Source organism: Heterodontus francisci, chromosome 17, assembly GCF_036365525.1.
Source record: "Heterodontus francisci isolate sHetFra1 chromosome 17, sHetFra1.hap1, whole genome shotgun sequence".
NCBI classification, from domain to species: domain Eukaryota; kingdom Metazoa; phylum Chordata; class Chondrichthyes; order Heterodontiformes; family Heterodontidae; genus Heterodontus; species Heterodontus francisci.
Window position 1 is genome coordinate 68,693,033 of NC_090387.1, and position 288,358 is coordinate 68,981,390.

The window sequence follows — 288,358 nt, forward strand, 5'->3', positions numbered from 1 at the left end:
GCCACTCTTGTGAAAGCTTGCATCTAAACATAAATATAAAAATAATGTCATTAAGACTGTTCCTTCTCCAACCAGAGGGAAAATTGTTTTTGTAGCGAGATATGATGATCTGAAATGCACTACTGAAAAGGATGGTGGCAGAGAATTGGATGTATACTTGAAAATAAAAATTTGTAGGGTCAAAGGAAAACAGCAGAGGAGTGGGACAAATTGGATGGCTCTTTCAAATTGTTGGGACAGGCATGATAGAACCTTGCAGCACACAAGGAGGCTGAAAAGCAGGATTATCAAAGAACACCTCAGTTGCATTTTATATCAATAAGTCAAGCTGTACTTCTTGGAAAATCAGCTTCCAACATGCAGGTTAATGCACAGTAAGCGAAAGCATGGGGTAGAGAAACATCAGTGAGTCCATTAGATAGGATCATAATTTCATATCCAACTTACCCAAGGGGCTAATTATTTCTTGTTAAACTGCAAGAACTGTAGTAACTAATTTTTATGAACAAATTCTTTGGCAAATAATCTTATTTCTTTCTCCTAGCAATTGGCCACAGTTAATTGAAACATGAGAACCAATAGCATTAGTCAAAGGAATATTACAACAGAAGAGGAACATTTTTGTGGTTGTGTGTAATTCAATAAAATGAATCACAACCTCTTTGTTTACATTATTTTGATAGTTGTGGGGACTGGTTTGCCATCACAAAAACTGCTCCCCTCCTTTCCTTCAAAATAATTTGAAGGTCCTAAAACAACCAAGAGCAAATATAGACACTGTGCAGAACACAAAAGCATTAGATAATATTTACAAATTCTACTCATGGAATAGATTATAGCAGACATAAGGAACCAACACCTCAGGGTGCAATATCCTGAATTTATTTCAGTTCCTGAATCAACACAGTTTGAAAATGTTACAAAAATACTGCTAAAAGGACATATCTTAAAAATTAGACAATATTGAGGAAATATTTCCTCAGTGCATTGTAACAAAATCATAAAGTGGTTTACAAGAACAGGTTTGTGACTTCCCCCTTATTTCAACTCTAGGGATTCAAATAAATAAAGACAAGATTTTCCAAAAATCAAAAACCAAATGTTAAGCAGGAAAAAGAATTTTATTTCCAATTTGAAAAATACAAAAGAATTCTCAATAAAAAAAATTTATTGCTACACCACTGGATTACTGATCCAGTGTGAAAACTCCCCACAACTCTCAGTTCATGAGGACCTCCATCTGCACCAGGCGTGCATTGGTGTCACCAGCCATCCTATATGGAATCATTCCAGCAAACGTGATCAGGGCACGTGCCTGGCTTCTGAGTTGCTGTAGAGAAAGAAACCAAACAAAAAAAACTGTTAGAGACATGCCGTCATGGCATCAACCAAAAGGATTTCCAATCAAAACTGGCAGCTGTTACAAGATGGTCTTCTGAAGAGACTGCTATTGCAAAAATAATTGTTTCAATTAAAAGCAAGTTTTACAATTCACAAATGTTACCTGCAGCACCACAGCAGAATTCTTGCAAGTCATTATTTTTCATGTTGGCAAAGTTACACTTAATCTGCTCCCCATTTCCCTGTATTGGTATGCAAGTACTAATGTGTCTTTGGGTTTGTGGCACATGCTTCCAACAGTTTCCAATCTTGGCTGGGGAAAGATATTAAGCAAAAGGTGCCTACCTACATAAAGGTCAAAATTAACATACACCAGTCCTGTATATTCTCCCAAGAATGATTAGCCTGGAAAAGGGTGATTGTTCACCGTTTCACTAAGGGAATGGTGCATGGTTTTGGCGAGGGAGTAGAAATGAAACATTCCATTTCAAAAACAAAACTCTTAGTTTGGTTTCGCTGTCTAGACAAATATTACTGGTAACACTATAGTTAGGTGAAGATTTATATGATTCTAACATCTGGCAAAAAGTGCATGTGCAGAATAACAGCAGTATTCACAATTTTTATGCTTTAAAGATAATGTTTAAAATTTCTTCACAATACTAGCAAAATTCTAATAATTTTATAGTCTTAAATATCTAAATATACAGACAAATGGGATCGAAGATGCTCTCCTGGAATGCCCAAAATCAATTTTATCCTTGGATCTGCAGTTTCTGGTTCAATTTTTATTTCTCACCAAAAATTTAACCTCCCAACATTTCTTCTGTGAATCATTAAGTTTACAAATGCAAACTCTATAACCGTTACGAAACCGAAGGTTTGACAGCTTTTCATTATACCACTTAAGGTTTTCTGATTATTTGAGCAGTTGACCCAGTTTAGCATTTTTCAACAGTTCAAATAGATATTAAATTTCTCCAATGACAGCGTGTTGCCTAATGAAATCTTACTGAGTCTCTGTCCTCCATCACACGCTGAGGTCTGGCAGGGGTGGCTGGGCTTGTGCCCTTCAATCTCTTATACTGGGTAAACAGAATATTCATGGTGGCAAGCAGCACTTCAGACAGGTTGTGTCTAATCTGTATAGAAAAGATTTGCTCATTAGTATTGCCATTATTCGTTGCACAATCTCCTTTTACTTCATGCCCCACGGACAACTAGATTGGACAGATGCAATAAAAGAAATTCAGATTTTGCTGCAAGCAACAACCTGTTTTCCATAATTGAAGTAATACTGTACATTAAAATGGTAAAAAACTATCACAGACTGTCTTAATGGCCAATCTTGATTGAAAGCTTGTAACACTAGATGTACAGAGAATGAAGAAAAAGAGACAAAAGAGCAAGCTATGAAGCTCTTTATCATAGAGTGCTACAGCACACAAAAATGTCATTCACCCCATCATGCCTGTGCCAGCTCTTTGAAGGAGCTATCCAATTAGTCCCACTCCCCTATCCTTTTCCCATTGCCCCGCAATTTTGCCAAGTATTTATCCAATTTCCTTTTGAAAGTATTAAATTTGCTACTACCACCGGTCAAGGAACTTTTTTTTTCTGCTCTGATTAAAAGTGTGCCTTTAAAAACTAAGAGGCACAGTGTGCCAGCTGCACCTGTTCCTAGGCCACAGCAGGAAAGGGAGGTCATATGGTGTACTGTAACGTTTGACTGTGTAAAAACTAGCTTCAACCGGTTTGAACTAGGGACACCAGCAAAGCGTGCTTACTGGACTAAGGAGCTGTCTAATTCTCTCAGCAGAAATTCTACAATGAGCTACAGACTATATTAATTGCCTGAGGAGAAAAACCCTTTGAAGAGAACATTTGTATTGCTGGACTAATGTTTAGTTGGAAAGACTACCAACTTTAAAATCCAAATATAGACCTGTCTTTATACTCCGTGCTCAAAGAACCGTGTGCCGTCTGCTGCAGCCGAAGTGCTTTGAATGCCTAGCAAGAAAAGACTGTTCTGTCAAATTCGCATGGCATCTGATTGTTCTAATCTGGACACCTTATCAACCATGAACGTAACTCATAGACTTACAACCCAGTTATTTATTCTTAAGAAACAGCCACTTTTTAAAACACTATTTTTAAAACCAGTTAGCCGTTAAATTTTGAATGTGTGTGTGTGAATGGGGCAGTTAGGATAAATAAGTTGTTATAAGGTCTTTAGACATAAATTTATCTTAATAGTGTTTAAGATTTAGTTTATTAATAAATAGTTAATTTGTTGCTGTCCAAAGATACCTGGGTTTGGTCGTTTTATTCTGGGGGCTTCTAAAGTGTTTAATTTGGCTGTTCTCCGATTGGGTGGGAAAACTTTAATATGCTGCGACCTGTGGAGCATTGGCACTGAATAGATAGTGCATTATTCCTGCTTCGATCGTAACACACCCTTTCAGACAGTGCATTCCACCAAAAAGGATAAATGTATCTTTTTCTTACTGCTCCTAGTATATATTTTGATTATATTAAATATCTACTGCTCTAACCACTGAAGAGAAACCCCTTTAGTAACAATTTAATTTTTCTCCATTTCCTATATTTGCTGTTCCCTTGTCTGAGCAAGAACGCACAACAGTAGGTGAATTTGTGCTGTAGACGCCTGTCTAAGAGGAAAGCTTAAATTTATTTCGTATGGAGCTCTTATAGCTAGCAGACTGGAGATCTTCATCCTGGATTTAGATCTGTGTCCCAGAAGAGAACAAACAGTGAGTTAACATCTGCTACCCAGTCACAGCCATTGCAACTTACGACTACTCTAGTTATCAGAAGTAAGGTGGTGTCTGACAGAAAGGAATATAATTAAATTCTATTCTACTTTAAACTTTCCTTTTTTTTTATAGTATCTAGAATAGTACAGAAAGTTGGTCTTTGAATTTACTGAACAACAGTCAGCTAGACCTCTGCAATTATATGCTCAATGACAGGTCTGAAGTTTCATACCTTTTTAAGGATCATGCTCAATAGTATTAAAGCAAGCCATCCCCAGCAAAAGCTCGTTACCTCATCGCTGAAATTTCTGAAAGCTGCCACTCTCTCCTCGACACTCTCCTGACTGAGAGGCACAAGTTTCAGTCTCTCCATGATCTACATGGAAAAAGGAGCCAGTGCAGTTAGGCAGACAACCAAGAACTTTAAAAACTATATATACCAAAGTTGATTTTGTATATTTAGTTGAGAAACCTGGAGAAAGGCCCACAGTACAGGAGACTAAGGCTGGAAACAGTAGGTGACAAGACCAGATAATCAAGCGGTGGATAGGTGATGCCGAGCTTGAGTTTTAAATAGCAAGAGGAAAGGAAGACTGAGAAAAATAAGAGTGCCTGTAATGATGTAAAACAAAAATATGCCAACCGAAGATTTACCCTGATCAACATTACAATAAAATGTAACCAACTCTACATGACAGTTTATTGTATTGATCAGTGCTTTGAAAAGAGCAGCAGCAAGTTATTGCTGCCCTCCTTAGGTTACTGTTGAAACTACTTCTTAAACAATGTTTCAACCACTGCAAGAGTGGATCAGTTTCGAATCAAAAAAAGCTTCAAGATAATCCTTTGTTCCTGACTGGAATTTCATTGGTTAAGTGAAGGGGGATAAAGTTTACGATCTTTTCATGAAATTTAAGTGCAAGTTACTTACATCAATTGCTCTGTCGATGTTGCCAGAATGGTACTCATCAAAAAAGGTAATTAGGTCCAGTAAAAGGTAGAAAGTGCTGTCAATTGACTTTTCTGCAGCAACTCCCCGATTCCGATACCTTTCAGAAAAGAAAAAGGTTATCCTAAGTAAACGTTATCTGGACTTTGGTGTCACTGATTTCTTTATTTCATGGATCACGACCGTGCTGTATATGCCATCTTATCCTTATGTTTAAATCCATGAAGGCTTCACATTGTCTCCTTACCTCTTTAACATAGTAAAGTTTTCCCAGGTGCTTCACAGCAAGGTTCTAAAACAGAATTCATCGAGCCATATACAGCAATATTAGGACTGATGCTTAGTCAAAGATGTAGGTTTTAAGGAAAGTCTTAAAGGAGGAAAGAGAGGAAGAGAAGCAGAGAGGAAGAGAAGCAGAGAGGGAATTCTAGAGCTCAGGGCCTTGGCAGCTAAGGGCATGGCCACCAATGGTGGAGTGATTAAAATCAGGGATGCACAAGAGTCCAAAATTAGAGGAATACAATTTCTCAGAGGGTTGTGGGGCTGGAGGAGATTAGAGATAGGGATGAGCGAGTGTCATGGAGGGATCCGAGAACATGGATGAGAATTTTAAAATCGAGGTGTTGTTTAACCAGGAGTCAATGTAGGAATATAGGTCAGTAAGCAAAGGGGTGATGGGTGACTGGGACATGGTGCAAGTTAGGACACGTGCAGCAGACCTCAAGTTTGGTGGGGGGGGCGGGGGGGGATGTGGTGGGTATAATGTGGGAGGCTGGCTAGCAGTGCGTTGGACTAGTCTAGAGGTAACGAGAGGCATGGATGAGCGTTTTAGCAGCAGATAAGTGGAAGGAAGGGAGAAATCGGGATGCTGAGTAGGAAACATGCAGTTTTAGTGCAAAAGATAAGGGGAGACCTAATTGAAGTATATAAAGTTATACGAGATAGAAAGGCCCTATTGAAGAGTCCACAACCAGGGTGCATAGACCTAGGATAAGAGATAGGAGGTTCGAGGGGATTCAAGGGGAATTTCACCCAGAGGGTAGTGGGCATCAGGAACGCTGCCTGAAAAGTTGGTAGAAACCCTAATAACAATTAAAAAGTACTTGGATGTGCATTTGAAGTACCAAACCTACAAATTTTTGAGCCACGAACTGGAAAGTGGGATTAGGCTGGATGGCTATTGGTCAGCCAGCATGGAAACGATGGGCCGAATGGCCTCCTTTCATGCTGTAAATTTCTATGATTCTATGATGGCGTCAACATGTGGCTGGAATCTCGCTGAGGTCAAATGTCACCAAGGTTACAAACAGTCTAGCTCAGCCAGGGGCAGGGATGGAGTTAGTGGCTAGGACCGAAAATAATGTTGGTTTAGTTGGAAGAAATTTTTGCTCATCCAGTACTGAATATCAGATAAGCAGTCTGTCATTTTAGAGACCGTGGAGGGGTCAAGAGACGTGGTAGAACTTGGTATCAGCATAAATGGGGAATTTGATGATGTCGCCAAGGGGCAGCATGTCAATAAGAAACAAGAGGGGGCCAACGATCGATCCTTGGGGCACACCAGAGGTATCAGTTTGGGAGCAGGAAAGAAAATCACTGCAAGTGATTCTCCAGCTGCAGCTTATAGATAAGAATGGAACCAAGCAAGTGTAGAACCCCCCCACGCAGCTAGACACTGGTGGAGAGGCAAGGGAGGAGGATGGTGTGGTCAAACCTGTCAAAGGCTGCAGATAGGTCGAGAAGGGCAAGGAGAGATTTTACCTTTGTCACAGCCATATAGGATGTCAATTGTGACTTTGATAAGAGCCGTTTTGATAGTGTGCTGAGGCAAAAAAACCTGATTAGAGAAAGATTCAAACATGGAGTTCTGGAAAAAATGGGCATAGATTTGAGAGGAGACAACACGTTCAAAGGCTTTGGACAGGAAAGGGAGATTGGATTTGCAAGAATGGAACAGTCAAGGGTAGGTAACATCCTCATATCTCCATTTATCTTTCTGCTCCTCTGACTCTGGTCTCTTCTACCTGACAGTCATGCTTTCAGCCACTCAGACCCCTTACTCTAGAATTCTCTAAATTCTTCTGCCTCTCTTTCCTTCTTTAAGATCTTCCGTAAACCACCTTTCTAACCAAGCTTTTGATTGCTCTAATATCTCCTTTTTTGGTTCAGAGTTCTTTTTTCCTCTTGTAGCTCTGAAGTACCTCGGCCTGTAGATATTTATCTAGCTTAAAGGAAAAGATGTTTTCATCTTGCTGGCCTTGCTGCACTCTCCCAAATTTGATTGTTCAGAATTGTACGGCCTGCTTCTACCCTACCATACCCACCACTCCGGCTCATGGCAAGCTCTACCTGTTCCAGCAAATCAACTTCAGGATTCTTGTTTTCAAATTTTCTCACCAATTAGCTTCACCCAGAGTAGTTTTCCCCCACCATAATTCACTGCATGTACCCTCCACTCCATCACTGGAGGTTTGATCTTTCAGTTAATAAAAGAACTGAATTTATATAGCGAATTTCACAATCTCAACATTCCAAAGCACATTATAGCCAATAAAGTACTTCTGAAGCATAGTCACTGTTGTAATGTAGGAAACAGAGGCAATTGTGCAGCTAGCCCCCACGTATAGCAATGTGAAAAACAGGCGCCTAGTCTCTTGAATTATCTACAAAACTATTTTATGTTCTGTCTCTGAAAGTTTTGAAGATTTTTTTTATATCTCAACAGTCACTGGCATGAATGGTTTGAAAAATGATTACAATTACCAATGTGTAATTTACTAGTATCTTTCAAGATCCAGAATTGTTTGGGGAATAGGCTTCACCACCAAGCAGTGCATATTACTGACTGTTTCACTTGCTCTAAAGCTGTCTATATTGACAGTCATGCACCTATAAGAATGAAGTGACATTTCCTTCTAGTCTCCTTGCTTTTAAAAAAATATTCATTCTTAGCCATTTAAAATCAGCGAAGTTTTATACTGCTGAAAATTCAGTTCAAATAGTGCTTATGAGCTGTTTGAAATAATTAAACCCAAGTGAATAAACATGCAATGCATTTTTAATGGGAGTACAGAGAGCACAGTTATGATACATAGGTAAATAATTAACAGCCTACTTTCAAATAAAGCATTTTCCATTACCTTTACACAGGAGTTACAATAAAGACAAAACTATTAGCAGAACCTATAGCTCCTACCTCTCAGCTACTGAAAGTGCCATGTTTTTCAATCGCTCTTTGTTAGACTGGGGTGCACTGATTTGTGGTATCACGGGACTCAACAGTTTGTTCATCAGCTCCAAGACCTTGTCTGGATTCTGGAGATAGAACATTACTGAAGTATTTAGTCTACTGATTAAAACATTTTGTACATTGTTATGAAAGTGCTTTTTTTTTAAAAAAACAATATTTTATGCTTTTGAGGACTTGTGTTAAAACTGAAAAGATTCCATGGTTGTGTTTTTTTTAAACCAAGTTTTTAAACCAAGAGGACACCTGAGATGTTGTCTGAAAGCCACCTGTGCTTTGGGCTCAGTAAACAACAGATCCTTTGGTGACCTGGGGAAAAATGGTTACAGAGAAGCCACATGTCAAGGTTTATAGAAGTCAACTCGCTTTTTGAGGTTTGGATATTGTTTTCAGTGCAGTTGAGTGTGAACTGTTTGAAGACAGTTGGTGTTTTTCCTGCCAAGGAAAAAGAAACCTCTCAGCTAACCTCTTTCTCTACCTCTTTGAAGAAATCCTACAAAGATTCAGTGTGGGAGAGCTAAAATCTCTGGTACTACATAGCTCTGGAAAAGCTGGGAAAAAAATCCTGCGATTCAAGTGCATGCTGGCGGAAAACCCTGATGCCACATTTCTATTAGAAAGCCTACTAGAATAATTCTCAACATCTCCAGAACAGACTGCTTCTGAAACGATCCCAGTGACCCGTCTCCGTATACCCCGACGTCAGACCAAGGGACAAATGACATACTTCCATATCTTCTCTTTTTTTCCATCAAGAATTAGCAAGTATTTGGCCAAAGTAGTCTTTTTTTTTTGTAACAGACCTCTGCAGAGAGAATTTCTATATTTTTTCCAGTGTGTGAGTGATATTAGGGAATTTAAAAAGGGAATGTTCATAATTCAATCTGTGCGTTAATACTTTGTTTCATTACTGGTTAAGTCTTACTTCATAATAAACTGATAATTTTGTTGTTTATTAAAGAAACTTGGTTGGTGCATTTTATTCTGGGATAAAAAATTGGCTGTATCGGTAACTGGGTAAACATTTAAATATATGTTGTGACCTGTGGAGAAGTGGAACTGGAAAAGATAGTGCACTCCTCCTGCCTCAGTCATAACAACATACCAAATCTAGACGCATGATTCTGCACTACAGATAGATCAGGGTCCCCACACTGTACTTGGCACAGGTGACAAACATTGCAATATCTCCTTACCTGCACGGAAAATGAAATTGGCTTCTCATAATTATCCATGCTACTGTGGTGATATGGAACACAGACTTGCAATCATATGATACCAGTCACAGGCCTCAATGGCTAGCACAATGTGCCTCATAACCTTTATTGGAACTTTAGATATTATGGGATGTATTTTCACTTTCACTGCCCAGTGGAAAACAGGAACAGGAAATCAGTCGCCTATTTTAGTCTCCATTGAGGGCAATGGAGATCGGTCAGGTCATCCACTGTTGCTGGTCTTCTACCTGACTAAGTGAAAATTCACCCCCCCCACCCCCGTCAGTCAGTTCATCAGTATGGAAATAAAAGTCCACAGAGTTCACACACATATCCCTTACAATAGCAGAAGAATGTAGATGTTGTACTGATGGATAAAGTGACCCCAGGAACTGAGACATTTATTGGTTGAGCAGCAATGGTAATTTTTGTTTATTTTCCACTTCACCGTGTCCCCTTCTTTGGTATCAATCACTGCCATCCTTTGACATTTGTAAAATGAAAAGCAGAGCACAAACTAGCCTCAGGTTTCTTCCAGTGCCATTTCGATATGAGCTAGAAAGAGGTGCAAGGGTGACTTGTGGTAATGTGTTCATCTTGTGTTAATTCAACCGTCTTGCAGGAGTACCTTGCCTCTGCTCTACCATCCCACAATTGCATGTGCAAAATTGCGAACTGGGTGTATGGGCATCTAACTGCAGGCACAAAACTGCATTCTACCATACTTTGGCACACAGTATAGGGGCTCCAACAGACTGTGCTGCCCGAGTAGGGCTGATATGCTTAACACAATTATGGGTCTTACTGTACAAATTCAAAACATTCTTTCACTATAGGTCACAAAGGAGGATTGCAGACATCCATAACCAACTGAAAAAGCTCTCATTATAGTAACATATGCCTATTCCAACTCACTGAAACGGCAGGCTCAATGCTTTAATTGTTAAAGCTGTAGGAACCTTCCTGGTGAAAGACACTCAAACCCTGTAATGAATCTGTAGTTATATGAATCCAAGGAACTGAAAAGTGCTTTGTACACTATTATATTCTGCACCAAGGTTCAGGCAGACACATGAAACATCAGAGTCAGCTCTTCCAAAGACTTGTTACATTGTTACTGATGATCTGCCGGATTTGGATCATTAAGTCTCTGAAAATTGAAGACTGAAAATCGATGTCAGCAAAGCTTACAGGCTGTACTACTGAAATGGAAAGAGCTGGGGAGTCACCATAAATCATGCCTGTGTTTCCATTTAAAAATATATTGAAAGCCAGTGATAATTATCACAACTAGGCAAAGCACCCAAATAAATGTCAGGGAGAGCATGTGTATTAGAGGTGGAGTGGGGGCACGCTAGGATTACTTTTCCATAAAAAGAATAAAAAGACAAAAGAGTTTCAGATAAGCACGTCAGAGTAATGAGAATTGTGATCAACCAATCATAATTTGGCACGTGTTCCAGATTTGTTCTCATGCGAGAATGCTTTCAGTATTCTCAACCCATAAAATCATTCTGATTTAATACACAGAATGACTGGCATCAGATGGCCAACAAACTGGTAACATACAGATCACTGTACCAGGACACTATAAACAAGCATACTTCATTTATTTTCAGAGTCTTTATATAAAAATCAACATAAGACATGTCACAATTCCCCAGTCACTGGTTTTGAAATAGAGATTAATGTACTTAATAATGGCACAGCCAGTCAGAATGAATGAGTATCACAAGGTGACTACAGAGTTGTAGAATGGGGGTACCTGTCCATGATTCCCCACACGATAAGTTCCTGGTCTTAACTGGGCTATTAGGGGATGCACCAGGGAAGACAGACAATTGAGGCAACTCAGACTACAACTACTGCAGAGTTAGTGACAGACTCCTGGGAATGTACCCATTTATTCTCTCCCTCCTCCCAAGCTGGGAATATTACTTGGCACAAAGCACTTAAAAGTGCAAAAAGGTTTTTTTTTTAAATTAAAATGTGCTTGGATTCTGTACGGAAAAGGATACGATAATACATTTTTAAAAAATTCCAATGCAACATAAACCACAGTTTAAAATTTATCCAAATTATTTTAAACAAGTTTAAAAATTTATACCAGAAAGGCATAATTTAAATGCCGTTTAGAGGAAATCTTACCAACCTCTTCGCATATATCTACACTTAGATATTTTGTAGTTCAATACCTACCTTGGCCAGATCATAAAGCTTCACAGCCTCTTCAAACAGGCCCTTATTTTCAGCCACTGATGCTACCTTACTGATAACAGCTCTTGTGTCTCCAGCAAATTTGTCGATTACACCAGGCTGATCAGAAAAAGCAAATGGTTACGGTAAAAGAAATGGCATCCTGTAATTAGGTTCAGGTATTTGCATAATTCCATTGAAATTTTCTATGGCAACTATGTAGCAAAGCTCATTAAAATACTGTATTCAGAATGACAATTAAATGGCTAGTACAGGAAATAGAAATATCACAAACGGTGCAGCAGTGAAGAACATCCAAGACTTACAGGATATAATCCATTGAGATCTACATTTAACCCTTGCTAATCTTGTTCAGATTATTTAATGTGATCAATGGGTGCTAAACACAAGACAAGCAATCCCAGCAAAGTCATCCTCAATGAGTGCTAAAAAAAAACTATGTTTTTTTTTAAAAACAGGAGTTAAACATCTGAAACATTATTTACTATTACTGTCTATAATACTGTTGCTTAAAAAACAGTTTGGCTCCAATGCCTAAGTAAGCACTTAGGGTTGTGCAACATACATTGCAAAAGTCATAGAGAATTCAAAAATAAATACGCTGAGCAATTTTTTTTCGTCAGCCACGTGTATGAAACAAACACATCAACTTGCTGAAGAGTCTCCAAATCAAACTACGGAGAACCCCACACAACTAGAGCTTCTGTTTGGTCAATGCCTTCAGCACCAAGGACGCACTTCACTTACTGAAGTACAGAGAGTTCAAGTGCAGGTGTGCAAGGGCCAAGACTTGGGGACCCAATTATACATTCGGATATTAAAAGTGAACAGCTCACCAGTAAAGGGCACTGGTGAACTTCAAACATACATACACCATCACATTCGTAAAGGGAAATAACTCCAAAATAAAGCCACGGTCAAAGTATTTATTTTTTTTAATTGTACTGACCCCATTATTTATTCTTGTTGCAATATTGAAACAGGGTTCCTTACTGAAGATATTGTTTGCACTAATAACCATCGAACAATTCAGGAAGTTTACATTGTAATTGATTACATAGCAGGGAATGAAATAGTCTCCATGAAGTTGATCATTTATGTATTCTCAGTATGAACTTCCTGTCCTCAGTGATATCACCTCTAAATAACAGGGCACAAAGTGTACCTACCAATGCCTCAATAGATTCATGCACCAATTGATATGCTGAGCCATACAGCCAGAGCAATCCCAAGGTTTGATCTGTGGTCTCTGCTGAATTAGCTAATCTCAACATGGATGTCAATAATAATGCTACAATTGTTCAGTCTCCTTACACTTTTTTGGGGAGGTGGAGGGCAGTTTGCACAGTGACAGACAGGGCCCATGATCTGATCAGTACACAGTAACCACCACTTCACAAAAGTGTATGGAGGCCAGAGGAGATAGAATCAGACTTGGCAGCAATGTCCACTGTGGCCAGACTACTGACACACTCAAAACCAGGCTTATACAACTACTTGGACATGCAGTTTGAATACTACCAGCATCCATAGAATTGTATTAGTCTCTGCCTTCAGAGAAACAGTAAAGGGACAAAACGAAAAGTTAAAAAACACAGCAAATCAGAAAGGGAAAAAAAACAGCTAAATAAAAACAGTCCAGTTTGAAGCCTTGGTGGAACTGTAGGCAACTTCTAAAACCATGCTACACAGTTGGATGCAGCAGAACTGCTTACTCTAATTTCAGCCTATATGTCATTATAAGTTATAGGAAATGATCTTCAAAATAACACTTTGAAAGAGCAAGGGAAAAAAAAAATCTAATTTCATAGCAAATCTCATCTCACCTTTCGACTGCCATCTTTCTCTAATCGCCCAAGTAGCATGTCAAACTAGAAATAAAATGAAAAGTTAATTTTTTAAAAAGCATCATGCGACAGTTTTTGCAGCATATCTCAGTTGGTTCACTGCTTACCTCTCGGCTTTCAATGACAAGCTCACTGACACATCTCATAAACATGTTTTCTCCTTGACTGTCGTTCTCATTTCTGCAGAAAGCAGCACACAAAATGAAATAAGCCTCAATCTGATGTGACAGATGAGTTAGAGTATGTTGTGTAAGGTTGCAAAGCCATTTTCTAGTTGTCCTCTCCTTTTCTCTTCAGCACCTCTTAACTTATTTAGACTGAAATTGTACCATTAATAGCGAAGTGCAGTTGATCAAACCCTATCATCCTGCTTTAGCAATTGAACATGCACTGTTCATTTACATGACTTTGGAGATGCTGCTTTTCAATATTTAGTCAGTAGTCAAATCTTACACAAATATCTGTGCGAACTATGTCTGAAATTTAGAAACCTGCATACTGAAAAACTCTGATTATGAAGTTATTTTATCAAGCACTGTAATGTTTACTATATAGGGAATTTCCAGTGAGCAACAGAAGGCCATTTTCCAATAAACCTGCAGTGATGGCACAATTAATAACCCTCTTCTGTGATCATCAGCTCACATCAAGGACAAGTTCAATTAATATCTACACCTTTAGTTGCTTCTGGCACTAAAAAAAACTGCCCCATAAAACTGAAGATACATATTATAAATAGATACAAGGTAATACTTTCAAAGCTGTTATGCCATTTTAATAGTGATGGTTTGCATTTTCAAAAGCCTTGTTCTCAGTTTATCCCTCTGATCAGATTACTGCTTATATATACATATTTGCATTTCTACCACTTCCTGCATCAACATGTCTTAACACCACATTTACAATGTCCCCACTGGAATATCGGTACAATGTGTTGCCTTGTAGTGCACTTGAAAAGTGTTGCAAATGAAGAAAAATGTTTTGCTATTTATGCATTTAATAATTTGGTAAAAGGAAATACACTACTCTAAAGCATAAACTATGCATCTGAAGTTTCCCAGATTACAAAAGATATTAAGGATTATTACCTGAGGAAATAAAAATATTGGAGTGCCTCTCTGGGATCAGTGGGCTCAAATTTTCTAGTGTACAGCATTAGCAGACGGATGAAATTAAGGCGTCGTATTGGACGGGGATCAGCATTGTCCTGACTCACTGTTAGAAGATTACAGAACTGAATTATAAAAGATTGAAAAGAGCAGAAACATAGAAACAGAGCCAAAAAACTGAAATTGGGTACACCCTCCCAAAAAAACCAGCATAACAGGCCAAGCAAACCTCAAGAGAATGTGAAAATCAGCCACAAAGCACTGTTTACCTCTGGATCTTGGAAAATCAAATTCAAGGTACACCATTGTAGCTATCATGAGAGATTCATTTGGGATTCTGAGACTTTTTGCACATCTTAAATTATATTTTTAAGAGAACCAGTAGCTCTTGCTAAAAAACATTATACATGGAATGGAGTCTTAGTCAGGCTACAAGATGGATCATAATAATAAAGATTGCTTGATTTTGGAAGCAACTGGGGAAAGATAAATGGTACAATCAGCTTGCCTCATATTAGTGTTGATAGCCTTGGAGAAGTCTGCGAACATCAATCTACCTACAACTTCAGAGCAAGAGAAGGATACATGACAACGAGAAGGAAAACTCTTGACCAAAGTACCATCATGTGGAAAATTTCATGATTGTCCTTATGAACAACTGAAATATACTCAGTGACTCTGGAACAAACTAGGCTAATTATACAAAGATTAAATTGGCTCATGATTTCTTTAGTTACCACGTCACTTTCCACTGTAAACAGATATCCACCCAGATTACTGGACAGGCAAACTTTATTAGCCAACTTGAAATTTGAGTTGGGACATCTCATTATGTTAAGTGTGTATACATTGAATGCTTTTGGCTGTATTTAAGTAGTTTATGATTTCTGGTAGTTCATATTCTTCATGGTGGTAATATAAATGCCTACCAAAAACTTCCCCTATGATTCAAGTGGTTAAGGCAATAAGCATCTGAGCCACACAAAGCAGGAAGAAACCAGATTCAAACCCTGGTCTTGCTGAGCTACCTGATCTTAATACAACCAATACAATTAGCCTCAACGCCCAAGGAGGAATGGGATAAACTGGCAAGGCTTCCTGAACTTGAATCCAGCAGCTCCCAGCCGCAGCATACGTCAGGTGAAGGGAATGAGTTTTGGTTGTGATTAACCCCACCAATCAAATAACTGCCAGCATTCACCATCCAAGCTCAAATATCAATGACCACGTGAACAAGATACCCGAGTATGTTGAGTATCATTCCCCAAGTGAGAATGCAGAGTAGTGACAGGGGAAAAAAAAATGACAAGTTTCTTTAAAACTAAGGCCCGTCTCCAAATACTTTGAGCCAAAGCTTAGATGATACAGTAAATCCTCTGCTTCAGTGGCCTGGCTCGTCCCATCAGATGCTGAGCCTCAGGAAAGCTACAGTGACCTTGAAAGGGATACAATGCCAATTCACCAGAATTATACCATGGCTTAAAGGGTTAAATTACAAGAATAAATTGCATAAACTTGGTTTGTAGTACCTCAACTTTGGAAAGTTAAGGATGATCTAATCAAGATCTTAAAAATGATAAAGGTTAGACACAAACAAACGATCTTCTCTGATCGGAGGAATCTAGAACAAGAATTAGTTCATTTAGGAGCAAACTCAGAAAGCACTTTTTCAACACAAAGGATAGTGGAAATCTGGAACTCCAACCCCCAAAAGGATGTGGTTACTTTGTCAAGACTGAGATCAATAGATTTTTGTTAGCCAAGAGCATCAAGGGATATGGAGTAAAGGTTGGAAATAGAGTTAAGGTACAGACTCAAGGGTCTGATTGGCCTACTATAACTGTTCCTTTATGCATCGATCACAATGCTGCCAGAAAATATACAAAAATCATAGAATCAGAATGGTTACACCACAGGAGGTGGCCATTCGGCTTATCGTGTCTGCGCCGGCTCTCTGCAAAATCAACTCAGCTACGCTAGTCCCACTCCTTTACCTTTTCCCCACAGCCCTGCAAATCTTTTATCTTCAGATAATTAGCCAAGTCCCTCTGAAAGTCGCAAATGAATCAGCCTCCACCACATGCAGACAGTGCATTCTAGATCCTAACCACCCACTGCGTAAAATAGCTTTTACTCATGTCCCCTCTGGTTCTTTTGCCAATCACTTTAAAATAGTCATCCTCTGGCCCTCAACCCTTCCACAAACGGAACAGTTTCTCCTCATCCACTCTGTCCAGACCCCTCACGATTTTGAACGCCTCTACCAAACCTGTGCTCACCCTTCTCTTCTCAAAGGAGAACAGCCCCAACTTTGCCAATCTAGCCACCTAACTGACATGTCTCATCCCCTGAACCATTCTCAGAAATCTTTGCTGCACCCTCTCCAATGTCTTCAACATCCTTCCTAATGTACGGTGCCCAGAATTGGACACAATACTCCAGTTGAGGTCAAACCAGTGTTTTACAAAAGTTCATCATAACTTCCTTGCTTTTGTACTCTAATGCCTCGATTTATAAAGCTCAAGATCTGTATGCTTTATTAACCACTTTCTCAGCCTGCCCTGCCACCTTCAACAAGTTGTGCACATATAGCCCCAGGTCCATCTGGTCTTGCACCCCCTTTGGAATTGTATCATTTTGTATTGCCTTTCCTCGTTCTTCCTACCAAAATATATCACTTCACTGCATTAAATGTCATCTGCCACGTGTCTGCCAATCCGACCACCCCGATTAGGTTCTCCTAAAGTTTATCACTATCCTCCCCACAATTCACAATACTTCCAAGTTTTGAGTCATCTGCAAATTTAGAAATTTTGCCCTACACACCCAAGCCTGGGTCATTAGTATAGATCAAGAAAAACAGTGGTCCTAGTACCGACCCCTGGGAACCCCACTAAAAACTTTCCTGCTGTCTGACAAACAACGATTCACCACTACTCTCTGTTGCCTGCCACTCAGCCAACTTCATATCCATGCTGCCACTGTCCCGTTTATTCCATGGGCCTCAACTTTGCTACTAAGTTTGTTATGTGGCACTTTATCAAATGCCTTTTGTAAGTTCATGCACACCACATCAACTGCATTATCCTCACCAACCCTCTCTGCTCCCTCATCAAAAAAACACAAATTAAACACTATTTGCCCTTAAATTCGTGTTGGCTTTCCTTAATTAATCCCACATTTATTCAAGTGACTTTTAATTGTGTCCTGGATTATAGGTTCTAAAAGCTTTCCCACCACTGAGGTTAAACTGACTGGACTGTAGTTGCTGGCTTATCCTTACACCCAGTTTTGGACAAAGGTGTAACATTTGCAATTCTCCAGTCCTCTGGTACCATCCCTGCACCAAGGAGGATTGGAAGATTCTGGCTATTGCCTCTGCAATTTCCACCCTTACTTCCCTCCGTATCCTTGGATGCATCGGATCCGGTCCTGGTGACTTATCAACTTTAAGCACAGCCAGCCTGATACTTCCTCATCAATTTTTAAGTCCATCCAGTATCTTAACTACCTCCTCTTTCACTATGGCAGCATCTTCCTTGCTAAAGACAGATGCAAGTACTCATTTAGTACCTCAGTCATGAATAGTACCTCAATAGGAAGATAGAGCAGATGAATGCGTGGCTGAGGAGATGATGCAGGAGGGAGGGCTTTAGTTTCCTGGATCACTGGGTCTGTTTGTGGCAAAGGTGGGACCTGTACAAGTTGGACGGGATGCACCTGAACCAGAATGGGACCAACATCCTCGCTGGGAGGTTTGCTAGTGCTTTGGTGGGTGGGTTTAAACTAATTTGGCAGGGGGATGGGATACAGAGTGGAGGTACGGTAGGGGGTGATGCAGTCAAATATAGAAGAGAAACTGAGTCAGTCTGGAAGGCAGAGCAAATATAGACCAGTTAAGGCACAAGTGAAAAATGCAAGGCTGGATTGTATCTTTTTTTCATGCAAGGAGTCTTACTAGTAAGGCAGATGAATTGAGGGCGTTGATTAGCAAATGGGATTATGATATTATTGCTATCACAGAGACATGGTTGGGGGAGGGGCAGCTCAATATTCCAGGGCATAGAATCTTCAGGCATGACAGGAGAGGGGGTAAAAGAGGTGACATTGCACTGTTGATCAAGGAGTCATTTACTGCAGTAAGGAGGGATGATATCTTAGAAGGTTCCTCAAATAAGGCCATATGGGTAGAACTTAAAAACAAAAAGGGGGCAATCACTTGGCTGGGAGTGTACTACAGGCCTCCAAACAGTCAGGGAGAGGAGCAGATATGCAGGCAAATCTCAGAGAGGTGTAAAAATAATAGGGTAATAATAGTAGGGGATTTCAACTTCCCTAATATCAACTGGGATCGTCTTAGTGCAAAAGGCTTAAAGGGGGCGGAATTCTTAAAAAGCATACAGGAGAGCTTTTTGAGCCAGCATGCAGAAAGTCCTACAAGAGAAGGGGCAGTACTGGACCTAATCCTAGGGAATGAAGCTGGACAAGTGGTAGAAGTGTCATTGGGGGAGCATTTCGGGGATAGTGACCATAACTCTAAGATTTAAGGAAGTTATGAAAAAGGACAAAGACGGGCTGGAAATAAAGGCAATGAATTGGGGGAAGGCCAAAGTGGACTGTGAGCAGCTACTTGTAGGAAAGTTTACATCAGACTAGTGGGAGTCAAAGAGGAAATAATGAGAGTTCAGAGCCAACATGCACCCGTTAAGGTGAAGGGTAGGACCAACAAGTCCAGGGAACCCTGGATGTCAAGAGATATAGAGGATTGGATCAGAACAAAAAAAAGGAGGCTTATGGCAGATTTGGAAAGCTGAAAACAGTGGAGGCACTAGAGGAGTATAGAAAGTGTAGGGGGGGTACTTTAAAAAAAAATTAGAAGACCGAAGAGGGGGCATGAAAAAACACTGGCGGGCAAGATAAAGGAAAATCCTAAGGCGTTTTATCAGTATATTAAGGGCAAGAGGATAACCAGGGAAAGAGTAGGGCCCATTAGGGACCAAAGTGGCAATCTGCGTGTGGAGCCGGAGGGCATAGGTGAGGTTTTAAATGATTACTTTTCATCTGGGTTCACTATGGCAAAGGATGATCTAGGTGTACAGATCAGGGATGGGGATTGTGGTATACTTGAACATATTAGCATTGAAAGGGCGGAAGTATTCGCTGTTTTAGCAGGCTTAAAAAGTGGATAAATCCCCTGGCCCAGATGAGATTTATCCCAGGCTGTTATGTGAGGCAAGGGAGGAGATAGCAGGGGCTCTGACACAAATTTTCAAATCCTCTCTGGCCACAGGAGAGGTATCAGAGGACAGCGAATGTGATACCATTATTCAAGAAGGGTAGCAGAAATAAACCAGGTAATTGCAGGCCGGTGAGTCTAACATCAGTGGTTGGGAAATTATTGGAGAACATTTTGAGGGATAGGATTAACCTCCACCTAGAGAGGCAGGGATTAATCAGAGATAGTCAGCATGGCTTTGTCGGGGGAGACCATGTCTAACTAACTTGACTGAATTTTTCGAGGCAGTGACTAGATGTGTAGATGGGGGTAAAGCAGTCCATGTAGTCTACATGGGCTTTAGTAAGGCTTTTGAGAAGGTCCCGCATGGGAGATTGGTTAAGAAGGTAAGAGCCCATGGGATCCAAGGCAATTTGGCAAATTGGATCCAAAATTGGCTTAGTGGCAGGAGGCTGAGGGTAATGGTCGAGGTCTGTTTTTGCGATTGGAAGCCTGTGACCAGTGGTGTACCACAGGGATCGGTGCTGGGACACTTACTGTCTGCAGTGTACATTAAATGATTTAGACGTGAATATAGGTGGTATGATCAGTACGTTCGCAGATAATACGAAAATTGGTGATGTCGGAAATAGTGAGGAGGAAAGCCTTAGATTACAGGGAGATATAGATGGGCAGAGCAGTGGCAAATGGAATTTAATCCTGAGAAGTGTGAGGTGATGCATTTTGGGAGGACTAAAAAGGCAAGGGAACATACAATGGATGGTAGGACCCTAGGAAGTACAGAAGGTCAGAGGGACCTTGATGTACTTGTCCATAGATCACTGAAGGCAGCAGCACATGTAGATCAGGTGGTTAGGAAGGCATATGGGATACTTACCTTTATTAGCTGAGGCACAGAATATAAGAGCAGGGAGGTTATGATGGAGCTGTATAAAACGCTAGTTAGGCCACAGCTGGAGTACTGTGTACAGTTCTGGGCACCGCACTATTGGAAGGATGTGATTGCACTGGAGAGGGTGCAGAGGAGATTCACCAGGATGTTGACTGGGCTGCAGCATTTCAGCTATGAAGAGAGACTGAAAAGGCTAGGGTTGTTTTCCTTAGAGCACAGGAGGCTGAGGGGGGTATTGACTGAGGTATACACAATTATGAGGGGCATTGATAGGTTGTCCTCAGTACCTTGCTCTACGGCAGCGAGGCCTGGACAACATACGTCAGCCATGAGGGACGTCTCAATTCATTCCATCTTCGCTGCCTCCGGAAAATCCTTGGCATCAGGTGGCAGGACCGTATCTCCAACACAGAAGTCCTCGAGGCGGCCAACATCCCCAGCATATACACCCTACTAAGCCAGCGGCGCCTGAGATGGCTTGGCCATGTGAGCCGCATGGAAGATGGCAGGATCCCCAAGGACACATTGTGCAGCGAGCTCGCCACTGGTATCAGACCCACCGGCCGTCCATGTCTCCGCTTTAAAGACGTCTGCAAACGCGACATGAAGTCCTGTGACATTGATCACAAGTCGTGGGAGTCAGTTGCCAGCGATCGCCAGAGCTGGCGGGGAACCATAAAGGCGGGGCTAAAGCGTGGCGAGTCGAAGAGACTTAGCAGTTGGCAGGAAAAGAGACAGAAGCGCAAGGAGAGAGCCAACTGTGTAAAAGCCCCGACAACCAATTTTATCTGCAGCACCTGTGGAAGAGCCTGTCACTCTAGAATTGGCCTTTATAGCCACTCCAGGCGCTGCTGCACAAACCACTGACCACCTCCAGGCACTTACCCATTGTCTCTCGAGACAAGGAGGTCAAAGAAGATGATGATGATGATAGGTTAGATGGGAATAAACTTTTTCCCTTAGCAGAGGGGTCAATAACCAGGGGGCATAGATTTAAGGTAAGGGGCAGGAGATTTAGAAGGGATTTGAGGAATTTCTTTTTCACTCAGAGGATAGTTGGAATGTGGAACGCACAGCCTGAAGAGGTGGTTGAGGCAAAAACCCTCTCAATTTTTAAGAGTATTTAGAAGAACACCTGAAACACCATAGCATACAAGGCTACGGGCCAAGTGCTGGAAAATGGGATTAGAATAGTTAGGTGCTTGATGGCCAGCACAGACACGATGGGCTGAAGGGCCTGTTTCTGTGCTGTATAACTATGACATGACTCATGCCCTGTCTCCATGCATAAATCCCCTTTTTGGTCTCTAATCAGCCCTACTCCTTCTTTTACCACCTTTTTACTGTTTATATGCCTATGGAAGACTTTTGGATTCCCTTTTACGTTGGTTGCCAGTCTCTTCTAATACTCTTCTCTTTTGCTCTTATTTCTTTTTTCACTTCTCCTCTGAACTTTCCATAATTAGCCTAGCTCTCACTTGTATTATCAACCTGACCTGTCACAAGCACTCTTTTTCCGCTTCAGTTTACTCTCTTTCATTATTCAGGGAGCTCCGTTGTCCCACCTTTCCCCGTCATGGGAATGTACTTCGACTGTACCCGAACTATCTCCTCTTTAAAGGCAGCCCATTATTCAATTCCAGTTTTGCCTTTGATTCCGATTTACCTGGTTGTACCAGAAACATACTGTTCTAGAAAATTCTCTTTAACACACTTCAGAAATTTTCCCTCCTTTCTGCTCTTTACACTATTGCTATCCCAGTCTATATTAGGAGAATTCAAGTCCCCTATTATAACTACTCTATAGTTTTTGCACCACTCTAATTTCCTTGAAAATTTGTTCCTCTATAACTTTTCCACTAGTTGGTGGCCTATAGAACACACCCAGTAGTGTAATGGTACCTCTATTGCTTCTTAACTGTAACAAAATAGATTCTGTCCTCGACCCCTCTCGGATATCCTCTCTCTCCAGTACCGTATTATCTTTAATTAATACTGCCACCCCTCCTTTTTTTTTTCCCTTCTCTATCTTTCCTGAACACCTTGTATTCAGGAATATTTAGTAACTAGTCCTGTCCTTTTTTGAGCCAGTTCTGTTATCATCATGCCATTATATTCCCACATGGCTACCTGTGCCTGCAGTTCACCAACTTTATTTACCACACACCACGTGTTCATGTATATGTACAGTAAAGCCAATTTAGGGCTTACTGCATTTCCTCTTATTTTGACCCCAACTAATACTTTACTATTTCTTACTATCGTGCTACCTGTCTCTCCCAATTGTTTGTGCACCTTGTTCTTTCCCTCTAATGTTAGTCCTGGCTCCCATCCCCCTGCCAAGTTAGCTTAAACCCTCCCCAATAGCACTAGTAAACCTCCCCAGAAGGACAAAATCAACTGCTTGAAAGTGTGTGCTACAGACAGAGCTCTGTTAAGTACATATGAAGCCTGAGAGAAGTGCAGAGGATATTTACTAGAAAGATATCAGGGATGATGGACTTCAATTATGCTGAAAGACTAGAGAAGCCGGAATTGTCCATTTTTAAGTAGAGGTGGTTAAGGGGAGATTTAAAAGAGGTGTTCAAAATTACAGTTTTGATAGAGTAAATAAATATCCATTGGCCAGGGCATGGGAGCCAGGGGGAATCAGAGAGAGGTGAAGAAAACTTTTCTTTATGCAGCAAGTTGTTTGAATGTAGAATGCACAGCCTGAAAGAACAATGGAAGCAGATAAAATAGAAACTTTCAAAAGGGAATTGGATGTATACTTCTAAAGGAAACAACAACCATGCTAGGGAAATGGGACTAATTGAATGGCCCTGTCATAGGCAGAGTGGCCTCCTTCTGTGCTATACGATTCTGTTTCTTCAGAGGTTATGGTATATTGAGCAAAACTAAAACCTTACTTCTGTACAATTAACAAAAATATGGTCATTCCAATCTGGCCACATCAATAATACCTAGGTGAAAATCACTTCTTTTGCAAAAGAAAGGTTGGCAGTGACTGGGATTATGCTAAACTCAAACTTCTTGATTGAAATATTAAAGAATGCCAATTTAAAAATATTTCAAACTAGTTAAAGGTCCTATAGAGGGTAGTTCTAACAATGTACTTACACAGCTGTGCGCTTTGGGCAGATGATTTCAGAAGTAGTTTTAACTCATAAAGGACCAATGCCACATGTACTGCATGACAACGCAGTCGATCCATACGGAAGAGAAAGGCGATAGCTGCCTCAAATTGGGCTGTAAGGAAAAGGACTTGGAAGTACAGGAAAGGATGCTGGTTGGCTGCAAAGTGCGATTCACCTGGAGGAGGGAAAAATAATATTCAAATGCATGGTAACAATGGAAGATTTCACTGACTGCAGCTTTGTGGATCAACAACTTATAGAACATTGAAAATTAAGTGTTAGAGAAGTTGAAGGATGTCTTTATCTCTGATTCACTTATCAGAATTAATGTAATATCACACGGCCCTGGATAGAAACAGAGTAAAGTTGTAATTGAAAGATGGCATGAATGAAATACTACATATATGAAAATTAGATGAACTATTAAAAGGCCTGAATTCCTTGCAATTTTCAAGACTATCTTACAACACTGGTTTTCCAGTTATCAGACAAAGCAATTGTGCTGTGGACAATGTACTTTACATCTCTTCCCTGTAGTATGACAAAATACGCATTAACTTAGAGGTTAGAGCTGCAAACAGATTTTCTAGAACAAATGGTTTTCTTAAAACTACAAAGCTACCCTTTGAACTCACTAACCGCATGATTAAAAGATGATAGTGATCTTACTATGGTGGTAGAACCTGCAGCACCAAACTGTGTTTTTTCTAAACTAAGTGCCATCCGAATGAAACAAGGTGCATTCCACCTAGAGCATCTGGAGTACTGACCAACATTGAGAATTAAGTACACAAATCACCAGGGTTGTTAAGTGCTAGCAGACACCTGGGCCTGACTACTTAAGTGTGTAGCACAGGAAGCTTACCGTACTCCTCCAGCAGCTGGCTCTGAAGCTGCGGCAGGGTTTGCCTGTCCTGAGGAGAGCTGGTGCCATCATCTTCAAAACACACTTGATTCAGCTGAAAACATAACACAAGGACAGACTTAGTAGAACATACAAAGTTTCAGCAGAAAAGGACATTTCACACAGTCAATGGCACAGGTGAAATGCAGGGCAACACTCTCTGCCCACAATGGCCCAACAATATGCCTTGATACCAAACCCATGAAGGTATGCCTTACTACTGGTCTGATTATTCCATTTCACAAATTATTCATCCTTGTCGTCTGTGTTAAGTGGCCAATTTGGTGTTAAACTATGTTATTTGTGCTCATGAGGAACTAGATTGAGACTGCAAGAACCAATAACACTTAGGGTCCTTGCAGCCAACATAAAAGCAGCTTTTAGCTAGTCATCTATGCTAGAATTAAGTTTAGGTCAGCTGTGTTCCAAAACAATATACTATCCAGCACCTTACAAATTCTGTATTTACTGAAAGCACCACTTCTGCAATGATTGTGAGAGGTACTCCAAGTTTTTCTTTTCACTATGTAAGTGAATCAAAAGCAATGATTTTTCTAAAATAAACTTTGTATAGATAAGCCTGTAGTTTCGATGCCATTTCTTGATCCAGGTTATTAATATTACAGACTACTTGGCTTGCTTTATTACACATTGATTGGCAGTGTCTAATGAAGCTGTCTGTTTGGTGACGAACTCTGTATTGAGTTAGTTCCAACTGCCACTGGCAGAGACCTTTGACAAATAATTTAACTGAAACAAGCACACTTTGTAATCGGGAGTTGAATTCTTGATGACTTAGCATTTTCAACACTACATCTACAACTACTTTACAATGCTGTACTGAAAATACAAACATGGTATATAGCCAACAATTTTGAACTGAGAAGTTACTCGGGGTCATGGTCACAAACCTTGGAAAGGAGCAGACACTGACTAGGTCAATACTCAGGTGAAAAATGTGATGCTGCCTTTGCCAACACTGCTACTCTTTCAGCCATGCAAGAAAGGAGGGAAAGAATGAAGTGAGTGCCTAAACCTTTAACCAGAGATAGTCGTCTGTCTTATCAGCAATTTCACTGTGGTTGTCAGTAACATCACATCGACCAATCAGGCAGTAGACAGCTCTCTTATACGGGTCTGTGCTGTTTCGCAGAGCACGGCGGTAATGCAGGCGAAGTTTGTTCTCTGTAGTAGGTGGCAACCTAGGAAAGACCAAACAAATTCAAACGGAAAGAGAAGTTGAGGCATAGCAGTCATTTTGAATATGTGCAAGTAAACATATTGAACTTTCAGCCACTCCATTCCTACTCAAAAATATGCAAAATCATTTTAGCTGAGCTATACTATACTTGCCCTTTTATTATCTGCCATCACATTATTTTTCAGCTGAAATGTAGATAGGCAATCTGTTTGCATCCAAGGCAATGCTGGTCTAACAAAGGGTCACTCCATCCTGCCTTTTATCCCCTTTAGGCTCATATAAGTTGCCTGCACAGGATTGCTTTACCATTCAGCATGTCTAATTTCCTTTCATTTAAAAAAACCTATTCTGTATTTAACGAATTACAGAGCGAGTATATACCAGAGAGGAAAAAGCTCTACTTCACAGAAAAAACAGCCATTGACAACGAAACTGATTAGGGATAGCATAAAAGAAAGGGCTTACAAAAATGCAAAACGCAGCACAGATCCAGCCGAATGGGATTGATACTAAGACCAGCAAAGGGTCACAAAGCAGCTTATAAGAGCTACTCTAAAAGAGATTATGAAAGGAAACTTGCAAGGGACATCAAAATAAATAAGAAATGTTATAGTTACATAAAGGGAAAGCGGGTGGTCAAGAGCAATGTAGGCCCACTAAAAGCTGAAAATGGAGATATTGTCATTGATAATAGGGAAATGGCAGATGTGTTGAACAATTACTTTGCCTCCAGTATTTACAGTTGAAAAGGAGGATAACTTGCCGGAAGTCCCGATAAAATTAATAGCCGATAGGGGACAGGGACTTAATACAATTAACATAAGTAAAACATCAGTAATAAGGAAATTAATGGAACTAAAGAGTGAGAAATCCCCAGGACCTGATGCTTTCCATCCGAGGGTGTTAAAGGAAGTTAAAGGAGCACATTGTAGATGCCCTAACTATAGTCTTTCCGAGTTCCCTAGATTCAGGAGTGGTCCCTCTGGATTGGAAAGTTATACGTCACTCCACTTTTTAAGAAGGGTGAAAGGGGGAACCAAGGTAATTACAGACCAGTTAGCCTGACATCTGTGGTGGGCAAGTTGCTGGAGTCTATAATCAAGGATAGGGTGACTGAACACCTAGAAAAATTTCAGTTAATCAGGGACAGCCAGCATGGATTCATGACGGGAAGGTTATGTCTGACAAATCTCATTGAGTTTTTTGAAGAGGTGACTAAGGTAGTGGACAGGGGAATGTCTATGGATGTTATTTATATGGACTTCCAGAAGGCATTTGATAAAGTCCCAAATAAGAGACTGTTAACTAAGGTAGAAGCTCATGGAGTTGAGGGCAAATTATTGACATGGTTAGAAAGTTGGTTGAGTGGTATGCGACAGAGAGTGGGGTTAATGGGTAAGTACTCCAATTGGCAGGATGTAATTAGTGGTGTCCCGCAGGGATCTGTGTTGGGGCCTCAATTATTCACATTATTCATTAATGACTTGGATGATGGCATAGTAAGTCATATATCCAAATTTGCTGATGATACAAAGTTAGGCAGCATTGTAGACAGTCTAGATGATAGCAAAATTGCAAAGAGATATTGACAGACTAGGTGAGTGGGAAAAACTGTGGCAGATGGATTTCAATGCGGGCAAGTGAGAGATTATCCATTTTGGACCAAATAAGAATAGAGCAGGGTACTTTCTAAATGGGAAGAGGTTAAGTACAGTGGATGTCCAGAGACTTGGGGGTTCAGGTGCATAGATCTTTAAAATGCCACGAGATCTTTAAAATGCCAAAATGCAGAAAATAATCAAAAAGGCTAATGGAATGCTAGCCTTTATATCTAGAGGATTGGAGTATAAAGACACAGAGGTCTTGCTGCAGCTGTACAAAACCCTGGTTAGACCCCACTTGGAGTACTGTGAGCAGTTCTGGGCACCACACCTTAGAAAGGATATATTGGCCTTGGAGGGAGTGCAACGTAGGTTTACAAGAATGATACCTGAACTACAGGGGTTACGTTACGAGGAGAGATTACACAAATTAGACCTGTTTTCACTAGAATTTAGAAGGTTAAGGGGTGATCTGATCAAAGTCTTCAAGATAGTAACAGGAAAAGACGGGCCAGATAAAGATAAACTATTTCCACTGGTTGGAGATTCTAAAACTAGGGCGCATAGTCTAAAAATTAGGACTAGACCTTTCAGGAGAGATGTTAAGAAGCACTTCTTCACACAAAGGGTGGTAGAGGTTTGGAACTCTCTCCCAAAAACAGCAGTTGAAGCTGGAACAGTTGTTAATTTTAAATCTGAGATGGATAGATTTTTGTTAAACAAAGATATTAAGGGATATGGGCCAAAGGCAGGTATATGGTGTTAGGCCGCGGATCAGCCATGATCTCATTGAATGGCGGACAGGCTCGAGGGGGTGAATGGCCTACTCCTGTTCCTATCTTCCTATGTTCCTATATTCTAGAATAAAGGAAATTTGTTTCCAAACCTTTTCCTCTGCTTTCATTCTGAATGAACACATTTGCATTTATATAGCACCTTATCATATCCGTAGAAAATCTTAAGGTGCTTTACAACCAATGGATTACTTTTGAAGTGCAGTCATTTCAAGGGTAAATTCATCTTTGCATGTTGTATGCCAAAAGTGTAGTTTTAAATATAGCTCTTCTCCACACATGCTCAATATGTTGATAGCAAGACTCATCTATTTTAACTACCAGTTTTCAAGAATCTCAAACTTAGTGTGGCACTTACCTTCTGTCATCACCCTGAATGTACTCCTGGAACCAATTGCTAAATTCCCCCAGCTGATGCTGTGCACGATTCACCACCTGCATTGCTGCCATTAAATCTCCACAACGCAAACAATAGTAGATGAGGGCCCAGACTGGCTGACCTTCAACCTCCCCATCCTAGATTTTAAAAAAAAAACATCTTTCTCAGAATATTGTCCACTGCAATTTTTGATCACTAGTACTTATAATACAAACATAAGTGATCAATAAGCAGTTCATGGATTTTCTGTATCTCAGGATTCTGTGCAATAATCTGCAAAGTTTAAGTTAAAATGACTCAGTATACATGGTATATTTCTGTCTTCAAAATAAACTGCTATATCAACTATATTTATCACATGATGCAATATAAATAAGTCCCTATAACACATCAGCTACTGGACATCAAAATTACCATCTTCGAAAGTACAATGTCGACTCAAACCCTCTGCAACCCAAAAATTAACTCAACTATACAACTGCTGTTCAATTAGAAGCTTTTTTGTGTTTAAAAAAACTTCCTGAAAACTTGCACCAAAACAACAGTATAAAATCACTAATAAAAACAGAGAATGCTGGAAATACTCAAGAGGTCAGCAGCATCTTTGGGGAGAGAAACAGTTAACGTTTCAGGTCCCTGACCTTTCCTCAGAACTGGAAAACATAAGAGCTGTAACAGGTTTTAAACAAATGCTGAGTCAGGGAGAAGGGGTGGGGGCAGATGGGAGAACAAAAGGGAAGGTCTGATGCAGTGTAGAGGCAAATTTGTTTTATTCTTTCATGGGATTGGAGCATTGCTGGAAAGGCCTGCATTTGTTGCCCATCCCTAATCGCCCTTGAGAATGTGGTGAGCCACCTTCTTGAACCACTGCAGTCCATCTGGTGTAGGTACACCCACAATGTTGTTCGGGAGTTCCAGGTTTTTGACCCAACAACAGTGAATGTACAGCGATATAGATCCAAGTCAGGATGATGTGCAACTTGGAGGGGAACTTGCAGATGGTGGTTTTACCATGTGTCTGCTAATGACAAAGGGGGTGAGGGTACCAGGCAAAAGGATATGGTAATGGGACAAGTAAAGAAACAAATGATGGGCCTAGAGGAGATGTAAATGAGAACAATCATTACCAGCACTTTCCATTTGAAAAAAAATGAAGGCAGAGACAATGTGAAATTGTTGAACTCAACTATCAGTCTGGAAGGATGTAAATTGCCTAATCGGAAGTTGAGGTACTGTTCCTCAAGCTTACGTTGAGTTTCATTGCAGCAGCATAGGAGGCCGAGGACAGAGAGGTCAGAGTAGGAGTGGGGCGGAGAATTAAAATGATGGGCAACTGGATTCTTGGGGTCACACTTGCGGATTGAATGGAAGTATTCCTAAAAACAGTCACCCAATCTATGTTTGGTTTCTAACGTGGAGGAGACCACATAGTGAGCAGCGAATCCAGTATACCAGATTGAAAGTAGTACAAGAAAATTGCTATTTCACCTGGAAGGAGTGTATGGGGCTCTGGACGGTGAGAAGGGAGGAGGTAAAAAGGGCAGGTGTTGCATTGGAAAGTGCTGGGGTTACTGAGGAGTGGACCAGGGCGTTGAGGAGGGAACGGACCCTCTGGAGTGCTAAAGAGAGAGAGGAGGGGAAGATGGAATTGGTAGTGGCATCACATTGGAGATGGTCAAAATGACATAAGACGATGTGGAGGCTGGTGGGGTGGAAGGTGAGGACAAGGGGTACCCTATTATGGTTTTGGGAGGGAGGGGAAGGTGTGAAAGCAGAAGTGTGGGAACTGGAATGGACATGATTGAGGGCCCTGTCAACCACGCTGGAGGTAAATCCTTGGTGAGGAAAAAGACCTTCGAAGTGCTGGTATGGAAGGTGGCATCGTCAGAACAGATGCGACAGAGAAACTGGAAGAATGAAACAGAGCCCTCATAAATAGCATGGTAGGAGGAAGTGCAGTCAAAGTAGTTATGGGAGTCAGTGAGCTTAGTGGAAAAAATTATTTTTGGTGCAATAGATTGAAGGAAATGTGTATCTTGTGTCTATTTTTACACTATTCCCAAATTGCTTCTATCTTTTGCACTGATGCTGTGTAACATCCACCACTCATTAGCATAGCTCTACTCCCTATATAAATAGGCAGCAGAGAATGCGAGTTTCCTGCATTTATGCCAGTTCCGAAAGGGCATAAACACACACCTAAAATTTTAGGTGCAGCTGGATCCAAAGTCATTATTTTGAAATACATAAAGCCTCTCCGACCTACGCTGCATTTTCAGATCTTTGAATCTATTTTCACTGCATCAAAATGAGTTACAACAAAAATTGAAAAGTTTCACCGAATCACAGAATGCAATATCTTGAATGTGTGCCCAATGTGCATAAAGGGTGGGTCAATGGCAAACCCAATTTTCATATATAAAAGGATTACATTTTGCGCTCTAAGGTGCTGAATTGCTTATTCTGATTTCAGCTGGTTTCACACCAGTTTTTACATTTTGGCATACGCCAATTAGATTCTCAGCAAATTTTAGCACAAGTTGCCAATGGTAAGATATCTAAACTTTGTCCTAAATTGCCAGTTACACTGTTTCAGGAAATTCTAGACCATTATAAAATCCAGGTGTTTAGAACTAATTGCAGATTGCAAAACAGCCTTCAGTCCCTTAGGACTACCTAGGCTCTCAGTTTCTTACAGGTCAAGTCTTCAACCCTCTCTGACTGGTGTTACACAGTCTGGATTAAAAACCCATTCCAACCCAACCATTATTAACATTGATAGAGTTATAAAAACAATGTGGCACAAGTAATTACTTGTTAAGAATACAAATAGCTTTTCTTAATATTTGTAGCTAACAGCCTAATTTTTTAAATTTTGGTCTGTAATAGAACTATCAAAACTATTTTGAGTATGAATACCTGAAGTCCTTGCAAAGGAACTGGCAGCTTAATATTAAGAAAGCTACGGACTAGTTGGTAAGTTCCAGGTACACCACCTAGTTGAGCCTGGTGCAGGTTTCCATAGACTGTCGCCATTACATAGTTCTTGTAGCTATGAGTGAGAACATAAAGGAAAAAAAGTCAGGCAATTGTTGGCACTGGATCTTAGCTCCAACTCTCTTATGGCCCTGAGCAAACAACATTAAAATGAACTCTGTTTGTTCTGAATAAATAACCAACAGCTATTAAGTATAGCTCTCAAACATTATTTTGTGCAGTTGTAAGACACAATATAAAAGATGCTTAACAAATTAGCAGCATGATGTTAAGCATTCCTCAATAAGCCATCTCTCACCTCTTCTCCAGAAAATGTAAGGCTTGTCTTACAAATGTCATCTGCATTTCCAAACTGGTGCGGCTCTTGAGTGTATCAGGGTTAGGTACCAACAGGACATCAGTCATCTGCTTCACCATTGCCCACAGTTCAGAGACATTCTACAATCAAGAAATTAGCCAAAATAGTACAACAACTTTCTATCATTCTATCAGTTCATAAACAATGTTATTCAGGTAGATACATTCTTGGAAAATAATGTTTATCTCTTCTTCCTGGAAACTTCGCATTATTATAGCAGGTATTTGTACTGAATTACACATATCATATACAAAAGACTATCATTATAACCCCAGATTTTTGTAACATTGCACAATTAGTCAAAATTAACTTCATGAGCAGACAAAACAATCTTTTCCTCAGCCCCATGTTTAAAAATCTATTTATTACTTTTTAAGCTGCCTTCCACAGGAGATGCTATTCCCTAGCCAAAATGGAAGAACAGCAATCTTCTAATGGCATTGAGTCAACAACTAGGAGACGCATAGATGGTTGCTGAGGAGAGAAAACAGTACTCAGCCTGCATTTGGCATAGTTTAAGACTCAAAAAACTACAAACTTAACCCACAACACATGAACCCACTTCAGTCAAATGCCAAACCATTAATTGGATTTGTTTCTGATAGTCTGTATTTTGGCTAACACTTCAATGATCTAGTCGACTTCAGAAACAATTTATATTTATATAGCGTTTTTAATGTAATAAAACATCCTTTGTATTGTGAAGTGCCTTGGAGGCTGTATGACTTGAACAGAGTAACGGTAGCCCAAAACGAGCAGCTTCGAAGCTTGTAAGATTTCTAGGTTGTACTGAATGGCTGATGGGTGGATGGGCTATCGCTACATTGCAAATTCATCAGAAACGTTCCAATTTTCAGGGGTGCTATAGGAGCAGGAGAGACTTGCTAAAAATATAAAGGTGAACCATGTGCAAACATAACTATACTAAATGTAAGACGAAGTATAATAAAGCTACTGTATTTCTTTAGCTTTCAAGCACATTTTTTAGCACCAAAGAAACACATGGATTGTGTTCAGTTATAAGGATACATATCATAGTACAGTAAAACACAGGCTCAGCGACATTAGCCATTAAAAATACTAACACTGAAGTATAAAAATCTAGGACTGATTGTGCAGTACAACAAAAAAGCACAATTTAAAACAAATCAATACTTTGTGTAATGTTTAACACTAAATTGCAAAATACAAATATGATAGTAAAACATTTATATCTGGGTACCTTGTCATCCAAAGATTCAGCTACAGTGCTGCAAAGATCTCCCAGATTTGGCTGCAGATGTCCATTCACTACCTTTTCATTATATACATAGATCTGTGATGAGCAAAAAGGACAGATGACATGTTAAAACTCAATTTTAAGGCTGAGTGATTTTGTATGAATATTTAGGGAAAAACAAAAGTGTACAAGGTACATAATTGCATCAATCGTTCATATTGGCCTGGATTTTGCAGTTTAGTGATGACGGAACTGTCAGCGTTCGCTGTCATTACTCTGTGAAACAGACAGCAACTTCTGGCGTCCACGCATGCACAGTTAAATTCAGAAATCCAGAAGTTGCTGTCAGCATATCCTTGTTTCTCCGGGTGCGCTGTTGAAGTCCCCGCAGATGGAAATCAATTAGAGATCACCTCATTTGACGTGAAATTCCACTTTTCACCCCATTAGTCTCTCTGTAAAAACTCATGAAAAAGTTACACCTTATTGAATGAGGTGTAAATGGGTTTTTAACAGTGTACTAAGTCATGATTACTGAACAATCTCTCTGGCCCTGAAAAATTAATTTCATATTGTGAAATATCAAACCTCTCCATTCTATGATAAAATTACATAGATTTTTAATTTTTTTTTCAGTTTGTTGTTTCACCTTCTGCCTTAATCTCACTTTCAGGAAAATTATTAAAAGAGTGATAAAACCTGCTTGTTACTTCATGGTCTGCTGCCTGTGAGAATTCTTCAATGTGATTGACTGCTTAACCTGCTTGGGACATCACTGTTCCTGGATATCAGAGATCCCTACAGCTGACGCCAGAATCTCATTATTGTCGGGAAAGGTGACATTCACACCACAGAGCTTGCTAAATCTTTGTGGGCAACTTTCATCGAGGTTGCTGACTGCAAAATTTGGGCCATCATGTGTAGCAGGATAAAGCCAAGTAAAAGACCAACACTCGCTGTACATGGCCACTATATATACTGGAGGCATGATATACAATAGCATTAAGATTAGATATGTTAACATGCAATCCAGCGTTACCGAATGGCCTACTCCTGCTCCTAATTCTAGGTACTTATGTTAATATGTTTGGATCTGCATTCTTCTATTAAATAAGCACACAATACATGCAAACTCTGATGTGCTGACTGGATATATGAGATTCCCATTCCGCTATAAAAGTCATCAGTATTGCACTTCTTATTTATTTTACTGGTCTTCTCTCTTCAATTTAATTCTTAACTGTTTTGTGGTGTCTCATATCTTAAGTCTTTTCCTCACAAAACAGTAGGAAGGTAAACTGATCCCAGAACACTGAGTTGTACTCTCTAGTTTTATAAACATATGCAAGAAAACATGCTTTTTCTTTAAAGTTTAACACATGTCTCACCAGATCTAGTGTGTTAACAGCAAATCTCAAGAAACAATCTGCAAGGACCTCTCAAGGCAAATTTTACACTAAGTGTTAATGACTAAATGAACTGCAAACTAGCCTTTCAGTAAAGTGATAGGTTTAATGTGAACCTTCATAACTGAAATATTTCCCACATTTAAGAAGCTAAAACCAGCAGGTACAACATAGCATTTACACACCTGTCGAGCATATGCCACTTCCACACTGTCCATTGCGCTGCGTCCTGGTGGCCCCATCTCACTAACAAAACTTGGCTGTTTATAAAGGAAGAGTAGACATCAAGTATCAATAAGAATGTTAATCATCAACTTATTGACCTCCAAGTCAGAAACATTTACTACTTAAAAGACAAAAGTATACATGAAAACTTCCCATTCTGTCTACTTGTAGCTAGTTTGATAGCCATTTGGAAGATCTGCAAGTATGTAACACTACAGGGCTCTAGTACCTGCATATGCGATAGCCTTTTATTTTTCTAATTTTCTCTGCTCTTCTCCAGAAGTAATGAATGCTTGATGAGGTACAATTCCACAGAAACGAGCAAGAGCATGGTACCTGATCCATTCTTCATATATTTACACAAACGGTATGCTGCCCAACCATGAGAGGTTACAACTTAGCCTAATACCTCATCTAACAGCCACACATACATGCATGCGTAATTAAGAGTCAAGAGATAGACAACAGGAGTATGAATGTTGGCTGATTCGTTCTCCCCTTCATAGCGAAAGACATTGATGTCCATTGCAGCAGTTCAATAGTGGCCTCAGGAGATATCAGCTAATCCATCATACAGTGGGAATTGATGTGGTGATCTGCTAGCCTACATGGTTCAGTGCCATCATTGCCCACTAGCCCATCAGGAAAGTGTGTTTAGCTGATTAAGCAAATTCAACACAAAAATAAATGGGTAAACACCTTGGTTAACATACTGCATAAAGAAATGTCATATGAATGCATTAATATCTTAGTTACTAATATCAATACTATCATATGGTCTGTAAACAGTTAAACTCCTTGAATAACGGAAAAATGCTCAACAAGTTCACCTTATGTTTAATGACACTGTACATTTTCAAGTCTACCTTACATTTGATTATAAAAATCAAGATATCACTTAAAAGTAAAGCTTAAAGCTTCACTGGCAAAAAATACTATATAATAAGTTGTTTAATAGTTTTACACCTGAAGATTTCCAAAAATGTAGAAGAATGGTAGTCACAATTTAACTATTGATATTTATCGGTACTAAAACTGAATCAAAGTGTGGAATTAACAGCACACTCTTATTCTATATCCTAAATTTCTCAAGCAACTTTGCTACTTACCTCAGACTCCTGGGTGAAATCGAGAGCATCCTCCCCTGATGTCAGAAGAGTATGGAGGATCTTCTGCTTCTCGTGTTCCCATTCCACCAGCATGGACTCCCAGTGATACCTCTCTGCCATTGCAAACGTCTGTCAAAACATACACAGGGAATTAATAATTTGGAATCACAGTGGATACAAAGAAATTGAATGTTTAACACAAACATATAGTGGTAAAACTATAGGTATGGTCTTAAATTAAATTTGAACAGTAAAACCCAATCAGCAAAGCCATGCAAAAACAATATAGCATGGGTATACTTGCTCAATTTGTTTCCCTTATGCTTTCTCTAGCCTTGAGCACAATACATCTGAGATTACAGTAGAATAAAGCTCTACTGTGAGAAACTCATACCTCCTGCCTCAAATGATCTAAATTTGAAATCCATATAAACACTCCTATCTTGCAGATTAGGAGTTAGACTTCTGAGTCTGCTTCGCAAAAAGCTAATAACCATCCTGCCTAATACTAAAGAGGCGAAAGGATACAAAAGCAGCTTCAATGCCAGACCAAAATTAAAGTCTACATTTCAAATATATTTCTGTTCAATTACCAACTCATTGAAACATACGTAACTTTCATCAGTAGTTTAATCATCTTACTGGCGGAGCCTTAATTTAAATAAATGTTAATACGTGCATAAATACTTACCTTGCCCCGATGGCTGACCAACACTGATATTCCGGCCAGTGGTCAGAACTCCCGCACCTTCGGATCTCCATTCAGAGATCCGACGCAGGACACTGTTGGGAAGGGGGGAGGAGTGAATGTTTCCGGGCGGGGGAGAGGGGGAGCGGGGAAATCTGTTCCTATTAGTTGCAGGGATGTTGGGAAGGGCTTGAGGGTCAAAGGTAATGAAGTTCAGTGGGGAAAGTTCGGGATCGCAAAAAATGTTTTTATTGGGGGGGGGGGGGGGGGTGGTAGAGCAATTTATATACTGAGTGCTTAGTGGCGGGAAATGGGAGAGGGGAATCAAAGTGACATGAAAATTTTATTTCAATATTTACAGCGACGGGACCTTGAAAAAATTTAAATTACCTGTCAGGGCTTGAAGCCCTTTAAAAATGGCAGTGAAGCCTGTGTGGTGGCACCGGACACTGTTGTCGTGGATGAACCACCTGCCCCCCTCTACATCATTGGTCCGCCCCATCCATGTTAATGAGCCGCTGCGCGAAATATCGTGGTGGCTCCGCAGCACATGTCTTGCACGTGCGCCGCCCACTTTTTGAATTCAGCCCCTTGTCAAATGTTCACACTTCCGTATGTTCTAGTTGTTATATAGCCAATTCTGAATAAATTACATCAGCAATGAAGATACTTAGAATGCTGCAGCACGAGTTGATGCCTGACTCAGCTTGACAAAGGATGAATTTTTCCACAGGTCACAAATTTTGCAGCTTTTACTTGATTTGCAAATCCAATATCTGTAGTTTGTTCTCTAAAGTTATTTGATAATTCACAAACAAAGCGGATTTAGAATCTATATTTTCAGCAACAGGATGCTGATCCAAATGGTAAACTTAGAATTCAACAGTCATCTTCTTCTTTGGCCTCCTTGTCTTGAGAGACAATGGGTAAGCGCTTGGAGGTGGTCAGTGGTTTGTGCAGCAGCACCTGGAGTGGCTATAAAGGCCAATTCTAGAGTGACAGACTCTTCCACAGACCCTGCAGATAAAATTGGTTGTCAAGGCTATTACACAGTAGGCTCTCTCCTTGCGCCTCTGTCTTTTTTCCTGCCAACTGCTAAGTCTCTTCGACTCGCCACTCTTTAGCCCCGCCTTTATGGCTGTCTGCCAGCTCTGGCGATCACTGGCAACTGACTCCCACGATTTGTGGTCAATGTCACAGGACTTCATGTCGCGTTTGCAGATGTCCTTAAAGTTGAGACATGGACGGCCGGTGGTTCTGATACCAGTGACGATTTCGCTGTACAATGTGTCCTTGGGAATCCTACCATCTTCCATGCGGCTTACATGGCCAAGCCATCTCAAGCGCCACTGGCTCAGTCGGGTGTATATGCTGGGGAAGTTGGCCGCCTCGAGGGCTTCTGCGTTGGAGATACAGTCTTGCCACCTGATGCCAAGGATTCTCCGGAGGCAGCAAAGATGGAATTAATTGAGACATCGCTCTTGGCTGACATATGTTGTCCAGGCCTTGCTGCCGTAGATCAAGGTACTGAGGACACAGGCCTGAAACACTCGGACTTTTGTGTTCCGTGTCAGTGTGCCATTTTCCCACACCCTCTTGGCCAGTCTGGACATAGCAGCGAATGCCTTTCCCATGCACTTGTTGATTTCTGCATCGAGGGACAGGTTACTGATGATAGTTGAGCCTAGGTAGGTGACCTCTTGAACCACTTCCAGAGCATGGTCGCCGATATTGATGGATGGAACATTTCTGACGTCCTGTCCCATGATATTCATTTTCTTGAGGCTGATGGTTAGGCGAAATTCATTGCAGGCAGCAGCAATCAGGTCGATGAGTCTCTGCAGACATTCTTCTGTGTGGGATGTTAATGCAGCATCGTCAGCAAAGAGGAGTTCCCTGTAAGGACCGTCCGTACTTTGGTCTTTGCTCCAAGATGGGCAAGGTTGAACAACCTGCCATCTGATCTTGTGTGGAGGAAAATTCACACCACTCAGGATAGGAAGGAGATCTGATGAGGCACCGCTATGCTGAATTGTGCCTTTCATATTGTCATGGAATGAGGTGCAGTACAATATAAACAGTACAGTATAAAATACTGTGAAAAGTACAGGAAAAGCTTTTATCAAGCGAGTCAGGCATCATCTTGTGGTGTGCAATTTTAGCTTTCTTCACTGCTGCTATGATCCATTCAGATTAGAAAGTAGTGGACTCAGCATAATTTCAGCCACCTGCAAAACAGTTCATAGTTCAAATTCTCATTTGTGAGATCAATAAATTGATCTTTGCAGTTTACTGACTAATTATTCCAGGATGCATTCAAGCTTCAATTCAAATGTCACATTGACTCAGTTTACCTCCACAGTCCAAGCATTATTACTATCAATTTTGGAAAGAATCGGTGATTTTTTTTTCAACAACATAGCGTCAATCCTACAGATTTTGGACTGATACCGGAAGCAAACTTGCATGCTCCGGTGACTAGTGTTGGGAAGCACCCTTTAGCTAGAAGATCTATTAAAGAGTCAATATCCTTCATTTTAAATGCCTAAAGTGCACTTTACAATGATTGCTAAACTTTTGAGACACTGAACTTCATATTAATATCAAAATCTGAGCTCAAATTAGTACACATTTTAGTACTCAGGTGGTGACTAGATTGTCAACTGATAGCCAAATTTCAATTTGATGCCTACAACAAGCTTTACCTGTAGGCGAGATGGACCAGAGTGTGCAGCATTACACTGAAGTGTAACTGAAGATGCACTAGGTGGATTTTAAAATAGGTTATAGATGTATTTGCGAAGACAACAGGTTAATAAGTTTAGTGTTCCTGGAGTTGGAGAATAAATTGTTAATTAAATCCCAAATTACACTGCACATCTCACCACGGAAATAATAATCCACTGATCAATTGAAATGTTACTAAAATCTAATATTTAACTAATCTCAGTACCAAACTGATAATTCATCCCCCTCCAACAAAAAACCCTGACCAACAGAACAGCACTTTTCTTATACCAAGCTGAACGTTAAAATATAATTTAAGTTTTTAAATTTATAAGCTGTGTAGTTGGGAAAAATTATGATTTGAACAAGTTAGGTCTTGCTCAGTATAAGGGCACCATATTACTAGGCAAGACAGGGAATTCATAAGGAAATCACTCTCCTATGACCCATTATGAATATACAATCATTTTAATCAATAGGATAGTCACATTTTATTCAGCACAGCCCCCAAATTCTACCTCTACTACAGACTAAGCACAGTAACATTATAGATGCAAACAAACCTTCAGCGAAGTAACAACAATACAAAGACCTCAAGAACATACCCTACACTTCTACCCCAGTTGATGTTCAACCCAGGTACTCTGAGCATAGGATGACCCTTTGTTGTAGGGTCACATCCCCTGGATAACACTTAGACTAACAAAAATAATTAATTTTTGACCTTTTACAAATATCAGAGAGAGCAAACATTTAATCACATATCCTTTGGGATGTATTCAAAACAAGATGAAAGATTAGCAACACCTGTGAAAAAAACAATAGTGTGTTTATATTTACAGTGGGTCATTAATATACACAAAGAAATTGCAAAGAATGGCAGTAGCTTATTTAGTGAAACACCGAATCAGCACTAACATAGCCTTTCACCACCACTTCTCTGTACTCTCAGTTCACATTAGGGAGAAGGGCACTATCCAATTAAACAGTGGCCAAAATTAGAATGTCTGTTAAACTATAAAATGGGAGACTGTTCATTTCAAATCATTTTCAGAGAAAGGTAAGCCCTGAAAAGACTTGGATAGGCAATATCTAGTACTGCCATTTTTGGACAGGATTAGATTTTGCCATTACCAGGGCAAGGCATTCTGCAGGGACTGCTGCAGTTGTACCACAGACCATCTGTTGCTGAGTTGAGGCTAGCTTTGGGGCATTCACACTATCCCAATAATTGATACAAACATTTCTGATGGAATCAAATTTGAAGAACAGAAGGCCCAACCAGCACTTGCAAAGAGCTCTAGCTCTTTAGGAAATACATGGATGAGAAATTATGGTTATGAGAATTGGAGGCGAGCGTTAGATGAACAGCTTGTTCCATTCATTTCATAGATGGTGGCAGAAACAGTTTACAAGCACATTGCCAGTGAAGGCTTTCAGGCAATCACAGGACACCTACGTCATCTTGAAATTTCTGACCAATTGTATTGCTTTCTCTTGGATTGTCATGCAGCTTCCATCTGTCAGATATAAGTCTTTCCTTTCAACTATTTAGAAACCCGAGTCCTGATGAATGTCATCAACCTGAAACGTTAACTCTGTTCCTCTCTCCACAGATGCTGTCGGACCCAAGTACTTGCAACATTTTCTGTTTTTATTGCTGAAATCTTATTTGATCAACTGAATTGTCTTTTACACCTTTCTCGACCAAGGTGAAAATGTATTCTTCTCTGCTCGTCCTCCTCCCCAACCCCCAGTTATCTTTTAAATATATAGAACTGTGGAACATTATGTATCTACTGGATAATGTAATTCACAATGGGTTTCTTCAGATCAGGTCTGGAAGCTATTACATGCTAAAACCAGTCCTCAATTGAGCAATGCCATCATGTATCAACTTAAGTGATTTCTTTTGACTTCATGAAGGAATAATGCAGCACAAGCTACTGAGTGGCCTCTCAATGGCTTTTTGGCAGATGTTTTCAAATGTCTTACAACCGAAATTAATACACCAAAGTTGTCAGCAAAAGTACATAACCTGAAATGGTAACGAAGCTTGGATCATAGATCAATGGTATAGATTTTCAACATGTGAAAGGTACAGCTCCCACGAAGCAACCCACATTAGCTTTGCTAGATTAATTTGACATTTTATTGCAGATCTATTCACATATGTTCATGTGCCACTTAAATGTCAAAATATTGTATGCTAATTGAAATACATAAAATCCCATTTTCCAATCACCCTTTACTGTCAAAATGGGTTGAGATAATATCTAACAAAAATATATTATCCCCTCTTTGCCAGAAGATGGTGATTCGTGCTGATATATGATTCCATGGGTGGCTAAGTGGTGTAGTCATTTGTCAGATATAGCCTGTGACTGTCAATGTGAGTACTTAGGAAGGAGAAGTATAAACAGAAAGGGAGGGATTAGTTATTTCACTTTGATCTAATTTTTGAAACAATCCTGAAAGTTACTGCTCAAACACTTTTTGTAGCTACTTTTAAATATCTTATGTGCTAAGAACACACAACTGTTTTAAATGTAGTAGATTTTGATACATTACTTAAGCAAAACCCCTTGTTGGGCTTTTATGAAATACACTATCTTATTTTATTACTTTCTTTAAAAATGTCTTCAAAAATATAGCTAAAAGGGTGATAATAGATTTTATACTTTTTGTAGGGGTGTGTGTGTGTGTGTGTGTGTGTGTGTGTGTGTGTGTGTGTGTGTGTGTGTGTGTGTGTGTGGGGTTGAGGGGGGGGGGGAAGGTAATTGTTACAAAAAATGTTGAATTTTTAGGGAGGATAACTGGAGTTCTCATATTAATGCAATGTCAATATGCAAAACAAAATGACTTATATTGTGAAAACTATCAACTCTGCCAGCATTACTTCAAATAATGTGTGCCACTGCTTAAATGAGCATCATCTCTAATTCTAGTTGCGCAGATTTATTTAACAGTTTGTTACAATTTAGAATTGAATGGAAGAACTAGGAGCTTCTCAGGTTAACATTATGTAATAGCATAAAATACATATATCACACACTTACACATAGTAGTTCAAAGACAAAGGGTTGAATTTGCTTGATGATGGGCTTGGCGGCTGAGAAAATGGGGGGAGCCATTTCAGGACAGCTCCTCAACACATTCTCACTGCTGGGCAGCTATCCCGGGGTGCCCTAGAAAATGGATCAGCTGTCTTCTCCACAGAATGGGCAGCCAATTTGCATAGTTGAGGCCCCAAATAGGGCCAATTTTGCAGCCTTGCCAGCATTTTGCCAGTGGGGCTGTAGGCCTCTGCCATCTACGGAGGGCGCCAGCTCAGTGTTGGCAGCCTCCCTGAAACAGGCTGGGGGCACCATCAGAGCTGGAAGCTCTCTGCCGCAAAGAGGGGCTGCATTTATAAAAGGCCACAATAGAGGCCAATACCAAGCCTGTGAAGGGGTTTCCCCTCCACCCTACTTGATTTACTGGTCTAAGTCCTGTTTTTTTTTTGTTGAATGCTGTGCAGACCAGCAAGGGGGCCTTCATGTTGTGGCGCCTCAGCTGTCCTTAATCTGCCTCAGGAGCAGCCACCACTCCCAGTGGGGCTGCTGAGGTTGCACAGCTACCAGCCCTCAAATTGGGCTGGCAGCATCAGGAGCCCACCTGCCATCCTTAACAGGACAGCAAGGTCAAGAGGCAGTCAATTAGAACACCGCCTCCAGGAAGATTGCTCCGCTGGTCTCATTACTGGCAACTGCAGGCTCAGGTCACCCATTTAGTGCTGACATTGGGGTCCTAAAACCGGCAGCAAAATCCAGCCCAAAAAGGTTGGTAGGAAGTATTGAGCTGATGTGTTATACAAAATATATGTCTGACAAAATTGATGAGCTTTGAATTGAAAAGGCAACAAACTTTTTGAAATATAAATTTTTGGCATCTTGCTAGCTCAGTGGGTAAATGTACTGCTTGGTGAAGCATTGAACTATATATCAATTACAAGCGTCCCAAGTTTGATTTCTGTTCTGATCTGACTTAGCTGAACCTGGCTGTGGCAGCAGGAGTTCTAGAATTGACCTCAAATGTTCAGAAACTAGGAACAAGAAAGACCACAAGTCATGATCCCCGCTTCTAAGAGCTCTCCTGTGATCCCTGCTGGAAAGTGCACGTTGTGGATGCATCAGGTTAAGGACAACATTGGCCTTGGCAATGATGCCACTCAACTGATCAATGGCTCCTCTGTGGACATGCGCACATACGCACAAAGAACGGCAACTTGGGGGAAGAGTCCTTTGGTGTGACAAGCATTGGTCAAAGTATAAATCAGTAGGAGCCAGCCAGCTACAATAGAGGAAAAGGAGAAAATTGGAAACATTTTGTTTTAACACAGCTGGCTCCAGGTAATAAATGAGGCCATTATTTAAAGATATTTTCGAACAAACTTCCTGTAGTCTTTTTGTTTGGAAAGTGAAAATATTGCAGAAAAAAATTCAAATCCGTAATTTATGCACCACCTATTACCAATAAATGTTTCCTATTTCAGCTCCTTTCAAATGGGAGTAAATTTAGTTGAAATGATACATGCTTAGAAATAAGTAAAAAAAAAATTAACTCACTAAACTGCACTGTATCCTTAATATACAATTTCAGAATTCTGCAAATGGAGACTGAATTTTAAATTTTAAAAAATTTACAAAGGTTCTCTTTCAAACACCCCCATGCCCATTCTTTTGTCTTTTCCAAACACTGCATTCCAAGTATTTTTGAATGTTTCCAAAAGTTTTTATGCTCAATGGTTTCATTTTTTGGAAAGGAAATAGAATACATTCTTTAGATGGAGAGGACAAGCAAATTGGTCCCATGGACTCCAACAGTACAGTTGCGTTGAACTGACACCAATTTACAATGCAGCAAGCGAACCCAACTGCCAGCTCTTCAGTACAAGGTGGTGAGCCACCTAGAGACTTGGCAGAGAACTGACAAAGCTGCTCCCATATACTCAGCAGTGAGCTTGTATGCCATCAACCACAGGCACACAAACATTCAACTCTGGCGGTATAGGGCGAATCCATTACTGTTCCGCTAATATGGCACACCGCAGAATTTTAGATCCTCAAAATGGCTGAACATTGCACAACACCAAGAATATAACTTGATCTGCAAAAAGGATCAAGCATCTTGATTCAAACGTAAATCAAAACCAAGTTTCTTTTAACATTACTTTAAAAAGGTATCCAAGTTCTCAGTCGTTCCAATGCAAGCCAAAAGATTTCGCCATTTTATCAGAAACTGAGAAACATTGGGAACATATATGGCATATATTAACACCATAGTTATTTCATTTTGACTGCGATTGGTCAATCTCAATAAAGTAGCATTTTGCAATCTGATGGCATTAAAAAAAAGTATTAAAATGTTATTTGAAGGTTTCACTTACCCTCTTCCTGGACTCTTCAATAGCTGACAGCAGTGCATTATCACGTTCATTCTTCAGAAAACCCTAGAGGGTAAGAAAGTCACATCAGTGTCATGCCATTGCTTGAAATGCTGTCACACCAGGCTTCACCACGGCATGAACTAACAGCACATCACTGCACAGACTGCATAATTAGTAAACCCAGAGAGCGTGCTAAAAAAAAATCCATAGCATATTATCAACCTGCTGAAAGCAGTTATCTACAGATGCCTTCAGCAATTTGTGTCACACACAGTTGGCATCAACTATGCAAAATCTAAAATTATATCCTGCTAAAAACCATTAGTTGATAGTGTAGCTGACTACCGACTACCAGGCATTCTCAATAGGAACGTAGAATTACCTTCGCCTATGCATTTAGCCAGTGATGCTTAACACTCATTTACACTGTGGAGCTGAGAATTTAGTCTATTTTAGGAAATATATTCCTACCTAATGCTTCATATTTGGGGCAAAACTATTCTGACATGTACAAAAAAAAAATGGCAGCTTCCCACCAGTCAGCCTCTCTGCAGGCATCTCCATTGCTCCTGAACCTGCAAAGAGATCAATGGCAATGGCAAATGGGGAAAAAATTGCTAATGAGCTTCATCATCTTCATTGTCATTTCTCAATCCAAAACTATACAGCTGTCTTCATTTGGCCCCCTAGTCTGTGCAGCATGTGCTCAATGGTGCAGCAATCATTCAAATAACCCCACCCCATCTCAGAAGTCTGATGGACAATGACTCATGGTTTGGCATTGCAATTATACAGATCTTGCTGCAACGTTAAGTTTTTAAATCTAGTGCAGGAAATGTTGATATAAAAAAAATCACTATTTCCTGCACTTCAAAACATTAAGCACAATTTTAAAATAACTTTGGTGCGCTATTCCACATCTCAATTTGTACTGTAAGTTTCTAAATATTGCAATGAGGAAACTAAAAATTAGAGTTGGGTTAATAGTGATTCTAACTGCAATTTCTTCAGACACTTATCCATTCCAGTCTTTCTTCATACATGGAGGCAGTTTTTTTCTTAATCTTCCTAATACACTAGAAGCAAAAATGTAGAAATGGGATCAAACTGCAAACAGGCTGTATATGACGCAGTTACTTGACACACCCATGCCTTCAGAGTCAAGTCCTTTGAAACAATGGATAATTAGAATATCTTTGAATGGATGCATTTTTAAATAAAAAAAGGAGTGCAGCCAAGCCACTGAAAATAGTCACAACGCACAATCATACCGAGCAAATAAAAGTTGTTAATTACAAGCTTTAATGACCATTTTACAACCCTGTGCGCTAATGGTAATATGCAGCAGCTCACATTTATAACCAGCCAACCTGAGAGCGGCATCTGATTCCATTTCATTATTTCTTGCAGGTGATTAAATGACACGAAGATTAATCACTTTTAAGTGATTATTTTTCTTCATTATGTTCAAATGCACAAACATTTTGCATTTTTTTTTTATTAAAAGATTTAAAACCAATGCAACCCTTTTGTAATACTGGAGTTCAATAACCAAAGTAAAATGATGCATTTCACAAAGGCTTTACCTTCACACAAAATCATTTTAAAACTAAGAATGTCACCGATGAACGTAAGAAAATGGCAACAGTGGAATTGCATAAGCACATTTAATACCAGGCATCAACCTCCTGGCGTGTTTCCTAATGTACTAGACCAAGAGGAAAATAGTTCAGTAGTAAAAAGAGGAAACAAAGGACCAAGGTAAAGGGAGTAAAGAGAGTATGAGCAATCTGAATCACCAATACAGTTTACTGATATGCAACAATCAGGGGAAGATTAAGAAAAGGGGTGAGGGAAGTGGACAGGGTTAAGGAAAATCAGCTGAAGTGAATGAAGCAGCAGGATTAATGCTACTGGTCCAGCATCTGTACAGCTGCCATTTCCAGTCATAAGAAAGGCTGGACAAAGAATTGCTTTTAAAGGACATACTATAATGCAACCAAATGAATATGTCCCGCAACCAAACAATTTAAAAAAAATTCAATCATTCAAATTACTTAAAAGACATTGCAGTCTATTATACTCACTGTACAGTAAACTCCTTGAAACAGAACAATTGAAAATGGCAACTGATGAGCAGAACGACGCAATACGAAGCTTTCGGATCGAAGGCGCAGCATGACCCCACCCTAAATTTGTCACACATTGGTTCCTACATGGCCACAGCATTACTAAATTTAACAATCAGTTTCCTTACCTGGAGAATAAGCCTCTTTTTAAATACATGTAACAAAAGAGCGAACACGGATTCAACGGACACACTTGATAGAGTTTGCTTGGTCAGATATACGGCAATGTTCTACTTAATATAGTTAAAGCACTTCACGGCCTTTCTGGGGTGCTTCACGCTCCAGATCAGTTTCTGATGCTGCCTAATGTATATCTCGTTGCTGTAGCTCCCCTTGTATAACCAAATGAGCACAGAGATTCCTAGAACTGTTGATACAGTCAACAGTCTGGGAACATAATTAACAAGCAGCTCAGTGTCTAGGGGGCTGAAAATCAGCTGAGTCTATTTCACGAATGCGTGCACTGCAGTTCACCCATTCCACAGTACTGCAAGATGTGAATTCCGAAACCACCTCAGCAGTCTGCTCTGATGTGAGCTACCGTTTTAGGGTTACACAGGGATTTTTTTTTTATTGTTAAAGGACTGTACCATATCAATTTGAAGGGGGGGGGGGGGGGGGGGAAGAAGTGGGGGTGGGGGGGGTGGGGAGGAGGGAAACAGCCGGAAAGATGATTCAACCGTTTTCCCTCCCTTGGCTCACTGCAATTTATGATAATGGGAATTTCTGATGACTTCCGACATCCTGCCTTGAAATCAGGCTAATAATCCTTTTAGCTGTCATGTTTTGTTAATGAGGTAAAAGCGGCTGCAGAATGAAGCAACAATGGAAGCTGCACAATTTAATCACAGATGTGAAGCTATTTTCTTAAGCTAGCAGCCTTTATTAGCATATGTCATGAAGCACGGAGTAGAGATGTAGCGTTCTCTCACTTCACTGATCCAGCGGCAAGACTAACCAGCTTCCGCCATTTAAGCAGGCACCAGTATCACAAAGTCTCTTTTCTAACTGCTGGCCAAGCACAGATGAGAAGTGCAGCAGAATTAATAGACGCTGAGCATAATACGGAATACACTGATATGTTGCTGTACGGGAACTTGTTTGTGCTCTCTTGCTGAAAATCAGCAGTGCACACCACATTAAAATGATCTTGTGCATTCTTGTGTTCGATTCACAATGACCTTCTTTGTAATACTACAGATATTGCAAATATTAACCTTCGATATCATAGAACATCGAATGACTCCGCATTATTACACCAAATGCCTGCGGTTAAACACAGTAGGCATAAGATAAATTTTAGGTAAATTATAAATTAAACTGGAATATAAACTAAACTGGGAGGATTTTTCTTTATTAGGTGATCTGTGGATCTCCATTACTGTAACTAAAGGATTTCATATTACACAGTCAACATTGATACTATTTGTGCTACTTATAACATGCAATCTGGCTATTAAAATCTTTAAATCAGAGTTTTTTCCAAGCCACAGATGATACTTATCCCAAAATAATTTGGTTTGGACAGTATGACTGTGATTTTTGCAGCTTCCCATTATTGGACTATTCTTATATATTTATATTATGGCAAGGTAAATAGTAACGCCTCGCAGGTCAGACTGGACATAATATCTGGATGTAAAGCTGCAGTGACAAGACCTAAAGTGAGATCTAGTCTCAATGATCAGAATCAGACCACTTTATGGTATACAATCAGGCAATGGTGCTATCAAATTCCAGAGAGCCAGAGAAACTTCTAGATACAGCAGCACTCATTCAATTCAGATCAAAGCAAAGCATTTTCTCCAACTAACGACTGCACACGGTCGATACTGCAAGTCCATTTCTTCAGAGCCAAGTTTTTAAATTTACATTGCATTTATTTTAACCACTGAATTACTTCAAGGTGAATGCCATGCTCTTAAATTAAAATAGTTAATTGGGGGAAAATGATACAAATCATACTGGACAAAACCTATTTTATACCCAAAAACTGGACCAACAGATGCAACATAAAAGATGAAGTCTTGTAACTTGTACGCGCAACTTATCATTCCTGATCAATTTACAACACAATGGTAAAAATAATTTGATTTATTGAATTATACTGTGAATCTCACTATGCAATTATTCTGCAGCGTCAGCAGTTTCTCAACCACTAAACCAAAAGCACAGCCAAAATGATAGGTTCAGCATATCTTGTGGAAACACACAACAGGATTGGTTTTAGGAACCGTAAGACAGTAATTTAATTTCAGGGTTCGGCTGGGTATGAACTGCACTTGCTGCTCTCAGAACTCATGGTGTCATCTGAACCCTTGGTTTAAATTACAGACTCATTGTTTAAACCCAGCCAGCCAGTCTATATGGTTGTCATTGCATGTTGCTAAAGACAGACAATTCTTTTAAACCAGAACCAACAGGCAAACTTGAAGATCAGAGCAGAATTTCTGCAAAAAGTCACAGGAATCAATTATCACTGGCAATAGGCTTACAATTAATGTCTTCTTGGCTTGTGCGAATCTGAAGTCAGACTTTTTATTTCCAGGGTAACATTTGGCTGTTCCTGACCATTGACAAGGATAGGTCAGTACTGCTAGCCATTTTAAATGTCCCAAATATGGAAGTGTTGGTTTTCTGAAGTCAAAATGAGATGGACTTCAATTTTATTTTGAACATTTTCCATTTAGATATTTTACACAGCCTCAGGCTACAGGAAAAATGGCATCTGTAGAATCCACATTAAAACTGGGAAACCTAACATTTGAGGGGGTTGGGATAAGAGACTGGATGATATCAGCTAATATTCTGCTTCTTCATCTCTAAAGTCTGGTTTGAATCCAGTCAAGATTAATTAGTAGGGTATTAGTAGACTGTGTAAGACCCTTGCCAAAAACAAGAGCAGGACATCAATACTTACTACCATGGATATGGCTACTCTATTTCCAGAGGCTACTTCTTTGAGGACAATTACTGCTAAAGTAGTAGTAGGAAAGTTAACCCCATTCTTTACGAGATCTGGATTACCACTTGAAGTTCAATTGGATCAAGATTCTAATTTCATGTCAAAAATATCTCAAGAAGTCATGGGCAATTTGGGTATCAAACAGTTAAAATCTTCAGCATATCACCCACAGACACAGGAAGTGTTACAGAGGTACCATCAAACTCTCAAAACAATGATTAGAGTGCAGTGTCACGAATATCCGTATGATTGGGATAAAGGGCTAGACTTTCTTTTATTTGCCACAAGAGATTCACCGAATGAGTCTACAGGTTTTAGTCATTTTGAATTGGTTTACGGACATGAAGTAAAATGTCTTCTAAAACTCATCAAAGACAGATTCTTAGAACAAAGGAATGAATCTTCAATACCAGTCTATGTATCTATGTTCCGGAAAAGGCTCAGGACAGCTAGCAATGGGGCTCAGGAACACCTCAAGACATCCCAAGCCAATATGAAAAAATAGTCAGACAAGAATGCAAAGACCCTAAATTTTCAACCAGGGGATGAAGTATTGGTGTTGTTACCGTTACAAGGTGAACCATTAAAACCACAGTTCAGTGGTCCATATAAAGTGGTCAAAAGAGAGGGTAAGATAAATTACTTGATTGACACCCCAATCGCCAGAAGAATTGTTTGCGCCATATCAATATGTTCAAGCAATATTATCGCAGGGAGGACAATAAGCTAGTACAGGTATGTCAGGTGATGGGGACTGTTGAGAAGGAAAAGGATAGTGAGGATAAGGCAGAAGGAGGCCTAGATAATTCTCAGATTGAACCTATCAGGTTAGCGAATACAGAATGGCTAGGAAAATTGGACAACATGCTTTTGTACTTAGATGCAAGATCTAACAAGGCTTCTCAACATTTAAAAGAGCCTGTAGGGATAAACCAGGATGTACAACCTTAGACACATGTGATGTGGATATAAGGGAATCCGTTCCTTTAAAACAACATCCTTACCGCTTAAGTCCAGACAAACAGGCCCAAGTAAAAGCAGAAATTCAATATATGCTGAAAAACAACTTAATTGAACCTCGCCAAAGCAGCTGAAATTCACCAACAGTCTTTTTGCCTAAACCTGACGGTCAACTCGACTTTGTATAGACTACAGAAAAGTCAATGCGGTAATGAAGGCAGACTCCTATCCAATTCCTCGTTTGGAAGACTGTATTGACAGAGTGGGCAGTGCTATGTTTCTTACAAAGGTCGATTTGTTAAAGGGATTCTGGCAAGTTCCTTCGACACCTCGAGCTAAAGAATTATCAGCTTTTGTCACCCCAGACGGTCTTTATCAGTGCCAAGTGATGTCATTCGGACTAAAAACTGCCCCAGCAACTTTTCAAAGACTGATGAATCAAGTGGTAGCCAGTGTTCCCAACTGTGTAGTGTATCTTGATGATGTACTAATATACAGTAACACTTGAACACTTTAAACAGCTAGAAACTCTGTTTAAGAAGTTACAAGCTGCTAATTTAGTGGTAAATCTGGCAAAAAGCGAATTTGGAAAAGCAAGAGTGACTTACCTCGGACATATAGTAGGGCGGGACAAATATAGCCAAGAATGTCAAAAGTACAAGACTTAGTGGAGTTCCCTATCCCTGAGACTAAATGTAAAATCATGAGGTTTTGGGGATGTGCGGTTTCTACAGAAAGTGTGTACCGAATTTTAGTGCCATAGTTGCTCCATTTGCTTCAGAAAAAGAAAACCAAAGTATTATGGTCAGGTGAATGCCAAGCAGCTTTTGAAAAGCTAAAAGCAATTTTGACTAATGAACCAGTGTTGGCTGCTCCAAATTTTGCTAAACCCTTCAAGGTAACAACTGATGCTAGCGACCTGGGGGTTGGTGCAGTCTTATTGCAGGATGGCGAATTGGGCATAGAAAAAACAGTAGGGTACACCTCAAAAAAACTGAATCGCCACCAAAAGAAGTATTCCACCGTAGAAAAAGAAACATTAGGACTTTTGCTGGCTCTCAAACATTTCAAAGTATATGTCCGGCAAGACTACAAAGAAAAACTAATTAAAAACTGACCATAATCCATTAATGTTCATGGAAATATTTAAAAACCAAAATGCTAGGATATTCAGATGGAGTTTGTTACAGCCTTATCACTTAAAAAGTATACACATTTCAGGGAAAAAACAATGTTATCGCCGATGCTTTGTCACGAGTTTAATCTTGTTCAGTTACTTGAGTAACAATGGTACAAAGAAAAACTGTGTTAACTATTAGTGGAGTGAATGAGGGCTTGAATGCGAAAATATGTTTCAACTTTTTTTAAAACTTCTGTTTTACATTATAATGAAATGCATTCAAGAATGGCGTTTCATTTCGCCATGGGTGGAGGTGTCATAAGCGATTTTGTTCAGGTTTTTAAAACTAGGAGGTCTGTGTGCCTTTAAGACTGAAAAAACTCTGTGGACAATAACTACAGAGGCTTAGTGTTTGAAGAGTCTGGGCTGCAGGGCAATTTATATCCAAGCAACTTGATGGTTTTACAGCAGTCTTATGACTCCTATTGAGAAAGGCTTGCAGTCCCATTTTGGAAGTGAAAGAAACAAACCAGGGGGCTGTGAGAAGCTGAAAGAGTTACTGCTGGAAACTGGCCAGGAATACAGCCCAGAAAACTCACTCTCTTGGAAAATAATTCCTGTATCAAAGAGGAAGAGACCCAGGGAAAAAAGGAATTGCTATACTCTGTGGAGTAACATTGTTTTGAAGAAAGAAAGTCTGATTTGAGTGAGGCAGGTTGCCTCCATTCAAGAATTACTGTCTGAAGAACGAGTTCTCTAATTGCTGTGCTCTGTGGAGAAGGCTCCTTTGCTTAGAGTAAGTCCTGAACTCTCGAGGAAGTTTCTACTGTTAGACTGCTACTTTAAAATTTAAATAGATCTGGTGCTACAAGCTGTTGCTGAAAGATCTGAGGTACCTGCTGCAGACGAACTACCTTGAATGCCTACCCATCATAGACTGTTCATTAATTTCTCCTGGAGAGACATAGAGTGGCATTCGACTCTGGGACACCTCACCCAATTGGAAAATACCACCAGAAGTTACAATCCAGTTATTTTACTATTCCTGGGAAACTGCTGTAAAGACCATATTTCTGTTTTCCCCGGTTAACCGTTGGTAATTGAATGTGTGCGCGCGTGCAGGTTAGGAAGATTAAGAAGTTATAAAAACTTTTCATACTTAGGGCGGCACAGTGGCGCAGTGGTTAGCACCGCAGCCTCACAGCTCCAGCGACCAGAGTTCAATCCTGGGTACTGCCTGTGCGGAGTTTGCAAGTTCTCCCTTTGACCGCATGGGTTTTCGCCAGGTGCTCCGGTTTCTTCCCACAGCCAAAGACTTGCAGGTTGATAGGTAAATTGACCATTATAAATTGCCCCTAGTGTAGGTAAGTGGTAGGGGAAGGTCGGGATGTGGTAGGAATATGGGATTAGTGTAGGATTAGTATAAATGGGTGGTTGATGGTTGGCACAGACTCGGTGGGCCGAAGGGCCTGTTTCAGTGCTGTAACTCTAAATAAATATATATAGATTCATCTCATTATCATTTAAAACTTGGTTTATTAATAGTTAAATTTGTTTTTGTTTAAAGAAACCTGGGTTGGCGTGCTTTATTCTGGGGATAAATAAAATTATTAATTTGGCTATTTTTCCAGTAGGTGGGAAACTTTACTACTATGCTGTGACATGTGGAGTAGGAGGACTGAATTAACAGTGCATTACTCCGGCCTTGGTCATAACAGGAAAAACAGGAAATAGTTACTAACTCAGGAAATTTCACACTTTGATTACATACGGACCAACACTACACCAGAGGGCTGCAAATGGGAACATGTAAAAAAGGATGCAAAAAGACAATCAATGCGTTATTTGAAAGACACCATTTCAGAAAAATGTTGCTTCAGAAAAAAAGATCTTGCTCCTTCCTAGTCCCCTCCACTACTAAAGTATGTCAGCACATGCAAGCTGAATAATTAATTTGTAATAAAGTATTCAGGTTCAATTCAATGGAGTTTTTTTTTGGCGGGGGGGGGGGGGGGAAAGAGAAGAGACAGAGCATAAGAATATCTAATGGTTAAAAATCACTGCATCTCCTTGAAATTAAGGAAGCTCATTAAAATTAGGAAAATACTTGTAATATATTACACTTAAGATCACCTCCATTCATATCTTCCATGCCAATGACACAGCAACTTTTTTCATGCTGTAGATAAACAAGCTCATGTTCCAGTATAAAGTGACCCTGCCTGCACATCCATGTCAGCATCTAATAAATCTGACCTGGCAGCAGTTTTGGGCTACCATTAAGTTATTAGTGGGAATTTCACGCACCCCACCCCCCCTCCATTTTCTCCACATACGGTGGGTAATACTATCCTTCTGGCTTTTCCACCATCTCTGATGCATCATCTGCCTCAATCCCTATTAGCAAGATTTCTTCTGTCCCTTGTGATTTGTTGAAGGCTTAGGGGCGAGGTCGTTGCAGCCACTCTTTGTGTGACCTAATGATAGCGTCTTTTCACCATTGTAAATCCCATGTAATCATATCATACAATCAAAGTCAGTTTATTTAAGCAATAGGAAAAAGGCCGACATCCTATTTGCAACCTACTCTGAAGCAGCAGCCCATGACAGACATCAGATCACACCATTTCCAGTTACTGTCTGCCTCACTATCACTATTGCATTTTAATGTTCAGTGCAGTTATGAGGAGATTGCCTCTCATTGTGGACGGCTACAGAAGTAAGCTATGGAAAAGTCAAAGCTCATGTTTGCACAACAACCTCCCGCTTATTGATAAGCTGCATCAGAATGGCCAGAGTACAGTAAGTGCAATACTGTAGAGATTCATCAATAGGCTTCTCTACTTTTAAAGTGAACGATGAGCATTATTACAAGTTTGCCTCAAACCCCAAGACAGATGCAGACATTTTGGCAGTATTTTTGAAAGAAGCATTGTGTAGACATGGATGTCACATGAATTTTGTTTTAAATATGCCGAGAATTCTAACTGAAGGAGGCCTTGGTGATGCCAAGATTTGATTATCAAATCTCCTCACTCGCCCATGGCCTGCCACCCCTCCCCTCCCCCACAGAGTTCCTGATAAACTGGTATTCAAAGGAATTTGGTTGCCCTTGAATATAAATCTCAGTAAATTAACAAGCAGGTAAAGCAAGCAATTAGGAAAGCAAATGGTACATTAAAGAATTAAATGGTAAAGAAACCTTACTGTAATTACATAGGGTCTTGGTGAGCCAACAGCTGTAGGACTGTGTAGAATTTTGGTCTCTTTACCTAAGGAAGGGTATACTTGTCTTAGGAGTGCAACAAAAGGTTCACTGAACTGATTCCTGGGATGAGGGAATTGTCATATGAAGAGGGATTGAGTAGACTGGCCTATAATCCCTACAGTTTAGAAGAATGAGGGGTGATCTCATTGAAACATATAACATTCTTCAGGGGCTTGACCGGGTAGATGCTGATACAATGTTTCCCCCGGTTGGGGAAGTCTAGAAGTAGAGGAGAGTCTCAGAATAAGGGGCTAGCCATTTAGGATATGCAATGAGCAGAAATTTCTTCACTCAGTTGCGCATATTTGCAATTCTCTACCCCAGAGGATTGTGGATGCTCAGAGTATATTCAGGACAGAGATTTTTGAATACTAAGGGAATCAAGCGATATGGGGATTGTGCAGAAAGATGGAGTTGTCCTGTTTCTATTATATTCCGGATGCAAGCCTGTGATGATTATCTTTTTAAAAAATTGACTTTGCTCTAGTTTAGGTCTGTTTATCAAACAAACCTGGATACTAACAGTCTATAACCATTTTAAATGGTAAGTGCAGTACAACATTAATGAGGGTTACATGAATACAATGGCAAAAAGCTGAGTTTCAGTAATTAATCGTACAGCCAGCTGAATACCAATAAAAGTTGCTGTTTCATGACTTGAACAAATTTCTGAATCTGGATCTTTGACCTAAATCAGATTGCCTGCAGCCGAGCCCAGCCCGTCCACCGCAATGTATTAACAATAATAAATGTAGCAGAGTGACTTAAACTTCAAACTGAAGTGCTTTCTCACATTTTTACATTTCAGACCTAAACATAATTGTCTTCATGTAAACTCTTACCAATTTCCAATTAGTTCTTGACAGTCTTCCATTTGTGGATTTTGTTTTTGAGCTCCTGGCCAGTATAATGTAGCTTCCGGAATTCAAAGACTGTAATGCTTCTGAGGTTTTATTACTTGACCTCCATTCAGAATGGCAGCAGCCACAAGGCTGCTGTAATGAGTTACAATGACAACAGTGGCTTATCAACTAACAATGACCTATAGTGGCTCACATCTACTTTACGATTTCTGAGAGTTATGAATACGAACACTGAAATGAACAGGCCCCAGCTTTCTGACTCGCAGTGCACATAGTGAATGCTGAGCCCTGGCTCAGAAAGAATGGTAAGTAAAATTTTTTTTAAATTGCATCAAATTATGAAAACTCCTGAATAGGAGAGAATGGAGGATTGAGAAACAGACAGTGAGCAAGAGACAGGCAGCATACAAGAGATAAATTACAGAATGTTTTTGAAGCAAAGTTTAAAGACTCAGTAAGTGATTAGACAAACTGACAAATGCTCTTTATCAAAGGTCAAGTGATATATTTTTTCCCTCTGCTTCCCCCTGCCTACATCATATACCTTCGAGACCAGGGAGGATAGAAAGATTGGGTCCCAAGCCTGACCATACCACTCTACAGATGACTAGAAGTAAATGATGTGAGTGGCCTGCATTTACTGGGCTTCTAATTTTCCCCTCATGAGGAAGCACATGGCTTCTATTGAGTGCCTTCATAAGCTGGGATAGTTGCAACAAGGATGGAACTGAATGAATAATTCAAAGCCAGACAAGGTGAGATGCTTGAAATTATCACATTACACCCCAATCTTCTCCCCCCGCCCCCCCCCAGGCCACTGAACAATGCCCTGTCCTGTAAAATTCTTTGATTCAAACTCATTGCTTAGGAAATTTTGAGCACAAATCCACAACATTTCTCAAAGTCCTACGGGACGGTGCAGTAGTACCAAACATGTTCTGCATCAAAAATGTTAACTTGTAGGAGAAATTGTTTTAGGTCAGAAACTCGCTACAAAAGGTGCAACTCAGTTGACAGCCTTCAACAGCAAGTAACTCTTTAGGATCCAATGCAAATGATGTTATGACCAAGGCAGGAGGAGTGCACTGTCCTTCTCTAGTTCCAGTTCTCCACAGTCACAACATATATTTAAATGACCCAGTTACCGATAGGGCCAATTCTATACTCTTTTTATTTCATAATAAAATCCACCAGGCAAGTTTCTTTAATAAACAGAATTATTAATTTATTATAAAACAAGATTTATTCAGTAAAGATGCAAAGCATTAACACACAGATTGAAATATGAAAGTTCCCTTCTAACTTAGCCCAACACATGCACACACACACACACCAGTGCAGAGATCTTTTTACAAAAAAAAACTTTGACCAAATACTTGTTAATTCTTGTAGGAAAAGGATAAGATGTGGAATGATATCCGTTGTCCTTTTTCTGGCATCCCAAATACATGTAGACAGCTGTCACTGGGATCTTTTTGGAGCAGTTCTCTTCAGGCAACGTCGAGGATTACTCTGGCAGGATTTCCATGAGAAATGTGGCATCAGAGGTTTCAGCTATTGCACACTGGATTCTCAGGGTTTCTCAGAGAGGTGGAGAAACCGATGAGCTGGTTGCTTCTCTCTTAGCAGGCTGACCCCCAACTGACCCAAAGCCAATCAAAACAAAATCAACTCTTGACCACCATAAATCTTGACATGTCACTTCTCTGTAAGCAACTCCCCCTAGTCACCAAGGCTCCTGTTGTTTATTTAGCTTAAGACATGTGACATTCAGTAATGATTATTTTTAAACAGAAAGCTCAAGTCCCAAAATCCTTCCAGTGACCTTTGAAAAAAAAATCGAAGTCCAGCATCTATGTCATCTCTTCAGTCCTCCAGAGGAATCCATTTCCACAATTTTAAAATACGAGTCCTCACAAAATGTTTTAAAAACAGATGCACTTTCATAACAATGATTATATTTTAGAACTGGATCGTTAATGCTGACTGTGTGTAGTCCTACAGTTGGTTAATATTGAATTTTCCAGGGGTGGCTTCCAGATTGATGATTTAAAAAAGCACGATTGTCTGTGAATGCAAATATACTGCTCAATGACTAGAATACATAATCGATAGCAGTTGACACTTATAACTATTTTCCAAGAATTGTGCAAGAACAGTCATAAAACAATTTCCTCTACAAAATAGAAGAATTTAGAAATATATTTTGGGGGAATGGAAGGGGAAGAAACATTAGGCTGAATATAACTCCCCAGATAAAAAATTCTCCATTTTTTTTTTAAACACTGTGGGATAGGCTGAGAATAATTAAGCAATCGTGTGATTGGTTAATCTGAAGCACGTTCAGGTGATTTAGCAATAGGGCAGCCATTAAGACTTTTTACTTGCTTATCTCAGAATAATGTGGTCACATATGCAACAGTTACTACAGAATGGCTGGCTCAGTTGTTTAGCATACTGTCCTTTTACCTCAGCAAACCAGATCTGAATCCAGTCCAGACTGATGGAAATGAAAATCTGTTGGCTGGCTGTAAGGATTTCATGTAAAATCAGTTACTGCAAGCTCAACCCACAGAACAAAACTGGCCTTATTTTGCACTGTGTCAATCTCACTGAGACAAATCACAATGAATGGCTGTTGCAAAAAGTGACATACTGGTGCTTTCTTGGAGATAAAAAGGAAGCTTAAATAAAAACAGAATCGGCTCGAAATACACAGCCAGTCTGTCAGCACCTTTAAACAAAAAGATAGGTTAACATTTCAGGTGCCGATCTTTCATGAGAACTGATGTTCGTTCCAAATAAAAAAGTCACTGAAAGCAGACCCAAAATATATGAAAACAGAAAAAAGCTGGAGGAACAAATGTCAACCAGCATCAATGGCAAGAGGCGGCCACATTTCAGGTACATACCCTTCTTTAGAACAGAGAAATAAGAGACAAGCAGGCATTTGAATGCAATCAGAAAAAAAGAGGGGTAAATGCAAATTTTTTAATTACAAGTTAATACAGTTAGGGCACATCAGTGGAATTATGCATCGTCTAAGTAATACAGAACCACTGAAGAAATAAAAAGCATTAAAGAAACAAAAAGCAGCAAACAGCTATGCGAGAGAGGAGTCGGTATCCTCTTGCTTATTTATATGCTGGCCCTTGTGGACATGGGCTCAGCTTCCACTTGTACTCTGGTGACACACAACTCTATGTCTTCAACACCTCTCTTGACCCCTCCATTGCCTCTGCGCCATCAGACTGCTCATTCAGCATCTAGTCCTGAATGAACCATAATTTCTTCCAGCTAAAAACTGCCAAGACCCAATCTATAAATTTTGGTCCCCAGCACAAACTATGCACCCTTGCTACCAAATCCATCCACTACTTTGAGCAAGCTTTTGGCCACTTGTCCTAACATTGGTCCTTTAGTTCAGCATCTGTTTCTCTTCTTACACCTCAAACACTTTAGGATGTTTTTCTCCACTAAATGCGCTATATAAATGCAAGCCGTCATTGTCAGAGGCAAATAGCAGAAAATGGGGAGATGAAGAACAGAAAAATAGAATAGAATAGGGCGGCACACAGTGGTTAGCACCGCAGCCTAGCAGCTCCAGCGACCCGGGTTCAGTTCTGGGTACTGCCTGTGCGGAGTTTGCAAGTTCTCCCTGTGACCGCGTGGGTTTCCGCCGGGTGCTCCAGTTTCCTCCCACAGCCAAAGACTTGCAGGTTGATAGGTAAATTGGCCATTGTAAATTGTCCCTAGTGTAGGTAGGTGGTAGGAGAATGGTGGGCATGTGGTAAGGAATATGGGATTAATGTAGGATTAGTATAAACGGGTGGTTGTTGGTCGGCATAGACTCGGTGGGCCGAAGGGCCTGTTTCAGTGTTGTATCTCTAAACAAATAAATAAAATAAATAAATAAAACCTGGAAGCTAGTTATGAAGTTCAAACAGGTTACATATTTTGGATATAGCTAAAGTCTGAGGCTACTGAAGTCCATGTTCAAAATGTTAACCTGTGTTTTCTCAGTTGTGTAATACCAGCATTTTGCACTTTTTTTGAGATCGGGACAGAGTACATGGAACTGTACTGCATCTACATGTGTTGTACTTGACTTGGCTGACATGCTGACAGAAATGGAAAATGGCTCATTTCCCAACACTAATGCCCCTCGAAAGTTACCATTTCCACTCTCACAAACTAATTTACAAACGTAATTCTGGTTCACACAAATATACTTGGGTTCTACTTTATTTACAATAGAACGCAACAAGAAACCAGCTCCGCACTCATATTCCCTCACCGAGGACTGAAAAATCTGTTTGAGCCTATAAATGATTTGCACTGTATAACTTTCTTAGCCACAAAATCATGCCAAACCCAGTGGGGATGTCACACTGTAGTATCATTGGTACATTTCAGGGTGAAAGCCACAGGCATCTCACATTACTTTGTTAGTTCCTAGTCAAGTAGATTCAAAAAAGCAATTGCTTTATCTGAAATGTTACAATGGTCACCTCAGGCCTATAAATGCACATTACACTGAATCCAGGCACCTACTGTCCAGTGCACTGAAATGTTCAGCAATGATTTTACTTGAAAAGAATTAGGACTGCTTTGCCATGTACACAATAACAATTAATTAAAATACAAGGGCAATAAAAAGCCGATATTTAATTTGTGCAAATACACACATTTCCAGTCAGTACAGTTACTGACTCATGCAAGACTTGGCGTATCATATCTTCAGATCATACTCTGGGTAAATTAAGTATTAGTGCTATACAGGTACTTTCAACTCTCATCAACCTAGAAACTGAATATCGATGGGCGATTTATCTTTTTCAGTAATGTTGCGGACTAAATGAGCATTTTTTAAAAATTGCTTGTGCACTTCCAAAATGACCTTGCCATCATAGGTATGGGAGACAGTCAAGTCATGAGTTCAGGTGCAAAAACAAAGCCCAACCTAGCCAAACAACTGGATGAGAGAAATAGTGCTTTAGAGAAGCAGTACAGAATATCAAGGTGGATCAGCCATTTTGTGGTCTCCCCACTACCCTTAAACTCTTACCTAGAAGAGTGGAGCGTTTATTGCAGTATACAAAGTAATACTGAGACCAGTAACTTGACAGGCTGCCGACTCTGCAGTTATGTAACCAGCCCCCATCTATCCATTAGAACTGCAGATTTTCACAATGCAGCAATCCATTAATAAATAATCAATCCAGGGCTTTTATAATGAGTATAATGTACTCGGCTTAAGTGCCACACCCTGACATCACGCTAAATACTTTCGGGTAGGGGATCATCAAGTACATGAGAGAGAGCCAGACTGCATTTCAAAACAACCTTGGATAAAATTACATTAAAAATATTCTCTTCAGAGGCATTATCTTCTATTTAAGCAGGTGATGTTCCTAGTCCAGATCACTATGCACCAGAATACCGAACTTTCATTTTGGCCCTATGTACAAGAAAGTTGAAGCTTCTCCATTCCTTTTTTGAAGCAATCATTTCATTTGTTCATGAGAAGGACAAAATCCTTTCAACTCTACCACTGTGGTGGCTTTTAAATCTGGGTATTAGCATAATTTTTTCCTTTTGATCACTAATGCTTTTCTCTGTTGTGGGTAAACTTTGAAAGTCCATTATCTAGAATGAAACTTGTGGACACGTAGGGGCATCGGTTAATCAGGGACAGTCAGCATGATTTGTAAAAGGCAGGTCTTGCTTGACTAATCTAAAGTGAGTCAGAGAATGCAGTGAATGTGTATATGGATTTCAGAAGACACCTTAAAAAATGTCACAGGAGGCTGGCTACAAAAACCCATACAAGTATTAAAGGAAATGTAGCCACACAGAGAAGGATAACTAAGGGACGGAAAGTAAGGAGTAAGGATAAGCGCATGGTTTATGGATTGCAGAATGTTGGTAGTGGTTTGGGATCTTGCTGAACATGTATTTGTTTTTAGATAACAGAATTGAATAGCGATATGGTTCACCTTGTACCCAAGTCTGCGGGTACCAAATTAGGATGCACCATAAACCGAATAATAACGCAGGACAAACAGGTTCGTGGAAAGTGCAAACAGGTGGCAGATGTAGTTCAATGCAGAAAAATATGAAGTAGTACATCTGGAGAAAGAACAGTTAAACAACCAGTATCTTAGGAAAAATCTTCAGGAGTGAAGGACCACAGAAATCTAAGGATGCAGGTGGAAAAGACGATAACAAGCAAATGGGATTCTGGGTCTTATACACAAAGACATTGAATATAAAAGTATGATACAGAATTTGTATAAACCATTGACTAGATCACAGTTAAAAGTACTGTGTGCAGCTCAGGATGTTCCACTATAGGCAAAATATTAGAGTTAAGTAAGGGATATAGTGAAGATTCACTGGAATACCACTAGGAACAAGTGGCTGTGTTCTTTTTAAAACAGTAAAAGTAAACAAGCAGAAATACCCAAATTCATGAAGCTCCATAAGCCTTCATCTTAAATAAAGGGCTACATATTAGACTTGGCGTTGTAGTATCCTAAAGTAGAAGAAAACCTGGGACTCTAATATGCTGGGGTGAGGGTGAGGAAAAGGAGGGGTGGTGGTGGGAAGGTTGTTGTTACATTCTCCCTTTGGTTCAAAGAGGAATTTTACCTCAGACAGTTCCAACTATCCAATTAAAGTTGTAAAAATAAATGAAACATTCCAACGACATTCTATAATTATCCTGACAGCAGGTTCTTGATCTTTTATTTTTGTCTAAGAGCCCTGTTAGATGCAAGCTTGAAATATTAAGAGACAACTATGGAAAAGGCCAGGGACCCAGGACAAATTAGCATGCAATGGTAGTTTCCCTGAACATTGCTCTACCCAATAACTGCTGCCACCCACATCTCTTCTCTCCCCAACCCCACCATCGATCTTGAGCTGGACCTTTTCCATTTAACCTACCTGACGGAGCGCAAAGAAAAATATCAGCCACATTGAGCAAAATACACAATTGCAACACAAGGGGACACAATTTTTCACAGTCAACAATGGGCATAAAGCTAAACATAATAACATATCTTTGCTCAAAGGGCAGAATTCGTATATATTTTGATGTTATGACTTTGATTTCATAATCATTTTTACAGAACCATTCATTGCAAAGCAAGCTTTTGTACAAAATTCTACAAATCTAAAACTGATTGAGAAGTGATTCAGAATCTTTTGAAGCGACAGTTAACCAAACTGGACCGAAAGTAGCAGATTTCTTATTTAATCAGCAGTGCAATTTCGCACTTCCACCATGAACTTTTTTTTTGCCAAAAACAAAACACATAGCATGAAAAATTACCTACCACTAGTGTCATGTCACAACAGCTACTACTCCAAACCTTTTACAGTATTTCCACAGAATTAAAACCATGCTCAGTAAGATATACTGGCCATATTATTACCTGGTGAGAAGCTGTGAATTTTTCTCAAAACAAAAACCCAAGCATATCCTTCAATGTCAATATATTTCAACAGGACTCAGACCAGCCTTTGGTGTCATTCATCATCAAAAAGAAATGTAATTAAACCAATCCTTGGAGACCAAAAATAAGTACCAAAATTATACTTTCTATTAGCTTAGCTGCAGAAACACTAGCTATTTAATAGGCAAGTAATCGAATGTTATTAAACCAGTGATCGGTATAAATGGTCAAGATAACACATCTGCATTTTGCCATCTATGGCACCTCTGAAGTTGGTAGACAACTGCAAGCGACAACAAAGAGGTACAGTCCAGGTAGAGATGATGTACACCAAATTATCAAATTAAACCTTCGATGATGGCAGATCAGCAAGATCAGATTATCAATGTTCCCCAACTAAAGCAGCTGCAGCTCTCCCAGCCACCGAGAGAGAGTTTGGAGCAGTTCTTTTTGCCTTTATTGACATATAGAAACCTGTCACAACCACTGGGAGAGGTAGCTGCACCAAACAAAGTAGGTGCTGTTTATAAAAACAGAGCAATTTCAATCATGGTGGCACTGGGAGCCAGAAGTGCGCCTCTATTAAAAAAGCAGCATCAATTCTATCAGAACATTTGCATAACTACTTACTAGGACATCATAGTTACCCTTTAGAATCTTTTATTTATAAGGGTTTGATAACGGTAATCTATTTAAGAAATTCAAAGGCACTTGCAAACTTCAACAGAGATCAGAAAAATTAATCATTGAATCATTCTGACCCAGCGCAACTGAAAACAATTTTTGAAAGGCAGTTCAACAGCTGAGACACAGCCAGCAATTTGCATTGCTAATGACTCCACTGCTCAGTCCATTTTAGTACCCAGATAAACAAGGAGATCATCCATACAGCAACATCATAGTATCAGATGATTCATGTCCACCTTCCTGGAAATGTAAGTGACTCATCTGTCAACAGTCATACTACTCAGCAAGCTGTTCTGGATGTATAATGCAAAGTTAAGATTTTCCTGCCTATGCAAGCTTCCTAAATTTAAAACCGTCCCAAACACCATTATAAAGGCCGAATTCTCAGATTTCCAAAGCACAATGTCATGCACTCCAGAATTTTCTATTTATCCTCCACAAGTACTGCATTTTCCACTAGTCTACATCTGCACCGAAGAAAATGAAGTTAAAAATGTAAACTGAAACAAAGATATGTCTCTCATTTAAATATGATCTGTCATCACCTCTGCAGTTAAAGGTAAACCAAAAATGAAGTGAAGTGCATGCTAAATTTTCCTATTTCATACTTACTTTTTTTTAAAACAACAAATCAAGGAACACAATTCAGTCACAATCTGCCATTTTGAAATGTTTCAAAATGGCAATTGGGAGTAAAGCATCTCTCTGATTCGCTGTTGTTCAAAACGTGCATGCCAAAAAAAACTGATCATCTTTAACCTCAACCCAAAACAGGAGGAAGCGATTTTAAAAGTGCATATATTTTACACTCATTATTCCCATTGACATTAATTTCTATATTGACTTCAGGAAGGTGATAAAGGAATGGAAAATTGTATGGTGAACCGGTCACAAAAATACCGGTTTTACTACACCCCAAAATTATTAGCATAGAAGCATTTATAAAGCACCAGACTGATGCTAGGTATATTGGCTGTACGTCCCAAAGACTGGTGGATCGTATCAAACAACATGTCCCTTCTGCTGTTCGCAACGGGCAAGGTACAGGCCATACCCAACCAGCCCACGCTTGCAAAACTCAAAACAGTGTCCAACATTAGATGCGATTCCGCGATTGGACATTTGCTAAATAATCCACTAAGAATTATGCTGACAACCAATTTAAGATTGTCAGTAGGGCTCACAGTGTGGCACATTTCAGCGTACTGGAAGCTACATATATTAATACACAGGGTCCTGTTCTTTGCAGACAGAAAGAACATGTACACGCATTGCACCTGTTTCAGCTGAACAAAATAAGTGACAGCCATTTGCTGGTTCATTCCTCAGGGCAATGCTTTGACCAGAGTTAAGCTGCTGGTTTAAATTTCAAACAAAGCTTGGTAGTTCACTGCCAGTCACCGTAAACTGGTGCATTCTCCATGGCAACGCCTCTACCAGAGTTCACTTGCCAACCAATCAGCACTCTCTTCTCATGCAGTATAAGTAGTTGCTTTCCGTTACATTGGTTATTCGTGCATATTGTTCTAATGAGTGCAAGACAAAAAGCTTCGACAACATGTCTCTATTTTCAGCAATTCTCAAGTTCTGTACTACCAAATGACTAAATTGTTTTAAAAGCAAAATACTGCGGATGCTGGAAATCTGAAAGAAAAACAAGAAATGCTGGAAATACTCAGCAGGTCTGGCAGCATCTGTGAAGAGAGAAGCAGAGTTAACGTTTCGGGTCACTGACCGGAGAATTAACTCTGCTTCTCTCTCCACAGATGCTGCCAGACCTACTGACTAAATTGTTTTATTTGTGGAGGAAGAAAACCAGGTTTTCCTGACATTTTCTTCCTCAATTTCTTTCTCTATTTTTATTCCTCCTATGTGGCCCATGCCAGAGTACAGTTCCATTGGAACTGAAATGGAAAATGCTGGAAACAGATCAGTCAGTATATGTGGAGAGAACAGACAAGTTAATGGTTCATCAGAACCACGAAAACAATTACAGATGAGTAGCATTTAAAAATAGAACAAAAGGGAGGAGAAATAACAAGAGAACTAAAATCACCTGTAAAATGCTTAAAAGGCAAATGAGTTGGTTAAATGGTTGAAGTTATAACATGAAACGAAAGGAGAAGCATAATGAACAAAATTAAAGTCATTTATGGGATAGAGAGAAACAGCAAATAGCCAGTTTTGCAAGAGTTGGGGCAGGTAAGGCACGTCTGAAATGGAAAGAAGGGCCGACAAGTGTAACAAAATCCAGCGGCCTAAGGGGAAAAAGCAGGTAGACTGGCAGTGTTCCAATGGAGGATCCCCATTCTAACAACCAAAGGTTCACCTGAAGTGTTGACTTGTCTGCTCCCTCCACAGATGTTTACAGCTGCTGTGTGTTTCCTGCATTTAAAGTTTTTTGCTTTTCTTTATACTGTTCCACTGTCCCTCAGTCTGCCAATAATTCAGCCATCTGGCCACTGTTCACCTCTGCTATTCGACAGAGGAGAGGGGTACCATAGCCAAATTTGAACCCATCTTCATTTGATAACCTGATCAATTATAACATTCCTATATCACAGACAATCAGGCCAATTATAACACTCCAACATTGCCTTGCCAGAAATGTTAACTCAGTACAGAGCAAGGAATGAATCTGGGATCTACCTAGGTGCAATTGCCCACTAGTCCTTTAGGGAGCACTTCACCCTCTTTAAAATTCTCCATGATTCTTTTCAGTAAAGGTGGGGGAAAGCATTAGAAATACATAACAGGAACACTACTTGCTCCAAAAGGAGGCCATGCAATATACCTCAACACCTGACAAATCCTTGAAACATTCATATTATACTCTAAAAAACCTAAGGTATTACCAAACAAAGTCTATTCTAATCATAATACTAATCATGACTTTACGCTACCATGATTCAACAGCAGCCAACAACAAATAAATTCAATGAACTTTGGAAGTATCACATATGTGCCGAGATCACACTATTTTACCTCAATAATTTGGCTCTCTCCTTTCTGCAATAATTACTTTGAGAATTGCCAAGTATAGCCTTTTGAATAATAAAGGAAATTGTGTTTCATGAATTATCAGCAACACTAGTAGAATTTGGTCTTGATATTATAGCATTAACATTTTCATACAGCCAGCATGTACACAGAACACAGTATAAATGGTTAATCACTTCACGAGGCATTTCCTCCAGAAACATGATACAAATAAGGCAGGGTGGATGCCTCCAGAGGAACAGAGTCACACTTCAATAGTTAAATTTCAAAAGGCTTCCAGAGACAAACAGAAATCACAATCTCTGCTGCTGGACACTACTGGTTGGCATGTTTTCACCCCACATAAACCAAACTCTAAGTTCAAACTTAAAACCAATGACAAGATGTTTAGATTGCTGTCTTGTTAGGCCTTCGCCAAAGAATGGGGAAGATCCACTGCCAGAAATAAAATCCGAAATGCAATTTTTGAGAAACTGAGCATGTTTAAAATTGTGTACCCGCAGCTGTTTGTGATATTGCTACTCTAAATACATCCTCCATTACAACACTAGAAACAGCGCATTATAAATATACAAGGTGGAAACAGCTCCAAGTTGGAAATATACCAATGACAGCATTTATAAAATGAGGACAAAAATAAAAGAGCACAACTAAAGACACTGTATCTGAATGCAAGTAGCATTCAAAACAAAACAATGAATTGATAGCGCAAATAGAAATAAGTATGATCTGATAGCCATTACAGAGATATGGCTAAAATAAGAGCAAAATATTGCAGATGCTGGAAATACTCAGCAGGTCTGGCAGCATCTGTGGAGAAAGAAGCAGATTTAATGTTTCAGGTCAGGGACCTGAATATTGAAGAGTACATGACATTTAGGAAGGACAGGAAGCTAGGAAAAGGTGGAGGCATCGGTTCTGATGAAGGGTCACTGACCTGAAACGTTAACTCTGCTTCTCTCTCCACAGACACTGCCAGACCTGCTGAGTATTTCCAACATTTTATTACAGAGATATGGCTGCAGGATGACATAGATAGGGACCTAAATATTGAAGAGTAGATGACATTTAGGAAGGATTGGAAGCTAGGAAAAGCTGGAGGCATGGGTCTGTTAAATTAATGATGATATTAGTGCAACAGAGTGGGATGACCGAAGTTCAGGAAACCAGGATGTAGAAGTGATTCGGGTAGAGATGAGAAATAATAAAGCCAAGAAGTCACTTGTGGGAGTAGTGTAAAGGCCCCCTAACAGTAACCACATGGTAGGACGGGGTATAAAGAAATAATGAGAGTTTGTCAGAAAGTAATGGCAATAATCATGGGGGATTTTAATTTACATATAGACTGGAAAAATCCGATGGGCAAAGGTAGTCTAGATGAGGAGTTCACAGAATGATTTCGGGTTAGTTTCCAAGAACAGCATGTTCTGGAGCCTACCAAAGAGCAGGTTATACTAGACCTGGTACTGCGCAACAAGACAGGATTAATTAATGACCTCATAGTGAAGGCACCCCTAGGCAGCAATGAACATATGATTAAATTTTACATTCAGTTTGAGGGACAGAAGAGTCGGTCTAAGACTAGTATTTTAAACTTAAATAAGGGCAATTATGAAGGCATGAAAGCAGAGCTAGCTAAAGTGAACTGGCAAAGTAAATTAAGGGATAGGTCAATAGAGATGCAGTGGCAAACATTTAAGGATATTTCAGAACACACAGGATACATTCCAATGAGAAAGAAAAATTCCAAGGGTAAGACCCACCAGCCATGATTCACTAAAAAAGTTAAAGGTATCAAACATAAAGAAAAAGCATATAATTGTGCAAAGATGGGTGGCAGGTCAGAAGATTGGACAGAATATAAAAAACAGCAAAGAATTACTATAAGATTAATAATGAGGGTTAATTAGAGTACAAGAGAAAGCTAGCTAGAAATATAAAACAGATAGTAAGAGTTTCTATAGATATTTAAAAGTTAAAGTGAGTGTTGGTTCTATAGAAAGTGAGTCTGGGGAATTAATAATGGAAAATAAGGATAGCAGATGAATTGAACAGGTATTTTGCATCTATCTTCACTACAGAAGATACAAGTAACATCCCAGAAGTAGCTGTAAATCAGGAAATGGAAGGGAGGAAGGAACGCAAAAAAATTACAATCAGGGAAGTGGCACTAAGCAAATTGTTGGAGCTGCGGGCTGACAATTCCCCGGGTCCTGATGGACTTCATGCTAGGGTCTTAAAAGAAGTGGCTAGTGAGATAGTTGATGTGTTCGTTTTCATTTCCAAAATTCCCTAAGATTCGGGGAAGGTTCCATGAGATTGGAAAATAGCAAACGTAACTCCTTTATTCAAAAAGGGAGGGAGTCAGAAAGCAGGAAACTACAGGCCAGTTGACTTAGCATCTGTCTTAAGGAAAATGTTAGAAGTTATTATTAAAGACATTATAGCAGGGCACTTAGAAAAATTCAAGGTAATCAGGCAGTCAACATGGTTTTGTGAAAGGGAAATCATGGTTAACCAATTTATTGGAGTTCTTAGAAGTAGTAACATGTACTGTAGATAAAGGGGAACCAGTGGATGTACTGTACTTAGATTTCCAGAAGGCATTTGAAAAGGTGCCACATCAAAGGTTATTGCAGAAAAAAAACTCATGGTGTAGGGGGTGACATATTGGCATGGATAGAAGATTGGCTAGCTAAAATAAAGAGAGTAGGCATAAATGAGTCATTTTCTGGTTGGCAAGATGTAACGAGCAGTGTGCCGCAGCCTCAACTTTTTACAATTTATATAAATGACTTGGATGAAGGGACCAAAGACATGGTTGCTAAATTTGCTAATGACAAAAAGATAGGTAGGAAAAGTAGGTTGTGAAGAGAACATAAGGATATAGATAGGTTAAGTGAGTGGGCAAAGATCTGGCAAATGGAGTAAAATATGGGAAAATGTAAAATTGTCCATTTTGGCAGGAAGAATAAAAAAGAAGCATATTATCTAAATGGTGAGAGATTGCAGAGCTCTGAGATGCAGAAGGTCCGGGTGCCCTAGCGCATGAATCGCAAAAGGTTAGTATGCAGGTACAGTACGTAATTAGGAAAGCTAATAGAATGTTATCATTTATTGCGAGGGGAATTGAATACAAAAGTAGGGAGGTTATGCTTCAGTTATACAGGGCATTGGTGAGACCGCATCTGGTGTACTTTCTACAGTATTGGTCCCCTTATTGAAGGATATAAATGCATTGGAAGCAGTTCAGAGAAGGTTTACTGGACTAATATCTGGAATGGGTGGGCTTTCTTACAAGGAAAGATTGGAGAGGCTAGGCTTGTATCTGCTGGAGTTTGGAAGAGTAAGGTGACTTCATTGAAACATATAAGATCCTGAGGGGTCTTAACAGGGTGGATGTGCAAAGGATGCTTCCTGTTGTGGGAGAATCTAGAACTAGGGGTCACTATTTAAAAGTAAGCTGTTACCCATCTAGGACAGAGTTGAGGAGAAATTTTTTTCTCTGAGAGTCGTGAGTCTTTGGAACTCTCTTCCTCAAAAGGCGGTGGAAGCAGAGTCTTTAAATATTTTTAAGACTGAGGTAGATAGATTCTTGATAAGCAAGGGGGTGAAAGGTTATCGTGGATAGGCAGGAATGTAGAGTTGAGGTTACAATCAGATCAGCCATGATCTTGTTGAATGGCGGAGCAGGCTCAAGAGGCCGAGTGGCTGATTCATGCTCCTAATTCATATGTTCGTCTCTATGACAACCTGAACTGCCCCACAGTAAATTCTTCAGCCAAGAGAAATAGATGTTGTTTTCTTTCTAAATACAGCATTTGCCTACATCCAGAATTCTCCCATCTCACTAAAAGAAACTGCAATACAATTCCAAAGGTTCAGCGACAGAAATTTGCAATGTAAAAGCTAATGTACAATTCAAGACCATCAATACACAGGATAGGAGCTGCACAAAGTTCACCTTCACCAGTTTCAAACTGACGTAGCAAGATTCAGTGTGTTAAAATAACACCCAAAAATCTCCAACTTGCAAACCAAAAATTTCTGCATACAAATAAAAGCCAGCTCAGACCAATGATGGTGGTCAGCATACAAGCCCATGGTAATTCATTTTAAAAGCAAAAAAAAACAACTCAAAAGGTAAGCTGCACTGTAGAAGCTGTAATATAATTAGTGTGCTTTTGTCTTAAATTTCAGAAATGTAAAAATGTGCACCAATGTGCAGGCATATTGTCTCATCAGCAACAAACTGATTACTTACAAAGCTCTGACTAATTTTCACAAATTAAATTGATATGATTATATACATTGCAAATCAGCTCACAGGCTTTACTGGGTGATTTGTGGAAAGGATTTGTTGAGATAGATGTTTAAAAAAATAAATCAAAGCTACAATAAATTGCAAGTATTAAAAAGTACACTCATTTAGGGCTTCCCCCACAAAAAAATTAGAAATGAGATATATGAAGTTACATACAGTAAAAACCATTAAGAATCATTCAACTTGCATTTATATATCAGCACAGAAAATTGCCCCAAGGCCTTCACAATAGTGCGAGGATAAACCAATGCTGAGTCAGAGGAGAGATTAGGAGGGATGGTCGAAGGTTTTAACAGAAATCGCTAATGCTTCTCACTCTGAGAACTTGTAAACCATAATCCCTTTCATAGTGTATATGCCCCAGTTGATCATCTTTAGTTTTTGTCCTAACTATTGGGAAGAAAATATTTGCATTCGAACTGTTGCTAGTATAAAACTACATCCAAACTAAAATACATTTCAATAGTTTAAATTAGTGATTGGCTTTCACTTCAAATCTAGCCTATGTTGATGTGATGAAAATCTCCTGTCTGCTGCAAGAAGAGCCTTACATGAAATGAGTTTAGGCACTCATGGCCCAGTTCATTGTAAGCTGGGGCCCAGAGCACAATACTCTTAACTCAGCACTTAGTTAGCAAATCTCAGACAGTAGCCGCAGGATGGCTGGTATGAGAAATGGAAACAATGCTACACTTGATAGTGTGGAGCTGAGTTTAGGGTTGAGCACATTGTTGGCATAGAACAAAGGGAGCTTTTCTGACCTGGAAGTGCTTGATGCTAGCACAGAAAACTACCTTTACAAGAGTGCCATTCCATATTATTTGGTAAGTGCATGCATGGAATATTCACTTTCAGAGATTGTATCAGTGTAACTCAAACAACAGCATACATACACAAAGTCTTTTAATTCCATGTTTATCAGAATTAGCTCATTACATGTGTTTGCATATATTAAAATTTCTCTCCTAATCAAACTATTTGTTCCTCCCATGTCCAATCTACACCTTGCACAACTGCTCCTCAGATTACAGAGATTAGCTGACTTGTTCTCAACAGCGCACAACTTAATCTGTTGAAAAATTTCAACTGCAATTCCTGTGGTTGCAATTATCCTGATGCTGCTTTTTAAATCCAATTATGAAGCTATTTATTATGACCTCCTGAAGCCTGCAAATCCACATAATTCAGTTCAGCCCACCTGTGGGATAGAAACAGTTTCCAATGCTCGTGTCCTCTACGTACATCACTGAAAGACAGCACTGTAGGGGAGCAAAATGGTTCCAAATATTTCAGCAAAATCAACTCAAAATCCACATAGTATAGTCGAAATTTAGAAATATTTTCATATTCTTTTAACAAAAATTCTATTTACTGAACAGTGTGCACAAAATACATAATTAAGGACTGTGAAATAAGATTAATATTTCACTAAGCCACTGGCCATAATTTACTCTCAATTTTGCCTCAAGATTTATCAGGCCAGCTCAGTCATGGTATACAAATTATTTCCCACAGATCGTCCCTGTGTACCCTCTATACCTTTTTTTTTAAAAAACATTCACTGTATGCAGACTGCCTTCCTAGTTCTGTTCAGGTACAACACACAGCCCTGCTTCTCACTTCAGAAAATATATGTACCCACCAAGTCATTTTGCAAAGAAGCCATAAATCTGCTAAGTGTATCAGAGGCACTCAAATATTTGTTTTATTTGTACATATGAAGCATATCAATTAAGTAGAATTATTTAATTACAATTATTTAAAACAAGGGAGGTTTTCTCATTCCCTTAGGAATTAAAAAAACTTATTTCAAGAGGAATAAGCTTCATCCACAGAACAAAAATGTTTTACACTTTGTCTGACAAGGTCAAACATCAGTGCGGAAAACTGAAATGCCACAAGTACCATTCTATTAGAGGAGGGGATGGAGTAGGCAAGAAGAGATACACTTTGTGCCATATTGGAACTCCTCGCAGCACCGTAGTCTTCAAATATGAACAAAATGAAATTAATAGAAAGTAGCATTCTACATCCAATCTATGCACATTGTACTTAGATGAATAACTAAACAGAAACGAAGCTATACCAGGATGTGCAGTGCAAGTGTCTTGATTTGCTAATGAAGCCTCAGAGTATCATTGCAGTTATTATAACAGGAAGAGAGTGACTATTAGAGCACAGTTTTTAACAGCAGTTAATACAATAGTGTACACGTGTACAGTACAGACACTGCAATACCCATTAGCAATTGCTTGGATTTACTTAAACTGAACATTAAGATCACTGCATTTCCCCAAGTCAACCCCTGAGCACCACTAATTTATAACTAGGATATGGGCGGCACAGTGGTTAGCACCGCAGCCTCACAACTCCAGTGACCCGGGTTCAGTTCTGGGTACTGCCTGTGCGGAGTTTGCAAGTTCTCCCTGTGACCGCGTGGGTTTCCGCCGAGTGCTCCAGTTTCCTCCCACAGCCAAAGACTTGCAGGTTGATAGGTAAATTGGCCATTGTAAATTGCCCCTAGTGTAGGTGGGTGGTAGGAGAATGGTGGGCATATGGTAGGGAATATGGGATTAATGTAGGATTAGTATAAATGGGTGGAAATGATTCGGCACAGACTCGGTGGGCCGAAGGGCCTGTTTCAGTGCTGTATCTCTAAATAAATATCTAGGTTTTTGTTTTGTTTATTTTAGCTATTCTCCAGTTCCATTAAAATCCAGGTTTTATTGTTGCTTTTCACTTGTCCTTCATTAATATGAGTGAACTGGATCTATCTAAATACTACTCTATCTAAACCGGTCATAACCTTGCACACCTCTATCAAAGCTCCCTTCAATCTCCTTTGCTCCAAGGAGAACACCCCCAGCTTCTCCAACCTAACATTGCAGCTGAACTCCCTCATCCCTGGAACAATTCTGGTAAATTTCCTCTGCACCCTCTGAAGGACCCTCACATCATGACCAGAATGCAATACTCTAGCTGCGACCTAATCAGAGCTTTATACAGATTCAGTATAACTTCCCTGATTTTGTACTCAATACCTCTATTTATGAAGCCCAAGATCCCATATGTTTTGCTAACTACTCTCTCACTATGTCCTGCAAAATCTATGCACATGAACCCCCAGGACCCTCTGTCCCTGTACACTCTTTAGAATTGTGCCGTTAAGTCTATATTGCCTCTCCCTAGCCCTTCTGCCAAAATGCATCACCTCACATTTCTCTGTATTAAATTCCATCTGTCACTTGTCTGCCCATTCTGCTAGACTATGTCCTGTTGTAGTACATTGGTATCATCCTCACTGTCTGCCACACCTCCAAGTTTGGTAGCAGCAACGTTTGATATTTTACTCTATATTCCCATATCCAAAGCCATTTATGTATATCAAAAAAAAGCAGTGGTCCTAGCCTTGGGGAATACCACTGTCTACCACCCTTCAGTCTGAAAATAACCATTTACCATGATTCGCTGTTTTCTGTCCTTAAGCCAATTTTTTTTAAAAATCCAAGCTGACACTGACCGTCCTACTCCATGAACCTCAGCTTTGCTAACCAGCCTTTTATGTGGTGTGTTGTCAATCGCTTTCTTAAAATCAATATACAGAATATCCATTGCTTTCCTTCTTCAACCTTCTCTGTTACTTCATCAAAAAATTCAATTAGATTGGCCATATAACCGATTTATTGCTTGTGTGAGCTTGATCTGTGCAAACTGGTTGCCACATCTGCCTACATTACAACACTTTCGTTCAAAAGTGGGAGACAGTTACTCTGAGTTAAGACTCCCCATACATTTCTGAACTGGTCATTTATCTTATTTACTGTTTGTAGGACCTTCTATGTGCAAATCGCCACATTTGCCTGCATAATAACAGTGACTGCACCTCAAAAGTAATTCATTTGTTGTGAAGCACTGAGATATCCGAAGGATGTGATAAGAAGCTATATAAATGCTAATTTTTTCTTCCTAGCCAACTCAATAGACACAAAATGACTTTTCACTGCAAGCCACAAGATTAGTGAGAGCTTCAGTTCAACTCCAATGCAGGCATCATGTCATATGATACTGTCTCCTAATAAAGAAAAATGGTAAAGGAGATTTTTTTTTTTTTTTGGAAAACTCGTCCTTGGGTTGCGAGTAACACTAGCCTAGCCCTAACTGCCCTTGAGAAGGTGCAGTCCATGTGGTGTAGGTACTCCCACAGTGCTGTTAGGAAGGGAGTTCCAGGTTTTTGATCCAGCGACAGTGCTGACTCTGTTACGACCAGGTGAGAAAGGTGTCCAGGGTTCCCTCTCAGCCTTCACAGGGTCTTACCGTAACAGGGTTTAATTTTAAAAACACCGTGTCTTCAGCTACCCCTTGGTGAATCCTTGTTCACCGCTTTCCAATTATAAGGTAAAGAAACCAGCACAAACAGGCTTTCTTAGGTTTAAAGAAAAGCTGAAATTTATTAAACTTAAACTCTAATTCGGTTGACGCCTACGGATACACGACGCACCCACGCGAGCATGCATACGCGATACACACATGCAAATAGAGACAGAACAGAACAGAAGAAATAAAGTTGAAAAGTTGGAGGCAATCTCTGAAGAGGGTTTTTTGTTACGGTTCTTCGAGCTCACTGTAGAGTCCTTGATTGTTGGCAGATCTTGCTTTTTGTTGGAGCCCAGTATTATTCTTAAACCTTAAATAAAAGCAAAATACTGCGGATGCTGGAAATCTGAAATAAAAACAAGAAATGCTGGAACCACTCAGCAGGTCTGGCAGCATCTGTGAAAAGAGAAGCAGAGTTAACGTTTCGGGTCAGTGACCCTTCTTCGGAACTGACAAATATTAGAAAAGTCACAGGTTATAAGCAAGTGAGGTGGGGGTGGGGCAAGAGATAACAAAGGAGGTCTAGATTGGACCAGGCCACATAGCTGACCAAAAGGTCACGGAGCAAAGGCAAACAATATGTTAATGGTGTGTTGAAAGACAAAGCATTAGTACAGATTAGGTGTTAATACATTGAATATTGAACAGCAGCAAGTGCAAACCTGAAAAAAAACGGTGGGTAAGCAAACTGAACAAACTAAGAGGAAATGAAATAAATGCAAAAAAAAGATTGTAAAAAATGATGTAAAAAAAAGGAAGAAAAAATAACTAAAAATAAAAGTAAAATGGGGGGCTGTCATGCTCTGAAATTATTGAACTCAATGTTCAGTCCGGCAGACTGTAGTGTGCCTAATCGGTAGATGAGATGCTGTTCCTCGAGCTTGCGTTATTTTTCTTCCTTTTTTTTTTTACATCCTTTTTTACATTTTTTACAATTTTTTTTTGCATTTATTTCATTTCATCTTAGTTTGTTCAGTTTGCTTACCCACTGTTTTTTTTCAGGTTTGCACTTGCTGCTGTTCAATATTCAATGTATTAACACCTAATCTGTACTAATGCTTTGTCTTTCAACACACCATTAACATATTGTTTGCCTTTGCTCCGTGACCTTTTGGTCAGCTATGTGGCCTGGTCCAATCTAGACCTCCTTTGTTATCTCTTGCCCCACCCCCACCTCACATGCTTATAACCTGTGACTTTTCTAATATTTGTCAGTTCCGAAGAAGGGTCACTGACCCGAAACGTTAACTCTGCTTCTCTTTTCACAGATGCTGCCAGACCTGCTGAATTATTCTTAAACCTTGCTTGCTATAGGAGACTCTTCTCTCTTGGGGTTCATGTGTCTTCAATGGATTCAGAGGCTTGTGAGAAAGAGATGGGAGCAGACAGGAGAGATCTTCCCAGTCCAGGAGCAAACAGACACTCTGCTCACACTTTGTGCAATTCAGAAAAAATCCAGGTTGCCAAGCAGGTTAGTCATGTGACTAACTGGTCTGACCACCTCTTGGATTGTATCACCTTAGCAGTCTCTGGACTGTACCTCTTACACATAATACTTGGTGATTAAGGTCCATTGTGGGTTGAATGTGTCAGGGAATGGTCCTTTGTCCTTACAATCACTGTCTGTTAATATGCAAATGTATTTTCCAGCTACAACTGATCTGTTTAACAAGTCCTTTCTTCACTCCAGTAACAGTTTAAAATCCACAACAAAATTAATGTGCCTCATTCTTGGCAGGTGGGGGCCTAGTATGACAACTCAGAGAAGAATATGCACCAGCCTTCAGCTGCAATCCTCTAAGCGTATGACCTTAGGATACACACAGCAGAATCCTTCCCACAGTTTTGCATAAAATATTGCTGACCATGTGTGTAAGTAGCTTCCTAGATGCCATACTGGACACTTAACCTCACCATTAGACCTGTGCCTGACTAAGCATGTAATTCTTTTGAAGCCTTTACACACACTCTAAACATGAATGCCAGATGTATACTTCACTGAGCAGCTCAGCAATAAGGACTTCATTGCTTCTGCAGATGCCTGCTTTCTTGAACCTATAACTAATGTTCAGAGCACAGAATGGAGTTGACTCATCTGGACACAAGAGTTCCAGTGTTCTCTATGATTTAACTTGCCAAACAACAAAACTGCCTGGTTTCACATTCTAACACATTAAATGTTGTGCATGTTATAATTGCATTTACCTTTAGACATCAGGGTCTCAAATGACAGAGCCGTTTTTTTCTAATAAGTCAAATTACAGTACTTGCTGCCTATATAAAGTGTATATGATGGAATTTTTTTTTTTTTAATTTCTATAGTTATACATAAAAAGTGCCCAACACAAAATATTTAGGGTACTTCATTACCATTAAGCATTCCAAGATTTTAATAGCTACATGAATCTTAGGTTTCAAGGTTACCACTCATGGCTCCATAATCAAATCATTACTAATGACTATAAGTTCTACAATCAAGGTTGCCATGTTTAGAATTACAACTGGAGTTCAATAGTAAACGTTAATTTTTAATTTTTTGGCAGTAGAACAGATTCACTTTAACTATTTCCAATCAATAGGCATTGGCCTCATTAGGTGCCTGTATTTGTGGCTGATTGGTCAGCATCTTTTTATAAAAGTGAAAAAACAAGATTAGGAGCAAAGATTCCTTCTTTGGATTATGGAAAATAAAACTGCTGGAGCATTGCAAATGTCTGATTTCCTGATTACTCACCTTGATATAATATCGAGGCTCTCAAACCAGGAAGATTCCTGGTTTTGCCGAGCTAGCGATTCCACGCAGGAGCAGTAGTAGGGGGTATTACAATTGTTTTAATGCCCCTGAAATATGCAGGTTACTTCTGTCTGCCACCCATGTGAATGGTAATCTTGAAACCCAATATGCATATTGCAGCTAGTAAAATCTTGGTATGTTTAATGGTAATGAAGTACCCTAAATATTGTGTTTTGGTCACTGTTTTAGTGTTTTTTATTTATAACTATAGACACTTTGTAAAAATATGTAACTACAAAGTGTGAATGTGGATGTTGGGTAGACAGAATCTGGCTCAGGTAATCTTTGCTACCCTCACTCCACTGTATTGCTGATACTCTATCTCAGCACTCCCAGATGAAGAATGGATGCTTGGGCAAGGTAGTACCAGGATAAATGTACCACAGAATCAGAAGGGGCAAATTTACACATGAGTTTATAGGACCCATATCTGGGGGTCCCAGTCAAATATGGGGCCCTGCGCAAAACTCACCATAATGCAAATAAACCTGCATTCAACCACTGAACAAAGAACAGCACAGCACAGGAACAGGCCATTCGGCCCTCCAAGCCTGCGCCGATCTTGATGCCTGCCTAAACTAAAACCTTCTGCACTTCCGGGGCCCATATCCCTCTATTCCCATCTTATTCATGTATTTGTCAAGATGCCTTTTAAACGTCTCTATGGTACCTGCTTCCACCACCTCCCCCGGCAACAAGTTCCAGGCACTCACCACCCTCTGTGTAAAGAACTTGCCTCGCACATCCCCTCTAAACTTTGCCCCTCTCACCTTAAACCTATGCCCCCTAGTAACTGACTCTTCCACCCTGGGAAAAAGCTTCTGACTATCCACTCTGTCCATGCTGCTCATAACTTTGTAAACCTCTATTATGTCGCCCCTCCACCTCCTTTGTTCCAGTGAAAACAATCAGAGTTTATCCAACCTCTCCTCATAGCTAATGCCCTCCAGACCAGGCAACATCCTGGTAAACCTCTTCTGTACCTTCTCCAAAGCCTCCAACCTTTTGGTAGTGTGGCGACCAGAATTGCACGCAATATTCCTAGTGTGGCCTAACTAAAGTTCTATACAGCTGCAGCATGACTTGCCAATTTTTATACTCTATGCCCCAACCGATGAAGGCAAGCATGCCGTATGCCTTCTTGACTACCTTTTCCACCTGCGTTGCCACTTTGTGACCTGTGGACCTGTACGCCCAGATCGCTCTGTCTGTCAATACTCCTAAGGGTTCTGCCATTTACTGTATAGCTCCCACCTGCATTAGACCTTCCAAAATGCATTACCTCACATTTGTCCGGATTAAACTCCATCTGCCATTTCTCCGCCCAAGTCTCCAACCGATCTATATCCTGCTGTATCCTCTGACAATCCTCATCACTATCCGCAACTCCACCAACCTTTGTGTCGTCCGCAAACTTACTAATTGATTTAATTTCAGAATATATCTAATATGATTTTCTTTATTATTAATGCATTATGTACATATTCTACGGGACCATTTCTCCATGCATTTTATGACATTGGGGATTGGGGAGGGTTGTGCACGGGGTAGGGAGGGTTGTGCAAGAGGTGTGGAGGCCTCAAATATTTTTGGTGCCCAGGGTCCCAAGAATCCTTAATCATTTTCTGATCAGTCAACGCCTTTAGCAGAGAAGTCAAAAAGATGGAAAAGTTTACATAAAAGGATGCACATGGTCAGTTTTTTTTTTACAAATCCAACATAATACAATTTGTTCTTCCATTAACTGCAAATAAAGGGCAATTGATCTAAATGAAAGCAACTTTAAAAGTTATCCAAAAAGTAGCAGCTGTACTATAAAATGAACAATTCCTTTGCAGAAACTTAGCATAATGACTATTAGTGACTGATCAATCATATCCCCATTACACCATGCAGCACAACATTGCCATTGTACTAACTTATTTGAAGAGTTTAACTTTATTTTGGTTCCATCTGATTTGCTTGAATAAACCATCCAGGACAATGCAGCCCACTTGATTGGCACCCCATCTACCACCTTAAAAGTTCACTCCCTCCATCACCAGCACAATGTGCATGTGGTGTGTACCATCTACAAGATGCACTGCAGCAACTAACCGAGGCTTCTTCAACAACACTTTTCAAACCTGCAAGCTCTACCATCTAGAAAGACGAGGGCAGCAGATGTATGAAACCACCACCACCTGCAAGTTCCCTCCAAGTCATACACCATCCTGACTTGGAAACATATCACCATTCCTTCTGTTTTGCCTGGTCAAAATCTTGGCACGCCCTACCTAGCAGCACTGTGGGTGTACCAATACCACACGGACTGCAGCAGTTCAAGGTGGCAGCTCACAACCACCTTCTCGAGGACAATTGGAGTTGGGCAATAAATGCTGGCCTTGTCCATATCCCATGACAAATATAAAAAAACAAAGTTATACAGATGCAAAATGCAACTGGTGAGCTCAGGTGCAGGGGACAGGAGAGAGGGAGAAAGACTGGAAATCAATACTAGAAGTTTAGGCAGAAGCATCAGACTGGACATGAAAGTAAGTGAGTAATACTCTGCCCAGCGTCGCAAACTCAAGTTTACCTTCTCATTGCATCATTTAAAAGGTACATGGCTCTATGACAGGCAACCAAATATGATCTTTGATATCTTAGCAAATTAATTTTAATAGTGTTAATTCAACATAAATTCTCAAAGGATATACTCAAAAAAGCTAATGTTTAGGCTTGGATAACAATATGCATACTGTATATACAACATTTGCATCTTATTTCAATATTAATTCAGATAATTTACATAGCTCTGACTCTTATTTTACAAATCCAAAACTAACTCAGCTCTTTGCTACTCTCCACATCAGCCCAAATGCTTTTTGTGCACAGGTCAGGCTATCTGGAGTTTCAATTTTGCAGAATTAACCAAGCAAACTCCCCAGTGTAAAGGAATAACAAGTTTACATCTGAAAGATATAGTTTCAGTTGAACAAAGTCAAAGAGCACTAGAGAGCAACATAAGAACACATATGCTCCAAGTGAACGTAATTTAGCTATGTGCTTAATTGAAACTAAAAGGTTTATTTATGCTGCTAAATGGAAGGAAAGAATTGGAAAAGAAACTTCTATTATGGCATGATATTTGAAATACAACTTTTCAAATATAATTGATTTCAAAATTTGCTCTTGGAAGCAATGCAAAAAAAATTGATTTTCTATTGAGAAGATTTAGGGGAATACAATAGCCTTTGAAAACATGCACTTAGACTGGTTCATTCCTGTTCTATTGAGAAAGTACAGCCAGAGAATGCAAAAGCTATGCATGTATCCACTACCTGCAGAAGTCATGGAGCTGGCAATCAAGTCTTTGCTAACTCCTGAGCAACATGGTAGCACTGTGCATTGGCACAACAACCTAAAGGTTCCACATTTTACATCTGCTTTCACAATGCAGAAAGGGAACACCAGCAGTGGAGGCACAACTATAAATAAGTCAAGGTGAGAAACTTAATGGAGAAAATACTGGGGCAATTCTCCAGGACCCAATTTAATAAGGTGAGGAAATTGAAGGTGGGTCAGTCATGAAATTACAATGCTCTCTAGATTCAGGAAATATGCCTAGAGATTGGAAAATTGCAAGTGTCACTATTTAAGACTGGAGAACAACCAGCTAACTACAGAACTGTCAGGTTATCAGTTGAGAGAAAGTTACTGAAATCTACCATTAGACACAAAGTGCACGAGCGTCAGCTCATCAACAAATCAGCATGGATCTGTGCTGCAGGGGTCACGTCTGACTAATCTAGTTGATTTTTTGAGGTCACTAGCATGGTGGATAGAGGAATGCCTATAAGTTATCTATATGGATGTTCAGAAAACATAAGATTCCACACAATATTTTATCAAAAATGAAAGCACACAGAATTGGAGATAATCTTGATTGAGACACACTAGGAATAAACAGAACATTCTATGATTGATGAAATGTGACAAGTGGAGTGCCCCGGGGATTTGTACTGGGGCTTTAGCTTTTCCTCTTTTGTATTAATGACTTGGACAAAGCAATAGAGAATAGAGTTATATATCCAAGTTAGCAGGCACAGTAAGTTTTGTAGTAAGAAGTTACAAAGCAAAACAAACATGACAAAATGAGTTGGGCGAAATTGTGCAGATGAAGTTCAAAGGTGGGAGGCAGGGGCTGAGGGTTTGTGAGGTCATCCATCTGGACCTAAAAGACAATTTAGAATATTTTCTGAATGGTGAGAGACTATGAGCTATGGAGCAGCCAAAGGAATTTAGATGGCCATGACAACAATTCTCTAAAAGCCCGTGCAGAGGTGCAAAAAGCAATGAAAAAGGCTAATGGACTAAAGGGGTAGGAATACCAAAAAAGTGGAATGATGACACTTCAGTTGTACGGAGCCTTGGTCAGATCCCATCTGGAGTTCTGCACTCACTTTGGGCACATCATCTCAGGAAAATTTAATTTTTAAAGCTTCATTCTCAGGATGTGGGTGGTGGGTTCTAATTATCCCAAGAACTGAGTGATATACTAGGCCACTTCAGAGGGGCACATTGGTGTGGAACTAAAGTCATATATAGGCCAAACCAGGGAAGGCTACCAGGTCACCTTTCCGATTTTATGACAATCTGACAACTTCATGGTCACTTCTACTGATACCAGCTTTTTATTTACAGATTTTCTAAACTGAACTCAAATTTGCCATAATGGGATTTGAATTTGTATTCACTGGATGATTAGTCCAGGCCTTTGGATTACTAATCCAGACACATTACCATTATACTGCCATACCCACAGATTGTTCCTTCTTCCTTTGTAGATCAAGACTGGGCAAAGAAGGATGCCACACAAAGAAAAAAGTGGATGGCTGCCCTCACTGAATGGCAGTGTGTCCTCAGAAAGTGTAAATTACTGCTTAAAACAAATGCCCAAACCCAAGAAACAGCTCTGCACTTTTCTTTCTAAAATTAAAGAAATCTAATTCATAAAACTGAAATAAATCATAGTAAATTCTTCATCTCCCTGCAAATTTTCTCCTGAAGTTTCTTCAGCAATTGGCTATTCGCAGAAGATGGAAGCTTGAGACAGCACCAACACCGCAGCAGGGAGCAAATACATACTATGTTTTAGACTGCTTCATTTCAGCATAAGCTAAATAGTTTCACTGAGAGAGATTGTGAGAGTTACTGCTTCTGGGACAGACAGCAATTAGCTGTATAATTTCAAACCACTGATAATCCCCGCAGTAAAGTATAATTTTCAGCTCAAATCAAGTTCCTCCACTCCCAAAAAGACAGAACATATACAGTATATGAGCTTAAATACAAACATTTTGCACAAGCCTCACTAATTTTCATGGGGATTACAACCTAATTGAATTGGGGTTTCTGTCTGCCAATGCAGAGAAATTAGTGTGTGGGTTTGAGTGATCAATAGACTCAATACTAGAGACATATGAATATGTAATGTTTTTGTGTGACTGCAGTATTTAAGAATCAAAGCAAAGCCACATGGCTTTACAAACCTGATGCCCAGTATCCAATTTGTAAGCTTTTGTAAAGTCTTCCTTTTCTCTATGTAGTTTCATACTGTTACCTGCTTAGATGCAACTTGACATTGAAATTCCTGTTTCTCCCATCTCCCAATTAATAGCCCTTGAATTTGAACCTGTTTTTACCTCCCTGCACCTTTCTAATACCCAACTGATTTAATCTTCATAAGCACTTTTTTGCCTCTTCACCTGTTTTTGAAAACCTATTTCACAGAATTGAAGTGAATCAGGTCTAGTAAGTGCTTTTGTGGGATAGAAGTTAGTAAAGAAGATTTGTCTTTTACTTGTTGTTCATTTCCGTTATTTTCTTCAGTCCTCATAGCCACTTACTTCCAGTTTTGATGAAGGATCTACAACTGAAATGCCAATAATGTACATTTCCATAGTGCTCCTGATTAGCAAGGGAGGGTGTACAAAAGGAACAGTAGACTGGAGGCCGGAGTGGCAGAGCGAGGCATGATCATGAAGGGATTTGAGGGCACGGATCAGGACCTTGAAAGTTAATTGTAAAAACAAAAAGAAATAAAAACAGAAAATGCTGGAAATAGCAGGTTAAGTAGCATCTGTGGAGTGAGAAACTGTTAACATTTCAAGTCGATGACCTTACATCAGGACTGACTGAGAAGAAAAAGGAAAGCAGTCAGGATCCAACACCAGAAAGCTCTCCAGTGGCTCCTGTTGAAATTGCATGCGTTGACCTCAAATAAGGTCAGGGTCAATTTTGACTGTGATGCTTGCAATGCATAAATGGGCAGTGGGGCAAGAAAACTGGCAGAAAACAGGAGGCAAAATACAGTAAAAGGCTATTTGGTTTCAAGGTTGCCTGTCACTAAGTTAATTGCCTCAGCTGAGTAAATACTGCTAACTTAACTAGACCAAATAAAGCATCGCAAACAACAAACTCAGATTTACTTTATTCATAAACTTCAAATGGTATTAAGTGAACAAACTCACAAGTATGCAATGCCTTATTACATCCTCATATATGCCAAAACACTTCACAGCAAATTAATCAACTTTTGAAGTGTAGTCATCATTGTAATGTAGGCAAAAATGACAGCCAATTTGCACAAAGCAAGGGCCCACAAACAGCAAAGTAAAATAAATGGCCAGCTCATCTGTTTTTGATGGTTTCAATTAAGGGATAAATGATGGGCAGCACACCAGAGCTCCACTTGCAACTTCAAATAGAGCCATGGAATCATATGTCCACCTAAAAAAGTCTCCCAGGCCTTGGTTTATTGCCTCACTTGAAAAACAACATTCTGCAAAGAAAAAAATGCCGCACTAATGTAGCAACCTAGGTGATGCACTAAAATTGATTTTTACACATTACAATTGTCATTTTTAAAAAGGGCCCCGGGAAGTGATCAGACTGCTTATGTTTTTCTTAAACCGCCAGAGACATCCTTTCCTCAACCTATGTTTGTGAAACGATTCTGAAGCATAGAACAGGCAGTTTCACCAGCAGGTGGTAGTCACTTCAAATGCTTTCCGTAAGTAGTTCTGTAGCATAAACACAGCATGAATGATGTTATCTAATAAGCAAGGTCTGTGATCTCCAAACGTCATGTCTGATTTGAAATATCTATGAAAGCGAGGTGGGGGGAGGAATCAGGCGAAGGAATATTGTTGTCACAGAAAATAGCTTGCAGCTTTCCTCCCAAATAGAAAAACACTGATATTTTCTTTACAATACTGAACTTGAAAGTTTATGAAGCATTTTGATGAGAGTTTTTAGCATCTCTTAAGTTTTGAAAAAAAAATTATTCAATTGAACACTGTTCATTTTTAAGCATCTCTTTCAGAAATTCAGGATACATTAGCTTTTAGCATTTCAATACACAATGAACAAAAACATGCATAGAAATACATAAAATGTACATTATAGAAACAGGCCATTTGGCCCAACTGATGTTCCACACAAGTCTTCTCCTTCCTTGACTAGCCAGTTAAACAGTAGCTGGGTGATTTTTTTTTTAAACAGAGCATGGAAACTCCTGGCAGAAATGCACTATGAGTTGCAATCTCACAAAGTGAAAGTAGAAAACATTTATTTGACAAGGGGAAAAAAAAAAGGATCAAGAGTTCACAAAAAAATGCTGGAAATGCTCAGGTCTAGCGACATCTGTGGAGAGAGGAACAGATTGAACATTTCCAACATTTTTTGATTTTATTTCAGATTTCCGGCATCCACAGTATTTTGCTTTTGGATCAAGGATTCTGCCCTGGGGAGTGCCTTTTTTATTCAGGACGAAAGGAAAGACTGATATAGGCGATATCCAGAGGTTTTTGAACTACTTCCATGAATATTCAGATATCCTGTGCCTACTCCTTCACTGTGTATGCAAAGAGGATGCAGACAGTGAATAATTAAATGGATGGGGAGTATTTATACTGAATGTACTCTCCTTCCCTCAAGCTTTAAGCATGTAGATTTGAGCATTGTCTATTTCAAGCCATTCGCACGCTAGAGGCCTGCTTTAGGTCGGGAAAAAGAACCCGACCTGACCAGAGTCCCTCCGATTTTGCCCCGAGCCCGACCCGAACCCGCCACTACTCGACCCAACCATCCATTTACTTACCTTCCTGACACCAAACCTGCAAGACGCTGCAGCGCATGCGTCATGATGTCATAGTGATGTCACTCGTTCACTGTGCACACTCAGTTTCGTCCTGGACTCCCAGCTCAGTTAAGTTTTTTTAATTTGAATACTTACCAGCAGAGCACTTACCGTGTGTGTCTGGCCCGACCCGACCTGGACTTGGCCCGACCCGAGCTGAGCCCAAAAGCTGGCCTCGGAAGATAGGCCCCACCCGACCCGAACCCGACATATGTCGTCGGATCCCTTCGGGCTTGGGTCAGGTAGCAGGCCTCGATCGCACACTGCTTCCTTCAGCCACTAATTGAAATTACTGGAGTTCAGGATTCTCAATATTTTTGGTTGCAATCTGGTCAGCTGATTTAAAGAGTTTCCTTCCTCCTCATCCATCCTCGGTAAAAAAAAATCAGCTACTTTTCAATCTAATTGGCTAAACAACAGAAGAAGCTCCTCCAATGATAGTTATTCCAATCAAAACAGACTTCAAAACTGCTAGCTTTCTGGTTGTAGTAAAAATAATATCACCAGAATAATCAACATGCCACATGAAAATTGGTATTGTCATGTAGGCCCCCATCTGCCAAGAAGGAGACATTAATTTCGCCGCATGAACATTTAAACTGTTGCTGGGAAGAAAAGAGGACCTATCACAAGGTATTGCCAGGCCTCTCGTCGGAAAGACCTTTTTTGCGTACTAGCAGACAGTGCTGGAACAAAGGAACCAGTCCCTGCTTCGCCAATACACAGAAGATGCCGTCAGACCAGTTGAGTCACATGACTAACTGGCTGTTGGAGTTTTTTTGAATTTGAACTTACCACAGAGTTTTTAAAACTCAGAAAGCTGTTTGCTCCTGGACTGAAAAGACCTCTCTCCTGTCTGCTCTCATCAGCTTTGGAAACCACTGAAGACCATTATGAACCCCAAGACAGAAAAGTCTCCTACAGTGAACAAGGTCTAAGAATACTGGGCTGCAACGAAAAGTAAGACTACCTACAATCAAGGGCTCTACAGCGAGCTCGAAGCACAGTAAAAAAAAAACCTTCTTCAGAGATTGCCTCAAATCTCTCCACTACTTTTCTTCTGCTGTTTTGTGACTCTATTTGCATGTGCATATTGCGTATGCATGCTAGCATGGGGCATGGCGTGTATCCGTAGGCGTTAACCAAATTAGAGTTTAAGTTTTAATAAATTTCACTCTTCTTCTTTAAACCTAAGGTGGTCTGTTTGTGTTCATTTCTTTGCCTTATAATTGGAAAGCGGTGAACAAGGATTCACCAAGGGGGAGCTCAAACCACAGTGTGTTTAAAAATTAAATCCTGTTACAATAAGACCAGGTGAAGGCTGAAAGAGACCCCTAGACACCTTTCTCACCTGGTCATAACCGTATTGAATATTGAGCAGAGTTCTAACTAAAATCAGCAGTTACATGACCACAATGAAATGTTTAATCAATTCAGATCACATCTGGGTATTAACACTGTGTTAAAGAAAGTAATGGAACAAGCCATACTAAAAATATTCAAAGATTAATCATCAATAAAACTACAGCACTCAATTTAGAAACAGAGAAATGCATCCCCAGCAATCAATCTAAGATGGCAACAACATTTTAATAGATGATTGCTGGTAAATTCAACCAATGGAATTTGATTACAACTGGAAACTGCCCATTTCAGGAGCTGCGGAGAGCCGATTAGAGTTACAGAATGCAAAACCTTGAAAGCTTTTCCCAGGTCATATGTCAGCTTTATTTATTATGTCTGACCATCGTCTGCCATCTATTTAACTTTTTCCCCCATAAACTGAAAAAATGCTCCATGCATGTCCAGATTAACCTGTCAAATCACGTGATGGAAGAATGTATCACATAACACAGGAATAAAAATACTGTTTGTTCAGTTATCTTATTCGAACTGTGTTTCATTTATTGAAACTATCAAAAGATGCATTTATATCCATTATTACAATAACTGACCTGTATATTATCATAACTGGGTAAGGAAGTGTGAGATTAAGGTAAGTTTTAGATATCATATATTATGTCAGTATGATTATAATACAATTGCGGCACGATGAAATGAACCAACAATACCAATGGATCCAAGTTCAATAATGCAATGAAGTGGCATCTTGGGTGTATAATTAGTGGAGTACCAGTGGAAGCAGAATATGGTGCCTTTTCAGAGTACAATGCCAGACATAGCAGGATGTGGCCCTTCATTAAATTACAGTTATCACTGGAGTATAGTTATCACTACTGAAGTATAGGCATCATTACTGCAGCATTCAAGAGGGGACATATTTTGCTCCTGCTGCTGTAATAGTGATAGAAAACCCAAGAAAAAGGAGCTACATTCTGTTGAACTATCAATATTGTTCTTAGAGAATCACAATGTGGCTCCTCTTAACTGCAAATGTTGTAAATGACACTTCACAATTATGGCTCTTTTATGGGAAACAGTAGCATGGTGATATTACTGGGCAAGTAATTCAGATGCTTGGACTAACGACCTGGAAACATGATTGAATCTTTTGGAGGAGGTGACTAGGTGCGTAGATGAGGGTAAAGCAGTTGATGTAGTCTACACAGACTTCAGTAAGGCTTTTGATAAGGTCCCGCATGGGAGATTGGTTAAGAAAGTAAGAGCCCATGGGATCAAGGGCAATTTGGCAAATTGGATCTAAAATTGGCTTGGTGGCAGGAGGTAGAGGGTGATGGTCGAGGGTTGTTTTTGCGATTGGAAGCCTGTGACCAGTGGTGTACCACAGGGATCGGTGCTGGGACCCTTACTGTTTGTAATGTGCATTAATGATTTAGATGTGAACATAGGAGGTATGATCAGTAAGTTATATTGTTCTTAGAGAATCACAATGTGGCTCCTCTTAACTGCAAATGTTGTAAATGACACTTCACAATTATGGCTCTTTTATGGGAAACAGTAAGATGACACGAAAATTGGTGGTGTTGTAAATAGTGAGGAGGAAAGCCTTAGATTACAGGATGATATAGATGGGCTGGTAAGATGGACGGAGCAGTGGCAAATGGAATTTAATCCTGAGAAGTGTGAGGTGATGCATTTTGGGAGGACTAACAAGGCAAGGGACAATACAATAGATGGAGGACCATAGGAAGTACAGAGGGTCAGAGGGACCTTGGTGTACTTGTCCATAGATCACTGAAGGCAGCAACACAGGTAGACAGGTGGTTTGGAAAGCATATGCGATACCTGCCTTTATTAGCCAAGACACAGAATATAAGAGCAGGGAGGTTATGATGGAGCTGTAAAAAAAGGTTGTCAGGCCACAGCTGGAATACTGTGTACAGTTCTGGTCGCCACACTATAGGAAGGATGTGATTGCACTGGAGAGGGTGCAAAGGAGATTCAACAGGATGTTGCCTGGGCTGGAGCATTTCAGCTATGAAGGGACTGGATAGGCTAGGGTTATTTTCCTTAGAGCAGAGAAGGCTGATGGGGGGGGGACCTGATTGAGGGATACAAAATTATGAGGGGCATAGATAGGGTAGATAAGGGAAGAAACTTTTTCCCTTAGCGGAGATGTCAATAACCAGGGGGCATAAATTTAAGAGAAGGAGCAGGAAGTTTAAAGGGGATTTGAGGAATTTCTTTTTCACCCAGAGGGTGGTTAGAATCTGGAAGACACTGCCTGAAGGGGTGGTAGAGGCAGGAACCCTCAATAATTTAGGATTTAGATGAGCACTTGAAACGCCATAGCATACAAGGCTACGGGCCAAGTGCTGGAAAATGGGATTAGAATAGATAGGTGCTTGATGGCTGGCATGGACGCGATGGGCCGAAGGGCCTGTTTCTGTGCTGTATAACTAAGACTCTTATGGGCTCAAATCCCACTAGGGCAGCTGTGAAATTCAAATTCAATTAAACAAACAAATCTGGAATGTAAAGCCAGTATCAGTAAGTGACCATGAAACTTCTGGATTGTCATAAATGATCATCTGGTTCACTAACGTCCTTTAGAGTAAGAAATCTGTCATCCTTATCCAGTCTGGCCTATACGTGACTCCAGACCCACTGCAATGTGGAAGCAAAATACTGCGGATGCTAAAAATCAGAAACAAAAACAGAAAATGATGGAAATGCTCAGCATTTAACTCTGTTTCTCTCTCCACAGATGCTGCCAGACAGGAGTATTTCCAGCATTTTCTGTTTTTGTCCCACTGCAATGTAGGTTGACTCTTAACTGCCCTTTGAAATGGCTTAGCAGGCCACTCAGTTAGGGCAATTAGGGCGGTGTAATAAAATGCTGGCCTCACCAGCTACATCCACATCCTGTAAATAAATAAAAGAATTTCATCTTTAATATACTGTAATAGAGTTCAAGATCATAATATGGAAAATTGGCAATACGGTTTTGCTCAATAACATCCAAGCAATATCATTGACAGTACAGGCCTTTCCAATTCATTGTCACCAGTGTGATATAATTTTAGATGTTCAGTTTTGTAGCAGTTGCACCACACTTCCCAGAAGCCAGAAATCACTCGTGCCCATTGCACTATTTTTCTATCCAAGCCACTCCAAAAGATGGTACTATTACCACACCATGCTCTTGCAGAGATGATGCTGGATTAACTAAATTCTTTAAGAAACTAAACAAAAGGCAGGTAGATAGCAGTAAAAAGCCTATCCTTTAATGCTCCTGCAGCAGAGTCTCTTTACCAACATGCAACACACTCCAGCACTTGCTTTCGATTCCACTTCAACCAGGACCACCATGTAAGTTTAGCCTTTTAACTTTCACTATTTCTCTACAGCACCAATCCTGTCTCTCACCCACACACATTAGAGACTGAAATATATATACACAAGCACACCGTGTAGTATTAAAACAACCCATAAAGTTACAGCTGATTCCAGTTGGACGATCCACAGGATAGAGCTGGCTGCACTTCCTAACTTGTGCCTTCCTAGCTTAATCAATACATCAATACTATTCTAGAAACTAGGGACATCAAAGCCGGTGGGTCATCTTAGACCTCACTTCGTCTTTCAATTCAACTAAATGCAATAAATCCACATATACAGAAAGATAGTTCAACCTATTATGACAGCATCATGGCATCTGTTAGTCAACGTAGTCCCAAATGAGAAAGTGGCATGACCAATTATCTGATCACCCATAGGATGAAAAATACAAATAAAAATTAGAACAAAATTAAAATTAGCATACTTCATAAAAAATGTTACTTTTTTTTCCAAGAGTCATTACATTCCAAGTTTTAAATTGAAATGCACTTTTATTTTTTTTTTAAATTGGAACGATAGCAACCAAACATTTGCATTTGCAAGTATCAATTCCTCGATGGCCTACCCAGATAAACCTAGTCAGACATCCAGTAGAGGATGCGCAGAAACTTCCTCCAATTAAATATTGGGAAGATGGAAGCCATTGTTTTCAGTCCCTGCTCCAAACTCAGTTCCCTAGCTACCGACTCCATTCCTCCCCCTGGCAACAGTTTGAAATTAAGCCACACTGTTAACAACCTTGGTGTCACATTTGACCCACAGATGAGCTACTGACCTCAAGCTTGTGCCATCACTCAGACTGCTTACTTCCACCTCGGTAAAATTGCCCGTCTTCACCCTATCTCATCTCATCTGCTGCTGAAACCTTCATTCACGTCTTCATTACCTCTCTCTTCAAATTTTCAAATCCTCTCTGGCCACAGGAGAGGTACCAGAGGTTTGGAGGACAGCGAATGCGGTACCATTATTCAAGAAGGGTAGCAGGGATAAACCAGGTAAATACAGGCCGGTGAGTCTAACATCAGTGGTTGGGAATCTGTCGGAAAAAAATTCTGAGGGACAGGATTAATCTCCACTTGGAGAGGCAGGGATTAATCAAGGATAGTCAGCATGGCTTTGTCAGGGGGAGATCGTGTCTAACTAACTTGATTGAATTTTTCGAGGCAGTGACTAGATGTGTAGATGAGGGTAAAGCAGTCGATGTAGTCCACATGGCATCAGAGCCCCTGCTATCTCCTCCCTTGCCTCATATAACAGACTGGGATAAATCTCATCTGGGCCTGGGGATTTATCCACTTTTAAGCCCGCTAAAAGAGCGAATACTTCCTACCTTTCAATGCTAATATGCTCAAGTATATCACAATCCCCCTCCCTGATCTCTACACCTACATCGTCCTTTGCCATAGTGAACACAGATGAAAAGAATTCATTTAAGACCTCACCTATGTCTTCCGGCTCCACACACAGATTGCCACTTTGGTCCTTAATGGGCCATACTCTTTCCCTGCTTATCCTCTTGTCCTTAATATACTTTTAAAACGCCTTAGGATTTTCCTTTATCTTGCCTGCCAGTGTTTTTTCATGTCCCCTCTTCGTTCTCCTAATTACTTTTTTTTTTAAGTAACCCCCCCCTACACTTTCTATACTCCAGTGCCTCCACTGTTTTCAGCGCTCCAAATCTGCCATAAGCCTCCTCTAATCCTCGATATCCCTGGACATCCAGGGTTCCCTGGACTTATTGGTCCTACCCTTCACCTTAACGGGTACATGTTAGCTCTGAACACTCACTATTTCCTCTTTGAATGACTCCCACTGGTCTGATGTAGACTTTCCTACAAGTAGCTGCTCCCAGCCCACTTTGGCCAGATCCTGTTTTATCATATTGAAATCAGCCTTCCCCCAATTTATTTCCGGTCCATCTTTGTCCTTTTCCAGAACTACCTTAAATCTTAGAGTTACGGTCACTATCCCCGAAATGTTCCCCCACTGACACTTCTACCACTTGTCCGGCTTCATTCCCTAGGATTAGGTCCTTAATATTAGATTAGATACTGCCCCTTCTCTTGTAGGACTTTCTTCGTACTGGCTCAAAAAGCTCTCCTGTATGTATTTTAAGAATTCCACCCCCTTTAAGCCTTTTGCACTAAGACTATCCCAGTTGATATTGGGGAAGTTGAAATCCCCTATTATTGCCCTAATATTTTTACACCTCTCTGAGATTTGCCTACATATCTGCTCCTCTATCTCTCCCTGACTGTTTGGAGGCCTGTAGTATACTCCCAGCCAAGTGATTGCCCCCTTTTTGTTTTAAAGTTCTACCATATGGCCTCATTTGAGGAACCTTCTAAGATATCATCCCTCCATACTGCAGTAATTGACTCCTTGATCAACAGTGCAATGTCACCTCCTCTTTTACCCCCTCTCCTGTCACGCCTGAAGATTCTATATCCTGGAATACTGAGCTGCCAGTCCTGCCCCTCCCTCAACCATGTCTCTGTGATAGCAATATCATAATCCCATGTGCTAATCAATGCCCTCAATTCATCTGCCTTACTAGTAAGACGCCTTTCTTTAAAATAGATGCAATCCAGCCTTGCATTTTTCACTTGTGCCGTAACAGGTCTATATTTGCTCTGCCTTCCAGACTGACTTAGTTTCTCTTCTATATTTGACTGTGCATCACCCCCTACTGTACCTCCACTCTGTATCCCATTCCCCTGCCAAATTAGTTTAAACCACACCCCCCCCTCACCCAACAGCACTAGCAAACCTCCCAGCAAGGATGTTGGTCCCATTCCTGTTCAGGTGCAACCCGTCCAACTTGTACAGGTCCCACCTTTGCCACAAACAGACCCAGTGATCCAGGAAACTAAAGCCCTCCCTCCTGCACCATCTCCTCAGCCACGCATTCATCTGCTCTATCTTATACTCACTAGCACGTGGCACCAGGGGTAATCCAGAGATTATAACCTTTGAAGTCCTGCTTTTTAATCTGCTACCTAGCTCCCTAAATTCTTGTTGCAGGACCTCATCCCTCTTTCTACCTATGTCGCTGGTACCAATGTGTACCACAACTTCTGACTGTTCACCCTTCCCCTCCAGAATGTCCTGCAGCCGCTCCGTGCACCAGGAGGCAACATACCATCCTGGAGTCACGTTTGCGGCCACAGAAACGCCTATCTGTATCCCTTACAATAGAATCCCCTATCACTATAGCTCTTCCACTCCTTTTGCTCCCCTCCTGTGCAGCTGAGCCATCCATGGTGCCACAGACTTTCTTGCTGCTTTCCCCCGAGAAGCTATCTCCCCCAACAGTATCCAAAGTGGAAAATCTGTTAGATAGAGAGATAGACCCAGGGGATTCCTGCACTACCTGCCTAGATCTTCCAGTCTGTCTGGCGGACACCCATTCCCTTTCTGCCTGAGCAGTCTTTACCCGTGACCACCTCCATGAACGTGCTATCTACGATGACCTCAGTCTCACGGATGCTCCACAGTGTCTCCTGCCGCCGTTTCTGATCCGAAACACGGATTTAGAGTAGCTGCAGCTGCATACGTGTTCGCCCTGGACTTGGGAGTGTCCCTGACTTACCACATTGCACCGGAGGAGCACTCCACATTTTCGAGCTGCACCATTATGACTTACCCTTAATTTATCCCCTTAAATTACCCAAAAATTAGATTATTTACACTAGGGACCTTGATTCCCTAAAAAGAAAAACTACCTACTATATTAAAAAAAATTGTAGACCTTTCCCTTTACTTTTAGTTACTTACCCAGCTATTTAGAGTTTTGCCCTAACAGCAGTTACTCATCAACCAATCACCTTGTGGCTTTGCTGTAACATCACTGTGCACTTTGTTTTCAAACTCCAGCGCGCCTAGACTCCTCTCTGCTGCTCTCCCGGAAGGTAAGTGACTGGGCCTCGATCCTCGGGCCCAATTTAATAGGCTCCGCTCTTGGCGTTCTCCCCACAGGTCCGCTCCTCTCCGTCACTCTCCCCTTACCCCTCCCTATCTCTATAATCTCCTCCAGCCCCACAACCCTCCAAGATATCTGGGCTCCTAATTCTGGCCTCTTATGCATTCCTGATTTTAATCACGCCACTATTGGCGGCTGTGCCTTCAGTTGCCTAGGCCCCAAGCTCTGGAATTCTCTTCCTACACCTCTCCCTCTCTCCACCTCATTTCCCTCCTTTAAGACACTCCTTAAAACCTACCTCTTTGACCAAGCTTTGGACATCTGACCTAATATCTCCTTTTATGGCTCAGTGTCATACTTGGCTTTATAATGCTCCTGTAAAATGCCTTGGGACATTTTATGATGTTAAAGGCACTATATAAATATCAAATCAAACAGTGAATGAGGGCCAGCAGCTAAGATTTGTGGTGAAATTCTTCATGATATTGCTTGCTCCCAGTGAAAAACTGTAAAGCTGCAAAGATATTAACCAAGCCTCCTTTAAAAGCTGAAGTTAGTAAGACTAGGAACACGGTGCTAGAGACACTATGGTATTTTTATATGACGACTGGATATGGCTGAGACATGCACTTCCATATTCCAGTCAACCCTGCTAAAACAGACAGAAGACTCATTACTCTTGTTTTAAATTCCATTTGGAACTGGTCCTGAACTCCAGCTAGTCCTATAGTTCCAATCTACAATTCAAATCTGTTTGGTATCAATCAGCTTGCTAGATAACACTAAAGAAATATTAAGTAGCATAAACTGTTAGGCACTTAGTCAATGTTAAGGCCAGACAATTGCCAACAACTTCAGACCATAACTACAGTTCCCACTTTCTTTATGGCATGTGAAGCTGCCAATTTAGGACGGTTGAGTTAAATTTGTGTGTGTGTGTGGGGGGGGGGGTGGGGAGAAACAATCCTCAGTTAGAAAACTGTGCTGGTTGGACAGTTCTTCGCCCTCAATCTTGGTGTGCTTTTTACTTCTCAGTCTGCTGCATTCTGTTCTGCTTTGCAAGCTCTTCCTTTTTCTGCTTCAGAACTTCCTGAACCTCACTGCTCCAGATATTCACACATCCCCTTTAATGTCCATCATATTGTTTTCTTCAATGTTTTTTCATGCTTCTACCTATAATGTCATGTTATTTGCACTTTAGCCATTTAACCATCTAGTCGTTTAGTAGTACAAAACTTGAGCACTGCTGAAAATAGGGACGTGTTGTCGAAGCTTTTTGTCTTGCACTCATCAGGACAATCGCAATTATAACCAATGTAAGGGAAAACAACAACTTACACTGCATGAGGAGAGTGCTGATTGGTTGGCAAGTGAACTCTGATTGATAGAGGAGTTGCCATGGCAAATGCACCAGTTTACAGTGACTGACAGTTAACTGCCAAGCTTTGTTTGAAATTAAACCAGGCAGCTTGACTCTGATTGGTCAAGTCATTGCCCTGAGGAATGAATCAGCAAATGGCTGTCACTTACTTTGTTTGGCTGAAACAGGCGCAAAGTTTGTACGTATTTCTTTGTCTGCAAAGAACAGGGCCCTGTGTATTAATGTATGTAGCTTCCAGTATGCGCAAATGTGCCACACTGCGAGCCCTACTGACAATCTTAAATTGGTTGTCAGCGTAATTCTTGGCACACTGAGGATTATTTAGCAAATGTTGTCAAATCGTGGAATCACATCTAATGTTGGACACTGTGTTTTGAGTTTTGCAAGCATGGGCTGGTTGGATATGGTCCATTGCCAACAGCAGAAGGGACATGTTAGTCACAGAGTCAGACAGATAGAGCACTGAAACAGACCCTTCGGCCCACCGAGTCTGTGCTGACCATCAACCACCCATTTATACTAATCCTACATTAATCCCATATTCCTGACGACATCCCCACTTTCCCTCAATTCTCCTACCACCTACCTACACTAGGGACAATTTACAATGACCAATTTACCTATCAACCTGCAAGTCTTTGGCTGTGGGAGGAAACCGGAGCACCCAGCGGAAACCCACGCGGTCACAGGAAGAACTTGCAAACTCCGCACAGGCAGTACCCAGAATTGAACCTGGGTCGCTGGAGCTGTGAGGCTGCGGTGCTAATCACTGCGCCACTGTGCCGCCCAGGCAGTTTGATACGATGTTGTTTGATTGTTTTATATGTTGTTTGATACGATCCGCCAGTCTTTGGGACATACAGCTGATATACCTAGCATCACATGGCATTGAAATTCATATATCACATTAAAGGCCTGCTCGGGTCTGCAAAAAAAAAAAAAACCCGATCCGAGCCCGACAGAACCACATCCGACCCGGCCCAAGTCCTTCCATTTATTCCCGTGCCCGACCCAACCATCAGTTAACTTACCTTCCGTTTTTCACTTGCTTGCTGATCTGCACAAGCTTAAAATAACTAACAAATCACCTTTCTAGTCCAAAAATTGAATTAACAGTGGAGCCACTTACCCGTGATAGAGTGTGCCCAATCTGGCTCAACCCGACCCCGAATGCTGGACCCGGAAGTGCAACCCGACCCGGACATGTCATCACGTCCCGTCGGGTTCGGGTTGGTTTGCAGCCTTTAGATCACATTACTCATTTGTGTGATAGGCAGGACGTCTTTTTGGCTTGACGGCAGCATACCGTTAGTGGCGGACACAACACATGTTGCTACTGCATAGTAGCAGCATGAAACAGCTAGCTTTATCTGTTGCTCAAATATTTGGGATACATTACCCTTCCAGGGTAATTTGAGGTAGACTGGGCACTTTGCAGGGACGAAAAAGACAGCCTTAGGCCCATTCATAAGTTTGCGCGATATGCAGCGAGAAATGATCTGATCAGGGTGACCATTATCACACAGTATATCTTTGATTCACCCTACTTCAGTATCAAGCTTGCATGGTGAGCAAATGGCTCGGCCCTATTTACGGGGTTGCCAATAAGGCCAGTCTTACAGCGCGTGGAACTGTAAGAATCCTGACGTGTGTATTGACCAGTGAAGGTAGGTTTGCGGTAGACCGCAATTGAGTTCAGTTTTAACGACACCATGTATGCCTGAATAGATGGTGGTGCCATGGGATCTCCTCTAGGCCCAGCTCTCACAGACATCTTTGTTGGGTTCCACGAGAAACCTGTCTTTGATTAAATGACACCTAACCTCCTACCTCTTGCATATTTCTGATATGTAGATGATATGTTTGCTACATTTGAATCTGCAGCTGCATGCAATAATTTCCTTATACATCTTAATGGGCTCCATCCTGTGCTCAAATTCACCTTTGAAATGGAACAGTCAAATGAGCTCCCTTTCCTTGAACTACTAGTTAAGAAATCTGTTAAGGGGCTCTCTATCACCGCATACCGCAAACCTACCTTCACTGGTCAATACTGGTTGGGATTCCTACAGTTCCACTCGCTATAAGATTGACCTTATCGGCAACCTTGTAAATAGGGCCCGAGCCACTTGGTCACCACGCAAGCTTAATGCTGAAATTGGGGGAATCAAAGACATCCTGTATGACAATGGCTACCCTGATCAGATCATTTCTCGTTGCATATCGCGCAAACTTATGACTGGACCTAAGGCTGTCTTTTTTGGCCCTGAAAACTGCCCAGTCTACCTCAAATTACCCTGGAAGGGTAATGTATCCCAAAAATTTGAACAACAGGTAAGTTAGCAGTTTCACGCTGCAACTATGCAGTAGCAACGTGTGTGTTCGCCACTAACAGGATGCTGCCGTCAAGCTAAAAAGACATCCTGTCCATCACACAAATGAGTAATGTGAAATATGAATTTCAATGCCAATAAGATGCTAGGTATGTAGGCCGTATGTCCCAAAGACTGGCGGATCATATCAAACAACATGTCCCTTCTGCTGTTCGCAACGGGTAAGATATGGGTCGCACCCAACCAGCCTGTGCTTGCAAAACTCAAAACACAGTGTCCAACATTAGATGTGATTCTGCGATTGGACAACATTTGCTAAATAATCCAATGTGTTAAGAATTATGCTGACAACCAATTTATCAGTCGGGCTTGCATTGTGGCCCATTTGCGCATACTGGAAGCTACGTATATTAATACACAGGGCGCTTTCTTTGCAGACAGAAAGAATACGTACAAACATTGTGCCTGTTTCAGCCAAACAAAATAAATGTCAGCCATTCGCTGGTTCATTCCTCAGGGCAATGCCTCGACCAGAGTCAAGCTGCCGAGTTTAAATTTCAAACAAAGCTTGGCAGTTAACAGTCAGTCACTGAAAAACCGGTGCATGCTCCATGGCAACTCCTCATCCAATCAGCACTCTCATCTCATGCAATAGAAGTTCTTTTCCCTTATCTTGGTTGTCCTTGCAATTGCCCTGATGAGCGCAAGACGAATAGCTTCAACAACATGTCTCTATTTAACCATCTCCGGTTTCCCTTTTAAGCACTTTACAAAATTATTCTAACCTAATTCCTCTCTCGAGTCTGTGCATATTTTTTTCTCCAACTCTTCTCCTTTCCCTTTATTTTAAATGTAGTTAATCTTTCCTTTTCTGCATTTTAGATTAGATTAGATTAGAGATACAGCACTGAAACAGGCCCTTCGGCCCACTGAGTCTGTGCCGACCATCAACCACCCATTTATACTAATCCTACACTAATCCCAGATTCCTACCAAACATCCCCACCTGTCCCTATATTTCCCTACCACCTACCTATACTAGTGACAATTTATAATGGTCAATTTACCTACCAACCTGCAAGTCTTTTGGCTTGTGGGAGGAAACCGGAGCACCCGGAGAAAACCCATGCAGACACAGGGAGAACTTGCAAACTCCACACAGGCAGTACCCAGAATCGAACCCGGGTCGCTGGAGCTGTGAGGCTGCAGTGCTAACCACTGCGCCACTGTGCCGCCCATAATTTTATAAAGGATTCAAAAGAAATAGTGCTGTTTATACTCGATAGAATCTAAAGTCGGTTCTAGTTCTAAACAGTGCAATACAGAATAGTGCAGTAAAGGAAACAATGTTTCTCGAATGAGCCATCAGGAATTATAGAACAAGTACAGAGATTACACAAGGGTTTTACAAAAAAAAACTTTAGTTATATCAGTCTAAAGTATCTTTCAAGTCTAGATTTTTTTTTGCTGAATTATTTACGACATATAGTATTGACATAATTTTACAATTGTATTTGTTCTATAAATTCTAACTGTTCGGGTTTAACAGATTACTCTATCCATCTCTTTCATAATGACAAATCCTATATATGAACATATAAGAGTGATGACGGAAACGCAACTGGATAATGATACCTTTTAGCATTGGCTGTCACATTTGTCTACAAAACAATAGTGACTTTACTTCATAAATGGTTATGAAGTGCTTTGTAATGTCGAAGACATGAAAGGCACCATATAAACGCGAGTTATTTCTTTCCTTTCGTAGCTATCTATCAGTATATACTGATTATGGCAACAGCACCTATTGTCAGCAAAGTTCACAAATGTCCATGGCAAGTAAGTGGATGAAAACCTGTGCACAAAACATGCTCTACTTAAAGTATTAAAGGAAAACAATATACAACTCAGTGGGAGGGTACATGTGCACTTTCAAAAATGTTAGATGGCAGGTTATGAAGTGAGGATTGCTACTTACAAGGATGATATATGGTGGGCCGACGGACATAAACTAAATGCTGAGACAAATCAACAGCCAGAGTGCAAGTAAGTTGACCGGTTGAAGAGTTGCAAAAAAGCCATCAACATAGGTGCAGTAGTGCTGGTCGGAGGTATAGGTACAGCATTGGATCAGAAACAGGAGAATTTCAGGGTTAATTGGTGGGGGAAGAAAAACTACAAAGGGGCTGCCAATGTGAGGTTTGGTGGAGCCATTTCCAAATTGCTGAGGCAGAATATCGGGTCAGGAATTTTTTTTTCTGGAGGGTGGGGGAGGAAGGAGGTGAGGTGGTTGTTGAGTCATGTTGTCTAGGCATGTAAGCATTATAGCAAGAGTTGATCAGTGTTCAAGTAACGTTAGTATTTTACACTCAAGTTAATGATTTCCACCACCTACAAGCATGATGTCATTAAATATTTTGCCACTCACCATTTTTAAGTTCTAATACATTATGTATTGTAATAAATATCTTTTGTTTGGGTATTTTTAATTTGTTTTCTTTTTGTTGGATTATATTTATTGGTAAGAGCACAGTGAGAATGTGTCCAGTTTTGGGCACCTTAACACTGGTTTATGAGCTGGTAACACAAGGTCTTAAATCACTAAAAGAATGAAGGGAGACGATTGGAGATTTTTGTTTTATATTCGGTCGGCTGTTAAGACATAGATAGAATGCCCCAAGCTCTGTTGATAATCATGTAGCAATGATGCTACATCCTTGTCTCTTATGCAAGTGGCTCAATACAAAGTCAAAATTGGGTCAAAACCTGAAGATTGCCCACAGCAGTACATATTATAAAAATGGCAGATAAGGTTCTAAGACAGAACTCTTGTAATTTTTGACATGATCTGAACCCTTCATTCAGATTACTGCTCTGTAATTCCAATAAACCTTTTGACAAAGCAAAAACTGCATCTGTGAATTACACTTTCCAAAAAACATTAGTTGAAGAAAATGAAAAATATGCCACCTTTGTAATCGATTGATGAAAATCTGTATTCCAGTGGTGAAATCAGTCATAAAACTGACTGCCATAAAAAGGAGCCATTTTGTTAAAGTTCAAAAGACTGAACTTGTGGCTCTGTGATCAAAACAGGTCGGCGAAATCCAAAGGCTGCCCAAAACCTAGGCTTGTTTCCAAGTTGATGTTTTTATTAGTACTCAGCCTGATGAAATGGATGAAGTGACAAACGTTACTGAGAAAGGAAAAACTGACGATATCCTTCCAATGTTGATGATCAGAGCTGAATGCAACAGTCCAGAAGTGAGAAGTATGGAAAGAATTTATTTTTAGTATGTATTCCACATGGTTTTCGTGTCCATGTATAATGAAATGAATTTACTTTGCATCTATTTTAAACCTGATGGATTCAATCACATGCCTTTTACCAAAGACAGAACACTAGCAGAATTCCATTTACCTGTATATCAGTGTCCTTGACTGGCTCAAGGGGCTCAAAAGTTGTAGCTGCACTCAGGCTTTCCAGTCGCTGAGAGATGTGAGATATGTCTAATCCTTTAGAACCTAGCAGAATGGACCTATTCAAAACAAAAAGGGAAAAAAACAAACATTCACAACTTACATATCAACAATTATTTCACCATTACATGTTCAGGTACATGGCTATTTTAGGCACTGGCAATTAAGTAACAAGTTTATGTCCCATTTGATGCACAAAATCTTTTCTAATCAAACATGTGAAGAGGACATGCATGTTATAAGTAGCTCATTATGTGTTGTTAAAATAGAATAAAGAGGGTAGTGATAGCACTGCTTTGGCATAACACATTAACATATGAAAAGTGTCAGCCTGTGGCCATGCCCACCCAATTTCAGCTGTACCCACAGCAGAATTTAAATGAAGACAGCTCTCATTTGCTCCTTGACAATGAATTATGGAACAGCACTTACAGAAACCAAGGCACGGGATTGCCTGTCTGCCATCTCAGCAACAGAACGTCACTTGGTACAGACAACCCAGGGGTGAAAAACAGGTTATTTTTAAATAAAAACAAAATATTGCAGATGCTGGAAATCTGAAATAAAAACAAGAAATGCTGGAAATACTCAGCAGGTCTGGCAGCATCTGTGGAGAGAGAAGCAGAGTTAACGTTTCAGGTCAGTGACCCTTCTTCAGAACTGACAAATATTAGAAATGCAAAAGATTTTACGCAAGTAGAGTGGGGGGGTGGGGCAAGAAATAACAAAAGAGGTGTCGACAGGACAAGGTCACAGAGAATAACTGACCAGAAGGTCATGGAACAAAGACAAACGATATGTTAATGGTGTGCTGAAAGACAAAGCGCTAGTACAGAGAGGGTGTGAATAGATTGTAAAGCACAAAGCACGCCAAGGACAAATATTCAAAAAAAAATTTTTTAAACTGTGGGTAGGCACAGTAGAAACAAACTAAACACACTAAAAAACCTAAAATAAAATAACTAAATATTTTTAGGTTATTTTTAAAGTTAGACAAAGATGCATACAAGATAAACCCATGATATAACTCTTCTTTTAAAGTTAAAATTTAACATTCAAATATTTGTTTTCATAAGGTTGTACAATTCAAATAAAACAAACTCATGGATTTGCCCAAGAACCTACGCTAGCTACTTAAGTGAGGACTTTCTCCCAATTTAAGTCATAATACAATTCCTGTTCATGTAGTTTCCTCACATCCATCACATAGCTGAAGTCATACTTTGTCGCAGATACAAATCAATCTGAAGGAGAAAAAGGCTCATCATTGACCTGGAGTCTGACAATTAACAAGCATCTTTCAATCTTCAAATTTCCCTCATCAAAACAAAACTGAACTCTAATTGATCAGGAACGGTATTTACTTAACATTTAGACAATGTAAACTTAAAGGCTCATGTTTCCACCTGAGCAGCAAAATAATGAATTTTTCATTACATGGCATAACATTGTTCTCATATAAACAGCACTTCACCTAACTTGACATGAACGCCACAGAAGATCAACTAGTCATATTTTATACAAATGGACATACTAGTAAAGGTAAGTGGAGTGCTGCTTCCGTCTGTATTGAGAGTACAGTTTTACACAATAGGGAAATATTAAAACATTTATGGTATCTGTTAAACTACAGTAAGAATTACATTCAAACATGATATTCCTCATGAAACTCAGCATTTAAACTCACGCTTTGACATCTGCGGTCTCTTGTGATGTACGAGTCAGTGTCCTGGATCGCAAGACCTCCCCAGCCTGCTGAATCTCCTGCAGGTTTCTTTCTACATGTGGAAGCTCAGACACACCTTCAGTTTCTGCTGCAAGCTGCTCAGCCTGCTGCAGCAGCTCTCCAAAACCTTCCATGTCCATAATACTGCAGAAAGAAACCAAAATTAGACATTTCTTTTTGTTAATGTATATTGAGGCAGCATACACGTAAAAACTTGCATTTACACAGTGCCTTTAAACAGAGAAAAACACCCCAAACAGGCACCGAGCTAAAGGAGGAGACTGAAAATTTCAAAATGGTAAGTGGAGAGGCAGTGGGCTTTAAAGGAGAAAACCTATGTAGCTGAAAGCACTGATGCCTATGATTAATGAAGGAAGGGAGGATGCACAGGAGGCTAGAATAAGAAAGGAGGGTTTGGGGAGGGGAGGCTAAAGGTGATTAGAGATGGGGAGGGGCAAGGTCATAAAATAATATAAGCATGAAAATTAGAATTTGCTGGGTGAGTGTGACCTGGTAGGGAATAGCACATGGGCAGCTGAGCTTCTGAAGAACTGAAGTTAGAGAGGGTAGAGGATGAGAGGCTATCCAGATGATCATTGAAATAGTCAAGTCTGGAAGTGCCAAAGGCATGGATGCGTTTTTGCAGCCAATAGAGTGTGAGGTAATGGTGGTGGCAGGCGAGGTTACTAGAATTAGAATTAGAACATTACAGCGCAGTACAGGCCCTTCGGCCCTCGATGTTGCGCCGACCTGTGAAACCATCTGACCTACACTATTCCATTTTCATCCATATTTATGCCCCTGCCTCCATGAATAAATCCCCCTTTAGGTCCCTAATCAGCCCTACTCCTCCTTTTACCACTCTTTTGCTATTTATATGTCTAAAGAAGACTTTTAAGTTCCCTTTTATGATAGCTGCTAGTCTCCTCTCATACTGCCTCTTTGCTTTTCTTATTTGCTTTTTCACTTCCCGTCTGACCCTTCTATATTCACACTGGTTCTCAACTGTATTATCCACCTGACATCTCATATGCACCCTTTTTCTGCTTCATCTTACTCTCTATCTCTTTCGTCATCCAGGGAGCTCCGTATCTGTTCGTCATAAGAGTCATTTATGGCACTTTGCCTTATCTTTTCCCTTGCGAGAATGTACTTTGACTGAACCTGAACTATCTCCTCTTGAAAGGCAGCCCATTGTTCAGTTAGAGTTTTGCCTGCCAATCTTTGATTCCAATTTATTTGGGCCAGATCCGTCTCACCCCACTGAAGTTGGGCCTCCCTCAATTAATTATTTTTACTCTGGATTGCTTGTCCTTTTCCATAGCCAACCCAAATCTTATGATGCAATGAGCACTGTCCCCTAAATGCTCCCTTACTGCCACTTGATTCATTTGATCTAGCTCATTCCCCTGAACCAGATCTAGCAATGCCTTCTTCCTTGTTGGACTGGAAGCATACTGATGTAGAAAAATCTCCTGAACACACTTTATAAACTCTTGCCCCTCTCTGCCCTTGACACTATTTATATCCCAGTCTATATTAGAATAAAGTCCCCTATTTTAACTGCTCTGTAATTCTTGCACCTCTCTAATTTCCTTGCAAATCTGTTCCTCTATGTCTTTCCCATTAGTTGGTGGCCTATAGAATACACCCAGCAATGTAATGGTACTACTTTTGTTTCTTAGCTCTAACCTGATGGATTCTGTCCTTGACCCCTCTGACATCCTCTCTCTCCAGCACTGTAATGTTCTCCTTAATCAAAACTCCTACCCCTCCTCCTGTCCTTTGTTATGACCAGGTGAGAAAGAGGTCTAGGGTTCCCTTTCTGCCTTCACCTGGTCTTACCATAACAGGGTTTAATTTTAAACACACTATTTTTAGCTCCCCCTTGGTGAATCCCTATTCACCGCTTTCCAATTATAAGGCAAAGAAACCAGCACAAACAGGTTTTCTTAGGTTTAAAGATGAAAAGTTGAAATTTATAAACTTAATCTGAGTTGGAAGTAGGCAATCTTTGTGGAAGATTTAGGGTTGGAGGAAGCCAAGCTCAGGATCAAATAAATCCCCACGGTTTTAAACAGTTCATTTTAGCCCGAGGAAATGGCTGGGCAGGGGACTGGAATCAGTGGCATGTGGTTTGAGGCAAGAGCCAAAGACCAGTCTTCTCACTGTTTAATTTGGAAAAAATTATGGCTCATCAAGACAGAATGTTGGACAAGCATTGGCACAGCTGGATGTCATATATTACAGTGCTGCATAAAATTTTTAAAAATCTTATATACTTCCAGTTCAGAGCACTTAAATAAGGCCTATTAGACCTATAAAGGATAGTGAATGCCATGATGCAGAATATCACAAGTCACAACAGTCACAAGAGTTGCAAGTATTCTTATGGGCAACAATGTCATATTATAAGAAATGGGAGCAGGAGTAGGCCATACAACCCCTCGAGCCTGTTTTGCCATTCAATAAGATTAAGACTGAACTTCTACATCAACTCCACGTTCAATGTCTTTTGAAATTTGGTGATATTCATACCAGTAGAAATCTTCAGTCAGGAATAAGGAAGTATTGCTACAATTGTACAGGGTTTTGGTGAGACCACATCTGGAATACTGTGTGCAGTTTTGGTCTCCACATTTAAGAAAGGATATACTTACATTGGAGGCGGTGCAGCAAAGGTTCACTAGATTGGTGCCTGGAATGAGAGGGCTGTCCTAAGATGAGAGACTAAGTAAATTGGACCTGTATTCTCTGGAGTTTAGAAGAAAGACTTATCTTATTGAAACATACAGATTCTAATGGGGCTGGATAGGGTACACACAGATTATTTCCACTGGTCGGAGAATGTAAAACATGAGGGCACCGTCTCAGGATAAAGGGCTGATCATTTAGGACTGATATGAGGAGAAATTACTTCACTCAAAGGGTTGTGAATCTTTGGAATTCTCTACCCCAGGGGGTTGTGGATGCTCCATCGTTGAAAACATTTAAGACTGGGATAGACAGATTTTTGGTCTCTCAGGAAATCAAGGGATATGTCGAGCGGGCAGGAAAGTGAAGTTGATACCCAAGGTCAGCCATGATCGTATTGAATGGTGGAGCAGGCTCAATGAGCCATACGATCTACTCCTGCTCCTATTTTTTGTGTTCTTATTGTTTTGTGCCTAGAACGTGATATTACTTGCAAATGAATTCTACGAACATACTAATTAGGAGCAGCACATTCAGTCCCTTTGAGCCTGGTCAGCCATTTAATAAGATCATGGCTGATCTGATTGTGGCTTCAACTCCACTTTCTGCCTACCCCCGATACCCTTTGACTCTCATTAATCAAGAATTTATCTACCTCTGCCTTAAAACTATTCAATGACCCTGCCTCCACCGGTCTCAGGGGAAGAGAGTTCCAAAGACTCTCAACCCTCAGAAAAAATTTCTCCTCATCTCCGTCTTAAATGGGCGACCCCTTATTTTTAAACTTTGTCTTCTAGTTCTAGTCTCTCCCACAAGGGGAAACATCCTTTCAGCATCTTCCCTCTTAAGTCCCCTCAGGATCTTATATGTTTCAATAAGATCGCTTCTCACTCTTCTAAACTAATACAGACCCAACCTTTCTTCATAAGATAACCGCGCCCCCCACCCCCTCACAATCCCAGGTATCAGTCAAGTGAACCTTCTCTAAACTGCCTCCAACACATTTATATCCTTTCCTAAATAAGGAAACCAAAATCGTACAGAGCACTCCAGATGTGGTCTCACCAATACCCTATACTACAGTATCAAAGCATCCCTACTTTTATATTCCATTCCCCTTGCAATAAACGACAATATTCCATTTGCCTTCCTAATCACTTGTTGCATCTACATACCAACCTTTTGTGATTCATGTACCAGGACACCCAGATTGCTCTGTACCTCAGAATTCTGCAATCTCTCTCTACTTAAATAATATGCTGCTTTACTATTCTTCCTGCCAAAGTGGATAGGTTCAGATTTTCCCACATTATACTCCATTTGCCAATTTTTTTCCCCACTCACTTAACCCATCTATATCCCTTTGCAGACTCCTTATGTCCTCTTCACAACTTACTTTCCTACCTATCTTTGTGTCATCAACAAAGTTAGTAACCATACATTCCATCCCTTCATCCAAGTCATTGACATAAATTGTAAATACTGTAATTATAATTCTGCAGATAGGTTAAATACATTACCATCTTGCAGTTTTTTCTAGCGTCCGTAACAACCTGAATAGCCTGTAATTGCTCCTCCTTTGAATAAACACCCTTCAATTTAATATCCCATTAAACACTTGCTACTCCTTTTGAGCCAAGTTGCGATCTGCTGAAATCTATAGTGAAAATATAAAGTATGAAAACTCTCCCTCCTCTTAACAGGAAATCATGCAATCCCATTTTATACCTATGGTCCCACAACACTACAGTCTGTACCAATAAGAAACCATAGATCCAATTATGTGCACTAAAACCTAAATAGTAAGAACAGGTGTACTTGCTTTCATCTAATTTGTGTGACTGCCCCAGGTGTCTTTTAAACTGAAGCAACATTGAGTTGAAGGTCATTTTAAATACATCATGGTAGCTACAATTTACTACCAAATCATACACATCCATTCACATGAATATAATGTTTCACATTTTTCACTACTAAATATGTTGAAAGGATTATATCAGGTACTATCAACCCCCTCCTCCCCTATATGCAATACTGTTTGTAGGATCTGTGTAAAATGTAAGCAAGTGTGAAGCTTCTGTGCTAATGCAAGGGCAGAGCATTTGTAGCAGTTTTCCAGGCAACATCTTCAAATTCTTGAACTTGTGATTTTGAATTGCTACATTTCATGCTGAATGATCCACTCAGTAATCGTATCAGCCAAAAGTTTCTCCACAGGAAATTAAAAAGCTCTAATTGCACTGAATGTGCATAATGAAAAGGCCAGGTTAAAGGTAGTCTGCCTCAAAATGTTTATTCACCAACTAAAAAAAAAATGTTGAGAAACCTACTTATGGTGCCTGCCTTGGTGAAAGAGTGACAAAGACATGGCATTTCAAACTTAATTAGTTTCATATGAAAAGTAAAACTAAGTATTTCTTTTTTTTTAAATGAATACTCTGGAATAAGGCAATTTGCACCATTTCTTGGACAACTATTAAAGAATTTTTAGGCCAACTCAGGTTTTCAAACTAGCCACTGATTCCATACTTTGAAGTGGGATGGGATACAGTATCTTAAGCAGTTGAAAGCACAACCGTCAGCCTTCATTTGCCAACTTCCAGTGTCACCAAAGATGATATCGCTGTTCCATTATGCAATGCACGGTGTGAAAGATGGCGTCATTACAATCAATCTGCTCGACAAAGCTTCCAAGTGAATTGTGACTAGTATACAGGATATAAATATTAAAAATATAAAGGGAACGTCAGTCCAGGCTCTACAATGTATTTTAAACGTGTTACTGCTTGGCTTTACTGCTGGTTGTAAGAGAATAGTCCACAGGAACAGGTTCAAAAAGGGCAGGAAAGAGTAAAGGTAAAAGCAAAATACTGCAGATGCTGGAAATCTGAAATAAAAACAAAGTAAAAATAGAAACAAACATCAACTCTGTTTCTCTCTCCACAGATGCTGCCAGACCTGCTGAGTATTTCCAGCACTTCGTTTTTATTTCAGGAAAATCCAAACTCTGGTGCGTGCCCAAGAAATCTCAAAGTAAATGCCAGCTAGTGGCTGCATTCTGTGTGGATTTCTTTTGCCCATGTCGTTGGAACATTGCAATCTATTTATCTAGCCTAAGTGATCCCCTCACCTAGTATGTCTCAAACCTTTGTGTGATAACCCCACAGCAGTGTTTCCCCAGGGGTCCATATTAAGATCGTTGCTCTTCTTCAAATATATTAATGACCTGGACTTGGATAAACAGGATACAATTTCAAAATTTGATGACAAAAAACTAGTCAAAAATATAGTAAATAAGCTCTGAAATGCAGTAAACAATGTTGAGGACAGTAACAGACTTCAGCAGGAAATAGGCAGACTAAAGTGGACAGATACATGGCAGATGAAATTTAACGCAGGAAAGTGTGAAGCGATACATCTTTGTTGGGAAGAATAAGCAATATAAACTAAATGGTACAATTTTAAAGGGGTGCAGAAACAGATACCTGGGGGTGTATGCATACAAATCCTTGAAGCTGACAGGACAAGTTGAGAAGGCTGCTAAAAAAGCATCTGGAATCCTTGGCTTTATTAAAAGCAGCAAAAGTACAAAACAAGGTAGTTATGCTAAACCTGTATAGATCACTGGTTAGGCTTCCGCTGGAGTAGTGTGTTCGATTCTGGGAAAACTTCAGGAAAGATGTCAGGGTCAGAAAGGATGTTAATTTTATTTAAGTGGTGGGCATTAATTGAGGACATATCTGTGCAATATGCACATACTAATATATGACCGAGGCTGGAGGAGTGCAGTCTCTTTCTCTAGCTCCACTTCTCCACGGGTCATAACATATATTTAAATGATTTACTCAGTTATTGATACGGCCCATTATATACTCTATTTTTATTTCAGAATAAAATCCACCAACCAGGTTTCTTTAATAAACAAAATTATTAATTATAAAAGACTTATTCAATAAAGATGCAAAGCATTAACACGCAGATAGAAATATGAAAGTTCCCTTCTAAATTAGCCCAATACATACATACACCCTGGTTAAAGAAAAAAAAAGTTTTCTCTGCAGAGATCGCTTTACAAAAAAAGACTTACAAAAAAAATTTTGGCCAAATACTTGTTAATTCTTGAAGGAAAAGACGACATGGTATGTTCCCAGTCCTTTATTCTGGTGTCCAAATACACAGTCAGTTGTCACTGGGATCACTTTGGAGCTGTTCTGTTCAGACGACACCAAGGATTAGTCTGGCAGGCTTTCCAGAAGAAATGTGGCATCAGTTTCGCTATTTCTCACACTGGATTCTCAGTTTCTCAGAGATGGAAAAGAATGAGCTGGTGTCTTCTCTCTTAGCAGGCTTACCCGCAAATTACTCAAAACAATATCCAAAACGAAACCATCTCTTGACCACCATAAATCTTGATATGTCACTTCTCTGTAAACAAGTAGTCACCAAGGATCCTGCTGTTTACTCAGCTTAAGGCATGTGACATCCAGTAAAGGGTTTGTGAAACAAAATTTCAAGTCCTTCCAGTGACCTTTTTAAAAAATAAAAAGGTCCAGCATTTATAGAATCTCTTCAGTCTTTCAAATGAATCTATTTCCACAATTTTTAAACACGAGTCCTCAAAAAAAATATCTTCTTCTTAGGCAGTCCCTCAGGAACGACGATGACTTTCTTCCATTCCAGAGTTGTGGGTCCTTAGGTGACTGAATATTTCAAGTCTGGATCTGCACACACTGCCACAGGTGGGGCAGGTGGTGTTTGGTGAGGTGAGTGGATGGAATGCTTGAATTTCCAAAGGTTCCTTCTGCTGTTTGCGCTTGGTCACAGTCTGGGTATGTCGACGTTGTTCGAACTGGCTGGCACGGTCGCAGATGCTTCTGCTCCATTTTGGCTGTCTCGAGCAGGAGATTCCCTCGAATCAGTGGAGATGTCACATTTTTTCAGGGAGGCTTTAAGGACATCTTTGCAGCATTTCCTCTGCCCTCCTGGTAGCCTCTTGTCGTGATGGAGCTCGGAGTAGATATCTTGTTTTGGGAGTCTTGTGTCAGGCATGCAGACGATGTAGCCCACCCAACGTAACTGACTAGCCACGACCAGTGTCTCGATATGGAGCGTGCTGGCCTGAGAGAGGACACTGATATTGAAGCACCTGTCCTGCCACTGAATTTGCAGGATCTTGCGGAGGCACCTACGTCGTCTCTAGTCCAGAACCAAGGTCACCCAACCTCTGTCATTGAACTGCAGTACATAAGAACAAAAGAAATAGGAGCAGTGATAGGCAATTCAGCCCTTCGAGCCTGCTCCGCCATTCAATACAATCATGGCTGATCTCATCTTGGCCTCAACTCCACTTTCCTGCCCGTTCTCCATAACCCGCTGACGACGCTTGCGTGTGCGCACACTCAGAAGGGGAAAAAATTACAGGGCTGTGAGGAAAGAGCAGAAGAGTGGGAATAATTGGATAGTGCTACCAAGCAACCAGCACAGGCACACTGAGTCGAATGGCCTCCTTCTCTATGATGCTATGAACTCCTTGCCTGAGCTTCCAAAAGGCAATGTTAGCTATGAAACTGAAAACAGTCCTATTGTTCCAGAAAATGTTTTCTCTAGCATGCAACAGAAATAGCATGCGCTTACATCAAAAACATTGAAATGGAATGACAGCTGGGATCATTTAAGGAACCCTGGTTAGAAAACATGTCTTAAACTTCATTGTGCTTTGGCCTGGACAAATTCAAATGTGAAGTTTGATATAATCACCATTGTGCAAAATCTATACAAATCCTACACTTGCATACTGCCTACCCGCTGGTGCTTCCAGTTTTACAATGTAGCTATAGATTCTATAACATCCGAACATACGAATTAGGAGCAGGAGTAGGCCACTCTACCCCTCAAGCCTGTTCTGCCGTTCAAGGCTGAACTGATAACTCCGCATTTCCACATACCCCCGATAACCTTCCACCCCTTTGCTTATCAAGAATCTATCTACCTCTGCCTTAAAAATACTCAAAGACTCTGCTTCCACCGCCTTTTGAGGAAGAGAATTCCAAAGACTCACGACCCTCAGAGAAACAATTTCTCCTCATCTCTCTTAAATGGGCGAACCCTTATTTTTAAACAGTGACCCCTAGTTTGAGATTCTCCCACAAAGGGAAGCATCCTTTCCACATCCATCCTGTCAGGAACCCTCAGGATCGTATATGTTTCAATCAAGTCGCCTCTTACTCTTCTAAATTCCAGCGGATACAAGCCTAGTCTGTCCAGTCTTTCCTCGTAAGACAGCCCACCCATTCCAGGTATTAGTCTAGTAAACCTCTGTACTACCTCCAATGCAGTTACATCCTTCCTTAAATAAAGAGACCAGTACTGTACACAGTACTCCAGATGTGGTCTCACCAATGCCCTGTATAGCTGAAGCATAACCTCCCTACTTTTGTACTCAATTCCCCTCGCGATAAACAACAACATTCTATTAGCTTTCCTAATTACGTGTTGTACCTGCATACTAACCTTTTGCTATTCATGCACTTCAACACCCAGATCCCTCTGCATCTCAGAGCTGTGCAGTCTCTCACCATTTAGATAATATGCTTCTTTTTTATTCTCCCTGCCAAAGTGAACAATTTTACACTTTCCCACAATATACTCCATTTGTCAAGTCTTTGCCCACTCACTTAACCTATCTATATCCCTTTGTAGCCTCATGTCCTCTTGACAAGTTACTTTCCTACCTATCTTTGTGCCATCAGCAAATTTAGCAAACCATACCTTCAGTCCCTTCATCTAAGTCATTTGTATAAATTGTAAAAAGTTGAGGCCCCAACACAGATCCCTGTGGCACACCACTCGTTACATCTGGTCAACCAGAAAATGACCCATTTATGCCTACTGTTTCCTGTTAACTAACCAATCTTCTATCCATGCCAATATGTTACCCCCTACACCATGAGCTTTTATTTTCTGCAATAACCTTTGATGTGGCACCTTATCAAATGCCTTCTGGAAATCTAAGTACAATACATCCACCGGTTCCCCTTTATCCACAGCACATGCAACTCCCTCAAAGAACTCCAACAAACCGGTTAAACATGATTTCCCTTTTACAAAACCATGTTGACATGAATAAAAGGCAACTAAAATATAAAAATGCAATTCACAACACAGCAGCACTTGATCAGAACATGTAGCACAGGAGTTTTTGAATAAGCAGTTATAATGAAGATTTTTTTTAATTGGTTCGGGTATCCACTCCTCTTATTATATGTAGAATATAAACTAGCAATGAGAACTCCTGAGGTCTCATTTTCATGCATTAACATATGGATTCAAAGTACCACTATTATTGATCTTAACTCATGCCCTCGAACCCATACAAACCATACCACTCAGCATTCTTGATCAATTTGCCCAGCAAGCACAATACTAGAGGTAAAATGGATTTATGGCTACTTAAAGCTGAAACGTCTTTCTTCAGACACCACTTTTTTTTTTAAAAAAGGTAAAAATAACATGTAGAAAACCAAAACAATCTCATTGATGAGATTCAGTTCAATCACTAAACCAATAAAAAAAAATGCAATGGACTGGAGGCAACTAGCAATGAACGAGAGAAAGGATCATTCAGAAAGCTATACACCCACTCTACAATAATCACTTATGTAATCTCAACATTTATTCACAGTGGGCCATTCTTAGAAAAGTATAGTACTGAAAACAAACCTGTTGTTTTTCAATTTCTTTCCTAAAGTAGCTGTATTTCACACCACTGAAATGTAAGAAAATCAGGCTTGCAAAGAATGAATTTGTATTTACACAATGCCTTATCGCACATCTCAGAAACATCCCAAAATGCTTCACAATAAATTACTTTGAAGTGCAGTTACTATTACATAGCGGAATAAAAGTAGTCTGCAGTGTGTTAAAAGGAGTGCAGATGACACAAAACCTTGAACAATGCAGAGCACCCCAAATGTATTTCTAAACCATACAAACCAGTGTAGTCCCAGGTTCAATCTCTGTTCAATGCTGAGTTATTAAATATCATCTAGGGAAATAACTGGATGCTACAATTAATCTGATGGTAGGAAAGGAAGATGAAACAAAATAAGATCAGCCACAGCTCTTGCACCCAATACCACAGACTGACCTTTGCTGGAAATGTATATGTGGATAATCAGCCAGGTGAAAACAGGATCAGAACCAGGCTTGGCTGTTACTAAATTCCGAGTCAAACAGTCAATGAAGATTCGGTCAATTTTACACATGAAACATAGTAATTTGGGTGAAGTCCCAGATGCAAGCACCCATGGAACTATGCCACAATATGAATCAGCAGCCTCAGAACAGGAACAGAGAAAATTGCATGTGTTTGGAGGGTGGCAGGTTGAGCGGTAGGGGTGAAATCTCAAAAGCAAAGCTTGAACTATTTAACATCTTTTTAATCCACAATTTGTTACATCTTTCAAATAAACTCTTGTTGCTGTTGCTCTTTGTACAGGACAAAGCCTTGCCGGTTACAGTACTTCAGATGCATGTCCAGGTACCTTTTAAAAGAATTGAGGGTTTCTGCCTCCACCACCGTTCCTGGCAGTGAATTCCAGACACCCACCACCTCTGGGTGAAAAAGTTTTCCTCATGTCCCCTTTAATCCTTCTACCAATAACCTTAAATCTGTGCCCCCTGGTAATTGACCTCTCCGCTAAGGGAAACAGGTCTTTCCTGTCTACTCTATCTAGGCCCCTCATAATTTTGTACACCTCTGTTAAGTCAACCCTCAGCCTCCTCTGTTCTAAGGAAAACAACCCTAGCGGATCCAATCTCTCCTCATAGCTGCAACTTTCAAGCCCTGGCAACATTCTTGTAAATCTCCTCTGTACACTTTCCAGAGCAATTATGTTCTTTCTGTAATGCGGTGACCAGAACTGTAAGCAATACGCCAACTGTGGCCTAACCAACGTTTTATACTGTTTCAGCACAATATCCCTGCTTCTGAATTCTATACCTTGGCTAATAAAGGAAAGCATTCCATATGCCTTCTTCACCACTCTCCCTGTCCTGCCACCTTCAGGGACCTGTGGACATGCACTCCAAGGTCACTCACTTCTTCTACCACTTTCAATATCCTCCTGTTTATTGTGTATTCCCTCACTTTATTTGCCCTCCCCAAATGCATTACCTCACAGTTATCTGGATTGAATTCCATTTGCCACTTTTCCGCCCATTCAAACAAACCATTGATATCTTTCTTGAGTCTACGGCTATCCTCTTCACTATCAACTACAGGGCCAATTTTTGTGTTGTCAGCAAATTTCCCAATCATGCCTCCTACATTCAAGTCCAAAACATCAACACTGAGCCCTGTGGAAAGCCACTGGAAACAGCTTTCCATTCACAAAAACATCCGTCGACTGTTACCCTTTGTTTCTTGTCACTGAGCCAATTCTGGATCCAACCTGCCACATTCCCCTGTATCCCATGAACTTTCATTTTACTGACCAGTCTGCCATGTGGGACTTTGTCAAATGCCTTACTAAAATCCATGTAGACCACATCCACTGCACTACCCTCATCAATCCTTCTTGTTACTTCCTCAAAAAACTCAATTAAGTTAGTAAGACATGACCTTCGCTTAATAAATCCATGCTGACTATCCCTGATTAATCCATACCTTTCTAAGTGGCAGTTTATCCTGTCCCTCAGAATATTTTTTAACAATTTACCCAACACCGAGGTCAGACTCACCGGCCAATAATTATTTGGCCTATCCGTCACACCCTTTTTAAACAATGGTACAATGTTCGCAGACCTCCAATCGTCTGGTACCATGCCTGTATCTAGTGAGGATTTGAAGATGATCCTCAGCGTATCCGCTATTTCCTCCATGGCTTCCTTTAATAACGTGGGATGGAATCCATCGACCCCAGCGATTTATCCACTTTCAAGGATGTCAGACCCTCTAGTCCTTCCTCTCTCATTATGCTTATCGCATCTAATATTTCACACTCCTCCTCTTTAACTCTAATGTCTACCACAACCCTCTCCTTTGTGAAGACAGAGACAAAAAAACTCATTAAAAACCCTGCCCACATCTTCTGCATCCACGCATAAGTTCCCTTGTACATCTCTGATATGCCCTACCTTTTCCTTAGTTATCCTCTTGCTCTTAATGTACTGATAAAATATCTTTGGGTTTTTCTTGATTTTAACCTGCCAATAATGTTTCATGTCCTCTCTTTGCTTTTCTAATTTCCTTTTTTACTTCATCCCTGCACTTTCTATACTCCTCTAGGCTTTCTAAAGTATTAAGATTTTTGTGATCGTCATAAGCTTTCTTTTTCTGCTTAAACTTACCTTGTAAGCTTCTAGACAACCGGGGGCTCTAGATTTGGCAGTACCACCCTTCGTCTTTGTGGGGACATGCCTACACTATGCCTGTAGTATCTCGCTTTTCAATGCCTCCCACTAGTTTGCCACTGATTTTCCTTCAAGTATCTGTAAACAGTCCAATATCACCAAGTCACCTCTCAGTTTCTTAAAAATTGCCTTCCCCCAATTTAGAATTTTACTCTGTTTTATCTTTGTCCTTTTCCATGATTATGCTAAAACTTACTTTATTATGGTCACATTCTCCAAAATGGTCACCCACTGTTACTTCACCCACTTGCCCAGCTTCATTACTGAAGAATGAATCTAGAACTGTGTCCCCTCTCGTTGGGCTTGTTAAGTGCTGGCTAAAAATGTTCTCTTGAACGCAGTTCAAGAATTTTGCCCCCTCTTTGCCCTTCATACTGTTTGTATGCCAGTTGATATTGGGGTAGTTGAAATCCACAACTATTATTGCCCTATAGTTTTTGCACTCAGAAATCTGCCTGCATATTTGTTCTTCTACCTCCCTCTCAAATTTTGGGGGTCCATGGTACACCCCTAGTAGTGTGGCTGTCCCTTTTTTTATTATTTCTGAGCTCCACCCATATGGTCTCATTTGATGATTCATTTAGCATATGATCCCTCCTCAACGCTGTTATTGATTTCTTAACTAATGATGCTACACTTCTTTTTTATCTCCCTCTCTATCCCACCTGAAAACTCTATATCCAGGGATGTTGAGTTGCTATTCTTGCTCCTCTTTAAGCCAGGTTTCCGTTATGGCAACCATAACGTGTTGCCGTGTGTCTGTGCCTTCAGCTCAGAGGCTTTATTTACTATACTCCTTGCATTTAAATAAATGCCCTTTAACACTGCCAAATTCCGGTGCTGCACACTTTTCAACAAGTCCTCTGCGATTGTGGATATATTTGTGAAGTAAAGCTAAAGTGAGTGGGCAAAGACCTGGCAAATGGAGTATAATGTGGGAAAGTGGGAAATTGTCCACTTTGGCAGGAAGAATAAAAAAGAAACATATTATCTAAATGGTGAGAGACTGAACAGCTCGGAGATGCAGAGGGATCAGGGTGTCCTGGTGCATGAATAGCAAAAGGTTAGTATGCAGGTACAGCACGTAATTAGGAAAGCTAATAGAATGTTATCGTTTATCATGAGGGGAATTGAATACAAGAGAGGGAGGTTATGCTTCAGCGAAACAGGACATAGGTGAGACCACATCTGGAGTACTGTGGACAGTACTGGTCTCCTTATTTAAGGAGGGATGTAAATGCATTGGAGGTAGTACAGAGGTTTACTAGACCAATACCTGGAATGGGTGGGCTGTCTTACGAGGAAAGACTGGACAAACTAGGCTTGTATCCGCTGGAATTTAGAAGAGTAAGAGGCGACTTGATTGAAACATATACGGTCCTGAGGGTTTCTGACAGGATGGATGTGGAAAGGATGCTTCCCTTTGTGGGAGAATCTCGAACTAGGGGTCACTGTTTAAAAATAAGGGTTCGCCCATTTAAGACAGAGATGAGGAGAAATTGTTTCTCTGAGGGTCGTAAGTCTTTGGAATTCTCTTCCTCAAAAGGCGGTGGAAGCAGAGTCTTTGAGTATTTTTAAGGCAAAGGTAGATAGATTCTTGATAAGCAAGGGGGTGGAAGGTTATCGGGAGCAGGTGGAAATGTGGAGTAATCAGTTCAGCCATGAACTTATTGAATGGCGGAGCAGGCTCGAAGGGCCGAGTGGCCTACTCCTGCTCTTAATTCATGTTTGTAAAGAAAGATTTTTGAAGAACACATCAGAAAATGGCCAAGATCAACTATTTTCCAATACTATGAAATATATCAAATTCAGTTTATCTGTATCATGTGTTGTAATGACAGGATGGCTGGAATTGATTTGGCACTGGAAAGCAGACTTCTGTAATTAATACTAAACACTCAAAAGAGTTAACTGTTTTGCAAGAATCTGCAATGCAGTACATTATAGCTAGTGCACACCCCAGTCACAGGAACGTGAGCCAACCTGGATATTAAATTCGGCATCGATTTCTTTGTGCAACACAGTCCTTACGCAGCACAGTTACAATTGCCCACTGGAGGAAAATTAGCAGTATAAAATTCAGATCCTGATCCAAAGCCAATCTTTGGTGGACTGCAACAAAAATCCAAACTTGAATTCAAATTTTTCATTGAGTGCAGAGCATTCAATCAGGAAGTGGAAGTAAAGGCATTTGAGAACTGTTCGTAGCAATCGTTTAAAGGAGTCTGATTTTACTCCAACATTAAGCCAACTTTTACTGTATAAAATGTATAGGAAAGGATGAAGTAAAGTAGGCTGCAGCCATAGGGAAACAACCCTACTAATTTATCAACCAACATGATATAGATTATATGTAGCACAACTGAGGCAAAGTCATGGGGACCTTGCTATTAGTTAACAGCCTCGGGTAAATGGAAATTGAGAGCATTATTCTAACATTTATACGATGGCCTGTGAGACAATAAAATGCACCTAAGCAAGCCACAAAGACAAAAAGCTTGGGACACCTCTGGGCTACAATATTGTTGTTTTGTTTGTAGATGGGAAATAACATTGTGGCCATTTTCAAATATTCCCATTTCTCTCTTTTTCACTGCCTTTTTCAAAAAACAAAAACGGTCTTCTTTCACTATCCACTATTCCCTCAGAGTGGGTGTTCAAGGCCCTGCCATTGTGCATATCCGTGAACACAAAAATCCAGGCTGACATTCCAGTGTAGTACGAAGAGGGCTGCACTGTCTGAGGTGCAGCCTTCCAGATGAGATGTTAAACAGAGGGCCTGCCTGCTCTCTCAGGTAGACATAGCATATTTCGAAGAGCAGGAGACTTATCCAGTGTCCTGGTCAATATTTATCCCTCAATCAACATCACAAAAAAAAAAATTATCTTGTCATTATCACGTTGCTGTTTGAGAGAGCTGTGTGCAAATTGGCTGCTGCATTTCCTATATTACAACAGTGACTTCACTTCAAAAGTACTTAATTGAATGTAAAGCACTTTGGGATGTTCAGAGATCATGATATCAATTATCAATCAGATATCAATGCAAGTCTATTTTTAACTGCTAGTAATACTCAGAAGCAAGCTGTGAGGGACAGAGTTTTTATTCTTTCAAGTGATATATGAGTGTCGCTGGCAAGGCACAGTGGCGCAGTGGTTAGCACCGCAGCCTCACAGCTCCAGCGACCAGAGTTCAATTCTGGGTGCTGCCTGTGTGGAGTTTGCAAGTTCTCCCTGTGTCTGCGTGGGTTTCCTCCGGGTGCTCCGGTTTCCTCCCACATGCCAAAGACTTGCAGGTTGATAGGTTAATTGGCCATTATAAAAATTGCCCCTAGTATAGGTAGGTGGTAGAGAAATACAGGAGCAGGTGGGGATGTGGTAGGAATATGGGATTGGTGTAGGATTAGTATAAATGGATGGTTGATGGTCGGCACAGACTCGGTGGGCCGAAGGGCCTGTTTCAGTGCTGTATCACTAAACTAAACTAAAGGCCAACATTTGTTGCCCATCCCTAATTGCCCTTGAGAAGGCGAGTGAAATGGAATAGTGGAATTTTCTACATATAGAACTACTATATTTTAATCCTTTCCCCTCCCCACCAGGTTCTTGCCTCGGAACTCCGTATGGAGTTCCGAAGGTGCGCGACGCACGGATAACGGCCATAAAATCGGCATGGGACGGCTGTCGCCAGCAGCTCCTGTGACACTACAGCATGGATTGCAAATGGCAACCGTATCAAATTTTGTGAAACTGGTCGAATTGATGTGTCAATGCGAGGAGCATGACTGTACTCTTTGATCTCCCCAAATCCAGTTGAAAAACGCGAAAGAACTCTACCCCTAGAAAGCTAACGTACCTTGTTGTGGAGAAGGTCTGCATATTGGCAGTTGACCTCTTTAAGAAGTTCGCAGAACTGCTGGTGGTTTAATCCTTTCACCATTATTTTGTTAACAATCCTTTAACCAGGGATATCCTTAACCCAGAGTTGAACAGTAAGGGAGCTTCCTAGGGAGCTTACAGCCCAGGAACCATCTTGAAACCTTAGCGAATGTAATCACCTCTGTAAGTCTGCCAAAAGATGCTTCACCTCCCGAAGGACGTGGATGAGCTTTCCGGACGTCGATGGTGGACACTGAGGAAATGGCTTATTACCTGCACCAGCTTTCCCGCCCCCACTCCCCCCTTCCACCCCCCGTCCCCTTCCCTGCTCCATCCTCTCAGCCCACCCCCTTACAGCCCCCTTCCCAGCTCCCCCTCACACCCCCCTCCCTCTAATCCCCTCCTCCCACCGGCACCATCCTACACCTGTGTAGGGGCCCCAACAACCCCACTGCCTTGTGGGCGTCTCGGGAGAGACCAAGGCTAAGGGATTAAACCCTAACAGATAATCCGGAGCGGAACCCCGTAGGCGGTCATGTGTCACCTTTGGCATGTTTCCGGCAGTTCCTGCAGCCATACTGGTGCAAAACGTCGTGCCCTGCACTCCTTTGGACCCCACCAGAATGGCCGATAGGGGGGTTTTGACGACTGGGCAACTCTCAACCTCCATAAATTTGCCCAGGCATGCGCCATGGAGAGGTCACCCCATAGTTGCCTCACAGCGACTGACACAACACGGAAGGCAGCAGTTACGGGTTAAAAGTCCAGATAAATTGGCGTAGAAACTGGGCGCCATGGGTTGCCTTTGTCGGTGGGAGAGGTCATTGCACCTCACTGGACAGCTACCGCCCACCTCAAACCGGGCAGCCCCCGGTCAATAAGGTTCTGTCCCGCCACAGTCTGCCTGCTTCAATGGGTGCTTGGAGCTCAGGGTCATTGCCCGAAAGGTGGACTGATACACCGCACCAAACAACACGAAAAAAGGAAAGAAGGTACCAGCCCTTCGCTTTGCAAGCTGGAACGTCAGAACTATGTGTCCTGGCCTGTCGGAAGACCTTACACAAATCAACGATTCTCGGAAGACCGCCATCATTAACAACGAGCTCAGTAGACTCAATGTAGACATTGCAGCACTTCAGGAGACACGCCTCCCCGCGAGTGGCTCTCTAGCAGAGCAAGACTACACCTTCTTCTGGCAGGGCAGGGATCCTGAAGAACCAAGACAGCATGGAGTGGGCTTCGCCATCAGAAACTCCTTGCTCAGCATGATAGAGCCTCCCTCAAATGGCTCGGAACGCATACTGTCCATCCGACTGCTCACCACCTCTGGTCCAGTACACCTACTCAGCATCTATGCTCCAACACTCTGCTCCCCACCTGAAGCTAAAGACCAGTTCTACGAGCAACTCCATATCATTAGCAGCATCCCCAACACCGAACACCTATTCCTGCTGGGGGACTTTAATGCCAGGGTTGGGGCCGACCATGACTCATGGCCCTCCTGCCTTGGGCGCTATGGCGTTGGAAGGATGAATGAGAACGGGCAGAGACTGCTTGAGTTGTGTACCTATCATAACCTCTGCATCACCAACTCGTTCTTTCACACTAAACCCTGTCACCAGGTTTCATGGAAGCACCCAAGATCGCGTCGTTGGCACCAGCTGGACCTCATTGTTTAAGGTAGCTCGCCTTGTGACAGTGTTCAAATCACACGCAGCTTCCACAGTGCGGACTGCGACACCGACCACTCCCTGGTGTGCAGCAAGGTTAGATTCAGACCAAAGAAGTTGCATCATTCCAAGCAGAAGGGCCACCCGCGCATCAACACGAGCAGAATTTCTCACCCACAGCTGTTACAAAAATTTCTAAATCCACTTGTAACAGCCCTTCAAAACACTCCCACAGGGGATGCTGAGACCAAGTGGGCCCACATCAGAGACGCCATCTATGAGTCAGCTTTGACCACCTATGGCAAAAGTGCGAAGAGAAACGCAGACTAGTTTCAATCTCATATTCAAGAGCTGGAACCTGTCATAGCCGCTAAGCGCATTGCACTGTTGAACTACAAGAAAGCCCCCAGCGATTTAACATCCGCAGCACTTAAAGCAGCCAGAAGCACTGCACAAAGAACAGCCAGGCGCTGCGCAAACGACTACTGGCAACACCTATGCAGTCATATTTAGCTGGCCTCAGACACCGGAAACATCAGAGGAATGTATGATGGCATGAAGAGAGCTCTTGGGCCAACCATCAAGAAGATCGCCCCCCTCAAATCTAAATCAGGGGACATAATCACTGACCAACACAAACAAATGGACCGCTGGGTTGAGCACTACCGAGAACTGTACTCCAGGGAGAATGCTGTCACTGAGACTGCCCTCAATGCAGCCCAGCCTCTACCAGTTATGGATGAGCTGGACATACAGCCAACCAAATCGGAACTCAGTGATGCCATTGATTCTCTAGCCAGCGGAAAAGCCCCTGGGAAGGACAGCATTACCCCTGAAATAATCAAGAGTGCCAAGCCTGCTATACTCTCAGCACTACATGAACTGCTATCCCTGTGCTGGGATGAGGGAGCAGTACCCCAGGACATGTGCGATGCCAATATCATCACCCTCTATAAAAACAAAGGTGACCGAGGTGACTGCAGCAACTACCGTGGAATCTCCCTGCTCAGCATAGTGGGAAAATTTCTTTGCTCGAGTCGCTCTGAACAGGCTCCAGAAGCTGGCCGAGCGCATCTACCCTGAGGCACAGTGTGGCTTTCGTGCAGAGAGATCGACTGTTGACATGCTGTTCTCCCTTCGTCAGATACAGGAGAAATGCCGTGAACAACAGATGCCCCTCTACATTGCTTTCATTGATCTCACCAAAGCCTTTGACCTCGTCAGTAGACGTGGTCTTTTCAGACTACTAGAAAAGATTGGATGCCCACCAAAGCTAAGTATCACCTCATTCCATGACAATATGAAAGGCACAATTCAACATGGTGGCTCCTCAACAGAGTCCTTTCCTATCCTGAGTGGTGTGAAACAGGGCTGTGTTCTCGCACACACACTTTTTGGGATTTTCTTCTCCCTGCTGCTTTCACATGCGCTCAAGTCCTCTGAAGAAAGAATTTTCCTCCACACAAGATCAGGGGGCAGGTTGTTCAACCTTGCCCGTCTAAGAGCGAAGTCCAAAGTATGGAAAGTCCTCATCAGGGAACTCCTCTTTGCTGACGATGCTGCTTTAACATCTCACACTGAAGAGGGCCTGCAGAGTCTCATCGACAGGTTTGTGGCTACCTGCAATGAATTTGGCCTAACCATCAGCCTCAAGAAAACGAACATCATGGGGCAGGACGTCAGAAATGCTCCATCCATCAATATCGGTGACCACGCCCTGGAAGTGGTTCAAGAGTTCACCTACCTAGGCTCAACTATCACCAGTAACATGTCTCTAGATGCAGAAATCAACAAGCGCATGGGTAAGGCTTCCACTGCTATGTCTAGACTGGCCAAGAGAGTGTGGGAAAATGGCGCACTGACATGGAACACAAAAGTCCGAGTGTATCAGGCCTGTGTCCTCAGTACCTTGCTCTATGGCAGCGAGGCCTGGACAATGTATGTCAGCCAAGAGCGACGTCTCAAGTCATTCCATCTTCGCTGCCTCCGTAGAATACTTGGCATCAGGTGGCAGGACCGTATCTCCAACACAGAAGTCCTCGAAGCGGCCAACATCCCCAGCTTGTACACACTACTGCGTCAGCGGCGCTTGAGATGGCTTGGCCATGTGAGCCGCATGGAAGATGGCAGGATCCCCAAAGACACATTGTACAGCGAGCTCGCCACTGGTATCAGACCCACCGGCCGTCCATGTCTCCGCTGCAAACGCGACATGAAATCCTGTGACATTGATCACAAGTCGTGGGAGTCAGTTGCCAGTGTTCGCCAGAGCTGGCGGGCAGCCATAAAGACGGGGCTAAAATGTGGCGAGTCGAAGAGACTAAGTAGTTGGCAGGAAAAAAGACAGAGGCGCAAGGGGAGAGCTAACTGTGCAACAGCCCCGACAAACAAATTTCTCTGCAGCACCTGTGGAAGAGCCTGTCACTCTAGAATTGGCCTTTATAGCCACTCCAGGCGCTGCTTCACAAACCACTGACCACCTCCAGGCGCATATCCATTGTCTCTCGAGATAAGGAGGCCCAAAAGAAAGAAAAGAAGAACTACTCTGATTCCTGGATGAGGGAATTGTCCTCTGAGGGGGATTGAGTAGACTAGGCCGATATTGCATAGAATTTAGAAGAATTATCTCATTGAAATATATAAAATTCTTAAGGCGCTTGATCGTTTAGATGCTGAGAGGATGCTTCCCTGATTGAGTCTAGAACTAGGGGCCAGCCTCAGAATGAGGGGTCGCCCATTTAGAACTAAAATGAGGAGAAATGTCTTCATTCACAGGGTGCTGAAACTTTGGAATTCTCTACCCCAGAAGCTTTAGATGCTCAGTCTTCGAGTATATTCAATTCAGAAATTGCTAGATTTTTGGATATTAAGATCAAGAGATATGGGGATAGTGCGTGAAGATGGAGTTTCGGTAGATCAGCTATGATTTTGAATGGCAGGAAAAAAAACAGATGCTTAGTTTGGGTTCCTCCAGGGCTACTCCACTCCTGACCTTATTACAGCCTTGGTCAAAACATGGACAGAAGAGCTGAACGCAAGAGGTGAGGTGAGTGATTGCCTTTGATATCAGGCAGCATTCGACCAAGTGTGGCATCAAGAAGCCCTAACCAAACTGAAGTCAATGGGAATTGGGGGGAAACTCTCCACTGGTTGGAGTCATACCTCGCACGAAGGAATATGGTTGTGGTTGTTGGAGGCCAATCATCTAAGCCAGGAGTTCCTCAGGGTACTGTCCGAGGCCCAACCATCTTCAGTTGGTTCATCAATGATCCATCATCCATCATGTCAGAAGTGGGGATGTTCGTTGATGATTGCACAATGTTTAGCATTCGTGACTCTTCAGATACTGAAGCAGTCCGTACCCATATGCAGCACGACCTGGGCAACATTCAGGCTTGGACTGATAAGTGGCAATGACCATCTACAACAAGAGAATCTAACCAACGTCCCTTGACATTCAATGGCATTACTATCACTGAATCCTCACTAACATCCTGGGTATGACCATTGACCAGAAACTGAACTGGAGAAGCCACATAAATACTGTGGATACAAGACCAGGTCAGAGGTTGGGAACTCTGCAGCAAGTAACCCACCTCCCCACTCCCCAAAGCCTGTTCACCATCTACAACGCACAGGTCAGGAGTGTGATGGAATACTCTCCATTTGTCTGAGTGAGTGCAGTTCCAACAACACTCAGGAAGCTTAACACTATCCAGAACAAAGCAGCCCACTTGATCTTTACCCCATCCACCACCTTAAACATTCATTCCCTCCACTACTGGCCCACAGTGGCAGCAGCGTGTACGATATACCAGACGCAGCACAGCAACTCACCACGCCTCTCTCAACAGCACTTTCTAAATCCGCAACCTCTTCCACTTAGAAGGACAAGAGCAGCAGACACAGAGGAACACCACCATCTGCAAGTTCTCCTCCAAACCACACACCATCCTGACTTGGAAACATTCCTTTACATCTGAAAAACATCAATATTTGGGGTGACTTTCCTGTACTGAATCTCTTCCTCCCCCTCCACCTGTTACTATTATAAAGACTACATTAATCGCATCTCTTCCCTTCTCACCCCTCTACTCACACACCCACTGCCTTGCCTCCTCTCCTAAAGTCACTGGCAGTCATGCAAATGTTCTGGGGCACTGGCAGTGTCAACATGCCATCAGACTGCAGTAGGAAGGAGTGAAAATGACAGCCTACACCAAACCTGTGCCCACTGGATCATGACCAAGAGTGGGAACCCTGACCAATTTTCCCTTCCCTAATCCAGGAGTGTCATGGCTGATCACAGCACAGTGATGAAGATGAGCTAATTTAGCAAAGCTTTGTAATTGAACCTGGGAGCTTCCTAGTTTGTTACACACTGGACCGCTGGAGGAGTTACTTTCTCAAGATAGGATTTGCAGGCGAAGGCATTGCTAGCTTTGGAAAAGGCAGCGAGAAAGAAAAGGGAGGAAAAGGAGGGGAAGTAACATCACTCGCAGTTTGGAAGGCAGCAGGAAGTATGCATTAAGGGGGCAGTTAACTAATAATTCTCCTTATATTTAGAGTCACAACTGTACAAACCCTTAAAATAGCATAATACAAGAGGTACATGTTATCTTGGAACAAGTCCCTGTCCTGAGCATCCAAATACACGATTCATTCTTTCTCCTCTTCTTTCCCCCACCAAAATTACAAACTATGAAGTCAGCAGCAACCAGTCCTTTCTCGTTCACTGCTCAAATGTGCTTTATATTCAATGTATTAGAATTAGAGAATTCTGAATCAAACAATCCTTAGGCCTACACAAATCAAGGTCTTCAGGTTTCATGATTTAAAAATGTACAGCTCAGAGGAAGGATCCAGACCAGTATGTTAACCCTCAAAAATAAGTAAACATAATCCTTAGAACAGCAGCTTTAAATCTACAATCTTACTGTGAGAGTATGCATTAATGAGTCAATAGGTGATAAATAATATATCTCCATGTGGTTTTTGGTGTGGATTAACAAATCAATTCAGTTATTTTAAAAGGCTTCAAAATTAACCAGATAGGAGAGAAATTTCTTCACAATTTTACCAGGGCCAGAATTTACATTTACAAATACTCAGTTTTGACGAAGTAAAAATAATGAGATTATAGAAGGATTCACAGAGCATGGGGGGTCAAACAAAGACAGCTCCTGTTAACATTGAAGTGTCTGGGACTCTCCACTTTATATTTTAATAAAGGAAATCAGAAACCAGAATTTAAAACACGTGGAAAAGCAGGAAATGGTACTCCTAAGTCTTTCACTAATGTTCACCCAAGTAGTCATTTGTTGCAGTAAATAATCCTGCACTGAAAGGAAGTGCTTCACAAATTGAGCTCTCCATGTATCATGTAAAATCTGGGTCAAGAGTTTCAAATTCATGTACATTTTTGGCTACAAAAAGCTTAGGACAATATAACCAATAAACAGGAGATCATAGGGAGATCAGTCTAGCATTGCAGTGGTACTCATGATGTGGGCGTGGAGAACTCACACTGACTGTAAACATACTGTCTGCATATATAATTAGTGTTCATCGCCACGATGCAATAACTGCTGCGATTCGAACATCACAACTCAAGTGTTTAGAAATGTTTTCTACATTTGCGACTTCGCAGACCATCTGGTCCGATAACTGGATTGCTGAAAATATATTTTTCCACTTCATTACTTACATCAAACTAAAAACTGCTGCTTCAATTCTCACTTCAGAACTTCACAAAGAACTATAAATTTAAATAGGTTAAAAAAAATACTAAACTTGTTTCCATTACTTTAAGGTAGTTGTGTTTTGAAACATGCTTTTTAATATTTAGTTTACTGAACACTTAGACACACCACGGCAACTTTCGAGTGACTTAATTCAGAACTCAATGCCAGAAAACAGGATTACTGTACAAACTTACATGTATGTTTCTGCAGAAGACTGAGCTGTTTGTCTCCCTATAGCTAGGACGTACACTGTGAAAGTGTAAATGATTGAGAGTATAAAACATATAAACAGCTGGCTGTGAATTACTCCCATTTCTATCAGGAGGATCCAGAGTGGCTGAACATCATTGCATCCAACTCTTATCCTATATATATCACCAGTAGGCTAAATCCTGGAAAATGTGCTTATCCTCCATGGTGGAGCCACGTGGATCCTACACAAGTGCTTGCATGCAAGAGTACGTTTTTAAAGCATTGGACAGACAAAGCCAATGAAAAAACTTGTTAATTTAAAATCACAGTAGCTATCAAATAAAAATTGAGAGTTTGCATAATGTCACAACTGCAAATTTCACCAGCAGCCTTCTCAGTTCCTTTCCCCATGTCTATGTGTTTAGATTACGCTATTTATAAATTTGCAGTGTAGCTAACCACAGTAACAAATATCTTATGCCAACTAAATCAATGACCATTATTATACCTGTCCTTTTCATGATCTGTTTACTAAGAGACCTTCAAAACATTTTGAATGGTGACTTGTTCCTTCCTTATCTACATGCTGCAACTAGACATCTGGAAACATGGAATTAGTTTTCACATGCACACAGATAATAGCCAGCTGTAACCCTCCAATTCTCTCGACTCATGTTGCCAGACTATTTCCCAACATGAAATCTTGTTGCAGCCTCACTTCTTCCACTGGGAAGATGGAAAAGATTGTCTTCTGCTCCTGCTCTGTACCCTGACCTGGTTCAATCCCCTTTTTTGATCACCATCTCAGGCTGAAAGACAAACCTCAGTATCCTATTCAATCCCGAGCTAAGCTTCTGAGCCCATATGCTCTCTATTCACCTACAGACCACCTACTTCAACTTTATCACCCGCCTCTGCTGCACCCCATAAGTGCCAAAACTTCAACTATGCCTTTCTCACCTAACTTCTCCAAACTGACCTCCCATTCTCCACCTTGCATTAACTTCAGTTCCTCCAAATCTCTGCTACAACAAGTAGCCTAGCACCCCAAATCTCAATCACCTATCAACCCTATCTTTGGTGATCAACATTGCCTTCAGTCCACCAACACCTCCAAATTCGAATTCTCATTGTGTTTAAATCTAGTTGTGGCTTTTTCCAGTCCCATCTGTTACCTCCTTAGTGATATGAAGCTGCCCAAAAGCTCTTCATCCCTTTGACTCTGGTTTTTTATGTATCCTCTATCCCTTTCACCTCACCATCAGTAGCCATGCCTGCAGCTACATTGAATTTTACAGCACAGAAACAGGCCATTCATCCCAAAAGCTCAGTATTTATGCTCCACATGAGCATCCTCCCACTATGCAGATTGCACCTCTAAGAAGCACTATGGGACATTTATCTATTTGAAAAGGTGCTACCTAAAACCAAGTTGCTGTTTTGTGACATATATATATTGGCCCCCCCCCCCCCCGCAACAAGATTTCATGTTGGGAAATAGTCTGGCAACATGAGTCGAGAGAATTGGAGGGTTACAGCTGGCTATTACCTGTGTGCATGTGAAAACTAATTCCATGTTTCCAGATGTCTAGTTGCAGCATGTAGATAAGGAAGGAACAAGTCACCATTCAAAATGTTTTGAAGGTCTCTTAGTAAACAGATCATGAAAAGGACAGGTATAATAATGGTCATTGATTTAGTTGGCATAAGATATTTGTTACTGTGGTTAGCTACACTGCAAATTTATAAATAGCGTGTAAAATTAAAGCACATGGGATTGGGGGTAGTGTATTGCGATGGATAGAAAAGTGGTTGGCGGACAGGAAACAAAGAGTAGGGATAAATGGGTCTTTTTCCTAATGGCAGGCAGTGACTAGTGGGGCACCGCAGGGATCGGTGCTAGGACCCCAGCTATTCACAATATATATTAATGATTTAGATGAGGGAACTAAATGTAATATCTCCAAATTTGCAGACGACACAAAACTGGGTGGGAGGGTGAGTTGTGAGGAGGATGCAGAGAGGCTTCAGGGTGATTTGATCAAGTTGAGTGAGTATGCTGCATCTGCCATGCATTTGACCAATGTGGATAAATGTGAGGTTATCCACTTTGGTAGCAAAAACTGGAAGGCAGATTATCTGAACGGCTATAAACTGAGAGAGGGGAATATGCAGCAAGACCTGGGTATTCTCGTACACCAGTCGCTGAAGGTAAGCATGCAGGTGCAACAGGCAGTAAAAAAGGCAAATAGTATGTTGGCCTTCATAGCGAGAGGATTCAAGTACAGGAGTGGGGATGTCTTGCTGCAATTATACAGAGCCTTAGTGAGACCACACATGGAATATTGTGTGCAGTTTTGGTCTCCTTATCCGAGGAAGGATATTCTTGCTATAGAGGGAGTGCAGCAAAGGTTTACCAGACTGATTCCTGGGATGGCGGAAATGACGTATGAGAGATTGAGTCGGTTAGGATTATATTCGCTGGAGTTCAGAAGAGTGAGGGGGGATCTCATAGAAACCTATAAAATTCTAACAAGGCTTGACAGGGTAGATGCAGGAAGGATGTTCCCGATGGTGGGGGAGTCCAGAACCAGGGGTCATAGTCTAAGGATACGGGGTAAACCTTTCAGGACTGAGATGAGGAGAAACTTCTTCACCCAAAGAGTGGTGAGCCTGTGGAATTCGCTACCACAGAAAGCAGTTGAGGCCAAAACATTGTATGTTTTCAAGAAGGAGTTAGATATAGCTCTTGCATCTAAAGGGATCAAAGGGTATGAGGCGAAAGCGGGAACAGATTACTGAGTTGGATGATCAGCCACGATCATAATGAATGGCGGAGCAGGCTCGAAGGGCCGAATGGCCTACTCCTGCTCCTACTTTCTATGTTTCTATGTACCAGCTCAATTAGCTGGTGCAAAGTCCTCAATTCTCCTGTAACCAGTTGTCAAACAATAAAGCGTGTTCTTACAATCAAGGGATGTGCAGACAAAATTTTTTTAATTATATATAAAATATATAATCATATAAAATCAATCAGATGGGCTGGCATACTGACAGCAACTATTTTAGTGCTTATGGCTTACGTGCAAGCCAAGAGGAAAACATTGGTTATTGGTACATGTGTTCAATAACTGACAACTTACACAATTTTCATTTGCTGAATTTTTCTTTCAAATACAAAAGAATATACATGTTCTTAATGCTTTGTCAACATGTATTCATTCAAAACTAAGGTCTGAGTTTCATTGCAAAGCATATAGTCTCAACATGCCGACCATATACAACATGTGGACTTGCACGCATTTCATTCCAAACAAGTGCAATGTAAGATAATTTAGAACATTTTTGCATTGAGCAGCTAGTAACTTGCATCATAGAAAACATTTTAGCCTGCATAAAGGATAAGTTCAACATTGTCATAGTACATAAATGCACCACATGATAGCATTTTTTCAAAAAAGAAAACAAAAAAATTCTCATCTCACATGAAATGGCTGAGAAAATTGCTGGTATGGGCACCATTCAATAAAAACTCAGTCAAGGGAGAAGTGCAGCAAAATACAAGTCTGACAGAGTACTGACCCAAAACCTCCAGCATTTTCTGTCTCCATTAAAGCAAATATGTTGTACCTGAATATTTTAAATACAAGCAGATCAGAAACTTGCTAAGGAAATACAGGGTTATCACCTCAGAAATAAAGATATCAGGATTATGGAGTAGTAGAACATCTGGCAATGTGTAGGCAATTATATAACATCGTGGACAAAGACTGAGCCAACATGCGACAATTAGTAACATTCTCTAAAATACAACATGCAAATCCAACCATCATTGTCACATGCAGAAAGCAACATTTTAACTGTGGTTACAATGCTCAGTATTTGGAATTATAAGGCAAGAAGACTGCTGAGTCAGTCTCTCATTAATCAACAATAACTGGAAAAGCTCATGACCTCTTCTGAATGCACACTGCACAAACAGTAGCCTGTCTCCATTATGAAGACAAGCTAAAGGAAAAAAGGCAACATTCTCCCCAATTACATTCCTCAAAACAAATTGTGAGAATCTGATGAATCAAAGTCAGTCTGAGTACAACAAACTATAAATTTTGACCACCAATAATGCAATTGTATTAATATATCAAGACTGCAAATGACTCAAGATCCTAAAACTTTTTATAATGAAGTAGAGATCACCAAGACTAATCCTGTTACTTAGGAATTGCTAGACTTCTGCAAAACTTTACAACTTAATGTCAAAATTTAAAACATATATGTATTTATATAGCACCTTATTACATCTCCCAAACACTTCTCAAAGCAGGTATGCACTCTACATTACTTTGGAGTACAGTAACTTATATAGGCAAACATGGCAGCCATTATGCATACTAGATCCTACAAATAATGTCATGAATAAACTGTTGATCTGTGTCAGCAATATACACCCTAAAAACATTTGGTAATATTCCTGAGATTTTGGTTTAATGATTTCAGGCTACTGAACTTATTTGGCTATTGAAAGCAGAGATGTTCAAAATTACTAACCTTTAAATCACACAGATGTGACCATTTAGCACAGATTAGCGAGCATCGTTAGATTAAAATGTGAACAATACAGGTCATGTAGGAAATATTAATCTTCCACTCAACCCTCATAGTCATTCGCACCAAATCATGTGCTGATCTTGATGCAAGACAGCAAGATTATTTACAGCCCAAAGTATCTATTATACATATTTATGCAATGTATTTGAAAATGAACTACATAATCACACATTAGCTCTACTGCAACCTAAAACAAAACTGTCTCAAGGTTTTAACCTGATGAAACAGTTTAAGTACATTCCAGCTTATTTTGGTACATCACATTATAACACCAGGATTAGCTTGACAAATAGCTCCCTCCTATCCTAATATCAAACATTTCTATGTCTCACATGTGCGATGATCCATGATTTAATATACATTAAATTGAGAGTGTATACAATGAATTCAGCTAGTTTAATTGAACTGTTGGCTTTCTCAGGTCAACTCTGCAGTCATCTATCTGAGATACTGCATACACAAAATTTGCATTCGCATTTCAGATATAACCAGAACAAACAATGGGTAAAATAACATGTACACAGCAGGCAAAGCTCAAGTGGGAAAGACTGGTCATATTCATGTCTCAATTATACTGCTATTCAACCAAATCAGCACCAGAATAAAATTTATGCCATTCTTGTCAAATGGGTGTTGATTCAGCATATTTTAACCATCACCGGTTTCAGGCAATTTCGGGTCTGACAATAAAAATGGGGTATCAATGACAAATAGGCAAGATTAATACCAAAAAATGGACAAACTTTACAGAACTCATAGTAAGAAATAAGACATGGCCTCGTAAGTTTGCAAATTAATGTATGTTCTGAAAATTTACAAAATAGTTTACAAAAATATTTAAGGGTTGGCCCACAGACTGTATAGTTAAATCACAAGTATTGATTGACTTGATTTCAGTAATTATGGTAAAGCAATCCAAATCTTAAGTCTTTGCATCAAAACATTCCTTCTAACTTGCCCCTTTATGCTCCTAACATTACTCTTAAATTCATGCTCATTACTGATTTAACAAGCGATGGATGTAACCTCTCCTTTTTTATTCGTTCAAACCCATTCACAATTTTGAAATTTTCAATTAGATCCCTTTGTACACCAGTGAACACAACCTTAACTATATCCCCTCATTTCTGGTATCACTCTTGTAAGCCTATGCTTTCCCATGTGTCCAATATCCTTTCCTCAAAGGTGTGAGACCTGTGTACAGAGTCCTTAAAACCTCCTAGTTCTGTATTCAATGCCCCTATATAATAAAACCGGACTTTCATTGTTCACCTGTGGCATTTATTACATACTATGTCACTTAATCTCTCCTACCAATCTGTGTAGCTGCATCCCTGGATCTTTCCTCAACTGAGAACTTTACTGTTTGTTATATTTCCATGCTCAGATGTTTTTTCTAAAACACACTGCTTCACATTTCTCTATGATGGACTGCATTTGCCACATATCTGCCCAATTCTCTCATCTGTTTACATCCTTCTCCGGTCCCATATTTACTCAATTTCCCATGCCCTTTAATTTACCTGTATCATAGAAAATATAGCACAGGAGCCCCTCAATATGACCACCATACCAATGCCAAGTCTTCAAATTGCATGACCTATTTTAATCTCAATTCCCTGACTTTTACATTATTACTTTTCAAATCTAATTCTCTTTAAAATGATAAGGCAGTTGCAATAAAGCATTCTCAGCTGTAACAATCCACCGTGTGAAAAAGATTCTTCTAACTTCCCTCTACTCTTCTAAAGGAGTCTTGCTGCAATTATATAGGGCCTTGGTGAGACCACACCTGGAGTAATGTGGACAGTTTGGTTGCCTTACCCAAGGAAGAATATTTTTTTCTGGGGAGTGCAACGATGGTTCACTAAACTGATTCCTGCGGATGAGAGGACTGTCCTATGAGAAGAGATTGAGTAAATTAGGCCTATATTCCCCAAGGTTTAGAAGAATGAGGGGATCTCATTGAAACATGCAAAATTCTTAAGGTGCTTAATAGGGCAGATGCTGGGAGGACGCTCCCCCCAGCTGGAGAGTGGAAATCTAGAGGACAAACCCCAGAATAAAAGGACTGGCATTTAAGACAATGAAGAGGAGAAATTTCTTGACTCAGGGAGTTGTGAATCTTTGGAATGCTTTATCCCAGAGGGTTGTGGATGATCAGTCATTGAGTATATTTAAGATTAATATAGACCAAGGTTGTCCAACCTTTTCGCATGGGGGAACCACATTACAATTTTTGTCTTACATGTGGGGGCTGAGAGACAATTTCAGAAATATAAAAGCATTAAAATTTATCTTACTATTAATCCAAACAAAAAAGGTGCATTTTTGTGAAGAAGCTTTAAATGAGAAGACTAATTTATTGACTTACTTTCTGGTCACTATGTTGGACACTGATTTAGTGAGTTCCCTGGCACTTTTCGGCTTGTCTGCACACTTCTTGTAGTAGTGCGGTGTATTCTGGATAGATGTCATTGTTAGGAGTGATCACGATCACTCTCTCTCTGCCCCTTTCCCCTTCTCTCTCTCTGCCCCTTTCCCCTTCCCTCTCTCTCTGCACCACACCCTCCCAACCCTCTCTGACAGTTGCAGACAGTGGAAATGCTCAGCAGAAGGTTGATCAGTTTTTTCAAATCTCGTCAGTTTCACGGCTAAGAGATCCCGACATCAGCAACAGCAGTTTCTGAACTTCAGACAGATTCGGGGTTTTTCAGCTGCCTTTTAAAAATCCCAAATCTGTCCAAAGTTCAGAAACTGTTGTACCTATGTCAGGGTCTGTCAGCTGAGAAACTGACTTGTGATCTTTTTTAAATGCCAGTCTGACAATGCAGAATTTCTCATCTCCAGTCACAGATCCGTGGTATGGATGAGGAACAGCCTGGGTACAGTTTACACCTGTGGGCCGGATGGAAACCTTTGGCGGGCCAGATGTTAGATAACCCTGATATAGACAATTTTTGAATACTATGGAGATTAAGGAATATGGGGATAGTGCGGGAAGATAGAGTTGTGGTAGGTTAGCCATGATCGTATTGAATGGCAGAACAGGCTTGAACGGTCGTACAGCCTCCTCCTGCTCCTATTTCTTATGTAACAAGTAATGATAATCCTGAGTCTAGACCTCGTTATTGATTTGTCAATCAATGGAAACAATATTTCACAAATATCTTCGGAAAACCTTTCAATCTTAAAAACCTCTATTAGTTTCCCCCCTGAAACTTCTCTGTTCCAGTGAAAAAGCTGCAATTGTCACATCCTTTCTTCATAACCAAACTCTCTCAGACACGGTGCCATTTGATTGAATCTTCACTGTACCCTTTACATGGATTCGACAACCTTTCTAACCAATTAAACTGTTTTAGTGATGTTGATTGAGGGATAAACATTGGCCAGAACTACTGTTCTTTGAACAGTGTCATAAGATCAGTACTGCACTTGAATGTCAGCCAAGGTTATGTGCTCAAGTCCTGGAGTGGTGCGAGATTCCTGGATCTCAATATTTGCTCTTCTCCAGTCTGACCTTTTAAAAATAACACTTTTCTATTTTAATAGTAAACCCAATTACATTTCATCATTGGGCTCGGATTTCTACCCCTTCAGATTACTTCATTACACTGAACTAGCTCACTGGACTTGCAAAGGACTGAATTCAAAAACACTTCTAAATGCATTTTAAACACACCCATTTTGGTCACCTCTGGACAGTTTTTTCTTTGGGAGGGAGGAGGGTGTAGGCAGAATGCACTTCACACCCAAGCTCAAACATGACTTCACCTGAAAACCACCCATAACACACTTTCACCAAGATGCATCAAATTCTCTTGACAACCCGAAAAACAGATTGGCTTACATTGCACTTCAATTCTGCATTTTTCATTTCTTTTATCGGTAATTTCTGCCCTTTCCATTGATATACTGCTGCAGAGAGTGTTATGAGGATGCAAAATCCTATCACAGAAATAACAATTTCCAACTACTGGGACTCACAAGAGAGTGGACTTCAGATAATGTTGCTCTCTAACTCAGTTTTGGACACTTGTTGCTCCCCAAATGCTATCCTGGGTGGCTCAGCTAACCTGGCAGACCAGGGAACAAAAAATAGGACCTTTCTGATTTGTTTGACTGTGTAATGAAGTAAATTTAAATCATCTTCTATCAGGGGAGCCCAAGTTTCAATTTTAATGAACGACATTATGAAGCACTGACTGTTAGCAGTCATTTGCTACTGTAAGCCAACTGCTTTCAAGAATAAGTGTGCAATGGGAGTCACACATTGCTGCCAATTAATGGTCCATCCATAAATGCAGTGCATAAAAAAAAATAAAAGACTTGCATTTATACAGCACCTTTCATGGCTTCAGGACATCCCAAAGTATCGTACAGCCAAAGTAATACTTTTGAAGTTGCAATGAAACAGCAGACAATTTATGCACAAAGTCCCAGCAATGAGAAACCAGATATTTTGCTTTTTTTTTAAGATGACTGAAGGATAAATATTTGGCAGGATGTGGGAAAGGGGGTAGTGGTGGTGGCAAAAGGGAAAGGATAGTAGAACAGGGCCTCGCTTTTACGTCTCATTCAAAAGTTAGCACCTCCAAAAGCAACCCGCTGCTCCCTCGGCACCAGCCCGCCAGCAGCGTAATGCTCCCTTGGCACCACCTCATCGCTCGCTCAGAAGCAGCCCAAAGGGAGCACGGTATTCCCTCAGTAAATGCTGACTAGCAGCGCAGCATTCTCTCAGTAACGGCCCATCAGCACCAGTCCGCTACTCCCTCTGTACCGGCCCACCCACGGCATGGCGCTCCCTGAACACCAGCCGACCCGCGGCACGGCGCCCCTTCAGCACCGGCCCACCCACGGCACAGCACTCCCTCAGCACCAGCCCACGGGCACCACGACAATCCCTCAGTTTAACAGGCCGTGAGCCGGTTTGCCCTGCAGTGTCCGGAGCTTCAGTGGGAGTAACTGATGAACAGACTCGGGTTTACCCGCTGCTGTTGGCGAGGCTGAGGATTTGCCGCTGACAATTGGCAGGTCACGGTAGTAAGCAAGTGCAGCGAGCCCTGACCCCGATACCTGTGTGTCCACTTAGGCCCGGCTGCCCCACATTCACGTCCCAGCTCCTACCACCACAGACGCTGTGCGTATACCCAGCAACCATTGCCCGCCACCCTCCCATTGGACAGCGCAGCCGTCGCTGTCTGCCATTGGCTAACCGGGTACCCCCAGCAGCCACCGCGCACACGGGTGCCTCCTATCCCATTGGACAATGATCTGACCCAGGAAAAGTGACCACACGCGCACCCGGGCAATCCCATTGGCCGAGAGGTTTGGTGGGGATGAGCGCGGGCCAATCAAACAGCTCGCATTCATCGCACAGTCACCCGATTGAAACAGTTATTAGTGAGTTGACTGGAGCAGTAGCAGCCTTTGGGAGGGCTTGTTTGCAGCTGGAAAGTACCCAGATGTTCCGATGCTTAGAATTCGCAGAATTGTTACAGCGCACTGCACCGGCTCTTCGAAATTCACCTAATGTCATTTCCCCGCCTTCTTTCCATAATCCTGCACATTCTTCCTTTTCAGATAACAGTCTGTACATTAACGATTTAGACATGAATATAGGAGGTATAATCAGTAAATTTGCAGATGACACGAAAATTGGTGGTCTTGTAAATAGTGAAGAGGAAAGCCTTGGATTACAGGACGATTATAGATGGGCTGGTAAAATGGGCAGGGCAGTGGCAAATGGAATTTAATCCTGAGGAAGTGTGAGGTGATGCATTTTGGGAGAACAAACAAGGGCAATGGAATATACAATGGATGGTAGGGCCATAGGAAGTAAAGAGGGACTTTGGTGTACTTGTCCATAGATCACTGAAGGCAGCAGCACAGGTAGATAAAGTGGTTCGGGAGGCATATGGGATACTTGCCTTTATTAGCCGAGGCATAGAATATAAGAACAGAGAGGTTATGATGGAGCTGTATAAAATGCTAGTAAGGCCACAACTGGAGTACTGTGTACAGTTCTGGTCGACACACTATAGGAAGGATGTGATTGCACTGGAGAGGGTGCAGAGGAGATTCACCAGGATGTTGCCTGGGCTGGTGCATTTCAGCGATGAAGAGAGACTGGATAGGCTAGGGTTGTTTTCCTTAGAGCAGAGAGGCTGAGGGGGGACCTGATTGAGGGATACAAAATTATGAGGGGCATTGATAGATAGGAAGAAACTTTTTCCCTTAGCAGAGGTGTCAATAAACAGGGGGCATAGATTTAAGGTAAGGGGCAGGAGGTTTAGAGGGGATTTGAGGATAAATGTTTTCACCTCGAGGATGGTTGGAATCTGGAACACACTGCCTGAAGGGGTGGTAGAGGCAAGAACCCTCACAACATTTAAGAAGTATTTAGATGTGCACTTGAAATGCCATAGCATACAAGGCCACAGGACAAGTGCTGGAAAATGGGATTAGAATAGCTCGGTGCTTGATGGCTGGTACTGATACAATGGGCCGAAGGGCCTGTTTCTGTGCTGTATAACTCTATGACTCTATAATTCCCTTTTGAATGCTTCAATTGAATCTGCCTCCACCACATTCTCAGGCAGTGCATTCCAGACCTGAACCATTTGCTGTGTGAAAAAGTTTTTCCTTATGTCACTTTTGCTTCTCTTACTAAATACTTATGTCACTTTTACTTCTCTTACCAAATCTGTGCCCTGTTGTTCTCAATCCTTTCATGAGTGGGAACAGTTTTTCCGTATCCTCTCTGTCCAGATCCCTCATGATTTTGAATACCTCTATCAAATCACCTCTCCGCCTTCTCTTCGCCGAAGAAAATAATCCCAACTTCTCCAATCTATCCACGTAACTGAAGTTGCTCATCCCTGGAACCATCGTCATGAATCTTTTCTGTACTCTCTCCAATGCCTTCACATCCTTCCTAATGTGTGGCACCCAGAAATGGACGCAATACTCCAATCTAGTGTCTTATACAATTTCAGCGTAACCGCCTATGCCCCTATTAATAAAACTTAGGATACTGTATGTTTTATTAACTGTTCTCTCAACCTGTCCTGCCACCTCCAATGACTTATGCACAGAAACCCCCAGGTCCCTCTGCTCCTGCACCCCATTTAGAGTTATACCCTTTATGTTATATTTTCTCCCCATGTTCCTCCTACCAAAATGAATCACTTCATATTTCTCTGCATTGAACTTCATCTGCCACTTGTCTGCCATTCCACCAACTTCCTTATTTTCCTTTTGAAGTCCTACAGTATCCTCCTCACAGTTCAAAATTGTTCCAAGTTTCGTATCATCCATAAATTTTGAAATTGTGCCCTGTACACCAAGGTATAGGTCATTGATATATATCAGGAAGAGCAAGGGTCCCAACACCGGCCCCTGGGGAACTCCACTACAAACCTTCTCCAGCCCAAAAAACATCCTTTAATCAGTCTTCTCTGTTTTTTGACACTCAGCCAATTTCATATCCATGTTGCTACTGTCCTTGTTATTCCATGAGCTGCAGCCTGTAGTTGCTGGGCTTATCTTTACATCCTTCTTTGAACAAGGGTGTAACATTTGCAATTCCCCAGTCCTCTTGCACCACTCCTGAGTCTAAGGAAGACTGGAAAATTATGGCCAGTGCCTTCACAATTTGTAATCTCACTTCCTTCAGTATCCTTAAATGCATCTCATCCTGCCCTGGTGCTTTATCAATTTGTAAGTATAGATATCCTATCTAATACCTCCTCCTTATCAATTTTAACTCCTTCTAATGTATTACTTACCTCCTCTTTCACTGTGGCCTTCACAGTATCTTCTTCCTTGGTGAAGACAGATGCAAAGTATTATTTAATACCTTAGCTATTCCCCCTGCCTCCATGCATAAATCCCCCTTTTGGTCCCTAATTGCCCCTACTCCACCTTTTATCACCCTTTTACCACTTATATGCCTATAAGAGACTTTGGGATTCCTTTTTATGTTAGTCTCTTTTCATACCCTCTCTTTGTTTCCCTTATTTGCTTTTTCATTTCCCCGCTGAACCTTCTATATTCAGCCTGGTTCTCCATTGTATTAATTGTATTATCTCCCTGACATCTGTCATAAGCACACTTTTTCTTCTTCATCTTTATCACTTTTGTCATCCAGGGAGCTCTGGATTTGTATGCCCTACCTTTCCCCTTTGAGGGAATATACCTTGACTGTGCCCAAATTATCTCGTCTTTGAAGGTAGCCCATTGTTCAGCTATTGTTTTTCCTCCCAACCTTTGATTCCAATTTATTCAGCTGAGATCCATTCTTACCCCATTGAAGTTCGCTTTGCCCCATTTAATTATTCTTACTCTCAATTATTCTTTTTCCTTTTCCATCACCAACCTAAACCTTGCGATACAATGATCACTGTCCCCTAAATGTTCTCCTACTGATATTTCATCCGCTTGGCCCACCTCATTCCCAAGAATGAGGTCCAGCAGTGCCTCCCTTCTCGTTGGACTGGAAACATACTGTTGTAGAAAATTTTCCTGAACATGCTCTAGGAATTCTTGCCCCTCTGCCCTTTACACTACGACTATCCCAGTTTATAATTAGATACTTAAAGTCCCCCATTATAACTACTCTTTAATTCTTGCTCTGTAACTACTCTGTAGTTTCCTTGCAAATTTTATTCCTCTATATTCTTTCCACTAGTTGGTGGCCTTTAGACTACACTGAGCAATGTAATTGCACCTTTTTTGTTCCTTAGCTCTAGCCAAATAGATTCTGTCCTTGACCCCTCAGGCATATCCTCTCTTTCCAGCACTGCAATGCTCTCTTTAATCAATTCCGCCACTTCTTCCCTTTTAGATTCTCTCTTGTTGGAGATGGTCATTGCCTGGCACTTTTGTGGCGCGAATGTTACTTGCCACTTATCAGCTCAAGCCTGGATATTGTCCAAGTCTTGCTGCATTTCTAAACGGCCTGCTTCAGTATCCAAGCATCATGAATGGTGCTGAACATTGTGCAATCATCAGCAAACCTCTCCACTTCTGACCTTATGATTGAAGGAAGGTCATTGATGAAGCAGCAGAAGATGGTTGGGCCTAGGACACTACCCTGAGGAACTCCTGCAGTGATGTCCTGGAGCTGAGATGATTGACCTCCAACAACCAGAACCATCTTCCTTTGCGCTAGGTATGACTCCAACCACCGGAGGGTTTTCCCCACGATTCCCATTGACTCCAGTTTTGCTAGGGCTCCTTGATGCCATACTGGGTCAAATGCTGCCTTGATGTCAAGGGCAGTCACTCTCACCTCAGTTAAAAAAGCATACAGGATTCTGGGTTTTATAAACAGAGGCACAGGATACAAAAGCAAGAAAGTTATGATGAACTTTTAGAAACCGCTGGTTCAGCCTGAACTGGAGTATTGTGTCCAATTCTGGGCACTGTAATTTAGGAAGGGTGTGATGGCTTCAGAGGGGGTGCAGAAAGGATTTATGAGAATTGTTCCAAGGATGAGGGACTTCTGTTACATGGATAGATTGGAGACGCTGGGGTTGTTCTCTTTAGAGAGGGGAAGGTTGAAAGGAATTTTGATAGAGGTGTTCAAAATCAATGAGGCATCTTGACAGAGTAGATAAAGAGAAACTGTTCCCATTGGTAGAAAGGTCAAAAACCAGAGGACACTGATAAAAAGTATCTGCCAAAAAGACCAACGATGACATGAGAAAAATCTACACACAAAGCAGTTAGGATCTGGAATGCACTGCCTGAAAGTGTGATGGAGGAAGATTCAATCCTGGCTTTCAAAAGGGAATTGGAGAAGCAGTTGGGGAGAAAACAATTGCAGGGCTATGCAGAAAGGGGTGTGGGACTAGCTGATTTGCTCTTGCAGAAAGCCAGCATGGAAATGATGGGCTAAATGGCCTGCCTCTGCGCAATAACCATTCTGTCAGCTGGATCTTGTTCTCCTGCTGCTGGGAGCGGTGCGGTTGCAGAAAATGGCGACCACCACGCACGGGCCCTGCATGGCAGGCACTTTGCATATGCACGGCGGTCCCTCCCCCCCACCCCCCCCCCCTCCAATCACGTGGCGGGGTGGCCTTGGCAACACCATTCATGGCGCCACCTGTTGAAGGAGCAGGTGCTGGCGCCATTTTTAAAAGGCTGCCAGCCCTGCAAACAGTACACCACAATGCAGAGTTCACCCCTCCACCCCCACCCAGAATGCCAGAGTTCACCTGCTCACCCCACCCCATACCCATCAGCATGCAGGGTTCACCCTTTGCCCCCCATACAATACATAGTGCAGAATTGACCTCTTCCCCCAATACAGTACATAGTGCAGAGTCAACCCCTTCTCTCCAATACAGTACATAGTGCAGAGTCGACCCCTTCCCTCCAATACAGTACATAGTGCAGAGTCGACCCCTTCCCTCCAATACAGTACATAGTGCAGAGTCGACCCCTTCCCTCCAATACAGTGCATAGTGCAGAATTGACCCCTTCCCCACCTCGGTGGCACCAGCCTTCCCTGCAAGGGAAAGTGAAAGCATGTGGTAGGACCCTAGGAAGTACAGAAGGTCAGAGGGACCTTGGTGTACTTGTCCATAGATCACTGAAGGCAGCAGCAGAGGTAAATAAGGTGGTTAGGGAGGCATATGGGATACTTGCCTTTATTATTTATTTTATTATTTATTTAGAGATACAGCACTGAAACAGGCCCTTCGGCCCACTGAGTCTGTGCAGACCATCAACCACCCATTTATACTAATGCTGTATTCCTACCACATCCCCACCTTCCTTATCACCTACCTATACTCGGGGCAATTTATAATGGCCAATTTACCTATCAACCTGCAAGTCTTTGGCTGTGGGAGGAAACCAGAGCACCCGGCGAAAACCCACACGGTCACAGGGAGAACTTGCAAACTCCGCACAGGCAGTACCCAGCATTAAACCCAGGTCGCTGGAGCTGTGAGGCTGCGGTGCTAACCACTGTGCCACTGTGCCACCCAAGGAATTAATATTAGCCAAGGCTTAGATTATAAGAGCAGGGAGGTTATGATGCAGCTGTATAAAACGCTAGTTAGGCCATTGTGTACAGTTCTGGGCACCACACTATAGGAAGGATGTGATTGCACTGGAGAGGGTGCAGAGGAGATTCACCAGGATGTTGCCTGGGCTGGAGCATTTCAGCTATGAAGAGAGACTGAAAAGGATAGGGTTGTTTTCCTTAGAACAGAGGAGAATGAGGGAGGACATGATTGAGGTATACAAAATTATGAGGGACATTGATAGGTTAGATAGGAAGAAACTTTTTCCCTTAGTGGAGGGGTCAATAAACAGGGGGCATAGATTTAAGGTAAGGGTCAGGCGGTTTAGAGGGGATTTGAGAAAAGATTTTTTTCACCCAGAGGGTGGTTGGAATCTGGAATACACTTCTTGAACGGGTGGTAGAGGCAGGAACACTCAAAACATTTAAGAAGTATTTAAATGAGCACCTGAAACACCATAGCATACAATTCTACGGGCCAAGTGCTGAAAAATGGGATTAGAATAGTTAGGTGCTTGATGGCTGGCACAGACACAATGGGCCGAAGAGCCTGTTTCTGTGCTGTATAACTCTATAACTCTATGAGTGCCGCACATCGCACTGAGGATCAGGAACTGATTACTGCAGATTACATTTAAATTAAGCAAAGATCTAATTAGCATAAGGAAAGCAGGTTCCCATCGCAGTGCAGTGGAGGGCCCGGCAATCCTGGTGTCGGACTCTGTGGCAGCTGCTGCCACTCCGATTCTCCTGCCCCCCGCCACAGAACCCGAAGTCTAGCTGGGAACAAAATCCAGCCGTATGATTCTAAAAGACACCATCATCTCTCATTGTCGTGGTATGCATGGCCTCATATGGACTAAGTTGTGTGTGTGGTGGGATGGGGAGCAGGCAGGTGTGAAATGACATTTTTTGATGTGTCAAATTTTATTTATTGAACATTTTGGACTACCAGCTGTGCTTTCACTTGCTTTCGTTTCTGCTTTCCTGTTCTTCAGCCTCTCCTTGTGCCATGAGGATATCTGAGCAAGATTTTCTTGGTGTAGTCCCGGTGAGTGAGTGTCACGATGTCGAGCACAGCTAACTTGATAATGCCTGTATCTAAGAGCCTTCAGTCTGACTTCTTTCATGCCTTATCTTCCTCCTCTTCATAAACAAAGGGAATTCAATTGAGAAACCATGTCCAGAGTGCAAAGCAGTACTTTGAATGCAGCCAATAAAAGATAAGTAACTTTCAAAGCTTAATTAAAAGCCTATAAATGTAAAAGTATGTTTATTTGCAGGGGACAAACCAGCCCACAAAACAAAAAAATATATAAACATTACCTGTAATGCCACCAGCAAACACAAGCTTGAAAGAGCAACAATGGCAGCTAATTCCAGCAGGACTGAAAGTGTAAGGTGCTGGTAATTATACCTTACCATTTAAATGATGTTACCTTCAGGTGTGATAAAATCATGACAAGGGATGTGAACAGGGAGCACATACTGGACATAAAACATTTAATAAACAATGGACATATAAACAGAGTGTGAGATTGGTTTGTTCAATTTTTACTTACCTTTAGTATGGTGGAGTCAATACTGTGTGATACGTCTTCAATATGTAATGATATTCACATGAAATGATTAGCAATTCTGCTGAAACCTTTCCCTATTTATTGAGTGATAATCAACAATTGCTTACTGTGGAATAGATTTAGAACATTTATTGATCACAACTTTTGCAGAGATGCCTCAAGACACAGGATTACCAAGCCAAATAGACAAAAGACTTTCATAGCGCTTAATTCTCCAATCTGCTCTCTCTGCCATTCCCCTGCTGAAGCTCTGCTCACTACTATATGATACAGTGGTTGCTACATGCACACTTGCATTCTCTTTCAACCCAGAGAGGCAGTGGGAGGGATTTTCACGCTAGTGGAAGCAGAATTTATCCAGACTGCTCAATCAGAATGAAAATGCCATGTGAATGTAAACTGGTTCCATCATTTCTAAGGAAGATGGGCAAACTTTGAATACATTAATTAAAACTGACTCACCCTACTGAGATCATTCAGAGAAGAGACCAATAATACCAGTGCGGCACTGGTAGAGGTAGCGATAATTCAGTGTTGACATATCAAAATTAATTAATTAGGTTAAATTTTCACAATTTACTGGGAGATTTCTGAAAAACCAGACAAGATTTTTTAAGAATAATTAATACCTGGATGTTGGGAACTGAACTAAAAACAGTAAAGGAATTTCCAAGCGTCTGCTTTTAGTTCAGGATTTAAGATATTGGTCATGTAGTACACACTTTCTACCAGCAGGTGACAGTGCCATACTTTGTTGATTACTTTCTGGGAGAATTGGCCTTTATAGCCACTCCAGGTGCTGCTTCACAAACCACTGACCACCTCCAGGCGCTTACCCATTGTCTCTCGAGACAAGGAGGCCAAAGATGAAGATGATGGAGATGAATTTTGAAAGCTCGCTGCCGAGATTCAAAAACGGAGATCCGAAGGTGCTGGAGTTCTGGCCACCAGTTGAAGTATTAGTGCGGGACAGCTATCGGGACAAGGTAGGTGTTGATGCACTCGTTATAATTTAATTCAATATTTAAATTAAGGCTCCCCATCAAGTGGCAGGGGGGCCGCCCTGAGGCTTCACCGCTGCCGGTAAAATGGGACGGGGCCTTCCCAACGTCGAGGCCCATGGCAGGCATCTCCCAGAAGTATTTTCCAGCCCAACCTGCTCCGACCCCAACGTTGGGAGGCTTGTGTGGGGTTCTGTAAAATGGTCACTCCTCATTTCTAGAGCTGCAGCAACTAAAAGCAATCTCTGGCTGACATCTCAATTCCGAAATCTGGCAGGAAAATATTAACAGACAAAATTTTTAAAATGTTAAGAACAAACCTCATTGAGGTGAATAACAAATTAATCTGTATTGGTGGTGTTGATTGAGGAAGGACTGTTGTGTAGAAAATTCTCTGCTCTTCTTTAAATACATCTTTAATGTCCTATTGAGTGATCAGATAGAACAGATGTTTAAATGTTTCACTTGAAGGATGCCATCTCCAAAATTACAGTCAATTACTGCACTTAAGTTGCAGTCTAGATTATGCATTCTAGTTGAGCAGAAAAAGAACAAGAATTTGTTTTTATATAGCACCTTTAGCATAGTAAAATGTCCCAAGTCACTTCACATAACCATTGTCAAACAAAATTTGACACTGTGCCACAGAAGGAGATATTAGGATAGATGACTAAAAGCTTGGTCAAAGAATTAGGTGTTAAGCTGCAATTTAAAGGAGGAAAGAGAGGAAGAGAGGTTTTGGGAGGAAATTCCAGAGTTTAGGACCTAGGCAGCTGAATATACGGCAACCAAAGGCACGGCAGCCAATGTGACATGATTAGAATCGGGGATGTTCAAAGCAAGAATTGGAAGATGCAGATATTTCAGAGGGTTGTAGGGCAGAGATAGAGAGGGGCAAGGCCACGAAGGGATTTGAAAACAAGGATGAGAGTTTTAAAATCTAGACATCGCTGAACTAGGAGCCAGTGTAGGTCAATGAGGATGGGATCATGTGTTAGGGCAGGGGGAGCAATGTTTTGAGTGACCTCAAGTTTATGGAAGGTTGAACATGGGAGGATTATGTTGGAATAGTCAACTCCAGAGATACAAAGGCAAGGTTGAGGGTTTCAGCAGCAGATAAGCTGAGGCAGGGCTGGAACCAGGCGATGTTACAGAAATGGAAATAGGCAGCCTTAGTGATGGCGCTGATATATGGTTGGAAGGTTATCTCTGGGTAAAATATGACACCAATGTTGCAAACAGTCTGGTTCAGCCTCAGACAGTTGCCAGGGAGAGGGATGGAGTTGGTGACTTGGGAGCAGACTTTGTGATGAGGACTGAAGACAATGGCTTCGGTCTTCCCAATATTTAGTTGTTAAAGTGATTGAATTGATTGCCAGCAATGACCATGAGGTAGCATCAGCTACAGGTGTTCCTTCACTTATATCCTTGCAAACTTTCACACCACAAATAGCTTTGTGTGTTTATAACTGCCTGCCATAAATTGAGAACTGTATATTACTGCCTGTCACAGAAACCAAAGATAATTTGTTCTCTTTGTTAAAGATAATAGGAGGACAGTAGCATAATGGTAGTGTTACTGGCCTAATAATCCAGAGGCCTAGGCCAAAGCTCCAGAGACATGAGTTCAAATCCCACCACGGCAGCTGGGGAAATTTAAATTCAATTAATTAATAAATCTGGAATAAAATGCTAGTCTAATTAATAACAATGAAACTACTGAACTGTCATAAAAACCCATCTGGTTCATGAATGTCCTTCAGGGAGGAAATCTTCCTTATCCCGTCTGGCCTCCATGTGACTCCAGACCCACAGTGATGTGGTTAACTCTCAGCTGTCCTCTGAAATGGCACGAGCAAGCCACTCAGTTATATCTGCTTCAGAAAAGATGAATAAGAATAAAACTGGACAGACCACCTGGCATTGACCTAGGCACTGGAAATGACAAAGATAAACCCTGCAAATCTTTGTCACTAATATTTGGGGTCTTATGAAAAAATTGGGACAGCTGTCCCACAGACTAGCCAAGCAACAGCCTGATATAGTCATTCTCACTGAATCATACCTTATAGACAATGTCCCGGATTCCTCCATCACTATCCCTGAGTATGTCCTGTCCTACCGGCAGGGCAACCCACAGAGGTGGCAGCACAGTGGTATACAGTCGGGAGGGAGTTGCCCTGGGAGTCCTCAACATTGACTTGGGACCCCATGAAGTCTCAAAGGCATCAGCTCAAACATGGGCAAGGAAACCTGTTGCTGATTACCCACTACTGCCTTCACTCAGCTGATGAATCAGTACCCCTCCAAGTTGAACATCACTTAGAAGAAGCACTGAAGGTAGCAAGGGCACAGAATGTACTCTGGGTTGGGGGGCTTCAATGTTATTAACCAGGAGTGACTCGGTAGCACCACTACTGACTGAGCTGGCTAAGTCCTGAAGGACATGCTGCCAGACTGGGTCTGCAGCACTTGGTGAGAGCACCAACAAGAGGGAAAAGCCTACTTAACCTCGTCCTCAACAATCTACCTGTTGCAGATGCATCTGTCCTTGACATCATTGGTAGAAGTATCCGCTGCACAGTCTTTCTGGGGACGAAGTCCTGTATTCACACTGAGGACACCATTGTGTTGTACGGTGCTACCACCCTGCTAAATGAGATAGACTCAGAACAGATTTAGCAGCTCAAAACTGGGCATCCATGAGGCATTGTACACCATTAGCAGCAGCAAAATTGTATTCAACCACAATGTGTAACCTCATGGCCCAGCATATCCCTCACTTTGCTATTACTATCAAGCTAGGGGATCAACACGGTTCAATGAGGAGTGTAGGTGAGCAGGCCAGGAGCAGCACCAGGCATACCTAAAAATGAAGTGCCAACCTGGTGAAGTTACAACATGCATGCAAAAAAGCAGAAGCAGACAGAGCTAAGTGATTCCATAACCAATGGATCAGATTAAAGCTATGCAGTCTGGCCACATCCAGTCATGAATGGTGGTGGACAATTAAATAATGAACCAAAGGAAGATTCTCAAAAAAATGATGGCGGAGCTCAGCTTATCAATTCAAAAGACAAGACTGAAGCATTTGCAATCATCTTCAGTCAGAAGTGCTGAGTGGATGATCCATCTCAACCTCTGCCTGAAGTCCCCACCATCATAGGTGCCAATCTTCAGACAGTTCGATTCACTCCTTATGATATCAAGAAACAGCTGAAGGTACTGAATGCAACAAGGGCTACAGGTCCTGACAACACTCAGGCTGTAGTACTGAAGACTTATGGTTCAGAACTACCAGCGCCGCTAACCAAACTGTTCCAGTACAGCTACAACTCTGGCATCTACCCGACAATGTGGAAAATTGCCCAGATATGTCCTGTCCACAAAAAACAGGACAAATCCAACCCGGCCAATTACCGTCCCATCAATCTACTCTCAATTGTCAGCAAAGTGATGGAAGGCATCGTTGACAATGCTATCAAGCAGCACTTACTCAGGAACAACCTGCTCACCGTTGCTCTATTTGGGTTCCGTCAGAGCCACTCAGCTCCAGACCTCATTACAGCCTTGGTCCAAACATGGACAAAAGAGCTGAATTCAAGAGGTGAGGTGAGAGTAACTGCCCTTGACATCAAGGCAGCATTTGACCAAGTGTAGTATCAAGGAGCCCTGGCAAAATTGAAACCAATGAGAATCAGGGGGGAAACTCTCCACTGGTTGGAGTCATGCCTAGCACAAAGGAAGATGGTTGTGGTTGTTGGAGGCCAGTCATCTCAGTCTAGGATATCACTGCAGGAGTTCCTCAGGGGAGTGTCCTAGGCCCAACCATCTTCAGCTGCTTCATTAATGACCTTCCCTCCAACACAGGGTCAGAAGTGGTGATGTTCACTGATGATTGCACAGTGTTTGGTACCATTCGCAACTCCTCAGATGCTGAAGCAGTCTGTGCCCACATACTGAAAGAACTGGACAATATTCAAGTTTGTGCTGATAAGAGGCAACTAACATTCGCATAACACTAACATAACACAAGTGCAAGGCAATGACCATCACCGACAAGAGAGAATCTAATCATTTCCCCTTGACATTCAACGGCATTACCATCGGTGAATCCCTCGCTATCAACATCCTGGGGGTTACAATTGACCAGAAACTTAACTGGACCAGCCACAGAAATACTGTGGCTACAAGAGCAGGTCAGAGGCTGGGAATTCTATGGTGAGTAACTCACCTCCTGACTCCCCAAAGCCTGTCCACCATCTACAAGGCACGTCAGGAGTGTGATGGAATACTCTCCACTTGCCTGGGTGAGTGCAGCTCCAACAACACTCAAGAAGCTCGACACCATCCAGGACAAAGCAGCCCGCTTGATCAGCACCCCATCCATCACCTTAAATATTCACTACCTCCACTACTGGCACACAGTAGCAGCAGCGCCAAGCCTCCTTTGACAGCACCTTCGAAACCCACAGCCTCTACCAACTAGAAGGACAAGGGCAGCAGATGCATGAGAACACCACCACGTGCAAGCTCCTCTCCAAGCCACACACCATCCTGACTTGGAAATATATCACTGTTCCTTCACCCTCGCTGGGTCGAAATCCTGAAGTTCTGTTCCTAACAGCACTGTGGGTGTATCTACACCACATGAACTGCAGCAGTTTATGAAGGTGGTTTACCACCACCTCAAGGTCAATTAAGGATGGGTAATAAATGCTGGCTTTGCCAGTGACACACATATCCCAAGAACAAATAAAAAATATATAGCTGATGAGAGATAGAACAGGTCATAACCCCTCAAACCTCTGCTTTATCACCTTTTATAGAGAACAAATGCTCCAAATGTTAAGGGTGAGATGAGGAGGTAGAGGTAGTCGGGGGCATGTAACAGCTGTGAGTTCCTGGTGACAATATATTCCTCTTGCTATTGTTACCTACACTAATGGTTGGTAATCCATATAAAGAAGTCTGATGTTGCTCCTTCTGAATGTCACGTGTAAGCTGCACGCCTCGGAAACCATTCGACTCATGGCTTCGTTCAGTCCTCTAGACGCTCCAGAGAAAGATGACCCAAGACCCTACTGCATTTGTACTGCCAGCACTTCACCGCATGCACTGTCACTTACCCTATCCCCACCAAGCACCAGTTCAGATATATTCACTCCACTGGTGTCAGCAAGTGAGTCAAAGCAGAGTACACTGGTTGACTGCTGGCAGTGGCACATCAGGAGGAGGAAGATGTTGGTCAGCAACAATCAGGGTGCACCATCTCTCGGTGGAAGAGCCTTGGAATGTACAGCTTGCACATCCTGCTTCTAAATATATAGTACTGGCAGAGCATCAAGCAGTGAGATCTGTGACAGAATGTGTGCTGCAGATGGCAGCTTGTGTGGAAGAGTCCCACCAGCAGCATTAATGGAGGATGCTTTCACAGGCCACCGGTCAGCATGTGGCACCTCCAGTTACATCTGAAGCAGAGGCCCTAAGGGCAAGTTATACTTTATTACTTTATATGGCTGTTCAGACTGTTGCCATAGAGTTCTGGGGTACCAAACGAGACAGGGCTGCTTCTCGAGGAACAGCAGTTCATCTTTCAATTCGGTGCTTTACAGCCTTCCAGACTCAGCATTGAGTTCAACAACTTTACATCATAAACACTGCACCCATTCTTTTAGACAGTAATTGCTGGAAATGATTCTGCTTTTATCATTTCAGCTCCTCTGGACCCATCCTTTGTTTCTTTTTATTGTCCCATTAGAATCTTCTTTTGTAAAAGCAAAATACTGCAGATGCTGGAAATCTGAAATAAAAACAAGAAGTGCTGAAAATACTCAACAGGTCTGGCAGCATCTGTGGAGAGAGAAGCAGAGTCAACGTTTCAGGTCAGTGACCTTTCTTCAGAACTGACAAATATTAGAAATATAAAAGGTTTTAAGCGAGTAAAGCAGGGGGTGGGGTAAGAGATAACAAAAGAGAAGGTGTTGATAGGACAAGGTCACGGAGAATAACTGACCAGAAGGTCATGGAGCAAAGGCAAATGGTATGTTAATGGTGTGGTGAAAGACAAAGCGTTAGTACAGAGAGGGTATGAATTGACTGTAAAACGCAAAGCACTCCAAGCACAAACATTAAAAATGTTTTTAAAAAACAGAAACAGTGGGTAGGCACAGTAGAAACAAACTAAAAAACTAAAATAAAATAACCAAATAAAAAAGAAAAAATAACTAAACATAAGAAAGGGGGGCCAGTCATGCTCTGAAATTATTGAATTCAATGTTCAGTCCAGCAGGCTGTAGTGTGCCTAATCGGTAAATGAGATGCTGTTCCTTGAGCTTGCATTGATGTTTGCTGGAACACTGCAGCATCCCAGGACAGAGATGTGAGCATGAGAGTGGGGTGGGGGGGGGGTGTTGAAATGGCCAGCAATCGGAAGCTCAGGGTCCTGCTTACGGACTGAGCAGAGGTGTTCCGCAAAGCAGTCACCCAATCTGCATTTGGTCTCCACAACATAGAGGAGACCACATTGTGAGCAGCGAATACAATATATTAAATTGAAAGAAGTACAAGTAAATCGCTGCTTCACCTGAAAGGAGTGTTTGGGGCCTTGGATAGTGAGGTGAGAGGAGGTAAATGGGCAAGTATTACACCTTCTGCAATTGCAGGGGAACATCCCTTTTGTCATTTAATCACTCCTGTCTTTCATCCTATCACAAACCTTTCCTTTTCTTCTTCCCGCCTTCTTTCCCTGCCTCTGTTCTTGCTTAAATCCTGTTACATCTCTAACTTTTTCCAGCTCTAACGAAAGGTCATTAGCCTGAAATGTTAACTCTATTTCTCACTCCACAGATGCTGCCCAACCCTGCTGCATATTTCCAGCATTTTCCATTTTTATATTAGGACTGATTCTTTCCCTGCTTTCAGGTTTGATGGGTTATAGATACCCATGAGGAAGGGCCCTACTGAGTTCATTGATGCCATTACATCTGCTGTCCCAGAGATCATTAGTTATGCTGAGCCAGTGACCAGTACTAGTGGTATGGCAAGATTGAGCATGGATAATAAGACTGCATTTGCTGACAATGCAACCACCAGATGGTGCACATGTGCAAATGCAGCTTCATCAACTGAAACGTCACTGCTACGTCTCAGACAGCTGCCAGTAATAAAAATGGCGCTGCTCAATTTGACACAAAAGATGAATTAAACCCAAACCCCCTCAATTGCTGCGATCCCTGCCTCCATCCCATCCCCAGCAGTACCCTGCTCCCTCCCGCCATCACCACTTCTCTTCACTGCTCCCATTGGCAACCGTTTGCTCGCTCCCCACCTCCTCCCCTCGGCTGCTCGCTCCCCTCGGCTGCTCGCTCCCCGCCTTGCCGCCCAGAAAAGCAGCTGGGGGTGGAAGGTGAGTGGCCGACGTGGGGGGGGGGGGAGAAGCGGCGATGCGGGATGGAGCGGCAAGTAGTCGGGAGCGGGAAACTGAAAGCAACGATTGAGGTGGGGCTGGCGGGAGGGAGCAGGATACTGTTGGGGGAATTGAGGCGGTGATCTCAGAATGGCAGCACATGCACATGCATAGCAGAGAGCAGGCTGGGGACAGATTGTCCATTCAACAGCGTCAGATGTGGTCTGCATCAGCTCTAACTCAGAAATAAAATGGAGATACTCAGATACTGCAAGATACTCAGTTAGTACTTGGGAAAATCACAAGATTACCATACGACCATACAAATTAGTAGCAGATGTAGGCCATTCAGCCCGTTGAGCCTTCTCCGCCATTCAATAAGATCATGGCTGATCTGTTTCTGTCTCAAATTCCACACTTCCATATACCCCGGATAATCTTTGATTCCCTTGCCTAACAAGAATTTATCTACCTCCACCTTAAAAATATTCAATGACCCCACCTCCACCACCTTCTGAGGCAGATGGTGGACAAGCTTTTGGGGAGTCAGGAGGTGAGTTACTCTCTGCAGAATTCCTAGCCTCTGATCTACTCCTGTAGCCACAGTTTTTGCATAGAATCATAGAACAGCACAGAAGGAGCCATTCGACCCATCATGTCTATGCTGGCTCCCTGAAAGAACAATTCACCTCATGCCACTCCCCCACCTTCTCCCTGTAGCCCTGCACATTCTTCCTTTTCAGATAATAATTCAATTCCCTCTTGAATGCCTCGATTGAACCTACCTCCACCACACTCTCAGGCAGAGCATTTCAGATCCTAACCATTCACTGCATGAAAAGGTTTTTCCTCCTGTCGCCATTGCTTCTTTTGCCAATTATCTTAAATCTGTGCCCTCTGGTTCTCAATGGCTGGTCCAAATAAGTTTCTGATAACCCCCAGGATATTGAAGCTGGGAGGTTCAGTAATGGTAACGCCGTTGCTAGTCAAGGGAAGATGGTTGGATTCTGTTAGATTGAAGAGTGCACACATCAAGAGGAAGAAGGTCCTCATGCAATAGGTGGCAGAGTTTCCTATTGCCTCCTTGGTGAAGCACTCTTCTAATACACAACTCTTCACTAAGGTCCTCATAGATTAAGTCAAGATAGAGGAACCTCCACTGAAACGACTGCAGTAGCTCAAGGAGGTAGGCCACGTCAACCTCAGGGTGATGAGGGATGGGCGAAAATTTCAACCTGCCATTGATGTCCATGTCCCAAAAAAAAAATTTTTTTTAATCTATAATAATAATACAGTTTTTGTCTTTCCAGACTGTTTTGATTGGTCAGTTTAAGGGCCATGTCTGTTGATGGGTTTATTTGGTGGGTGGTGCCTGGAGCACATGGAGGACGGGGGTGCGTGATGCATGTGCGGCTGCCAACGGTTGGTGGTAGCGACGGGGTGTTGGTGGAGAACAAAGCAGTGGAAGGTAAGGGGAGCCCAATAACAAAGTTACCCTAATTGGAGAGATTGTTTCCGTGAGGGATGGGACGGGACTGATGGGAGGGAGAGGGATGGCAAGAGTGGGATGGGGGTGGCGTGGGAAGGCTGGGAGGAATGGGATGGGGATGGCATGAGAGGGATGGCATGGAAAGGATGGGGATGGCATGGGATGGAGATGGCATGGGAGGGGTGGATGAGATGATGAATTGGTTAAGTGTGGCAAAATTCAGGACAATTATTTGATATGACTTACTTGAAAGCTACTCTTTGTGCTACAACTGAAGATTCAATAAATTTGAATGAAAAAGTTTTAGAAGAGTTGTCAGGTGAATTAAAGGAATACATCAGTGTTGATTCCATAGACAAAGGTGATAATCGTCTGTACCCTCCAGAGTTTCTACACAGTCTAACCCCAATGGGCATGCCACTGCACAAACTTAGACCCAAGTACGGAGCAGTTATAATGTTGCTATGAAATTTGAATCCTGAACAAGAATTTTGTCATGGATCAAGATTGGTAGTTAGAAAGCTGTTTTCTTCAATGATAGATGCTGAAATTATAACAGGCAGCTTTGAAGGCAATAGAGTGTTTATTCCTCAAATGATATTGAGCCCATCAGATGTAAACCTGCCTTTTCAACTCCAGAGAAAACAACAGTTTCCAATTAGACTTTCATATTCTATGACTATGAACAAGTCACAAGGTCAGACTCTTGATAAAATTTGTATTTTTATTCCTCGGCCTGTTTTTACACATGGACAACTTGATGTAGCTTTTTCCAGAGTGAGAAGTTTCCATTCTGTTAAAGTCTTTGATGAAAGAATAACTAGAAATCCTACATTTAAAGAGATGCTGTTGCAATAAAGATATTAATATGACTGCGAATGTTTTGCTGGTCTCGGCTTGTAGAAGAATAATACGGAAGATCTTATCTTCCCAGGCACTTGCTAAAAGCCTGTCATTTTGTTGTTTAGGTAAGATAGGCTAAGATCTTTTAAATGAAGAAATACAAAAGTCTGTGATTCTCCATCCTCTCTCTCCTGATGACAGGGACACGTGCTGGGATACTGTTCTACAGGAACTGACTGCCCTCTGGCACCTTGCCGAAATGGTAATTCTTTTGTGCTAACCCACATTGTGAGCTTTGGCAAGCTACTCAAATGTGGAGGAATGGAGCATCAGCTCAAATTGATCCTACCCTCGCCCAATAACCATGTAAGCACACCTTTCAACTGTGAGAATCCATGGAAATCCACTTCAAGCTTTCTTAGTAATGAAACAGGACTAAAATCAAATGACACGATTATTAATTGTAGTTTCAGGATTTTACTGTGTAATTGTTGCACAATGCATGCTGATTCCTGATTACAATTATGTGTTTAGCGCTGTTCTGAAATGCCCTGGATAGACCAGGTTGGGAGGTAGAATGATGGGGACCAAAAGTAAAAGGCAGACTTCGGCAGAATAAGAAACAGTCAGCCTGTTCATGAGGCCCAAGGATAATGAATTTGTTGAAATCCATGGACCCAGATAAGAGACAAAGGGAGGTTTAATGTCTTGAGTCTCAGACAAGATAGCTGAGTACCATGCACACCATGTCTCGTTCCTAAGCCGGGCACTGGCATTGGTACATTAATGAGCTGATAAGGGCCCAGAAGTGGCAAACAGATAGTGCTAGGGGTCAGGAGATGCTGACCTGATCTCCATAGGCTGTGTAAAGAAAGCATAAGAAATTCTCCAAGCACAAAGATTGTAGAGGCTTTTAATCGCGGGCTTGGGACCATCCAGCCGACGTGGCCAAGGAAGGGACAGGCTGACGGAGATATCCCACATGTGTCACACCAACTAGACGAATGCACCTGGGGAACAGGCTGGCAGGTGGACTCGTGGACATCACAACTATCTACCCAGGGTATAACAAGTAATATAACTCAGGATTGAGCCTTGTTAACTACTGGTCAGATACTGCTACATATCAAGTCTTGCTTCTACTGAATAAAATATATAATCACTGTCACCAATATATGGAACAAGTCAAATCATTTGGAACTTAGGAGTGAAAAAGTTAATTGACCAGAACACCGAAAACTCTAACACAAGGAGGGCCAATGAATAGTGATCTGGAGTGGGAAGACTGGGTCGTTTTGCTTTTTCCTATCCCTGGTGCACCCTTACTGTTGCTTTGGCTGAGATCAACATACTCTACAGATCAAGATTTAAACTGGGTCCTTATAGGTCTTTATGGCTCAGTTCCAGGTTAGACATTGCAGTTGTCAATTAAGCTCTTAAAACATTAATGTACTGTACTTATCTGCCTTATTACATCAAAATATCTCAAGGAGCTTCATACAATTATTTTTAAAGGGCAGTGATTGACACTTCATAGGCAAACTGTGTTAATCTCATTAAACATCTTGCATCTGTGTGAACTTGTATGCATGTGTTGTGCCGGAGAATCCCTTCAAACAATTTGATTCCAAAATCAGAGACCACTGTTCCGGAACCAAGCATCTAACCATAATGCACTGACCACCCTCCATCAGCAGACCAGCTGTCTCTGCCCCTGGGTTCTCCTGAGATGAGTGTGACTGAAACTTTGGCCGGAATTTTACCGGGCCTCGAAAAAGTGGAGTAGGAGGTAGTGGGGGTGGAGGTGGAGTTCAGAAAATGCGGAGGGGATGCGCTCACACGGAATCACAATGTCATGCCATCGCTTCTGAATTTTACGAGTGGTGGGTAAGATAGAGGGAGGACTTCTCGCTCTGACCCAGCAGGACATCAATCGAGCTTATGTTGAAGGTAGTTAACCTTAATTTAAATGCAATTGAATGGAATTTTACAGGGTGTTTTGTATTTCATGAACAGTGCACGGGAGTTACGGGCCTTCAGAGCCCTAACTAGTTAAAGCTGGCAGCAACAAGGCACAGCCTCAGTGCTGCCTCTGGCAGACAGCCATTTTGAAACGCTGCATTGGCTTGAAGGAGAAGAGTGGGGAGCAGAGGCCATTGCCAGCCAGTGGCAGAAGGCCTCTAAGGGTGGGGACTGCAGTGGGTGGTGGTTGTGTAAGGTGGCATTAACCAATGGGGAAGGTGGCCATGTAAGGGTGGCATTAACCATCCAGGATCGGGAGGCAATCTAAGAACATAAGAAATAGGAGCAGAAATAGAACTTATGGCCCATCAAGCCTGCTCCACTATTCAAAACGATAATGACTGATCTTCGGCCTCAAGTCTACTTTCCCACCTGCTCCCCATATTCTTTGATTCCTTGACCAAAAATCTGTCTATCTCAGCCTTAAATATATCCAACGATGGAGCATTTACAACCCTCTAGGCTAGAGAATTCCAAAGATTCAACGCACTTTGAGTGAAGAAATTTCTCCTCATCTGGGTCCTAAATGATCGGCCCTTTAGCCTGAGACTGTGCCCCAGTGTTCTAGCTTCCCCAGCCAGGGGAAACAACCTCTCAGTGTCTACCCTGTCAAGCCCCTTCAGAATCTTGTGTGCCTTGTATTGTCTGCTGGATCTAGCTCTTTATAAAGGTCACCAACCTCTCGATGGAGGAAGCCATGCATGCACACGCCTGAGACATGGCAGCACTCATGGTCTGGATGGACTCCTTCATCATCCGCGCATAGCTGCGCATAGCCTCTGGCAGCTCTGCTGAATGTTCCCTTACCTCCTGGTGTAACTCCAGCAGCTGCCATATTGCCAATTGTAGAGGCACGTCATCAGCCTGGGGCTCAGCATGGGCCTGACCTCCTACAGTCCTCCGACTGTCAAAGGTCTCAGCTGTCATAGCCTCCGACAACTGCTCAGCCATGTCTGTGCTGTGCTCACCAGCTTGTGATCCTGAACCTAATTGCAAGCACAATGTGAGAGTATCTGCGCTGGTGGAAGGTGGGTGGGAGTGATGTGACAGAGCCCCCTCTAAGTATCTCTCCTCCTCCCCAGAGGTGTACTGCTGGTCACCAGTCTGTGCGGCTGATCGTCCTTTGGGAATATCAAGACCTGCATGAAAGAACAGAAACCTTTAGGAGTTAGGGGCTTCACATCTCCTCAACCCAACAATGCCTGATGTGTGGCTCCACATGTCCAGTGCTGGACACATGAGCACGATGCCTCCTCACTCTCTTGGGTTGACACTTCTGTCTCACTATCAGCTACTGTGCAGCCGCCCTGTGAGCCAGCCATTTCCAGAACCTCCTCCTCTGCCAGCGTCAGAGCACGAATGTCTGGGATGGCTCTACCAGACCTGGCCTGTTCCTTGTTATTGTGGGCCCATTTCTCCTGCAAGGAAAAACAGGAACACTGTTTGCTTTCCCACAAAGACTAGTGCAACACTTATGCAAGTGGCTGCCCTTTGACCCATGATGGGGTCTCCCGAATGCCTCCTCCATGCATCTGCTATCAAGGGGCCTGCTGGGGGTTAGCAAAAACAGACAGCTGGCTGTCTACGAGATGCCGCCATGCATCTGAACAGATATACTGCTGTCTCACTGTCTTGCCACCGCCTGGATGGTCACTCCCTCCCCATCTGGTGCACCATCCCACGTTGCCACATGCAAGCCCCAAAGAGGATAGCAGTGTGAAGAACTCTCCCTGGTGCAACGAAGGAGGTGACTGACCCATTTGCAGCACCGTACCCAGGTTCAGGAGATGATCCCATGGCTGCTGACATCCTCTGCAATCTCCATCCAGGTGTGCTTGGTCAGGCGGGCCGCTCTCTTCTTGTCGTTCCTTGGGAAGAGGACCTCCTGCCTAGCCATTGCAGCCTGGAGGTGAACCTGCAGGGAGGCATCGCTAAACCATGGAGCCATCCAGTGTCTTCCCTCTGCATGGTGGCAGCAGCCTCATGGTCCACCCCTTGGGTTCTCAGTTGAGCCACAGAGTGGACGAGTTCAGAGTTCAGCCACAGGGATCCTCAGCACTGTTGCTGAGGCAATCCTGAGGAACAAGGCAGCACTGCATGCAGGGCTGGCAGCCCTTTAAAGATGGTGCCAGGACCCTTTTAGTCAGGTGACACCACAATCGTCACCTCATTGTCCACCCCCAGCTCGTCCATTGGATAGTCCCCAGGTTTCCAAGCCATTAATTGGCTGGCCACCGTTTGGTCACGGTTGGCCACATGTCACTCATGAAGAATTGACACCCGCTTCTGGTGCCGCCGCAGTGTGCCAAGCCATGTAAATAAAATTCAGCCCAATGTTTCAGCTTGATAACCTTTCATCAGAACTGGGAAAAGTTAGAAATGTAACCGACTTTAAATAGGTCAAATGTGGGAGGGTGGAAAAAGAACAAAAGGGGACATCTGTGATAGGGTGGAAGATCGGAGACATTAAATGACAAAAGAGTTGGTGGGGCAGAGCCAAAGGGAGTAATAATGGGACAAGTAAAGAGACAAAAGATTTTGTCATTTAACACGCTCTCTGCACTAATGCTTTGTTTTTCACCATACTATTAGCACACACTCTTTGGCTTTGCCTTTGCCCCATGACCTTTTTGGTTTCGGTTTTGTGGGGGTGACTAGGAAAGATTTACTGAGGAACTGACTTGTGTATTCGAGCCAACCTATCAGCCAGAACTCTGGCTTGCCTCACTTTATGCACTTTTTGTTCCTTCACATGGGTCTTTATGGAGAGTGGGAGAAAATGTTTAAATTCCTCCAGCAAAATTACCTCTCTGAGGTTTTCATAGCTGGGCTGCACTTTAAGAGCCCTCAACCACTGGTCAAAAACCAGCTGCTTACTTCCTTCAAACTCCAAGTAAGTTTGATCAGTCTGTTTCCTGAGGGCTCGAAACTTCTGGTGGTAGGCTTCCGGTCCGAGCTCATATGCCCGAGGATAGCATTTTTTGTCAGTTCATAATTTGATGAACTCTCATCTGGCCACAGGGAATAAATCTCATGGGCATTTCCTGTTAGCTTACTTTGCACCAGAAGAGTCCAAGTCTCAGCCGGCCACTTTAACTGCCTTGCAAATTTCTCAAAAGATACAAAAAATGCTTCCACATCTCCCTCATTGAATTTTGGAATCAATTGGGAAAATTTTAACAATTCCGTACACAGCCCCGCACCACTTGCATTTTTCATGCTTTCACTGGGGTTACTTTGTCGCCCCCAAGTTAACTCAAGATGCCACAGCTCTCTTTCCTTCTGGAAATGTCTTTCTTTTCCTCTCTCCTCTCTCTTTTTCTTTCTCCTATCTCTCCCTTTGTCACTTTCTTTCCCTTTCTTCGAATTCAAGTTTCCTCTGTTCCAATTGTATCTTTGCTAGCAATACCCTGTTGGAGTCTATTTCTAACCCTGTCTCTGCTTCTTCAGATTGGAGGGAAAAATGGTTGGCCACTAGTCTTCAGAGTTTTGATTCCCTAGCCCCTTGGCATGGAAGGTGATCCCATTCTGCTCAGTCTTATTTCTCAACTCTTCCATAGACAGTGCCTTTAACGTATCCCAAGTAACTTCACTGTGGCTTGGGGAGCTACTAGCTTCAGTCACGGACATGTTAGTATTCTAGCACACACAACCACAAGAAAACTTGTATTGAATTTTTTTCTCTTTTTGATTAGGATCAATTTGACTCCCCACTTCCAATTTCTCGTTTGTCTGTGGGTCAAATTCCAGATGCGAGCCCCCAAATTTTTGTTATGACCAGGTAAGGAAGGGGTCTAGGGCTCCCCTCTCAGCCTTTTCCTGGTTTGGCCGTAACAGGGTTTAATTTTTAAAACACCATGTTTTTAGTTTCCCCTCAGTGAGTCCTTGCTCACTGCTCTCTAATTGTAATTGCAAAGAAATCAACCAGGCAGGTTTCCTCAGATTTAAACAAGAAAGCTGTAAGTTTATTAACCTTAAAACTCAAACTCAGTTAAAACTACTAAAAATATGCAACGCGACCATGCTAGCATGCATACGCGATAAACACACATGCAAATAGAGACAGAGGATGGGAAAGAATTAAAGGGGAAAGGTTTGAAGTAATAGATGGAGTTCAGTTACTGTTTTTGGGTTGGATGTAAAGTCTTTGATTGAAGTTAAGCCTTGCAGTTCTCGTTGGCACCCAGTGCACACTTTCAAACTTGTTTCGATGGTCTTCTGTCTTGAGGCTGAAGTTACTTTCACGGATCCCTGGAACTTAGCGTGAGAGGGAGAAAGCCAGAGAGAGGGAGTGCTCTCTTCTTGAAGTTCAATTGCAGATTCTTCCTTTCTGTGTCAGGCACAATTCAAAAAAACCCAGGTTGGCCAGCAGGTTAGTCATGTGACTAGTTTCCTGTTTGCATTTTTAACCTTTGCCAGTTCTGATGAAAGGTTACTGACCTGAAACATTAACTCTGCTTCTCTCTCCACAGATGCTGCCAGACCTGCTGAGTATTTCCAGCATTTTTTGTTTTTATTTCAGATTACCAGCATCTGCAGTATTTTGCTTTTATTATGGTCTCTTCAGACTACTAGAAAAGATCGGATGTCCACCAAAGCTACTAAGTATCATCACCTCATTCCATGACAATATGAAAGGCACAATTCAGCATAGCGGTGCCTCATCAGACCCCTTTCCTATTCTGAGTGGCGTGAAACAGGGCTGTGTTCTCACACCTACACTGTTTGGGATCTTCTTCTCCCTGCTGCTCTCACATGCGTTCAACTCTTCAGAAGAAGAAATTTTTCTCCACACAAGATCAGGTGGCAGGTTGTTCAATCTTGCCCGTCTAAGAGCGAAGACCAAAGTACGGAAAGGCCTCATCAGGGAACTCCTCTTTGCTGACGATGCTGCTTTAACATCTCACACTGAAGAGTGTCTGCAGAGACTCATCGACGGGATTGCGGCTGCCTGCAACGAATTTGGATAACCATCAGCCTCAAGAAAACAAACATCATGGGACAGGACGTCAGAAATGCTCCATCCATCAATATCGGCAACCACACTCTGGAAGTGGTTCAAGAGTTCACCTACCTAGGCTCAACTATCACCAGTAACCTGTCTCTCGATGCAGAAATCAACAAGCGCATGGGAAAGGCTTCCACTGCTATGTCCAGACTGGCCAAGAGAGTGTGGGAAATGGCACACAGACACGGAACACAAAAGTCCGAGTATATCAAGCCTGTGTCCTCAGTACCTTGCTCTACGGCAGCAAGGCCTGGACAACGTATGTCAGCCAAGAGCGACGTCTCAATTCATTCCATCTTCTCTGCCTCCGGAGAATCCTTGGCATCAGGTGGCAGGGCCATATCTCCAACACAGAAGTCCTCGAGGCGGCCAACATCCCCAGCTTATACACACTACTGAGTCAGCGGCACTTGAGATGGCTTGGCCATGTGAGCCGCATGGAAGATGGCAGGATCCCCAAGGACACATTGTACAATGAGCTCGTCACTGGTATCAGACCCACCGGCCGTCCATGTCTCCGCTTTAAAGACGTCTGCAAACGCGACATGAAGTTCTGTGACATTGATCACAAGTCGTGGGAGTCAGTTGCGAGTGATCGCCAGAGCTGGCTGACAGCCATAAAGGCGGGTTAAAAGTGTGGCGAGTCGAAGAGACTTAGTAGTTGGCAGGAAAAAAGACAGAAGCGCAAGGGGAGAGCCAACTGTGTAACAGCCCCGACAACCAATTTTATCTGCAGCACCTGTGGAAGAGTCTGTCACTCTAGAATTAGCCATTATAGCCAATCCAGGATAAAAGCAAAATACTGCGGATGCTGGAAATCTGAAACAAAAACAAGAAATGCTGGAATCACTCAGCAGGTCTGGCAGCATCTGTGGAAAGAGAAGCAGAGTTAACGTTTCGGGTCAGTGACCGAAGAAGGGTCAGTTCCGAAGAAGGGTCACTGACCCGAAACGTTAACTCTGCTTCTCTTTCCACAGATGCTGCCAGACCTGCTGAGTGATTCCAGCATTTCTTGTTTTTGTTGTAGCCAATCCAGGCGCTGCTTCACAAACCACTGACCACCTCCAGGCGCTTACCCATTGTCTCTCGAGACAAGGAGGCCGAAGAAGAAGAAGAAGAAGAAGATGAGACAAAAGATGTGTCCAAAGGAGTGTGAATGTTGGAATAATGAACAGCTGCCATCTGAAAGCAAAATCAAGAGAAACAAGATAAATACTGAAACATGCAAAGAAAAGGAAACAAAATGGGATTACAGTCTGAAATTGTTGAACTCAATGTTGAATCCGGAAGGCTGTAAAGTGCCTAATTGAAAGATGAGCTGCTGTTCCTCGAGCTTGCATTGAGCTTTATTGGAATGTCATGCTAGGCCCCCACCTGCCAAGAATGAGGCACATCAATTTTGTCATTAACATTGATTTTTAACTGTTGTTGGAGCGAGGAAATTACTTGTTAAACAGATCAACCGTGGCTGGAAAAATACATTCACGTACTAACAGACATCGAAGGTAAGGAAGCGCATTCCAGGGCCTGCTAAGGAGGATACAATCCACAAGGGCCAGGACTGGTTAGACCAGCTGGTCACATGACTACCTGGCTGTTCCAGGGTTTTCTTTTGAACTGGCCACAGAGAGTTGGAAGTCAGAGTGTCTGTTTGCTCTTGGACTGAGAAGATCTCTTTCCTGTCTGCTCCTATCTCTTTCTCACAAGCCCCTGAATCCACTGAAGACACATGAACCCCAGGAGAGAAAAGTCTCCTCCAGTGAACAAGATTTAAGAAGAATACTGGGCCCCAATGAAAAGCAAGATCTACTGACTATCAAGGATTCTACAGTGAGCTTGAAGAACTGTAACAACTCTTCAGATATTGCCTCAAACGTTTCCACTTTATTCATCTTCTGCTCTTGTCTGTCTCTATTTGCATATGTGTATCGCATGTGCATGCTAGCGTGGGCGCACATGTATCCACAGGCGTTAATCGAATTAGAGTTTATGTTTAATAAAATTTCACTTTTCTTCTTTAAACCTGAGAAAATCTGTTGTGCTGGTTTCTTTGCCTTATAATTGGAAAGCAGTGAAAAATGATTCACTGAGGGGGAAGCTGAAAACACAGTGTGTTTAAAATTAAACCCTGTTACAGTAAGACCAGGTGAAGGCTGAAAGGAACCCTAGAACTCTCTCACTTGGTCATAACAGGAACATTGCAGGAGGCCGAGGATAGAGATGTCAGCATGAGAGCAAGGTGGAGAATTGAAATGGCAGACCACCAGAAGCTCTGAGTCATGCTTGCACGCCGAATACGTGTGTTCTGCAAAGCGGTCACCTAATCTGCATTAGGTCTCCCTAATGTAGAGCAGACCACATTGTTCGCAGTGAATACAATATACTAAATTGAAAAGAAGTACATGCAAATTATTGTTTCACCTGGAAGGAGTGTTTGGGACCTTGGACAGTGAGGGGAGAGAAGGTGAAAGGGCAGGTGTTGCATCTTCTGTGCCTGCATGGAAAGGTGCCATGGGAAGTGGACAGAGACGGGGTGTCAGGATGATTGAGGAGTGGACCAGGGTGTCATGGAGGCAATGGTCCTTTCGGAATGCTGAAAGGGGAGGGGAGAGGAAGATGTGTCAAGTGGTGGCATCAAGTGGAGGTTGAAACATAGAATACAGAGGCTGATGGGTGGAAGGTGAGGACAAGGGGAACCTATCGTGGTGCTAGGAGGGAGGGGAGGGGCTAAGAGCATAAGTATGGGAAATGAGTTGGACAAGCTCAAAGGCCCTGTCAACCAGAGTGTCAGCGTTGTCGTGGAAGGTTGCATCATCAGAACAGATGCGACGAAGACAGAGAAACTGAGAGAATGGAATGGAGTCATTACAGGAAGCAGGGTGTGGGGAAATGTAGTCGTGGTAGCTGTGGGAGTCAGTGGGCTTATAATGAAAATCTGTTGATAGCCTATCCCCAGAAATGAAGATCGAGAAATGGAGGAAGGGAAGAGTTGGAGATGGACCATAGTAGGGAAGAGAAGGATGGAAATTGGAAGCAAAGTTGAAGTTTTCCAGTTCAGGCAAGAGCAGAAAATGGCATCAATACAGTCATCACTGTACCAGAAAAAGAGTTGAGGGAGGGGGCTCGAGTAGGACTGGAACAAGAAACGTTCTACATAATCCATAAAAAGGGAGCCCTAGCTAGGACCCATGGCAACACCTTTTATCCTGCTTTAACTCATCTCACTTCCTCTAAATAAAAGGTGTTGCCATGGGTACCCGCATAGGTCCTAGCTATGCCTGCCTTTTTGTAGGATATGTAGAACGTTCCTTGTTCCAGTCCTACTTGAGCGTCCTCCCTCAACTCTTTTTCCAGTACATCGATGACTGTATTGATGCTGTTTTCTGCTCTCACCCTGAAATGGAAAACTCCTTCAACTTTGCTTCCAATTTCCACCCTTCTCTCACATACACATGGTCCGTACCTGACTCTTCCCTTCCCCCATTCCTTTATCTCCCTTTCCGGGGATGAGGTAAGTTAGAATAAATGTCCTTTCCCTTCTCCGTGTTTGACTTGTGGATTTGAGCCTGTGTATACATAGTGTGACCATTTCATTGCAAATTCGGGACATTTTGTTCCAGTTTTTAAGTTGTGAAATGGTGACGCGCGCGTTTCAATGTACGTGTTCAAAACAAACTCACAGAGTTGCAGTGTTTCACCAGAATTTACACAGTCATCACATTGGGGGAGCGGAATTGCCAGCACTGAACCACGAGACGGTCTGAAACCTTCCTGTTGTGTGTTGGTTCAGTGATTCTTATCAGTATTCTCCTTGCGTGTAAACATTGCGATGACATCTCCTTGTCAGCACAAGCCGTGTGGAAAAAGCTGGCGCTGTTCTCAAGCTGCAATGTTGTGTCGTGTGCACTCCTTCTGTGGACTGGGACGTCGGGCACGTTTAACTTACGCCTCATATAGTTTATTTACTGGAGAAATCTCAATGAAAGGGGTTGAGACGACGTGGTTTTTAACAACCCCCCACTTTATTCAGATTACACTCACTAGAGAGGCCCACTTCAGTGGCCAAACAATTTTTATAATAAATTATTTTAGCAATGGATAAAACTGTACAATCTTTGAAGGGAATACTTACTCTCAGAAACAGGGACGCGGATAAAGAGTTGGCAGGGGGATCATTGGGAGCTGTTATAGGATTCAGGGTGGGGGGAATAATACCTGTTTCCACCCCCTCCCCAAATGTAAACACATCACCCGGTTTCTGCTGACAAATAAATGAATGTACTTTCTGATGCTCGTACTGGACGGTGTTATTATGTGCCAGGTAGTAGAATTGTGAGACGGTTTCGAAACCGCCAGTGTGATTATATATTTTAAACTGCGTCGCCTGTAGTTTTCCTGACTGCACAAGTTCGGGTGAAAGTAGCGGGTGCAGAGGGAGTGTATTGAACGCAGAAGTATATGGGAGACAGTACAGCAGTCACCAAGTCTACTGCCTCCTATGATAAACGCGCTCCCAGCTCTGCTTTGCACACAGCGCTGAAGCTAACACCGTGTGCATCACCCCGGGGCTTTGCGCTGGGTTTGTAGTTTGCACTCGGTCTTGGAACTCAGCCGTCATCCTATAAATACAAAGCACCAGGCAATGATTGTCATTCAACAGCTCTGATTGAAGAAAACGGTATCGCCAGAGAACAGCGAGAGAAAACTGAGAGGATGTCTGACACTCCTTGCGCGTGTAACTTGGGTAAATGATTTAACCTAATGTTAGCTGTTTATTGTGCTTTTAGTTTACAAACTGCATGTTTGTAATTCTGTGTTTTTTTTAAATGAACAGACGGCACCTGTAACTGCGGAAACAACTGTAAATGTAAAGACTGCAAGTGTACATCGTGCAAGAAGAGTAAGTACTACTGACTCCGGAGACCTAGCTGAGACAATGGGCTGACCTTTGCTGAGATGCTATTTGTTTTATGTAGGGGGTGGAATAGCAGATTTCGTCTAATTAAATCCCTTTTTTGATTGGTTTATAGTTTGGGGTGATAAACTGGGTTGTTTAATACTGGATAACTTCTACATCGCTCTCCATGGAGCCCTAGGCGGTTTCGTCTCGGTCTCTGCCTGTAACTTAATTGTATTGTTTGGGCTTCATCCCATTCTTTTGTTTTTCTCCCTAGGCTGCTGCGTCTGTTGTCCCGTCGACTGCAGTAAATGTGCTCAAGGCTGCGTGTGCAAAGAAGCCAGTGCCAAATGCAGCTGTTGTCAGTGAAGATATTTCAAAATGTTTTATATAATGTGAACTTACTTTAATCCTTTGTATTCATTATAAATTGTTATTACTATTAACATTTTAATGCAGTTTTACTTTGTTTTGGACATATTGAATTGCATCGTTTAATAAATTCTCTCTTTATAAAAAGATCCGCGCTCGACTGTGTTGTTTTGCACGTGATGAGAGCAGGATTGTCAGACAGTAATCTTCGAGCTCGGCGGTACTTGAACTACATAGCTCTCAAAATTTAAGAGACTTGTTTTCATTAACCTTTCGCTAAGTTCCGCCAATTCGACATAATTAAAGTATTCAATTATCATTTCAGTAAAACGTTGTAAAGACAGTCAATTCTATAGAAAATCTAGTTTGTTAACTAAGGTGCGAGTAACTTTTTCTAAGTTTGTAAAACAACGGTCACTTTACAGAATTAAAAGTACTCTTTTTCCTGACTGGGAGTTTGAAATTTACAAGCATCTCGTTATTTTCAAATTGACCTCACCAAATACTTATCGCATTATTTAGGCTCCTTCCCTTCCTCCCGTACTTGATCTTCTAGGGAATAATTCAGTTTATCAGCTCAGCATCACAACTGTGTTTCCAGACTATCTTTGACCAGGGCAACATAGAAAACAGAGATCAATGAGTTTGTCGTTACACATGGCTTATAAATATTAGGCAGTAACAATGCTGAACTTGACAAAGGCTGAAGGTTGTCTAAGGAGGTGGAGAGCCATGCATTTAATTTGTATCACTTGCTTAGGACAGCTGATATCGAGCCAGTTCGGGAACAGATGTTTTGCATACAGCTCAGTTTCGCTTAACGACCTCAATCATAGAACGTTTAAGGCACAGGAAAGAGGCCACTTGGCCTAACGTGTCTGTGCTGGCCGAAAATCGAACAACCCATTCTAATCCCACCGTCTGGCAGTCTGTAGCCCTGCAGATTACAACACTTAAGGTGCATATCCAGACTCCTTCTGAATGAGATGAGGGTTTCTGCCTCAACTACCCTTTCAGGCAGTGAGTTCTAAACCCTCCACCAACTTCTGGCTGAAAAAATGTTTCCTCATCTCCCCTCTGATTTTACTACCAATCACTTTAAATCTACGCCTCCTAGTCACTGATCTCTCTGCCAAGGTGAATAGGCCCTTCACATCCACTCTATCCAGGCCCCTAAAAATGTTGTACATTTCAATCAGATCTCCCCTCAGCCTTCTCTATTCCAAGGAGAACAACCCCAGCCTATCCAATCTTTCCTCATAGCTGCATTTTTCCAGTCCTGGCAACATCCTCGTAAATCTCCTCTGTACCCTCTCTAGTGCAATTACATCCTTTCTGTAATAAGGTGACCAGATCTGCACACAGTACTCGAGTTGTGGCCTAACCAATGAGTTATACAGTTCCAGCTTAACCTACCTGCTCTTATATTCTATACCTCGGCTAATAAAGGAAAGGATTCCATGTGCCGCCTTAACCACCTTATCGACCTGTCCTGCTATCTTCAGGGATCTGTTGACATTTACTCCAAGGTCCCTCACTTCCTCTACACTTCTCAGTATTTCCCCATTAATCGTGTATTCCTTTGCCTTGTTTAACCTCCCCAAATGCATCACCTCACACTTCTCCAGGTTGAATATTCCATTCCAGTGCCATCACTCCCATTCACAAAGTAACAGAACTGAACATAATGACTCTCTTCTAATATAATGTTCCCCACTCCAAATAAACTCAGATGGGAATATCCAGCAGCTTGGCAAACTGGACTAACCTGCCGTAAGAGGAAAATACATAAATAGTAAATAGCTTCCTTGGAGAAAGTGTTGCAAGAGACTGATGTAGTCGTGGAGTTTGAACTTTGTTCTGAGCGTTTATAAAATGTAATTATTTTCATTATAACTTCAAAGTCTCCCAAACCATCTATCATTTCACTCATAAAATCAGTCTGTGTGTGGGGTGAGAGAGGGAAGGATGAGGAGAATAAAGTAAGAACCTATCAGTAAACCACAATGGTAAAACAAAGAATAACTGATTTCACTATACTCCAAGTTCCCCTCCAAGTCACACACCATCCTGACTTGGAACCTTATCGCCGTGCCTTCACTGTCGCTGGGTCAAAATCCTGGAACTCCCTTCCTAACAGCACTGTGGGTGTACCTACCTCACATGGACTGCAGCGGTGCATGAAGGCAGCTCACCACCACCTTCTCAAGGGCAATTAGGGATGGGCAATAAATGCTGGCCTGGCCAGCGACACCCACATCCCATGAATGAATAAAAAAACTGCCTCAATTAATGCCTACGGAACACTGTAAAATACAGTGTATGAGACATGTCTCTTATGTTCTGTCAGTACAAGTAGCTAACTTGTAGCATTTTTGACAAAATGGTAATTGTAAAACAGTGGAGCATCATAAACAACACTGGGACTCATAATTTTAGACTTATAATTTTAGGTTTTGTGGCTTCTGATTTGCTTGGGCAGTGAAGGTGAGGCATCATTGCTCATCATTGTGTCTCCCACCAGTATCTTCACTTTCTTCATAAGGGTCACCACTTCTTCAGCAAATCCTTTCTTAAGTTGGGTATGTTTTTAACAAATAAAACTCAAAAGGAAGTTGGAAGAAAGGAAGATTTAGTGAAATGAAGTAAAGTTATTTTTAAAACTTTCAAAATTGTGCGATTAGTAGTTCACGTTAATGCTATAGTATTAAACCTACTCAAAGTTTACGTGTCTTTAATATTGTACTTAGCCTCAGCTTTATGGTGCATAAGCTAAAACCTTTTTAAAGAAAGGAACCCAGCAGGCCTGGAATTTCATCCTGTCATATTATAGTTAGACTAAAATTGCAAATTCTCCACCTTTTTGTGTTTTGCAGTTTTATCTAAGAATTGCATTTGGTGTGTCCTTTTGGTTCAACTATTGTTATATTTAAGTACATAGAGTAAGTACATGCTTATAAAATGTTCTCAAATGGTTGTTATGCAAGATAATATTGAAGAATTCTGTATTACTGGTGGCAATGAGGAGCATTTATCATATGTTACAATCAGGTGAGGAGAAGTTAAATGGTTCCCCTCTTTTCCCTCTCTTTCTTTGACCACAACAGGTGTACTTTTTTGAAACGGATATACTTGCTAATTCAGTGAGTGTATGACTTTTTACGTGCTGTGATCATAAAAGAACCAATCAGACAGGTTTTCTTGAGTTTAACAAAAAGGTTAGCTTTATTGTACTTAAACCAATCAAAGTAAAATAATAAAATACACTCTGACTTTCACAGACACACACTCGAAGTTCACACATGCACACAAATAGATTATGGGGTGAGGGGGGAGGATAAATCTATGAGGAGAGATTGAGGAGACTGGGCCTGTATTCTCTGGAGTTTAGAAGAATGAGAGGCGATCTCACAGAAACTTGCTAAATTCTTAAAGGGATAGACAGGGTAGATGCAGAAAAGATGTTTCCCCTGGCTGTGGGGGCCAAAACCAGGGGACACAATCTCAGAATAAAGGGCTGAAATGTAGAGGAACTTCTCACTCAGAGGATGAGGAATCTTTGGAATTCTCTGTCCCAGAGGGTGGTGGAAGCTCAGTCACTGAGTAAGTTCAAGACAGAGATCAATAGATTTTTAGTTGCTAATGACATCAAGAGATATGGGGATAGTGAGGGAATACAGCATTGAGGTAGACGATCAGCCATGATCAAGAATGGTGGAGTAGGCTCGAAGGGCTGAATGGCCTACTCCTGCTCCTATGTTCCTATCATAAGACTATTTGGCAACTATTTCTTTGTTATGCTCATAAACAGAACCACTAGTACCCAATTTTGAGGGGGTGGGGGTTTGTCCTCACAATTTTCAAAAGAAAAGTACAGTCCTTAATGTGCTGAGGGCTTGGAATTACTGGAATGAAGCCTCTTGTGTAGGCAGCACCTAGTACTCTTCTGTAGTCACACAATGGGGAGCAGAATATCAGTCATGAGTCTGATCACGTGCTGTGATTAATCAGGGCCAAAATAGAAGATGTTATGACTCGGTGAAAAAGGTGTCTAGGGATATTTTGCTGTCTTCACCTGGTCTTCACCCTGGGGAAAAGCAAGTGTAACAGAGAACTCTTGAAATCAAAAGACCTAAATGCATGCTACTTTTATAATCACAATCTTTTCTTGTGTGTGTGTGTATCTGTATCAGCGTGAGAGTGGGTGTAGTTGCGTATATATTCTAGTGTTGACCAATAGGAGGTTAATGAAGGGGATATGGTGGATGTTGTTTATATGGATTTTTAGAAAGCTGGTTAACAAAACTGAGACTCATGTAAAAAGAGGGTCAGTGTCCAATTGGATAAAAAAAAATTGGCTTAGGGACATAAAAGAGCAAGTCAGAGTAAATGGTTGTTTCTCAGACTGGAGGATGGTAGACAGTGATGTTCCCCAAGGGTCAATGCTGGGACCACTGCTCTTTTTGCTATATAGAAATGACTTGGATCTTGGAATACAGAGTAGAATCTCCAAATTTGCTGACGACACCAAACTTAGAGGTGTGGCAAACAGTGAGGATGATATAAATTGCCTGCAACAGGTCATAAAGAGACCAGCAGAATGGGCAGACAGGTGGGGCAGATGAAATTTAATACTGACAAGTGTGAGGTGATGCATTTTGGCAGAAGGACAAGGGAGAGGCAATATATACTATTGACATAGTTCTAAAGAGTGTGCAGGAACAGAGAGATTTGGGGGTACATGTGCATCGACCTTTGAAGGTGGCAGGACATATTGAGAGAGTGGTTAGCAAAGCATATGGGATCTTGGGCTTCCTAAATAGAGACATTGAGTTCAAAAGCTGAAAAGTTACACTGAACCTTTAAAAAGCTCTGGCAGGCCCCAACTTGAGTATTGCATCCAGTTCTGGCCACCACACTTCAGGAGGAATGTCAGTGTGCTTGAGAGGGTGCAGAGGAGATTTATCAAAATGGTTCCATGTGTTAGCGGGAATGAATCTAGAAGAATCACTCGACACTCAGGTCTGCTCCAATGTCAAACAGTTTATTTAGTTACGCCAGCGGGGAGCAGGTCACTGGGCTGTCCAGATGCCTCTCCACCGAACAAAGGAAAATCATCAATACTTATACATTTTCAAACAGTTACTCAGCCCATCCTGGCTGGACATGATCCAATCACAACGATTATAGATCATATACATTGATTATTAGAGCCAATAGAAGTGGTTACTAGGCATGGAGGGACTGCACAACCGGCCCATAGACAGATAGGGGATCACTCATGATGTTTTCCATTCCCTCTTATCCATTATCCTTGGTTCTCATGTACGCATACCATCTTATCTTGACCTTGTTACAGGCTGGTACCTTTGTCAGCATTCCACAAGGACATCTGCTTTCCATTTAATGAGTCTTTGCTTGAATTTATGTTACTCAGCTCCTGTGTGGAATGTGGTCAAGTTGGCTAAGCCCCATGATGCCCTGCAACCTCTTCATTGTTCCCTAAGGTTATACGTTACTGGTTACTCAAATAACATTTAAACATAATGATATTTACTGCAGGTGCCTCTGCGCTTGGGAATACCCTACAACAATCCCTCCTTTCGGTAGGGAGACTAACCCCAGTCTCCTTAACCGACACCATTTATTGTTTTTTTTTTAACCCTTTAAACTCGCCCGGTAATCCCTGCCTCGGACGTGCTGGCCAGTCACGTGATTTCAGGAATTCCGGTCGTACTATATCACATTAATGTGTTCCAAATGACTTATTCCCCTAGATAGATGAATTGTCTCCCTTGCCTTTACTCTAGGTTTTATCCTCCTTCGCTGCACATATTGCCTGCATGATCGGCAGGCCAGTATGCCCCACGTTATAGCCAGTATCAGCTGTACCCCAACTAGCACATGAGAAATTATCCGAATCCAGGGGTGGATGTTCACATTCATTCCCCAATCCCAAATCTTCTTCCACCAGCTCTGGTTCTGCAGTTCTGCAGTTCTTTCTTTAGCTATTTGATTTTTGTCTGCAGTTGGTGGTAGAGTTTTACGGATTGGCCCACCCTGAGCCTTAATTCCCTTAGTACCTCGGCCAGGTGTGGGATGGGGACTGGTTCTGGTTCCTCGTAATCCTGTAGGTGGTCATGGAGGTAATCAGTGACGTTGATGTTTTGGTACCTCTACGCCGAACTTGAATGATTCAGGCTTTCCCTATCGTGACAGGTCGTAGATGCATAAAACAGAAATTAGGATATTGTAGAGGTAGGAACTTTCTGTAGTGGAAACGCAATATTTCCTTTACCTCCGTATCCTGTTCTTGCGAAATGCATGGGGGCAGGTATGATTTCTATGGTATCTTTGCCCAATTCGCTGTCTGGGATCACTGGATATACTCTGGTGAGTCCTTTCAGTGTACAATTGTCCAGTGTCCCTTTCCTCTCCGCTAATAGAGCTAAATGTGGGCTGTCTATCCAATCGGGCACCTCCCCCCTTTGGATCTGATCGAGATTGTGTCGTATCTGTCCCACCATCCATAAGCCATAAGCGTGGCAGAGTTGTCCCTGCCTTAGCTTTCCGGCATCTTCCTTCTCTATCTATGAGGTGATTGATGGTCTTGGCATGGGCTTCAAATATCGTAATTCCATCTAATTGTATTCCTATGCCCTCTTCTCCTAGATTGGCCTGATCCGCCTGATTTTCCTCGGCTCTCTCTAAGAGTTCCTTCATTACTCCTTTAAGTTGTTCTACCTTTTCATTTAGACCTTGCATGTCCAGTGAGTTTATGACGGAAGTACCAGTATTGACTCCGGTAGCAACATCGTTAACTACCGCCCTTTTTGTTCTATAAAGCTGATCCTGGCCTCGAAATCTAGTGGCACCCATGGCATCGGCAGCCTGCTGCATTACAACCTTATTTAATACACTATACATATTTCTTATACATATACATATTCCTCCGAGATAAGGAGGCCCAAAAGAAAAAAGAACAAAAGAACATATTTCTTGCCTGTTCTGTACAATATTCCGGCATCTGTATTCTCGAGATATTGATCAGGACAGGCACAATTTCATGTTTAACATTATCATATAATATTTCACTTTCGTTAAAAAGCACAATTCCATTCTCTGGTCCTTTAGTGATTGCAGGACATGGTAATTTCTCGGGTTGGGTGGTGTTTAATATGGGGAGTTTGTGTCGGAGGGGGAGGAAAACATCACCCACCTCATAATACCCACATAATCCCACCCCCTTTCTATAGGTAGTCATGGGCTGAGGTCCGACAGGTGGTGCACACAATATTCCGAACGTGCACCCATCAGGTTTTTTTTGTTTCACTTCATCGGATGCAGCTGACTCTTGTTGCATCAGTGGAGCACTGTATGCATACTTCATCTTTTCCCGAGTGGACTTGTAACTGTGGACTTAAAATAAGCTTTATCTCTACTCCAGTCCTTGGCTGTTGGGATACATATACCATCAGTGAAATAATACAAAGCCCCATAGTTCATGTAGTTACGTTCCTCCTGTGTTTGTTGTAGCTTCAGTGGTGCATCAGCATTCTCTTGTGCTTGTATTAATCTCAGAGTTCCCAGTATCATGAGTTCCCAGAGTCGAAGTGCCCCCTGTGGTTTCATCGCTTCAGGTGTTTTAATCTGGGGATTTAAACAAAATGACCTGGTCGTCACCAGGTGTTAGTTCCTGGTCTCCTCATTTCCTCACCTGTATGGGCCGAAAACGTTCTATTGTTTATCGGCTAATAGCTGTGTCTTTTATAATCGTACCATTTCTATCTCATCAATTCCATGTCTGTACTGCCGTCGGATTTGCATCTGAGCACGCTGCGCTCGTGCCTGAGTGTTGATCCATTTGAATACCACCCAGACTCCGGTTAACATCATCACCACTCCCAGTCCCCCGAGCAATCCATTCTCTAATGTGTTTCGCCACTCCTGGTATCATAGGGCATACCAGGTGGTCTCCATGATAGGCACTATCACAGGCTCAGCCATCATTCCCTTGATTATATTTTTTTTCAGTTGGGACCATGTATTTCCATCGGCCCTTCCCTTTACCATTACTTTGTCTCCCACAACAGGCACCTTTGTCTGTTCCTCTTTCATGTCTGTGTCCAGAGAATCTCCTGCCTCAGTTCATGCAGTTGTCTGCACAGCTCCTTCACAAATCTTTTAACCCTTTCTCTCGTGGGTCCTACTTCCTCACTACCTGCTACAACATACCTTGGCAGTCTCATCACCCTTCCTGTCATTAGTTCAGTTGCTCTACATGTAACAAATCACATCTGCACACTTACACTGGTATTCCAATGTCATGCCACATATTCGCAACTCTCAGGTGATATTATCAAAAGATCAAATGTCAGCAGTGGGGAGAGGGGGCACTGGTGGTGTCTGTCTGAGATTTTTTGCTTACCTCCCCCTGTAGGGTCCTGATGTCTCAGGTTATGGCCAGACTTTCAAATGTAGCTCTCTTAAAAACTCATATCTCCAAGAGAAAACTATCAATTACCAGTCTTATCTACACTTTCCTGACTTTCACTGGAAAATTCGAGGCTTCTTGGAAATTAGCTGTTTGAATTCTAATTTCACCATTTGTTTATCCCCAGAATTCCTTTATTAGCTCTTGCATCAGCCAGATCTGATTGCCAATTCTCATTAAATATAATTCTATTTCATTTTGAGCCCTGGAGAACCTTTACAATTAATATTCATAATTCCTTAAAACAGAAATCAAACATTTCCGTTTGATTCCAGGCATTAGTGTATATTGTTTGTGCTTTGTTTAACCTTAGATGACATTTTAATTCCTTAAATAACTTGCCAAATTAAACTGGATTTTCGACATCTCAGATTATTCCAAATTCAAATAACAGTAAATTTCCCTTTGAATGCTTTAAATAACCACTCATATCAATTTAATTTTGTTTATCAATTCCAATTTCTTATGCCCAGACTTGGTGATATTGCATTTTTTTTAAAGACAGAAGTGCTTGCAACTATTTCTCCTTCTCAAGCACTTTGTCTCATTGATAAAGATAGCTGCAGCAAGGTTAATTTCTTTGTTTGTCTCCAAGGGGGCGGAGCAAAGCATTCTCAGCTGTGTTGCTTTACGCAACCTTTTTTTCCCTTTCAAAAAGAACTAAACTCCATTTTAAACGTTTTTTTTTGGTATCCTTAGTATTTTCAAACAACAAAATCTTTAGTAACATTATCAACTTCAAAGGAAACTATCTCCATCAGGAAAGACAGCATTTTAGATTAAACTCCAATTGTTTCCAAACTTTTAGCATCTTTTGTAAGAGATTTCTAGTCGAAGGATTTTATACGACCAAGATGATTCCAAATTCCAGTTCACGTTAATGAGCATTTGAAGTTTTCCTCAACCTAACAGGTTAGTTAACCTTAACAGTATTAATTTAATTCAGACTTATTAACTTATAATACTTATTAACTACACACAGAAAAGAATAGCACGTGCTTTTTTTTTAAAGATAGGTAAATTACGTCATTTTTCTTCAGGTGCCTTTTCAAATGACTAATAAAACCAAAAACTAAAGAAAAAGTTATTTAACATTCTTACAACAAAAGACTTAACACCAGCTCCTTACACAAACTTTAATCTTTCCTATATCTCCTTTGATTATCCTTCTCTCCCTTAAAACAATATTCAATCTTTTGACATTTGCTACTTAAAAACAGACAGTAAAACATGTCTTCAAGTTTAGACTGCAAAATAAAGCGATAGCAGAATTTCCAATTAAAGCAATGTTTTAAACGTCAAATTGGATTTCTGCCAGACATCTTCAGACCTTCAAGGCTGAAGCTTATCTCTTAGAAAATTGTTCATTGCCTTTTCACAGTTGCAAAACCAACTTTAAAAAAATAAAACTTTAACTTAAAATATAATTCAAGTTTATATCCCATTCCTGGGTGCACAATCTTAAATCGAAATGAACACACTCAACAATCACTTTTCACACTCATTCAATTCCAAACAACTTAATAGACTCATGCCTTCAACATTAAAGCCAGACAACAAAGAGTTAACGACAGTCAGTTCTACAGAACACAAGTTGTACAGAACACAAGCTGTACATCCCAGGGACATACAATTCATTCGTAGACACTTACAACATTCACACATTCGAATCAAAGATACAGTAACTTGTTTTTACTCTAAAACATAGTCTTTTATGTCACTCTGCCATAAACTTAGTGAATGCTTTTCTTCTTTTTGTCACCACTCCCTTTGTTTTGCGGCAGGGTCGTGTGGATTCCAAACCGAGTCAATCATATTTCCTATTAACTTTTTGTGTTTCTCTGCCAGTTGGCAGGTAATGGACCCCTCCAGTCCCCACTCGAGCTCTATCTTTTCACTGGCCATACTTGGGTAGGATTAGAACCGTTAGAATCTATTCTCAGAGGTCCGCTTTTAACCTAGCGCAACTTGTAGTAGACCGTCTCCTGGCTAACTGTCGGGTCACAAGTCTGTCCGTATTTCATACAACAAGCTTATGATATATATACGCATACATATATTCCAAACCCTTCTCGACGGTGCCTACGTCTCGTAACGAACTACCTACCACCGTTTGACTATTGGTCAGATCCTGTTCACAAACTTGGCATTCGTCGGTCGCGAAACACCACCCGGCCCCGGGATAAGCTTTAAAGATACTCAACCGGTATTCCTGATGGCATCAAACGACCGCCAAATCCTGTTCTTAAGTTCGGGATCAGGCTCCAGCCAACTCCCACTTGGCCCCTTTGTTCCCTTCACCCACTTGATCCTGGCCATCACGTGGGACTCAGTCCTCTTAATTCAGGCTCAGGCTGTGTGATTGGGATATCGGGGTCGCAGAAGAGTTGACTTACACCTGATCATGCCGACTACGCCAATTGTTAGCGGGAATGAATCTAGAAGAATCACTCGACACTCAGGTCTGCTCCAATGTCAAACAGTTTATTTAGTTACGCCAGCGGGGAGCAGGTCACTGGGCTGTCCAGATGCCTCTCCACCGAACAAAGGAAAATCATCAATACTTATACATTTTCAAACAGTTACTCAGCCCATCCTGGCTGGACATGATCCAATCACAACGATTATAGATCATATACATTGATTATTAAAGCCAATAGAAGTGGTTACTAGGCATGGAGGGACTGCACAACCGGCCCATAGACAGATAGGGGATCACTCATGATGTTTTCCATTCCCTCTTATCCATTATCCTTGGTTCTCATGTACGCATACCATCTTATCTTGACCTTGTTACAGGCTGGTACCTTTGTCAGCATTCCACAAGGACATCTGCTTTCCATTTAATGAGTCTTTGCTTGAATTTATGTTACTCAGCTCCTGTGTGGAATGTGGTCAAGTTGGCTAAGCCCCATGGTGCCCTGCAACCTCTTCATTGTTCACTAAGATTATACGTTACTGGTTACTCAAATAACATTTAAACATAATGATATTTACTGCAGGTGCCTCTGCGCTTGGGAATACCCTACAACACAGGAATTGGGATTTTAGTTACAAAGTTAGGTTGGAAAAGTTGTGTTTGTTCTCCTTAGAACAAAGGAGATTGAGGGGACATTTAATAAAAGTGTACAAGATTATGACAGGCTTAGGTCAGTTAGGCAAGGTAAAACTTCCCAATAGTTCCAGGTCATTACCACCGGCTGTGTAAAAATATTCTTCCTCATATTTCCCCTGCATTACTTGCCCCAAATATTCAATCTGTGTCCCCTAGTCCTTGTACTATTAATTATTGGGAACAGTTGGAAGCGGAGACGATCAATGATTTCAAAAGGAAATTGGATGGGCACTTGAAGGAAATAAACTTGTAGGGCTACAGGGATCGAGTGGGGGAATGGGACTGACTAGATTGCTCTGCAAAAGATACAGGGGGATGCGAGGAAGACCTTTTTTACGCAGTGAGTGATAATGACCTGGAACTCTCTGCCTACGGGGGTAGTGGCAGTGGAGATGATCAATGATTTCAAAAGGAAATTGGATTGGCGCTCGAGGGAAATAAATGTGCAGGGCTACAGGGTTAGAGCGGAGGAATGCGATTGAATGGATTTCTCTACAGAGAGCCAGCATGGACTCGATGGTCTGAATGGCCTCCTTCTATGCTGTCATTGATTCAATGACTCTATGACTTTCACATACACACACACTTGAAGTTCACACACACACACAATTGGTTACAGAGTGGGGAAGGATAGATTAGTCAAAATTAGAGTCCACAGAAATAAAAGGGGTATACAGTCTGTGGAGGTTGGTGACTCAGATGGCTTCAAGCTGAATTCATTGGTCGTGTGATTTTTCTTTAGTGGTCCTGAGGCTTTCAATTTGAAGATGTGGACGGCTGATTCGGTGGTTCTCCTGGAAACAGTTGTGAAACTGATTTCTTTCAAGGGGTCTCTGTCTACAGCAGGAGCATCTCTGGGTGGTCCCGGTCAGCAAACAAGGTTTGAAGCTTGCAAGGTGGATTGGAGAGAGAGAAAGGAAGGAGGGACCCACTCGGGTCTTCTCTTGTCAGCGTCTAGCTGCTTGTCTCTCTACTGCACACGAAGAGTGGGCCTGTCACATGACCGTCACCCAGTGATTCAAGCATGGTGGTTACCAGTGTGCATTCCTTCTTGCAACTTAATTAGTCCCTTAGGAATCCCCTTCTCACTGCTCGGGTCCCATTGTTCAAGTGATTAAGTCTGAGCAGTTCATCGCTACCAGCTGAATATTTAGGTAATGGCCTTGATGCCTTGATAATGGGAACAGGATAGATGGTTCACTCACATTCCGCAGGTCATTGTCCTTGATGGGTCTGTGCAGACATGCTGTCTCCATCTTGATGCACTGGAATGTGAAAAGTACAGTAATGCAAATTGGGGTAGCTATCTTTCGCTGCAAGCATCAAGTCCCCTTTAATATGTTTAGTTTTAACTTCAATTCAGGTTTCCAGCTGGTGGATTAAAAATCATTATTCGACATAAAGCACATTTTTGTGACACTCTCCCTATTCCTTCCACCAAAATGCATAACCTCACACTTCTCTGTATTAAATGCTATCTGCCACTTGCCTGCCCATTCTGCTAGCCAATCTATGTCCTGTTACAATCGATCGGTATCTTACTCACTCTTTGCCACACCTACCAGTTTGGCACCATTGTCAAATTTTGAATTTTTACTTTCTATTCCAATGTCCAAGGTCTCATGAGCAAGTGATCAGTGGTACCCTTACCTCTGAGTCATGGTGATTGTGTGTTCAAGTCCTGTTTCAGAGGTTTAGGATCATAGTATGGTTTCAGCACAAAAGGAAGCCATTTGGCCTGTCCTGGTTCTCTGCAAGAATAATCAGCTTGTCCCTCTCCTCATACCCTGCAAATTGTTTGCCTTCAGGTGCTTATCCAATTCCCTTTTGAAAGCCATGATTGATTCTGTCTCCACCACACTCTCAGGCAGTGAATTCCAAATCCTAACCAATTGCTGTGTAAACAAGTTTTTCTCCGTCTCACCAATGGTTTTTCTGCCATTCACCTTATATCAGTATCCTATGGTTCTTGACTCTTCCACCAACGAGAACAGTTTCTTTCTATCTAGTCCACTCATGATTTTGAACACCTCTATCAAATCTTCTCTCAACCCGCTCTTCTCTAAGGTGAACAATCCCAGCACTTCCAATCTATCCACGTAACTCTGGTCCCTCATCCTTGGAGCCATTCTTGTGAATCCTTTCTGCACCCTCTCTAAAGCCTTCACATCATTCTGAAAGTGCGCTGCTCAGAATTGTACACAACACTCCAGTTGAGGCTGAGCCAGTGTTTTATAAAGGTTCATCATGACATGCTTGCTTTTGCACTCTTTGCCTCTACTTATAAAGCCTATGCTCTAGTTATAACATTCTTGAATTCTATCACTATCCTCCTCACAGTTCACAAGCTTTGTGTCATCTACAAATTTACAAAATCTGGGCTGACACTCCAGTGCTGCACTGTTGGAAGTGTCATCTTTCAGACTAGACCATAACTGAGGCTCTATCTGTCCTCTTAGGTAGAGTAAAAGACCTCATTATACTATTTTGAAGAAGAGTGGGGCAATTCTCTCAGGCGTTCTGGACAATATTTATCCCTCATCCAACACCACTAAAACAGTTTATTTGGTAATTATCACATTGTTGATTGCAAGACCTTGCAGCATGCAAATTGGTTGCCATGTTCCTGATTTACAATGGTGAGTACATTTCATAGAGTCATAGAGAGATACAGCACTGAAACAGGCCCTTTGGCCCACCTAGTCTGTGCCGACCATCAACCACCCATTTATACTAATCCTGCATTAATCCCATATCCCCTCTTTCCCTCAAAAGTACTCCATTGGCTTTAAAGGTGGTGAAAGGTGTTATATAAATGTAAGTCATTTTTTCATTAAACATATGTTTTTTGGGTAGCGTTGGTTGAGAATGGAATATTGATCAGGACAGTGGGAGAATTCCTGCTCTTATTAAATACTGTCAGTGAATCTTATATACTCACCTGAGCAGCCAAATAGAGCCTTTGTTTAATATCTTAGATGGAATCGATGACATTGCAGCAGTCCATTAATAATGCACAAAAAGGCCAAAAAGGCTCCAACCCACAACCCTCTGAATCTGAGCCATGACTGCTACCATCTAAAACAAAGTTATACTAAAGCTCTAAAGTAGGTCTCTTTAATTGTGCTTTTACCCCCATTTCTACTATTCCATTTTTGTAATGGCCTGTTGAGTTTCCATCTTTTTCTCCTTTTTGCGCTCGAATGCACTATGAGACACTGGGCTGTATTTGTGAGCTCCGCTGGGGGCCCAAAAATACCGGCGCCGGCCCTTGTGCTGGTTTTGCAATGCCTTTCCCAGTGTCGGCAATGTTCACCAGTGCAGGGGGAGGGCAGGACAGTGATCCTGCCCAATCCCCAATTAAGGCCAATTAAGGTGCTTGCAGAGTTCATTAAGAGCTCGTTAACAGGGAGAGATAAGAGGTTCAGGGGGCGCATGGGCAGCATGTGCTGACTCGGGCAGACCAGGTGAAGGGAGTTGGGAACAGAGTGTGGAGCCAGTCATGGCCACCCCAGGAAATGGCCCTGGAGGTATAGACGTTGCAAATACACCCAGGGGGACTCAGCCCTTGGGAGACAGGTGCCCTTGGTGTGATGCTGCCCCTTGGGCAACCAGCTGAGCACAAGGAAGGCAGCAGCTGGCAATGGGGGCACGACTCTCAGATTTTGGGCCCAAAGGCGATGAGGAGCAACACCCTCTGCAGGAAGGGTGGAGCACCAGGTATCAGGAGGGCAGAGGAGAGGGCGAGGAGCAGAAAGGACATGGAGGCCACGCTCTCTGCATAGCATCTACCGCTGCAGGAAGAGCTACCTGCAGATGACCGAGAGCCAGTGCCACAGGAGACTACAACTTCCAGGCAGATGGTCACAGACATCTGTGCCCTTGTTGCCAAAGATCTCATACCTTGCAGCACTGCTCGCCAGTCTCTACCAGTAGCTGTATATGTTACTGTGGCCTTGAATGTCTTCATTTCTGGCTCCTTCCAAGGATCTACAGTGGACCTTGGTGGCATCTTGCAAACAGCTGCACATTACTGCATCTCACAGTTCACTGACACTCTATCTGCCAGGGCTGGACACTGCATTCATTTTATGACTGAAGAGGCCTCGCAGCAACAGAGGGCATTGCTGGATTCCACTGGTGCAGGGCATATCGATTCCACCCATGTGGTCATCAAGGCAACCAGTGACAGGCCATTGAGATCCACCAACAGGAAGAGTGAAGGAATTGTGCCATAATAAGGGTTATAAGCTTAAAAAGTTATTTTTCAAGAGAGTGTGGGAAAATGGCGCACTGACACGGAACACAAAAGTCCGAGTGTATCAGGCCTGTGTCCTCAGTACCTTGCTCTATAGCAGCAAGGCCTGGACAACGTATGTCAGCCAAGAGCGACGTCTCAATTCATTCCATCTTCGCTGCCTCCGGAGAATACTTGGCATCAGGTGGCAGGACCGTATCTCCAACACAGAAGTCCTCGAGTCGGCCAACATCCCCAGCTTATACACACTACTGAGTTAGCGGCGTTTGAGATGGCTTGGCCATGTGAACCGCATGGAAGATGGCAGGATCCCCAAAGACACATTGTACAGCGAGCTCGCCACTGGTATCAGACCCATCGGCCGTCCATGTCTCCGCTTTAAAGACGTCTGCAAACGCGACATGAAATCCTGTGACATTGATCACAAGTCGTGGGAGTCAGTTGCCAGCGTTCGCCAGAGCTGGCGGGCAGCCATAAAGACGGGGCTAAAGTGTGGCGAGTCGAAGAGACTTAGTAGTTGGCAGGAAAAAAGACAGAGGCGCAAGGGGAGAGCCAACTGTGTAACAGCCCCGACAAACAAATTTCTCTGCAGCACCTGTGGAAGAGCCTGTCACTCTAGAATTGGCCTTTATAGCCACTCCAGGCGCTGCTTCACAAACCACTGACCACCTCCAGGCGTTTATCCATTGTCTCTCGAGATAAAGAGGCCAAAGAAGAAGGGCTTAAAAAATTAAAAGCAGGGTTCATTTTCCTAAAAGATTAAAAGAAGTTCATAGACATGCCTCAACAAGCTTCTGTGGTGAAGAGCTTAACCTCATCTTAGAGCATAGAGGCAACTTCTGATAAGAGGGATTCACTCCTAAAAAGTTATGAACCTCATCACACAGTAAAACATTGATAACACATTTTGCATGCAATTACATAAGCTACCACAGTGTAATAATTGATAAGATGGTCTTATGCAGACAGCCCTAAACTACAGTCAACTGAAATTTTGACAAAACTGACCAAACCTAAGAAATTGAATGATAATCTTGAAACACAGTTAGGTGGCTAAGGAAATTGACCACCATGCGAGGCTCCCACCTTGCTGCTCATAGAGTCATAGAGTTATACAGCACAGAAACAGGCCCTTCAGCACATCGTGTCTGTGCCGGCCGTTCAGCACCCAACTATTCTGATCCCATATTTCTGTACGTGGCCCGTAGCCTTGTATGCTATGGCCTTTCAAGTGCTCGTCTAAATACTTCTTAAATGTTGTGAGGGTTCCTGCCTCCACCACCTCTTCAGGCAGTGTGTTCCAGATTCCAACCACCCTCTGCGTGAAAAAAGTTTTCCTCAAATCCCCCCTAAACCTCCTGCCCCTTACCTTAAATCTATGCCCCTCTGCTAAGGGAAAAAGTTTCTTCCTATCTAACCTATCAATGCCCCTCATAATTTTGTACACCTCAATCATGTCCCCTCTCAGACATCTCTGCTCCAAGGAAAACAACCCTAGCCTTTCAGTCTCTCTTCATGGATGAAATGTTTCAGCCCAGGCAACATCCTGGTGAATCTCCTCTGCATCCTCTCCAGTGCAATCACATCCTTCCTATAGTGTGGTGACCAGAACTGTACACAGTACTCCAGCTGTGACCTAACTAGCGTTTTATATAGCTCCATCATAACCTCCCTGCTCTTATATTCTATGCCTTGGCTAATAAAGACAAATATCCCATATGCCTTCCTAACCACCATATCTACCTGTGCTGCTGCCTTCAGTGATTTATGGACAAGTACATCAAGGTCCTTCTGACCTTCTGTACTTCCTAGGGTCCGACCATCCATTGTGTATTCTGTTGCCTTGTTAGTCCTTCCAAAATGCATCACCTCACACTTTTCAGGATTAAATTCCATTTGCCACTGCTCTGTCCATCTTACCAGCCCATCTATATCATCCTGTAATCTAAGGATTTCCTGCTCACTATTTATGACACCACAAATTTTCATGTCATCTGCGAACTTACTGATCATACCTCCTATATTCACATCTAAATTATTAATGTACACTACAAACATCAAGGGTCCCAGCACCGATCCCTGTGGTACACCACTGGTCACAGGCTTCCAATCGCAAAAACAGCTCTCGACCATTACCCTCTTCCTCCTGCCACTAAGCCAATTTTGGATCCAATTTGCCAAATTGCCCTGGATCCCATGGGCTCTTACCTTCTTAACCGGGACCTTATCAAAAGCCTTACTGAAATCCATGAATACTACATCAACTGCTTTACCCTCATGGACATACCTAGTCACCTCCTCGAAAAATTCAATCAAGTTAGTTAGACACAATCTCCCCCTGACAAAGCCATGCTGACTATCCCTGATTAATCCCTGCCTCTCCAAGTGGAGATTAATCCTGTCCCTCAGAATTTTTTCCAATATTTTCCAAAAAGCTGGCCTAGCTTATCTTAGAAATCAAAGAAGGTGGATCTTAACCAGAAATTAACAGTTATACAGCCTTATTTGGGAAATAAAAGGAGACGATCCTTGCAAGAGAGGTAACACCCTCATACATAAAAAATACTAGTTATGCAGCTTTGAAATGGTATAAATATTGGAACCACACAGTGGATCTTTAGATTTGTTGGATTCTCTCCAGCGTTTCTCACAGTAAAGTTTCTGCTACTGTGGTGCGGTGACAATAGTTCTCCCTTTAATTGGGATAGAGGTATCTCGGTAAACTCTAGCTTTCTACTCAGGGATTTAAGGTAGATGCTACTTTAAATGTTGATGGATATCTTAAAAATCTTACTGTAACAATACTTAGATGTAAAACTTAGATTCTCAGTTTCGTGAGCTTCCTCTGGGGCCGCAGAGAGGGTGTTGTTGGGTGGACGCCTACTTGTGGGAGACACAAGAACAGATCATAAGAACCAACCTAGGATATCAGGAGCAGTGCTGAGGCTACCAAATGCTCAGTGCTAAGTGCTCAGCATGCTATCAGATGGGGTGGTATTCACTGCATCTCTCTCATGAGCGCTTCACCCTCTGTAATCACCATCTGCACCATGGGTTTCCATCTCACCAGGCCCGACTTCCCCCTCTTCCAGAATCCTGGCTGTCTCTATTGCTCATACTTCCATTGGCATTGTTCTCTGGTAGTATGGTACCCCACCGCCTGTCAGTGCCCTTTCCCAGGCATTATGCTCCTGCTTCTCCTGCAAAGACTGAAGAGAGCGAGATAAGGCACTGCTGTCCTCCATGGTCAATGGCATCTGTCCCTATCCATTAAAAGCTGCATGCTTCAGTGGCAACTGGTCCTCAGCAGCACTATGGCTCTGAGTCATTCTGAGGGGGTGAGTTAATGCCCTGGGCACACACCCTCCCATGTTCAGGAGCAGCAAGAGCCCTGAGACCTGTCCTGAGAGTTGGGGGTTACACTCACTTTGCCAGAGTGTGTGAGGTCATTGAACCTTTTACAGCACTGACTCTAGGTTATTCTGTTTACACTTCTGCCACAGACTGTAGCAGCTATTTCAACCCAGGCCTGTTTAGTCTGGGTGGGTAGCCTCCACCTGCCATGCTCTGGGAAGATGACCTCCCTCCTGTCTCTCTTGGGCCTCAGGCATCACCTCCACTTCGTTATCCGAGAACCAGAGGATGGAGGGGCCGCCCTGACCCGGGTGCCAGACCTCTGTCTTTCCATCGACACCATTGGACACTGCAGTCCAGTCCAAGGCATGTAGGAACTCTTCTGCTTGCTTCCTCAAGACTAACATGGCAGCCACAGTAATGGCTTATGTGGAGGTTTAAATTGGGCCCACATTTCATCTGGCCTATCTCCGCAACCTCTAATTGGCCATTGAACCCGACTCCAATCCAATTAAGGGGTTTCTCCTGCAAAAATTGTGATTTTAATCTACTTCCCCTCCCCCCGGGGGCAGGTTCGGGACCCAGAAACAGTCCAGACTCCACTTTCCTGCCCCCAGCGTGAAAATTCAGCCCATTGTATTCTGTATGGGGAGCAGTTGAGAACTGCAAGACATTGTGGTAGTCTGCAATCTCTCAATACTGAAATGAAAGCAAAGAACTTGCATTTATGCAGCACTTTTCATGACCTCAGCAGTTTGAAGTGTAGTCATTGTTTTATTGTAGGGAAACACAGCAGTCGATTTTCACATAGTAAAGTCCCACAAATGCCAATGACATGATGATCTGTTTTGGTGATGATGGATGAGGGATAAATGATGTCCAGGCCACTAGGAGAAGTCCCTGCTCCTCAAATAGTGCCCTGGGACCTTTAGCATCCATCTGAGAAGGCAGACACCTCATCTATAAGATGGTACCTTCAACAGTGCCGCACTCTCTCAGTGCTGTCTGGATTATGTGCTCAAGTCACTGGCGTGGGAGTTGAACATATAACGTCTGACTCAGAGGTGAGAGTGCTACCGCTAAGCCAAGGTTGATATCTTCCAATCGTCATGTCAGGACAGAAGGACTTGGTTCATTCAGTGATTTGTTTCAGTTATTTTTATTATAAATTATTTTAAATGACTGACTGTAATGTATCCTATAGGTTCTTAACATAAATTTAAATATTATAAAGATCAATATCTATACACTTAACAATGTCTTGGTGACAACACTTCAAAAGTACTGCATTGGCTGCAAAGTGCTTTGGGTCAACCTGAAGTGGTGAAAGGCGCTATATAAATGCGCATCTTTAATTTCTGAGTCACCCCTAGGTATCACAGTTTAAGTCTTAATCCTGTTGATTTTGACAGAGAGGGAACAGGTATTCAGAACTCCCCTGACGATGACGGTGTTTGCAATAACTTTAATTTGAATGTAAAAAATATAAAACATGCTTTTATTTTTAACCATATCGCAGATATCGCAAGGGAAGCAGAAGTAGTACCCCATTTATTGTGACTGACCAGATCCTTCCTGGTATACCTCTTTTAAAAAGCAAAGGAATTCGATATGCATGTATTAGTATTCACATAGCACTGTTTCAAAGCAAAAGTAACTAATTGTTTCCATTGCCAGGAGTGATGAATTTAGATTGTGAACTCCAGTCACATGATAAAGGATCCTCTTAGATACAAAAGACTATTTTGTTATGTTCCTTTCAGTTTTAGTTCCTTATGACATGCATCATTCCCTGGCTGAGAGAATGTCCTGGAAACTAAGCATTTGCCAATTCCAGTCTTTATGCTGACAGTGTATTGCAGCTGACAGCAGCCTGACTTGGACTGTAAAGTAAACAAAATGATGCTGGGACCCATCTCAGGAAATAAATGTAAAAATTGTAACCAGAAGAAAGCTACTATTTAATTCAGGCTGTGAATGGGTCAAACACTCCAGCCATTTAAACAGGAAAATAATACAACTTCTCACTTGCTGGCCTATAATGTGTTCAGAGTTCAGCACCATTTGCAACTCCTCAGATACTGAAACATTTGTGTCTGCATGCAGCAAACCTGGACAATATTCAGGTTTGGGCAGATAAGTGGCAAGTAACAGGTGTCTAACTATTTCCCCTTGACATTCAAAGTCATTACCATTGCTGAATCCACCACCTTTGCATGGGCAATTAAGGATACGCAACAAATGCTGGCCTTTCCAGCTACTCTCAAATCCCAGGGATGAACAAAAAAAATCAACACCCTGTGGGTTACCATTGACCAGAAATTTAACTGGACCAGCCATATAAATACTGTGGCTACTAGACCAGATCAGAGATTGGGTATTCTGAGGCAAGTAACTCACCTCCTGACTCCCCAAAGCTTATCTATCATGTACAAGGCACAAGTCAGGAGTGTGATGGAATACTCTCCACTTACCTGGATGAGTGCAGCTCCAACAACACTCAAGAAGTTCAACACCATCCAGGACAAAGCAGCCTTCTTGATCAACATCTTAAACATTCACTCCCTCCCTCACCAGCAGACAGTGGCAAGCAGTGTGTACCATCTACAAGGAGCACTGCAGCAACTCTCCAAGACTCCTTCAACAGCACCTTCCAAGCTTGCGACATCTACTACCTCGAAGAACAAGGACGGCAAGTGAATGGAACACCACCACCTGCAGATTCCACTCCAATTCACACACCATCCTGACTTGGAAATATATTACTGTTCCTTCACTGTTGCTGGGTCAAAATCCTGGAACTCCCTTCCTAACAGCATCATGGGAGTATCTAAACCACATGGACTGCAGTGCTTCAAGAAGGCGGCTCACCACCACCTTCTCGAGGGTAATTAGGGATGGACGATAAAATGCTGGTCTAGCCAGTGATGCCCACATCCCATGAATGATTTTTAAAAACGAAAAAGGTGTTCTGCAGTCATTGTGGAAGGTCTAATGATTATAATATCATTCCAAATCATGACTTTCAAACTGCACATACATTAGCTTTGACATAGATAGTTCTTGTCTGAAATCCAGCCTTACAACATAAAAAGAAATTCCTCAGTATGTGTAGTTTCAGGCTTTAATGCAGGAACAGCCCTTGGTATAATAGCCAGGATCTGACTTTTAGGAGGCATCCAAGGATATGCCAAGCTGACTTACTAATTGATTTTCATTCTTTCTGAAGAAACACAATGCCACTTTATACTGAAATAAAATGATAGTGCTAGAGATAGGCAGCATCCACAGAGAAAAGACAAGTTAGGATTTTGGGCGCGGACCTTTCTTCAGAGTAATGGGTAAGGTAAAGATTGGAAAATGGGAAAGAACAGAGTCAAAGATAAGAGGAGACTATTTTGGTGGACATGGACAAAAACAATCAGCTTGCAGGGATTATCTAGAGCAATCTTTGTTCTTATTTCATATTTCCAGCATTTTTTTCTTTCCACTCAAATTGTCTTTTCTGTATGCTGGCACTGCTGTGTATTTTCAGATGTATTCAATTGTTATTTCATTTATTTCAAAACCTGTGGGACTTGAACAGAGTCAGGATATACTGGAGGGCAAGTACATGTGAATTCAAGAGTAAGCAAAAGTTTTAGATTAATAGAGATTCTTATTTTTCAATGTAACAAGCAAGATTTTTAAAGCAAGCTTACACAGATCACAATGATTCCCTTTTTCCTAGCATATAAAAAAACTCATCATGATGTAGATACTGAGGACATACAGCTTGTGTAATCCTGTTGTTCAGGAGCAGCAGTTACATTTGTCAGAGGTTTTCCCTTTACACACACAGCCATTGGCACAGTTCGTGCATCCTGCAGGACAGCAAGAGCAGCAACCTGAGAGGAGAGGGCAAAGGCAGAAATTACTTACAATTGGGGAGGGAAGGGGATTTTAACCCTCCTCCCCCACCCCACTCACAATGGGTGAGAAAACTGGTGGGCTACATCATCAAATTTGTGAAGCTCGACCTTAACCCTCTTTGAGCACAGCCATTTCCGTTACTGCAGTGGGTTTCGGAGTATCTGAGTCATCTGCTCTGGAGAGGTAGGTCGGCCTAACTGTTCACTAAAACAAAAGTGAAATTGAGAGGCACTTCATGGTGATGGTTAAAGGTAAGGAGTGTTGTTATTAGTAAAGGCTCAGTGCTCACAGCTTCATTCTCAGTTCCCTTTTGGATATGGCTTGTTGAGAGGACGTGCTGAGAGACTTTTCTACAGTTTGGAGCAACATCATGATCTGTGGCACCATGGCTGCCTTTGAATGGACTTCTGACACAGAACACAATCAGCATTATCAGCAGCAGGGGTGTGCTATGCAGGGACTTGCAGGTGGAGAACAGAGAACAGAGCAACGGAGGGGTCAACACTGCAGGAGGTAATAACCGTGTCACAGAGTTTGCAGACAGAGGCTTAGATTCCTTGACCTGAGAAAAGAAGAGTGCTTCCAAAGGCTGAGATTGTCACATAGGTAGTGGCAGACATCTGCAGCCTCCTAGAAGAAGACCTGCTGGCTGTAATGAGTTTCTTTGTGTTATCTTGAGCAACACAATGAGGTACCTGGATTCTGGTTCCTTGAAGATATCTAGAGGGTTTATTAACAGTTAAACTAGTATAGACAATACAGAGAAAACTACACACAAAACCTATGTTTAGGGTGCTCCAGTACAGAGTGACTATAGCTTCTAGTCACATGACTACATCCTGGTACCTAGCTCATTAGCATACTGTGTTCTTAAAGAGACATCACTCTTAAAGCAATCGTACAACATCCCCTTTCTTTCCAAAGATGAGTCCCGTATGCTACAAGTAAAAACAAATAAAATTGAATAATATCAAAATTAGTTTTACAGGGGTATAGATTATAAAATGTACAAGTATAAGGATAGGGACTGTGAAATTTATGAGTGCAGAAGCTTAAGAGTCCATATATCGTTTTGGTGGTTTGACAACTCTCCCACACCTTCTCATGGTATACATTTCTGGGGATGTGGATGTTACCCTTGGCTGTTCTTGGCTTGCATACATGTTGTCAATGTGTTGGCTGTTGTCCTGTTGTTCCATCATACCCTCATCGTCGGAGGGTGGTCTTTCGAGTCTGCTGTGCACAATTGAAGTATTGCACACTTCTCTTAGTTGGCTTTGATTCCTCCTCAACACTGCGCCGTTAGACTGTTCCTCATACGACCTAGGCTCACTGCATACTTTGGAAACCTCTGCGGGTAACCATGTTCTCATTGTGGGGTGTATGACTGTCATGCTAGACCCCCCACCTGCCAAGAATGAGGCATATTAATTTTGTCATACGAACATTGATTTGAAAACTGTTGCTGAAGTGAAGAAAGGACTTGTTCAAAAAATCACCAGGCCCCTGGCTGGAAAGACATTTGCATATTAACAGATAGTGCATGTGGAGACAAAGGGGTTACTTCGCTTATCCAGTTGAACTCACAATGGACTTTGGGCACCAGGTATTGTGAGTAAGAAGAGACATTCCAGGGTCAGCCAGAGAATCCACAAACAGACATGGTCAGACCAGCTGGTCATGTGACTAGCCTGCTTGGCAAGCTGTTTTTTTTCTGAATTGTATAAACAGTTTAAACTCAGAGTGTCTGTTTGTTCCTGGACTGAAAAGACCTCTCCTGGCTGGCTCGCCAAAGCCTCCTGTTTGTCTGCACCCAGCTCTTTCTCACAGAACTCCAAATCCACTGAAGACACATGAACCCCAAGAGAGAAAGGTCTACTACAGCAAATAAGGTTTAAGAAGAATACTGGGCCCTAACAAAGAGAAAGACCTACCGACAATCAAGGACTCTACAGTGAACTCGAAGAAGCATAACAAAAACCCTCTTCAGAGATTGCCTCAAACTTTTCCACTTTATTTTTCTTCTGCTCTTTTCTGTCTCTATCTGCATGTGTGTATTGCTTATACAAGCTAGTGTGGGCACGTTGTGTATCTGTAGGCGTTAACCGAATTAAAGTTTAAGTTTAATGAATTGCAACCTTTCTTCTATAAACCTAAGAAAACCTGTTTGTGCTGGTTTCTTTGCCTCATAATTGGAAAGCAGTGAACAAGGATTCACTAAGGGGGAGCTAAAAACATGGTGTGTTTAAAATTAGACCCTATTACGGTAAGACCAGGTGAAGGCTGACAGGGAACCCTAGGCCCCTTTCTCACCTGGTCATAACAATGACCCTGACCTTTGTCCTACATGTAGCTGAGTTGGTTCCGCCCCTGCATGTCAGTCATGCACCATCTTCATTCGCCCTTGTTTTTCGAGCAGTGTGTCCTGCATCTCAGAGAATTTGGACAGGTGAAGGCTACGCAGAATCGTTCTCACCTGTCTGCCAAACATGATCTCTGCTGGTGACGGTAAGCCCATATCTATAGGTATAGCTCTGAGCTGTAACATGGCAACACAAAAATCTTGTTTCGTTGTCCTACACTTCAAGATAAGCAATTTAACTGTGCAAAGCATTTGCTCAGCAAGACCGTTAGATCTAGGGTAGTGTGGTGGGGGCGTCACATGGTTTATGCCCCATTTGGCGCACATATCCCTGAAAGGTCTGTCCATATACTGTAGCCCATTGTCAGAAATAATTTCTTCAGGTGCACCGAACAGACTGAATACGGCACTCAATGTGTCTGCGACAACTGTGCTTGAAGTGTCTTTTACCTGTCTGACATTTGGAAATTTGGAGAAATAATCAGTGACTAAGGTAAAGTCGTCTCCATTTATGGTAAATAGATCAGTGGTGATTTTGGACCAAGGGACTGACGGAATCTCATGAGGGTGTAGAAGTTCTTTGCGTTGTTGTAGCTCTGGCATGCCTCACACATCCTCACTAACCTTTTGATGTCACCATTGATCCCTGGCCAATAAACAGTGTCTCGTGCCAGTCATCTTGTTCACTCTATGCCCATATGCCCCTGGTAAAGTTGTGACAAGATGTCCTGTCAGAGAGCGTTGGACACAATCACTTGTTCTCCTTTGAAGATTACGCCTCTTGAGGTACCGAGTTAATCTCTATCAGGCCAAAAACATCTGAGGGTTTCTGGCACCTCTTTTACTGTGTCAGGTCATCCTTCCACAGTGACTCTCCACAGTGCCTTCTGTTGTGGGTCATTGGCTGTTTCTGATTGTAGTTGGTCACATTTGTGCTGATCAAAATGCAATAAATCGATTTTGAGCGCATCTTCCACCTCGATGTCCATGCTGTTTACTTGTAGATCCAGTGGAACTTCTTCATTCTTGTTCCGATTTGGTAATCTGCTTTGCATATCCAAGGTGACCATTGTAGTACCCGGTTTGTAGCAGATGTCGAAGTCGTACCCCTGTACTTTCATTAAATGTCGCTGTAGTCGAGATGGTATGCTTGTCAATGGTTTGTGCCAGATCATCTCCAGTGGTTTAGTGGCACAGTGATGCAGTGGAGAGTGGCGCAGTGGCTAGCATCGCAGCCTCACAGCTCCAGTGACCCGGGTTTGGTTCTGGGTACTACCTGTGCTGAGTTTGCAAGTTCTCCCTGTGACCACGTGGGTTTCCTCTGGGTGCTCCAGTTTCCTCCCACATGCCAAAGACTTGTGGGTTGATAGGTAAATTGGCCATTGTAAAAAAAAAATGCCCCGAGTGTAGGTAGGTGGTAGGAGAATTGAGGGAAGGTGGGGATGTGAGAGGGAAAAATGGGATTAATGTAGGATTAGTATAAGTGGGTGGTTGATAGTTGGCTTGGACTCGGTGGGCCGAAGGGCCTGTCTCAGTGCTGGATCTCTCTATGACTCTATGGTTTGTGGTCAGTTTCCACCATGAAATGCTTACTAAACAGGTAGGTGTTTCACACTCTATGTTTGAGTAATTGGATTATGCTGAGGATAAACTTTTGGATCCAAATGCAATTTGTTTGCCATCCTGTAGGATGCACGCTCCTGGCCCTTTCTATGAGGTGCCGACCTCCAGGATTGTCTTCTTCCTTGGATCATAGTACTGCAGGGTACAGGTTTCTGCTGACAATGCTTGTTTGAGAGACTCAAACATATGCTGATGGTCCACCTGCCATATATATGATACGTCTTTCTTTAAGAGCTCTCTCAGTGATGATGCTTTATCAGAAAAATTTGGAATGTACGGTGCCAAAAAGTTGAAAAATCCAAGACATCTCTGTAGATCTTCTTTGTCTTGTGGGGTAGGCATGTGCCTTACATCTTCAACTTTGCCTCGTTCAGGATGGATTCCGCAACCTGAATAGATGGAGCCAAAGAAATTGATCAGACTTACATTCACCTGGCACATCTTGCTGTTAAAAACGAGCCCTTTGCAACGAGCTACTGCCATCAGTGAATGACGACTTCAATCATGCCCCTCTTTGGTTTTGCCCATTACCGCAATATCATTGACAATGCATATACATCCAGGCACGTTTTCTATAATTCTGTCCATATGCTGCTGAAACAAATCTTGACTGACAGATAAGCCGAAGGGTAGTCTCTGGAAGCAATATCTTCCAAATGATGTCCTGAAGGTGGTGACTTCCTGTGATTCCTTAGCTAGGTGAATCGACCAATATCCATATTTAGCATCTAACTTGGAGAAGAAGTTGGCTCCTGTGAACTTGGGATTCATTTCCTCTAATATTGGAATCTTGTGGGGGCATCTCTTTAGGGAGAGGTTTAGATGCCTCCGATTTAGACGCACCCTGATTACTGCATCCTTCTTTAGTATGCATGCAATTGAGCTGAACCAGTCTGTGTGATGATGCATGCGATGGATGATGCCATTGCGTTCCACGTCATTCAACTTGCATTTGAGCTTTTCTTGTATGTGCACGCTGCACTTTCTGGGAGGGTCGATTGATGGAATTGCATCTCCTCTGAGGTTCAGTACGGCATCGCCTTTGAAATCTCCTATGGCGTTGAACCTGTCAGGGTACATTTGTTGTAGGTCGTGCACTGACTCAATGCGGGTACCCTTGGTCTCTTCTGCTGTAATGGGTACCTTGGTGATCTCGTGGATAGTCACAATGTTGAGGTCCTCACACGCTGGTAGTCCTGTCACTGCTGATCCGCTTGTGTCTACCGGGTAAAATATTTGTGGTTTCCGTGTCGACTTGCCAAAGCCACATTGCATTGTTAGTGTGCCGCTGCAAGGAATGGGTGACCCATTGTATGTAGTTAACTTTGCAGTTGTCAGTTGTATCATTAACTTCTAATGACCCTGGTACATATCCTTCAGGATTTGGACTGATAGGATATTTGCACTAGCTCATGTGTCAATCTTAGTCCTGACTGTGTGTGTTTGCCAACTTTCTTTGGCCACATGAGATTAATAGTAGCAAAAGCTTCCAGTTGTTTGACTTCATCAACACAATGGGCTGGATTTTAAGAAGCCCTCGATATTGTGATCCTTGGCAGGGTGGGGCCTGAAGATGGCTCCGGATGAGGCCCGCCATGGACCTCGACGCCAACAGTACCCTGCCCAATCCTCCCAGCGGTGGCAAAGCTCCGTGGCGGCACCACCCCCCCCCCCCCCCCCACCACTGGGCGATGGGAACACACTTAGCATATTCAAATTAATAAAATTAATACACTTACCTGAGATCTTGAGGACCCACTCCGATCTTCGGCATGATGGCTGGCGCTCTCATGCCTTCAGATACCAGTCCAGGGATACGAGGCTTGACACTGGTGGAGAGGGGGATGGAGGTACGTTTATCAGTGTGGGAGTGGGGGAATGGGGCCGAATACATGTAATGGGTGTAGGGGATAGTGGGAAGGGTTGAACCTTAAACTTTGTGCAGTTTGCTGGACGGGGGGTGGGGGGGAGGTCAGATGTAAAAGGTAAGTGTTTTGGGGGTGAAGAGCAAAAATGTATTGTAATTGTTATTATGAGGGGTGAGAAAGGGGTATAAGAAATATATTTATTTACTTTTGGGGGGTATCATTCTTTAAAAATTTAAATATGCTGACAGGGCTGGCTGTCCTTTAAAAATGGCACCAGCGCCTGTGTACAGACAGCTGCCACCATTGCCACAAAGGACAGCGCCCCCCCCCCCCATGTGATTGGGGTGCAGGCTGCCCTGGCTACTTAAATGAGCAGTCGCCCTTAAGATCGTGGTGGCTCTTTGGTGTGCAGCCCACATAGGTGGGCTGCCAGTTTTTGAGCTTGCCACCGAGATTGGCAGTGGTCTCACAAAATCCAACCCAATGTGTCAGGTTCACAATGTGAAATGCTTGATCGTCTTCTGGCTGAAAATTGCTCCACACTGAGTCTTGTCTCAGGTCTATTTTGCTGAAGACTTTGTGTATCAGCTTGCATTTACACAGGTCTCTGGTGTTCTCCTTGCTGCTGTTGCCCTGTTGCTGTGCTGGTCTTCTGTTTGTTTGTTTCCTATTGTGACCTCTGGCTGCATCTTTGGAGCCAGATTTCTTGCATAGGCGGCCAAGTGTCCTTTTGCACCGCACGCCTTGCACAGTTCTTGAAATGCAGGACAATTTCACGGTGAGTGGGACAAACTACACGTACCACATAGTTTGCTTGCTTTTTGTGACCTGGTTACTGTGCCGATACTGTCGGCTGCAACTAGTGCTTGCAGATGCTGTTGCCCAGCTACAATGGCTTCGTATTTCCTGCCATCTTCCAGCAGCGCATCAATGCTGTGACCTTTCTTTTTCCCCAAGAGGTCATTTTGAAACATTTCAATTGGTGTTGAGACAATCGCCAGCTCCATTATTCGCTCCAAAAGTCGCATTCGTTGCCCTTACTACAGCATCTACTGATGAATTGAGCAATTGATTCCTGTGGCTGTTGCCTGTAGGAAATAAATTCCAGGTGATGAATTCTAAAATTCACTCTTACCTGAAGCTGATCTTCTAGCACTTTCCATATCTTTGTGGGATCTTTCTGGTCCTCTTTAGATAAGCCAGATGTATTGATTCTGTATAACCCCTCATTTCCAACTGCTATCAGGATTTTCACAGCCTGCTTCTCTGGTCCAGTAACCACTTGGACTATGAAGCAAAATGGCATTGTTTGTTTAAAAAGTTTGAACTCGGATAGGATATCAATGGCCTTCTAGTTCATTGAGGGAAATTTGATGTCCATCCTTCTGCAGCACTGTACTTAAAATGACTTTTCTGGTTTGTGGCTTAAAACTTCTTTCAAAACTTAACTTTAATTCTGCGCTGTTCTCCCTTTAAGAAATTTTTTCTAAGCCAGCTGCTTTGATGGAGTGTATCTGGTGCTTGACAATGTTCTCTGTTTTTTTCTGTTTTTCTTACACAGCTGTTCGATAGGCAGTTCAAGGGTTTTTTCCTTTGCTTTTTTTTGCTAGAGTTTATTTATCTTCTTCACACTTGACTGGATTAAGGATTTTTTCAGCTTTGCCTGCGTGAACGGAGACACTGCTGTGTTCGGAGTTTCCCGCACTTTATTTTTGGACGTCTGCTGTAATGGCACCGACCTCGGTCAGCCTGAGGGAGAAATTGTATTTTCCCCATTTTTTTTCTCTCTCTCATGGAGCCTTTAAAAAAATCAATTTCTTAAGCATTTCAAAGCTTTTTTAAAAAAAACTGGGATTCCTCGACTGTCAGAACAATGACTCATCCAGTCTCAGGAATTGATTTGCAGCCTGTCATTCAGTGCTCTGTCTCCCACAGCTGGAGGTAAGTTTTTTCTTCTTTCCACTGTTTGGGCCAGTATTTCTTTGGAACTTTCTCTTTTTTGGCTGTAGGAATGGTTGCTTACACACTGTTTTACCCGTGGTCTTTAAGCTTATATCTTGTCTTCTCACCACTGCTGCCAACCATCTTAAGCAACACAATGAGGTATGTGGATTCCAGTTCCTTGAAGATCTCTAGGGGGTTTATTAACAGTTAAACTAGTATATACAATACAGAGCAAACTATATACAGAACCTTTGTTTAGAGTGTTCCAGTGCAGAGTGACTATAGCTTCTAGTTACATGACTACATCCTGGTACTGAGCTCATTAGCATACCAAGTTCTTAAAAGGACATTACTCTTAAAGCAATTATACAACAGTGGCCATGCATTACCAGTGGCTGTGAAAGTCACCACTGCCCTCAATTCTTTTGCCTCTGATTCTTTCCAGGGTTCTACAGGAGACAGAGAGTCTCACAAGCTGATGGCAAATGGATTGTTTGCCAGGGTGTGTAAACTGCCCCCTGATGACAATAGCCAGAATGAGCAAGCACTTGGATTCACACCTCTGGCTGACTTCCCACAGGCTTTCAGTGACCTCACTGTGGCAATCAATGTACTCCTAGAACAACCAGGAGCATTCATCAACCACAAGGGATTTCAATCCATCAGTGATCAGTTGGTGTGAAACCACAAGGAAAGGTTCACGCAGGTCTGCACCAAATTCCTTAAGAGTGACAATGATACTTTCACACATTAATCCAAATTCCCCAACTTGCTCATACCTTGAACTAGCCTTAAGAGAGGCCTGATAGGCGACTAAGGCTACACCATTCAAACCTGGCTGATGACAGCTCTGAGGAACCCCACCAATGAACACAAAGTATGCTACAATGTGAGCCATATGAAACAATATGTTTCATTGAGCAAGCCATCAGTATGCTCAAGATGCATTACAGTACTCACCAGAGAAAGTCCCTAGGATATTTGTGGTGTGCTGCATTCTGCACAACATAACATGTCAGCGAGGATGAGGTGCATAGATGGAACAAGCCACTTAACACTTCATCTAATGAAGATACCAATGCAGAAGGGAAGGTGGTGTTGAAGACCATGAGGGCCTCACCAAAGACTGCTCCGCCTGCACATATACAGGGGCTGACTCAGCCATGGGGAGAGGAGGCAACATGCTAAATACTAGTTGGGGACGGTGGGGGTGCAATGAATGAGTCATAGAAACACTTAGTATTGTTACGACTTCCAGCTCCCCTTTCAACATCATCCCTCTCTGGGGCCAGTGGCATTTCACTCCTAACTTTGCCAGACAGCAGATTAAAGCTGCCTTACAAGGCTATGGCTGATTTATCTGTCATCCTGTTTAACATGGCAGAAATATTGATATCCATAATTTGCATGACTCATATTGGCGCCTGCAGGGTCTGATTAGTCTGCCTTGATTCAAGTTCCAGAGGAGACCATCTATCCAGGGAAATTACGGAGGCACTGGCTATAATCTGCCAGTCCTCTTTCAGGGGTGGTGCCAGAGGACTGGAGAATTGCAAATTATACACCCTTGATCCAAAAAGGGTGTAAAGATAAACACAGCAAATACAATTTAACTTCGGTGGTGAGAAAGTTTTTAGAAATGATAATTTGGAACAAAATTAACAGTCACTTGGGCAAATGTGGATTAATTAAGAAAAGCCAGCACAGATTTGTTCAGGGCAAATTGTGTTTAACTAAGTTGATTGAGTTTTTTGATGAGGTAACAGAGAAGGTTGATGAGGGTATTTTAGTTGATGTGATGTATGCGGACTTCCCAAAGGAGTTTAATAAAGTGCCACATACAGGCTTGCCACTAAAGTTGAAGTCCATGGAATAAAAGGGACAGTGGCAGCGTGGGTACGAATTTGGCTCAGTAACAGGACACAAAGAGTATTGGTGAACAGTTGTTTCTTGGTGTTAGGGCCAGGTGAAGAAGGGGTCTCAGGCTCCCCTCTTGCCCCTTCTCTGGTTTGGTCAAAACAGGGTTTATCTTTTTAAAAACATAGTGGTTTTAACCTACCACCTCAGTGAGTCCTTGCTCACTGTTCCTTGAATGTAATTACAAATGAACCAGACAGGTTTTCTTGGGTTTAAACAAGAAAGATGTAAGTTTATTAACCATATCACCCTAAACCGATTAAAATTACTAAAATACGCGACGCATCCACGCTCACATGCATACAAGAGGCGCACACACACACAAATAGATACAGAGGAGAAGAAAGAGTTGGGAGGTTGAAGTAAAGTTGGTAATAAATGGAATGCAAATACTGGGTTGTAATGTCCTTAACTGAAGGCAAAGTCTTGGAGTCCTCGCTCGGGGCCACATGCACATTTCAGGCTTGCTTCTCTGGTTCCAGAAGGCCGAAGGGAGGTTTCAACTGTTTTCTTGGTGGTTGTCTGTAAAGTTCTGCAGTCTTGAGGTTTAGAAGCTGCCACTGTGGTTTCCCTGGGACTTTGCTGCAGAGAAAGACAGAGATCGAGAGTCTTTTCTCTTCCAGTCCATTTGAGGTCTCTCTATTTTCTGAGTAAAAAAACCCAGTAGTGTGTCATGTGACCATCTCTTTGTTTGAAACAGCAGTCCTTGATTGAATTTCAGAGTCTTTCAGACAGAGTCGGTCGGGGGAGGTTTGGCTCTTGTAAAGTCAAAGGGCTGTTGATCTCTTTTGATTACCCCTATTCACAAAACCAATCTCACTAATTGAATCAGGGAGCACCTCCATTGTTCCAGCTAGACTGGTACTTTACTTCTGTCTCTCAGCCAGCCTTTGTCTTCTCAAAATGCAAATGTACTTGGCTATTTTTTTAACTGTTCAGTTCTGTTTTTTAAAAAGTTATTTGCAATGCCCAGTAAAAGTTTCAGGCAGTGTTCCATATGACGAAATTAATATTTCCATTTGGGCATATGTGATTTCGATCACACTTGGACTGGAGAAAGTTATACAGTGGGGTTCCCAGGAGTTGGTATTAGGACTACTGCTTTTCTTGATCTATATTAATGATCCAGACTTGGGTCTGCAAGGCACAATTTCAAAGTTTGAAGATAACACAAAACTTGGGAAGTATTGTGAACTGTGAGGAGGACAGTGATAGAATTTATGAGAATGTAGACAGGCTGATAGAATGGGCAAACACGTGGCAGATGAAATTTAATGCAGAGAAGTTTGAAGTGTTACATTTTGGTAGAGGGAATGAGGAAAGGCAATATAAAATAAAGAGTACAATTCTAAAGGGGGTGCTGGAGCAGAATGACCTTGAGGTATATGTGCACAAATCATTGAAGGTGGCAGGACAGGTTGAGAAAGCAGTTAATAAGACATACAGATCCTGGGCTTTATAAATAGAGGTAAAAATTACAAAAGCAAGGAAGTTTTGGTGAACCGGTATACAATTTTGGTTCAGCCTCAACTAGAGTATTGTGCCCAATCTGGACACCACTCTTTTGGAAGGATGTGAAGGCATTGGAGATGGTGCAGAAAGATTCACGAGAGTGGTTCCAGGGATGAGAGACTTCAATTACATGGATAGATTGGAGAAGTTGGGGTTGTTCTCTTTAGAAAAGAGAGGGTTGAGAGGAGGTTACGTGCTCCCTGTTCAAATGACCCAAAGATGTTTCAGTTGACAATATGTAACCCTTCCCACAAACTGCAAGACATCCAACAAATACAAAATTTTCCATGAAATCCACAGCCACTTCCCACTCCACAACTTCAGGCACTTGTTGGGTTCACTCCCACATACTGGTGCATATTCCTTATTCTATGCCAGAAGATCACAAGATAAATAGAAAAAATGGGTGTGATTCATTCCACCGTAGCTCATACATCCAAAATAAAGAACATTTTAACTTAACTAATCACATTATCTGACTCTTGAATGAGTTTAAGATTTTCACCTCCACTACCCTACCTAAAAACACATTGCTGATCGTTTTTTATTTGATAATGTTCATGTGAAGCGCTTTGGGATATTTTACTATTTTCAGCTACAATAGAAATGCAAGCTGTTGCTATTGTTGTTTTATGTAGAAAGTCCTTCTGGTAACTGTATTAAATTTTCCTTTCAACTGTTTTAATATATGGTCTTTCTCCCACTAACCTGGCACACTCCACACTCTGCAGTCACACTGGAGATTGATGTTCTCATGGCTCAGTCAGTATCATAAATCTCATCTCTGAGGCAATAGGTTGTTGGCAGAACTTAAGGGCATAATCTAGGTTAACACTTCAGTGCAATACTGAGTCAGTGCCATCTCTTAGATGAGATGAAACCCGTCTGCCGGTTCATGTGGATGTAAAAGATCTGATGGCACTATTCAATGAAGGACAGGAAAGCAGTTCTGGACAATATTTATTCCCAAACCAGCAGCACCAAAACAGGTTAACTGAAAATTTAATTCATTGTTGTTTGTGGCATCTTGCTGGCTGCAAATTGGCTGATGTGTTTGACCACATAACTGCACTGAAAAGCAATCTGTTGCCTTTGATGCACTATGGGGTGTCCTAAAGACATGAAAGTTATATATATATAAGCACGTTCTTGCATGTTTCCATAAGGAACCCTCTCAGTCAGCTTCTCTCAATGTTATTCAGCAATTTCTTCACATTTTCCTCAGACTTCAATTCTTTAACACCAGAAAGCAAAATTCAGCCTCTTCTCAGAACTGTATCCATGGTTTGAATGTTTCCCTCAAGTCCTGGTGGCCAATATTCACCTGAGTACTGAGGTGATGGGGACACTATATGGCTTTAGCACATTTTCTGACTTTTTTCAATTAACCCAGCAACACGATTAATCATTCTATTCACTTTGCCTCTTGCTTGCTGTAGTTTGACATTTTAATGGTCCAAAATCCCTTGTGACTTCATCGTTAGTTCCTTTTCCATGGTATCCACAACATAATTGTGGTACCTATTTCCAGTGTGTAGAACCCTCCACGTGTCTGCATTGAATTTGATCTGGCACTGGTTTGCTATTTTCCGATTTTATCTAACGCCTGTTGTTAACTGCTGGCTGCCTCTGATTCAACTGTCTTTCTCCACCCATTGAGTTTGTATTATTTGCAAATTTAACCAACTTGTGTAGGATTTTTGAATCCAAGTCAGTAATGTAGATTAGGAATAGTAGGGACCTCAGCAGTGATCATCATGGTTCATCACTCAGTGCATCCCAGCCATTTGCTAATCCAAATTCAGGTTTTCCATTGACCACATGGGGAAGTTGAGGAGTTCTATCAAGCATCAGGCTCCTCCTCTGAAGACATGTTGATTATTATCTACCAGATAACTCTCATGCAGACCCTCCCAATATTTATTTCTGATAATCAATCCATTTGATCATCATCAGTTGAAAAGTGATGTGTATCCCTGTTGGCTCAGTGGGTAAATGCACTGTGTGGTGCAGTTCTGAACCACACAGATCAGGAAGATCCCAGTTTAGATGACTGATCTATACTGAATGGGTTGATTATCTGGATGATCTGCCATTGGATAATTTAGAAACCACAGATCGGTCGTAAGTGGATTAAAGGCCATTTTCCAATCTCAAAATCTGGAACTGATTCTTTCTCTGGAGCAAGTTGGATTTAACAATGAGAACAAACAGTACCAGATCAGTTATAAGACTGAACAGGCTGACACTTTTTTTCTAGAAAGCCCAAGGCTGAGCAGTGACCTGACAGAGGTTGTGTATTATGAAGTATATGGGGGGAACCAAAACTAAAGTCCATAAATATGAGATAGCTATGAATAAATCCAAAGCAAATTCAGGAGAAACCTTCTTACCCAGAAAGTAGTTAGAATTTGGAACTTTTTTGCTTCCTCAACGAGCAGTTGAAGCAAATAGTATAGATGAATTTGAGGTGTAGCTAGATAAAACACAAGAGGGAGAAAGGAATAGAATGTTAGTCTGATGGAGTTAGATAGAGAGGGCTGGAAGAAGACCCATGTGGAACATAAATACTGTGTGGATCAGTTGGGCCAAACTATCTATTTCTGTATGTAATTCTATGTAATTCTGTTTTAAAATCACAAAATCGCAGGTTTAAGTCCTTCCTGCATTTGCCTAACTAACAACAGTCATTGAACTTTACAGTAAAACATGGCAGGTAAAGCGAAGCAGTTTGAGAGATTTCTGAGATATACTAGCTCAATGCAAATGTATTCTTATTTTGGCAGAAAAATTAGTACTGGGATTCTGGGAGCAGGAGCAAACTCTCACACAGAAGAAACCACAGATAATTGATAGACACTAAATGACACTAATTAACCCTGGATCCACATGGTGCTGCAAATCTAATGAATGGGTCATAAAGTGAGAATAAACAATCATGGAATCAAAAGAAAAGATTTTCAGCAAACAATATTTTCAGAAGATGGCTTTCATAATGTCATTTCAGATGCTGGAGAAGTTAGATTTTACAGCACTTGCTTGAAAGGCCTGGACTGCATTAAGATACTTGAATTGTGAATATTAGAGCCATTTCAGTGAGAACTAGGTTTGTCACTGTTGATCATTTGTGCTGAAGTTGGATTTGCTTTCTGAAATAAACATATGAAAGAAAGATCACACCCAAACTGGACTGATTTGAGAGCTGGCAGACAGAAAGAATCAAATGTTCAAACCACTTTAGAGAAAGATCTCTGGAAGGATATTTGCATACTAAGAGAAAGTGCTTGCAGAGACAAAGGACTATTCCCTGGTCCAATTAACTTAAATGGATTTTGATCACCAGACATTGAAGATGTAAGGAAGCTCGCATCCCAGAGTCTGCTGAGATGATAGAATCCACAAACGCAGAAGTGGTTAAACCAGCTGCTCACATGGCTAACTGGCTGGCCCAAGCTTTTTGAATTGGACACAGGACAATTTTGAAGACACAGACTGCAGAGTGTAACTGACCTTGGAACAAGACAGCCTCTCTCCTGGCTGGCTCTCTCTCGCTTTCTCACAAGCCTCCCAACTCACTGAAGACACATAAACCTCAAGGGAGAAAAGACTCCTACATTGAAACAAGTTAAAGCGTGCACTAGGCCCCAATGAACAGCAAGACTTACCGGCAACAAAAGACTCAACATCAAACTCAAAGGGCTGTAACTACCAGATGTTGCCTCAAACCTTTCTCCTTCTGTGTTCTCTGGCTCTATCTGCCTGTGTGTTTATCACATAAGCATACCAGCGTGGTCGCATTGCGTACTCGTTAACTGAATTAGAGTTTAAGAATAATAAACTTCCACCTTGTTTAAAAATAAGAAAATCTGTCCGGTTTCTTTGCCTTACACTTGGAAAGAGGTGAACAAAGATTCACTGAGGAGGAGCAAAAACACAGTGTTTTTAAAATTAAACCCTGTTACGGTTAGACCAGGCAAAGGCTGAGAGGGAACCCCTAGACCCCTTTCTCACCTGGTCATAACAGAAACTTGGGGGCTAGCGTCCTGGATTTGACCCACAGACAAATGAGAAATTGGAAGTGGGAAGTCAAATTGAACCCAAACAAAAAGAGAAAAGATTTCAATACAGGTTTTCTTGTGGTTGTGTGTGCTAGAATACTAACATGTCTGCAACTGAAGCAAGTAGCTCTCCAAGCCAGGGTGAAATACTCCTAAGGCTAGTCGCAAACCATTTTCCCCTTGAATCTGAAGAAGCAGAAACAGAGTTCGAAGTAGACCCTGACAGAGTATTGCTATCAAAATTACAATTGGAACAGAGGAAACTTGAATTTGAGGAAAGAGAGAGAGACAGGAGACAGAAAAAGACAGACAGGAGCGAGAGAAAGAAAGAGCCTTCCAGAAGGAACATGAAGAAAAAGACAGGGAAGAGATAGAAAGACAAAGAACCCTCCAGAAAGAATGCGAAGAAAGCGAGCTGAGGCGACTTGAATTAACTAGGGGGCGACAGAGTAACCCTAGTGAAAGCATGGCCAATATGGAGAAGCATAATTCAGGGTTGGGTACAGAATTGTTAAAACTTTCCCAACTGATGCCAAAATTCAGTGAGGGAGCTGTGGAATTTTTTTGCCAAATGAGAGTTCATCACATTATTAACTGACAAAAAATGCTATCCTCGGGGCATATGAGTTAGTATTGGAAGCCTATCGCCAAAAGTTTAGAACCCTCAGGAAGCAAGCTGATCAAACTTACCTGGAGTTTGAGAGAAATAAGCAGCTGGTTTTTGACCAGTGGTTGAGGGCTCTTAAAGTGCAGCTCAGCTATGAAAATCTCGGAGAAGAAATTTTGCTCGAGGAATTTAAAAACTCTCTCCCACTCTCAATAAAGACACATGTAGAGGAACAGAAGGGTCATAGAGACCGACAGGCCACAGTGCTGGCTGATGAGTTTGCCCTCATTTATAAGTCAATTTCCCAAGGGAAAACCTTTCCTAATCACACCACAAATCCAAAAAGGACAACGGGTGGGAAGGTGATAGAAGCCCAAGCAGTATTGGGAGGGAAAGAAAAGCAAGAGACACAGGGGCCCTCCTCCAGCCAAAAAGGAAGGTGTTGTAAGTAGGACTGAGACCCAGAGACCTGTGTGCTTCCATTGTAATAAAGCAGGGCATTAAAGAGATGATTGCTGGAAACTAAAGGGAAAACTAATCAGGTTAATCAGGGTACACCCGCTCAGTGAAAGAGAAGGGAGCCTGATGGAAAGCACAGCAGAACAAGCTGTGGCTTTAACTGCAGTAAGAGTGAGACCCAGGAGGCTTACAGCTGCAATTTCAGGAAAGTTTAATAGGATTCCTGAAGGTTATCAGGGTTTTGTGTCTGAAGGGAGCGTAACTCCATATCCCTCGAATGAGGCCAGCAAGCCCATAGTAATTCTTAGGCACACAGGGGCCACTGGATCCCTTTTACTGAGAAAAGGCCTGACCTTTCCCCCAGAGAGTGAAGTGAACACCAGAATGGTGTTGAATGGTATTGAAGGGCAGAGTATGCCCGTACCTTTACACCGGGTGCACTTGGAGTGCGACCTAGTTTCAGGACCTGTGACCATAAGATTGTCCCAAGTCTGCCTGTGGACGGGGTTGACCTACTCCTAGGTAATGATCTGGCGGGGACGAAGGTGGTAGCTTCCTCAGTAGTGACAGAGAGACCGAAGGAGGTCAGAGAGACAGAGCAGTGGGAGGAGACGGTTCCCTGCAGTTTCCCTGAATGTGTAATGAATCAGGTCATGATCAAGCAAGGTCCCCAGAGGAGACTGAAGTAGCACTGCAGGCAGATAACCATGAGGTCTGTCTGTCTGAGACATTCTTTGGAAAGTTAGAGGACCCAGGAAATGGATTAAAGGAATCTTCCCTAGCTGAGGCTCAGCAAGCTGACCCAGTATTGAGAGAGTTAGCACAGGCTGCCTAGTCTGAAAGTGAAGCAGTGGGAGTCCCTGATTGCTACTATTTAAAGAATGAGGTACTGATGAGGAAGTGGAGTTTTCCTTGCAGACCTGAGAGCAAGGAGTGGATAGTGATTCACCAGTTAGTGGTGCCACAGAGGTACCAAAGAGAAATATTAAGAATGGCCCATGAGATTACAGTGGTTGTACATGTTGGTATACAAAAAACCAAAGCCCGCATAAGACAGCAATTTGACTGGCCAAAACTCTACAAAGATGTGGTGAGTACTGTAGGAGTTGCCACAGGTGCCAAGTTGAGGGGAAACCCCAACCTACAGTGAAATCCTACAGTCCTGTATTCGTTTTGGGAGGACCCTCCAGCGGAGGGCTGGTGAACTGTAAGGAAGCCCTGCCAAGAACAAAAGGGGACAGGTAGGCACAGGGCTGGCAAATGGGTTAGAAAGGAAAGGCGAAAAAGGGACCAAGAGGGCAGGTTAAAGGAAGTCCGGGAGGAATCCCAAAGGGAAACCCCTACTGTCCGGTCAGCCAACCCCGAAATATTTGAAAAGTTAAACCCCACATCCTCCTATTAGAATTAGAATTAGAATTAGAATATTACAGCGCAGTACAGGCCCTTCGGCCCTCGATGTTGCGCCGATCATCTGACCTACACTATTCCATTTACATCCATATGTCTATCCAATGACCACTTAAATGCCCTTAAAGTTGGCGAGTCTACTACTGTTGCAGGCAGGGCGTTCCACGCCCCTACTACTCTCTGCGTAAAGAAACTACCTCTGACATCTGTCCTATATCTTTCACCCCTCAACTTAAAGCTATGTCCCCTCGTGTTTGCCATCCTCATCCGAGGAAAAAGACTCTCACTATCCACCCTATCTAACCCTCTGATTATCTTGTATGTCTCTATTAAGTCACCTCTCCTCCTCCTTCTCTCTAACGAAAACAACCCCAAGTCCCTCAGCCTTTCCTCGTAAGACCTTCCTTCCATACCAGGCAACATCCTAGTAAATCTCCTCTGCACCCTTTCCAAAGCTTCGACATCCTTCCTATAATGCGGTGACCAGAACTGCACGCAATACTCCAGGTGCGGCCTCACCAGAGTTTTGTACAGCTGCATCATGACCCCGTGGCTCTGAAACTCGATCCCCCTACTAATAAAGGCTAACACACCATATGCCTTCTTAACAGCCCTATTAACCTGGGTAGCAACTTTCAGGGATTTATGTACCTGGATACCAAGATCTCTCTGCTCATCTACACTACCAAGAATCTTCCCATTAGCCCAGTACTCTGCATTGCTGTTACTCCTTCCAAAGTGAATCACCTCACACTTCTCCGCATTAAACTCCATTTGCCATCTCTCAGCCCAGCTCTGCAGCCTATCTATGTCCCTCTGTACCCTACAACACCCTTCGACACTATCCACAACTCCACCGACCTTCGTGTCATCCGCAAATTTACTAACCCACCCTTCTACACCCTCATCCAGGTCGTTTATAAAAATGACAAACAGCAGTGGCCCCAAAACAGAACCTTGCGGTACACCACTAGTAACTAAACTCCAGGATGAACATTTGCCATCAACCACCACCCTCTGTCTTCTTTCAGCTAGCCAATTTCTGATCCAAAGCTCTAAATCACCTTCAACCCCATACTTCCGTATTTTCTGCAATAGCCTACCGTGGGGAACCTTATCAAACGCCTTACTGAAATCCATATACACCACATCCACGGCTTTACCCTCATCCACCTGTTTGGTCACCTTCTCGAAAAACTCAATAAGGTTTGTGAGGCACGACCTACCTTTCACAAAACCGTGCTGACTATCGCAAATGAACTTATTCTTTTCAAGATGATTATAAATCCTGTCTCTTATAACCTTTTCCAACATTTTACCCACAACCGAAGTAAGGCTCACAGGTCTATAATTACCAGGGCTGTCTCTACTCCCCTTCTTGAACAAGGGGACAACATTTGCTATCCTCCAGTCCTCCGGCACTACTCCTGTCGACAATGACGACTTAAAGATCAACAACAACGGCTCTGCAATCTCCTCCCTGGCTTCCCAGAGAATCCTAGGATAAATCCCATCTGGCCCAGGGGACTTATCTATTTTCACTCTTTCCAAAATTGCTAACACCTCCTCCTTGTGAATCTCAATCCCATCTAGCCTAGTAGGCTGTATTTCAGAAATCTCCTCGGCAACATTTTCTTTCTCTACTGTAAATACTGACGAAAAATATTCATTTAACGCTTCCCCTATCTCCTCTGATTCCGCACACAACTTCCCACTACTATCCTTGATTGGCCCTGTTCTAACTCTTATCATTCGTTTATTCCTGATATACCTATAGAAAGCCTTAGGGTTTTCTTTGATCCTATCCGCCAATGACTTCTCGTGTCCTCTCCTTGCTCTTCTTAGCCCTCCCTTTAGATCCTTCCTGGCTAGCTTGTAACTCTCAAGCGCCCTAACTGAGCCTTCACGTCTCATCCTAACATAAGCCGCCCTCTTCCTCTTGACAAGCGCTTCAACTTCTTGAGTAAACCACGGCTCCCTCGCTCGACAACTTCCTCCCTGCCTGACAGGTACATACTTATCAAGGACACGCATTAGCTGCTCCTTGAATAAGCTCCACATTTCGTTTGTGCCCATCCCCTGCAGTTTCCTTCCCCATCCTACACATCCTAAATCTTGCCTAATCGCGTCATAATTTCCTTTCCCCCAGCTATAATTTTTGCCCTGCGGTATATACCTGTCCCTGCCCATCGCTAAGGTAAACCTAACCGAATTGTGATCACTATCGCCAAAGTGCTCACCTACATCTAAATCGAACACCTGGCCGGGTTCATTACCCAGTACCAAATCCAATGTGGCATCGCCCCTGGTTGGCCTGTCCACATACTGTGTCAGAAAACCCTCCTGCACACACTGGACAAAAACAGACCCATCTAAAGTACTCCTCTGTAAATGCAGACACTGGAAGCACCCCACCAGAGTTGCTAACAACATTTACAGGAACCTACAGAGACAAAGAAAGTCCTCAAGAGGGCAGAGAAACTGTGAGGATGCTACCTCACCTAGTCGAAGTGCTGCAGAGGAGTGCAGCAGCATCCAGACAAATACCTGCAAGCAGGAGTGTCCCAGAGGACAAAGAGATTAGCAAAAAATCCTGCCCCACAGTAAGGAGAAAAGGGAACCAATCATCCCCTAAAGTGAAAAGCCCTTGCATGACTCATCAAAGCACTGAAAGGGAGTTCAGAGCAGAGCTGCCCAATGCCAAGGCCCATGAGCAGAACTCCCACTTAGGGCTAATTAAATCTAACCCTCCCCCCTGCAGATCTCAACAAGAACAAAGACACACTAGGCAGTCAAGAAAATGCACAAACTGAAAAACTTCCCCAAAAACCACATGTTTACTGTATCGTTAATATTCTGAATTGCTGTAAATGTAAAACTAATTGACATGACAATTGAGAAACGGAAGGGTTGGGAAGAAACTCATGACAGTATTGAAGGAAACTGATCTCCCTTGCAATGTTTGTATTTTTTGGTGCTGTTTGGAAACTGTTTGGCAATGTAATTTTTACAGATTTTTATGAATAAAGTATATTTTGGAAAAAAAAAAAAAATTGGGATGCCAAAAAGGGCAGTTTAAAACAGCACTGCTACCAAGAATGAATGAGAGAGATGCATGTGTGTTTTCCTGTACTTATCTTCTCTCTAGTCCCTTTTAATGAAATGCTGTTTTTAAAAAAAAATCTCATTTCATTCTGCTGGGTGTGCAGGGGGTGTCATGAAGACCCCCATCTGCCAAGAATGAAGCAAATTAATTTTGTCATATGAACATCAATTTTAAACTGTTGCTGGAGTGAAGAAATAACCGGTTACAAGAAAGCACCAGACACTTGGTTGGAAGGACATTTGCATATTAAGAAACAGTGCTTGGAGAGACAAAGGACTACTCCCTGGTCCAATTAACCTTAATGGATTTTGATCACCAGACATTGAAGATGTAAGGAAACTCACATTCCAGGGTATACCGAGATGATAGAATCCACAAATACAGAAGTAGTTAAACCAGCTGTTCACATGACTAACTGGCTGGTCCAGGCTTATGAATTGGACACAGGACAATTTTGAAGACACAGACTGCAGAGTGTAACTGAACCTGGAACAAGACAGCCTCTCTCCTGGCTGGCTCTCTCTCTCACTTCCTCACAAGCCTCTGGACCCATTGAAGACACGTAAACCTCAAGATGGAAAAGACTCCTACAGTGAAACAAGTTAAAGCGTGCACTGGGCCCCAATGAGCAGCAAGACATACCAGCAACCAAAGCCATCAAACTCAGAGGACTGTAACTACCAGATATTTCCTCAAACTTTTCCCCTTTATTCCTTCTCCTTTTCCGTCTCTATCTGCATGTGTGGTTATCACATATGCCTGCTAGCGTGGTAGTGTCACGTACTTGTAGTCATTAATCGAATTAGGGTTTAAGATTAATAAACTTCCACCTTTCTTGTTTAAATCTAAGAAAACCTGTCTGATTTCTTTGCCTTACAATTGGAAACAGTCCCTGATTTGAAATTGAAGCTGGAGACTTCCAGGTTTTGGAGAGTCAAATCCAGGTTGGACAAACAGGCAGTCCTGTGACTGAGAAAAAACTGTTTTTTTGACCAAGGACATGTGACTGGGGCTGAGGTTTCATTTTCACAAGAAGCCAGATAAAAAGCTAGGAGAGTTGAGAAGAACATTGCAGTGGATGGAAAAATCAGCCAGTTATTATTTAAAGAGACAGGCTGAAAGCTGCAGGTTTTTATGCTTCCAGAGAGGCTGCTTGGAAATGAAGCACCCGCTTGAAGCAGTTGTTTTGACCACAGTCAGAGGAGTGTGGACTGGGGGCTGACCATTGGTAAATGACTTAAGGTAGTTGTTTTTGGCAGCTGAACTGTTATCAGTGGAACCACACTATCAGGACAGTAGTGGGCAAAGCCGAGGTTGTTCGAGAGGCAACTAAACCAATCTGTTAAGGGAAGGTTGCTTTGCTTGCTATCGACAGGACCTCATTACTTCTGTATCTGCATCCTGGAGGACAGAACTGGAAAATCTAACTCAGGAAGATCCTGATGTTGTCGTACTGTGGGACTGTACAACGTCACCTTGCTGATAAGCCTGTTCAGAGGACTAGTAAGGACTACCTGCAGATACATTCTCCTTCATTTCCTTGCAGGACGTTGAGTTCTAGCTGGTAGTAATTTTCTTAACACACCCAAAGGCACATGCACAAAACCATCAGTGCTATTAGAAGTTACATCTAGATATCTAGGACGGCACAGTGGTGCAGTGGTTAGCACCGCAGCCTCACAGGTCCAGTGACCCGGGTTCAATTCTGGGTACTGCCTGTGTGGAATTTGCAAGTTCTCCCTGTGTCTGCGTGGGTTTTCTCCGGGTGCTCCGGTTTCCTCCCACATGCCAAAGACTTGCAGGTTGATAGGTAAATTGGCCATTAGCAATTGCTCCTAGTATAGGTAGGTGGTAGGGAAAATATAGGGACAGGTGGGGATGTGGTAGGAATATGGAATTAGTGTAGGATTAGTATAAATGGGTGGTTGATGGTCGGCACAGACTCGGTGGGCCGAAGGGTCTGTTTCAGTGCTGTATCTCTAAACTAAAACTAAACTAAACATGTTAGAATTGTGCCATTGAGTTTTGTAGCCAATTACTTGGCAAATTTGGCAGCCTTCACAGTGGTTGTACAAGTGCCTTTAATGAGTATTATGACACATGTGAACATTTTTCATTGCACAAATATTTGGCAAGTCAGAGGTCACCCTGTTAAGTGGGTGTTGAGCATTTGGTGCATAGAGTTTACAACAGTAACAACACTTCCATAACAGTTAGAAACTTAACTGCCACCAGCCTTCCCACAACTGTTCCACAAAAGCTACTGAGCTCTATCTGGGGAATATTTCTCATCTACTGCCCTCCCCCCATGAATTATATCAGGAAATAAATATCTATTCCAGTTTCCTTTGCTTTTACTGAATGGAATTCAATAAATACAGGTGAATTCTCAATGAAGCAGAGGTGAAACTTCTTGCAGGAAGCAGAAATTTGTAAAATTGTTCTATAAATTGGGAATAAGAAAATGTGTAGAATGTCCTCTATTTGAAATTGAATACAAATACTCATAATTAATTTGCGGTCAAATATGTATTATTGAAATGACTGCTAACTTTACTAAACTAACTGACTGTTCACTGTTAGCTTCAGTTCAGTTCATTTGGTGTAATATTTAATATATGCGGCCCACCGGATACCAAGTCCGTGGTGAAGTGGTCCACAGAAAAACGGTTGGTCTTCCCTGTCCTGAGACATCAGAAGTTCAGTCCATGACTGCACTATCTTATAATCTGATTGAGTTAGATCATTTTTTATGTATTAATACACTGTGTTTGAATTTATTGTCCCCTGAATCAGCCTCCTCCTTTGATGTACCAGAGCAGCTCCCCTGAGTCACGAAGACACAATGGAGGCGCCTTCTCTCTCCCTGACATGAATGACAGATTGCAGCTGCTTCTGTGCGGCAGGTTGGTGGCGGGGGCTTCTAGTGGCCCTCCATCTTTGAGAGATCATCCGCCATTCTTAGTTGGACGGCGAGCACGCCTTCTGTTCACTAATTGACCAATTCTTCGAAAATCGTGTTGGCTGACTGTGACCGACAAACTGCAGGGACCCTGTTCCCTCATCCATCACCAGTTGCTGGTTTGAGGTTCAAGCTGTAGAGGTGAGACCATCCAATCATTTGCTCCACGCTGCTCCATCATCAAATCAGGTTGTACCAGAAGGCAAGGTGGCTGCAACGTGTAATTTTATGCACTGTGACCTGCTCAGGCTCCAACACCTACACTCCACATTGATTTGTCATTAAGAAAAATGACACCTATATCATGAACTTATCACAGCACATAGAATAGTTTATTTATTTACTGATACAACAAAAATGACACACACATACACACACCGGTACTGTTATATTTTACATCTGGACATGTTAACCTGCACCATGCAGATTTACAGCCAATTTGTTTGCAGATGTGGTGGCCTTTGCTTTGGTTGAACAAGTGCCTTGTATGTGGATGATGGCACATGTGAACATTTTGCATGGCACAAATATTCGGACAAGTCAGAGGTCACCCCTTTTCGTGGGTGTTGAGTATTTAGTGGATAAAGAGCTGACAGCAGTTACAACACTCACATCAATCAAAAACTTAACTAGCGTCAGCCTTCCCGCACTGTTCCGCAAAAGATTCTGAGCTGTATGTGGGGCAGATTTCTCACCTTCTCTCCTCCCCCATGAATTATATCAGGAAGTAGATATCTAATCCAGCTTCCTGTGCAGCATTATTTCACTGAACGGAAAGTAATGGAAGGACGGTTCACACCAAAATTCTCAACAAGTGCCCCGACATGTGCAACTCCCTGCAGGAAGAACTAATTTGTAAAACGTACCCGATAAAATATTAATCAGGGTAAATGTCCCTTTGTTTGAAAGTGAATACAAATTCTCAATATAATAAATTGAGGGTCAAGGATTTATTCTTTAAAAGTAATGACTTCTGATTATAAAGAATTAACTGCCTGCTTTTAGTTCCCGATTGTATTTTGATTGTAATGTTTGCTGTTGTACTTGTGAATATGTAATCCCCAGGATACCAAGTTTACATAGAAAGGCAGAAGAAGGGTCACTGACCCGAAACGTTAACTCTGCTTCTCTTGCCACAGATGCTGCCAGACCTGCTGAGTGATTCCAGCATTTCTTGTTTTTATTACATAGAAAGGGGTTTGTCTTCCCTGTTCCAGAGATATTGTTAATTGAGACAGTGACTGAGTATGTCAGCAATATTTGACTGAGATATATCAATTTTGTGCTTTAAAAATCCCCAGAGTTTGAATTTATTGTCTCCTGTTCTGTGGGGCTCATATGCGAGAGCAATGCCATCAAATCACAACAGAGAAACAAGAATAGAGACATAGAAACATAGAAAATAGGAGCAGGAGGCCATTTGGCCCTTCGAGCCTGCTCTGCCATTTATTATGATCATGGCTGATCATCCAACTCAGTAACCTGTTCCCGCTTTCGCCCCATACCCTTTGATCCCTTTAGACCCAAGAGCTATATCTAACTCCTTCTTGAAAACATACAATGTTTTGGCCGCAACTGCTTTCTATGGTAGTGAATTCCACAGGTTCACCACTCTTTGGGTGAAGAAATTTCTCCTCATCTCAGTCCTGAAAGGTTTACCCCGTATCCTTAGACTTTGACCCCGGTTCTGGACTCCCCCACCATCGGGAACATCCTTCCTGCATCTACCCTGTCGAGTCCTGTTAGAATTTTATAGGTTTCTATGAGATCTCCCCTCACTCTTCTGAACTCCAGCAAATATAATCCTAACCAACTCAATCTCTCCTCATACGTCAGTCCCGCCATCCCAGGAATCAGTCTGGTAAACCTTCGCTGCACTCCCTCTATAGAAAGAATATCCTTCCTCAGATAAGGAGACCAAAACTGCACACAATATTCCAGGTGTGGCTTCACCAAGGCCCTGAAGAATTGCAGCAAGACATCCCTGCTTCTTTATTCGAATCCTTTCGCTATGAAGGCCAACATACCATTTGCCTTTTTTACTGCCTGTTGCACCTGTATGCTTACCTTCAGTGACTGGTGTACGAGAACACCCAGGTCTCGCTGCATATTCCCCTCTCTCAGTTTATAGCCGTTCAGATAATAATCTGCCTTCCTGTTTTTGCTACCAAAGTGGATAACCTCACATTTATTCACATTATACTGCATCTGCCATGCATTAGCCCACTCACTCAACTTGTATAAATCACCCTGAAGCCTCTCTGCATCCTCCTCACAATTCACCCTCCCACCCAGTTTTGTGTCATCTGCAAATATGGAGATATTACATTTAGTTTCCTCATCTAAATCATTAATATATATTGTGAATAGCTGGGGTCCTAGCACCGATCCCTGCGGTACCTCACTAGTCACTGCCTGCCATTCGGAAAACGACCCATTTATCCCTACTCTTTGTTTCCTGTCCGCCAACCAATTTTCTATCCATTGCAATACACTACCCCCAATCCCATGCGCTTTAATTTTACATGCTAATTTCTTATGTGGGACTTTGTCGAAAGCCTTCTGAAAGTCCAAATAAACCACTGGCTCCCCCTCATCAACTCTACTAGTTACATCCTTGAAAAATTCTAGTAGATTTGTCAAGCATGAAAAATCCATGCTGACTCTGCCCAATTCTACCACTGTTCTCTAAGTGCTCTGCTAAAATCATTGATAATGGACCAGAGAATTTTCCCCTCTACTGACGTCAGGCTGACTGGTCTTTCATCCCCTGCTTTCTCTCTACCTCCCTTTTTAAATAGTGGGGTTACATTAGCTACCCTCCAATCTGTAGGAACTGTTCCAAAGTCTATAGAATCTTGGAAGATGACCACCAATGCATCCACTATTTCTAGGGCCACTTCCTTAAGTACTCTGGGATGCATACCATCAGGCCCTCGGGATTTATCAGCCTTCAATCCCATCAATTTCCCCAACACCATTTCTCTACTAATACTGATTTCTTTCAGTTCCTCTCTGTCACTAAGCCCTGTGTTCCCAACATTTCTGTTATGATATTTGTCTCCTCCTTTGTGAAGACAGACCAAAGTATGCATTTAGTTGGTCAGCCATTTCTTTATTGCCCATAATAAATTCCCCTGTTTCTGACTGTAAGGCACCTACATTTGTCTTCACCAATCTTTTTCTCTTCACATACCTATAGAAACTTTTACAGTCAGTTTTTATGTTCCCCGCAAGCTTGCTCTCGTACTCGATTCTCCCCTTCTTAATCAATCCCTTGGTTCTCCTTTGCTGAATTCTAAACTGCTCCCAATCCTCAGGTCTGTTGTTTTTCCTGGCAAATTTATATGCCTCTTCCTTGGATCTAATGCTATCTCTGATTTCCCTTGTAAGCCATGGTTTGGCTATCTTTCCTGTTTTACTTTTGTGCTAGACAGGGATAAACAATTGTTGCAGTTCATCCATGCACTCTTTAAATGTTTGCCACTGCCTATCCACCGTCATCCCTTTAAGTAATGTTTCCCAATCCATCATGGCCAACTCGCACCTCATACCTTCGTAGTTTTCTTTACTAAGATTCAGGACCCTTGTCTCAGAATCAACTACAACACTCTTCATCTTGATGAAGAATTCTATCATATGATGGTCGCTCGTACCCAAGGGATCTCACACAACTAGATTGTCAATTATTTCTCTCTCATTACACAATACCTAGTCTAGGATGGCCTGTTCTCTAGTTGGTTCCTCAATGTATTGGTCCAGAAAATCATCCTGTATACACTCCAAGAATTCCTCCTCTACGGTATTGTGACTAATTTGATTTGCCAAATCTATATGCAGATTAAAGTCACCCATAATTACAGATGTTCCTTTATCGCATGCATCTCTAATTTCCTGTTTAATGCCATTTCCAACATCACCACTACAGTTTGGGGGTCTACATACAACCCCCACTAACGTTTTTTGCTCCTTAGTGTTTCTCAGCTCTACCCAGACAGATTCCACATTGTCAGAGCTAATATCTTTCCTCACTATTGCATTAATTTCCTCTTTAACCAGCAATGCAACTCCACCGCCTTTTGCTTTTCATCTGTCCTTCCTAAATACTGAATATCCCTGGATGTTCATTTCCCATCCCTGGTCACCTTGCAGCCATGTCTCCGTAATCCCGACTATATCACACCCGTTTACATATATTTGCACGATTAATTCATCCACTTTATTGCAAATGCTCCACGTGTTAAGGCACAAAGCTTTAAAGCTTGTCTTTTTAACATTACTTGTCCCCTTCCCACTATTTTTCACTGTGGTCCTGTTTGATTCTGGCCCTTGATTTCTCTGCCTATCACTTTCTTTATTCCCCTAACTGTCTTTTGTTCTTGCCTTTGATCCCCCCTCCTCTGACTCCTTGCAAAGGTGCCCATCCCCCTGCCATGTTAGTTTAAACCCTCCCCAACCACTCTAGCAAATACTCCCCCTAGGACATCAGTCCCGGTCCTGCCCAGGTGTAACCTGTCCAGTTTGTACTGGCCCCACTTCTCCCAGAACCGGTCCCAATGCCCCAGGAATCTAAAACCCTCCCCGTCATACCATTTCTTCAGCCACGTATTCATCCGATATATCCTGCTATTTCTACCCTGACTAGCACGTGGCACTGGTAGTAATCCTGAGATCACTACCTTTGAGGTTCTACTTTTCAACTTACTTCCTAGCTCCCTATATTCTGCTTTTAGGACCTTATCCTTATTTTTAACCTATGTTGTTTGTACCAATGTGTACCACGACCACTGGCTGTTCACCCTCCCCCTTCAGAAAGTCCTGTAACCGCTCAGAGATATCCTTGACCTGAACACCAGGGAGGCAACATACCATCCCGGAGTCTCTTTTGAAGCCACAAAAACACCTATCTATTACCCTTACAATTAAATCCCCTATAACTGTGGATTCCCACACTTTTTACTCCTCCCCTGTGCCGCAGAGCCAACCGTGGTGCAAAGAATTGGGCTGTCGCTGTTTTCCCCTGAGAGGCCATTCCCCGCCAAAAGTATCCAAAGCAGTCCACCGGTTTTGCAGGAATCCTATTCCCCACATCCCATCATTTGCTGCCTTGATGATGAAGTTGTAAGTACCATCCTAACCAACAAGACCCGTAATACTGAAGCAGCGTCACCATCCAGCCAGTCACTCCACCATTCCCCACACTGCTCCATCACCACATGCATTAACCACAACCACAAGATTGCAGCAGATGGCAATATGGCTTCAAGGCATCATTTTACGCAATGTGGCCTGTTTAGGTTCTAAATTGTTCCCTATACCTTGCGCTGTCATTAGAAATATCTCTTTAAGGAAAAGAATGGCACTTATCACAGGACACGACACCAACAATGAGAACGTCAAAAACAATTCATTCACTTTCCATTAGTTTATATAAAGACACACTCATCAGTACAAAGACACTGAGGACATTTCTTTTTGGGCCTCCTTATCTCGAGAGACAATGGATACGCGCCTGGAGGTGGTCAGTGGTTTGTGAAGCAGCGCCTGGAGTGGCTATAAAGGCCAATTCTGGAGTGACAGGCTCTTCCACAGGTGCTGCAGAGAAATTTGTTTGTTGGGGCTGTTGCACAGTTGGCTCTCCCCTTGCGCCTCTGTCTTTTTTCCTGCCAACTACTAAGTCTCTTTGACTCGCCACAATTTAGCCCTGTCTTTATGGCTGCCCGCCAGCTCTGGCGAATGCTGGCAACTGACTCCCACGACTTGTGATCAATGTCACACGATTTCATGTCGCGTTTGCAGACGTCTTTATAACGGAGACATGGACGGCCGGTAGGTCTGATACCAGTGGCGAGCTCGCTGTACAATGTGTCTTTGGGGATCCTGCCATCTTCCATGCGGCTCACATGGCCAAGCCATCTCAAGCGCCGCTGACTCAGTAGTGTGTATAAGCTGGGGATGTTGGCCGCTTCAAGGACTTCTGTGTTGGAGATATAGTCCTGCCACCTGATGCCAAGCGAAGATGGAATGAATTGAGACGTCGCTCTTGGCTGGCATACGTTGTCCAGGCCTCGCTGCCGTAGAGCAAGGTACTGAGGACACAGGCCTGATACACTCGGACTTTTGTGTTCCGTGTCAGTGCGCCATTTTCCCACACTCTCTTGCCAGTCTGAACATAGCAGTGGAAGCCTTACCCATGCGCTTGTTGATTTCTGCATCTAGAGACAGGTTACTGGTGATAGTTGAGCCTAGGTAGGTGAACTCTTGAACCACTTCCAGAGCGTGGTCGCCAATATTGATGGATGGAGCATTTCTGACATCCTGCCCCATGATGTTCGTTTTCTTGAGGCTGATGGTTAGGCCAAATTCATTGCAGGCAGACGCAAACCTGTCGATGAGACTCTGCAGGCATTCTTCAGTGTGAGATGTTAAAGCAGCATCGTCAGCTGAGGACATGCAGCTTGTGTAATACAGTACATATGGACAATATTTCATATATTGTGCCTGAAGGGCCTGTTGTTCAGGAGCAGCAGTTACATTTGTCAGAGGTTTTCCCTTTACACACACAGCCATTGGCGCAGTTCGTGCATCCTGCAGGACAGCAAGAGCAGCAACCTGAGAGGAGAGGGCAAAGGCAGAAATTACTTACAATGAATTAGTTCACTCAAACACACCCAGACCCTCCCATGACAGCACTCAGCCCCTCGCTCATAAACAAATCTGTGTCAAATCACCAAATGACCCAACTGAACAGGCTCAACATCAGAACACAGTGAGAGAGAGTTTTGGTGAATATGTTAGTGTCAGTAACTCTCCAACACTATCTCTAGTGATAAATCTATAATATCAACGCTTTCCGATGTAAAACTCAGACACTTCTTTAACCAACAGGATTCTCTCCTCGGGTTTCATTAGATTTGACTTTGCATAAATTTGATGGGAATTAAATCAGTTGAAATCATGGGCCTTGTCCTTTTCTATCATGTTCCTCTCTCAGTTCTGCCCAGAACTATGCCTTAAAGCCATATTGCCATCTGGTGCAATCTTGTGGGAGTGGTTAATGCATGTGGTGATGGAGCAGTGTGGGGAATGGTGGAGTGACTGGCTGGATGGTGATGCTGCTTCAGTATTACGGTTCATGTCGCTTCATCATCAAGGCAGAAAATGATGGGATGTGGGGAATAGGATTCTTGTCACATTAAGACGGAGCTCCCCCAGAGCAAGAGACAAGAAATGCAACCTCTGGGGTTTATTGAAGCACAAAATTGACATATCTCAGTCAAATATATTTTTTTCCAAAAATATACTTTATTCATGAAAATTTGTAAAAAATAAAATTACAGAACAGTTCAAAGCAGTTCAAATTTGACCTTTGGGAAAGTACAACATCGATCAGATGCCTTCGATACAGAGCCTGAGGTGCCTCACAAACCTTGCCATTCCATTTTAAATGCAATGTACATTTGTATTACACAGCAAAATTATATTTGGTGCATACAGCCCGAGGGGTTTTACACAGGTTCCAGCCCCTCCGTACACTATGTCAGGAGGACCTTACACTGTGGCCTTTCCCCATTGAGCCTTAGCGATGGCTACCCCAAGCTTTAGTGCGTCCCTCAGCACGTAGTCCTGGAGCTTGGAATGTGCCAGTCTGCAACACTCGGTCTTCGACAAATCTTTGCTCTGGAAGACCAGCAAGCTTCAGGGAGACCAAAGAGCATCCTTAACCGAGTTGATGGTCCTCCAGCAGCAGTTGATGTTTATCTCGTTGTGTGTCCCTGGGAACAGCCCATAGAGCACAGAGTCATGTATTACAGAGCTGCTTGGGATGAATCACGATAAAACCAGTGCCTCTCTTTCCACACCGACTTTGCAAAGGCACATTCCAGAATGAGGTGGATGATAGTCTCTTCCCCACCACAGTCATCTGGAGGGCAGCGGCTGAGGCGCTGAGATTCTGGGCATGCAGCAGGGATCTGACGGGGAGGGCCCTTCTCACCACCAACCAAGCTATGTCTTGGTGCTTGTTTGAAAGTTCTGGTAATGAGGCATTCTCCCAAATGACTTTGACAGTCTGCTCAGGGAACCATCTGACAGGATCCACCATCTCCTTTTCCCGTAGGGCCTTGAGGACATTCCATGCAGACCACTGCCTGATGGATTGGTGGTCAAAGGTGTTTCCCTGCACAAACTTTTCCACGAAGGATAGGCAGGAAGGCACGGTCCAACTAAATGGACTGTTCCACGGCAATGTGGGCAGACCCATCCTTCGCAATACTGAGGACAGATAGAAGCCCAGCACGGAGTGACATTTGGTGTTTGCGTACTGCGGTTCTACACACAACTTGATGCAGCTGCACACAAAATTGGCCATCAGGATGAGGGTGACATTGGGTATGTTTTTCCCCCTTTATCCAGAGCTTTGAATATCGTGTCCCTGTGAACCCGGTCCATTTCGATCTCCAGATAAAGTGAAAGATGGCTCGGGTGACCGCCATGGCACAGGAGTGGGGTATAGGCCAGACCTGTGCCACGTACAGTAACAACGTGAGTGCCTCGCACTTAATGACCAGGTTCTTACCCACAATGAGGAGAGAATGCTGCTCCCATACGCCCAGTTTCTGTTTCACCATGGCGACACTCTGCTTTCAGTTTTTTGCGCATTCCCCAGCCCCTACAAACCATATCCCCAGCAACTTCAGGTCGTCTGAACTGATGGTGAAGGGGACAAAGGAACAGTTGGCCCAGTTCCTCAAGAACATGACCTCGATCTTGCCCTGATTTACTTTGGCTCCTGAGGCCAGTTCGAACTGATTGCAGATGTTCATCTGCTAAAACAGCTCATGATTCAGGGATCAGCCTGACAGGCAAAAAAACCCCAATGTCATTTTCCTACTGAAAACTATTTCCAAAAAACCTCTTCCTATCTCCTCCACACTCACCTCGAACAGCAAGACTGAGGAGCTCATGGACTTTTTTGTCACTAAGATTGAGATGGGTCGAATGGCCTCCTCCTGTACTGTAATGACTCTTTGACACTCTGGCCATTTGATCAGCTGCCTCAGCCACTTCCCTCCCTTCCACGAGCCCACCAGGCCAAACACCCTCTCACTTTCCCCCCAGGTCCTTGCCCTGAATCACATCATTTTAAAATTCTCATCCTTGTTTTCAAATCCCTCCATGGCCTCATGCCTCCCTGTCTCTGTAATCTTCTCCAGCCCTACCCCCTCCAAGTTGTGTGCACTCCACTAATTCTAGCCTCTTGACTATCCCTGATTTTATTGGCTGCACCATTGGTGTCAGGTGACTTTATCTGCCGAGAACCAAAGCTTTGGAATTCGCTCCATAAATATCTCCGCCTCCCTCCCTCTCTTTCCTGCATTAACACACTCCCTTAAACCAAGTTTTTGACCATCTGCCCTAATACCTCCCTTTGTGACCGGGGGTCAAATTTTGCCTTTTACCGTTCCTGTGAGGCACGTTGAAACGTTTTATTACATTAAAGCCGCTACATAAATACAAGTTGTTGTTGTCTAGTTCAGTCTTTCAACAGTGAGGAAGTTGCACACGGTTCAGCGGTCACATGTTCTCCGGATTCCTCCCATTGATCTGGTAACTGGCCAATTCTCACCTCTCCAAACACTGTGTGTTTGAAATGTGCTGCCTATGAAAACACAATATCAATGTAAACTCTTGTAGATATCAAAGCAGGTGGGAAACTGTCTGGGACAAAGGATCTGGCAGAGCAATCTGAAACCCAGAAACGAGCAAATATCCAGAATGAAAACGGTGAATCAAACTTCAAACAGAAAGTGCAGTCCTGGACTCCCCCAGTCGGTGGGGGTGAAACGTGTTGCAGACGCTCAGACACACGGCAAATGCACAGAAAATGTTGGGAAATTGCTGTAATTGAGAAATCTTTTTGGGACGTGTTGTGAGTGAAGGAGACGGGTGTAATTCAAACCTTCAGCCGCTGACTCACTTCGGTGCCCCGTGTGCATTCAGTCGGGACCGAGCCGCTCCTTCCCTGGTTTTGCAGCCGGTTCTCCACCGATCACAAGCCCATAAAACTCGGCTCCGATTCAGCAAACGGCACAAGATCGAGAAGTGCTGATTGGGTGAGGGCTGGAAGCTGGTGAAGAAGTTAGTGAAATGTCTGACTCGAAGTCCTGTGTGTGCCTGGATGGTGAGTGGTGTCTGGTGCAGTCCTTTCAGCACAGTGTCCCGGCTCAGTCTCACTGAGGGGCAGCAGCATTGGAGGGGAGGCTGTTTATTAAAGGAACTGCAGAACAGAATGTGTCAAAGAGTCGGGGCTCCTCCACACGGGGGGCATTTCCCAGGGTTTTAAGCACAACTCAATGTCTGTGTTTTTCCTCTTTTCAGGATCCTGCTCCTGTGAAAACACCTGCAGGTGCTCCGACTGCCGATGCCCCACCAGCAAAGCTGGACACTGCCGGAAAAGTGAGTAACTGTGGGAGTGTTTAAAGCTCCTCACATTGTATTTATGTGACTGATAGTTCTGGGCAGAACTCAGAGAAGAACACGATAGAAAAGGACAAGGTCCATGATTTCACTTGATTTAATTCCCATCAAATTTATGCAAAGTCCAATCTGAAGAACCTGGAGGAGAGAATCCTGTTGGTTAAAGAAGTGTCTGAGTTTTACATCGGAAAGCATTGATATTATAGATTTATCACCAGAGATAGTGTTGGAGAGATACTGACACTAACTTATTCACCAAAACTCTCTCACACTGTGTTCTGATGTTGAGCCTCTTCAGTTGGGCCATTTGGAGATATGACACAGATTAGTTTATGAGGGAGGGGCTGAGTGCTGTAATGGGAGGGTCTGGGGGTGTTTGAGTGAACTAATTCATTGTAAGTAATTTCTGCCTTTGCCCTCTCCTCTCAGGTTGCTGCTCTTGCTGTCCTGCAGGATGCACGAACTGCGCCAATGGCTGTGTGTGTAAAGGGAAAACCTCTGACAAATGTAACTGCTGCTCCTGAACAACAGGCCCTTCAGGCACAATATATGAAATATTGTCCATATGTACTGTATTACACAAGCTGCATGTCCTCAGTGTCTATGTACTGATGAGTTGTGTCTTTATATAAACTAATGGAAAGTGAATGAATTGTTTTTGAGAGTGTCATTTTTGTATCAGTAAATTAAAAAAAATTCCAAGTTCAGTGATAAGTGCCATTCTCCTCCTTAAAAAAGTGACATCTGTAATGACCGCGCAAGGTATAGGGAACAATTTAGAACCTAAACAGGCCACATTGCATAAAATGACGCCTTACATCTATATTGCCATCTGGTGCAATCTTGTGGGAGTGGTTAATGCATGTGGTGATGGAGCAGTGTGGGGAATGGTGGAGTGACTGGCTGGATGGTGACGCTGCTTCAGTATTACGGTTCATGTCGGTTAGGATGGTACAGCTTCATCATCAAGGCAGCAAATGATGGGATGTGAGGAATAGGATTCTTTTTTCTTTGTTGTGACTCAGTGGCGCTGCTCTGTTACATTAAGAAGGAGCCCCCCCCAGAGCAGGAGACAAGAAATGCAACCTCTGGGGTTTATTGAAGCACAAAATTGACATATCTCAGTCAAATATATTTTTTTCCAAAAATATACTTTATTCATGAAAATTTGTAAAAAATAAAATTACAGAACAGTTCAAAGCAGTTCAAATTTGACCTTTGGGAAAGTACAACAGCGATCAGATGCCTTCGATACAGAGCCTGAGGTGCCTCACAAACCTTGCCATTCCATTTTAAATGCAATGTACATTTGTATTACACAGCAAAATTATATTTGGTGCATACAGCCCGAGGGGTTTTACACAGGTTCCAGCCCCTCCGTACACTATGTCAGGAGGACCTTACACTGTGGCCTTTCCCCATTGAGCCTTTGCGATGGCTACCCCAAGCTTTAGTGCGTCCCTCAGCACGTAGTCCTGGAGCTTGGAATGTGCCAGTCTGCAACACTCGGTCTTCGACAAATCTTTGCTCTGGAAGACCAGCAAGCTTCAGGGAGACCAAAGAGCATCCTTAACCGAGTTGATGGTCCTCCAGCAGCAGTTGATGTTTATCTCGTTGTGCATCCCTGGGAACAGCCCATAGAGCACAGAGTCATGTATTACAGAGCTGCTTGGGATGAATCACGAGAAAACCAGTGCCTCTCTTTCCACACCTGCTCTGCAAAGGCACATTCCAGAATGAGGTGTATGATGGTCTCTTCCCCACCACAGCCATCTTGAGTGCAACGCCGGAGGCGCTGAGATTATGGGCATGCAGGAGGGATCTGACGGGGAGGGCCCTTCTCACCACCAGCCAAGCTATGTCTTGGTGCTTGTTTGAAATTTCTGGTGATGGGGCATTCTACCAAATGACTTTGACAGTCTGCTCAGGGAACCATCTGACAGGATCCACCATCTCCTTTTCCCGTAGGGCCTTGAGGACATTCCATGCAGACCACTGCCTGATGGATTGGTGGTCAAAGGTGTTTTTCTGCACAAACTTTTCCACGAAGGATAGGCTGTAAGGCACAGTCCAACTAAATGGACTGTTCCACGGCAATGTGGCCAGACCCATCCTTTGCAATATTGAGGACAGATAGAAGCCCAGCACAGAGTGACATTTGGTGTTTGCGTACTGCGGTTCTACACACAGCTTGATGCAGCTGCACACAAAATTGGCCATCAGGATGAGGGTGACATTGGGTATGTTTTTCCCCCTTTATCCAAAGCTTTGAACATCGTGTCCCTGTGAACCCGGTCCATTTCGATCTCCAGATAAATTGAAAGATGGCTCGGGTGACCGCCATGGCACAGGAGTGGGGTATAGGCCAGACCTGTGCCACGTACAGTAACAACGTGAGTGCCGCGCACTTAATGACCAGGTTCTTACCCACAATGAGGAGAGAATGCTGCTCCCATACGCCCAGTTTCTGTTTCACCATGGCTACATTCTCCTTCCAGTTTTTTGCGCATTCCCCAGCCCTTCCAATCCATATCTCCATCACCTTCAGGTTGTCTGAGCTGACAGTGAAGGGGACAAAGGAACAGTCTGCCCAGTTCCTCAAGAACATGGCTTCGCTCTTGCCGTGATTTACTTTGGCTTCCGAGGCCAGTTCGAACTGGTCGCAGATGCTCATCCGTCTGCGAACCGACAGTGGATCCGAACAGAAGACGGCGACGTTGTCCATGTACAGGAAGGCTTTAACCTAAGTGCATCCACAGCCTGGGATTGTCACCCCTCTTATGCCCACATCCTTCCCAATGGATTCAGCTGGCAAGGCTCCAGACTTTACTCCTCACTGCAAGGTCCCTTGCATCGAGAACCTTGACAGAGGCCGGGTTGAAATAAAGTACCAAAGGCCATAAAAAAGAGGAAGGATACTTTGGGTGATAGAAAATTATCTTTATTATCTCTGACAACTAATGCTAGCCTTTCTACTTACATTACATATTCACCTGTGAGTCTCTCGTACTTCTATGTGCTCTTCTTTATTCTTTTGTGTGCACTCCTATGCAGTGTCCCCCTGCACTGTCAGCTGAAGTGGAGGCAGGCTGCTGACCTTGCTGCCCTTGGCTTGGGATGACCTTGGCAGTCGTCCTCTGGATGCCTTAAGCTTGGAGGGCCCCAGCATGTTGAGGGTATCCTGCACAGAAGCAGTACCATCCTCTGTCATCAGTGATGAAGGAGGATCTGGCAACACTGGCAGAGAGGCAGAGAAATTGCTGCCCACACCAGGAGCACCCTGAGAGGAGTCCCAGCAGTGATAAGCAGCAATTCCTCCTCCCTTGCAAGGCACACTTGTGCCTCCCTGCTGACCTGAGAGTGTAGAGGATCTGGTTGTGACTCCAGGTCCCCTGCCCCCTCTCTCCATCCCACTGCTGCCTTGCACTCATGATCAAGACGAGGGTAGTTAAGGCAGCATGAATATCCTGTAGACACTGAGTGCTCTGCTGGATGTGGCTTTGATGGAGCCAATCACTCAATGGAGGATGGCACTTGTGTCAGAGACAGTGTGGCACTCAAGGCCTGGGTGGACTATATTATCATCAGCTCTCGGGCACGCATAGCCTCTGGCATCTTTGCCAGATGTTGCCTGACCTCTCACTGCAGCTGCAGCATTTCTCATGATGCTGGAGACACCAGCGGCACATCATGAGACTACGGTTCAGCATGGACCTGGCCTCCCACAGTCCTTCGACTGTCAGAGGCCTGGGTTGTCACAGTCTCTATCAGCTGCTCGGGCAGATCCATGCAGAGTCCACCAGTTTGTGTGCCATATCTAAGCGCGAGCACATACGCACCACCATGACTGTCGCTTTGCTGGTGAAGAGTGCAGGGCTCTGAGGAGATGATGCCCCTCTGAAGCTCAATTCTCCCCCTCAGACGTGGTAAACCCTACTACAGTCTCAGAGGCTCTTTGTGGATGTTCTATGGGACCTGTGTGAGAGAACAGAGACATTTAAGGGTCAAGGGTCTCCCCTCCTGACATAGCACACACCCCTACATTGGAGATGCCTGTAGGCACTGAATGCCTTATCAGCAGCAGGGCTCCATTGCTGCAGATGCACCCTTCTGCCCCATGGCAACATTATTCACTGTCTTGGGAAGGTGCCCCGTCTCTCCTTCTGCAAGGCTGCATCCATCCTGTGGCCATGCCAGCTCCATGATCTCCTCCACCATTGGGCTCAAGGCATCGAGCTTTGGCAGACAACCGCCAGTCTTGGCACCCTTTCTGCGATTGTGTGCCATTTTCTAATGCAGACACAAAGATGAATGTTTTTTCTCTCCCAGCGGAACAAGCCCAAGACATATGCTTGTTGTAGTCTCGTGGATCATGATGAGGGCACACAGATGCCTCCTGCATGTGGCCCCTTTCCAGGGATATTTTGAGGGTCTCCAATGACAAAAGGCTGCCTGAGGCATAGCGAAGTGGTGCTGAAAGGTGGAGGACAGTTGACAAGGCTGTTAAAAAGGCATCAGCAATTCTTGACTTTAGGAATAGAAAAATAGAGTAAAAAGCAAGAAATCTAAGCTAAACTTTTATAAAGCACTCATTAGGCATATGCTGGAGTATTGTGCCAAATTCTGGGTACCACATTTTAGGAAGGACATCAAGGACTTGGAGAGTCTGCAGAAGTGATTTACTAGATTTCTACAAGGGATGAAGATTTCAGTGAGGTGAAGAGAATAGAGAGTTGTTCTCCTTACTGCGGAGAATGTTAAGAGAGATTTGATAGAGTTGCACAAAACTGAAACTGTTCCAATGGCAGAAGTTTTGATAACCAAATGACACTGATTTAAGGTGATTGGAAAAAATAACAGAGGCAAGGCTTTTATACACAGCCAGTTGTCATGATCCGGAATACTTGAAAGGATGGTGGAAGCAGATTCAGCAATAACATTCAGAAAGGATTGGATAAATACTCGAAGGGAAACATTTACAGGACGATGGTAAAGGAGGAGGGGAGTGGGAATAATTGGATAACTCTACCAATGAGTTGGCACAGTTGCAATGGGCCAAATGGCCTCTTTCTGTGCTGCATCATTCTATGGTTCTGTGTTATTAGTTGGGCAAAAGCAGGGTCCATGTTACAGACAGTGAGACCGAGAAACTGTGATGAGATAATTAACTAACTAATCTATTTTGGCTTGTTGTGGAACATTGGCCAGGACATCAAAACAACTGTCTGCACTTCTTCCAATAGTTCCAAAGAATATTTTAATATTGGCCTGAGGATGTGAAATAGGTAGACAGATTGGACAGGTTGTCATCTAATTTATGGTACATTTGATAGTAGGACACTGCCTCACTGGTGCACAGCAGAAATACCATTGAATCATTTACTCCACCATTCCCATCATCAGATGGTTTCACCTCATCCACCAGACTGTACCAGGTGGCAATGTGGCTTTAATCCAATATTTTATACATTATGGCTTGATGATACAGATAAGGCTCTATCTCATTCCCGACACAATGTGCTGTCATTAGGAATATCACTTATTTAAGGCAGAGAATGGCACTTATCACAGCACTTGCGTTAGTGAAATTTTATTAAATGATATGAAAAATGACATTTGCAAAAACAATTCATACAATTTCCATTAGTTTATATAAAGACACAACTCATCAGGACACAGACAGTGAGGACATTTGGCTTGTGTAATACAGTACATATGGACAATATTTCATATATTGCGCCTGAAGGGCCTGTTGTTCAGGAGCAGCAGTTACATTTGTCAGAGGTTTTCCCTCACACCATCCAGCCAGTCACGCCACCATTCCCCACACTGCTCCATCACCACATGCTTTACCCGCTCCCATAAGATTGCATCCGATGGCAATATGGCTTTAAGGCATCATTTAATGCCACGTGGACTGTTTAGGTTCTAACTCATTCACTACATGTTGTGCTGTCATTAGAGATGTCATTTCTTTAAGGGAGAGAAGGGCATTTATCACAGGAACTAACATATTTTAGTTTAGTTTAGAGATACAGCACTGAAACAGGCCCTTCGGCCCACCGAGTCTGTGCCGACCATCAACCACCCATTTATACTAATCCTACACTAATCCCATATTCCTACCGCATCCCCACCTGTCCCTATATTTCCCTACCACCTACCTCTACTAGGGGCAATTTATAATGGCCAATTTACCTACCAACCTGCAAGTCTTTTGGCTTGTGGGAGGAAACCGGAGCACCCGGAGAAAACCCACGCAGACACAGGGAGAACTTGCAAACTCCACACAGGCAGTACCCAGAATTGAACCCGGGACGCTGGAGCTGTGAGGCTGCGGTGCTCTCCACTGCGCCACTTTGCCGCAGGTTTGGAGCAGGAATCATGTCTTGCACCCCCTACTGTATCTGATAATGATCTTTAAATATTCGGATCTGGAAGTTTGTTAGAATGTATTTTTGGTCTAATTCTGCTTAAAGCCTGAGCTACATAAAAATGCACAACAGGGACTGTTGTTCATGTCTTATACATGTTTATGCATTTGCTATTTTAAAAAATGTCTTCAGTTTTTTTCTTGATATTTTCTTGTGTCTTTTTTGTTTAACAGGTTGTAAAGTTCATGAGGTAGTTCCCTAAATGTTACTATCCTCTCATGGAATGGCTTCTTATATTCTGAAGAAACTAAGCCAATTGAAAGTCTTAAAAGTACCTGTAAATCCCTGTCCTGTCAGCCAAAATGCATGGAGTAGTTAAGAGATGTGGGCTTGGTCGTAATGATTGCTCCAGAAATGATTGATTTCTGCCCAGTTTAACTCGCATAATGTAACATTTTCTGGGCTCCCCAGATAGCTCAGTGGATAAATGCACCATCAATAAATAATGCAGAAAAGGATTGTCCCAGCTTCAATGTGTGCTGATTTTAGCCAGAGCAGAACTGGAGTTATCCTCAGTTTAGGGAAGTGAAAAAGCAGCCACTGATTAGCAATCAAGGTTAAAAACAGTGACAGGTGAAAATATCAGCAGGCATGGGCATGAAAGCGGCAGTTTGACAAAACTCTGCACTTTGCTCCCAACAGACAAGGCGTTGTTTTTAAATGATCAGAATTTCCAATCCTGATGCACGTGCTCGCTAGATGCAGAGTGGAGTCAGGAATGATTTTGGAAAATTGAAAAATTGGAAATTCGTGAGGACAAGATTGTCTTGGCTGTGATGTTTCACACAGCTGAATATCCTTTTGACTGTTGCAAGGCTCCACTAACTGCATAGAGCCATACTAGATATCAGTTCAGATTGGGAATAGAGCTATCACTCCATAGTGCAGATTCTTTGACCCACATCTATGACTGTGTGTGTATATGTGCTGATGGCAGAACCTTGCAGAATTATTCCGCTAGAATCTAGAATATTATGTGAAAATAAGCCACTTTGGTAAAGTACCAAAGAGTGCCAGCACCCCATGGAATCATACAGAGTATGAGTTATGGTCTTTAATGGAGGATGAGAGAAGGAGGCTTAAAAACAATGGAACTTGGCTGCTTGGAACAGGAGGAACATTTAGCCCCTCGAGCCTATTCCACCATGCAGTGAGATCATGGCTGATCAGCAACCTGACTCTATATAGCACCTTTGCCCCATATCCCTTCTCCTTCTGGTCAACAAAAAAATCAATCTCTGATTTAAAATTAACAATTGATCTTGCATCAATTACCATTGTGGAAGTGAGTTCCAAATTTCTACTGCTCTGTGTGTGAAAGTGTTTCTTGATTTCACTCCTGAAAGGCCTGGCTCTAATCTTTAAACAATGCCCCCTAATCCGAGATTTCCCAACCAGCGGAACTAGTTTCTCTCCATCTACCCATCAGTTCCCCTTAATATCATAAATGTCAATCAAATCACCCCTTAACCTTCTAAGTTTGTGTAATCTATCAGAGTAATTTAACCCTCGAGTCCAGGTATCATGCTGGTAAATCTATGCGGCACTCCCAACAAGGCCAATATATCCTTCCTGAAGCCTGGCTTCTATCCTATTGTATTCCAATGCTCTAGATATAAAGACCAGCATTCCGTTAGCCCTTTTGATTATTTTCTGTACCTGTTCATGACATTTTAATGATCTACATATCTGGACCCCCAAGTCCCTTTGAACCTCCACTGTTTCTAGCTTTCCATCATTTTAGAAAGTACCCTGTTCTATCCTTTTTAAGTCCAAAGTGGATGACATCACATTTGCCCACATTGAAAGCCATTTGCCACAATTTCTCCCATTCACGTTTTTTATTTGTTCCTGGGATGTGGGCGTCACTGGCGTGGCCAGCATTTATTGCCCATCCCTTAATTGCCCCTGAGAAGGTGGTGGTAAGCTGACTTCTTGAACTGCTGCAGTCCATGTGGGTTAGGTACACCTAGAGTGCTGTTAGGAAGGGAGTTCCAGGATTTTGACCCAGTGACTGTGAAGGAATGGCGCTATAGCTCCAAGTCAGGATGGTGTGTGGCGTGGAGGGGAATCTGCAGGTAGTGGTGTTCCCATGCGTCTGCCGCCCTTGTCCTGCTCGGTAGTCGAGATCGTGGGTTTGGAAGGTGCTGTCTAAGGAGCCTTGGTGAGTTGTTGCAGTGCATCTTGTAGATGGTACACACTGCTGCCTCCGTGCGTTGGTGGTGGAGGGAGTGAATGTTTGTGGATGGGGTGCCAATCAAGCAGGCTTCTTTGTTCTGGATGTTGTCGAGCTTCTTGAGTTTTGTTGGAGCTGCACCCATCTAGACCAGTGGAGAGTATTCCATCACACTCCTGACTTGTGCCTTGTAGATGGTGGACAGGCTTTGGGGAGTCAGGAGGTGAGTTACTCGTCACAGGATTCCTACCTCTGACCTGCTCTTGTAGCCACGGTATTTATATGGCTACTCCAGTTCACTTTCCGGTCAATGGTAGCACCTGGGATGTTGATCGTGGGGGATTCAGCAATTGTAATGCCATTGAATGTCAAGGGGAGATGGTTAGATTATCTCTTGTTGGAGATGGTCATTGCCTGGCACTTGTGTGGTGCGAATGTTACTTGCCACTTATCAGCCCAAACCTGGATATTGTCCGGGTCTTGCTTCAGCTGGACACAGGCTGCTTCAGTATCTGAGTCATTGCAAATGGTGCTGAACATTGTGCAGTCATTAGTGAACATCCCCCACTTCTGACCTTATGACTGAAGGAAGGTTCTTGATGAAGCAGCAGAAGATTGTTGGGCCTCGGACTCTACCCTGAAGAACTCCTGCAGTGATGTCCTGGAGCTCAGATGATTGACCTCCAACAACCACAACCATCTTCCTTTGCGTTAGGTATGACTCCAACCAGCGGAGAGTGTTCCCCCTGATTCCCATTGACTCCAGTTTTGCTCGGGCTCTTTGATTCCATACTCGGCCAAATGCTGCCTTGATGTCAAGGGCAGTCACTCTCCCCTCACCTCTGGAGTGTTCAGCTCTTTTGTCCTTGTTTGAACCAAGGCTGTAATGAGGTCTGGAGCTGAGTGGCCCTGGCGGAAACCAAACTGAGTGTCGCTGAGCAGGTTATTGCTCAGCAAGTGCCTCTTGATGGCATTGTCAGTGACACCTTCCATCACTTTACTGATGATTGAGAGTAGACTGATGGGGCAGTAATTGGCCGGGTTGGACTTGTCCTGCTTTTTGTGTACAGGACATACCTGGGCAATTTTCCACATTGCAGGGTAGATGCCAGTGTTGTAGCTGTACTGGAACTGCTTGGCTAGGGGCGTAGGGGCGTGGCCCTAATCTATCAGTAGCTCTTAATAGGTTTGTGCTTTCATCCACACTGCTTACAATGCTACCTATTTTGTGTCATTGATAAATTTGGATATGCTGCCTTTGCGTTGTCATTGAGTCTGTTTGTTTCAGTTTGGAAGCAAAGCCGGGAGTAATCCTGCAAGTAAAGGTCATGTACATCTCTTAATATTCTGAAAGAAGCAGAAGCTTCTCTTTATGTGAATACCCCCATGGCAACATATATTGCCAATTAGTTTTTTACTCAGATTTTCTTAAAGGGGCTCTTTTTGACATTGGAAATATGTTTGACAGTTCTTAGCTTTGCTCCCTCGCCAAACACACTCTCTCTCTCACATGCCAGGTCATGTCATACATTTAGCAATTTAGTGGTTGATTGAAGCCAGAAAATAAATGAGCCTTGCTGAAGTTATGAAAATTTCAAATGTTTATTGAAATTTCAGCTAACACTTCCCAGCCTGCGGCTGAGTTTACTCATTTGGGAGCTGTTGAGCTCCGAGGGTCAGCAGACTTTCAGATTTTTAATGTGTAATAATGCACCTGCTTGCTGTTACAGAAATTAAAATGCAGATATGTGATACATGTTTCCACCTTAGGTGGATAAAGGGAGCTCGGAGGAAGAAGAAAACAATTAAGTGAATGACATTGGACTTTTACAAGGAAGAGGGCAGGAAATGTTAGGGTAGATTAGATTAGACAAAATAAAATTAACTAAACCTAGAGAATGAGGGAGAGGAGTGATAAGACTAGTTTAAGGTTACTATTATAAACCTATTTCTGATGCTTGAGCAGTGCTGTTTGCAGTGTCACAGAACACGCACTTAAAAAAAAACACTGCCATTTTCCCTGCTGTTGGCTTAAAACTGCAAACTTGCAGATACTTCAAGATTCTGACCTCTGAACACTATCTTCACCAATTGGCCAATCTTACATCATCTGAACAGGGGCGGCGCAGTGGTTAACACCGCAGCGTCACAGCTCCAGCGACCCGGATTCGGTTCTGGGTACTGCCTGTGCAGAGTTTGCAAGCTCTCCATGTGACTGCGTGTGTTTCCTCCCACATGCCAAAGACTTGCGGGTTGATAGGTAAATTGGCCATTGTAAATTGCCCCGACTGTAGGTAGGTGGTAGGAGAATTGAAGGAAGGTGGGGATGTGAGAGGGAAATGGGATTAATGTAGGATTTGTATAAATGGGTGGTTGGTGGTCGGCACAGACTCGGTGGGCCGAAGGGCCTGTTTCAGGGCTGTATTTCTCTATGAAATCCTTTTTTTATTTACTGATACCAAAAATGCTTCCATAAACCCCAGAGGTTGCATTTCTTGTGTCTTACTCTGGGGGGCTCCTTCTTAATGTGACAGAGCAGCGCCACTGAGTCACAACAAAGAAACAAGAATCCTATTCCTCACATCCCATCATTTTCTGCCTTGATGATGAAGCTGTAAGTACCATCCTAACCGACATGAACCGTAATACTGAAGCAGCGTCACCATCCAGCCAGTCACTCCACCATTCCCCACACTGCTCCATCACCACATGCATTAACCACAACCACAAGATTGCACCAGATGGTAATATGGCTTTAAGGCATCATTTTATGCGATGTGGCCTGTTTAGGTTCTAAATTGTTCGCTATACCTTGCGCTGTCATTACAGATGTCACTTTTTTAAGGAGGAGAATGGCACTTATCACTGAACTTGGAATTTATTTTAATTTACTGATACTAAAATGACACTCTCAAAAACAATTCATTCACTTTCCATTAGTTTATATAAAGACACAACTCATCAGTACATAGACACTGAGGACATGCAGCTTGTGTAATACAGTACATATGGACAATATTTCATATATTGTGCCTGAAGGGCCTGTTGTTCAGGAGCAGCAGTTACATTTGTCAGAGGTTTTCCCTTTACACACACAGCCATTGGCGCAGTTCGTGCATCCTGCAGGACAGCAAGAGCAGCAACCTGAGAGGAGAGGGCAAAGGCAGAAATTACTTACAATGAATTAGTTCACTCAAACACCCCGAGACCCTCCCATGTCAGCACTCAGCCCCTCCCTCATAAACTAATCTGTGACATATCTCTAAATGGCCCAACTGAACAGGCTCAACATCAGAACACAGTGTGAGAGAGTTTTGGTGAATATGTTGGTGTCAGTATCTCTCCAACACTATCTCTAGTGATAAATCTATAATATCAACGCTTTCCGATGTAAAACTCAGACACTTCTTTAACCAACAGGATTCTCTCCTCGAGTTCTTTAGATTTGACTTTGCATAAATTTGATGGGAATTAAATCAGGTGAAATCATGGGCCTTGTCCTTTTCTATCGTGTTCCTCTCTGAGTTCTGCCCAGAACTATCAGTCACAGAAATACAATGTGAGGAGCTTTAAACACTCCCACAGTTTCTCACTTTTCCGGCAGTGTCCAGCTTTGCTGGTGGGACATCGGCAGTCGGAGCACCTGCAGGTGTTTTCACAGGAGCAGGATCCTGAAAAGAGGAAAAACACAGACATTGAGTTGTGCTTAAAACCCTGGGAAATGCCCCCCGTGTGGAGGAGCCCCGACTCTTTGACACATTCTGTTCTGCAGTTCCTTTAATAAACAGCCTCCCCTCCAATGCTGCTGCCCCTCAGTGAGACTGAGCCGGGACACTGTGCTGAAAGGACTGCACCAGACACCACTCACCATCCAGGCACACACAGGACTTCGAGTCAGACATTTCACTAACTTCTTCACCAGCTTCCAGCCCTCACCCAATCAGCACTTCTCGATCTTGTGCCGTTTACTGAATCCGAGAAGAGTTTTATGGGCTTGTGATCGGTGGAGAACCGGCTGCAAAACCAGGGAAGGAGCGGCTCGGTCCCGACTGAATGCACACGGGGCACCGAAGTGAGTCAGCGGCTGAAGGTTTGAATTGCACCCGTCTCCTTCACTCACAACACGTCCCAAAAAGATTTCTTAATTACAGCAATTTAGTTCGATGTCCTTTCTGATTCTAAATATTTACACAGTTCTTCTTCTTTGGCCTCCTTATCTCGAGAGACAATGGGTAAGCGCCTGGAGGTGGTCAGTGGTGTGTGGAGCACGGCCTGGAGTGGCTATAAAGGCCAATTCTGGAGTGACAGGCTCTTAAAAGGTGCTGCAGAAAAATGTGTTTATCGGGGCTGTTCCACAGTTGGCTCTCCCCTTCGCTTTTGTCTTTTTTCCTGCCAACTGCTAAGTCTCTTCGACTTGCCACACTTTAGCCCCACCTTTATGGCTGCCCGCCAGCTCTGGCAAACGCTGGCAACTGACTCCCACGACCTGTGATCAATGTCACAGGATTTCATGTCGCGTTTGCAGACGTCTTTAAAGCGGAGACATGGACGGCCGGTGGGTCTGATACCAGTGGCAAGCTCGCTGCACAATGTGTCTTTGGGGATCCTGCCATCTTCCATGCGGCTCACATGGCCAAGCCATCTCAAGCGCCGCTGACTCAGTAGTGTGTATAAGCTGGGGATGTTGGCTGCCTCGAGGACTTCTGTGTTGGAGATACGGTCCTGCCACCTGATGCCAAGTATTCTCCGGAGGCAGCGAAGATGGAATGAATTGAGACGTCGCTCTTGGCTGACATACGTTGTCCAGGCCTCACTGCCATAGAGCAAGGTACTGAGGACACAGGCTTGATACACTCGGACCTTTGTGTTCCGTGTCAGTGTGCCATTTTCCCACACTCTCTTGGCCAGTCTGGACATAGCAGTGGAAGCCTTTCCCATGCGCTTGTTGATTTCTGCATCTAGAGACAGGTTACTGGTGATAGTTGAGCCTAGGTAGGTGAACTCTTGAACCACTTCCAGAGCGTGGTCGCCAATATTGATGGATGGAGCATTTCTGACGTCCTGCCCCATGATGTTCGTTTTCTTGAGGCTGACGGTTAGGCCAAATTCATTGCAGGCAGCCGCAAACCTTTCGATGAGACTCTGCAGGCCCTCTTTAGTGTGAGATGTTAAAGCAGCATCGTCAGCAAAGAGGAGTTCCCTGATGAGGACTTTCCGTACTTTGGACTTCGCTCTTCGGCGGGCAAGGTTGAACAACCTGCCCCCTGATCTTGTGTGGAGGAAAATTCCTTCTGCAGAAGACTTGAACGCATGTGAAAGCAGCAGGGAGAAGAAAATCCCAAAAAGCGTGGGTGCGAGAACACAGCCCTGTTACACGCCACTCAGGATAGGAAAGGGTCTGATGAGGTGCCGCCATGTTGAATTGTGCCTTTCATATTGTCATTTTTACAGAGTTACTGAAGATAAATCCAGTGTACAAGGTGAACATCATGTGCACTCTGTCCCCCTGGTATGATTCTCATCTCCGCAACCGGTCTGGCAGACAACTGGTTTGTCCAATCCCCACCAGATCTGGCTGGAGCAGCTTACACACTATCCGGTTCTCCCCTGATCTCCCAAAACTGCTCACCTTCCAGGTTCATCCTGGAATACAAAGATAACCCCGGCTTCTTTACTCTACTGCAAACCGACTTCTTTGTAATATTCTCAACAAGATATCTTCAATAATTTCAAAGCATGACGGGCCCCCCATTTTACTTTTATTTTTAGTTATTTTTTCTTTATTACATTTTTTGCAATTTTTTTTCTTTGGTTTATTTCATTTCATTGTCGTTTGTTCAGTTTGCTTACCCACTTTTTTTTTCATGTTTGCACTTGCTGCTGCTCAATCTACAGTGCATTAACACCCTATCTGTACTAATTCCAGACTGATCCTGAAATCGGGAACAGTTTTAGCAAAACCAAGACCCGAGGGTGTGTAATCTGGTCCAGCCAGATCGCGTGATGAATGACTAAACCATTTGTCCACCATATCTGTTCACGTCTGCGTCCCTTTGAATTAAGGCAGCAGAGATGAGGCTGTAGCAAGGGGAATGGCCAAGGAGAGAGACAGTAATGTTTTTAGTGTTTCTAGGGCAGTTGAGCAAATCAGTAGCTGCAGAAATGTCAGTGAATGGAGGGCCAAAGGCTAGACAGTTGGAATTGTGAAATTACAGTTGTAAGTGAATTGGGAATAGTTTTTCAGGGGCAGGTACAAAAGAAAGTTGGGGGAGGCGATGGGGAATGGGGATGTGAGTGGGAAGTGATACAAAGAAGTAATCGGAGATGGTCTTCTCTGTGATTGACAAACTGGAAGTAGTGAGGCCATGTGAGATGGCAAGGTCAAGGAAATGGCATCAATTATGGGTTTGAAAGTTTATATGGAAGAGAAATTGTTGGAGGATAAGAGGACAGTGAACTCAGAGGAGTTTTGGGAGATCAGGGGAGAACCGGATAGTGTGTAATCTGCTCCAGCCAGATCTGGCGGTGATTGGTCAAACCATTGGACAACCAGGTTGTGGAGATGAGAATCATACCGGGGGGACGGAGTGCACACGATGTTCACCTTGTACACTGGATTTATCTTCAGTAACTCTGTAAATATTTAGAATCAGAAAGGACATCGAACTAAATTGCTGTAATTGAGAAATCTTTTTGGGACGTGTTGTGAGTGAAGGAGACGGGTGCAATTCAAACCTTCAGCCGCTGACTCACTTCGGTGCCCCGTGTGCATTCGAGCCGCTCCTTCCCCGGTTTTGCAGCCGGTTCTCCACCGATCACAAGCCCATAAAACTCGGCTCTGATTCCGCAAACGGCACAAGATCGAGAAGTGCTGATTGGGTGAGGGCTGGAAGCTGGTGAAGAAGTTAGTGAAATGTCTGACTCGAAGTCCTGTGTGTGCCTGGATGGTGAGTGGTGTCTGGTGCAGTCCTTTCAGCACAGTGTCCCGGCTCAGTCTCACTGAGGGGCAGCAGCATTGGAGGGGAGGCTGTTTATTAAAGGAACTGCAGAACAGAATGTGTCAAAGAGTCGGGGCTCCTCCACACGGGGGGCATTTCCCAGGGTTTTAAGCACAACTCAATGTCTGTGTTTTTCCTCTTTTCAGGATCCTGCTCCTGTGAAAACACCTGCAGGTGCTCCGACTGCCGATGCCCCACCAGCAAAGCTGGACACTGCCGGAAAAGTGAGTAACTGTGGGAGTGTTTAAAGCTCCTCACATTGTATTTCTGTGACTGATAGTTCTGGGCAGAACTCAGAGAAGAACACGATAGAAAAGGACAAGGTCCATGATTTCACCTGATTTAATTCCCATCAAATTTATGCAAAGTCAAATCTAAAGAACTCGAGGAGAGAATCCTGTTGGTTAAAGAAGTGTCTGAGTTTTACATCGGAAAGCGTTGATATTATAGATTTATCACTAGAGATAGTGTTGGAGAGCTACTAACACAAACATATTCACCAAAACTCTCTCACACTGTGTTATGATGTTGAGCCTGTTCAGTTGGGTCATTTGGAGATATGACACAGATTAGTTTATGAGGGAGGGGCTGAGTGCTGTAATGGGAGGGTCTGGGTGTGTTTGAGTGAACTAATTCATTGTAAGTAATTTCTGCCTTTGCCCTCTCCTCTCAGGTTGCTGCTCTTGCTGTCCTGCAGGATGCACGAACTGCGCCAATGGCTGTGTGTGTAAAGGGAAAACCTCTGACAAATGTAACTGCTGCTCCTGAACAACAGGCCCTTCAGGCACAATATATGAAATATTGTCCATATGTACTGTATTACACAAGCTGCATGTCCTCAGTGTCTATGTACTGATGAGTTGTGTCTTTATATAAACTAATGGAAAGTGAATGAATTGTTTTTGACATTATCATTGTGTCATTAAATAAAAAAATTCCAAGTTCAGTGATAAGTGCCATTCTCTTCCTCAAAAAAGTGACATCTGTAATGACCGCGCAAGGTACAGGGAACAATTTAGAACCTAAACAGGCCACATCGCATAAAATGATGCCTTAAAGGCATATTGCCATCTGGTGCAATCTTGTGGTTGTGGTTAATGCATGTGGTGATGGAGCAGTGTGGGGAATGGTGGAGTGACTGGCTGGATGGTGACGCTGCTTCAGTATTACGGTTCATGTCGGTTAGGATGGTACGTACAGCTTCATCATCAAGGCAGAAAATGATGGGATGTGAGGAATAGGATTCTTGTTTCTTTGTTGTGACTCAGTGGCGCTTCTCTGTTACATTAAGAAGGAGCCCCACAGAGCAGGAGACAAGAAATGCAACCTCTGGGGTTTATTGAAGCACAAAATGGATATATCTCAGTCAAATACATTTTTTTCCAAAATTTACTTTATTCATGAAAATTTGTCAAAGAAGAAAAATAAAATTGCAAAACAGTGCAAAGCAGTTCAAATTTGACATTTCAAAAAGTTCAACAATGATCAGATTCCCTCGATACAGAGCATGAGGTGCCTCACAGAGCTTTCCATTCCATTTTAAATGCAATGTACATTTGTATTACACAGCAAAATTATATTTGGTGCATACAGCCCGAGGGGTTTTACACAGATTCCAGCCCCTCCGTACACTATGTCAGGAGGACCTTACACTGTGGTCTTTCCCCATTGAGCCTTTGCGATGGCTACCCCAATCTTTAGTGCGTCCCTCAGCACGTAGTCCTGGACCTTGGAATGTGCCAGTCTGCAACCCTCAGTCGTGGACAACTCTTTGCGCTGGAAGACCAGCAAGGTTCAGGCAGAGTAAAGAGCGTCCTTAACCGAGATGATGGTCCTCCAGCAGCAGTTAATATTTATCTTGGTGTGCGTCCCTGGGAACAGTCCGTATTATGTATTACAGAGCTGCTGGGGGTGAGTCACAACAAAAACCACTGCTTCTCTTTCCACACCTGCTTTGCAAAGACACATTCCAGAAGGAGGTGGGCAACTGTCTCTTCCCCACCTCGAGTGTGGAGGGGGTGAGACTCTCAGCATGTAGGAAGGATCTGACGGGCAGGGCCCTTCTCACCACCAGCAAAGCTATGTCTTAGTGCTTGTTTGAAAGTTCTGGCGGTGATGCATTCTGCCAAATGACTTTGACAGTCTGCTCAGGGAACTAACTGACAGGATCCACCATCTGCTTTCTTCTTAGAGCCTTGAGAATATTATGTGCAGACCACTGCCTGATGGATTTGTGGTCAATGGTGTTTTTCTCCACAAACTTTTCCACGAAGAATAGGTGGTTTGACATGGTCCAACTGAATGGAGCATTCTGTGGTAATGTCATCAGACCTATCCTTCACAACACTGGGGACAGATAGAACTTCAGCACGTAACGGCACTTTGTGTTTGCGTACTGGGGCTCTACGCACAGCTTGCTGCAGCTGCACACAAAGGTGGCCACAAGGATGAGGGTGATGATTGATACATTTTTTCCCCCTTTATCCAGAGATTTGAACATCATGCCCTGCGGACACAGTCCATTTCCGCTCTGCAGACAAATTGAAAGATGGCTCGGGTGACAGGTGCAGGAGTGGCTTATGGGCCAGACATGCGCCACATATAGTAACAATGTGAGCGGCTCACCCTTCATCTTTCACTGTCTCCATCAGGAGTCTGGACTGGTGTCCGTTTGGCTGTCAGCCCTGCTGGATCATTCAGCTACATTGATGATGCAGTTGAAATCACTGCCTAGAATAACTGGCCTGGATGTGGCCAGCAGTAGTGGGAGCTGCTGGAGGACGGTCAGTCACTCACTGTATTGGACCGGGGCGTACACATTGATTAATCAGAACAGAGCGGTTTGGTACATGGCGTCTACTATGAGGAGGCGATTGCCCACCATCTCCTTAACTTCGGGTTGAAGTTGCCTCCCCGCAGCAGAATACCCAGGCCGGAGTAACGGGAATCATTTCCCCATGACCAGATCAATGGCCCGTGTGATCACCATTGCAATCATTGCCTGTAAGTGCTGAGGTGCGGTATCCCACACTCCTGTGGAAACAGTAGGTCAGCTTTGACCTTGGCAAGGTAGCCCAAGGTCGAAACACATCGTGCAGTGGATTTAATGCTAAGCACGTTAATGGAAGCAATCTTTAAACCCATTTAAAGTGGATGTTGCTTACCACACCAGGTGTCCTTACTAGTCCCAGTCCTTGGGTGTTCTCCTGCATACCATAGTGTGCGCAAGCTGTTGCACAGTTCCTGCACTCAGGAAAATCACCTGGTCACTCACAGGGGCTTTGTTCCACTGGGGTGACATTGGGGTGGGTCTTGTAGGCAACAAGATTTGGACTGTCCTCTGCTGATGGTATCTTTTCCCTTTGTTCCTCATCGAGGATGCTGCTACTCCCGGTTTCCCAGAGCTGGGGTGCGCAAGGCATTTCACTGGTGCTCCCGGACTCCCGGAGCTGGTGTGCGCTGGGCATCTCACTGGGTTCAGCACTTTGGGATAGAGGGGTGCTGGGCCCATTGCTGCTTCCAGTGCCACAGAGCTGGGGGGCTTTCTCTTCCAGCACCTTTCCGTTCTGTGCTTCCTTTGCAGGTGCCGTCTTTCCAGCCCTTCGTCATCCGAGGAGGAGCAGCTGCTGTAGTCCGTCTCATAAGGACATAGGAAACAGGAGGAGGAGTAGGCCATTCGGCCCCTCAAGCCTGACCCGCCATTCAATACGATCATGGCTGATCTGCTCCAGACCTCAACTCCTCTTTTGTGCCAGCTCCTCATAGCCCTCAACTCCCCGATATTTCAAAAATCTATCTACCTCCTCTTTAAATACTTTCAGTGATTTAGCCTCCACAACTCTCTGGGGTAAAGAATTCCAGACATTCACGACCCTCTGAGAGAAGAAATTCCTTTGCATCTCAGTTTTAAATGAGTGTCCCCTTATTCTGTAACTAAATCCCCAAGTTTGAGATTCCCCCACTCGTTGAAACATCTTCTCAACATCTACCCTGTCAAGCCCCCTCAGAATCTTGTATAATCAATAATGAGATCACCCCTCATTCTTCTAAACTCTAATGAATAAAGGCCTACCATGTTTCGCTGTTCCTGATATGTCAACCCCTTCATCCCAGGAATCAGCCTAGTGAATCTCTTTTGAACAGCCTCCAATGCCAGTATATCCTTTCTTAAATACGGGGACCAAAACTGCACACAATACTTCAGGTGCGGCCTCACCAACACCCTGTACAGCTGGAACAAGACTTCCCTATTTTTAAACTCCAACCCCCTAGCAATAAAGGCCAAAATTCCATTTGCCTTCTTAATGACTTGCTGCACCTACATGCTAACTTTTTGTGTTTCATGCACAAGAACGCCCAGATCCCTCTGTGCTGCACTTTTTTGGAGTTTCTCTCCATTTAAATAATAGTCTGCCTTTTGATTCTTTCTACTAAAGTGCATGATCGCACACTTTCCTACATTAAACTCCATCTGCCAAGTTTTTGCCCACTCACTCAATCTATCTATATCCCCTTGCAGATTCCTTATGTCCTCATTACAACATGCCCTCCCACCTACTTTTGCATCACCAGCAAATTTGGATATATTACACTCTGCCCCCTCCTCCAAATCATTAATATAGATAGTAAATAATTGAGGCCCTAGGACTGATCCTTGTGGCACTCCACTAGTTACGTCATTCCAACCTGAAAAAGATCCATTAATCCCAACTCTCTGTCCTCTGTGTGTTAACCAATCCTCAATCCATGCTAATACATTACCCCCAATACTGTGAGCTCCTATCTTGTGCAATAATCTTTTATGTGGCGCCTTTTCAAATGCCTTCTGGAAATCCAAATACACTACATCTACCAGTTCCCCTTTGTCAACTCTGCTTGTTAAATCCTTAAAGAACTCTAGCAAATTTGTCAAACATGATTTCCCTTTCACAAAACCATGTTGACTCTGTTTGATTGCGTTAAATGTTTCTAAATGTCCTGCTATTTCTTCCTTAATAATGGACTTTAGCATTTTCCCAACGACTGATGTTAGGCTGACTGGCCTATAGTTTCCTGCTTTTTGTCTCCCTCCCTTCTTGAACAGGGGCATCACATTCGCGGTTTTCCAAATCTGCTGGGACCTTCCCGGAATCCAGTGAGTTCTGGAATATTGTGACCAATGCCTCCGCTAACTCTCCTTTAAAACCTTTGGATGTAGGCTATCAGGCCCTGGTGACTTGTTTGCCTTTAGTCCCATTAGTTTGTCAAATACTTTGTCCCTCATGATAGAAACTGTTACAAGATCTTTCTTGTAAGATCTTTCTCGTCATCCACTGTTGGTTCCTAAAAAACTCCCAATCCTCTGGCCTACCACTAGTTTTCACTGCTTTGTATGCCTTAGTTTTTGATTAGATACTCTCCTTGACTGCTTTTGTTAACCACGGGTGGTTCACTGAGTCCTTCTTTTTAACTGGGATAAATTTTTGCTGAGCATTATGAAATATCTGCTTAAATGTCTGCCACTGCTCATCCACTGACCTTTCCCTTAGTCTATTTTCCCACCCGCTTTAGGCAACTATTTCTTCCGACCTCTGTAATTGCCCTTGTTTAGGTTGAGGACATTGGTTTGAGACCTGAGTTGCTCGCACTCAAACTGAATTTGCAATTCTACCATGTTGTGATCGCTACCCCCTAGACGATCCTTAACTACGATATCTCTTATTAATCCTACCTCATTACACATTACTGGATCTAAAATAGACTGTTCCCGGCTAGTTTCTACAACATATTGCTCTAAGTAAAAATCCCTGATGCACTCTACAAAGTCGCCTTCCATGTTACCTCTGCCAATCTGATTTGTCCAATCAATATGCAGATGAAATCACCCATGACAATTGTAGCACCCTTCTTACACGCCTGCGTTAATTCCCTATTTATACTTTGCCCTACAGTGAGGCAACTCCTCGGGCGCCTATAGATGACTCCCACCCGTGACTTCTTCCCCTTGCTATTCCTTATTTTCATCCAAACTGGTTTCACATCACGATCTATTGCACCTATATCACTACTCACCACCACACTGATACCTCCCTTTATTAACAAAGCTACCCCACCTCCTTTTCCTTTTTGCCTATTTTTCCAGAAGGTCGAATACCCTTGAATATGGAGCTCCCAGTTTTGGTCACCCTGCAACCACGTCTCTGTAATAGCTATCAAGTCATATTCATTTATTTCTATTTGTGCTGTCAACTCATCTATCTTGTTACAAATGCTGCATGCATTCAGATAAAGAACCTTAAGCTGTGACTTTTTACCATTATTACTCATTCTGGTTCTAATTTCTGCTGCACTCTTCTGCTTATATTTTCTGCCCCTTCCTGTTACACTTTGATTACTGTTCGCCTCTTCACTACCCTGCACCTCTGCTTTCTCGTTCCTTTTTGATTTTTTAAACATCCTTTCAATTGAACCCTACTCCCCACTAATTAGTTTAAAGTTCTATTTACAACCCTAGTTATAGGATTCACCAGGACACCGGTCCCAGCATGGTTCAAATGAAGCCCATCCCAATGGAATAGCTCTCTCCTTCCCCAGTACTGGTGCCAGTGCCCATGAATCAGAACCCATTTGACCCACACCAATCTCTGAGCCAAGTTTTACTTCTCCAATCTTATTTACCCTACACTAATTCGCGCGTGGCTCAGGTGGTAATCCAGCAATTACTACCTTTGTGGTGCTGCTTTTTAATTTAGCCCCGAGCTGCTCATAGTCCCTCAGTAGAACATCTTTCCTAGTCCTACCTGTGTCATTGGTACCTATGTGGACCATGACAACTGGATCCTTCCCCTCCCACTCCAAGTTCCTCTCCAGCCCAGAGGAGATGTACTTAACCTTGGCACCCCGTAGGCAACACAGCCTTCGGGACTCCTTGTCTTTGCTGCAGAGAACAGTATCTATTCCCTTAACTATGCTATCCTCTATTACCACTATATTTCTCTTTTCTCTCCTCATTTGAATGGCACTCTGAACCACAGTGCTGTGGTCAGTTTGCTCATTCTCCCTGCAGTCTGTGCCCCATCCACACTGGGAGCAAGAACCTCGTACCTATTGGATAAGGGCACTGGCTGAGGCTCCTCCAAAGCTAAATTCTGGATCCCCATACCTGCCTCACTTGCAGTCACACCCTCCTTTCCCTGACCATGGTCCAAATTTTATGTAATTAATCTAAGGGGTGCGTGTCTCCTGAAACACAGTGTCCAGGTAACTCTCCCCCCTCCCTGATATGTTACAGTGTCTGCAGCTCGGACGCCAGCTCATCAACTTTGAGCCGAAGTTCCTTAAGCAAAAAACACTTGCTGCAGATGGGGTCACCGTGGATCACACCGGCGTCCACCAGCTCCCACATACTACAGCTGCAACACATCGCCTGCCCAATCATCTCTATTCTATTTAATTAATTAATTTGGATGTTAAATATTTTAAAAGTGAATTTCTTAATTGTACTCTTCAGCTGCAATAACGTTTCTTGATTTAAACTACTTGGCCAATCAAAAGAGACACAGAAGAGATACCCACCAATCACCTACCTGATTTCCCGTAATGTCACACTTTGGCTCTGTTAGGTAGAAACAGGGAGAAGGGGCTCCCTGCTGCCGGATTTTATCTCCCACCACCGCTGCCCTTGTCACTCAGGTCCGCTCTCCGTGCGCTCAGACTAAAGCCTGGCTCGGGTATAAAGTTAAAACTCGACCTGGGGCTGACCCAACAACAACCAACCCGAACCTGAACCCGGGCCCAAGTCATAATTTTTTTTAAATGCCCAACCCGACCCAAACCCGACACGTATAGTAGGGTTTGGTCGGGTAGCCAGGCTTTACTGCAGAGTGCGGAGTCCAGACTGCACGTTTCCCGCCTTGACACCCTGAATGTTCATTTGAAGATTACTTCCCGCAGCAAGCAGCACCGTCCACGTCCAGCCCGACCCGACCCTAGCCCGAATGTTGGACCCGGAAGAGAGACCCGACCCGAACCTGACACTTCCCGTCAGGTCTGGTCGGGTTTGGGTCAGGTAGACACACTTTAGCTCAGACTTTAGCCTCCTCTTACCATTGGTTTGGGTGGTGGTCTGTTCCTTTTGTGGGTCTTGTAAACCGTGGAGCGGAGTCAACTCCCCCTTGGCCCCTTTATTCCCTGCATCCACTTGATCCTGGCTGTCACGTGGGACTAAGTCCTCTTAATTCAGGCTCAGGCTGGGTGTTTGGGATATCGGGTTACAGGAGAGCCACCCTCCACTTAATCCACTGGCTACAGTTAATGGCTTAGTACAAAGAGGAGGAAACTCAGTCCTTTCTTTAACTATCAATTTACTTTGTTCACATTGTTGTACAATGTAAGAATAAGGCTTATACACTTAGTTAGACAAAAGCATGCAACTCAAACTGAGTTATACAGTTAATAACAAAGCTAGCTAGAATTGATAAGCACACCCACTAGGTTCCTCTGACCTTTCCCTGACCTAGTCACAGAAAACAAAGGATAATACCCGAAAAAGGGGAGAGTTGACGCTGGCCAGGCGTTCCGTTCTCTCTCTCTTTTACGTCGTCGCCGCGTTGCTCACGCAGGGTCTTCCACTTCCACAATGGTTGTTCTCCAGAGTTTATCACTGGCTCTATGCCCAAATAGCTCTATTCTTATTCTCCTTCTTATCTGTCCAAAACTGAGCTGTCTCTTTCCGGTTGGTTTAAGCCTGCTCACCTCATTCGTATCTTCTCCTAATTGGCCCAGGCCCAAAGACTCCGGTATCACACTGTGTCCAAATAAGGCTCTTTTCCTGTGATCGCTCCTTTGTCTTGTCACATAAATTAATTAGTTCAAACTGGTTTTTACCAGCACAGGCCAGTGTCTGAGCTCCAGGTTACTACAGGTCACAAACAATCCAGCAGTTTGTAACTGATTCTGTATTTCTTGCAGCCCCTGGCCGACAGTCTTCTTCTTTGTGGGGTTTTTTTGACACTTGCCACTCACCCAGTTGTCCCTCTGCTGGCTCCTCCTCCATTGATTCTGTCTGTTGAGTAGGAGGTTCCAGGCACAGGGTTGGTGTTGGGCAGCTTGCTGCAGCTCCCTCCCCTTCTCCTTTTTAGACCGATTTTCCACTCTGGACGGAGGGTTGCTGGTCTCCTTCGCAGCACCAGGCACGTTCACTGTTCCTTCCTCCAGTCTTTCCTTGGTCCTTGCTGCCTGTGCATAACTGAGGCAGCATTTTGGGCTGGTCTTGTAGAGGTGGCCTGCTCCACCACTCAGGTTGCAGCACTTACTCTGCTTACAGTCCTTTGTCTGGCGGCCTTCCTGTCTGCAGTTCTTGCAGATGACTTTTATTTTTTGACTTTTCAGTGGTCCAACATTTTTATTATTTCAAATCAACTTATATGATCCGCTAATGTTTACAGGGGCTTGGGAAGAGGTCCATGTGGGATGTTGGCACCTGGCCTGAAATATGGAGGCGATGTTCAGTCCTTCCTGGCTTCTCATGAATGATTTCTTACCACATTACAGTGGATGGCACAGCTGACACAGTAATGCAATTTCACATACAGCTTGGGCAGCATCTATGCATCAAAGAAGCTGGCCTCTGAAATATTGCAGACTGCAGCAGCCTCCACAATGTTACAGATGACAAACTTCTTAATGGCTTTGTCTTTGGGGATGCAGCGGGCACAGTTCGTGCATCTGATAGGCACAACAAATTCTGCGCTGCCCCACGTAGACCAAGGAGCCTTGACTTCCCCCCGTAAGGGGAGACTGGCGTATGGGCATCATGGGATACTTGGCGTAAAACTCAGGCCCCGAAAACTTGAGAAGAGCTTGTCTGTGAGACACAGAAAATCACATGAAGTATCTTATCAAGAGGTAGACGAGGTCATGGGGAAGACAAACAGAATCACATGAATAATCGAATCAACAGGTAGATGAGATCAGGGAAGAGAGTAAGGTGGAAAGATGATGTAATTAAAAAAACAGCTCATCAAGTAAACCTCTTGTAACTGTAAAAATTAACTGCTCAAACATTGTACCAGTAGAACCCCTACGATCATTCGTGACAGTAGGACTTCTCCTGGCATGCTGGTAACAAAGATCGCTTGTTTGAACAAGACATCCAACTCTCAAGGCGTTTTTGGGTACCAGGGCAAGCCCTCACCCCTTACACCCCAAGAGCAAAGCCAGAGGGAGGATGCATGATGGCTCCATTGGCATCCACCTTCAAGGTCACCATGACCTGCCATTTGCTGGTCCAAATCCCAAACGGGTCCTTGACCTCGGTGCTGCTCCCGGCCACCTCGATGTACCTGGCGAGGAAAGTGAACACATCCATGAGGGGAACATAGAGGTTGTAGAGGTGGATTGTCACCACCTGGTTCCATTGCAACAGCAGCGTAAAGATCGGCTCCGCCATGAGGATCAACATCGACGCCTGATTTCCTCTCCTTGAACACTTTCGGGAACTTGATGCACACCACCATGTTCTTGAATGTCACATCAAAATAGCCACTGCTAGGGAATTCCTGCAGGCCGAAGATATCTGCAGATTGGCATCCACAGCATTCAATCAGGACTTTCTTAAAGAAGAAGGTGCAGTTGATGAGTGCACCTCCTTTACGATCTTTCACTGCCACCCTCATGGTGTTTCTCACCCCTGGCCTGGAGCTCTTGTGTTTTTTGCAGCCATTTTTTGCTTGAAGCTCTCCCAGGACAGGCACTAAGACCCCAACCAACAGGAAAACAACAAACCTGGTAGATCTCCAATCCCAAGGGTGAAAGCCGTGAAAACAGCACTGAAACCCCCTGACAAATCCGGGAAAAAAAACACCACCTGCAGAATCAAAGCCCATGGTCGCTATCACGCCAGGTAAGTATCTCAGTCAATTTTTTTTCCAAAAATATACTTTATTCAGAAAAACTTGTAAAAAATACATTACAAAACAGTTCAAAGCAGTTCAAATTTGACATTTTGGAAAGTGCAAAAGCGATCTGATTCCTTCGATACAGAACAAGAGTTTCTTCACAACTCTTTCCATTCCATTTTATATACAATGTACATTTGTATTACGCAGTAAAAATATGGTTGGTGTATACAGCCCGAGGGCTTTTACACAGGTTCCAGCCCCTCAGTTCACTATGGCGGGAGGACCTTACACTGTGGTCTTTCCTCATTGAGCTTTTGCGGCGGCTGCCCCAAGCTTTAGTCCGTCCCTCAGCATGTAGTCCTGGACCTCGGAATGTGCCAGTCTGCAACACTCAGTCATGGACAACTCTTTGCTCTGGAAGACCAGCAAGTTTCATGCAGACCAAAGAGCATCCTTAACCAAGTTGATGGTCCTCCAGTAGCAGTTGATGTTAATCTTGGTGTGCATCCCTGGGAACAGCCCATAGAGCACAGAGTCATGTATTACAGAGCCCCTCAGGATGAATCGCGAGAAAAACCACTGCATCTCTTTCCACACCTGCTTTGCAAAGGCATATTCCAGAATGAGGTGTATGATGGTCTCTTCCCCACCACAACCACCTCGAGGGCAGGTGAGATTCCAGGCGTGCAGGAAGGATATGACGGGGAGGGCCCTTCTCACCAACAGCTATGCTTTGTCTTGGTGCTTGTTTGAAAGTTCTGGTGATGAGGCATTCTACCAAATGACTTTGACAGTCTGCTCGGGGAAACATCCGAAAGCACCCACCTTCTCCTTTCCCCGTAGGGCCTTGAGAACATTACGCACAGACCACAGCCTGATGGATTTGTGGTCAAAGGTGTTTTTCTGCACAAACTTTTCCATGAAGGAAAGGTGGTACGGCACGGTCCAACTGAATTGAGCGTTCTGCAGCAATGTGACCAGACCCATCCTTCGCAATACTGGGGACAGATAGAACCTCAGCACGTGGTGACACCTGGTGTTTGCATACTGGGAGTCTACGCACAGCTTGATGCAGCTGCACACAAAAGTGGCCACCAGGATGAGGGTGACATTTGGTATGTTTTTTCCCCCTATATCCAGAGCTTTGAATATCGTGTCCCTGTGGACACAGTCCATTTCGATCTCCAGATAAAGCAAAAGATGGCTCGGGTGACCGCCATGAGCAGGAGAGGGTTGTGGGCCGCACCTACGCCATGTACAGTAACAATGTGAGCACCTCGCACCTAATGACCAAGTTCTTACCCACAATGAGGAGAGAATGCTGCTCCCACATGCCCAGTTTCTGTTTCACCATGTCTACATGCTCCTTCCAGTTTTTTGCACATTCCCCAGCCCCTCTGAACCATATCTCCAGCACCTTCAGATAGTCTGACCTGACAGTGAAGGGGACAAAGGAACAGTCAGCCCAGTTCCTCAAGAACATGGCCTCGGTCTTGCCCTGATTTACTTTGGCTCCCGAGGCCAGTTCGAACTGGTCACAGATGCTGATCAGTCTGCAAACTGACAGTGGATCCGAGCGACATCCATGTACAGGAAGGCTTTAACCTAAGTGCCTTTTCGCTGTCTGGGATTGTCACCCCTCTTATGCCTGCGTCCTTCCCAATGGACATAACTGGCAAGGCTCCAGACTTTACCCCTCACTGCAAGGTCCCTTGCATCGAGACACTTGACAGAGGCTGGGTTGAAATGAAGTACCAAAGACCATAAAAAAGAGGAAGAATATTTTGTGTGGTAGAAAATTATCTTTATTATCCCTGACAACTAATGCTAGAGTTTCTCCTACATTACATATTCACCTGTGAATCTCTCGTGCTTCTGGGTGCTCTTTGTTATTCTTTTGTGTGCACTCCTATGCAGTGTCCCCCTGCACTGTCAGCTGAAGTGGAGGCAGGCTGCTGACCTTGCTGCCCTTGGCTTGGGATGACCTTAGCAGTCGTCCTCTGGATGCCTTAGGCCTGGAGGGCCCCAGCATGTTGAGGGTATCCTGCACAGAAGCAGTACCATCCTCTGTCATCAGGGATGAAGGAGGATCTGGCAACACTGGCAGAGGGGCAGAGGAATTGCTGCCCACACCAGGAGCACCCTGAGAGGAGTCCCAGCAGTGATAAGCAGCAATTCCTCCTCCCTTGCAAGGCACACTTGTGCCTCGCTGCTGACCTGAGAGTGTAGAGGATCTGGTTGTGACTCCAGGTCCCCTGTCCCCTCTCTCCATCCCACTGCTGCCTTGCACTGTTGATCAGGACAAGGCCCTAATGCAGCCAATCACTCAATGTAGGATACAGCTTGTGTCAGAGACAGTGTGGCACTCAAGGCCTGGGTGCTCTATATTACCACCAGCTCTCGGGCACGCAGAGCATCTGGCATCTCTGCCAGATGTTGCCTGACCTCTCGCTGCAGCTGCAGCATTTCCTGTGATACTGGCGACACAAGAGGCACATCATGAGTATGTGGCTCAGCATGGGCCTGGCCTCCCACAGTCCTCCGACTGTCAAAGGCCTGGGCAGTCACAACCTCTAACTGCTGCTCAGGCGCATCCGTGCTGAGTCCACCAGTTTGCGTGCCATATCTAACCGCGAGCACATACCCACCTCCATGACAGAAGCTGTGCTGATGGAGAGTGCGGGGATCTAAGCAGACGATGTTCCTCTGAAGCTCCATTCTCCCCCTCAGAGATGACAGTCTCTACTACAGTCTCAGAGGCTCTTTGTGGATGTTCTATGGGACTTGTGTGAGAGAACAGAGACATTTAAGGGTCAAGGGTCTCCCCTCCCGACATAGCACACACCCCTACATTGGAGATCGCTGTAGGCACTGAATGCCTGATCAGCCGCAGGGCTCCATTGCTGCAGATGCACCCTTCTGCCCCATGGCAACATTATTCACTGTCTTGGGAAGGTGCCCCGTCTCTCCTTCTGCAAGGCTGCATCCATCCTGTGGCCATGCCAGCTCCATGATCTCCTGCACCATTGGGCTCAAGGCATCAATCTTTGGCAGACAACCGCCAGTCTTGGCACCCTTTCTGCGATTGTGTGCTATCTTCTAATGCAGACACAAAGATGAATGTTTTTTTCTCCCAGCGGGACAAGCCCAAGATGTATGCTGGTTGTAGTCTAGTGGATAATGATGAGGGCACACAGATGCCTCCTGCATGTGGCCCCTTTCCAGGGATATTTTGAGAGTCTCCAATGACAAAATGCTGCCTGAGGCATGGTGAAATGGTGCTGAAAGGTGTAGGACAAGTTGACAAGGCTGTTAAAAAAGCATATGCGATGCTTGACTTTAGGAATAGAAAAACTGAGTAAAAAACAAGAAACCTATGGTAAACCTTTGTAAAACACTCATTAGGCATATGCTGGCCTATTGTGCTCAATACTGGGCACGAAATTTGAGGAAGGACATCAAAGACCTGGAGGGTCTGCAGAAGAGATTTACTAGATTTCTACAAGGAATGAGGATTTCAGTTAGCTGAAGAGAATAGAGAAGTTAGAGTTGTTCTCCTTACTGCAGAGAATGTTAAGGAGAGATTTGAAAGAGTTGTACAAAACCAAAATTGTTCCTATGGCAGAAGTCATAGAGTTATACAGCACAGAAGCAGGCCCTTCGGCCCAAAGCAACTGCGCCGACCATCAAGCACCTAGCCAATCTAATCCCATTTTCCCGCACTTGGCCCGTAGCCTTGTATACTATGGCATTTCGTCTAAATACTTCTTAAATGTTGTGAGGGTTCCTGCCTCTACCACCCCTTCAGGCAGTGTGTTCCAGATTCCAACCACCCAGTTGGTAAAAAAAATTTTCCTCAACTTCCCTCTAAGCCTCCTGCTCCTTACCTTAAATCTATGCCCCCTGGTTATTGACCCCTCCGCTAAGGGAAAACGTTTCTTCCCATCAATCCTATCAATACCCCTCATAATATTGTATACCTAAATCAGGTGCCCCCTCAGCCTTCTCTGCTCCAAGGAACACAACCTCAGCCTATCCAATCTCTCTTCATAGCTGAAATGCTCCAGTACAGGCAACATTCTGGTGAAATCTCCTCTGCACCCTCTCCAGTGCAATCACATCCTTCCTATAGTGTGGTGACCAGAACTGTACACAGTACACAATGATACAGAAGTGTTGATAACCAGATGACACTGATTTCAGGTGATTAGAAAAAAAAGAGGCAAGGTTTTTATACACAGCCAGTTGTCGTGATCTGGAATACCTGAAAGGATAGTGGAAGCAAATTCAACAATAACATTCAAAAACGATTGGATAAATACTTGAAGGGAAACATTTACAGGACTATGGTAAAAGAGGAGGGGAGTGGGAAGAACTGGATAGCACTACCAAAGTGGCCTCTTTCTGTGCTGCATCATTCTATGTATCTATGTTATTAGTTGGGCAAAAGCAGGATCCATGTTACAGACAGCGAGACCTAGAATTGACCAATTAATCTATTTTGGTTTGTTGTGGAACATTGGCTGGGACATCAAAACAGCTGCTTGCTCTTCTTTCAGTAGTTCCAAAGAATATTTTAATATTGACCTGAGGATGTGAAATAGGCAGACAGATCAGACAGGCTGTCATCTAATTTATGGTAGATTTGATAATAGGATGCTGCCTCACTGGTGCACAGCAGAAACACCATTGAATCATTTACTCCACCATTCCCATCATCAAATGCTTCAACCTCATCTACCAGACTGTACCAGGTGGCAATGTGGCTTTTTTTTTAGAGATACAGCACTGAAACAGGCCCTTCGGCCCACCGAGTCTGTGCTGACCAACAACCACCCATTTATACTAACCCTACACTAACCCCATATTCTCTACCACATCCCCACCATTCTCCTACCACCTACCTACACTAGGGGCAATTTACAATGGCCAATTTACCTATCAACCTGCAAGTCTTTTGGAGGTGGGAGGAAACCGGAGCACGCAGAGGAAACCCACGCAGACACAGGGAGAACTTGCAAACTCTGCACAGGCAGTATCCAGAATCGAACCCGGGTCGCTGGAGTTGTGAGGCTGCGGCGCTAACCACTGCGTGACTGTGCCGCCCGAATGCATTATTTTTATACAATATGGCTTGATGATACAGCTAAGGCTCAAACATATTCCCGACACATTGGGCTGTCACTTGGGAATATCAATTATTTAAGGAAGAGAATGGCACTTATCACAGCATCTGCATTAGTGAAATTTTATTCAATGATATGAAAAATGACATTTTCAAAAATAATTCATACAATTTCCATTAGTTTATATAAAGACACAACTCATCAGTACATAGACACTGAGGACATGCAGCTTGTGTAATACAGTACATATGGACAATATTTCATATATTGTGCCTGAAGGGCCTGTTGTTCAGGAGCAGCAGTTACATTTGTCAGAGGTTTGCCCTTTACACACACAGCCATTGGCGCAGTTCGTGCATCCTGCAGGACAGCAAGAGCAGCAACCTGAGAGGAGAGGGCAAAGGCAGAAATTACTTACAATGAATTAGTTCACTCAAACACACCCAGACCCTCCCATTACAGCACTCAGCCCCTCCCTCATAAACTAATCTGTGTCATATCTCCAAATGACCCAACTGAACAGGCTCAACATCAGAACACAGTGTGAGAGAGTTTTGGTGAATAAGTTAGTGTCAGTATGTCTCCAACACTATCTCTGGTGATAAATCTATAATATCAACGCTTTCCGATGTAAAACTCAGACACTTCTTTAACCAACAGGATTCTCTCCTCGAGTTCTTTAGATTTGACTTTGCATAAATTTGATGGGAATTAAATCAGGTGAAATCATGGGCCTTGTCCTTTTCTATCGTGTTCCTCTCTGAGTTCTGCCCAGAACTATCAGTCACAGAAATACAATGTGAGGAGCTTTAAACACTCCCACAGTTACTCACTTTTCCGGCAGTGTCCAGCTTTGCTGGTGGGACATCGGCAGTCGGAGCACCTGCAGGTGTTTTCACAGGAGCAGGATCCTGAAAGCAGGAAAAACACAGACATTGAGTTGTGCTTAAAACCCTGGGAAATGCCCCCCGTGTGGAGGAGCCCCGACTCTTTGACACATTCTGTTCTGCAGTTCCTTTAATAAACAGCCTCCCCTCCAATGCTGCTGCCCCTCAGTGAGACTGAGCCGGGACACTGTGCTGAAAGGACTGCACCAGACACCAGACACCACTCACCATCCAGGCACACACAGGACTTCGAGTCAGACATTTCACTAACTTCTTCACCAGCTTCCAGCCCTCACCCAATCAGCACTTCTCGATCTTGTGCCGTTTGCGGAATCGGAGCCGAGTTTTATGGGCTTGTGATCGGTGGAGAACCGGCTGCAAAACCAGGGAAGGAGCGGCTCGGTACCGACTGAATGCACACGGGGCACCGAAGTGAGTCAGCGGCTGAAGGTTTGAATTGCACCCGTCTCCTTCACTCACAACACGTCCCAAAAAGATTTCTCAATTACAGCAATTTAGTTCGATGTCCTTTCTGATTCTAAATATTTACAGAGTTACTGAAGATAAATCCAGTGTACAAGGCGAACATCGTGTGCACTCCGTCCCCCCGGTATGATTCTCATCTCCGCAACCGGTCTGGCAGACAACTGGTTTAACATAGAGACATGGAAAACAGGAAAGGAGTCGGCCATTAGGCCCTTCCAGCCTGCTCCGCCATTCGAAAAAGATCATGGCTGATCGTCTAATTCAATACCCTGTTCCCACTTTTTTCCTCATATTCCTTTGGCTTAAGAAATATATCTATCACCTTCTTGAATAAATTTAATGATTTGGCCTCCACTGCCTTCTGCGGTAAAGAATTCCACAAGTTCACCATCCTCTGAGTGAAGAAATTTCTCCTCATCTCGATTCTAAATGGCATACCCAGTATCCTGAGACTGTGACCCCGGGTTCTGGACACCCCAGCCATCGGGAACATCCTCCCTGCATCTAGCCTGTCTAATCCTGTTAGAATTTTATAGGTTTCTATGAGATTCCCTCACATTCTTCTAAACTCTAGTGAATATTGGCCTAGTCAAACCAATCTCTCCTCATACGTCAATCCTGCCATCCCAGGAATCAGTCTAGTAAATCTTCTTTGCACTCCCTCCATGGCAAGAACATCCTTCCTCAGATAAGGAGACCAAAACTGCACATGGTACTCCAGATGTGGTCTCACCAAGGCCCTGTATAACTGCAGTAAGACATCCTTGCTCCTGTACACAAATCCTCTTGCAATGAAAGCCAACATACTATTCACCTTCCTAACTTCTTGCGACACCTGAATGGTTGCTTTCAGCAACTGGTGTACAAGGACACCCAGGTCTCATTGCACCTCCCCCTTTCCCAATCTATCACCATTCAGATAATAATCTGCTTTTCTCTTTTTACAAGTGGATAACTTCACATTTATCCACATTCGACTGCATCTGCCATGCATTTGCCCACTCACTCAACTTGTCCAAATCACATTGGTGCCTCTCTGCATCCTCCTCATAGCTCACATTCCCCTCCCCGTACCCCGCCCCCCACCCCCCCCCCCCCAGCTTTGTGTCATCTGCAAACTTGGAAATGTTAGATTTAGTTCACTCACCCAAGTCATTAATATATATTGTGAATAGCTGGGGCCCAAGCACTGATCTCTGCAGTACCCTACTTGTCACTGTCTGCCACCCAGAAAAAGACCCGTTTATTCCTACTCTCTGTTTCCTGTGTCAACCATTCTCAATCCGTGCCAATATTTCACCCCCAAGCCCATGTGCTTTAATTTTGCACACCAACCTTTTATGTGGGACCTTATCAAAAGCCTTCTGAAAATCCAAATACACCACATCCACTTGTTCTCCCTTATCTATACTAGTAAGACTGAAAAGCACATGGACTTCTTTGTCACTAAGATTGAGATGAGTCGAATGGCCTCCTCCTGTACTGTCAGGACTTTATGACACTGACATTTGATCAGCTGCCTCAGCCACTACCCTCCCTTCCACTAGCCCAGCAGGCCAAACTCCCTCTCAGCCCCCCCCCCCCACCTCCCCCACCCACCCCAGCCCTAGTCCAGAAACGAGCAAATATCCAGAATGAAAACGGTGAATCAAACTTCAAACAGAAAGTGCAGTCCTGGACTCCCCCAGTCGGTGGGGGTGAAACGTGTTGCAGACGCTCAGACACACGGCAATTGCACAGAAAATGTTGGGAAATTGCTGTAATTGAGAAATCTTTTTGGGACGTGTTGTGAGTGAAGGAGACGGGTGCAATTCAACCCTTCAGCCGCTGTCTCACTTCGGTGCCCCGTGTGCATTCAGTCGGGACCGAGCCGCTCCTTCCCTGGTTTTGCAGCCGTTTCTCCACCGATCACAAGCCCATAAAACTCGGCTCCGATTCCGCAAACGGCACAAGATCGAGAAGTGCTGATTGGGTGAGGGCTGGAAACTGGTGAAGAAGTTAGTGAAATGTCTGACTCGAAGTCCTGTGTGTGCCTGGATGGTGAGTGGTGTCTGGTGCAGTCCTTTCAGAACAGTGTCCCGGCTCAGTCTCACTGAGGGGCAGCAGCATTGGAGGGGAGGCTGTTTATTAAAGGAACTGCAGAACAGAATGTGTCAAAGAGTCGGGGCTCCTCCACACGGGGGGCATTTCCCAGGGTCTTAAGCACAACTCAATATCTGTGCTTTTCCTCTTTTCAGGATCCTGCTCCTGTGAAAACACCTGCAGGTGCTCCGACTGCCGATGTCCCACCAGCAAAGCTGGACATTGCCGGAAAAGTGAGTAACTGTGGGAGTGTTTAAAGCTCCTCACATTGTATTTCTGTGACTGATAGTTCTGGGCAGAACTCAGAGAGGAACACGATAGAAAAGGACAAGGCCCATGATTTCACCTGATTTAATTCCCATCAAATTTATGCAAAGTCAATTCTAAAGAACTCGAGGAGAGAATCCTGTTGGTTAAAGAAGTGTCTGAGTTTTACATCGGAAAGCGTTGATATTATAGATTTATCACTAGAGATAGTGTTGGAGAGATACTGACACCAACATATTCACCAAATCTCTCTCACACTGTGTTCTGATGTTGAGCCTGTTCAGTTGGATCATTTGGAGATATGTCACAGATTAGTTTATGAGGGAGGGGCTGAGTGTGTTTGAGTGAACTAATTCATTGTAAGTAATTTCTGCCTTTGCCCTCTCCTCTCAGGTTGCTGCTCTTGCTGTCCTGCAGGATGCACGAACTGCGCCAATGGCTGTGTGTGTAAAGGGAAAACCTCTGACAAATGTAACTGCTGCTCCTGAACAACAGGCCCTTCAGGCACAATATATGAAATATTGTCCATATGTACTGTATTACACAAGCTGCATGTTCTCCGTGTCTATGTACTGATGAGTTGTGTGTTTATATAAACTAATGGAAATTGTATGAATTATTTTTGAAAATATAATTTTTCATATGAAATAAAATGTCACTATTGCAGATGCTGTGATAAGTGCCATTCTCTTCCTTAAATAAATGGTATTACTAACAACAGCACAACATGTACAGAATCGTTTGGAGCCTTATCGATCATCAAGCCATATTGTATAAAATAATGCACTGAAGCCGCACTGCCACGTGGTTCAGTCTGCTGGATGAGGATAAATCATTTGATGATGGACCAGTGTAGGGAATGGTGGAGTAAATGATTCAATGTCACTCCCATGCACCAGTGAGGCAGTGTCCTACTGTCAGATGTAAGATAAATTAGATGACAGTCTGTAAGGGGAGACTGGTTCAGTGAAGCATGGGATTCTTGGTGTTACTTGGGTCCCTGAAACTTGAGAAAAGCTTGCCTGTTAGACACAGGAAATCACATGAATAACCTAATCAAAAGGTAAACAAGATCAGAAGAGAGACACCGAATCACATGAAAAACCTAATCAAGAGGTTGACGAGGTGAATAATATAATCAAGGCAGGATGAGATTGGGGAAGACAGTAGATGGGAGATGATGTAATTAAAGAAACTGCTTTTCAAGTAAACCTCCTGTAAGTTGTATAAAATGACTGTTCAAACATTGTACCAGCAGAATCCCTACAATCATTCCTGAAAGTAGGACTTCTCCTTGCATGCTTGTAATAAAGATCGCTTGTTTGTCGAAGACTTCTGACCCTTGAGGCATTTTGGGTACGGGAGGAAGCCCTCACCCTCACACAGCCTGTCTGATCTGTCTGCCTATTGCACATCCTCAGGTCAATATTAAAATATTCCTTGGAACTATTGGAAGAAGTGCAGACAGTTGTTTTGGTGTCCTAACCAATGTTCGAAAACAAACCAAAATAGATTATTTGGTACATTATCTCATTACGGTTTCTCGGTCTCACTGATTGTAATGTGGATCCTGCTTTCACCCAACTAATAACATTGAACCATAGAATGAGGCAGCAGAGAAGGAGGACATTTGGCCCATCATGCCTGTGTGAGCTCTTTATTCCCACTCCCCTGCTCTTTTACCATCATCCTGTAATTATTTATTTTCGAGTATTTATCCAATCCTTTTTTGAATGTAGTTGTGGAATCTGCTTCCACCATCATTTCAGTCATTCCAGATCACAACAACTTGCTGTGTAAACAAACCTTCCTTCTGGTTCTTTTTCTATCACTTTAAATCAGTGTGCTCTGGTAATCAACATTCTGCCATAGGAACAGTTTCTCTTTATTTACTCTATCAAAACCATACACAGTTTTGTACAACTCGATCAAATCTCTCCTTAACATTCTCTGCAGTAAGGAGAACAACACTGACTTTTCTATTCTCTTCACCTAACTGAAATCCTCATCCTTGTAGAAATCCAGTCAATCTCTTCTGCAGATTCTCCAAGGGCTTGAGATCCTTCCTAAAGTCTGTGGCCCAGAATTGACCTCAATACTCCAGCGTATGCCTAATGAGTGATTTATAAAGGTTTAGCATAGCTTTCGTGTTTTTGTGTTATATTCTTCTATTCCTAAAGTCAAGGATTGCAGAGGCTTTTTTAACAGCCTTGTCATTTCAACATGCCTCAGGCAGCGCTTTGTCATTGGAGACCCTCAAAATGTCCCTGGAAATGGGTCACATGCAGGAGGCATCTGTGTACCCCCATCATAACCCACGAGACTACAACCAGCATACATCTTGGGCTTGTTCCCTCTGACAGAGAAACAAAATTCATCTACGTCTGCAACAGAAGATAGCACACAATTGCAGGGAGGCTGCTCAGACTGGTGGTTGACTGCCAAAGCTCCATGCCTTGAGCCCAATGAAGGAGGAAGACAGAAATCTGGCATCGCCACAGGATGGACAGAGCATTGTAGAAGGAGAGACACGGGCAACTTCCCAAGACTGTGAGTAAAGTCGCCATGGGGCACAAGGGTGTATCTGCAGCAATGGAGCCATGCTGCTGATCAGGCATCCAGTGCCTACAGGGATTGCCAATGTAGGGTGTGTGCTATGTTGGGAGAGCAGGCCCTTGACCCTTCAATGTCTCTGTTCTCTCACACAAGTCCCGTAGAACATCCACATAGAGCCTCTCAGACTGTAGCAGAGCCTGTCGCCTCTGAGGGGGAGAATGGAGCTTCAGAGGGTGCATTGTCTCCCCGGACCCCTGCACTCTCCACCAGCACAGCTGCTGTCATGGAGGTGGGTACCCGCTCACTATTCTATTTAGGTACAAAACCTGGTGGACTCAGCACGGATGAGCCCGAACAGCTGATAGAGGCTGTGACTGCCCAGGCCTCTGACAGTCGGAGGACTGTGGGAGGCCAGGCCCATGCTGAGCTCCAGGCTCATGAAGTGCCTCTGGTGTCACCAACATCATGGGAAATGCTGCAGCTGCAGTGTGAGGTCAGGCAACTTCTGGCAGAGATGTCAGAGGCAATGCATTCCCGAGAGCGGATAATGGAGTAATCCATTCAGGGTTTGAGTGCCACAATGTCTCTGACTGGTGCACAAGCTGCGTCCTCCATTTAGAGATTGTCTTCATCAGAGCTGCATCCAACAGAGTACTGAATGTCTACAGGATATTCATGCAGACTTGCATGTGCAAGGCAGCAGTGGGAAGGAGAGAGGAGGCAGGGGACCTGGAGTCACAACCAGATCCTCTGCACTCTCAGGTCAGCAGGGAGGCACAAGGGTGCCTTGCAAGGGAGGAGGAATTGCTGCTTATCACTGCTGGGACTCCTCTCAGGGTGCTCCTGGTGTGGGCAGCAATTTCTCTGCCCCTCTGCCAGTGTTGCCAGATCCTCCTTCATCCCTGATGACAGAGGATGGTACTGCTTCTGTGCAGGATACCCTCAACATGCTGGGGCCCTCCAAGCCTGAGGCATCCAGAGGACGACTGCCAAGGTCATCCCAAGCCAAGGGCAGCAAGGTCAGCAGCCTGTCTCCACTTCAGCTGACAATGCAGGGGGACACTGCATAGGAGTGCACACAAAAGAATAAAGAAGAGCACATAGAAGTACTGGTGAATGTGGAATGTACATAGAAATGCTAGCATTTATTGTCAGGGATAAGAAAGATAATTTTCGATCACACAAAATATCCTTCCTCTTTTTTAAGGTCTTTGGCATTTCGTTTCAACCCGGCCTCTGTCAAGGGGCTCGAGGCAACGGACCTTGCAGTGAGGGGTAAAGTCTGGAGCCTTGCCAGCTGAGTGTGACACACATGGGTGCTGAGTGAATGCTTCCTGAAAGAAGGAAGGTGACAACAGGGCTGCATAAAGGTTAGTCTTTATTGGTCAATCGACAATTGGCAGTGAGAAGCGAAGGAAACGCAAATGTATGGTGCATCGTGAACCTCCCTTGCACATCTCTCAGGTCGTCTTTGCTGTTGTCCCTGGGGTCCTTCACCTGGCGATGCTTGGTCAGCTTCCTCCTTTGCATTCTCTTTGTCTCAGGAGGCAGCACACTCTTTCCTATCCTCATTGTTCAACGCCTCATCACTCTGTAGTGACAGGTTGTGCAGTGCATGACAGGCCACGATGATACATGAGACCCTCACCGAGGCATACTGAAGAGCTCCACTGTACTGACCTCGGCACCTGAATCTCATCCTGAGTAGAACCATGACCTGCTGTATGGTTGCTCACGTTGTCCTGTGACAGGACTTGTACTTCTCCTCTGCATCCGTGTGAGGGTTCCTCACAGGCATCAGTAGCCATGTCCTCAGTGGGTGGCCCTTGTCTCCACGGATCCATCCCTGAAGCTGAATGGGAGCTTGGAAAAGCTCTGGCACCTGCAACTGCCTCAGAATGTCAGCATTGTGGCAACTTCCGAGAAGTGAGCACAGACCCGCAGGATCTGTTTACAGTGCTCACAGACAAGTTGTACATTGAGGGAGTGGAAGTCCTTCCTGTTGATGAAGGCCACTGGCTGGTGTGCAGGAGTGTTGGTAGCCACATGCTTGCAGTCGATGACATCCTGCACTTGGAGGAATCCAGGGATGGCCCCAAACATAATGGACCTCTCAGCTTGAGAGTTGGGATACATGAAGAAGCACACACAGTTACTGGTCCTCCTGAAAAGGGCTTTGGTGACCTCGCTGATGCACTGATGGGCCGCTGACTATGAGATCCCACATATGTCCCCCATAGATCCCTGGAATAATCCAGAGATGTGAAAGTTCAGCACCATGGTGAAGTTCGGCACCACTGACATTGGATTTCCACCAAGTCCCCTGGGGCACAGCTCGCCCAGCATCAAGTTCGTAGGTCAGCGACAGCCTCCCTGAAGAGGCGAAGTCTTTGTTCGCTCTTCCTCAGACTGATAGTAGTTAGACCTCAACTGGTAGACCCTCTCTGGAGGGTGGCTTCTTCTGCGAGGACGAGGCTGCTGGCTTTCCCTTCTGAACACTTCATTACTGTCAGGAGGCTGATGTTGACCCTCCTGTGGGTACACAGCTTGTTGTGATCCCACTGCCAGTGCATGGACCACCATTCTGCTCTCTGCACCTCCTCTTCAATGAAGCCTGGATGAATGAGGGCCATGATCGGTGGCTTCTTCCTATGTTCAAGGTCTTCACTGCCAGCAACACCCTTCACCTTTCCCTCACTTATCACCTCTGACGAGGATGCACTTGCCCATTTCCCCCCAATATGGCTCTCCCCTAGTGCTGGCAAGTTTGGCTCCACTCCTCACACAATGCCCGATGCCCATCCTTCTCCATCCTGCCTGGCAGTTGATGTTGCCTCTCCCAATGGTCTCTCTTTACAGCCAAAAATGACTTCCTGCCTCCATGTCGCTCCCTGAACCGGGCAAAACTCCGAAACCCCATGACTCCAGAGCGCTGTTAATAAAATTGAAAAGTAAAATTTAAATGGCACTCTACAGGCCTCATAACAACCTTAAATGCCTGCCTGCTACATCGATGTCTGCTCTCCGCCCTCCATGTTTAGCGCCATGAATAAAATTGGGTTGGGACGTCATAATGTCAGACTTCCAGTCTGATGCCTCCCTTCATTATTTAATGCACCATCTGCCTCTGTGCCATACCTGAAGTCCACATGAAATTTTGCCTGATGGGCCGAATGGCCACCTTCTGTGCTGTAAAAGTCTCTCGGTAGGGTTTAAACTAGTGTGGCAGGGGGGTGGGAACCAGAGCAGTAGGACAGCTAGTGAAGTAAATGAGGAGGACATAGTAAATAAGGCCAGTAGGACTAAGAGGAAGAGCAGGCAGGGAGATGTTGCTGAGCACAGCGGGACTGGTGGTCTGAAGTGCATTTGTTTCAACGTGAGAAGTATATGAGGTAAGGCAGATGAACCTAGAGCTTGGATTAGTACTTGGAAATATGATGTTGTTGCTATTACAGAGACTTAGTTGAGGGAAGGGCAGGAGTGGCAGCTAAATGTTCCAGGCTTTAGAAGCTACAGGCGGGATAGCGGGGGATGTAAAAGGGGTGGGGGTGTTGCATTACTGGTTAAGGAGAATATCACAGCTGTACTGCGGGAGGACACCTCAGAGAGGTCATGCAGTGAGGCAATATGGGTGGAGCTCAGGAATAGGAAGGGTGCAGTCACGATGTTGGGGGTTTACTACAGGCCTCCCAATAGCCAGCGGGAGGTAGAGGAGCAGATATGTAGACAGATTTTGGAAAGATGTAAAGTTAACAGGGTTGTAGTGGTGGGTGATTTTAACTTCCCCAATATTGACTGGGACTCACTTAGTGCTAGGGGCTTGGATGGGGCAGAATTTGTGAGGAGCATCCAGGAGGGCTTCTTGAAACAGTATGTAGATAGTCCAACTAGGGATGGGGCCATTCTGGACCTGGTATTGGGGAATGAGCCTGGCCAGGTGGTCGAAGTTTCAGTGGGGGACCATTTCGGGAGCAGTGACCATAATTCCATAAGTTTTAAGGTACTCGTGGATAAGGATAAGAGTAGTCCTCGGGTGAAGGTGCTAAATTGGGGGAAGGCTAATTATAACAATATTAGGCAGGAACTGAAGAATTTCGATTGGGGGCGGCTGTTTGAGGGTAAATCAACATCTGACTTGTGGGAGTCTTTCAAACGTCAGCTGATTAGAATCCAGGACCAGCATGTTCCTGTGAGGAAGAAAGACAAGTTTGGCAAGTTTCGGGAAGCTTGGATAACACGGGATATTGTGAGCCTAGTCAAAAAGAAAAAGGAAGCATTTGTAAGGCCTGGAAGGCTGGGAACAGATGAAGCACTTGAGGAATATAAAGACAGTAGGAAGGAACTTAAGCAAGGAGTAAGGAGGGCTAAAAGGGGTCATGAAAAGTCATTGGCAAACAGGATTAAGGAAAATCCCAAGGCTTTTTATACATATATAAAGAGCAAGAGGGTAACCAGGGAAAGGGTTGGCCCACTCAAGGACAGAGATGGGAATCTATGCGTGGAGCCAGAGGAAATGAGCGAGGTGCTAAATGAGTACTTTGCATCAGTATTCACCAAGGAGAAGGACTTGGTGGATGATGAGCCTAGGGAAGGGAGTGCAGATAGTCTCAGTCATCTCATTATCAAAAAGGAGGAGGTGTTGGGTGTCTTGCAAAGCATTAAGGTAGATAAGTCCCCAGGGCCTGATGGGATCTACCCTAGAATACTGAGGGAGGCAAGGGAAGAAATTGCTGGGGCCTTGACATCCTCTTTGCATCCTCATTGGCTACAGGTGAGGTCCCAGAGGACTGGATAATAGCCAATGTTGTTCCTTTGTTTAAGAAGGGTGGTAAGGATAATCCAGGAAATTATAGGCCGGTGAGCCTTACGTCAGTGGTAGGGAAACTATTGGAGAGGATTCCTCGGGACAGGATTTACTCCCATTTGGAAACAAACAAACGTATTAGCGAGAGACAGCATGGTTTTGTGAAGGGGAGGTCGTGTCTTACTAATTTGATTGAGTTTTTTGAGGAAGTGACGAAGGTGATTGATGAGGGAAGGGCGATATGGACTTTAGTCAAGCCTTTGACAAGGTCCCGCATGGCAGACTGGTGCAAAAGGTGAACTCACACGGGATCAGAGGTGAGCTGGCAAGATGGATACAGAACTGGCTCAATCACAGAAGACAGAGGGTAACAGTGGATGGGTGTTTTTCTGAATGGAGGGATGTGACTAGTGGTGTTCCGCAGGGATCAGTGCTGGGACCTTTGCTGTTTGTAGTATATATAAATGATTTGGAGGAAAATGTAGCTGGTCTGATTAGTAAGTTTGCGGACGACACAAAGGTTGGTGGAGTTGCGGATAATGATGAGGATTGTCAGAGGATACAGCAGGATCTAGATCGGTTGGAGACTTGGGCGGAGAAATGGCAGATGGAGTTTAATCCGGACAAATGTGAGGTAATGCATTTTGGAAGGTCTAATGCAGGTGGGAGGTATACAGTAAATGGCAGAACCTTTAAGAGTATTGACAGGCAAAGAGATCTGGGTGTACAGGTCCACAGGTCACTGAAAGTGGCAACGCAGGTGGATAAGGTAGTCAAGAAGGCATACGGCATGCTTGCCTTCATCGGTCGGGGCATAGAGTATAAAAATTGGCAAGTCATGTTGCAGCTGTACAGAACCTTAGTTAGGCCACACTTAGAATATTGCGTGCAATTCTGGTCGCCACACTACCAGATGGACATGGAGGCTTTGGAGAGGGTACAGAGGAGGTTTACCAGGATGTTGCCTGGTCTGGAGGGCATTAGCTATGAGGAGAGGTTGGAAAAACTTGGATTGTTTTCACTGGAACGACGGAGGTGGAGGGGCGACATGATAGAGGTTTACAAAGTTAAGAGCGGCATGGACAGAGTGGATAGTCAGAAGCTTTTTCCCAGGGTGGAAGAGTCAGTTACTAGGGGACATAGGTTTAAGGTGCGAGGGGCAACGTTTAGTGGGGATGTGCGAGGCAAGTTTTTTACACAGAGGGTGGTGAGTGCCTGGAACTTGCTGCCAGGGGAGGTGGTGGAAGCAGATACGATAGCGATGATTAAGAGACATCTTGACAAATATATGAATAGGAAGGGAATAGAGGGATATGGGCCGCGGAAGTGCAGAAGGTGGTAGTTTCGGCAGGCATCAAGATCTGCGCAGGCTTGGAGGGCCGAATGGCCTGTTCCTGTGCTGTACTGTTCTTTGTTCTTTTGTAGTTCAATGCTTCTACGTAGAATAATTGCTGCTCTAACCGTAGTCCCAAAGGGCCATCGGCATCGCTCCCCATTAGAGAGACAGTTGGTAAAGTATAGTTTGAGGGTCACCACTCTGCAAGTGTGGGGCAAGGCGAGGTGGCAGGTCTCCATGAACTACCACAGCTGGTACAGGGAATGAACACCCATTGTTGGTGTTTTTCTGTATCACACTCTGGCCAACTGAGAGAATCAGCCCTGCATGTAAAATTATAGTACAGTGATGACAAGACATCAATATGTAAGTCTGTGTGTATTCAAAGCTTGGTATTTACCAGTAACTTGTTGAGTAGAAATTGTAACTGTAATCTTCCTCAGCCATGCTGTAACTTTAGACATTCGACATACCTTTGCTCAAGTTAAAAACTATAACACCCAGCAGTCTAAAATATTATGACTCAGTTCATTCACAATTGTGCCTGTAATTATCCAATCTATTTCACCAATCATGGGTAAATAAAGCAATGATAATGTAAGCATCTCGGTCGTTGTCTCTATCCACAAAGTCTTTGTCAGAAAGATGTTGACTAATGTTACTTCATACTGTACTACCATTGTGATTGGACTGTGCACTGTAATACTGAAGCAGTGTCACCATCCAGTCAGTCACTCCACCATTCCCCACACTGCTCCATCACCACATGCATTAACCGCTCCCACAAGATTGCACCAGATGGCAATATGGCTTTAAGGGATCACTTTATGCGATGTGGCCTGTTTAGGTTCTAAATTGTTCCCTGTACCTTGCGCTGTCATTACAGATGTCACTTTTTTAAGGATGTGAACGGCACTTTTCACTGAACTTGGAATTTTGCCTGGATGGTGAGTGGTGTCTGGTGCTGTCCTTTCAGCACAGTGTCCCGGCTCAGTCTCACTGAGGGGCAGCAGCATTGGAGGGGAGGCTGTTTATTAAAGGAACTGCAGAACAGAATGTGACAAAGAGCCGGGGATCCTCCACACGGGGGGCATTTCCCAGGGTTTTAAGCACAACTCAATGTCTGTGTTTTTCCTGCTTTCAGGATCCTGAAGTGAGTAACTGTGGGAGTGTTTACAGCTCCTCACATTGTATTTATGTGACTGATAGTTCTGGGCAGAACTCAGAGAGGAACACGATAGAAAAGGATAAGGTCCATGATTTCACCTGATTTAATTCCCATCAAATTTATGCAAAGTCCAATCTGAAGAACCTGGAGGAGAGAATCCTGTTGGTTAAAGAAGTGTCTGAGTTTTACATCGGAAAGCATTGATATTATAGATTTATCACCAGAGATAGTGTTGGAGACATACTGACACTAACATATTCACCAAAACTCTCTCACACTGTGTTCTGATGTTGAGCCTCTTCAGTTGGGCCATTTGGAGATATGACACAGATTAGTTTATGAGGGAGGGGCTGAGTGCTGTAATGGGAGGGTCTGGGGGTGTTTGAGTGAACTAATTCATTGTAAGTAATTTCTGCCTTTGCCCTCTCCTCTCAGGTTGCTGCTCTTGCTGTCCTGCAGGATGCACGAACTGCGCCAATGGCTGTGTGTGTAAAGGGAAAACCTCTGACAAATGTAACTGCTGCTCCTGAACAACAGGCCCTTCAGGCACAATATATGAAATATTGTCCATATGTACTGTATTACACAAGCTGCATGTCCTCAGTGTCTATGTACTGATGAGTTGTGTCTTTATATAAACTAATGGAAAGTGAATGAATTGTTTTTGAGAGTGTCATTTTTGTATCAGTAAATTTAAAAAAATTCCAAGTTCAGTGATAAGTGCCATTCTCCTCCTTAAAAAAGTGACATCTGTAATGACCGCGCAAGGTATAGGGAACAATTTAGAACCTAAACAGGCCACATTGCATAAAATGACGCCTTACATCTATATTGCCATCTGGTGCAATCTTGTGGGAGTGGTTAATGCATGTGGTGATGGAGCAGTGTGGGGAATGGTGGAGTGACTGGCTGGATGGTGACACTGCTTCAGTATTACGGTTCATGTCGGTTAGGATGGTACTTACAGCTTCATCATCAAGGCAGAAAATGATGGGATGTGAGGAATAGGATTCTTGTTTCTTTGTTGTGACTCAGTGGCGCTGCTCTGTCACATTAAGACGGAGCCCCCCCCAGAGCAGGAGACAAGAAATGCAACCTCTGGGGTTTATTGAAGCACAAAATTGACATATCTCAGTCAAATATATTTTTTTCCAAAAATATACTTTATTCATGAAAATTTGTAAAAAAATAAAATTACAGAACAGTTCAAAGCAGTTCAAATTTGACCTTTGGGAAAGTACAACAGCGATCAGATGCCTTCGATACAGAGCCTGAGGTGCCTCACAAACCTTGCCATTCCATTTTAAATGCAATGTACATTTGTATTACACAGCAAAATTATATTTGGTGCATACAGCCCGAGGGGTTTAACACAGGTTCCAGCCCCTCCGTACACTATGTCAGGAGGACCTTACACTGTGGCCTTTCCCCATTGAGCCTTTGCGATGGCTACCCCAAGCTTTAGTGCGTCCCTCAGCACGTAGTCCTGGAGCTTGGAATGTGCCAGTCTGCAACACTCGGTCTTCGACAAATCTTTGCTCTGGAAGACCAGCAAGCTTCAGGGAGACCAAAGAGCATCCTTAACCGAGTTGATGGTCCTCCAGCAGCAGTTGATGTTTATCTCGTTGTGTGTCCCTGGGAACAGCCCATAGAGCACAGAGTCATGTATTACAGAGCTGCTTGGGATGAATCACGATAAAACCAGTGACTCTCTTTCCACACCTGCTTTGCAAAGGCACATTCCAGAATGAGGTGTATGATGGTCTCTTCCCCACCACAGCCATCTTGAGAGCAACGCCGGAGGCGCTGAGATTATGGGCATGCAGGAGGGATCTGACGGGGAGGGCCCTTCTCACCACCAGCCAAGCTATGTCTTCGTGCTTGTTTGAAATTTCTGGTGATGAGGCATTCTACCAAATGACTGACAGTCTGCTCAGGGAACCATCTGACAGGATCCACCATCTCCTTTTCCCGTAGGGCCTTGAGGATTTTCCATGCAGACCACTGCCTGATGGATTGGTGGTCAAAGGTGTTTTTCTGCACAAACTTTTCCACGAAGGATAGGCTGTAAGGCACGGTCCAACTAAATGGACTGTTCCACGGCAATGTGGCCAGACCCATCCTTCGCAATATTGAGGACAGATAGAAGCCCAGCACGGAGTGACACTTGGTGTTTGCGTACTGCGGTTCTTCACACAGCTTGATGCAGCTGCACACAAAATTGGCCATCAGGATGAGGGTGACATTGGGTATGTTTTTCCCCCTTTATCCAAAGCTTTGAACATCGTGTCCCTGTGAACCCGGTCCATTTCGATCTCCAGATAAAGTGAAAGATGGCTCGGGTGACCGCCATGGCACAGGAGTGGGGTATAGGCCAGACCTGTGCCACGTACAGTAACAACGTGAGTGCTGCGCACTTAATGACCAGGTTCTTACCCACAATGAGGAGAGAATGCTGCTCCCATACGCCCAGTTTCTGTTTCACCATGGCTACATTCTCCTTCCAGTTTTTTGTGCATTCCCCAGCCCTTCCAATCCATATCTCCATCACCTTCAGGTTGTCTGAGCTGACAGTGAAGGGGACAAAGGAACAGTCTGCCCAGTTCCTCAAGAACATGGCTTCGCTCTTGCCGTGATTTACTTTGGCTTCCGAGGCCAGTTCGAACTGGTCGCAGATGCTCATCCGTCTGCGAACCGACAGTGGATCCGAGCAGAAGACGGCGACGTTGTCCATGTACAGGAAGGCTTTAACCTAAGTGCATCCGCAGCCTGGGATTGTCACCCCTCTTATGCCCACATCCTTCCCAATGGATTCAGCTGGCAAGGCTCCAGACTTTACTCCTCACTGCAAGGTCCCTTGCATCGAGAACCTTGACAGAGGCGGGGTTGAAATAAAGTGCCAAAGGCCATAAAAAAGAGGATGGATATTTTGTGTGATAGAAAATTATCTTTATTATCTCTGACAACTAATGCTAGCCTTTCTACTTACATTACATATTCACCTGTGAGTCTCTCGTACTTCTATGTGCTCTTCTTTATTCTTTTGTGTGCACTCCTATGCAGTGTCCCCCTGCACTGTCAGCTGAAGTGGAGGCAGGCTGCTGACCTTGCTGCCCTTGGTTTGGGATGACCTTGGCAGTCGTCCTCTGGATGCCTTAAGCTTGGAGGGCCCCAGCATGTTGAGGGTATCCTGCACAGAAGCAGTACCATCCTCTGTCATCAGGGATGAAGGAGGATCTGGCAACACTGGCAGAGGGGCAGAGAAATTGCTGCCCACACCAGGAGCACCCTGAGAGGAGTCCCAGCAGTGATAAGCAGCAATTCCTCCTCCCTTGCAAGGCACACTTGTGCCTCCCTGCTGACCTGAGAGTGCAGAGGATCTGGTTGTGACTCCAGGTCCCCTGCCTCCTCTCTCCTTCCCACTGCTGCCTTGCACTCATGATCAAGACGAGTGTAGTTAAGGCAGCATGAATATCCTGTAGACACTGAGTGCTCTGCTGGATGTGGCTTTGATGGAGCCAATCACTCAATGGAGGATGGCACTTGTGTCAGAGACAGTGTGGCACTCAAGGCCTGGGTGGACTATATTATCATCAGCTCTCGGGCACGCATAGCCTCTGGCATTTTTGCCAGATGTTGCCTGACCTCTCACTGCAGCTGCAGCATTTCTCATGATGCTGGAGACACCAGCGGCACATCATGAGACTACGGTTCAGCATGGGCCTGGCCTCCCACAGTCCTACAACTGTCAGAGGCCTGGGTTGTCACAGCCTCTATCAGCTGCTCGGGCAGATCCATGCAGAGTCCACCAGTTTGTGTGCCATATCTAAGCGCGAGCACATGCGCACCACCACGACTGTCGCTTTGCTGGTGAAGAGTGCAGGGCTCTGAGGAGATGATGCCCCTCTGAAGCTCAATTCTCCCCCTCAGACGTGGTAAGCCCTACTACAGTCTCAGAGGCTCTTTGTGGATGTTCTATGGGACCTGTGTGAGAGAACAGAGACATTTAAGGGTCAAGGGTCTCCCCTCCTGACATAGCACACACCCCTACATTGGAGATGCCTGTAGGCACTGAATGCCTTATCAGCAGCAGGGCTCCATTGCTGCAGATGCACCCTTCTGCCCCATGGCAACATTATTCACTGTCTTGGGAAGGTGCCCCGTCTCTCCTTCTGCAAGGCTGCATCCATCCTGTGGCCATGCCAGCTCCATGATCTCCTCCACCATTGGGCTCAAGGCATCGAGCTTTGGCAGACAACCGCCAGTCTTGGCACCCTTTCTGCGATTGTGTGCCATTTTCTAATGCAGACACAAAGATGAATGTTTTTTCTCTCCCAGCGGAACAAGCCCAAGACATATGCTTGTTGTAGTTTCGTGGATCATGATGAGGGCACACAGATGCCTCCTGCATGTGGCCCCTTTCCAGGGATATTTTGAGGGTCTCCAATGACAAAAGGCTGCCTGAGGCATAGCGAAGTGGTGCTGAAAGGTGTAGGACAGTTGACAAGGCTGTTAAAAAGGCATCAGCAATTCTTGACTTTAGGAATAGAAAAATAGAGTATAAAGCAAGAAATCTAAGCTAAACTTTTATAAAGCACTCATTAGGCATATGCTGGAGTATTGTGCCAAATTCTGGGTACCACATTTTAGGAAGGACATCAAGGACTTGGAGAGTCTGCAGAAGTGATTTACTAGATTTCTACAAGGGATGAAGATTTCAGTGAGGTGAAGAGAATAGAGAGTTGTTCTCCTTACTGCGGAGAATGTTAAGAGAGATTTGATAGAGTTGCACAAAACTGAAACTGTTCCAATGGCAGAAGTTTTGATAACCAAATGACACTGATTTAAGGTGATTGGAAAAAATAACAGAGGCAAGGCTTTTATACACAGCCAGTTGTCATGATCCGGAATACTTGAAAGGATGGTGGAAGCAGATTCAGCAATAACATTCAGAAAGGATTGGATAAATACTCGAAGGGAAACATTTACAGGACGATGGTAAAGGAGGAGGGGAGTGGGAATAATTGGATAACTCTACCAATGAGTTGGCACAGTTGCAATGGGCCAAATGGCCTCTTTCTGTGCTGCATCATTCTATGGTTCTGTGTTATTAGTTGGGCAAAAGCAGGGTCCATGTTACAGACAGTGAGACCGAGAAACTGTAATGAGATAATTAACTAACTAATCTATTTTGGCTTGTTGTGGAACATTGGCCAGGACAGCAAAACAACTGTCTGCACTTCTTCCAATAGTTCCAAAGAATATTTTAATATTGGCCTGAGGATGTGAAACAGGTAGACAGATTGGACAGGCTGTCATCTAATTTATGGTACATTTGATAGGAGGACACTGCCTCACTGGTGCACAGCAGAAATACCATTGAATCATTTACTCCACCATTCCCATCATCAGATGGTTTCACCTCATCCACCAGACTGTACCAGGTGGCAATGTGGCTTTAATCCAATGTTTTATACATTATGGCTTGATGATACAGATAAGGCTCTATCTCATTCCCGACACAATGTGCTGTCATTAGGAATATCACTTATTTAAGGCAGAGAATGGCACTTATCACAGCACTTGCGTTAGTGAAATTTTATTAAATGATATGAAAAATGACATTTGCAAAAACAATTCATACAATTTCCATTAGTTTATATAAAGACACAACTCATCAGGACACAGACAGTGAGGACATTTGGCTTGTGTAATACAGTACATATGGACAATATTTCATATATTGTGCCTGAAGGTCCTGTTGTTCAGGAGCAGCAGTTACATTTGTCAGAGGTTTTCCCTCACACCATCCAGCCAGTCACTCCACCATTCCCCACACCGCTCCATCACCAGATGCTTTACCCGCTCCCATAAGATTGCATCCGATGGCAATATGGCTTTAAGGCATCATTTAATGCCACGTGGACTGTTTAGGTTCTAACTCATTCACTACATGTTGTGCTGTCATTAGAGATGTCATTTCTTTAAGGGAGAGAAGGGCATTTATCACAGGAACTAACATATTTTAGTTTAGTTTAGAGATACAGCACTGAAACAGGCCCTTCGGCCCACCGAGTCTGTGCCGACCATCAACCACCCATTTATACTAATCCTACACTAATCCCATATTCCTACCGCATCCCCACCTGTCCCTATATTTCCCTACCACCTACCTCTACTAGGGGCAATTTATAATGGCCAATTTACCTACCAACCTGCAAGTCTTTTGGCTTGTGGGAGGAAACCGGAGCACCCGGAGAAAACCCACGCAGACACAGGGAGAACTTGCAAACTCCACACAGGCAGTACCCAGAATTGAACCCGGGACACTGGAGCTGTGAGGCTGCGGTGCTAACCACTGCGCCACTGTGCCGCAGGTTTGGAGCAGGAATCATGTCTTGCACCCCCTACTGTATCTGATAATGTTCTTTAAATATTCGGATCTGGAAGTTTGTTAGAATGTATTTTTGGTCTAATTCTGCTTAAAGCCTGAGCTACATAAAAATGCACAACAGGGACTGTTGTTCATGTCTTATACATGTTTATGCATTTGCTATTTTAAAAAATGTCTTCAGTTTTTTTCTTGATATTTTCTTGTGTCTTTTTTGTTTAACAGGTTGTAAAGTTCACGAGGTAGTTCCCTAAATGTTACTATCCTCTCATGGAATGGCTTCTTATATTCTGAAGAAACTAAGCCAATTGAAAGTCTGAAAAGTACCTGTAAATCCCTGTCCTGTCAGCCAAAATGCACGGAGTAGTTAAGAGATGTGGGCTTGGTGGTAATGATTGCTCCAGAAATGATTGATTTCTGCCCAGTTTAACTTGCATAATGTAACATTTTCTGGGCTCCCCAGATAGCTCAGTGGATAAATGCACCATCAATAAATAATGCAGAAAAGGATTGTCCCAGCTTCAATGTGTGCTGATTTTAGCCAGAGCAGAATTGGAGTTATCCTCAGTTTAGGGAAGTGAAAAAGCAGCCACTGATTAGCAATCAAGGTTAAAAACAGTGACAGGTGAAAATATCAGCAGGCATGGGCATTAAAGAGGCAGTTAGACAAAACTCTGCACTTTGCTCCCAACAGACAAGGCGTTGTTTTTAAATGATCAGAATTTCCAATCCTGATGCACGTGCTCGCTAGATGCAGAGTGGAGTCAGGAATGATTTTGGAAAATTGAAAAATTGGAAATTCGTGAGGACAAGATTGTCTTGGCTGTGATGTTTCACACAGCTGAATATCCTTTTGACTGTTGCAAGGCTCCACTAACTGCATAGAGCCATACTAGATATCAGTTCAGATTGGGAATAGAGCTATCACTCCATAGTGCAGATTCTTTGACCCACATCTATGACTGTGTGTGTATATGTGCTGATGGCAGAATCTTGCAGAATTATTCCGCTAGAATCTAGAATATTATGTGAAAATAAGCCACTTTGGTAAAGTACCAAAGAGTGCCAGCACCCCATGGAATCAGACAGAGTATGAGTTATCGTCTTTAATGGAGGATGAGAGAAGGAGGCTTAAAAACTGGGGAACTTGGCTGCTTGGAACAGGAGGAACATTTAGCCCCTCAAGCCTATTCCACCATGCAGTGAGATCATGGCTGATCTGCAACCTAACTCTATATAGCACCTTTGCCCCATATCCCTTATACTTTTGGTCAACAAAAAAATCAATCTCTGATTTAAAATTAACAATTGATCTTGCATCAATTACCATTGTGGAAGTGAGTTTCAAATTTCTACTGCTCTGTGTGTGAAAGTGTTTCTTGATTTCACTCCTGAAAGGCCTGGCTCTAATCTTTAAACAATGCCCCCTAATCCGAGATTTCCCAACCAGCGGAACTAGTTTCTCTCCATCTACCCATCAGTTCCCCTTAATATCATAAATGTCAATCAAATCACCCCTTAACCTTCTAAGTTTGTGTAATCTATCAGAGTAATTTAACCCTCGAGTCCAGGTATCATGCTGGTAAATCTATGCGGCACTCCCAACAAGGCCAATGTATCCTTCCTGAAGCATGGCTTCTATCCTATTGTATTCCAATGCTCTAGATATAAAGACCAGCATTCCGTTAGCCCTTTTGATTATTTTCTGTACCTGTTCATGACATTTTAATGATCTACATATCTGGACCCCCAAGTCCCTTTGAACCTCCACTGTTTCTAGCTTTTCATCATTTTAGAAAGTACCCTGTTCTATCCTTTTCAGGTCCAAAGTGGATGACATCACATTTGCCCACATTGAAAGCCATTTGCCACAATTTCTCCCATTCACGTTTTTTATTTGTTCCTGGGATGTGGGCGTCACTGGCGTGGCCAGAATTTATTGCCCATCCCTTAATTGCCCCTGAGAAGGTGGTGGTAAGCTGACTTCTTGAACTGCTGCAGTCCATGTGGGTTAGGTACACCTAGAGTGCTGTTAGGAAGGGAGTTCCAGGATTTTGACCCAGTGACTGTGAAGGAATGGTGCTATAGCTCCAAGTCAGGATGGTGTGTGGCGTGGAGGGGAATCTGCAGGTAATGGTGTTCCCATGCATCTGCTGCCCTTGTCCTGCTAGGTAGTCGAGATCGTGGGTTTGGAAGGTGCTGTCTAAGGAGCCTTGGTGAGTTGTTGCAGTGCATCTTGTAGATGGTACACACTGCTGCCTCCGTGCGTTGGTGGTGGAGGGAGTGAATGTTTGTGGATGGGGTGCCAATCAAGCAGGCTTCTTTGTTCTGGATGTTGTCGAGCTTCTTGAGTTTTGTTGGAGCTGCACCCATCTAGACCAGTGGAGAGTATTCCATCACACTCTTGACTTGTGCCTTGTAGATGGTGGACAGGCTTTGGGGAGTCAGGAGGTGAGTTACTCGTCACAGGATTCCTACCTCTGACCTGCTCTTGTAGCCACGGTATTTATATGGCTACTCCAGTTCACTTTCCGGTCAATGGTAGCACCTGGGATGTTGATCGTGGGGGATTCAGCAATTGTAATGCCATTGAATGTCAAGGGGAGATGGTTAGATTATCTCTTGTTGGAGATGGTCATTGCCTGGCACTTGTGTGGTGCGAATGTTACTTGCCACTTATCAGCCCAAACCTGGATATTGTCCGGGTCTTGCTTCAGCTGGACACAGGCTGCTTCAGTATCTGAGTCATTGCAAATGGTGCTGAACATTGTGCAGTCATCAGTGAACATCCCCCACTTCTGACCTTATGACTGAAGGAAGGTTCTTGATGAAGCAGCTGAAGATTGTTGGGCCTCGGACTCTACCCTGAGGAACTCCTGCAGTGATGTCCTGGAGCTCAGATGATTGACCTCCAACAACCACAACCATCTTCCTTTGCGTTAGGTATGACTCCAACCAGCGGAGAGTGTTCCCCCTGATTCCCATTGACTCCAGTTTTGCTCGGGCTCTTTGATTCCATACTCGGCCAAATGCTGCCTTGATGTCAAGGGCAGTCACTCTCCCCTCACCTCTGGAGTGTTCAGCTCTTTTGTCCTTGTTTGAACCAAGGCTGTAATGAGGTCTGGAGCTGAGTGGCCCTGGCGGAAACCAAACTGAGTGTCGCTGAGCAGGTTATTGCTCAGCAAGTGCCTCTTGATGGCATTGTCAGTGACACCTTCCATCACTTTACTGATGATTGAGAGTAGACTGATGGGGCAGTAATTGGCCGGGTTGGACTTGTCCTGCTTTTTGTGTACAGGACATACCTGGGCAATTTTCCACATTGCAGGGTAGATGCCAGTGTTGTAGCTGTACTGGAACTGCTTGGCTAGGGGCGGAGGGGTGTGGCCCTAATCTATCAGTAGCTCTTAATAGGTTTGTGCTTTCATCCACACTGCTTACAATGCTACCTATTTTGTGTCATTGACAAATTTGGATATGCTGCCTTTGCGTTGTCATTGAGTCTGTTTGTTTCAGTTTGGAAGCAAAGCCGGGAGTAATCCTGCAAGTAAAGGTCATGTACATCTCTTAATATTCTGAAAGAAGCAGAAGCTTCTCTTTATGTGAATACCCCCATGGCAACATATATTGCCAATTAGTGTTTTACTCAGATTTTCTTAAAGGGGCTCTTTTTGACATTGGAAATATGTTTGACAGTTCTTAGCTTTGCTCCCTCGCCAAACACACTCTCTCTCTCACATGCCAGGTCATGTCATACATTTAGCAATTTAGTGGTTGATTGAAGCCAGAAAATAAATGAGCCTTGCTGAAGTTATGAAAATTTCAAATGTTTATTGAAATTTCAGCTAACACTTCCCAGCCTGTGGCTGAGTTTACTCATTTGGGAGCTGTTGAGCTCCGAGGGTCAGCAGACTTTCAGATTTTTAATGTGTAATAATGCACCTGCTTGCTGTTACAGAAATTAAAATGCAGATATGTGATACATGTTTCCACCTTAGGTGGATAAAGGGAGCTCGGAGGAAGAAGAAAACAATTAAGTGAATGACATTGGACTTTTACAAGGAAGAGGGCAGGAAATGTTAGGGTAGATTAGATTAGACAAAATAAAATGAACTAAACCTAGAGAATGAGGGAGAGGAGTGATAAGACTAGTTTAAGGTTACTATTATAAACCTATTTCTGATGCTTGAGCAGTGCTGTTTGCAGTGTCACAGAACGCGCACTTAAAAAAAAACACTGCCATTTTCCCTGCTGTTGGCTTAAAACTGCAAACTTGCAGATACTTCAAGATTCTGACCTCTGAACACTATCTTCACCAATTGGCCAATCTTACATCATCTGAACAGGGGCGGCGCAGTGGTTAACACCGCAGCGTCACAGCTCCAGCGACCCGGATTCGGTTCTGGGTACTGCCTGTGCAGAGTTTGCAAGCTCTCCATGTGACTGCGTGTGTTTCCTCCCACATGCCAAAGACTTGCGGGTTGATAGGTAAATTGGCCATTGTAAATTGCCCCGACTGTAGGTAGGTGGTAGGAGAATTGAAGGAAGGTGGGGATGTGAGAGGGAAATGGGATTAATGTAGGATTTGTATAAATGGGTGGTTGGTGGTCGGCACAGACTCGGTGGGCCGAAGGGCCTGTTTCAGGGCTGTATTTCTCTATGAAATCCTTTTTTTATTTACTGATACCAAAAATGCTTCCATAAACCCCAGAGGTTGCATTTCTTGTCTCTTACTCTGGGGGGGCTCCTTCTTAATGTGACAGAGCAGCGCCACTGAGTCACAACAAAGAAACAAGAATCCTATTCCTCACATCCCATCATTTTCTGCCTTGATGATGAAGCTGTAAGTACCATCCTAACCGACATGAACCGTAATACTGAAGCAGCGTCACCATCCAGCCAGTCACTCCACCATTCCCCACACTGCTCCATCACCACATGCATTAACCACTCCCACAAGATTGCACCAGATGGTAATATGGCTTTAAGGCATCATTTTATGCGATGTGGCCTGTTTAGGTTCTAAATTGTTCTCTCTACCTTGCGCTGTCATTACAGATGTCACTTTTTTAAGGAGGAGAATGGCACTTATCACTGAACTTGGAATTTTTTTTTAATTTACTGATACTAAAATGACACTCTCAAAAACAATTCATTCACTTTCTATTAGTTTATATAAAGACACAACTCATCAGTACATAGACACTGAGGACATGCAGCTTGTGTAATACAGTACATATGGACAATATTTCATATATTGTGCCTGAAGGGCCTGTTGTTCAGGAGCAGCAGTTACATTTGTCAGAGGTTTTCCCTTTACACACACAGCCATTGGCGCAGTTCGTGCATCCTGCAGGACAGCAAGAGCAGCAACCTGAGAGGAGAGGACAAAGGCAGAAATTACTTACAATGAATTAGTTCACTCAAACACCCCCAGACCCTCCCATTACAGCACTCAGCCTCTCCCTCATAAACTAATCTGTGTCATATCTCTAAATGGCACAACTGAAGAGGCTCAACATCAGAACACAGTGTGAGAGAGTGTTGGTGAATATGTTAGTGTCAGTAACTCTCCAACACTATCTCTAGTGATAAATCTATAATATCAACGCTTTCCGATGTAAAACTCAGACACTTCTTTAACCAACAGGATTCTCTCCTCGAGTTCTTTAGATTTGACTTTGCATAAATTTGATGGGAATTAAATCAGGTGAAATCATGGACCTTGTCCTTTTCTATCGTGTTCTTCTCTGAGTTCTGCCCAGAACTATCAGTCATAGAAATACAATGTGAGGAGCTTTAAACACTCCCACAGTTACTCACTTTTCCGGCAGTGTCCAGCTTTGCTGGTGGGACATCGGCAGTCGGAGCACCTGCAGGTGTTTTCACAGGAGCAGGATCCTGAAAAGAGGAAAAACACAGACATTGAGTTGTGCTTAAGACCCTGGGAAATGCCCCCCGTGTGGAGGATCCCCGGCTCTTTGTCACATTCTGTTCTGTAGTTCCTTTAATAAACAGCCTCCCCTCCAATGCTGCTGCCCCTCAGTGAGACTGAGCCGGGACACTGTGCTGAAAGGACTGCACCAGACACCACTCACCATCCAGGCACACACAGGACTTCGAGTCAGACATTTCACTAACTTCTTCACCAGCTTCCAGCCCTCACCCAATCAGCACTTCTCGATCTTGTGCCGTTTACTGAATCCGAGAAGAGTTTTATGGGCTTGTGATCGGTGGAGAACCGGCTGCAAAACCAGGGAAGGAGCGGCTCGGTCCCGACTGAATGCACACGGGGCACCGAAGTGAGTCCGCGGCTGAAGGTTTGAATTGCACCCGTCTCCTTCACTCACAACACGTCCCAAAAAGATTTCTTAATTGCAGCAATTTAGTTCGATGTCCTTTCTGATTCTAAATATTTACACAGTTCTTCTTCTTTGGCCTCCTTATCTCGAGAGACAATGGGTAAGCGCCTGGAGGTGATCTGTGGCGTGTGGAGCAGGGCCTGGAGTGGCGATAAAGGCCAATTCTGGAGTGACAGGCTCTTAAAAGGTGCTGCAGAAAAATGTGTTTATCGGGGCTGTTCCACATTTGGCTCTCCCCTTCGCTTTTGTCTTTTTTCCTGCCAACTGCTAAGTCTCTTCGACTTGCCACACTTTGTGTTCCGTGTCAGTGTGCCATTTTCCCACACTCTCTTGGCCAGTCTGGACATCGCAGTGGAAGCCTTTCCCATGCGCTTGTTGATTTCTGCATCTAGAGACAGGTTACTGGTGATAGTTGAGCCCAGGTAGGTGAACTCTTGAACCACTTCCAGAGCGTGGTCGCCAATATTGATGGATGGAGCATTTCTGACGTCCTGCCCCATGATGTTCGTTTTCTTGAGGCTGACGGTTAGGCCAAATTCATTGCAGGCAGCCGCAAACCTGTCGATGAGACTCTGCAGGCCCTCTTTAGTGTGAGATGTTAAAGCAGCATCGTCAGCAAAGAGGAGTTCCCTGATGAGGACTTTCCGTACTTTGGACTTCGCTCTTCGGCGGGCAAGGTTGAACAACCTGCCCCCTGATCTTGTGTGGAGGAAAATTCCTTCTGCAGAAGACTTGAACGCATGTGAAAGCAGCAGGGAGAAGAAAATCCCAAAAAGCGTGGGTGCGAGAACACAGCCCTGTTACACGCCACTCAGGATAGGAAAGGGTCTGATGAGGTGCCGCCATGTTGAATTGTGCCTTTCATATTGTCATTTTTACAGAGTTACTGAAGATAAATCCAGTGTACAAGGTGAACATCATGTGCACTCTGTCCCCCTGGTATGATTCTCATCTCCGCAACCGGTCTGGCAGACAACTGGTTTGTCCAATCCCCACCAGATCTGGCTGGAGCAGATTACACACTATCCGGTTCTCCCCTGATCTCCCAAAACTGCTCACCTTCCAGGTTCATCCTGGAATACAAAGATAACCCCGGCTTCTTTACTCTACTGCAAACCGACTTCTTTGTAATATTCTCAACAAGATATCTTCAATAATTTCAAAGCATGACGGGCCCCCCATTTTACTTTTATTTTTAGTTATTTTTTCTTTATTACATTTTTTGCAATTTTTTTTCTTTGGTTTATTTCATTTCATTGTCGTTTGTTCAGTTTGCTTACCCACTTTTTTTTTCATGTTTGCACTTGCTGCTGCTCAATCTACAGTGCATTAACACCCTATCTGTACTAATTCCAGACTGATCCTGAAATCGGGAACAGTTTTAGCAAAACCAAGACCCGAGGGTGTGTAATCTGGTCCAGCCAGATCGCGTGATGAATGACTAAACCATTTGTCCACCATATCTGTTCACGTCTGCGTCCCTTTGAATTAAGGCAGCAGAGATGAGGCTGTAGCAAGGGGAATGGCCAAGGAGAGAGACAGTAATGTTTTTAGTGTTTCTAGGGCAGTTGAGCAAATCAGTAGCTGCAGAAATGTCAGTGAATGGAGGGCCAAAGGCTAGACAGTTGGAATTGTGAAATTACAGTTGTAAGTGAATTGGGAATAGTTTTTCAGGGGCAGGTACAAAAGAAAGTTGGGGGAGGCGATGGGGAATGGGGATGTGAGTGGGAAGTGATACAAAGAAGTAATCGGAGATGGTCTTCTCTGTGATTGACAAACTGGAAGTAGTGAGGCCATGAGAGATGGCAAGGTCAAGGAAATGGCATCGAATATGGGTTTGAAAGTTTATATGGAAGAGAAATTGTTGGAGGATAAGAGGACAGTGAACTCAGAGGAGTTTTGGGAGATCAGGGGAGAACCGGATAGTGTGTAATCTGCTCCAGCCAGATCTGGCGGTGATTGGACAAACCATTGGACAACCAGGTTGTGGAGATGAGAATCATACCGGGGGGACGGAGTGCACACGATGTTCACCTTGTACACTGGATTTATCTTCAGTAACTCTGTAAATATTTAGAATCAGAAAGGACATCGAACTAAATTGCTGTAATTGAGAAATCTTTTTGGGACGTGTTGTGAGTGAAGGAGACGGGTGCAATTCAAACCTTCAGCCGCTGACTCACTTCGGTGCCCCGTGTGCATTCGAGCCGCTCCTTCCCCGGTTTTGCAGGCGGTTCTCCACCGATCACAAGCCCATAAAACTCGGCTCTGATTCCGCAAACGGCACAAGATCGAGAAGTGCTGATTGGGTGAGGGCTGGAAGCTGGTGAAGAAGTTAGTGAAATGTCTGACTCGAAGTCCTGTGTGTGCCTGGATGGTGAGTGGTGTCTGGTGCAGTCCTTTCAGCACAGTGTCCCGGCTCAGTCTCACTGAGGGGCAGCAGCATTGGAGGGGAGGCTGTTTATTAAAGGAACTGCAGAACAGAATGTGACAAAGAGTCGGGGCTCCTCCACACGGGGGGCATTTCCCAGGGTTTTAAGCACAACTCAATGTCTGTGTTTTCCCTCTTTTCAGGATCCTGCTCCTGTGAAAACACCTGCAGGTGCTCCGACTGCCGATGTCCCACCAGCAAAGCTGGACACTGCCAGAAAAGTGAGTAACTGTGGGAGTGTTTAAAGCTCCTCACATTGTATTTCTGTGACTGATAGTTCTGGGCAGAACTCAGAGAAGAACACGATAGAAAAGGACAAGGTCCATGATTTCACCTGATTTAATTCCCATCAAATTTATGCAAAGTCAAATCTAAAGAACTCGAGGAGAGAATCCTGTTGGTTAAAGAAGTGTCTGAGTTTTACATCGGAAAGCGTTGATATTATAGATTTATCACGAGATAGTGTTGGAGAGTTACTAACACAAACATATTCACCAAAACTCTCTCACACTGTGTTATGATGTTGAGCCTGTTCAGTTGGGTCATTTGGAGATATGACACAGATTAGTTTATGAGGGAGGGGCTGAGTGCTGTAATGGGAGGGTCTGGGTGTGTTTGAGTGAACTAATTCATTGCAAGTAATTTCTGCCTTTGCCCTCTCCTCTCAGGTTGCTGCTCTTGCTGTCCTGCAGGATGCACGAACTGCGCCAATGGCTGTGTGTGTAAAGGGAAAACCTCTGACAAATGTAACTGCTGCTCCTGAACAACAGGCCCTTCAGGCACAATATATGAAATATTGTCCATATGTACTGTATTACACAAGCTGCATGTCCTCAGTGTCTATGTACTGATGAGTTGTGTCTTTATATAAACTAATGGAAAGTGAATGAATTGTTTTTGACATTATCATTGTGTCAGTAAATAAAAAAATTC

General features: G+C 42.9%; 2 protein-coding genes and 7 long non-coding RNA genes across 10 annotated transcripts in view; 5 read left to right on the forward strand and 4 right to left on the reverse strand.

The window, feature by feature from the left end:
• Positions 1–1,102: 1,102 nt before the first annotated feature.
• Positions 1,103–139,116, reverse strand: nup93 (nucleoporin 93). Of its 2 annotated transcripts, none has more exons than XM_068049604.1 (22): positions 139,023–139,116; positions 104,705–104,887; positions 102,959–103,076; positions 45,006–45,068; positions 36,163–36,291; positions 35,014–35,088; positions 33,426–33,518; positions 32,144–32,283; positions 31,768–31,900; positions 28,828–28,985; positions 25,910–26,075; positions 24,835–24,928; positions 23,953–24,144; positions 14,684–14,810; positions 13,703–13,775; positions 13,575–13,619; positions 11,731–11,847; positions 8,264–8,382; positions 5,050–5,167; positions 4,411–4,494; positions 2,355–2,483; positions 1,103–1,330 (listed from the first exon to the last, which is right to left on the reverse strand). In XM_068049604.1, exons 2-22 carry the CDS (start codon positions 104,881–104,883, stop codon positions 1,220–1,222), a joined length of 2,463 nt encoding a protein of 820 aa, XP_067905705.1. In that variant the 5' UTR covers positions 104,884–104,887; positions 139,023–139,116; the 3' UTR covers positions 1,103–1,219. The 2 variants fall into 2 exon arrangements, with proteins under 2 accessions (XP_067905705.1, XP_067905706.1); XM_068049605.1 differs by lacking the exon at positions 139,023–139,116 and adding an exon at positions 138,935–139,002.
• Positions 139,117–145,937: 6,821 nt separating this feature from the next.
• On the reverse strand, positions 145,938–168,412 carry LOC137379019 (uncharacterized). The gene is made up of 3 exons (XR_010976723.1): positions 168,016–168,412; positions 147,886–147,989; positions 145,938–146,130 (listed from the first exon to the last, which is right to left on the reverse strand). It is a non-coding gene; the product is annotated as an uncharacterized lncRNA (long non-coding RNA).
• A 456-nt stretch (positions 168,413–168,868) lies between these two features.
• Positions 168,869–170,074, forward strand: mt2 (metallothionein 2). The gene is made up of 3 exons (XM_068049606.1): positions 168,869–169,079; positions 169,170–169,235; positions 169,510–170,074. Exons 1-3 carry the CDS (start codon positions 169,049–169,051, stop codon positions 169,599–169,601), a joined length of 189 nt encoding a protein of 62 aa, XP_067905707.1. The 5' UTR covers positions 168,869–169,048; the 3' UTR covers positions 169,602–170,074.
• A 56,103-nt stretch (positions 170,075–226,177) lies between these two features.
• LOC137379014 (uncharacterized) lies at positions 226,178–227,738 on the forward strand. The gene is made up of 3 exons (XR_010976721.1): positions 226,178–226,745; positions 226,943–227,020; positions 227,471–227,738. It is a non-coding gene; the product is annotated as an uncharacterized lncRNA (long non-coding RNA).
• A 10,838-nt stretch (positions 227,739–238,576) lies between these two features.
• Positions 238,577–239,905, reverse strand: LOC137379213 (uncharacterized). The gene is made up of 2 exons (XR_010976763.1): positions 239,245–239,905; positions 238,577–238,795 (listed from the first exon to the last, which is right to left on the reverse strand). It is a non-coding gene; the product is annotated as an uncharacterized lncRNA (long non-coding RNA).
• A 2,307-nt stretch (positions 239,906–242,212) lies between these two features.
• On the forward strand, positions 242,213–243,532 carry LOC137379214 (uncharacterized). Its single transcript, XR_010976764.1, has 3 exons — positions 242,213–242,598; positions 242,796–242,873; positions 243,323–243,532. It is a non-coding gene; the product is annotated as an uncharacterized lncRNA (long non-coding RNA).
• A 16,470-nt stretch (positions 243,533–260,002) lies between these two features.
• On the forward strand, positions 260,003–263,043 carry LOC137379015 (uncharacterized). Its single transcript, XR_010976722.1, has 3 exons — positions 260,003–262,068; positions 262,266–262,343; positions 262,771–263,043. It is a non-coding gene; the product is annotated as an uncharacterized lncRNA (long non-coding RNA).
• Positions 263,044–283,804: 20,761 nt separating this feature from the next.
• On the reverse strand, positions 283,805–284,935 carry LOC137379215 (uncharacterized). Its single transcript, XR_010976765.1, has 3 exons — positions 284,731–284,935; positions 284,456–284,533; positions 283,805–284,006 (listed from the first exon to the last, which is right to left on the reverse strand). It is a non-coding gene; the product is annotated as an uncharacterized lncRNA (long non-coding RNA).
• A 2,050-nt stretch (positions 284,936–286,985) lies between these two features.
• LOC137379020 (uncharacterized) overlaps positions 286,986–288,358 on the forward strand; it is a 1,381-nt gene continuing 8 nt past the window's right edge. Inside the window, exons 1-3 of the long non-coding RNA XR_010976724.1 lie at positions 286,986–287,371; positions 287,569–287,646; positions 288,094–288,358. The exon at positions 288,094–288,358 is cut by the window's right edge and continues 8 nt beyond it. This is a non-coding gene — a long non-coding RNA (uncharacterized lncRNA). The remainder of the gene's footprint in view (positions 287,372–287,568; positions 287,647–288,093) is intronic.

Bases quoted from the DNA above. Each gene is read 5' to 3' on its own strand.
- nup93 (XM_068049604.1), bottom strand. From the start codon at position 104,883: ATGGACATGGAAGGTTTTGGAGAGCTGCTGCAGCAGGCTGAGCAGCTT. The intron at 24,145-24,834 runs GTAAGCTTCCTG...TCCCTCCTCCAG, and splicing joins CCAGCTGCTGGAGGAGTACG to GTGAATCGCACTTTGCAGCC. The intron at 2,484-4,410 runs GTAACGAGCTTT...TTTTCTATACAG, and splicing joins TCAGAAATTTCAGCGATGAG to ATTAGACACAACCTGTCTGA.
- mt2 (XM_068049606.1), top strand. From the start codon at position 169,049: ATGTCTGACACTCCTTGCGCGTGTAACTTGG. The intron at 169,080-169,169 runs GTAAATGATTTA...TTAAATGAACAG, and splicing joins TCCTTGCGCGTGTAACTTGG to ACGGCACCTGTAACTGCGGA. The intron at 169,236-169,509 runs GTAAGTACTACT...TTTTCTCCCTAG, and splicing joins GTGTACATCGTGCAAGAAGA to GCTGCTGCGTCTGTTGTCCC.